A 288,358-nucleotide genomic window follows, 5' to 3' on the forward strand; every position below is an offset into this window, starting at 1 on the left:
GCATTATGTCCAGTCCCCCCAGTTTTCACCCCCCCCATTGAGCTCTATCCATTTCCACTGGGGGAAAACCCCAATACTGAATTGGTTGTTTATCCATTTCTTTCTCTTTTCCACAGTTTTGTCATATATGTATATACCTCTAAAAACGTTATTTAATATTGAATGTTTAGAACTTTATATAAATGGAATCCTCTGTATATTGTCCCCCTGCAACTTGCGTTTTTACTCCACATGTTGTGAGATTTATCCATGGTAATGGGTACAGTTGTAGTTTACCCATTCTAATTGCATCATCTGAATAGATCAATACATACTTATTTCTTTTCCCATTAGAAGGGACTGACAGGAGTTTCCTATCAGTATTTAGGTTGTTTCCAGGCTTTTGCAATAGAAATAGTGCTTCTGTAAACATTCCTGTAGAAGGTTCTGGGCACTTCGCAAGAATCCTTCAGGGCACAGACTTGGGGGTGAAATTGCCGGGTGAAAGTTTTAAACAGCTTCAAGGTTACTGCAGAACTCTGAAGTTTTTCAAAGTATTTCCACCAATTACACCCTCCTCCTTTATCCTCCCCTCTCCTCCAGCTGACTCAGTTTGGGCCATACATGGTAGCAAGTAATTTTAATTTTTGCCAATCTGGTATGTGTTTGCTTTTGTGGTAAAATATACATTACATGACATTTACCATTTTAACCATCTTTAGGTGCACAGTTCAATGGCGTAAAGCCCATTCACAGTGCTGTGCAACCATCACCACCATCCATCTCCAGAATTTTCCATCTTCCTCAACTGAAACTCAGTCCCCATTAAACACTAACTCCCCATTCCCCGCCCCCAGGTCCTGCCACCCACCATCTACTTTCTGTTTCTACGCACTTGACTCCTCTAGGGACCTCATATAAGCAGAATCCCACAGTATTTGTGTTTCTATGTCTGGTTTATTTCACTCAGCATAATGTCCTCAAGCTTCCTCCATGTTGGAGCCCTCACTAAGTTTTAATTTGTGTTCCACATTCTACAATGATATATCTGCAAAGATATGTCTGTTGTACAATGATAACAACCCCCAAAAGGGGTTGGTTAGAGGATTTGACCTTGTGCTTGAAGAAGTTGTCTAACCAGTCTCTGTCTGGTTCTTGTGTTCTCATCTGATGTTAAAGCTCGCAGACCACAGGGCACTGAGTGATTTCGTATCACTCTGCTCAGGCCACCATAAAAAAACATCACAGATTGGGTGGTTTAAACAGCAGACATTTGTTCCTCACAGTTCTGGAGGCTGGAAGTCCAAGATCAGGGTGCTGGCCTGTTTGTTTCCTGGTGAGGACCCTCTTGCTGGCTTGCAGACAGCTGCCTTCTTGCTGTGTCTTCACATGGCCTTTCCTCAGTGTGTACAGAGAGAGAGAGAAAGAGATCTTCTTTCTATAAGGCCATCAATCCTATCAATCACCAATCTACCTATGACCTCCTTAAACCTTGATTACCTGAAAGTTCTATCTCCAAATACAGTCACATTGGGTTGGGGCTTCAACATATGAATTTGGGATTCATAATTCTGTCCACAACAGGTGTAAAATGGGGGAGGGCAAGGACAAGCTGTAGCCCACAAGGTTAGACTGTTGTCCCTGACCTTGACAGGGGTGTCCTGCAGAAGCTGAGGGGGGGCTCATTGTCACAGAGGTAAACACATGTGACCAGGAGTCACAGAAGTGGGAGGGTCGGGGGAAGGGCCTGTTCACTGCCTCATGGAGGAGGTGAGCCAGCTGACCAGTAACAAGTGTGGGAGCAAAACCTTTCATTCCTGCTTCATTTCTCCCCAAATCTCCTTTATCAGGTAAGAAAGCTTCCTTTTATTTTATCTTTGCAAAGGACTTTTGTCATGAATGCATTTTAAATTTTATTGAATGTTCTTTCTGTATATATTAAGGTGGTTTTATGATTTTTCTGTTTTAATGTGTTATTGTGTTGAATTATACTAATAGCTTTTCTAACGTGAAATCAGTATTACATTTCTAGGATAAACCCAATTTAGTCGTAATCTTTTTTTATACATTGCTGCATTCATTTTCCTAATTTTTTAAAGGATTTTCACTTTTATATTCATGAATTAGATTGACTTATAATTTTTCTTGAACTTTCTCTGCTGGCTTAGGCTCTGATGAGCTGGAGAGTATTTTCTAAATCCCTATTCCTTGGAAAAGATATTTGAAAGACTGAAATATTGTGTTTCTTAACTCTTTCTAAGAATTAACCTGGAAAATCCTCTGGCCAATTATTTGGTGTAGGCATCTATATATGTCCATTAATAAAGTTTGCTCACTGCATTGTTCAAATCTTCTATATCTTTACTGAATTTTTATTTGTTTGTTTGTTTGGTTGACCTATCATGACTAAGAGAGATGATGGTGGATTTGAAAAGATCTTGCAGTTCTATACATTTTTCTTTGTACATTTTTTGGAGACTATGTTATTAGGTATAGGCAAGTTCACAACTGTTATATTTGTCAAATGATTTGTTTCTTTTACCATTAGTAAGTGACTCTCCTTATTCTCAATAAAGCTTTTTATTCAAAAGTCTGTTTTGTCCATTATTAAATTAGCCAAGCCAGTTTTCTTTTACATATGTTCATTCTACATAGGTCTCATAAATTGCATATTTCTGTGTCTTTAAAAATTAGACGAGCTGATCATCTATATCTTTCAAAAAATCTATTCATATTAACTGGACAGTTGGGAGTACTTACATGTATTATGATTACTGATGTATTTGTATATATTTTTAGGTTTATATTTTATGCTTTCTATTTGTCTTATTGTTTTCTGGGTTTGATTTTACTTCTCTTCCTCCCCTCATCTTTCTTTGCTTTATTTTGTTAAATTTCACTGAGTGTTTTCTTCCTTATCTCATTTTTTTCTTCTTTGGGGTTGGACTAGGTCAACATACATTCTACTTTTATTCTTTTACGATTTGCCTTTTAACAAGCATACTCAAAGAAGTCTCAAGTTAATCTATGTGTTTATTCTCCTCCAGAAGATTACAATTATTACAATGCTGTAATTCTGTTCCTCCCACTTAGAGGAACAGAATTAAAGCATTTCCCAATATTTTAGTTCTACTTTTTGTTGTTGCTATCACTGCTTTACCTTTATAGAGTAACCATTATAAATGGTGCTTTTGTATGGTGTCAATATTTGATTAGATTTATTTACATTTTTATCTTATTCTTGCCTCACCATTTCCTTTTGCATATGAGACTTGCCTTCTGGGATTATTTTTCTTCTTCCTGGACTTCATCCTTTTCAAGTTTCTTTGCTGTGGTCAACACTGTTTGGTTTTGCTATAAATGTGTTTTCCTTCTTTCTTGAAGGACATTTTTACAGGATATAACATTTTAGGTTGACAGTCATTTTTTTTCTAACACTTTGAATATTTTTTTCCACCATATTCTGTCTTCCATCTGGGGGCTAGGTCTTTTGCTTCAGGATGTTTTTAAAGATCTTTTCTTCATTTTAAGAGTTCTGCAGTTTCACTATATTACATTTAACTCTGGATTCCTCTTTTTTCTTCTCAGAATTTGTTGTGCTTCAATAATCTAAGGATTCATGACTTATCAATTTTGGAAAAAAAAATTAATCATTATTGCTCTTACCTTTGTTCTCTCCATTTTCACATTTTCCAGGTATAATCAGACATATTTTAGATCTTCTTACTCTGTTCTCCATACCACTTAGCTTCTTTGTCACATGTTTTCAAAAACAATTTTGTCCTTCTATGTGAATTTTGGATAATTTCTTCAGGTCTATATTCCAAGTCACCAATTCCATCTTCAGCTATTGAAAATTTACATTGTTGTTTGTTTGTTTCTAGAAGTTCTATTTAGTATTTTACCCCTAATTCTGTTAATTTTAAACAATCCTTGCTTCTCATTCATTTTTAGAGTCTCTGCTTTAGTTTTTCACCTAGCAAACATATTTATTTTGTCATTTGTGTCTAATAATGCCAATATCTCTGGTCTGATTCCACTTTTTGTTATGCTTGTTGATTTTTTTCATGATGTCTTATTTTAATTGTTTTTAATTAAATTAAGCTCATTTTAATTGACTGTGTGGGAATTTCTCCTGGGTTGAGGAGTGTATTAGTCAGGGTTCTCCAGAGGAAAAAGAACCAGTAAGAGATATGTTATGTGTGTGTGTGTATATGTGTGTGAGTTTATTATTATAGAAATTAGCTCACCTGATTATGGAAGACAAGTCTCATGACATGCTGTTTGCAAGCTGGAGAAACAGGAAAGCCAGTGGCATAACTTAGTCTTGGTCCAAAGGTCTAAGAACCGGGAGCATTGATGTTGGAAAGCAGAAGATGGATGTCCCACGTTGGACAGAGAGAGCAAATTGGCCCTTCCTCTGCCTTTTAGTTTTATTTAAGCCCTCAAAGAAATGGATGAGGTCCACCTGCATTGTTGAGGATAGATCTTTACTCAGTCTATGGATTCAAATGCTAATTTCTTCCAGAAACACCCTCACAAACACACCCAGAAATAATATTTTACCAACTACCTGGGCATCCTTTAGCTTAGTCAAGTCAACACATAAAATTATCCATCACAAGTGGCATTCCACTAGAGAGGCTATGAGTTTGCTTCTGCCGTGTGCCTGGGACATTGCCAATCTGGTGCCACTTTTTTTGTGTGTGTGTGGTACGCGGGCCTCTCATTGTTGTGGCCTGTCCCGTTGTGGAGCACAAGCTCCAGACGCGCAGGCTCAGCGGCCATGGCTCACGGGCCCAGCCGCTCCACGGCATGTGGGATCTTCCCGGACCGGGGCACGAACCCGCGTCCCCTGCATCGGCAGGCGGACTCTCAACCACTGCGCCACCAGGGAAGCCCTGGGGCCACTTTTGATTAAATTCTTGACTTGATGTTTTTCTGACTACAAAGAGAGTGGGAATTAGGGTTCAAAACTTAAATTCTTGTTAAGAGGGCTTGCTGGTAGTTATCAATTCTCAGGAGAGCATTACTTCCCCTCCACTGAGAGCTAGGACTAAGATATAGATAAGTTTGCTAGTCATCACCCATCAGTGGGGTAGACACAATTATTTTTTAATCATCCTTTTTCTGAGGGTAGGGCTTTTGGGTGTTGACGTTGTGGTATCCTAGCAACCTCCCACCTTGCTGAGGCCTGTGACTTTGTTTGTCATTCACCCCATCCTCTGCCCACAAAACTCTTCAGGACTAGAGGTATTTAGGTGATTTCAGGATGCCTGCCACGACCCTGACTTCCCTGCATATCTGCTCCCACTTCACTTTTGTGGCTGAGTATTTTCCAAGTTTTCTTGCAAAATCAGCTGCAATTTTAAAGAATAGTAACAATATATATTCTATCAAGCCCTTTTGGTTATTTTGTAGTATGAGCATTATTTCAGGATATCTAGCCTGCACATTGCCATGAACAGAATTCTGCTACTTATTTTTATTTTTATTTTTTTGCGGTACGTGGGCTTCTCACTGTTGTGGCCTCTCCCGTTGCGGAGCACAGGCTCCGGATGCACAGGCTCAGCGGCCATGGCTCACGGGCCTAGCCGCTCCGCGGCATGTGGGATCCTCCCGGACCGGGGCATGAACCTGCGTCCCCTGCATCGGCAGGCAGACTCTCAACCACTGCACCACCAGGGAAGCCCCTGCTACTTATTTTTAACCTATAATAATATTGTTTTGTTTTCATTGTATTATGGCTACTCCCCTTGGTTGAGAATTCTGATTTCCACTTGTGTTCATGGAAGATGTGGTAAAGGGTGCTTAGCTTCAGAGCTGGTTGGATTCAGTTGTTCAATGCTGTCTTCAAGAATTGGGTTTCTTGTCATCTCTATGCTGTGTGTGGGGGGGGGTTAATTGAAGTATAGCTAATTTACAAAGTTCTGTTAGTTTCAAGTGTACAGCAAAGTGATTCACTTATATATATATATTCTTTTCCATTATAGGTTATTACAAGATATTGAGTATTGTGCTATACAGTAGGTCCTTGCTGTTTATCTATTTTGTATATAGTAGTCTATATATGTTAATCCCAAACTCTTAATTTATATCTCCCTCACCCCACTATCCCCTTTAGTTTGTTTTCTATGTCTTTGAATCTATTTCTGTTTTGTAAATAAGTTCATTTGTACCATTTTTTTTAGATTCCGCATAAAAGTGATATCATTATGATATTTGTCTTTCTCTCTCTGACTTACTTCATTTAATATGATAATCTCTAGGTCCATCCATGTTGCTGAAAATGGCATTATTTCATTCCCTTTTATGGCTGAGTAGTACTGCATTGTATATATGTACCACATCTTCTTTATCTAGTCATCTGTCAGTGGACATTTTGGTTGTTTCCATGTCTTGGCTATTGTAAATAATGCTGCAATGAACATTGGGGAGCATACATCTTTTCAAATTAGAGTTTTCTCCAGAGATATGCCCAGGAGTGGGATTGTAGGATCATATAGTAACTCTATTTTTAGTTTTTTAAGGAACCTCCATACTTTTCTCCATAGTGGCTGTGTCAGTTTACATTCCCACCAACAGTGTAGGAGGGTTCCCTTTTTCTCTACACCCTCTCCAGCACTTGTTATTTGTAGACTTTTTAATGACAGCCATTCTGAATGGTGTGAAGTGTATGCTGTGCTTTTTGGTGGAGGAGCTATCTTCATCCTGGTACTAGGTCCCTGGTGATGGAAAGATGGCTATCAACTGTTCCTGTGACTACTTGCTTCTTCTTCCTCCAAGCACAAGGAAGAGGGTCTCTGGAAGCTCCAGCAGAAGAGTAAAAAAATACCAGCTTGGGGCTTCCCCGGTGGTGCAGTGGTTGAGAGTCTGCCTGCCGATGCAGGGAACACGGGTTTGTGCCCCGGTCCAGGAAGATCCCACATGCCGTGGAGCGGCTGGGCCCGTGAGCCATGGCCGCTGAGCCTGCGTGTCTGGAGCCTGTGCTCTGCAACGGGAGAGGCCACGACAGTGAGAGGCCTGCGTACCGCAAAACAAATAAAAAATAAAAAATATACCAGCTTCCCCACCCTGACCCCAAACCTCCGAAACCCTCTCTTCCAAGTCTCACTGGCCCAAAGTGGGTTGTGTGTTCTCCCTGAAGCACGAATTCGGGCAGGGAAGGGATTCAGCTGCTGAGCCAGACACTGGCCACGTGCTCCCCTCTAGCAGTGGGGTGGAGTTGGCTCCCCAAGCCGGCGATCTGCTCCTGGGAGATGTGTAAACTCCAACAGAAGTTCGGAAAAGTTGCCAAAAGAAGGGAAAATGGATGGTGAGAAAACAACCACAAGAGGGATGAAGGTACAGACACGCATACCGCCTGGTGTGTAGGTGGACATTGGGGTTGGCTGGAACAATGGTGCCATTCCCAGAGGGCTCCAATTACGCTATTTAAAACAGAAATAAGTGAGTCGCCACCAGAAGACCACCTGACCTGACCTATCTGCTGGAGACGGTCCTCAAGGGTCTTCTACTTGGACAACCTGGACACCAGTGATGGGAAAGAGACGGAAAGGGCTGGGGCATATGCAGGATGGTCTCCTGTTGTGGATATAAGGATGGGAGCCAAAGGAGAGGGTGGAAAGAACTTACTAGGAAAGTCCAGTCCCAGGTCACCTGCTCAGGAAGGAGTGCTGAGCCAACGCAGCACGTGACTCGGAATGAATTGGGCTTTCTTCTGCTTCTACCTGATTCTAAAACAATCCACGTTAATTTGCGTATTGCAAACAGCATTGAAAAGAGCCTCTTAAAAAGAGGCAAGATTTATCTTACCCTCTTTCCTCACCCCCTGTCTCTTGCCTTAGGTGGGCGGGAAGACCTCAAGCCACTCTTGGGGACGTTCTGAGGGAGGGGGAGGGACTTGGGACCTGAGGGCAGGGAAGAGCCGCCCAAGAGGACTGGGGAGGGTGCTCGGCGCAGAGGGCTGCGTCTTGGGCTCTAGTGTCCGGGCCAGCGGCCCTTGGGAGCAGACTCCTGGGTCCTCTCCGAGGGCACAGAGGCCAAGCGGGTCCCCAGCGCCAGGGCTGGGCCGGGTCGTACCAGACTCGGTCAGCGCTGCCCAGAATCTCCCTCCTGAATCCAGACTTGAGTGTTCGGGCGCGAAGCGCCGGCGACCGGCTCGGTCCAGGGGAAGTGAGGAGGGAGATGCGCTCTCCCCCAACCCTAAAAGGCCGGCTGGGGACGGAAGCGTCCCCGGGCTCCCTCTGGGTCCCGCCGAGAGCACGTCCCGGGCTTTCCCAGGAAGAAACCCCTCCTCCTGCCGCCCCGCCCGGGACAGCCGTTCCGGCCCGTCCCCTCCCCCTGCCCGAGGTGACCCGGGACCGGCGCTTGGGGGTGTCACCCTGGCCACTCGGACACCGCCTCCCGGATTAAAGTGAGAGCCGGGGAGGATCGGGGACTCCGAAGGAGGCGGAGGAGGGGACGGAAGGCAGAGGGGCGGGGAGCTCCGGGCCCCGAGCTCCGCAGGTGAGCGGCGCGCGCGGTGGGCTCTCTGGGCGGGGTCGGGGGCTGGGGGTCCAGGGTGCGAGGGAGGCCCTGGGCGCCCCCCGCGCTGGGTGGGAGCAGCGGGAGGTGAAGCCAGGTGTGAGCAGCTCCTGCCCGGCAGGTGCGTCCTCCCGCCCGCGGGACGCACGGGGCTGAGCCGAGCAAAGCGACCTGCGTGAGGTCAGGAGGGCTGCGCGCGCCTGGGACGCCTTGGCGCGCGGGTCAGAGGTCCCCGGCTGCCCCGTTGGCATCAGTCGCCCGGGACAGGTCGCCCTGCGGGTCCTTAGCCAATTGGTAGGAGACAGGCGTGCCGCGGGGTCCCTCGGGGTGGGGCCCCTCGGCTGAAGTCGGCTCCTGCTGCCCTGTCCTCTGGGCCCCGAGCTGGGGACGAGGAAGAGGGAGGCTTGTCCCTCCGCTTCTTTGTTTTGGGAAAATCTCTGCAGCCCCGTAGTGTTACCTGAACTCCTGCTTCTTGGTTCCCTCCCGGAGTAGGGAGAAACTGGAAACTCTCTGAGATTCCGGGAGCGATACGGCCGGCGCGGCGGGGACAGGCCCGCAGGGTCCCCGGGCGAGGTGCTAACGGCTCGGTAGCCCCGGGAGGGCACTGCCCACAGCCCGAGCCCCACTGCGGAGACCCGGAGGCGACGATCAGGGCTGGGCAGCCCGGACACCGGGCATCCCCGCCCCGGGAGGGGTGGTCCTGGTCTCTAGGCGCACGCTGCCTGCCAGGGACAAGGCCAGGCACCCGGGCGCTTCGGTCCATGGCAGGACCCCGGACCGGGGCCGGGAGGCTGACCGCGCCAGCCACATAGTGGGCGCCCTTACCGCGGCTTCGTGGGCCCTGCGGAAGAATTGCCTTATGGCCCCAAATTGCGTGCTTCCAGGCCCCAGAGGGACTGGCTGCAGGTGGCCGCCGCCACTGGCTTGAGCCCGGGCTTTGGCGAAGGGCCCGCCCCGCCGAAGGGCACAGCGCCGTGATCCCGAATCCCGAATCCGTTTCACTTCCGTTTCGGACGCCCAGGAGGCGGCGGGCCTGTCAGGTGGAATCCCAGTGGATCGTTTGGGAGGGAAAGGATTGCGACCCAAGGTCTGCCTATCGGGCTGGGGCGCCCCAGCGCTCTGCCTCCAGCCTGCGAAGCCCGCCCGGATTGAAGCCCGCGCGGTAGTCCCCGGGCCGAGTACGGTAGGGGGCACACCCGGGGTGCCAGTGCATCCAGGCATTGCTGGCGCTCACGGCAGCAGACAGCCAAACAAATGACGGAAAATTACCAAGGCTGCTAAGGAGAGTTTCAAGGTGTTTAGAAAACCTGACGTGAGGGGAGGGCTGTCGACTTAGCCTGGGAGGTGGGAGAAGGCTCTCCCAGAAGTGAGGATGGTGCTAACACCCCACCGCACCCGGAGGAGAAAGGGGGCTGGGAGCGTGCGCAGGGCTTACACAACCAAGGGACCTGGGGGCGCAGGCACTGCTGCTGCTGAGTGAGGTGGGGGGGCTGGGGAGGCCAGGGGTCACTGAAGGGATGCTCCCCTTCCTCAGCTTTACCAGAGGCGGGGCAGGCCAAGCTTACTGGACCCCGGAGGTCAGGTTGAAAGGCCAGGGAGCACCAGCAAGCACTCAACACAGGAGTCCGGGAGTTGCGGTGGCGGCGGCCTCCGCCTGGAGATTGGCTGCGGACACACCTCCCTCTCTGCTTTGAAAAATATCACCCGGTGAGCAGCAGGGGGCTTTGTCCTTGATTCTGAAGTCTGTTTGGTCCCCAGCAACGTCTTTCTTATTGACGCCTCCAAGGTCAGTCTTCTAGCGAGTTTGTGTGGTTGCCGGGAGCCTACAGAGCCCAGGAGATGGCGTGGAGCTTGGCCCCCTCGCACCCTGGGCTCAGTCGCCTTAATTGTAGGAGAAAGTTGGACCGCGCTGGTGTTATCATGATAACAGCAAATGTGGATGTGGCGTTTTCTTCCAGCCAGGCATCGTTCCACGCTCTTTATGATATATTTAACTCAGGTGAGAGGAAACTGAGGCAGAGGGGTGACATAACTTGCTCCAGGTCCCATGACCTGTAGGGAGACCTGGGGATGCAGGCAGGCCACCTGGCTCCAGGGAAGCTGGGTGATGCCTGGACCCCTCATGGGAGAGGGGCTTGCTCGCCAGCCAGGCTGGCTTCCCCATAATCCAAAAGCAGAGCCCCACCTGGGCTCCGTGCTGCCCGCTTCCGGGGTGACCTGGGCAGGAGAGCCTGGGGCAGTGCAGAGGGTTGACCTCCCCGGGTGATGGGGCCAAGGGTGAAAATGTCTTGCAGGCAATGAAGCCTAGACACACAAAGGACATTACGTCGGTTGTCAATATCATCATCCTGTAAGCATACTGACTGCGACTCTGGGCCTGGCCTGGGGCACGGGGTTCTCTCAGGATGTGCAAGCCAGGGCTCCGGGCTGGTGTCTGTCACTCTTTTCCATCTAAGCCTGGGGCAGGAGTTCTGGGGGGCTTTGTAACCATTTGGGGTCATCGCCTTGGTTTCAACTGCTGCATCAGACTCGGAAGGAACAGGAAATCTATTTTTTCTAAGCCCCCCAGAAAGTTCCAGTCTTGGGAACCAGGGGTCATGCCTGAGCCTTAGGCAGGGAAGTAGAAAGGAAAGGCGACTGGCTCAACATGGTGTCTGGTCAGCCTCGCTTACCTAAGGAGGGGAAGCTGGCCCTGCTTGAGTGGGGGATGGAGAAGGGGCCCTCAAGTCCCACATACCCATCCGCCCTCTGCCGCTCTCACAGCTCTGGGTCTCCTGGGGTGCCGCTGCTTTCCCCACAGTTGCTGAGCCTCTGCTGCCCTTGCTGGTCCCTCCTTAGTTTCCAGGGCACCTGCCAGGGGACCCCTGCCACTGGGCCGGCCCCAGGACAAGCTAAGTGGCCTCTGGGGACAGAGAGCAAGGGCGTCACACACTTGAGTGCTGAGATGTAAATTGGGCCAGGCTTGGTGAGTCCCTTCCTAGCTCGGGGATGGGGAGCCCTATACATAGGCCATCTTGGGGAACCCTGGCTTGCAAGCCCCCCCGGGGCTATAGGCCTGGGTGTGTGAGAGGGGACTCCGGGTGACCCCTGTGTCATTAACCATCCTGGTCCCAACTGCACATGGAGTAGCAAAGGGCTCGGCTGATCGCACAGGCAGTTCCAGGGAACAACCCAGAGACAGAGCTTGAGGTGAGGAGGAAGGGCAGGGGACCTAGGACCCGGTGTGCCCTGGTCAGCGGTCGGGAGGAGAGGAATTGGGAGAGTGAAAAATGTCACGGGCAGCCTTAGAGGCATCCAGGGAGGGCGGCCGATGCTGATATTCTGGTGAGGGTGTGTGTGGGCAGCTCCTGGGACTGTAAACTGGATTTTGAAGAGGGAAGGTGACCCAAAGACATGCTTTTTGCTCCTGTTAGAGGCAAGTCAAGGAGAAGGAGGGAAGGACTTGCTGCGGGTGGAAACTGCAGGCATTTAGCTTGTGTGCACCATCAGGCATCAGTGGGGTGGGGCAGGGTGCAGGAGGGGTGAGGGTACAGAAGTGTGACATGAAAGCAGGAAATGTTTGAAAGGCACCAGCTGAAGTCTAGAAACTCATGCGAGGGCCGAGTGGACGGAATCGTCGGGAGCCCAACCAAGTAGGCCTGGGAAGAGAGACCCCGGCCTTCCAGTGGACGTTTGTTAGAGAAATATTTTCTAGAGAGCTCTGATCTGGAAGACGAGACTAAGCCCAGGCTTTGTGATTACTTGTTTGTATGGGACCCCCATGTCAGAATCCCTTTAAGGTCCTTGATTCTTGAGGGGCCCTCCCGGCAGGGCTCACACCTGGCCTCGTTGGAGACTTGATCTGTATGTGGGGCACATGGAGCCTGTGTTTTCTAGGGATGCGTTTGGAGTTTATCCTTTGCATTTCCCATCAAAAGGAATAAAAGATCGTCATGTCTGGCCTCGCAACTGAAGCCTAATTTGGTTCTAGAATGTGCTGGAGAAACGACCTTCCAGTGTTGGATCAAACTTTTTTTTTGGTTTGAGGAACTGTTTTCTCTTCCAAGGCAACCCAGTCGATATTGAAACTTTCTCATTGTTGGAAACTTGGTTTCCCTGGATTGTGTTAAATCTGCCTTCCTGATATTTCTGACCAGTTTGATCCTGGATTCTTCCTTTGGATTTTCACAGAAAAAAACTGAGTCCCCTTTCCACACAGCAGTCCCTTAGCTGCTCTCATTATGTTATTCCTGAGGGCTCATCATGGGAAGGGCACGGTGCTAGGACACGTACACACTTAATCCTGGCAAAAACCCCATTGACGTGTTATGCCCATTTCACAGATGGACTTGGGCAAGTTCTTTAAACCTTAGACAGTGGCTTTTACACTTTGTTGAGGCCTCCTCCCTCCTAGAGGGATTGGGACACCTCTCCGGCCTGTCTGTCATATTCGGCCTGCAGTCAGCTCTGTACACCTGGACCTGTGAGGTCACCCACATCCTCAATTTGGAGGCTGTTTTTGTCCAGGTGCAGGCTTTCTGGCACTCTCTCTCTTAAATTTCATCTTACTCATTTGGCCTTTGGGATGCAAATATATATATATATATATATATGGGAATGCTTTCTTTGTATGGTACAAAGGTAGATTTGAAAAAAAAAAAAAGGACCAGACCCAATTCCTGCCCTAAAAAGTTTGTAACCTCGTTTGGACCATGAGGCATTCATAGAAAAAGAAACTTGGATGATGCAGGCAGTACTTCCAAGCTGCTATCTCTCTCTCCCTCTCCCTCTTTCTCTCATTCTTGTGTCAACCACAGTGTGTGCCATTTTTCTGATGGTCTTATACTTGTTTATATTGAACTGTTACTTAAATCCACCACAGTCTGTTACCTTCCCTCTAACAGTGCATTTTGTCCCCAACAGGACACGAAAACATCTTTACATGTAAGGTGATTTTGTGCAGTGGTTGAGGCATAAGGGGTTCCACGGGTCATGGATCATCGGAGAGGGAGTGTCTGTTGGTGTTGCTTGCTTTGGAGTTTGCAGAAGGGATACTGAATCTGAGGTCAAGGGAGGTGGAGCTTCTTTCACCCATCACACCTCATCACACCACCAGCGTCTCGAAGGTACCCGGCGGGGTCCAGCGCAGGAGCCCCTGTGTGAACCGTGTGTCAGGGGACATTCAGTGGAGACTTCATTATAGGGAAAACCCCTGACCCCCCGGATGTGGGTCAGTATCTATGAGGCTGACCTCATTTGCGTTGGTTTGGTAGTTTTCAAAATAAACCTCCAGCAAATGCATTCTGAGGTCCAGAGGAAAGACACTACAGTATAAGGAGAGGCTCTTCTTGTTTGGAAATAGCTTCATTACTTCATGGGAAGCTGGTAGGATTCCACGGCACCATCCTGTTGAGTGGTGGCCGGGCAGGTGACTCGAGGCATGAGTCGGCCCTCTGAAAGGAGAGCCCGGGGTGGCCCGGGACAGCCGTGCTCTGTTGTGTGACTCAAGTGGGTGAAGTTGGAGCGGGACCTTGCCGGGAACAAAGAGGAGGACCAAGCTTTGGCACACATGCTCTTTGTTGCTTCAAGGAAAAGTGCTTCATTGAGGCTGGCTTTCTGGAATCGAGGACAATCATGTGTCCTTTAACTGACAGGAAAGAACATTGGAGAAGCAGTGTTGTCTGTCACCATCTGGGTTGTCTTGCGCCTTTCAGAAACCAGTTAGAGATTTACTATCTTGTGTGGGCGTGGAATTGCTTGTTTCTAAGATGAACCACGTGGAATGTGATCTCCTGGTCCTTTTGGGCAGCAGAGCGTCTCCCGTCAGGTCCAGTTCCCGAGGGAGACATTTCCCCCTTCCTTTGTCTTTGGCCACAGAGAGTTAGAGGTGGCACGACTCCCGTCTTTCCTTCCCAAGTCCATGCAGCCGATCTGGGCACACTTGGTGTTCTGGGTTCTAAGGGTTTGTGGGCCGTGGGATCGCTGGGTGAGATAGGATTGTGCTGTGGTTACTTCTGGGTCCTGGGCTATCACGGGACAATTCCCGGCCGCGTTCCCGGTGCCCCTTGAGCTCCTGGCTTCCTAGTCTCCCGCAGTTAGGGATCTTGAATGAATAGGGAGCGTGGATTTCGGGCATTGATTCATCACTCCTTTCAGAGGGCTGTTAAACTGGGAAAGCCGCCAGTGGGATCAAATTTTCATTTCCTGAAACTTCAACCAACCCTATAACTGGCGAGAGGCTCAGGGAGTGACAGCCACCGAGGGCAGAGAAACCAGGGGTGAGAATGTTCGCTGGGGCAGGACTCACCTGAAACTAATCCGAGGAAGGTACGAGCTTTTCCTGCTTAGACTAGAGGATATTGTGTTGCTGTAAAGTCTGAGAACACTCTCTCTTTACAGAGCAGGCGTAGGAAAGGTTATTAATATGTGATAATCACACCCACTTAAAGGCTTAAACGTCATATAGATTCTGAATGGTGATCTCTTCCTCCTGTATATTGCTCAGGTTTATTTCCTCATGCTCGGAAAAGTGTTGACTCTTTTTTAAAATCTTAAAACAATCTTAAACCTATCAGTACAAACTGGTTCTTTTATTTTATCTTTGCATGAAGAGTAAATAAATGATCTGCTGCGTCTTTCTTGTGACTTGTTCAACGAGGTTTCCTGAGATTAAATCTCAGGAAATTAATCTCAGTTTTCCTGAGATTAAACAGCCATACTTATATTTTTATTTATAGCAAGTTAATGTTGGTTTTTTTTTTAACATCTTTATTGGAGTATAATTGCTTTACAATGGTGTGTTAGCTTCTGCTTTATAGCATAGTGAATCAGCTATACATTTACATATGTCCCCAGGGTTTTCTTTTTTTAATGTAATGAGTCAAAGAATAATTTCGCTCTGGAGTCAGAGACACAGTGCCCGGCAGGAGCTGGCTCTGTTGCCTTTGGCTCCATTGGATTTTCAGAGCCGGTGGGGTTGGTATCTTGAGCACCCTTTCCAGATGCAAATCTGCAAATCTGCAACTGCTACCGATCAGGCCCATCCTGCCTCTGTGGGCTGTTCAACATTTATCACCTTTATGATCACTTTTTTTTTTTTTTTTTTTTTTGGCTGCGTTGGGCCTTTGTTGCTGCACGCGGGCTTTCTCTAGTTGCGGCGAGTGGGGGCTACTCTTCATTGCGGTGCGTGGGCTGCTCATTGCGGTGCCTTCTCTTGTTGCGGAGCATGGGCTCAGTAGTTGTGGCTCGCGGGCTCTAGAGCACGGGCTCAATAGCTGTGGCACACGGGCTTAGTTGCTCTGTGGCATGTGTGATCTTCCCGGACCAAGGCTCGAACCCGTGTCCCCTGCATTGGCAGGCGGGTTCTTAACCCCTGCGCCCCCAGGCAAGCCCTTTATGCTCACTTTCATTTAACAAAAGTGTATGTAGCACTTTCTGTGTGCCAGACACTAAGAACTTCTTTATCAACTCATTTTACGCCCCTGACAACCCTGTAGTGGGAGCTACCGTTAACCCCTTTTGCAGACAAGGAAACCAAGGCCCAGAAACATTAACTGAGTTGCCCCAGGTCACAGGTAGTGAGTGACTCAGCTGGGGTTTGGATCCGGAGTCTAGTCATCGTGCTGTCGGCATCTGCTGTGTGCCGGGCACTTTACAGATGAAAAATGATCAGACCTGATCTGGCCAGCTCTGAAACCCAGAGCTTTCTCACTGTGGATGGGGTCCTGTGGAGGTGTGATTGTGAAGGCCGTTTCTTGGAGTATTGTTTGGTCAATTCAGGGCAGCCAGGGGTGGTGGACAAAGGCCATTATTTGCTTATGATGGGAAGAGTGACGTCATATAAGCCTTTACTATAAAACTTTTTATGTTGATGGTCTTTCTAGATACTACTGTTCACAAACGTCAGCAAACAAGGTGACCCAGGGCTTTCTTTTCATTACCGATATCCTTAGAAACCACCCAAATGGTTAGTTCTGAACTTCTTTCTTTTCTGGATTTGGGATAGTGAGAGGAGTAGCAGGCGGGTATGGGTGTGTTTTATGGAATTTCTAAGTATATTTGTTTATTAAGATTGGGGCGGTTCCGTATGGATTATTTGAAAAGTCAGGTGTGGCCTCCATGTGGGTCTAAGCTCTAGACCACCTGCTCCACGACGGGGTCGGTGGCTGCTCTGTTGTCCCAGTGGATGCTCTGCAGAGTCTTACCACACCTGCCATGGCCTGGGCACATGAGGCGTCTGCCTGTGCCCTCGCGTTAAATCCTCACTTGAGCAATCCAGTGCAATGGCTGCGTCCGCTTCTGTCCGAGATTCAGAGAGGTCAGTAGCCCAAGGACACCTCAGGGTGTGGCAGTGCCAGGGGTTGACCCGGATTTTTGCCTTCCTTCACCGCCACCTGACTCAACGGTCTATAAGTCCCTGTGCACGTTTCTCTCTTCCTGGATTCTCCTTTTGGTGGAGGTGACGTCGGGGGAGTCTGGGCCTCCCGGTGGGAGCTGGGGGAGTGCTGCGGGCCCTGAACTTAACAAGCAAGTGGGTCCCAGTCTTCTTCAGGATGAACAGCTGCAGGAGGAGGTGGTGAGGTGAAGGCAAAGGTGAGCAGGCAGAACCGCCATGGTTCTGGTGAGAGGTGATCCTTCTACTGCATTCTCGATTCATCGTCTGCAAACTCGCCGGTACGGAAATAGCACAGTCTTGTCGTTGTTTCTTCTAGGTCAGCTTGGACGTTCCAAATACCTCCCTTTACCTGATGCTGCTGAGAAAATCAGGATGGCTTTAAACTCAGTAAGTGGTTAATCGTTACTTTCCTGGCCTTTCCTCTGTTCCCGGTTCCTTCTGTTATTTCCAGCTATGTGTGTGGGTCGGCATTTTAAGAGCTGCCTGCAGGACTGCCTTTGCTCCCTGGATGCTGTGAAGGCATTCTTGGGGTGAGAGGTGAGCAGGGGTTGGGCGGGGGGAACCATGTGACAGCTGCACAGCCGGAAGTCTCAGAGCTCTCGGAGCGGGTGTGGATGTGTGATTCTCCCCTGGGCCTCTTCTCTTCCTGCTCAGATTGGGGGTGGGGCAGGGGATAGGGGTGAGGGTGTGGGGACAGATAGAGGCAGGACAGAGGTGAGAGGGAGTGAGTTCTGGGGAGAAAAGCGCGCTTGGGATACCGCCGGCCAGCAGAGCACAGAGTAGCCTTGCTTCCTGGTAGCCTGGGACAGGCTATGGCTGCATGGGACATTGGGCTGGCTGTCCCTCTCCCTGAGACACCCCCCCCCAACACACACACTTTGGAGACAAATGCACCATCTTTATTCCCCATCCCATCTCACTCATCGTCTTATACCTGGGAATAAGTGCATCTAGTAGTTATTCTACTGGTTAATGACAAAATTCTCTCTCTTCTATCTGGAAAATAGACGTTTGCTTCCCCTGCCCCTTTACTTAGTATTATGTATTTAATTATACTAGAGCCTTTTTAAATTTTAAATCCACAGCACAGGAATTCACTGGGCCGAACTGCCGTGACTGCTCCCACCTTTCCTTGCCGTGGGAAGGACGGCACGTTCTTAGATGCTTCAGATAGAGGCCAAATGCCTGTGCTGCTTTTTGGCCTCTGGTTCCCCCATTTAGATGAGAGATTACATTTCGTACTCCCTTTCTGTTACTTGCTCTGGTTTCGAGTGTAACCTTTGGACTTTGGAAGGAGCGCATTGGTGAGTTATTAAACTCGCATTTGGCCCATTGCTTTCTAATCACGCTGCCCTGGAGGCCCTGTTTAAAATTCTCAGCATCAAGTCGCCTCTGCTCAGAATACTGGTCCTCTCTGGGCTCTCAGTCAAAAGGAGCAAGGGGACAAATTACTGAGTGGGGAGGAGATAAGATAAGAGAGTAAGTGTGGCTCCCAGAGTGGCCCAGCCAGTGGGCGGTTCAGGGGGGCTGAAGCAGGACAAGGTGGCAGGCTGCTGGGGTCCGGAGTGTCCAGTGGGGGGCAGGGCCTGGAGAGGGCAATTTTTAAGTAGGCAGAGGGGTAGGGGAGGGCATTCTAAGAAGATAGAAACCAGCCGAAAGATGGAGCTGAGAGGGGAATGGAGTAGCTGGGCCCCCCCTTCCACGTTTGTGTGTGTACACACTGTGTCCCAGAAATTCCACTCACAGGGACGGAGCTGCTGAACTCCACACACTCTCAACATAAACACACGTGCCCTAGAAAGATGCTCGTGAGGGCAGATCTGCTAGCCACCCCCCAAGCTGTAAATCCTTTAGGTAGATTTCTTCATCTCTGCCACTCACGTTCCTGTCTGCAAAATGGGTATATCCATCACAGCTGTACCATCTTAGGGGGTTATGGTCACGCTTCAAGGAAGGCATGAATACAGATGCCCAAAGCAGGTGAGTTCTCAAATGTCAGCTATTTTATTCTCATTATAATTCTGGCATTGCTAGTCCATAACTTTGTACCCCACTCTCAGGAGATAGGGCATTGGCTCATTCCCAGACTTCTACACATCTTTTTACTCAGTCTCAATGTCAGCCATTTGTTTTTTTTCTTTATTTCAAAAGATGAATAGTAAACAAACAAACCCAAAAACTATTGCCAATTAATTGGAAACGCTGGTGAGTTTTCATTCTATGTGAGTTCAGTGTTTGGCATAATTAAATATGCCCTATAAGAATCTGCAGCACCCACCCAGCAACCCCACTACTGGGCATAGACCCTGAGAAAACTACCATACGACCCAGCAATCCTACTCCTGGGCATATACCCTGAGAAAACTACCATATGACCCAGCCATCCCACTACTGGGCATAGACCCTGAGAAAACCATAATTCAAAAAGAGTCATGTACCACAATGTTCATTGCAGCTCTATTTACAATAGCCAGGGCATGGAAGCAACCTAAGTGTCCATCGACAGATGACTGGATAAAGAAGATGTGACACATGAATACAATGGAATATTACTCAGCCATAAAAAGAAACGAAATTGAATTATTTGTAGTCAGGTGGATGGACCTAGAGACTGTCATACAGAGTAAAGTAAGTCAGAAAGAGAAAGACAAATACCATATGTTAACACATATATATATAGAATCTAAAGAAAAAAAAAAGGTTCTGAAGAACCTAGGGGCAGGACAGGAATAAAGACACAGACATAGAGAATGGACTTGAGGCCACGGGGAGGGGGAAGGGTAAGCTGGGACAGAGTGAGAGAGTGGCATGGACATATATACACTACCAAATGTAAAATAGACAGCTAGTGGGAAGCAGCCGCATAGCACAGGGAGATCAGCTTGGTGCTCTGTGTCCACCTAGAGGGGTGGGATAGGGAGGGTGGGAGGGAGACCCAAGAGGGAGGAGATATGGGGATATATGTATACGTATAGCTGATTCACTTTGTTATACAGCAGAAACTAACACACCATTGTAAAGCAATTATACTCCATTAAAGATGTTAAAAAAAAAAGAATCTGCAGCACTGTCCCAGTGTCTTGTCTGAGTGTGATGGGGTGTATATTTAACCTTTAGGATAATTAGGGTTTTGTATCATTCATCTTCTTTTTTAATTTTTAAAAAAAAATTTTAGTGGGGTATAGCTGCTTTACAATGCTGTGTCATTCATCTTCTTTTTAATCATTCAGGGATCACCACCAGGTGTCGGGCCTTACTATGAGAACCATGGATTCCAACCCGAAAGCCTCTACCCTCCTCAGCCGCCCATGGCCCACCGTGCCTACGCGGGGTACCCGGCTCAGTACTACCCGCCTGCGGTGCCCCAGTACACCCCGAGGGTTCAGACGCACACCTCGACACCCGTCATCCTCAGGCAGCCGAAACCCCCGTCGGGGACAGCATGCACCTCAAGTAGGACCCTTTTTGCATTTATTTCCTCTAACGGAGCCCGAGTTTTGGGTCTGCCTTCTCCGGTGGCCCGTCTGCCCCACCAGCTCTGGTGCCAGCTCTCCTCTGTCTGCCGGGCTGGTCTGGCTCTGCATACCTCTCCCCTCCCCGACTCTGTGTCAAAGCTGTGGGCCTGGGTCTCGCCTCCTGTGGGCCTTTGGGGGCCTCCCGGCTGCTAAGACCTTCATCTCCCACTAATGCTCTGGTACTGGCTTGGCGTGTACGACCCAGGGTGGTCTTTCTAGCTGGGCTTCTCTGAACTGCTTCTTGTCTGCGTGGTTTATCGCTGAATCATCTTGAGTAGATGGTAAACCCCCAATGCAAGGAGAAACGATTTAACCTTTCTCTGTGTACCATTCCCTGGGCACTGCAAGTCACGTTCAAGGCGCTCAAAGAGTAGCTTGTGTATTTTGTGTTTGGTGAATGAAGTGGCCGGTGGAATTGTTGTACAGAAGCATCTTCAACATTTCTCTTGGCTTGAAGGGTCTTGTAGCCAGACCTGACCGGGCCACGGAGGAGGGTTGAGGGACTGAAGGTGGTGTGTCCTCTGTCCATCACCTTAATCCCATATCTTTCTTATCCTCTCATTCATCTGCTTTCTTTGCATTGCATCTTATCTCTTCTCCCTCCAGACCCCTTCCCGTCGCACCCCTCCCCAAGCTTTTAATGCAGGCTAGTTGACGTGGTAAGAACTGTCCAGTACTAGTATGAGCACAGAGCCAGTACAGTGGCTGGACCAAGGAACATTTTCACTGATAATTTTTTTTTAATTGAAAGTACAGTGATCTAATTTATTCAGTTCATCCATCCGTCAATATTGAATATTTGTCTTTTTTCTTACACATATTTCTTGTATTCCAATTGTGACATTCTAGAGCACAGTAAGCACATTTATAACTTATCACTGCATTACTACCTTGGCTGTTCCTTGACCAAAATTTATTTCCTACATCTGACAGCCTAATTAACCTACTAGAGGTTTTCTTTTTTTTTTTAATAATTGCTTTACAGTGGTTTTTATTTTAATTCGTGAGATATGCCTACCTACGTACACAACTTGCACAGTTAAAGATTAGTGACAGAGTGAATTTCCACGCGCCACCCCCATGCCATAAATAGTGGCGGTAAGGAATAGTGAATAAGACCCGAACCCTTTGAAGACGCCCCTCCGCAGACCACGCCAGCTCTTCACAAGGGCTGTCGCCCCTGGATTTCTGCCTCAGTCCTTGCCTCTTTCGCGCTTACAGATGGCTCCTCCATCCTTCCTTCTCCCCACCGCTACTCTCTTCCATGCCTGTGTTTTCTGCCCCTGCTCCTTTCCTGTGTGGTTCTCTTTCCCTCCATTAATTTGTCTCGGATCACGGAAACACTTGTCTCTGCACTAATGTCTTTCTGGTGGCGGTTGGTAGATTGAGGCCGGTGGCTGCTAATCGGGGTGATTTTGACCCCCAGGGACATCTGGCAATGTCTGCAGACCGTTTGGGTTGTTATAACTGGGTTGGGGGTGCTACTGGCATCTCCTGGGTAGGTGCCAGCGGCGCTGCTAAACATCCTCCAGTGCATAGGATGACCACTCCCCCACCAAGAATGACCCAGCCAAGATGTCCGTGGTACCCAGGCTGAGGACCCCTAGTCTTAGCCTGTCGTGGTCTTAGCTCATCCTTCCCTCTCTTCCCCAACACTTGGCAAACACTGATCTAACTGTCTCCACAGTTTTGCCTTTTACAGAATGTAGAGTTGGAATCATGCAGCATGTAGCCCCTCAGAGCCTTGACAGTATTTTGCAAGTTACTTAAACAGTGCAAACTCAAGAGAACCCCCGGCAGGAATACAAAGGAAATTTTTATCTTAATGGCTCTGTTTGTTTTAGCAAGAGTCATAGGTGTTTCCCATTGAACCACGCATACACATGTTAATGTTTGGGTGTTGGAGGCCAGAAGGTCAACAGTCCTGTGATACTCACAGTTGACACTGGACACGATAGGGCTGCATCAACAATTGCTAACAATGAAGGTAAATGCTTAGTCGGTTATAATTACACTCACAATCTGTACCATCGCAAACCAGCACCCAGTCATGTCTGATCGACCAGAGGATGATTCCGAAATGCCTGTGCCCCAAAGGTGAGAGCCGGGGCTCCCGCTGCCCCTGCTCCTGGTGAGGGCTGGGCAGGTTGCCGCCTTCTCAACGAGAGGTTCAGGATACCTAGTTAAATATCCCTCAACTCACCAGGCACATTATTTTATCTTGGATAAGATAACACATAGGGAAATCTCCTAAAGGGAGAAATCGTCCTTGACGAATGGGTCAAACTGGCCACTTGGAATTTCCCTTGAGCTTCCGTGGTGACCCTGCCCTGCGTTCGGTAACATGCAACCACCGTGCCAAGTCCTGATAATGTGACTGGCGGCACATGGAGCTCCTCAGACCGGCGGCTGTGACCTCACCCATGACCCTGTGGCATTGCAGACTCAAGCCTCCTCTCCCTGAGCTGAGTCAGAATCTCTGGGTAACAGGCTCCCCGGTGATTTCTAAGCTGGTTTGAGCACAGATGTGGGATTTGCAGAACATGGTAAGAAAATGAGAAGCGAGGCTTTGAGCCCTGATCAGATGGGTCAGCTCTGGTCTATCAACTCCAGAAGCTGAATGTCTTGGTCTGGTGGACTTCTGGAAGCAAGAATGTGCACAGGTGGGGTGCAAGGACCCCCCGCACTGCACCTCTGCAGCCTGGGTGTCCTCCTGTATGAACTAAGGAGTTGGAGGGTCTGTGTGAGAGCCTTCGCCCCGACACTTCCCTCCGCCTCTCCGCCTATCCCAAGGGAGCAGTGGGCCTGGGGCTGCTTTCTGCACAGGAACTGCTGAGGGTGGCGGCGGTGGGTGCGTTCCTCTGAACCTTGGCATGACGTTTGGCTTACACTCTGACCGACAGTGGCGTGTTGGTTTGTTTTGACTAGAGAGCGCTGGCGACCTTCCCCAAAGACTTGCATTCTTAGCTGAAATGTGAGCCCAGCGTTCCTGCCCCCAGACCCGGGAGCGATACCACTGCTGTCCAGTGGAGCTTCTTGCAGTGATGGAATGTGCTGCCTCTGCACAGTCCAGCGCAGTAGCCACTGGTCACATGGGATTACTGAGTAGTTGACTTTACAGAACGATTTAATATCATTTAACGATAATTAATTGAAGCGCAAATAGCCACATGGGGCCAGGGACTGTTTAAATGAGTCAGTGTGACTCTGTGCCATCCCTCCCTAAACCACCTTGAGGAAGAGGCTCTTTTCCTGCTGCCTTGGGTACCACTGACGTGGAGATGATAGTCTGAGGAGCATTATTGTTATTTTGCTTATGCTTATAAGCACCGGAACAAGGTATGTTTCCTTTTTTCAGCCATTTTTTTACATTCATCATTTATTCGACTACCTTCAGGCCATACTTTTGGAAGAGCTTAATTTTAACGTATGTTGCTTCATATCACGGCTTCCGGCTTCGGTTCTCAAAAAAGCCTGTAGTTCAGTGCTATGGAAGAAGGAAGACCTCCCAGGATCCATTCTTAAAGAGAAAAGTCACATTTTTAAATGTATAAGAAATTATTATCCCTTGATGGGATATACCATGTATATTTGAGAGTCTAACTTCTAAGAAACTTGGCGACTAAGTTGTTTACTCGACTCTTTTCTTCCAGGGACTAAGAAAATCCTGTGTATCACCTTCTCCTTGGGGGCCCTCCTGGCGGGAGCAGTCCTGGCCGCCATGTTGCTGTGGAAGCTCTGTAAGTGCAGGGCAGGGCCAAGTCGTGGTGTGCTGGCCCTTTAGTGGCCCTAGTCTCTGGGCTGGGGGCTCACCCACAGCCCCTCGTGACATTTCTCATCTCTTTCCTCCTGTTTGGTTACGTGATGCATGAATAACCTTTCTCGGAAGCGGCCAATCTCATTTGCATGCTTTCTCCTAATCCGTGGGTTGTCAAGATCCCATGCCCTTTGTGTGTGATATTGGTACACGTGGGAGAAGCACATTGAGTTTACCCCGTGCTTCAGGGTACTAGGTGGCACCTGGCACTCGTGAGCACAGTGAGTGCAGCACCTCGGGGCCACACCTTGTCCCTGTGTCTCAGTGTACAGCGGTGGCTGCCACAGGCCCCTCCTGTACCCACAGCCAGGTCTCCTCCATCAGCCCGGGGCAGGGTCTGTGGATCACAGGACTCACCTTTGTGGCAGAGAGGGTGGGTGCTGTCCAGATCCGAGGCTGGGGTCCTCCCCTGACCAAAGTGACCGACCCGAGGGGTTCAGGATCCCTGCGGCCAGCCCCGCTTCCTGTGACGTACGTTGTCGGCAAGGACTCATCCCCGCCTTTTACACTGAAGGAGGAAAAGCTCACTCCCTCTTGTCACCTGGGTGCTGGGAGGTTTTCTCGGTTTCTCAGCCCGACGGACATCTCCCTTCCGTTTCTCTGCCAGTGGAGGACGAGTGCTTGGGGATGGAATGCAGCTCCTCGGGGACCTGCGTCAGCCCCTCTCACTGGTGCGACGGCATCCTGCACTGCCCCAGCGGCGAGGACGAGAACCGGTGCGGTGAGTGGCCGGGCCGTGCCGGCTGCCTCGGGTTGGAGGGGACCGCTCTGCCCACCACAGAGGCCACAGCAGGGCAGGCGTGACGGTGTCAGGCCCGTGTCCCGAACGCCGAGCATTCCACAACTGAATCCCTTCCTGGAGGCTGAACCTTGCATCTAAGCCCGGTTTTCAGATGAGGAGACAGGCTCAGAGGGGGCGAGGGCCAACCCTCCACCAGCATCGCACAGCACGGGGGAAGGGAGACCACAGCCCAGGACCAGGCCAACGTGCCTGCCCCAGCTGCCACGACGTCACTAGAACAGGCAAACTGTTTAAAACATAAAGCTGGGAGTGGGCTCTGCGTTTTCTAAACAAGCTGCCTTTCAGGTGATCTATGTCTGTTGTCACGGGGTGGGCGCCTCTTCTGCTTTTATTATTTTCAGTGAATTATTTCATGGGTGGTAAAGTGGTCATGCCAGGGAAAATGATGCTTGAGGATGAGGCTTGTGCTAATAATACCCACTGAGGGCCATACCCAGAGCCTAAAGCCTGCTGCGTCTTCTGGGAGCTGTTAACTCTGAAGGCAGGTGATGCCAGACAAAGGCCAGGCTCTACCCCACCGCTGTCTTCCTTCTGCAGCCATCCTGGGGGAGGATGGAACTCCCGTACATCCCGTTTCCAGGTCAGGGCACCTGTGTGAGATGCAGTGCGGACTTGGCCGTGGAATCCTCAGGGTTGGGTGTTAGGCCAGAGCTCGGCCTCTGCACCATCTGCATGGACCTGCGTCCACGCTGGTGCCTTGGCCTCTAAGTTCTGACCTCCTGCAGTTCCTTCCCAGAGAGGGTTTGCACTTGGCAGTGACTCACTCACTCTGTAAACTGTTGACATAGTGCCTTGCCTTTATTTTGGTGATAATATATTTGTCACCATTTTCTTAAGTAAAGTAGGGAGTTTTTGAAGTTGAGCAGATATGGTTAAGCTCTCAGGTGGAATGACATTTGATGTTTTCCTACCTGTGCACATGCATGTGTTGACAAACTCTAGCAAGACAAACTCATATTACCTGGAGAGACTTTCTCTCTCTCTTCTTAATACTGAAGTTGTGTTTATTTAAATACTTTAACAGTTAATGTACTCAAATAGATCATAATTCAGGAAGTCCCTAAGGGTATGTATGCAGTGAAAAATCTCATCTCCCCCATTTCACTTACACTCACGCATACTCACACCTAACACACACACACACACACACACACTCACATACTCACACATAGTATATACTCACACACTGTGAGATAATAGAGAATATGTATTGGTCTCTGCCCCCGATTCCTGGCACAGGGCTCCTGAAACTCTGGTGATTCCGAAGTGAAAAGACCACCAGCAGCATCTTTGGTTCTAGTATTTGGTCCTTGACCCCAGTTCCTGACACAGAGCTCTTAAAACCCTTGTCATTTCCTGGATGAGAGGTGTGTCTTGTTCAAACGAGGTGACTCTTGCTGGGCTCCTGAATGGCTCCTGGATGGGGGCTGGTCACCGCAAAGAACGAGCTCCGGTTAGAAGCTTAGAACTGTCAGCCCTGCACCCCACTGTCTTTAGAGGAGGAAGGGCTGGACATGGAATTAATGATGGAGCATGCCTACGTGATGGAGACTCCATAAAATCCCAAAAGTACAGGGTTGGGGAGCTTCCGGGTTGGTGACCCCATGAAGATCTGGGGAGACCGGTGTGCCCAGAGAGGGCACGGAGGCTCCTGCCCCTCCCCACGTACCTTGCCCTGTGCTTCTCTTCCTCTGGATATGCATCTGTGTCCTTTATCCTATCCTTTATAATGAACTGGGAAACAGTAAGTAAATGGTTTTCCTGAGTTCTGTGAGCTGCTCTAGCAAATTAATCGAAGCTGAGGAGGGGGTCGTGGGAACCTCTGAGTTCTAGCTGGTCGGTCAGAAGCACAGGTGACAACCTGGACTTGGGGTTGGTATCTGAAGTGGGGGGGGATCAGTCTTGTGGGACTGAGCCCTCAACCTGTGGGAGCTCACACTCTCTCCAGGTAAAGAGTGTCAGACTTAAATTGTAGGACGCCCAGCTGGTGTCATGGAGAATTGCTCGGTGTGGAGAAAACCTCTACACATTTGGTGACCAGCCGTGTCATGTGTGACATGTTCTGTGTGAACAGTAAAGAAGACACACAGGAAACAAGGATGCGAGGGAGAGGAAAGAACAGGGTCGTGTTTCTAACACAGACACACACACACAGACACACACGCACAGACACAGAGACACACACACAGACACACAGACACACACAGACACACACACAGACACAGACACACACAGACACACACACACAGAGACACACAGACACACACACAGACACACACACAGACAGACACACACACACACAGACACAGACACACACACAGACACACACAGATACACACAGACACACACACAGGCACACACACAGACACACACAGGCAAACACACAGACACAGACACACACGCGCACAGACACACACACAGACACAGACACACACAGACACAGAGACACACACACAGACACACATAGACACAGACACACACAGACACACACAGACACACAGACACACACAGACACACACAGACACACACACAGACACAGACACACACACACAAGCCTGTTCATCAGCCAATCATGTTTTTTCCTTAGGGGCAACTAATAAGAGTATCTTGTTTCTCCCTGCACAGAGTTTTTGCACGAAAAAGTAAATACGTGTTTGCATTGTTAATGTGCCCATTTCCCGATGGTTGCCATCCAGCTGACTCCACAGGACTTGATGACACATCCTGGAAGTCACTTTTCTGTTGGGACGTGAGCCTCCCCTTTCCCTCTGCTGCACTCGCAGTGTTCCTTTGCATGGAATCCTGAGCAGTTTCACGTGTACAGAACGAACAGTGTTCCCATTCCCCCCCCAACCCCTGCCCTCACATACAGTCGCCCCTGTTTGTAACATCTTGCACTGGGGTGGTACGTGCATTGTAAGTGATAAGTCGATATCGATACATTATTATTGACTAAAGTCCTTAGTTTACATTAAGGTTTGCTTGGTATTGCAGATAAATGTACAACGTGTACATCTGGACAGTAGGTTTGGACAAATGTTTAACATGTATCCGTCATGGCAGTGTCATACAGAGTAGTTTCACTGCCCTAAAAATCCTCTGTGCTCTACCTGTTCATCCCCTACTCCCCATCCCCAAGTAACCACGGATCTTCCTACCGTCTGCATGGTTTTGCCTTTCCCCAAGTATCTTAGAATCAGAATCCTACAGGATGGAGCCCTTTCAGATGCTTCTTTCACTGAATGATGTGCATTTAAGGTTCCTGCACGTCTCTTCGTGGCCTGATAGCTCATGTCTTTTTAGTGTTGAATCGCATTCCATTGTCTAGATGTCCTACAGTTTGCTTATCCACTCACAGGGTGTGTGGATTCACTCATCACAGAAGCAGTAGGAAATGATCAGACCAAGGCTGGTCATTCCACAGCTGAATGAGCCCCAGATGCCAGGTCCTAAGCAACCACTAATCTACTTTCAGTCTCTATAGATTTCCTTCTCTAGACATTTCACAGAAATGGGATCATAGTGTGTGAGCCTTTGTGTCTGGCCTCTTTCACTCAGCAGAATGTCATGAGTGTTGTATTGTGTCAGTGTTTCATCCCCTTTCCTGAACAAATAATACTCCATTATGCGGATGGACCATATTTTGTGCATTCATCAGTAGATGGACATTTGGGTTGTTTCCACCTTTCGTCTCCTGTGGATAAAGCTTTCACGAACATTTGTGTACAGTGTTCATTTTTGTCTGAATACCTGTTTTCAGTTCTTTTGGGTGAAGGGCATATTTTGTGGGGAAAGGCTGGATTCTCGGCATCTCTCACGTGTAGCTGGTGCCTCGGGAAGAGGGAGCCCAGCCCGGCCTCTGGGTCCCAGGGCCTCTGGGTCCCAGGGAAGGTGGGGCTCATGTGGTGGACAGGACGATGGGTTGAGACTCACCAGAATCTCCCTTCCTGCAGTTCGTCTCTACGGACCCAACTTCATCCTTCAGGTGTACTCATCTCAGAGGAAGTCCTGGCACCCCGTGTGCCAGGATGGCTGGAGTGACAACTACGGGAGAGCAGCGTGCCAGGACATGGGCTACCCGTGAGTTCCGAGCCCCGTGGCCTCCGTGATGATGGTGACGGGCACAGAAACATAAGATCAGTACTTCTCTCTGCACCTCCCTGGAAGTGCCAACACAGGGGCACCACGAACCTTTGTCTCCGGGAAACCAGCAGGGGACTGTGGGCACCACACTGCCCCATCCCCCTCCATGGCACCCCCCAGCCCTGCCTCTTGGGCCTCCACGCGCTCCTGGTTACTCGAGGCTGTCCAGTGTTGCAGTCACCAGGGTCCAGGGTGCTGGCCGAGGGCCTTGGGTGACTCATTCTTAAGGAGCCCCCAGGCAGGGTCGAAGCCTTGACTCCACTCACCTCCTGGGTGGAAGCGAGAGGGGAGGGCTGCAGGGAAGGTCGGAGGGAACAGATCTGCATAGCCTTCACTGCATGAGCACAGAAGGCGCTGGCGAGGCCTTTGAACAGAAGAGAGCTGATCAACAGATTTATCCATTAGAGAATTCATTCCTCATGCAGCCACCAGAGGAGGTGGGAGAGGGGTGTGGGAGTGCCCCCTCCTCAGGATTCCAGCCAGGGGCATGCCAGACCATCCTTGTCAACGCGTGGCGGCCGTCTGGCCTCCCAGGGAAAGGCTGTGCGCTTTCATTGCCACCGTCTCTTCCTTGGGGGTGTCACCGTATGACTTCTGTGCAATTCAAGTGTGTTGCCTTTATGCCAGTTTTCAGAATGAATTACCACTTGATAAGAAAGCTGGCATCTTAGCTAGTGAAATCCTTCAAAATGCCAGCCCCCAATTGCAGCGTATGTCACTGTGAATGACGTAGTGAGGCCCCATCACGGTTCAGGGTCTGTATTTTATCACTGGGAGCATTTTAACGTGTGTAATTTTGTTACATGATAGGTACTCACACATCCTTATTCTTACTGCTTCTTTATCCTAATCCAGATTAGATTAGAAACACAGCTGATGGAGGACTTTTCCCTGACACTTCAGGCTTATCGGGTGGAAAGATGGTTATAACGCAGCGTCACTTGACTGGAAGTTGTGTTTTTGTTTTCCCAAATGCTAAGGTGTTCCTTGTAACCAGAATGTCATATTCTGATATAGTTGTAACATAGGATTTACGAATGCTCACAAAAAAAACCCATTATTTTAAATAAGATTTTCTGTCTTTTTCAGGAATAGCTTTTTTTCTAGCCAAGGAATAGTGGATGACAGCGGAGCCACAAGCTTCATGAAGCTGAACGTCAGTGCCCACAATATCGATCTCTATAAAAAACTCTACCACAGGTATTTAATTTGGTGATTTCTTTTTAAAAATTTATTTCATTGAAGTATAGTTGATGTACAATGTTATGTTAATTTCTACGTATGTATGGCAAAGTGATTCAGTTATATATACATTCTTTTTCATATTCTTTTTCCATTATGGTTTATTACAGGATATTGAATAGAGTTCCCTGTGCTCTACAGTAGGTCCTTATTGCTTATCCATCCTATAGATAATAGTTTGCATCTGCTGACCCCAAACTCCCACTCCATCCTTCCCGCACCCCCCTCCCCCCTTGGCAACCACAGGTCTGTTCTCTATGTCCGCGAGTTTGTCTCTTCGATAAGGTCACTTGTGTCATATTTTAGATTCCACAAATAAGTGATATATGGTACTTGTCTTTCCCTTTCTGATTTACTTTGCTTAGTATGATAATCTCTAGGTCCATCCACGTTGCTGTAAATGGCATTATTTCATTCTTTATTATGGCTGAGTAATATTCCCTTGTATATATGTACCACATCTTCTTTATCCATTCCTCTGTCAATGGATATTTAGGTTGTTTCCATGTCTTGACTATTGTAAATAGTGCTGCAACGCACATTGGGGTGCACGTATGTTATTGAATTGTAGTTTTGTCCAGAAATATGTCCAGGAGTGGGATTGCTGGATCATACGGTGACTCTATGTTTAGTTTTTTAAGGAACCTCCATACTGTTCTCCATAGTGGCTGCAGCAATTTACATTCCCACCAACAGTGTAGCAGGGCTCCCTTATCTCCACACCCTCTCCAGCATTTATTATTTGTAGGCTTTTCGATGATGGCCATTTTGAGTGGTGTGAGGTGATAGCTCATTGTAGTTTTGATTTGCATTTCTCTAACGATTAGTGATGTTGAGCATCTTTTCATGGGCCTGTTGGCCATGGTGACTTCCTCTTTCCTTTCAAAAATTGTGTAATGGGAATGAGTAGGGGACGTCAGGGAGAATCACTGTCCAGAGTTTGATTTCTCTGCTGCAGCTGTGGGTTTGTCTGAGTTTCTCATGGGGAGGAGATTGGACTTTAAGTAGGACCCGTCCCTCTGAGCAGCTCTGGGTTTATTCTAGGGAAGTGGCTAAGGTCTATTTGCCATCTTGTTTGTGCCCTCTGCCCTCTGCCCTCCATGGTATTGGGTAACATTGCACAATTGAAATTCCTCTATCCTGATTTTTTTCTCTCTCCGGACATTAGACATGTACCTTACTGTGTGTCAGGGTGTGTGTCTAGGAGTCCAAAAGAATGTCTCAGGGTCCCCACTGGGGTGATCAACTCATCCTGGTTTGCCCAGGACTCTGCCGGTTTCACACTGGATATCCTGCTTCCCAAGAAGGCCCTCAGCCCCAGGCAGCAGGGGTGGTGGGTCCCCCAGCCCAAGCAATCGTGTCAGAGGATGCTGTGCAAGGGGTGAGCCTGGGAGCGAGCAGCTGGTCCAGTGCACCAATGTTTCCTGTACCTGGAGGCCTACTTGCAGCGCTGGGTGGGTCGCAGTGCGTCTGGTGGGTGGAAATGAACCTGAGCTGGTCCCATGGTGGATGGTTTAACTGTTTAGGAGGGTGGGGGAGAGGGCTGGGCTTGAGCTACTCATTTTGTGTTGCATATGTTTAAAATGGTTGCAGTCTTCCTAGGATCATTATTACTATCCGAATGTTCCTTAACGTGAAAGATACACAGTGTCCTTCTTGCTTAAGTCTTCTTCAGCTCCCAGGTCCCTATCTCCCATCCCCAGGAGGCCAGCCAGGCCAGCACCACCCTGCTGGCCAGGCGCCAGATGCTGCATTTAGGGGAGGATGGACGGGTCACACTTCCCCTCCTTCCCGGTGAGTGGGAGGCTGGGAGCAGGTTTGCGTTCCTGGTGGCCCGGGAGGCTGACTTCTTCCTGGGGCACCTGGTCTGGCTGTCCCCAGGAATGTGAGAGGGTGAGCCCAGGAGAAGGGGTGCACACGGCCAGGTGTGCCCATCAAAACAGCAGGCCGTGGTTTGCCCTCCCGAGAAGCTAAACACAGCTGCCTGGGCTCTTTGTAAATGCCCCCGTCTGTCTCTTCCTCGGCTTTGGTTACATGGAATCAGGGCTGAGCAGGGAAGGGAGGGCTGCCACCTCTCGGTAACTCACAGGTGGCTGCAGTGTTCGGAGGAAAGAAGAGAAGGTCATTGCCTGGCACGTGGTGTCCCTGGCACGCATGGCGTGAGGTGGGAGAACTGCTTTCCTCTTTGCTTTCAGAAGTTGCTCTTGGATACCTGAGTCCTCGCAGGGTTTGTCTGAGTGGCTGCTTTGTGCCCTGATGCTGGTGGCTGCACAGTGTGCAGAGGGGAATGACCTTAGGATCCCTAGAAAGCATCTTCTCTTAATGGGAACATGTCTTCTCTTGGCATCCAATGCCCCCCAGCCAGAGACCACCAGGACATGCCTTGTCCTGGAACTGAGGGTGTCTCCATGGAAGGGGGTGAGAAGAGACTTATTACAGGGTGTGGGCTTGTGTTGAGTCCTTTTGGGGAAGGTTCCAGGAAGCAGGGCTTTGCCCTGCATTGGATGCTGTCTGGAAGTGAGGGTGATTCTGTAGTTGGTACCTTAATTTTTTTTTCTTTTTTTAGAAGGTGGGTGGCAGGCATGAAGCCAGGCTATGGCTGGGATTGGCAAAGAAGTGCGGCCACTCGTGTCAGCCAGCATAGGGGCCTGTTGGTCACTGTGTGGTCTGGACCAGGCCCATGGGATTGTGCAGTGAGCGTGCCTGCGTCCTGCTCCATCATGTAACAATGGTCTGGCCCCATGTTGATGCCCTGGGAACTGTTTACGTTCAACAGAACATGGCCAGGTTCGAACACGTGGGTGTCAGGGCTGTTTCTCTTCTCCTCAGCATATTGGGGGAAAATTCCATATATAGTGGAACGCATTGGTTGTTTCTTTTTCATATGTAACCTGGAATGTCTGCCCTCCAAATGAGTAACTTTTCTTCTGTTCCCAGGCAAATGATTGACTGTATAGTTTCCTGTGCGGTAAATGTAAAGCAGTTATAGGAACCTGGCAGTTTATGACTGTCTTCCTGACGAAATTAAAGGATGATTTTAAATCCCAAGGAAAAATAATAACAGCTGATATGATGTGTGCTTATCTTCACAACCACCCTATGAGTTGGTACTATATTAGCCCATTCTGCAGATGGGGTAATTGAGGCACAGAGAGGTTAGGAAGCTTGTCCAAGGTCACACAGCTTGGATTTGAACCCTGCTCTTTACTACTATCCCTTATGTATATAGATTTACTTTCCTTATTCAAGTCTTCAACTGTGGACTCTTCTATGTCTGGGGAGGCAGAGAGTGAGAACAGTGGAAGAAAATATTTATTTCTAAGTATTTTGAGAATCAAGTGTCTCGTTTGTTAGAGTGACCAGAATTTTCCCCTCTTCTTTTGTAGTGATGTCTGTTCTTCAAAAACAGTGGTTTCTTTACGCTGTATAGGTAAGTGATTCTTGGTTTTCCTTTTTGTGTTTCTAAAATAGGAAACATTTGGTACTTATAGAAATGTATCTCCCTGTGTCTCTGGGGGATGTGGAGAGATGAGGTGGGGTAACAGGTCAGGACATGCCCAGCACTCTGCCCAGGGTGCTCCTTTCTTGAATTCTGATGCACTTGAGACGCCTTCAGCCTCAAGTCCAAGAAGCAGCTGTCCCATGAGGACGGCAAGCTCAAGAAACTGATGGGGCCACACTCTAGGGCATCCCTGCGCTGCAGCTGGAGGCCTGTGGGTGTCCCTGTCCCTGTGTTTGGATTATTTATAGTTTCCAAACCTTCTACTGGTATGGAGGACACTGTCCCTGCACTCCCTTCTCTGGGACAGCCCCATCCTGTTCCCATACGGGTCTCAGGCCTGAAGCTTGGCCTTTCAGTTTGAACAGGTGAAACTAGCAGACGCCCCTAGGTGGACACATGCCCAGTGGTCCCGCTGGTACCTTCCCACCCAGGCTAGCTCAAGCTTCTTTAGGTATGGAGAAAGCATGGTGCCTGCCCTGCCTTCCCGCGCATGCTACGCCTCCATCTCCTGGCACCTTGAGAGCAGCACACATGAGAAAAGCCTCCTTAGCTGTGTTCAGGAATCTTGGGGCCTCTGAGCATTCGAGGGGGTGCCAGGGCCTTTGTTATCCAGGCCCCCCACCTGGGTGTACAGGAGACGCAGATGGAATCGCATGAGTGCCAAGGAACAGGGGCACCCAGTGCCAGCAGAAGTGGTGTTTCCTGGGGGGAGAGGGGGCTGGAGGGCTGTCCTTGCACCCCACTCCCCAACCCAAAGAGACCAGGACACATTCTCTGAAAGTCGGACCCCAAACAAACAGGAACAAGAGCAGACAACAGTCACCCTCCGGCCAGGCAGGACCCTCGGCCTGGGGGCCGTCTGGGCACTGGGTGTGACGGGCGTCAGGGGGCTGGGAGGGGGCGGCCCTGCTTCGCTCACTGGCCGGCTGCGCTGTGCTTGTCGCCCTCAGAGTGCGGGGTCTCGGCGAAGACGGGCCGCCAGAGCCGGATCGTGGGCGGGTCGAGCGCTGCCCCCGGGGACTGGCCCTGGCAGGTCAGCCTGCACGTGCAGGGCACCCACGTCTGCGGAGGCTCCATCATCACCCCCGAGTGGATCGTGACCGCCGCCCACTGCGTGGAGGAGTAAGTCCCGCGGGGGCGGGTCCCGGGTTGGGAGGCGGAGGCTCTGGGCCCTGCGGCCTGGAGTGAAGCCTCCGACTCCTTCGAGTTCCGGTTTCCTTGTGGACAAGTGGGATTCTAAGGGCGCCCAGGTCGTTGCCTCGCTGGGAGGGTCAAATGACTCGTGAAGCGCGTGGCCAAGCCCATCCCTTGAGCGTGCGTCCATTACTCGCGGGGTCTGGCGCAGGGATGCGGTGTGGGGCTGGGGTGATGCTGTGATCAGAACTCCTTCTAGGGGCTTCCCTGGTGACGCAGTGGCTAAGAATCCGCCTGCCAATGCAGGGAGCACGGGTTCGAACCCTGGTCCAGAAGATCCCACATGCCTTGGAGTAACTAAGCCCGTGTGCCACAACTACTGAGCCTGCGCTCTAGAGCCCGCAAGCCACAACTACTGAGCCCATGAGCCACAACTTCTGAGCCTGCGTGCTGCAACTACTGAAGCCCATGCGCCTAGAGCCTGTGCTCCGCAACAAGAGAAGCCACCGCAATGAGAAGCCCGTGCACCACAACCAAGAGTAGCCCCCGCTCACCACAACTAGAGAAAGCCCATGCACAGTAACGAAGACCCAACGCAGCCAAAAATAAAATAATTAAATTTATATTAAAAAAAACAAATAACTCCTTCTAGCCCACAGTCTTCTCAGCTCTGTCCCACCCTTCCTGAGGCCCATGCCCTCTTGGGAGGCCTGGTTTCCCCTGGGTGCTCATCCCCGGAGACGGTGCACTCAAAGACACTCAGACCTCACACTGCCACGCAGGAAGGTCCTCTGTGGTCCATTAAACACCCTGGGCCACAGCATTGCCCATACAGGTGGGTGGAGGGGGCAAGGGTAGCCATCATGTATAGTGTTAGCTTTTGTAGAAGATACTGTTCCCCCTCCTTTTTTCTTAAACGTGGAGGGTTTTTTTGTGTTTTTTTGTGTGTTTTGATCACATGGCTATTTTGAAAAAGCCTCACTCATCAGAGCTATTTTTCTTTAGAGTGAGGCCGGGCCTGGCTTGGCTATTCTCTGGCTTAGTGGCTTCAGACAATTCCCTCGAGGTGGCTGACTGTAGCATCTGCACCTGTAAGACACGTGTGCTGCTCCAAGGGCTGTTGTATGGTTGAAGAAAGCAGTGCTTATTACCCAGGAGCGTTCCCTTCCTCCCATCCACCGTATTCCATGGGCTGTAGGATTTAGGGTTTTCTTAGAAAGGAAATACCCAGATAAAGGTAATGCCTGGACGGCTATTAGACTCAGAGTCTATTCATCAGTACACACTTATTAAGCACCTACTGTGTGCCAGGAAATGCTCTAGCATGTAAAAGTCAGTTAGACCCAGCCACGCCAGAAATGGGGTTTCAAACCTCAGGAAGGCACTTAGGCTCAAGAACAAGCGTTCTTGGAATTGCGAGGGTTTGCAGGCTGGCGGGGAAGCACGGGAGGAATAGGATTCACTGATGAGGTAAAGGAGGGGAGGGGGAGGGGCCTGAGACCACCTGACCAGTCTTGTCCTGCGGCTTTTGACAAGTCACGTCACCTTGGAGACCTTGGAGACCTTGGCTCTGGCGGATGACTTTTGAAGACCGTCAAATGAGTGTTTCATGTTTGTGGTTCTGACATGCTGAGTGGTGTTCCTCTCTGTCTTCCAGACCTCTTAACAATCCCAAGATTTGGACGGCCTTTGCAGGAATTTTGAGACAATCTTTCATGTTCTATGGAAACGGATACCGAGTTGCAAAAGTGGTTTCCCACCCAAATTACGATTCCAAGACGAAGAACAACGACATCGCGCTTATGAAGCTGCAGATGCCTCTGGCTTTCAATGGTGCGTCGCTGGGCTCCTGCAGCCCAGGGCATGAGAACAGTTTTGACCGCATCTTAAGGAGAGGTTGACGGGAAATAAAATGTGCTGTGATGACCAGAAGGAGGGAATCTGCACTGAGTTGTAGTGTGTGGAACCAGGGGAGGGGTTGGCTGCTAGAAGAGGGCTCAGCAGAGGCCGAGTCACCCCAAAATGTGCCTTTGGCCACTGAGGGATGCGTTCACCGCAGCACTTTTCCTGCTCAGCACGGTGACAACTTAATCAGCGCACGTGAACGTCTAGAAACATTGTTTCATAGTCGGCATCTGGTGGATCAGACTTCACTCGGTGCTGGTTTGCAATTGCACCTGTTGTGAGTTTAATTATAAATTGCTAATCACTTACCTTCATCCTTATCAATTTAGTCTGATGCAGCCCTACCACGTCCAGTGTTACCTATTGGCATCACAGGACTGTTGATCTTCAATCCTCCAAAACCCTAACTTCCAGAGGGGGACGTCTTGCCTGTTAGAAAGAGCGTCCTGGCAGGGACAGGAAAGGGGATGCCAGGACACACTGGAATCCAGAAGTCTCCTTGGGAAGGAGGCTGGTGGTCCCAGGCCCAGGGGAGATTCAGGTGGACACTGTTACCCGAGACCTTCAGTTAGACCGGCCCCGCTCACGCTGTTTTCCCTTCTTGAAACAGACAGAGTGAAACCAGTGTGTCTGCCCAACCCGGGCATGATGCTGGAACCGACACAGTCCTGCTGGATTTCCGGGTGGGGGTCCACCTACGAGAAAGGTGAGGCTCCCAGCAGGCAGGGGATCTGCGGGTCTCAGGAGCAGGGCACTGGGTTCTGAAGCGGGAGGTCTAGGTTTTGATCCTGGATCTACCACTAAGTGACTGCACGACTTTGGGCACTTCGCCCAGTCTTTTTGCCTTTTTCCCCACGTGCTAGATGGGAAAATCCTAGCTGCCCTACCTACCCCATGCCCTTATTAAGACCAAATGGAACAATGTGCGGAAACTGCTTTTTTTTTTTTTTTTTTTTTGCGGTACGCAGGCCTCTCACTGTTGTGGCCTCTCCCGTTGCGGAGCACAGGCTCCAGACACGCAGGCTCAGCGGCCATGGCTCACGGGCCCAGCCGCTTCGCGGCACATGGGATCCTCCCGGACCGGGGCACGAACCCGTGTCCCCTGCATCGGCAGGTGGACTCTCAACCACTGCGCCACCAGGGAAGCCCCAGAAACTGCTTTTTGAAGGGTGAAGGCCACCTAAATGTGAGGGGCACAGTGCCCCCTATGTTTGTACCCCATGGTCGCTAACAGGCCGCCTGAACGTCTGCCTGCCTTTGACGGCTGAGTAATAACGGACTCAGTGAGGATGGGCTTGTGTGACTGGCAATGCCAGCTGCAGGCGTCAGAGGCTTTGTCTTCCTGCCCTGACACCACAGAGAGGGAAGAGACACTAGACCCTCCTGACGCAGGCTGGCCCAGCTGCCTTCAGTTATAATTTGCTTTCATCTCGGATAACGTTTTTCAAATGAAGGGATCCTTGCTGTTGCATTCTTATGGAGCATTGGATGAGCTTAGTCGTACATTTATATGTTGTTTACATCCTTCCTAAAGTGTTTAGGGCACACCTCCAAGGGATCCTTTAAAGCACGGTGAATAGCTCAAGGGCGGGGTGGTTGGGGGGGGGCAGGGGAGATGTTGGTGGCGCTGTGTGTTCCGACATCTGGTCTAAAGAAAGCTCCTGGGTTGAGCCCTCCAGTTGTGAGCAAGGTTTCCCAGCATCCAAGATGAAAGGGAAAGTCAGCCACGATTTGTGGAGCACCTACCAAGAGCTGGGACTGCAGCAGTGAACAAAATGAGACAAAAATCTCTGCCCGCCGGAACTTCACATTCTCCTATGGATGTCTGAGGGAAGGATGTGCTCAGACAGGAGATGAATAACTGAACTAGGTGCTTTCAAACAGTGGAGGTTTGCGACAGCGAGCGGTGGTCAGGGGAGGCTTCTCGAAGAGAGGACATTTGAGCTAAGATCCGCATGACGAGAGCGTCTTAGGAGCAGAAGGGCCAGTGTGGCCAGGGCACGATGAGCCAGGGTGAGGGGCAGGCTGGGGCCAGGTCGCATAGGGCCTTGTAGGCTATAGTGAGGATACTGGAGTGACTTGATCTAAAAGCTGTGTAGAGAGTCACGGAAGGGTTGGAGGTGAGGGCTGACGCAACAGCATTGTGAGGGGACCAGTGCTGTGTCCTCCGAGACAAGAAGGCGGCTCAGACCGGGGTGGGTGGGTGTGGGAGCACGTTTGGGACAAAGCCTCCAGATCTGCTGATGGATGGAGTGTCAGTAGAGAAAGAGTGAAGAGTCACAGGAAGGCAGCTTCCAGCTGTGACGCAAGCCCCCCAGTGGGTGGCGGGGCCATTTCCCAAGTCCGGAGGACGGGGAGGGGTATGGCTTTGGGTGGAGGAGCCTCTAAGAGAGGCACTGCTTCAGCACGGTAAGCCCATGGAGCCCAGAAGACATCCAGGCAGCAACCAGGAGACAACGCAAGCCCCAGCGAGCGTCTAGGAAGTTTCCACCTGCCGGGAGCCGAGGGCAGATGGTCAGAGAGTGGAGGCTCGTGTGGGGTTGAGGACAGTCGGGGGTTTGAGGTGGAAACACAGGGCTCCTCGGGGGGCCCTGGGAACGGTGCAGAGAAGAGGGAGCAACGAAGGAGGAAAATTGATCCCAGGGAACCAAGTGGCTGGGTGATGGGAGAGGATGATTCTAGGACACAGGTGGAGCTCCCCAGCCCCAGAGGCAGGCAGTCTGCCCCCAAACCAAATCTGGAGCCGCTTTAAACACAGGCCCCAGCAGCTGGAAGGTACCCCGGTGCCCCAGGAGCCGGTAGGGGAGGAGGGTCATGGCCGTCTCTCCACGCCTCCGGGAGGGAGTCCAGGCTTCCTGGGAAAGCCAGGCCATCCTCTGTTGCAGGGAAAACCTCGGATGGGCTGAACGCGGCGATGGTGCGGCTCATCGAGCCCTGGCGGTGCAACAGCAAGCAGGTGTACAGCGACCTCATCACGCCGGCCATGATCTGCGCGGGGTACCTGCAGGGAACCGTCGACTCCTGCCAGGTGATGACCAGCTTGTGTTCGGCCTCTGGGCCTGGCCAACCGGCTCCCAGGGGGCCCGTGAGGAAAGCCTCCTCCCCGACCTGGGGCCCGGGGGGCGGCCGTGGGAAGTGACAGCCCTGGACGGTGAGAAAGCCCTGGTACCCCCAACAATGCAGGCCGCCGCTTCCTCGGAAGGCGCTATGGGGTCGACGTGTCAGTGCTACAGAAATAAGTATTTTGACTAGTTCAAAATATGGACAGCCACTTACTTGGTAACTATTAACTTCCGCAGACTCAAATTCGTCGCTGGTACAGTCTCTTTGGGGGATTATATAACTATCACCTCATTGGAGGAGACCTGCAGACCCTCCCATTACCCCCACCTCCTTGCCCTCTGTGATGTACGGCTTGTGGTTTCACTTCTGCTCTGTAACCTGCTGTGTCCCCCAGGGTGACAGCGGAGGCCCTCTGGTCACTCTGAAGAGCAGCGTCTGGTGGCTGATTGGGGACACGAGCTGGGGGTCTGGCTGTGCTAAGGCTTACCGACCGGGAGTGTACGGAAACGTGACCGTGTTTACAGACTGGATTTATCGACAAATGAGGGTAACTTTCCCGTCCTGCTCATTGGGTTCTCTGACTCGCTGTGTCAAAGCCTAGGAGGTGTGGTCCCCGTGCCAGGTGGCATCCCCTACCCCACTGTCCAGGGCCCACCACTGGTGTTCGGATGAAAACGTCTGGGGCTCAGCTTTGCAGGGTCCAGAGCTGACTGTGATGGGCTTCCTTGGGCTCTGCTGACCACGCTTAGCTCTGGCTCAGGTGGTTCTGTTTACCCACCCAGAGGTCATTGAGTCAAACTTCTGGTGACGGGCAGAGAGCAGGGAGAGGCAGGTCAGCCAGCCTGACCGGTCACAGCCCCAGGGCAGTGACTCTGCCCTGTCCTCTTCTGGGCTATCGAGTACGCCCCGGGGCGGGGGAGCGGCTGGGGTTCCCTGGTACAAGGAGAGGTGGTGAGGAGGAGAAAGATCCCAGGGGCTCCCGGTGACCCGCCACCTCAGGCTCCCGGCCTGGCCTGCAATGCATAACGGAGCCCAGCCCTTGGGCTCTGCCTGGATCTGGGTGAGGACCAGATGTCTGTCCATCTCGCGGGCCTCGGGACTGGCAGAGCTCACAGGTTTCGGCTCCTTCTAGGGGTAGGCTCCTGGTGGAAGAAGAAGTTCTATTCTGTTCCCTCTCAAGTCTCCAAAGCTACCCAGGTGCAGAACCAGAGGGCATTGCCCAATAAGGTCCAGGCTGCCTCTCCCCAGATTGAAACCGTAGGACCTAACACCTTCAAGTGGCCATGGGGTCCATCCAGTCCCCGCCCCAGAAAGGGCCGAGTGCTGGAAATAGATGACCCCCTCTGACCCGCCGGGGGCTCTGTGGTAGAGGGAAGCTGGGGGGCTGTGGTGGGGCTGGGAGGAGAAGGCAGCCCGGACACCTTGGGGGAGGTGAGCCAGGCCAAGGGGAGACTGCCCCTCCAGGATGAGGGAGCAAACGGGCAAGGTGTGTTAAGGTACTGCCGGTGACTCAACACGGCCAGAGTGGGGAGCGAGAGGGCTGGGTAGCAGCAGAGAAAGTGGGGTAGAAAGCAGGACTAATTAGACACTTGACGTCTTTCAGTGGCTAAGGTCACGCTCAGTTTGCCCAGAGAGGCCTGTGTCCCAGCTGTGCTGAATGATTGGACCCCCACACACCCCGTTCCCCCTTATGCCTCAGGGCCTTTGCACATGCTGTCCTCCACGGTCAGCCTAACCCCTTGACCTTCATGCTGTAGAAAAACAATATCCCTTTGTCTTATTAAGCTTACTCATTGGTGTATAAGGGCCTCACGTTCATTTAGGGGAAAAAATAATTGTCTACCTTTGTTTGTCTCAAGAAAATAACATCGTTTCTTTTTCCTTTTCGAACAGGCAAACAGCTAATCCGTACAGCCTGGGTCCTTGACACCATTCCACAAGAAAATGAAGGGGCTGATTTTTAATCCCTGTGCATGATGTATTTTTAGAAATGATTCCCAGGTCCTTTCATTTTTATCAAATAGTGAACCTGTCTGTCTTTGGCACACTCCACAGTTCTCTGCAGGCCACGTGGCCTCCCCCACCCCAGGCCCACACTCCCGCGCTCCTCGTCCGACAGGGGAGGCCCAGCTGGGTGTGGGCATGCAGGGCCAGTGCAGAGCAGGGGGATGGGGTCTGTCCCACGGGGACCTCCCTTCCAAGCCGTGTTCCAGGGGCCCCTCTTGGATGCACATGGGGCTGGTGACTTCTCAGCTGCTGGATGGCTTGAGATGGGAAGGGAGGAAGGCAGGTAGAACCTGCAGGGGCCACCCTCTGGGGCCATCGCCAGTGCAGGCCACTTGGGGTAGCCCCAGGGCCTGTCTCCCCATGAGGGATTTAGCTGATCATTTTTTAGTGCCTTCTTAGCAGCCCTGGAAGGTGGCTGGACATAAAGGGACCAGCCCTTCATGGGTGATGACTTGATAGCCACTTGTCAGGGCACTGAAACCTTTTTTCCTTCTTGGGGGGGTGGTGAGAGTGTAGACGGAGCCCTCAAAGCAGATGTGTTCAGTGCTGAGCACTGCTGGGGCGGGGGGCACCTGCCTGTTGGGTGGGGCGCTCTCCAGGGAGACCAGCCTTACTCCATGTCTTCTCCCTGGAGACTGTGTTGCGCCCCACCCCCTACTGTGGTCCCACCCCGAGTGGGGTGCCTGCTGACCCTCTTAAGGCCTGCTAATCACGTGGAAATTGAGGTGACCCAGGGCAATCAGGGATGCTGATTAAAGATACACTGTTTCCTGTAAAGTGTCTACATGTTACTACCTCAGTGCTCATGGAATCTGGGCCGTGATCCTCTAAGTAGTTCTACACCTGGCTCTCTGAAACTACTGTTGTCTTTGCCTGTGTGAACAGCAGCGGACTCAAGTTGCTTTTACAAAGTGCCTGGCTCCAAATGTAATGCTCTGTAAATGACAGGCTAAAGCACAGCATCCGTGCTTGTGACAAAGAAGAGAGAGGTGTGTGTTGGACTCCCTGTGACCCCTTCCAGCCCCTAAAGTTTCTCTGGAGGGAAGGTGACATTTCAGTTGCCAAGTGTGAAGCGTAAACGCGGGGCCGTGAGGTTCTGCTCCCTCTCAGACACACTGGTGTTTCCAAGAACAAATTGAGTGATTCTGTGCTAGGACTTAACCTTGGAATGGAAGGCTGTACAATCCACTCGCAGGATGCTTGGGCAGCAGCCACCGCAGGGACCATCCTGGCGTGCCTGCTCCCCAGGCGGATTTTAAAAAGCATTGTCATGGTGAGAAGGCGTTCCTTCTTTAGTGCTTCTCTTAATTTATGTGACCACTGTTTGTCTTCTGTTTTGTATCTTTTTTAAATTATAAAATTCAAGTGTGAAAAAACTGTACAAATAAATTATACATTCTTTTTCCAAATGTGTGTTGAGGCTCTGGCGATCTGTGTGGCCACCGCGAGCCAATCTGCGTTACCCTGTAGGGCCGGGATGTTGGAGCAGGTGCTGTGTGGTGGGGTGGGTCTGAGGCGGGGGGGCGGGTGGATCACATGTACCTCCCACTTCTCCCAGATTCAGACCCCGAGACCCAACTCTCTTCTAGAACTCTCCCCAGTGTCCCAAGAGTTTTCAGAACCTGCCTTCCCAAACACGAGTTGTGACCACAGGTGGGAGAGAGAGATTGGGTAAATGTTTTCCTGCCTGGAACAAAAATCCATTCTCATTCTTCAAATTCCCCAAATCCAGCAGGTCCCAACAGGTAACAGGTGATTGGAGAACACAACTGGCCATTGTCTTCATCATGCCAATTTGTGTTAAAATTATGGAAAAACTTGTAATTAAAAAAGAAAAGAAAGCACATGTTTTTGTTAGATAACGTTCAAAAATACAGTTGAGGGCTTCCCTAGTGGCACAGTGGTTGAGAGTCTGCCTGCCGATGCAGGGGACACGGGTTCGTGCCCGGGTCCGGGAAGATCCCACATGCCGCGGAGCGGCTGGGCCCGTGAGCCATGGCCGCTGAGCCTGCGCGTCTGGAGCCTGTGCTCCACAATGGCAGAGGCCACAACAGTGAGAGGCCCGCGTACCGCAAAAAAAAAAAAAAAAAAAAAAAAATACAGTTGATTCTTGTTACTCATGGCGATTATGTTGTACAAAGTCATCGCGAACCTTGAATTAGTGAATATTGAATCATGGCTCCTAAGGGAAAAATAGGGGCAGGTGCCTGCCAGCCACCGGTCTTTGTCAACCCATCACTGCATAACCTTGTTCAGTATGTGTTTGTTTAAAGACACCTTATGGCTATATATTGTTGGTTCGTTAATGTTGAACTTATGGCCAACAGCCCTAAAAAACTCACTCCTGAAGGACGCTTCCCCGTAGGGCACAGCCCAGCCTTCCTGCACTTAGCACACTAGACAGCTCTTTCCCACTCTGCTTGGGGCCATTTCAACAGTGAAATCACCAGCCAAAAGTACAAAAATGCTAAAAAACCACTGCACTAAATAGACTGAAAATGACACTTCTTTACAGTCTGAGTTGAAACTCATGCAGCAACTCAAATTCTTTGCCCCTCTGCACCTGTCCACAACTGTGTGCGGCTAGTGTTGATTTTGGGGGGAAGCAATACACTTTAGCAAGTAGGTGAATCCACCCATAAGGGATCTGCAAGTAATAAAGATTGTTTACCTGCAAACGTCCATGTGGGCAAGGCAGTGGGCATACTTTCCAATCATAGTTTTCATTTTGGAGTCCCCTCGTGAATGGTTTTACTTTTGGATGAGGCTGATTTCACCTAAAAAGTCCAGCCAGAACGCTGAAAACATTGATATTTTTGTTCTTAAACCTTTATAAAAGACATAGGTTAGATTTGCTTACTATAAATTAACCCAAAATACTAAGTAAAGTGGAAACGAGTAGTAATGAAAGTGTGGAATCTGTGTTGATCATTTTGTGGCTTCTTGCAGCTGGGGCAGGGTGAGTTCGCAGCGTGGAAAGTGAATGAACTTTGATTCACTTCTTGCTGAGCTGTGATAGAGGTCGGGGTACAGTCCTACCTTAAACTCAGGTCCCTGGTCTGTTCTCAGCTCCTTCTCTCTGGTTCTCCTGTGGTTTCCCTGACCTGGCTCTGATTTCAGAGACTTTTTCTTTATGACCAAGGCTTCACCCTGGAACCTGACTTTGTAAAGAGCCACACACACACACCCCTGGTTGAAGTCAAATCTTTTGCTGCTTTGGACACAGAGAAGGTGATGTGGCACAGGCCAGAGCTCTTCTCCCAGTGCACCCAGTGTTTTAAGGGCTGCGATTTATGCTACTTCCAAAGTAACACTTAACCGATTCACTGTTGTACCAGCTACCTCATTTTAAATGAATTAACCCCATAAACATGGGTGTTTGAGCCATTGCATTGCTGTGATTAAAGAACCTGATCTTATAATCCCCTGAAAATCCACTGATCCATTTGCATCCACTGAAGGTGAGTGGATTCAAGGTCAGTTCCCCTTTTGCTGCTTTTAAGGCTACCCGGAGGATGATTTGTCCCTGGGACTGGGTTCCTTTCCTCCCAAACAAAAACGGACCATGGGGACTTTTCTGGCTGGCTGGCTGCTTTCGTCTTTGCTTTCTGCTCCAGAAGGAGAGAAATAAAGGGAGGTACTCCATAGCATCTTAGAAAATAGTCAGGCATGCAGCAAGTCATTTGGACAGGTGCCCAGCCTCTCCTATGCCCACCCCACCCCTCACAGCATTTAGTAAGCACCTGCAGACCCTGCATTCTGGAACACTGAGGCTTCCTACTTTGGTCAGTTCCATGTTATCTGGCCCCTCTCCTTGCTCTGCTCAAGACTCAGCCCCACCCTATGGGATCCACTGAAACTCAGGCTTGCCTAGAGTGAGGGACCATGAGTGGGCATCATTGCTCTTCTAGTATATTCTGCACAGGTTGATGGACCTTCAAGCCGATGCTGTAGAGCAGGCAGCAGACTCTGGAGATGCAGGCTCTGATCCCGGTGCTGCCCCTCATGGGTGGAGATGGGAGACGCGAGAAGGAGGATGGCGGGGGCAGTTCAACCCCTTGCCTGAGCCTCTCCGCCCTCGGAGTGAAGGAATCACACAGAGTGAACTCCAGGGCTGTCTCTCCCTGAGTCCTGAACAGGTGAGAGGAGAGACAGTGTACTTCTCCCCTATTGATGGCTGGCAGAACAGGCCTGAGGGATTCCTGGACACCTGTTCTTTCTGGGTAAGAGGAAAGTGATTATGAGCACCTTGTGAGTCCCCAGCAGGCTTGCTCCCTGGGGAAATTCCCGTTCTCTGGATCCCGTACTATCAGCTTTCTTCCTCCGCTCAGTCTAGGAATCTCCAGGAAAACCGTAGCAACAGCAGAGAAGAGCCCTTGGGAACACCAACACCTCGGATTCTGGTCCCTTGTTGGTATTGGAGCAGTTACTCTGTCCAGCCACGAGGGGGCGCCAGCCTCCAAGTGTCCAGAGCATCCCTTCTCCTACATGAATTCTCATATTGTCCCAAAGCCTTGAGGATCACGGAGTCCTGAGTGTCAGAAGGGCCCTGGGATGGGGGTGCGGGTGCGGTGGGGGCTGGGTGGGAGCGGACAGTGTAGCTAGTCCACCCCCCCCCACAAGCGGTTGTCCCACTGGGCCTGGGAGTGGACAGCTTGTGAGACAGCCACTCTCTTTCTGGCGTGGTGTCTGTGGGAGTCCCCAGCCCTGCCCAGTCCAAGGAGGACAGTCAGGACCGTGCCAACTCATGGTTAACGGTCCACCTTCTCTGTCCCCCAGACCTGCATTTGCCTGTAAAACCCCACTGGCTGGGCAGTGACCTCTCTGGACTTGGGCTTTTTACCTGTCAGCCTCATGCCAGGTGGCCAGCGATTAAGCAGACGGGACACTTGATCAGCGCACATTACACACAACGCATGCCGACTGCTTCACATTCCGTCCCATTTCTTTAACTGTGTTCCCCATTTCCCTTCAGCCTCTCATAAATAACCGACCACATTCCTCTGTTCAGCTGTTCGCTGTGACCTGACCCAGCATGGAGGGAAGCGGTAGTGCCCACCGACTGCTCCACGCATTCCCACCTGCTGTCACCGTCAGACGTCTCCCCCCAGATAAACAAGGTGTCAGAGAAATGTCTGGTCGAGACGAGTTTATTACAAATCAAAGAAGTAGGCTTCTATGTGCATTCACACACGTGGTACCAATGCCCCTAAAACGTCGGGTGTGAAAGGCTACTACAGAAACTGGAATGACCCTTTTAGGATGCTGTGTGGGCATCGGTGACTGATGAAGTGATGGAGAGAGCTCCGGGAAAAGGCAGGGCAGGCGTGGACCTTCTATGTAAATCACTTGATGCTTGGAGCCGGCGTGCCCAGCACAGCTTCTTACCAGGTCCTCATCCACTAACAGCAGGGGTGACGGCTACAGTCTGACTACTAACCACCGGGGCACGTGTGAAATGCTCAGCCAATGACGCGAGGCCGGCAGGGAGAGATGTCGGTCTCCGGCTCCCTGGAGACCCCGGGGCGGGGCGGATGGCAGGTTCAGCCGGGGAACTTGGCGAGCCGAGCCCGGCTCAGCCGCTGTGCTCCTTCAGCAGCCTGTCGCTGTACTTGTCCTTGTCCTGCAGCAGCTGCAGCCATGCCCTTCCGCAGCCGGCCGCCGAACGTCTAGAGCACGAAGAACTGGATGATCGAGGGGGTGTGGCTGGAGATGCGGGCGCTGACCTCCTGGCAGGAAGGGAGGGGCAGTTCACAGGAGGGTGAGGGGCTGCGGCCGCCAGGAGACCCTGACGCCACCACAGAGCCCCGGCACGGACGAGACCTGGCGGGTGCAAGCTCCCCACCTGGGTTTCAAAGGCCACCCTCGTCCTCTGTGCTCCAGGCGGCACCGCGTCTGGGGCCAACCCCGAGCCTGGGCTCCCACCAGCCCCTCCTGACCACTAAATGCTTACTTCTGATGCAAGAGGGTAAAATGTTCTCTAAAAAGGCAAATGCGCAGACTGAGTACAAAACTACATTTTAAATTATTTACAACTCTGCCCCAAAGATTTTATAACCTTTTTTTTAAAATCAAGGCTAAAATTATTTAGCAGAAAAGGAGCTGGGCCATCCAAAGCCACAGAAGGGAGCTCTCTCAGTTCTAGGCACGTTGAAAGTTCGTTTCAACCTTCCTTTCTCCCTCTCTATAACTGAGTAGGTCCCTATGGGGTCCTGGGACAATATCCCCTCCTCACCCCACCCATGTCCTCTGCTTTCCCTTTGTCTCTAAAAAAAGAAAAAGTATCCAAAGAATAAATTTAATCAGATAAATGAAAAAAGGCAGCAACAAAGGAAAATAGTCAAGCAAAACAAAATAGTAATAGTTTAGCTATTAAACAAAGTCAAGGACCTTTAGTCCTCCTCAAGGGCTACAGACAATATTTTGCGCCATGTCCTCTGAGCTGCTTTACAGATACTAAAACCCCTGCCAGGTAAAAGAAGTTAATCACATGCTGCCCACAGTCACGTAGCCCCCAGATCGGTTGGAACCAGAGGGTTGAGGATGTTGACTCCGGTGATCTCACCACCAACCAATCAGAGGAGTGTCCACAAGCTCATCACGCATCTCACAACCCTCTCTTTAGCATGTAACCCTTCCTCTTTTCCCTACAGAATCTCCAAACAAAACCTGGAAAAATGGGGAATTGGTTCTTTGGGCCATGAGTCCACCTTCTCCCCGGGATTGCCAGCTTCCTGAGTAAAGCTGTCTTTCATTTTACCAAATACTCACCTCTCAGTACTGGATTCTTGAGCAATGAGAAGCAGAACCTGAGTTGGGTAACATCACCACATCCCACCTGTTAGTGCAAAGTTTCTCTTTCCTAAGATAAGTTCATCTCTCAACAAGCTGATACGTACTGGTACTGTAGCAAGTTCTGTGACCTCTCCATGCTTCAGTTCCCTTCTCTATAGTATGAGCACCTGGCCTCATGGGAGGGCTGAAAGGATTACATGAGCTAAAACTAAAAGTTTAGAAAGATGCCAGGAGTGGACAAGCACTCAGGGTATGTGAGTGGAAGGAATCAGTGAGATGGAGCTGGAGCACACGCTTCATGCCCCAGGATGAGAGCAGGCAAGGGATGGGACCACCAGTGTCACCAATGCAGGGCAGGAGAGAAGGGACAGGCAGATGGAGGCGTTCCAGGGGGATGCTGGGGCCAAGAAACCGACGTCTGATGTTGGAGAACGGACACCAGCTGAAAGGAAGGGCTGGTTTGTCTGACCGACAAAACCACACACCCAAACAGCTTTTGAGAGTCTGGTATGAACACGGCTGCAAAAGTCATTTTCCCATCGTCCTGGAGATCATCCAAATCACCCCTAGTTTTGGTGAAGTAGGAGATGGGTAATGTTCAGCCTGGGACCCACGTGTAACAGAAACAGGGGTGGTCAGGCAGAGCCACATGGGGGGAGGGGAGCAGCATGGGTCAGACAGGGAAGGAGAGGGAAAGCCTTTCCCGCTGGGGAGCTACCTGGTGAGCACAGTAGCCCAGTGAGCAGGGCTGGTGCAGAGTTCTTCCTGACCAAGTGGGAGTGGGGGAGCTGAGGTGGTGGGCCACACAGAGAATCACACAGAAGGGCCATGTTGGCATAAGACCATCTCTTGGTAGCTGAGAGGAAATTTCTGAGTAGTGAAAATCAGTTCCCCTGGGCCCTTTCCCCAGGGATACTGTGCAAATCATTGCCCCAGAGAAATCCCACACATTTCATGATGGGTGTGCCAGGGAGGATAACAGCTCCAAAGATGGCCCTGTCCTAATCGCAGACTCTGCCAACGTGTTCCTTTACATGGCAAAGGCGAGCTGAAGTTGCTGATGGAAGTAAGGTTGCTAAGCAGCTGATGTTAAGAGAGGGAGTCATCCCAGATAGTCTGGTGGGCCCAGTGCAAAAGGGGGAAGCAGGCAGGAGGGTCAGGGGGAGACGTGAGTCTGGCAGAAAGGTGGAAGGGTGCAACACGGCTGGCGGCCTTAGAAGATGGAGGAAGAGGACACGAGCCAAGGAATGTGGGCAGCCTCTAGAAGGTGGACGAGGCAGAGAAAGAGATTCTCCCCTAGAACCTCAAGAAGGCACACAGCCCTGCTGACTCATTGACTTTAGTCAGGGATGGTCATACTTAGTAGGAAAAGCGGGGTTCTCATTAAAGTCAGAGACAAGGCAAGGCTGTTGCATTGAAGGGACCAGATGAGGTGAGAAAAGTTTGCAGCATAAAACTGGAAAGAGGAGGGAGAGTGGGAAGCCACCACTATTTGCAGAGGAATGAGTGTCCACTGGGGAAACTCAGGAGAATCATCTGTAAAACTACCACAAACGATAAGAGAATCAGTACACTTAACAGGTATAAGACAATATACAGAAGTCATATCTACTAACAACAAACAGAAGATATAATGGAAGAAAAGTCTCATTTCCAGGAGGGACAAAGTCGAGAAGAGATGTAGGAATAAACTCCAGAAGTGCGCACAATCTACACAGAGAGAACTTTAAAACACTTCTAAGGCCCCCAGAAAGGAGATCTGAAGAAGGAAAGACCCCTGATGTTCTTGAATAGGAAATTTAAAGTCACAGAGATGTCAACCCTTCCAACGCAGACAGAAATTTTCCTGAGGAAGAAGGAATCCAGCCTGTGCTCAGCTCTCTTCAGCTCCTGCCCGAGAGTCTCCTGTCTGGCTTTCCTGATGGCTTGTCCTACACATCTTGGACTTGACCAGCCAGGCTCCACAATCATATAAGCCAATTCCTTTGCTTATATTTATCAATATAAAACAAGCCTTATCCTTTCCCCAGGTGTAACAGTCAGTTTCACGTGTCACCTTGGCCTGGCTGTAGACCCACTTATTCAACTGAACTCTCACCTAGGTATTACTGTGGAGGTATTTTGTAGATGTGGTTAATGGCTCTGATCAGTTGACTTGAAGTAAAGGAGATTATCCCCTAGAATGTGGGTGGCCCTCACCCAATCTGTTGAAGGCCTTAATGTGTGCGTGTGTTTGTGTGCGCGTGCATGTACGTGCATTACTCACTCTAAAAGGCTCTGCCAGGCAGGTGAGCAGATGAAGGGAGATGAGCTTAGCTGCAGGAGAAGCCAAGGGGCACATGGGTGCCCCCACCTTGCCCTTCACCGGCTTCACTCACACATCCCAGGGTCTACAGGACATGGAGTTCCACCCTCAGTTTCCACCCTCAGCAGCCTTGTTGCTCAGAGTGTGTCCCCGTCCAGCAGCGTGGCATCCTCTGGGAGCCCGTCAGGAATGAAGAATCGTGCCCCATCTCAGACCCACCACGCCCCACCTCTGCATTTCCACAGAATCCTGTACATGCGTGAGCATGGTCAGTGTGAGAAACTCCTCCCAAAGTGAAGGAGACATCTGGTAAACCAGGAGACTGCCATTTGCTTTCCTGTCCAGACTTTCACATATCCCAAGGGCTCTGAGTTGGGCATCCTTCCCCAGGATGAATTTGATGGCCCTTCAAGTTATTTGAAATGTAGGATAGCAACCAAAGCACATGTCTCTGTGAACAGCTTGTCTGTGGCCAGAGGCCGCCGCCTTCCAAAGCTGTGGGGGAGGGGTTCACTCACACTCCTCACACTGAATATTCACAAGAACCCTGAGAGGAGGTACCACTTTATAGAGAAGAAAGCGAAGGCTCAGAGAGGTTAAGTAACTTGACCAGGGCCACACAGCCAGCCAAAACCAGATGCAAGTGACTGTAAGTAACAACCCTTCTCATCTCTCTGATCGAGTTGCTTCTACAGAGGCTTATCCAGGGCTGAAGGATGGAGCTGGCAGTCACCTTAGAGTGACAAGACAGAAAACAGGCACTCACAGAAAGGAAACGGATGAGAAGTGCTGTTCTGAGGTGCTCACAGACTCACCTGGTGGTAGGTGATCAGGTGTTGAAAGATCTCTGCTATGGAGGGGTCTGAGGAGGGGGTCTGTGGTTGGAAATAATAGTTTGACTGTTTGTTCTTTTCTTCTTCTGCCTCCTTCTTTCTGACCTGCTGTAACGCACGCCGATAAACCTGGTCCTGGCAGTAGACGATCTGCTCCATTTGAAAGTGTAGTCGGATCGATTTCTCAGCTTCCGTTACTTGTTCTAATCTAATGTCTTCAATTTTGGACTATGGCAAAGGAGAAACACAAAATTTCCCTCTAAAAACAAATCACTGGGTCACAGGAAGAGAGGTCCTCTGCAAAGACCTCCACCAGCAGGTGCCAACTGGAAAATAGCATGTGGCTTTGGAGCAGCGTCTTGTCCCGATGTCGGCTTATCTGGGCATGGGGAGGCAGGGTTCCTATTCCCAGCCAAGGGTCAGAATTTCCCAGGAAGTCTCAGCCACACATGTGAGCAGACCCTGCATCCCCAGAGCCTGGGAACCAGCATGGGCTCTGTTCTCGGGCCTGATCTCCAGCTTTTTCCTTTTCTCTTTTACACGTTTTTCCATCTGAGGGGAGTATTTTTCCACCAGAGAGCTCACAGGGATAAGATGGAGGCTAGATTTAAATCAGTCAAATTCTGTATATTTCATGTCCTTGGAGTTTAGAGAAACTGGCTGCCAGAAAGCCCGGGAGGAGACCCTTCACACAGAAAGTATCTGGACCCCCAGACTTCAGGAAGCACCACTGAGGGTGATGCATGATGCCAGGTGCAGTCCTAAACCTTTTCCTCTAGGTTTCATTACAACCTCCTGCAGAAGGCATTCTTAGTCCCATTCCGTGGATGAGAAGCCAGAGGCCCAGGCAGGTTAAGTAGGCTCAAGATCTCTGGCTTGAGAAAGGCAGAGCCAGTCTTCCCATCTGTACTGGGTCTCCATCCCCTCCATATTCATACATTGAAAGCCTAATCCTCAATAGGATGGCATTTGGAGGTGGGGTCTTTGGGAGGTCATCAGGTCATGAGGGTGGAGCCCTCATGAATGAATTGGTGCCCCTCTGAGAAGAGACATCAGGGAGCTGTCTCCCCCTGCCACCCATGTGAGGATACAGTGAGAAGTCGGCCAGCAACTCGAGCTGGGATCTCCAGCCTCCTGGGCTGTGAGAAGTAAATGTCTGCCATGGTATTAGTTATGTAGCCCAAGCAGGACGAGGGGGAGCCCTTGTTCTGAGATTGGACGAGTCTTTTCCATGCGGTTTCCTCAATGAGTTCTGTGATTCAGGGCCATTTTCTTCAGATGTGACAGTGTTCCCCTCACTACAGCTCTCTTTTGTTCCTGTGACCAAATATGTCCTTTCCGAATTCTCACTCTCTCTTATTGCCTTTAACCAGACATCACTGGTCAAATCGTTAGGTTCACTATTGATCTTGATTATTTGCTCCTCCAAATACATAAAAAAGGTTCAATAGTCTTAATGTAAGAAATCTACTTTCTAGTGTCAGGTCTACATTCTTTTTTTTTTTTTCTTCTTTTTTTAAGTAACATCTGGTGGGTTTTACCTTGGCAGTTCTGTGGAGGTTGAAAAATTCATTAAAGTTTTTTTCTGAAACATCTGTGAAGGCAGCCCGGATTATACCTGGTGAAAGAAAAACAAAGAAGTCCAGTATTGCTAGAAGGATCCATGATCTTCACAGATTGTAAAAAATAAGAGGATAAAACAGCACGAAACAGTTCCCTCCCTCCCCCCACCCTCCCCTCCTCTCTTCTCACTGAAGGAGGAAGGTGTGCTTTTTTGCTCAAAAACTCCCTGGAGGGGCTTCCCTGGTGGCGCAGTGGTTGAGAGTCCGCCTGCCGATGCAGGGGACGCGGGTTCTTGCCCTGGTCTGGGGGGATCCCGCATGCCGCGGAGCGGCTGGGCCCGTGAGCCATGGCCGTTGAGCCTGCGCGTCCGGAGCCTGTGCTCTGCGACGGGAGAGGCCACAACGGTGAGAGCCCCGCGTACCGCAAAAAAAAAAAAAACAAAAAAACAAAAAAAAAACTCCCTGGAGGAAATTGAAAAGCTAAATGTCCCCTGGCATATTTTCTTGACGTTTAAATTGTCATCCCAAATATAAATAGTTGCAAAGAATGCAATTTCTGGTAAGTTATAAATATATTAATATTTATAGTAAAACACATCACTCTTTTAAATACATCAATGGAATTGAAATAGCTCTAATTCATTTGAAAGAGAGAGGTGAACAAACTCTTATTTCAATCAGAAAATTTACATTGTTTCTTTTTATTTTTGAAACCCATATTTCTACTTGACTTCCTCACAGAATGTTATCTTAGTATGACGTACAGCATCTTTATGCTTGGAAATCTTTTGACTCCAAATTGCATGTTTCAGAAGTAGGTATATATATATTATATACCTATATATATTTATTATATATATATATTTTATATAATATATATATAAATGTTTTCTGTAACTTGAAGCCTTGAAGTACTAACAATTTTCTTCAGGACCGAATGAAGAATGCACAATTGATCAACAAAATACAATTACAGATTTCAGTTTATAGCTATTAAGCCTAAAGGTAAAATTTAATTAGAAATACATCTCTTAGAAACGCTTATAAGGCTGTCCCCCCAACCACTAGTAGTTCGTGCATCCACGAAAGCCTATTGCTTAGTGCTAAAAGGAGATAGCTGAAGCCTGAGTGAGAAGGGGGTCAGCCAAGGTGGCGGTGAAGAGAAGAGATTCAGGGATCTCTCGGACACCGAGGAGCAGATCATTGCAAGCAGAAGGGAGTGATCCGTGCTGTTTCAGGCTGCATCACTCCTCAACGGTGCGGACAGTTTCCTATTTGCACATGACAACAGTGACGTCACCCTGGGTCCGTACGGCACTTTAGAGGCTCAAGACACTCGCATAACGTATAGCTGTTTAGTCATCAACGTTACTTCTCAGAGATTTCAAATAAGCAGAGTATTTTGAGACTGCGAAGTATTCATAGCAGTGGCGTAGAGGGAGGTGAGGTGTGATAGCAAATAGGCATTCAGTTCTTGTCCCTGGTTCCTGATGCAGAGTTCCTAAATCCCTTAGGATTTCCTGGGTGACAGGAGCATCTCTTGTTCTAATGAGGCGGCCCTAGTTAGCTTTAGGATGGGGACTGGTCACCAGGAAGACCAAGCCTTTGGTTAGAAGCCTTTCAGCCCAATCTTCCCCCGTCTCCCCAACCTCTGGGGGCTGGAGGAAGGGCTGGAGATGGAGTTAAAATTTGATTATGCCTCCATAGGATAATTGATTATACCTCCATAAAAACCCTTAATGACAGGGTTTGGAGAGTTTCCAGGCTGGGGAACATGTCCACGTGCCGAGGGGGTGGTGCCCCACGCCTCCCCGCCTTGGGACAGAAGCCCCTGCACTTTGGACCTGCCCAGACCGCACCCTATGCATCTCTTTCATTTGCAACCTTTGTACTATCCTTTATAATAAACTGGTAAAGGTAAGCAAATCCTTTATAACAAACCAGTACAGGTAAGTAGCGTGTGTTCCTGAGACCATGAGCTGTTCTAGCAGAGGATGGAGCCCAAGGAGGGGGTCGTGGGAGCTCTGATGTATAGCTGGTCACTCAGAAGCACAGGAGGCTCGGACAGGGAGCTGCCATCAGAAGTGGGTGGTCTTGCGGGCTGACCCCTAAGTTGTGGGGTCTGTGCTAACCCCGAGCAGTTAGTGTCAGAACGGGAATGAATTGTGAGACACCCAGGTGGTGCCTGGAGAAGAAGATTGGTTGGCTTGTGGTGTTGGAAAACGCCCCAGCAGGAAGTACTAGCTTCGACCCTGTCCTAGAAATAAAATACCTAAAAGCAAAAGCAAGGACTCACCAGTCACCGTGTGCAGCATGTCCACAGCCGGCTCTTCCAGAACTCTGACCTGCTTTTTTATGATGGCCTCAAACGTCTTATAATTCACAAACCCTCGCAACTCTCTACCACGATACCGATTTTCAAACTGTTGTTTTTCTTTACATATGGCGTCGTAACCTACAGAAGGAAAGAACAGCTCTGAATTATTTTACAAAAATAGCCTTGCAGGTTTTGCTGAACACAGTACCATTCTAAACTTTCTGAAAGTACAGAGGGGTAGGAAAAAAAAATCAAATCTGATTTTCAAATCGAAAAAGATTCAAGGACTGCAATAAAGAAACAGATCTCGAGATAATTGTCCTTAGTCATCTCAAGACGGCAAGAACAGAGCCAGGGTAGGACATCAAGAAACAGCAAATGCAGGAACTTAGAGTAGACAGATTCTTGAAAAGGTACCTGAGTAGGAAATTTTGTAAATCAAATTCGATTTTTTTTAAAAAAAATTGTATCATAGAATACTATGATTGCAGACCCTTTAAAAAATAGAAATGACCATAACACCAGCTAGAATCAGTGACACAGCACATATTCCTGGGCTGTAGCAGGAGTAGAAAGTGTTTATAAATCAAAGGGATAATATAGTTAGATTATTAATGTGATATGGTGTTTACTACATAAAACACTTAATTTTTTCTTTATATTCTTGGAATTCTTTTTACTCTCAACAAACTGGAGTATGGAGAAACACCTCCATTGTGGGGTAAAAATGCAGAAGGGTTATGGTTCCTTTTTTTTTTTTTTTGAAGAACTAACCAGGGATGGTAGCCTGGTCACCCTCTTTTGGTCAGGAGATATTTTCTCACAGGCATTTAAACAAATCGAGATCGAATTCACTTACCATAAAATTCACCCTATTAAAGTGTACAATTTTTAGTATATTCACAAAGTGGTGCAGACATCACCACTACCTAATTCTCGAACATTTCCATCACCCCATGGAACAGCAGTCACTCCCCATTTCCCTCTCTCCTCAGCCCCTGGAAACCACTGATCAACTTTCTATCCCTATGGATTTGCCTATTCTGAACATTTCATATAAATGGAATCAGACAATCTGTGGACTTTTGTGTCTCATTTCTTTCACTTAGCATAATGCCATCAAGGTTCATCCATGTTGTAGCATGGATCAGTATTTCATGCCTTTCTATGGGTGAATAATATTCCATTGGGCACTGCACTGTGTCTCCCCCAAACTCATTTGTTGAAGTCCTATCCCCTAGTGCCTCAGAAAGTGACCTCATTTGGAGACAGGGCCTTTAAAGAGGTAGTTAAGTTGACATGAGATCATGAAGGTAGACTCCAATATGACTGGTGTCCTAATAGGGAGAGAAGATTAAGACGCAGACACACACAGAAGGACGACCATGTGAAGATACTGGGAGAAGGCTGCCATCGACACACCAAGAAAAGAGGTCTCAGAAAAAACCAAGGTGCTGACACCTTGACCTTGGGCTTCCAGCCTCCAGCATTGTGCAAAAATAAATTTCTGTTGTTTAAGACACTCAAGTCTGTGATACTTTACTGTGACAGCCTTAGCAAATGAATACATATGAATATACCACAACTGGTTTATCCATTCATCAGTTGATGGACATTTGGGTTGTTTCCACTTTTTGGCTGTTATGGATAATGTTGATAAGAACATTCATATACAAGTTTTCGTGTGAACACCTATCTTCATTCTCCTGGGTACACACCTATGAATGGAACTGCCGGCTCATCCGGTAACGATCTGTTTAACATCTTGAGGAACTTCTAGAATGTTTCCCAAAGCATCTCACCATTACATTTGCTCCAGCAGTGCATGAGGGTTCTAATTTCTGTCAACACTTCCTGTTAACTGCCTTTTTGATGGCAGCCATCCTAGTAAGTGTGAGATGGGCTCTCCCTGTGGATTTAATTTGCATTTCTCTGATGGCTAATGAGGCTGAGCATCTTGTCTTGTGCTTATTAGCCACACATAAATCTTTTTTGGAGAAATGTCTATTCCAATCCTTTGTCCATCTTTAAATTGGATTATTCCTCTTTTTTTCTTGTTGTTGAATTGTAAGAGTTCTTTATGTATTGTGGATACTAGCCCCTTATCATATATATCAGGGGTCCCCAACCCCTCGCCGGCGGCCTGTTAGGAACCGGGCCGCACAGCAGGAGGTGAGTGGCAGGAGAGTGAGTGAAGCTTCATCTGCCCCTCCCCATCACTCACATTACTGCCTGAACCACCAACCCCCTCCTACCCCCCACCCCCCATCCAATTTTTTTGTGGAAAAATTGTCTTCCACAAAACTGGTCCCTGGTGTCAAAAAGGCTGGGGACTGCTGATATATATGATTTGCAAATATTTTCTCCCATTCTGTGGGGCATCTTTCTGCTTTCTTGATAGTGTTCTCTGATGCACAGAAGTTTTAAATTTTGATGAAGTCCAATTTTTCTTTTGGAGAAAATTGGATATCCACATGCAAAAAATGAAATTGGATCCTTATCTTACACTAGACACACAAGTCAACTGAAAATTGATTAAAGGGTTAAATGTAAGACCTGAAACTGTAAAACTCCTAGAAGAAAACATGAGGGAACATCTTCACCATATTGATCCTGGAAATGATTTCATGGATATGACACCAAAAACACAGGCAACAAAAGTAAAAATAGACAAGTAGGATGACATCAGACTAAAAACTTCAGCACAGCAAGTAAACAATCAACGGAGGAAAAGGCAACCTACAAAATGAGAGAAAATATTTGCAAACCATCTATCTGGTAAGGGGGTAATTTCCAAAATATATAAGGAACTCTACAATTCAATAGCAAATAAACCCTAATAACCCAATTTAAAAATGGGCTAATGATTCGAATAGAGATTTCTTCAAAGACATACAGATGCCCAACAGGCACATGGAAAGATGCTCAGCTGCTCATCTGGGGAATGCAAATCAAAACTGCAATGAAACATCACTTCACATCTTTTAGGATGGTATTAGCAAAAAAACAAAAGACAAGTGTTGGCAAAGATGTGGAGAAATTGGAGCCCTTGTATACTGTTGATGGGAATTCAAAATGGTGCAGCCACTATGGAAAGCAGTAAGAAAGTACCTTAAAAAATTAAAAATGGGACTACCATATGATCCAGCAATCTCACTTCTGGGCATTTATTCAGAAGAATTGAAATCAAGATCTCAAAGAGATATTAGCACTCCTATGTTCATTGTAGCACCATTCACTATAGCCAAGATGTGGAAACACGTAAATGTTCATGGAAAGGTAAATGGATAAAAAATGTGGTAGATATATGCAATAGAATAGAAGTCAGCCTTTAAAAAGAAGAAAATTTTGCAATATGTGACAACATGAGTGAACCTTGAGAACATTATGCTAAGTGAAATAAGCCAGTCACAGAAAGACAAATACTACATGATTCCATTCATGTGAGCTATCTAAAACTCATGCAATCAGAGAGTGGGAATGGTGGTTGCCAGGTGCTGGGGGGAGGAAGAAATGAGGAGTTGCTAACCTAAGGGCGAAAAGTTTCTGTTATGAAAGATAAGTAAGTTCCAGAGCTCTGCTGAAAAATATTGTGCCAATAGTTAACAACACTGCATTGTTCACTTAGACTTTTGATAGGAGGGTGGATCTCATGATAAATGTTCTTTCCACAATAAAATTAAATTTAAAAAAATGTTTACACAGTGCTTACTAAGCGCCTACATGATTTAAGGGCTTTACAAATATTTAATGATTGAACAACCAATTTTAAAGAAAGGCAAATGCACCTGAAGGTTAAGTAGCTCGCCCAGGGTCACATACCAGGTGGTCTGGTTGCTAAGTGTTTGCTGTTAACAGAAATTCACGAAGGACCCAGTAGGATCATTTTTCCAGTGCTACTGTGAGTGCCTTTCCTGCAAGGGCTGAGTCCCAGCATGTGGGCACACAAGGATTAAATCTCAGATGTTCAACAACAAAGCACTTCAGCACACTTTTTTATCCAAGACTTAACTTTCCCAGAGACCTTGAACAGTGGTTTTCAAAGTGTGGTCCCTGGGTCAGCAATGTTGACCTCAACTGGGAACTTGTTAGAAACATAAATTTGGGGGCCACACCCCAGACCTCAGAAACTCTGGGGCAGGGCACAGCCAGCTGGATTTTAACAAACTCTCTCGCAGATTCCGCTGCTCCCTCAGGGTTGAGAACCATGGGTGTGATTGTTACAGAATCTTCTCTCTGCTTGGTGAGCAGAGTTTTCTCTCCCTGTGAACCCTAACGCTACTGAAAACGATCTGTTTCTTCCGTTCAGGGCAGGAGCAGAGAGAAACAAGGAACCAGGGTGGTATTTATAGAGTGCTGGCCAGAACATGTGCCTGTGCCGTATTATTTAATCCTAACCGCAATCCTGTGAAGCATTAGCAGGACGAGAAAGCAAAAGCTCAGCGAGGCTGAGCCATCTCCCAAGGGCACAGAGCAAGTAGCAAACCTGGTCTGAAAAATTTCACCATTTTCCCACTGTCTCTCCTTAAAGCAGGAGTGACCTCTGTATCTTATTACCCTTCTCCCCCTGAACTTGCTGTTCAGGAACAGCAAGTTCCTAAATAAAGTGAAAGGAAAAAAGTACCCGATTCAACGGGAAAAATCCCAGTGTTTTTCAAGATTTTGTGGGACTCAAATGAGAAAGCAAGTGAAAACATTTTGAGAAACCAAAGTGTGCTCTGCCTTATGAAATACCCTATTAATCAGTGTCATCATCAGAGTCCAAGAAAAAATGGTTTGTTTAACTAAGCCAATAAATTTAACACTGAAATAAAGATGAGGGTAGGTTATGCTAATTGTATAATTTTTATATATAATTTGGTAGTCATCTAGGCCAATTCTAGTAGGTGGGTCTGCTTTCCATGGAGTCCAAGGTTGTCTTAAAGAATCTTACCTGAAGTACGGATGTGTTTGAAAGAACATCATTTCCTTCTTGGTTGCTTCGGCCAAGCTCAGCTTGTTCGTGACCTCCTGCTGACCCCGGCACTTCACTGTCATATAGCCTTTCTTGGGAGGGTATGTGAGGTCCTGCATGACTTTCAGGACACCTTTCTCAGTGCCCTTGTCCACTAGATCCGGTTTGGTCAGGATTCCTGTGAGGTGATTAGAGAAGGGCCCTGGAGAGGTTGGTTCTCTACTAAAATATATTGAATGCTGCTAGGCTACGGGATCTTTTATTGGTCATGAGCAGCAAAGCCTCCTGCAGCCTTGATTGCCCAGCGCCCGACAGCCCATTCATTCATTCATTCCATCGTCACTCCTCTTACTTGTACTTTTCTTCACTCACCCATTCACTCAACTCATTAACTGCCTTGTGTAATTTATGTAACAAATGTCTTTTGGGTGCCTGCTGGGTGCCAGACACTTAGGCAGCATACATCATCAGAACCAACCCACTTCATCACCATGCTTCCAAAAGCACGTCATCCCCCGGCTGTAAGGAGGGTCTGTGCCCTCCCTCTAATGTCTCCTGTCACAGGCTCACTCTACCCCTCTGGTGGGTACCTCCTTCGATACCCCCCCGCCTTCCTCTCTCTTGTTCCTTCCCTCACTCCTTCCTGCTCACATTGGACCAGAAGCTTTGATTTCCGAGTGACTGTGTTCTTGATGGACACTTGGTTTGGCTGTGGTGAATAAGGCTGCTGTGTACATGAGTGTATATTCCACTTCCTTTTTAAACCTAGCACACTGTTCTCTATTTCTGTACTTGACCTAGAATGCATGGAAAGTTTGCATGGATGTTATAATGCTGTTTGGAATATACTAAGGTCAGATTGTGTATACTCTATGGTGATAGCACTTAGCTGAATTTATAACAATAATAGCTAATATTTAGCAAGAACTTTTGGTTATTAGAGTTTGTGGCTAATGAGAAGAACAGAAATCTACGACTGGTGTTACTCAATTTCTATGGAGACACTGGTATCCAGATAGATCAATCTACTGAACAGATGATATTATCTTCTGTGGTCATCAATAAGACATCCCTAATGACTTATAACTGCACAATGACGGGTGACCCAAAACCTGAGTTTTCTCTCTGGTTCAATGTGTTCTAGACACCTGTAGACGTCAGCAGCTAACAGGGCACAAGTGTAGTCTGGCATATAATAACACATTACGCTTGAGCAGTATTCCCCTAGCGTTATTTTTTTAAATTATTATTACTTTTTGTGGTATGCGGGCCTCTCACTGTTGTGGCCTCTCCCGTTGCAGAGCACAGGCCCCGGACGCGCAGGCTCAGCAGCCATGGCCCACGAGCCCAGCCGCTCCGCGGCATGTGGGATCCTCCCGGACCGGGGCACGAACCCGGGTCCCTTGCATCGGCAGGCGGACTCTCAACCACTGCACCACCAGGGAAGCCCCCCTAGTGTTATTTTTATCCTTACTGGAAAACTAGGCATTTGTTGAGGAAAGAGTGGAAAAGGCAATGATATACTGAGTATCCATTTAGTGGAGGAAAATGACTTGCAAATTTTCAGGAAGGCAAACTCAACGGGTAGGTGAAGTGATTGGGAGAGAAGTGATATCGAATAATAATATTAAAAATTTTTAAATAGCAGCTATTATTTGCCCAAGGATATGTAGCCAGTAAGTGGTAGAACAAGAATTCAAACCCAGGCAATCTGTGTTCTTAAACCAAATCCCCTATAATGCCTTCCAGAGTGACTTTTTTTTTAAAAAAAAAAGAAATTTAAGGGAACCCATCTGCCCCAGGAAGCATTCTGCTTGAATATAAATTCTGCAGACACCTGTGCTCCAATGTAAGCCTGGAAGTATGTTCCCTGAGTATGTTCATACAGGCCCTGGGAAAGTCCTTTCCATGCACCAAGGACTCACAAGAACTTTACCTGTGGAATTGCAGAGCTGATGGGCCACTTCCACCTTTCTGGACCACTGTGGGAGAACAAATAAGGCATTTCTCCTCCCCCATCCAGAATGGTTCAAGAATGCAAATAAGGGACAATAGGAAGGAGGGCAAAGAACCTCCAAATGTTGGCCACACATCTAACCCTGACTGTCAGTGAGGGTGACCCATCTGCTGGGCTCGACTTCACCCCGAGCCTATGGACCTTCCCTGGGAACAGCACTTGGATCTAAGGCAGGATGTGGGCGCCTCTAACAGAGCTACATCCCAGGACCTTCTAAATATATGAGGGGTCTCCCCCTGGCTTCCTGTCCTCTAGAAGCTTGGTTCTTTCTTCTCACCTATGGTCCTGTCTCCATCGGGGTCCACCTCCTGAGCCATGCTCAGTGCCTCCGTGGTGGCGATGTCCACGTTGCAGGGGTCCACCACTAAGTTGATTGTCTGCTGCCTCTGGATGTACTTTTTAATGAGTGCCTTAATCTGATGCCAAGGAATCACAAAGGAAGAACACGTCCCTGGTCACCCAAGAGCATGGCTAGACATCCCAGAGCATGACCCAGTTTTTACACTTCTGGGCTTTGGCTTACCCTGTCCCCTTCCTCTGGAATGTCCACCCACTTGCCCTTATTGAGCTCTCTGTTGATGTCCTACTTATCCTCCAAAGCTCATCACTGATATTTCTTCTTTCTCAAAGACTCCCTGATTCTATGGCTAGATGAGACCCCTCCTTCATCGACAGATCTTCCCTGGGATACTCCTGAGATTATGGCAGGAAGAAGCAGCGTGCTCTGACCCCAGGCAAGCATCTTTCTCATACCCTAGGAAGTCCCACCCGTTTGCTGAATGAAGCGGGGTAAGAAGTGTGGAATTAGTCCCTTAACGCAGTAAGGGAAATGACCTAGCTACACTGCTCCTAGAGAGACAGAGAATGGTGATTTGGATATAGGAAGAAAGAGTAATTTAACTGCCCAAGACAGTGGAGCCAGCAGAGACCCCATCCAGAAGGAACTGACACAATCCTAGTTGGGCTATGGTTGAGTTCCCAACATTGGAAGTGCCTCCCGTAAAAGGGAGGAGGGCTGTTAAGTGACCCCAGTCCTAGGGCAGGAGGGTATCACCTTCTCCCCATCCTCCACCTGGTCCCTTTACACCCTGGACCCCAACCCCGCTCCTGAGACCATCCTTGTCTCCTTGGCCTCTATGTGAGCTGGGCTGGCAAAGCTTGACAAGGCTGCTCTTGGGGTGAACCCAGCCCAAAGGTCATGTGTGACTCTGGCATCCCAGTGACGACTGTGTCCTCAGGCAACCTTAGGGGGAAGGTCTTTGGCAAAGAAGCCCAAGGCTCAGCGGCTGTCGGTTTGTACTGGGTCACTGCTGGTCTGCGGTTCTCATTCCTGTGCTTTGTGCTGGCCTTTCTGCCCCTGATCAGAGATAACAGTCTGTGTTCTGATTGACTTACGTGGTGTTAATTTTAAAAACTGTTGCTAAAATTGGCAGATCCCATGTGAAAATCCAATTTCTGGCTTCTTTTAAATATCGGGATAGTGGTAACACTGGGCCAACATTCTCACAGGACAACATTGGACAGGGCGCCAATCCCTATACACCTCCAGTGCCGCTGAGTCAACCTCGCCTGTTTCCATGACCTGCCAGACCCTTGTCAGAATCTGAGTATGAGGCCCCAGCCCTAGATGGTCCTACCCCAGCCTCCTCCCCAACTACTCAGAGTGAGGGCTGGGAAGGTGCACCAGAGCCCTTGGGGCTGCCGGCAGAGACCTCAGAAGTCTCCCCAACTTAGCGTGGGACCCATTCCCAAGTTCCAGAAAGGCTCACCTGCAGTCCGATATCATGGGGCTGGTTTCCCACGGCCACCCTGGTGATGCCGGGAAGATCATTGGGGGTCAGATCTGGAGCCTCAGGGGAGGCGATCTCCAGACTAATGAGCTCGTGGCTAATGCCAACTCCATTCCCAGCTACGGCATCCTGGGCTACAGAGACCGAGAGAAGACAAACCGAGAGTCCAAATGAACAACCCAACCTAGCAGAAGCAGTGAAACCTGTGGGCAGCTACATATTTCACCTATATTTGGGGACAGCCCTGATGTGAGAAATAGGCAGGCAACTTAGGGCACAGCCCTGATTAATTGCCTAATTCTTTAGAGATAGAAGTTGGGGTCGGGGGGATGACAACCAGGCTGTTCCTTTGTAAACCTTTCCTGACTTAATTATCATTCAGGGTCACTACTTAAGATAAGATTTTGTAACTTTGTACTGAACTGTACCATACGTACAGGAAAGTACCCATTGTCTTAAGCACGTGGCTTGGTGAGTTTCACAGGCTGAACCCTATATTGGTGCTTATAGCTGAGCACCAATTCCTTTTCATTACCATGTGTTATTCCACCCTGTGCCTTGATCCAGTCTACTGTTGATGGACATTGGGTGGTTTCCAATGGGGGGCGGGGGAGGTGGGGGCAATCACAAGAGTGCTGCTATGAAAACTCTGGAACCTGACTTCTGGTACACCTTTTGGCTGGGGGTATACTCAGGACTGGAGTTTTGGGGCATCATGGGGTGTGCACACCTCCAGCCTTAGTGGATATTGTGCCAGTTTTCCAAAGTGGTTACAGCAACTTACCCTCCCACCAGCAGTGGACCAGAGTTCCAAGACACTATTCTAAAGATGCTCATTATACCTCCTTACACAGAACGTTCACCCAAGCTGGCACCCATGGTGCCCTCTTAGTTTTGCCCACAGAGCTCATGGCTAGAGAGAGTCTGGGCAGATCTCGACAGGGCTGCAGGATGTGCCGGGCACGAGGCAGCTCAGGACGGGCATGGCCGGCACAGAGAGTGCAGAGCTTTTATTATTTGAAGCTAGGAAACTTGCCAGTTGAGGGTCTCAAGAAGTTTCTGTTGTGAGGGGTGGAAGCTAGAATTGGGGCAGTACTTCTCTATTTGGGGAGGGATCCCTCTGGTGAGCCAGCTGAGCCAACGGGATTCTCGGGGAGCTGAGCCCACGGAGTCAAGTAAAAACCCCAGCCTCAGACGCTAAGTTTATTGCTTAGTAAGGAAGAAGCCCATCTCCCTGGCACGGAAGCTGTGGCTGCAGTTTCCTGTTTCCTGAGCCCAGCTTGAGAGCAGGAAGGGAGAGAAGCCTGGGGGAGGGGTGGGCATGCTCAGGGACCTGGGGGGCAGGGTTGCGAGGGGGTGACCTCCAGGGTCCCCTCTGAGCACGTACAGAAGTGGATTCCAGGAGCAACTGAGTCTTTTGATCATTCTGTGGTTATCTAAGGCTAATCTCAACTGTTGGCTATGCTTCTAGAAATGACAGGTGGGGGGGGTCAGCGTTGGGGGATGTGGCCACAGGTAACCAGCCACGTTAGGTTAGAGCAGCTCCTTGGGACACACATACCCAGCAGTGACCAGGGTAGCTGGGGCCTGGGGTCCTGTAGGGGACACTTCCCAGAGGAGGGGCGGGTAAACTGAGACCCAAAGAAAGAGTAGGAATTAGGCAGGCAGGGAGCAGGGACAGCATGTGAGGGACAGCATTTGAGGCAGGGGGACTGGCACATGGAAAAGCCTGGAAAGAAGAGACGGGTGCTTGCTGTGGAGCTGGAGAGGCCCCGATGACCGATGATGACTGGGGTTAGAATGTGCCAACCTGCAGCCACCCGTGGTGCCCTACCTTTACGTAGTTCCCTCTCCACCTGAGGGGTCCTGCACCTGGATCTCAGTCTTCCAGGGCAGCTGATTCTCCTGGTCCACCTGCACTCCTGCTTTGTCCGTTTCAGCACCAGCGGACCCCTGGTTATGATTCCTGAGAGTTTCCCAAACATCCTAAGTTTCCCTTAAAAAGAAGTGTTCACAGGCGCCCTTTGCTCTTATTCTCCCCGGTGTCCCCAGAGGCCTCATCTGAAATCTCTAGGGCTTAGTCCAAGCCCCATCACTTTCCCCCGGGCCCTAGAAAGGTCTGGGGCATGGTCCAGGTGGAAGCCCAGGGACCGGACAGGCAGGATGTGAAGCGGTGAGATCTGCCTGACCCTGTCCGGCCCCTCCAAGCCTCTCCCCTTCGGGTGTGGAGGGAGCACACAGCTCTGCCCTACAAGGCGGGTATGCCCAGGGCTGCCTGCCTGCCTCACAGGACTACCACGGCCACACTGGCCTCCAGACTCTCTGCTCTGTTGTTTCTCTCCCCAAAATGCTGAACCCAGGGCAGAGAGGAGGAGCCCTGTCCCCACTCTGACTCCATCACGGGTCAGTCACCGGGGCTGGTGGGAAACTCACAGGAGACTCTGGAGTAAAGGACCAGCCACCTGTGGTCGGGAGGAGGCACAGGCCAGGGCGCTCTTACTGGGGGCTGTGCAGGGTCCTGGCAGCCCTCCGGCATCCCCGGCATCCGGCAGCCCTGGCCTCCTGGTTTCTGGCTGGGTTTGGCCGATGGGTAGTGCTGGCAGGAGATGGGAGTGAGGGAAGGAACCAGGACAGGGGACCCTCTACCTGCTACAGGATGCCATCTCTTTCCTTCTTTTTTTCCTTTATAATTATTTTATTAAATCAGAAACGTACAACAGCTTTTTAACTCTACACACACTTAAAAAACGTTTAAAGGAAACAGGGACTTCCCTGGCGGTCCAGTGGTTAAGACTCTGCGCTCTCAACGCAGGGAGCGTGGGTTGGATCCCTGGTTGGGGAACGAGATCCTGCAGGCTGCACAGCTTGGCCAAACAAAAAATATTGTTTAAAGGAAACATTGTGTCTTATCACACCATGATCCTGGCTAATGGCTTCTCAAAGTGTTGAGAAAATTCTTCAAAAAGACTTCACATGTTACCTTAAACTCACAAATTAACAAGATCAAAGAAGAAATGCTTCTACACTCTTAGAAAGATGACTAGAAAGAAACCGACTGATACAGGCCCAGCGATGACTACACAGGTGAAAGAGGACTCAGAAACTAGGGGCAGGGCTTCCCTGGTGGCGCAGTGATTGAGAGTCCGCCTGCTGATGCAGGGGGCACGGGTTCGTGCCCCGGTCCGGGAGGATCCCACATGCCGCAGAGCGGCTGGGCCCGTGAGCCATGGCCGCTGAGCCTGCGCGTCCGGAGCCTGTGCTCCGCAACGGGAGAGGCCACAGCAGTGAGAGGCCAGCGTACCGCAAAAAAAAAAAAAAAAAAAAAAGGAACTAGGGGCAGCAGGAATATCCAGGGCCCTGCCCGCCGGCCCCCTGCCCCCCGGCCCCCTGCCCACACCAGGCACTCCAGACGCAGCCGTCCAGGACCTGTGGGAGCTGCCCTCCCGGGGGCCTTCCCAGCGACCTCCCCTGAGCCCACTGGTCCCCGGGATGCCTTGCGGCTTGCAGGAGGTGGGCCCGGCAGAGCTTACCGCTGCCTCTGGGAAGGGCGACCCCCGATAGCGCCTCCAGCACGGAGCTCTTGCCCGAGCTCTGGTCCCGGATGACAGCGATGGCGGGCAGGGCCAGGTCCTGCTCCACGCCCAGAGCCCGCAGGGAGTCGATGAGGTCAATGCAGGGCCACACCTTCTCCTCGTACTGGTTGTACAGGTTGTTCTCCAGCCCCTGGAAGAGACACAACAGACTTCACAGTCTTGGCCTCTGACGGGGCTCCCACCACCTTCGGGGATTTGTTGCCGAATGGATGGATCTACTGATGTTGGGTTAGAAACAGGAGGGGTGAGAGGTGGATCTGGATGTGCCTGCAAGGAGGCCCCTGTGCTCTCGTCCTGTGGAGGCTTTGCTTCTGCTGCTGGGGGGATTATTTGGCTGGGGCTGGAGATGGAGGTGCCCGTCTGAGCAGGCCATCTGGCACCAAGGGGAAGGCGTTCCCAGCTGGAGGGGGGAGAGGAGTGGGCCCGCGGCTGCCGAGCTGGGGTGGGGGGGGGATGGCAGGCTGGAAGTGGTGGCAGCGTTCGTCACAGCTGGAGGCAAAGCTCCCAGGAAGGAGACCCCGGCACAGGGAACGGAGCCCCCAGATTCATGTCCAGGAAGGCTATTGCTGCCCCCAGAGACTGTGTCTGTCCCTGGCGCTTGTTGGAAGTGCCCAGGAGAGAGGGGGGACACCAGTTGTGCGCCTGGGGCTGGACCAGACTTGCAGGTTTTATTTCCCGCATTTCCCCGCCCCCACAACCCCCGGGGGCTGCTGGGATGTGCCCTTCCTGACTATACCTGCGCCCGACTTACCTTTGACGTCTGCTGGTCCCTGTTTCCTCCTGGCTGCTGATGGTTCAAATTCAGCAGATTGAAGTCCTTGGCGAGGAAAACCGGGTCCTTCCCTCCCCCCTGCCAGTTTGGGGGGTACCTCATCTGTCAAGGTGCTGCGCCCGGTGGCTGCTTCTGGAAGGAATTCATTTCTTCTTTTGGACAGTGTTGGGAGGAAATGGGCTGCACGTAGGGCTTAGGCACCAGCTGTCGCCTGGGGCGCTGGTGGGTGCGGTCAACACCGCTCAGCACCTCCAATCTTCCTGGCAAGCTCTACAAAGACACAAGTTGGGAACGTGGCCCAAACGTCTCCCAGCAGACCACCTCAGGGCTGCATTTTTTCCAGCTCTGCCTTGCCCAACCCTGTACAACCCACCCTCTGCACACAGGGGAGGCCAGTAGCCTAGCAGAGACCCGTCTGCAGGAGGGGCAGATGGCAACACACAGGCGCAGAGCACAAGAGGGGTCTCCATGGGCCCCCAGGGCCTGGGGGACAAGTGAACTCCACGCTTCCACAGGAGAGTTTGAATGTCCCACTGTCACTTCTGATAGGCTCCGTGTCACCTGAGGTTCAGGACTGGACAGGAGACCGTAAGGCGCAGAGAGAGGACAGGCAGCCCCTGCTGGGTCCGTGTGAAGCCAGTCTCTGCCCTGCCATCACTGTTTCTCACACAGACTAGGTCAGGCTGCCGGGGAGCCTGGGAGAAATGGTTGATTGGGTCTCTTGCTTCTCCATGGGGCCTATAATCAGGTAGTCAGCACTCTAGAAAGAGCTGGTGGTACTGAGTGCCGGCCTCACCTAGCGCTGCTCTAAGATGCTCATTTCATTTTCACAGGGTCTCTTGCTTCTCCATGGGGCCTATAATCAGGTAGTCAGCACCCTAGAAAGAGCTGGCGGTATTGAGTGCCGGCCTCACCTAGCGCTGCTCTAAGATGCTCATTTCATTTTCACAACAACCCTATGTGTTAGCTCCCAATCTTCATTTTTCCAGGTCAAGAAGATGAAGCACAGAGGTCGTTACTGGCCTAAGTCAGGGCGCTCGGGATCATGAACCCTTTCCTGCTATGACCACCACCGGGAGGAGAGTGGATACAGTGAGTGGAATGGCTCCACCCCCCGACCAAATGCATGTCCACCTGGACACGTAAATGTGACCTTATTTGGAAAAAGCCCACTTGCAGATGTAATTGATAAGAACTTGGAGATGAAGGTGGGCCCGAAATCCAAGAAGAGACAGGCAGAGAGGATTTGAAACCCAGAGACCCACGGCCAGAGGGCAACAGAGGCAGAGATTGGAGGGATGCTGCCGAGGAGCCCCAAGGGGGGCAGGAACCCCAGAAGCTGGGATAGAGGCCTGGAAGGGATCCTCCCTCACACTTCCAGGAGGAACTAATTCTGCCGACGCCTCGACCTGGACTTCTGGCCTCCAGAACCAGGAGAGAATAAATGTCTTGTTTTAGGCGTCCGAGTTTGGGGAATTTTTTATGCTAGCCCCAGGGCACTAACCCATGGGGAGGATTGGAGTCTTGAGGTGGCCCCTCCCCCGTAGCTGGCCTTTGGGGCGTCCACTGGTACCCCGTGTCCAGCTGTGGTCCTGCAGTCCAGCCCTCCGTCCATCCCCTCTACTCGACAGCGGCCCCTGTGCACATATTGTGGCCCTTTTCCTTCTGAACCCCTGGTCTCGTCATGTCACTGCCCTTTCTAAAAACCTCTGTCATGTTTTCTTTCAGAACAGAGTTCCTAAAAAATTTGGTCCTAACTTACCTTTTCATATTTTATAGCATCTCTGATTGCTGGGCCGAACAGTTTGCCTTCCTCAGACTGCACACATACACATTCACAACTTTGTGTGTGCCACTGACCTGTTTCTAAAAATGAGGGTGATTTGTTCATTCATTCATTCATTCAACAAGTATGCTTTGAGGACTGATATGGGCTGAATCGTGTCCCCAAGTTCCTATGTTGGAGTCCTATCCCCCAGGACCTGAGTGTGTCTGCACTGGAGATATGGCCTTTAAAGGGGAGATTGAGGTAAAATGAAGCCACTAGCGTGGGTCCTAATCCAATCTGACTGTCTTTATGAAAAGAGGGGATTAGGACCCAGAGGTGCACAGAGGAAAGAGCACGTGAAGACACGGGGAGAAGACGGCCGTCTACACACCCAGGAGAGAGGCCTCAGGAGAAACCAACACTAAATGACCCATTGATCTTGGACTCTTGGCCTCCAGACTGTGAGAAAATAAATTTCTGTTGTTTAAGTCGCCCAGCCTGTGGCACTTTGTTATGGTGTCCTGAGCAAACTAATACAAGGACCTACTATGTGCCAGGTAGTTCCTGCCATCGGGGTACAGTGGTGATCAAGCCAGATAAAGTCCCTGCTTCTAGTATATACATTCTGTCAGGGACACCCCACAGACAAATAAGCCAACCAACAATGATATAACCCCAGGTGACAATGAAGTGTCTGGAAGAAAGGTAGTGGCTTATAGAGCCAGGGGTCAGGTGGCAGGGGGTAGGGGGTCTGTCTGAGGGTGTGTCCATGCACAGGAAATGAAGGAGGAGAGAAGCAAACATTTGAGGACCTGGGAGGAGCCTTCCTGGCAGAGGAAACATAAGTGCAAATGTCCTGAGGTCAGTATGAGCTCAGGGAACTGGGAGAAGCACCGCTTTCTCCTGGGGGGCTCAGAAAGCCCAGCCCAGGGGCACCTCCTTTCTTGGGAGGGGGCTGGCCTCTCTGCCTCATCCTGTCTGGGCTGTGCCCTGGCCTTTCCTGGCGTTGTTAGGGCTGGACCTGACACTTGGGTTTGGGCTGGAAGAAGGCAGAGAAGGTCTTCTACCTGCACTCTTCTGAGCGGTCAGCCCCATTGACCCGGAGACTGTACGTGAAGTGGGATCCCCCGGTTTGGCCCTGCTCCCTGGGGAGCCCTGCGAAGGCTGTCAAGTGGACGAAGCGCCCTTACCTCTGTGTTCAAATCCTAAGCCAGCGCTTCTCTTCCCTCTGGTGGTGGAAAGGCAGTGAGATCGCTCTGCAGAAACTCACGAGTGAATTGGTTGGAAGGCCAACCTCACAGCCAGCCTGTCAGCCAATCCCGATGCCTGGGGCTGTGTGGGAATGAGGCAGGCACTACCTGGCCAGGAACCGCTGGCACCTAGCCCTTGGGGTGCCCCGTGGCCTAAGCTAGCCTTAGAGGAAAGGGCTCTCAGACAGCCCCTCCCTCTGGTTGGGGACCAAAAATAAATCTGGGTTTTTTACAGCTGTTTTGCATCTTCCCATTCTTCCTCATTTCTTTGAGTCCCTGAGGTTTAGCCTTTGATGTGTTACGCATCTCACAGTCTCCCACGCTACCATACTCCCCAGTGAAATTATTCATTTTACAAAACACCTAGCCTTCCAGCAAGTATCAAGAGAAAATACAATCTCATGCAAAACATCTTTGCTTTTTTTTTTCATTAATAAAATTGCCCTAAAGGACATATCCAGTGGAGTTCCCTGGTGGTCTAGTGGTTAGGATTCGGTGCTTTCACTGCTGTGTCCCAGGTTCAATCCCTGGTCGGGGAACGGAGATGAGTGGTGCGGCCCACCCTCCCCCCACAAAAAAAGAACATATCCAGGGATTTATTTAATCTCCTTAATATAAGGAAATTATAGTAAAATAATATTAACTACCTTAATATAAAAACTCAAGAGACTACTTTGCAGAGGGCCCAGCTGAAGGAGCTTGCTCGCCTGGTGAATCGAGTGCTTCTTTTTGTCAGAGGGAAAGAGACCATGTGTCCCATGCAGCCTTGGCCTTGGGAGTGTGGAGGCTCAGGACAAGTTGTGGGCGGTCCTAGCTGCCTCTGGCTTGGCTTTGCGCCTTGGCTCCTGTCCCCAAGGCCTTAACAAAGATTATTCTAGTGTTATGGTTTGACTGTGGCACTTTTTAAAACAACTTAGAGCAGGGCATGAAAGAGCTAGTCTCGGGGAGTCTGTATGTCCTCTGCCTTTTCTGGGGGGAGGGGGTGGGAGTTGGAGGATCCAGGGTTGGGGGGGAAGAGGCTGCAGCTGAAGAGGCGGTGGTTCCACAGAGAGGCTGGGAGGTGTAGCGTGGAGGAGTATTGGTGTCAGGGCTTCTGTGTGGCAGGCTGGGGCAGCAGGATCCTATCCAGTGAGGGGCCCCGAGCTCTCTTTAACAATATAAAGATAAGAGGCTGAAGGCATAAGAGCAGCTGTGGGCAGGAGAGAGATGGCCCGTCCCACACGAATGTCACTGAGGTCACCTGCAGAGAGGGTGTTTCCTGGCTTCCTTCTCACGGGGCAGGACCCAAAACACTCTAGAGGGACCCTGCCTGCCCCTACTCCCCACCTAGATCTGTGCAGGGGCAGTGGGCTGTGTCCACTTATGAGAGGGTGACCAGCAGCCCAGGGGAAGAAGCAGCCCAGGAGTGGGTAAAGGGTGGACTGGCAGAGAGGACCATGGCAAGAGGATGGGAGGAGGGAGATGGGAGGAGGAGGTGGGCGGAGGGACCACTGAAGGGGAAGGAGAGAAGCGTTGTGAGTCATCCCTGGCCCCTCTGTGTGTCCTCCATCACCTGCAAGGAGAGAGGCTGTGCTGATCTCCGTCCCGGCAGAGGACGGTTTATTACAAAAGGATGTAACTCAGTCCCAGCCAGATGGAAGACGCTCACAGGGCGCAGCTGTGGTTGTGGCTCAACCTGAGGACAAGTCAGGAAGCCCAGAGCCGTCCGCCGGCCTGGCCGCACACACCAGCGCAGCCGTGCAGCCCAAGCTGTTTCCCACCTCTCCCCAGACTGGACTATTCCCTCGTTTCTGACCACCTTCCAGTCCACCCAGCCCTGGAATAGCTGGGAGAGTGAATTCATCCCAACGTGGACAGCGGGGACCGTGGGGACAGTGCCCCCTCTGTTGAAGACACCCCCAAACTGTGCTGAGATGACTAACATCACAGATAAGACCCATGAGGGATGAACAGGTGAAAAAAGGGACTTAGCCGAGGCTGTAAAACTGTATTCCCAAACTGGGGGTGCAGGCATCCTGGGGAACCTCAGCAAACTGGCAGGTACACTTGGGGTCATCAGAACTTCCCAGGATACACAGGGATGTCTGTTGGCCACCATGTTACCTACTATTACTGAGTTCTTTGGACCTAACTCATGAATCAGCAGAACTATTAGGCGTGTCTTTTGGTCGGGGCACCATGAACCAATTACTGAGATAGTCAGGGTGCCCAGGATGGAGAAAATTTGCGAACATCTGCTGTGAGAGCAAAGGGGAGATTCGGAAGCATCCTGAGGGTGGGTGTAGGTGGAAACAGGCTGAGGAAGGAGTCGGGGGTGGCGACGGGGTGATGGGACAGTTGGCCAGCCACGTGGACAGGCGGGCTGGGAAGGGCTGGGCAGGGAGAGAGGCCAGGAGGAGGCTCAGGTGACGTTCTCAGGGGCTCGGCGACCACACGGGTGTCTCCTTTGCGCTCTTCACGTGCGCGTGGAGTCTCACGTGCTGTCGGATTTCGTTTCTGTTTTCCCTATTTTTCTATAAGATGGGAAGTGAGGTTCAGACAAGTTAAGCATCCGAGACACCGTCCCATGGCTAGAAACCCACAGACTCAGGATTCTCATGCATAGTGTGTTACTTCGATAATGAGGAAACAGTAACGCCATTCCGAGTTTGAAACCTCAAGGCAGAGCATTACCGTTAGTCATGGGTAGAGTTCAGAAACGCGATCTTGCAGACCAGCTCCTCCTCCCTGGCCCTCTTCCTTTGGACTGTTTTTGCTTCTCCTGGGTTTCCAGCTTTCTACATGCTTCAGTCAGTCCCAGAGGAGTCGCTGGTCCCAGGGGCCTGGATCCCAGCTCCCTGTGACCAAGCCCCCACCCCTGGGTCTGGCCTCCAGGACCTGCACTGGCCCTGGATTCTGCTGGGAAGTTCCACAGCTGGGCAGCCTCACGCCTGCATCGTGGAGAACCCTGCAATTCATTTAAAATTTCTCCTTTGACAGATTTGTGCCGAATCTGTATGACCCCTCACGTAGACCTGTGGGGATATTTCATCTCCCTTCCTAGTAAACAGAAATTAATTTCTCCTAAAAGCAGAATACAACAACAAAAATCTGGTTCACTGAGATTTTGTCACAGTTTCCAGGAAAGAGGAAGAAAGATGTCATTTCTCTCGGATCCAAGTCTAAACCTTCCCTTGGCTTAGCCCCTGGCTCCGTGTGAGCAGGCGGGAAAGAGCTCCATGTCTGACTGTCCTGTAAAATCTGCCAGAATGGGTCATGGGTCACGGCTGACCATGTGGCCGGGATTATTTCTTCCTGCTGGCTGCGTGACCTCAGCATCCTGAGATATTTTCCTCAAATAGTGCCAAGGAGTGCTGACAATGACCAGAAGCTGGAAGAGGCAAGGGAGGATTCTGTTCAGAGTCTCAGGAGGAACAAACACTGCTGAGGCCTTGATCTCAGGCTTCCAGCCTCCAGACCTGGGAGAGAATACATTTTTTTTTTTTTTTTTGCGGTACGCGGGCTTCTCACTGCTGTGGCCTCTCCCGTTGCAGAGCACAGGCTCCGGATGCGCAGGCTCAGCGGCCATGGCGCACGGACCCAACCGCTCTGCGGCATGTGGGATCTTCCCAGACCGGAGAACGAACCCGTGTCCCCTGCATCGGCAGGCGGACTCTCAACCACTGCGCCACCAGGGAAGCCCGAGAATACATTTTTGATATGTAAGCCCTCCAGTCTGGGGTACTTTGCCATGGCAGCCCTAGGACACTAACATACCTTTTTTTGCTGGGCAGACTTGGCATCAATACCTGTCTCTCTCCAAGTAAAACTTTGAAGGCACAATCATGTACCAGTACACGCTACAGGGGGAATCAGCAAATGCTAGAAATCAGGTGTCCTCGCCCTTCAGAAGAGCCAGCTTTCCAGGACACCACGGAGGGTGGCCACCACTACCATGGGCAAGAGGGCTCCTGAATCTCTGAGGCCAGGCTCTGGGGTTTCCATTCTGATGCCGGTTCCAATGCGTGTGTTTTTCTACATCACCAAGCAATTAACTCAATTCGGACACTCTTGACCAGGACATGGCATCAGGTGTCACAGGGCTACCAGAGGGGCTCAGCCCTACTCAACAGCCCCCACCCCATCCTGCTGTCAGCTACAAATTGTCACTTGCCATCTGCCTCCACAAGGATGAAGTCACCCTCCACTGCAGTCGCTGACGGTCAACACCCCCTGAAAGGAGCTCAGGGTGGAGATCAGGAATGAGGTCCTCTGTGAGCTGGGAAAAACCGGCAGAACAGGTCTTCAGATAGTTAGAGATTTTCAGGAGAAGATGTTATGAGCCCAATTCTTGCATCTCCTCATACCTAGAAAAGCACTAAAACCATTAACGGTGACACCTGCTCTTCCTGACTAGCGGCCAGCCTCCGTCTAAATGTGCGCTTGACTGCACGTACCCCCTTCACTGAAATCATAGTAACACTGACCTTGCCTCCTACCTCTTTGGAGCAGTTTCTCAGAGCTCTCTGAGATGCTGTCTTCCAGGCTGTAGTCCTGATTCTGCCCCCAATAAAACTTAACTCACAACTCTCACGTTGTGCATTTTTCCCCCCAGTCGACACTGCCCACTTCAGATGCCAATGGCTAGCAGGTACAGGTTGTCACCTGTGCTTCTGAGCAACTGGCTATAGGTCCATCGGAGGTTCCAATGACCCCCTCCTTGGAGTTGAATAATTTGCTAGAGCGGCTCACAGGGAAACAGTTTACTTACTAGATCACAGGCTTATTATAAAAGGATTTAACTCAACAAGAGCCAGACGGAAAGACCCAGAGGGCAGGCGTGGGAGGCACGGGGAGCTTCCACACTCCCTGCGAGCGCCACTCTCCCAAATCACATGCTCACCAGAAGCTCTCCAAACCCGCTTGGGTTTTAAGGAGGCTTCATTCCATAGACATGATGGATTAAATCATTGGCCATCAGTGACTGAACTCAACTTCCTGCCCCTCTTCCCTTCTGGGAGGCTGGGGATGGGACTGAAAATTTCAGCGCTCGGGTCACAGGATCGCTTCCCCAGGCAACCGGTTCCCATCTCATTAACAAAACACAATGACCTGAAGTCCCTTCATTAACATAACAGAAGACGATGCTCTCTTCACGACCAAGGGTTTTAGGAGCGCGTGTCAGGAACTGACACAGACCAAATAATATATTTCTCTTTTTTCCTACATTTGTACGTATTGTGAAATAGCCACCATGATGAGTTAACATCTGCCCTCATACTTACATTTTTTTCTTGTGATGAGGACTTTTAAGATCTACGTTCAGGCTTCCCTGGTGGCGCAGTGGTTGAGAGTCCTCCTGCTGATGCAGGGGACAGGGGTTCGTGTCCCGGTCCGGGAAGATCCCACGTGCCGCGGAGCGGCTGGGCCCGTGAGCCATGGCCGCTGAGCCTGCGCGTCTGGAGCCTGTGCTCCGCAACGGGAGAGGCCACAACAGTGAGAGGCCGCGTACCGAAAAAAAAAAAAAAAAAAAAAAAAAATCTACGTTCTTATCAACTTTAAAAAATGCGATACAGTACCATCAGCTCTGAGATGTAACGTACAGCACGGTGACTATAGTTACTATATTTCTTATTAAAAATCACAACATCACAGAGCACAAAGCTCTCTCCCCACCCTGAGATGTGTACCTTCTACAGAAGTTCCCAAAGCCACTTCTTTGTGTCTCCAAGGCCTTTGGCCAGATCTGGGGAGACGGGTCTCCTTGCGCTCCCCGTCCAGCCACTTCCTTTCTAGAATGTGCCCTCTGCCTGCAGGGATGGCTGGAGGCCAGCACCAACACAGCCAGCTTCAGACACCTATCTTTCTGTCTCCAGCCTTCTGGCCCAAGCTATGTTTACCAGAAAATCCTTTCAAAAGGAAGGCATGTCTGCTGCATGAAGACGTGGTGAAGCATCCATCCTTGCCCTGACCCAGCGCTTACCTGTGCACCTGCAGAGTGGAGACCCGGCCAATCATCTCTCTCCCTTCCTCCACTCCCCCCCCCCTTTTTTTTTGCGGTAGGCGGGCCTCTCACTGCTGTGGCCTCTCCCGTTGCGGAGCACAGGCTCCGGACGCACAGGTTCAGCAGCCATGGCTCACGGGCCTAGCCGCTCTGCAGCATGTGGGATCTTCCCGAACCGGGGCACGAACCCGCGTCCCCTGCATCGGCAGGTGGACTCTCAACCACTGCGCCACCAGGGAAGCCCTCCGCTTCCCTTTTATAGAAACGGCTCCTCCCCTTGCTGCTCTCTTTTCCAGCAGCAAGAAAAATGAAACTAATGGCCTGCCACAGAAAAGAAACTGAAGAATCAATACGCTTCCCGGTGACTTACACAGTTGTCCTCAGACGCCTGGTGAGAGTGTGCATCTGAGTTTCTTGGTGGGCTTGTAAACACACGGGGGGCTGCCCTGCCACCCACCCCGGGATCAGGTGCCCTAGACTCTGCTTTGCTAACATGTTCTCAGAGAGGTTGGGGTCGGACCAGCCTTGGAGATGCGGTCACTTAGCACAGCGCTGTCCAGCAGGACACTATCTGAGATGCTCTCTCCCCATATTAAGCTCTGAACACGCCAAAAAAGGGACGTCCACAGCTCCCCGCAGTACCCCACTTGTGCAGTGCGTGCCCTCATACTCGGGTTGGTCCCTGTGCTCTTGGAGAGTTCTCGCTGGGACCTCAGCCCTGAGATAGCCCCACTTTCTGGTCCTGGGTTGGTTGCTTCACCTGCAATGCTACAAGCATGCACCCCAGGCGGCCCCGAAGGTGTCCTGGTGGCGGCGGCGGCGGCGGCGCTGTGACTAAAGGGGGTGTGTGTGAATCGGGCATTGCCATCACCAGAGTGTGGGGAACCCCGACGAGGCCCCGGGATGAGGGGCTGGCACGGGACGGGCGAAGCCGGCCTCAGTTTCGGCTTCACTCCCGCGATCCTTTCCAAAACAAAAAATAAGATGATAAGTTAGAAAATAAATCCTGAGCAGTTCTGTGCTCATTCACTTGACTTGTGGGCAAATTCCCCTTTAAAGAAGAAATTTAGAGGCTAAAAAAATGGTTTTCAAACCCTGGCATTGGGAAGTTACAGGGGGAGTCTCCGGGGTCTGTGTCCCGCGGGATCTATTGCCTGGATCATCCAGAGGCCCTGCGCAGAGGTGACGGATGGACGGAAGAACTGCGCAGCCGGCTTCACCGCCAATGTCTTGCGTCATAGCGCGTGTGCGTCTACGCTGCAGGAAAGTTACAAGTGAAGGCACCGCACAGGGTGACACCCACCTCCGTGGAGGCAGCTGGAGGACGCTGCATCCCCGGTCAGAAGAGCATCCCCTCGGCACGCCCCTCATCCTGACAGCGTCAAAGCGCTGGGCTGGTTCTCAAGCTGCGGGGAGCTTGATGACGATCCCCGGCCAGAGCCCCTCATCCATCGCGGCCCACTGACCCTCTGAGGAAGGGCTGGCCTGAGCGCTCACACAGCCCCGAGCCATCTGGGGCCAGAAGGCACCCACCCTCGGCCAGACCTCTCCTTCTGAGTTTGCTTTCTCAGTCGTACAGAGGAGACCATGCAATGTCTCCCCGATTCATGGATTAAGGAGATGGAGGGACCAAGGAGTCTGAGTCCTAAGTGTGTGTTTGTGCCAGTGGGGCGAAGTAGCAGAGGCCGCTTGGGGGTGGAAACCCCCTGACTCTTCACTGTCTGGGCCCCAACTTCTCCAGTCGGGGTGACGATGGTGACCCACCTCAGGGCAGATGCTAGGAGGACAGGCCTGGGGTGGGCAGCGCGATGGGGGGTCCTAGCTGGTGACACACTTTCCTGTCAGGAACCAGCCGTGTTCCTGATTTTGTGGTGTCAGAAGTCCAAGCATCTAGGAACTAGGGATGCTGAGGGCTCAAGAAGTGCCTGCCTTTTCCAGGGCAGAGGCTAGAGGCCCTCCCCTCTCTGTGGGAGGGGCAGCCCTTCCAGGCGCACCCCCCCCAACAACCCGCCACAGGGAGGGGTAGGTCTGCACAACTGGGAGAGCTCACGGGCGTGGGGAGGGCTTAGGGTCACTTCCCGGGGTCTGTGTAATTAGGACAGATGTTCAAGGGTGGCTGCCCATGTAAGGCTCCGTTTCCTTGGCAACTTTTGGTTTGTTTTGTTTTCTGGTAATAGACTTTATTTTCTAGAGCAGTTCTAGGTTCCTGGTAAAATTGAGGGGAAGGTACAGAGAGCCCCCCCAGACGCCCTGCCCTCCCCCCATGCACAGCCTACCCCACTGTTGACTACCCCCTACCCGAGGGGCGCATTGGTCACAATCCACGACCGCCCATTGTCACCGGGAGTCCACGGTTTATGCTGGGGTCGCTCTTGGGGTTATACATGCAATGGGTTTGGACATGCACCCACTGTGACAGTCCCCTACAGAGGGGCCCGCGGTCCTCCTGATCGCCCCTCCCTGCTCCAGCCCCTGCAGCCCTCAGGGGTCCCCATGCTGCCGCCTTTTCAGCGACGTCCTCATGCTCTCCAGACGCCACTTCCAGGCCTCCTCCAAGGTGATCCAGAACCCAGAAAGGGATTCTCTCTGATTGCTTGTTTGTGTCCAAACATCTCCTTTTTGTTAGGACACCAGCCATATTGAATGAGGGTCACACTGCTTTAACTTATTACACCTACAATGACCCTGTTTCCACATGAGGTCACATTTTGCGGTACTGGCGGTTAGGACTCAACTCATGAATTTGGGGAGAACAGAATCTAGCCCATAACAGGGCCCCAGCCAAGATTGTATCCAGTGGTTTGCAGACCCCTCTGCAGAGAGAGGCCCAGGCTCCCTGAGGGGCTGACAGTCACCCCCCACTGCCACGAGGTTGACATCCCCCCTGGTTGGCAAAGGGGTGCAAGGATGGGGCTCACATGTGTCCTGGCAGGAGCTTTGGGGGACCTCTGGACTTCTGCTCTCTCTGGCTTCCATGCCTGAGATGGACCCTCCTTCATCCTGGCTCCGGGCACCCAGAGCTGAGCTCCGGCTGCCCCGCGAGGCACCTGCTACATGAAGGAGACCTCAGCACTGTTGTCAGCCACTGAGATTTGGGTGGCTTGATCCTGCAAGGGTGCTGAAATTCAGGGTGCCACGTGCTGCCATGTTTTTCAAGAGGCCTGCCGATAAAAGTGCTTGAAAATCCTTTGTCTACCCCAATCCCTCTATTTATAGATGAGAAACTGGAGGCTCAGAGAAGCACTCTTAAGCTGGTATCAAAGACTCCTACCATTTCTGGTAGCCAGGCTTGGGAGGGAGGTTAGAAGGGACACTTGGCAATGACTTGAGTTTCTTAACCCCAAGTCCCTGGGTATCTCGGTCCCTAGATCTATGATGCGTCTCCTAGGAAACCTGGGGTATACAGTGGCTCTCCCGAGAGCAGACCCTGCTCACCTGTCAGAGATCCCTTCCCCCACCCTGTTAGACAAGATCCCACCGGCCACTGGAGTGACACCCCAGCATGGAGGTGGACACGGAATCTCCTCACTTACTGCACCGCTGGTGCCCGAGTTAGGCGCACCCAGATTAGTGGAATGAATAAGTTCAGGGACCTGCAGGGGGAGTTCAAGAGCTCAACTGGGGTTGACCCAGGAAGGTTGCTAAGCCCTCTGACAGCTGCTCATCCTGAGAGGCGACCTTCCGAAAGGAGGTGTGCTCAGTGATCGGGGAACAAAGGTTTTCTCTCTGCAGAGCTGTCTGGACCACAGGGATCAAACATAGATCCAATCATAAAATGGCTCCACACCTGGACAAGCAGTGGCTGCTTCCCCCCAATCCTCTTCTTTCGAGGGGAAGTCACTGCATCCCCTGGAACAATTCCCATGCATTTCAGCCATCCTGCTCATTACCTTCACTCTGTAAACACTGGCATAAAAAGTCTGTGTGACAAGATTTTGTACAACTGGCAAATATTTTGGTTGGCCGGTTGACGACAAACCCAAAATACTCATCAAATATTGACTGTTGGATAAGAGTTGGGGTCTATTCGGGATGCATTTGTCTATAAAAGGCACATTTATTGAGGCCGGGCAATGTTAGCTTGGTCCTTTTGGTATGCAGCCTTCTACCTGGATCTCTGCGGGCCAGCCCGAATACCTGTTCTTCGCATTATCTGAGTGGTTGACCTGTGCCAAGGAAAGAAGAGGATTTAATTTATCCATTCATCTAATCAACAAATGGTTAGTGTGCCAGCTGTGAGCAAAGTCATAAGAAGAGAATCACTTCCTAGGATGGGATCTGTTACAACCTACTCAGGGTACGTGATTTCCTCTTGATGTGACTCAATATTTGAAGCAACTTGATTCAACACGTGGAAGACTTTCTGCAATGGTGTAAGTGTCCTTTAATCCACGTGCCCAGTACAGTAGCCACTAGCCACATTTGGCTACTTAATTCTTGAAATGTGGCTAGCATGACTGATGAACTGAATATTAAATTCTATTTAACTTGAATCAGTTTAAATGTAATCTGCAAATCTGGCGAGTAGCTGCCATATGGGACGGCACAACCCTCAAGTCTGGTTTTCAATTCTCTGGGAGAAGGACTATATATTTTTTCCAGGGTAATCGGAGTGTTCCTTGCTCAGAAGGAACACTTGTTCCTCGTTCAGATTGATTTGACTTTAAGGCTTCCATCTTCAATTCTTTCACAGATAATGGAGCACCTTAAACTAATGCTTAGAAAGAATAAGAATATGCATTCTGAACTTTGGAATTCTAGTTTTATCTCTCTCTTTAATATAACAGGTTTGCTGAGACAGAATTCACACCCTATAAAATTCACCCATTTAAAGTGTGCAATTCAATGGTTTTTAGTGTATTCACAAAGACATGCAGCCATCATCACACTCAATTTTAGAACATTTTCATCCCGGGAACAAGAATGCACATACCCATTTGAATCTACTCACCATCCTCCACAGCCTTTAGACAGCCCCTAATCTATTTTCTGTCTCTGAATTTTGACTATTCTAGAAATTTTATATAAATGGAATCATACAATATGTGTCCTTTTGTGTTTGGTTTTCTCCACTTAGTGTGTTTTCCAGGTTCATCCAAGTCATAGTATATATCAGTACTCCATTTCTGTATGTGCCTTAATGATATTCCAGTGTGTGGATATACCGTATTTTATTTATACATTTTAAAATCTATTAATCAGGCATTTGGGTTGTTTCTGCTTTTTTTGCTGTTATGAATAATAGCACATTCTTGTACAAGTCTTTGTGTGAACGTATGTTTTTCATTCTCTTGGCTATGTATCTATTAGTGGAATTGCTAGGACATATGGTGACTGGTTTTCAGGAAGGGGTGTATAGCAACCACTCACCTTTTCTCTCTGAATTCCTGCAGGAAGTTCAAAGCCTTTTGCTCCAAGAAATACCCAGCTCGACCTGAACTGAATGTTCCTGATTTCTTTACTTCCCAGGGCTTCTATGGCCTTCTTAGCGTCCTCCTTCAGTCTGCGGGGCAAAGGGGGAAGCATGTGAATGTCTCACCTGCAGACTCCGGTATGTGGTGCTAGGACACAGTCTGCCCTAGGACAGGTTTCTAAAGCAGTGCCCGCCCTCCTGGGGTGCAGGGCAGGAGGGAAAGGCACACGCTGGCTGAGTGCGTCTCATCTCTAGTTACACATAAGGCCCCATGCAGGACTCTTTTAGACTCAGTTTGGGGCACAGAGTTTTAATTCTCAATTCCGAAAAGCCCTGGGTCTTGGGGTTCAGTCATCCTCATCCGCAGCCAACATAGTTTTCGGTCCTTGCTGCTCTCCTGTTTCCTGACCACAAGTAAAGCGGACAGAGTCGCTGAAAGATGAAAACAAGTGTCAAAACTGTCCCTTTCATATTCAGAAAAGTCAGTATCAAAAATGAAAAAAACAAAAACAAAAACAAAACCTAAAGAATCCTACCGTTGTAGAAAGGTGCAATTCAGGGCAAAGTAAAGGGAAGTGGGCAGAAAGGAAAAGAAAAAATAAGTTCAGATTTTCCTAAATGGGTTAAATCTGAATCTTTCAAAGCACATGTCAAAGAACTTCCATCTGGGAAGATGCTCTTTTAAGAATAAGATCTAGGGGCTTCCCTGGTGGCGCAGTGGTTGAGAGTCCGCCCGCCGATGCAGGGGACACGGGTTCGTGCCCCGGTCCGGGAAGATCGCACATGCTGCGGAGCGGCTGGGCCCGTGAGCCATGGCCGCTGAGCCTGCGCGTCCGGAGCCTGTGCAATGGGAGAGGCCACAACAGCGAGAGGCCCGCGTATCGCAAAAAAAAAAAAAAAAAAAGAATAAGATCTGAATTCAAACAAATCTGGGAAATGCCATGTTCAGTAGCCCCATCTCGGAAATTCACGATGCCAATGAAGCACTCTGGGGTTCTCGGAAGTTAGGCAGTGAAGACGCATATGTTTGCTTAGGAGAGCATGCCTGGAGAAACACTGCCCAGGTCATTTTCTCCCTAGTGAAAGCATTGTGTATGTGTGCATGTGTGTGTGCGTGCATATGTGTGTGTGTGTGTGTGTGTGTGTGTGTATAAGTCCCACCCTGGGTTTAGCTCTTTGGCCAAGGGTTAGCTTTGCTATTTTATTTATGGTCAGTGGTGGCTTTGTCTTGCTACCTGGAAATATTCCTTAAGTTTCTAGGATTTATGTGCTCCCACCAGCTTGTCATTTCTCTAGAAATGCAGTCTGTTCCTCATGGTTTCCCATTCCTTTTCCTTGAAGAAGCATCCTGCTCCTTGAACCTTTGTCCTCTCCTAAGCGACGTACTGAGGGACACTGACAGGCCTGGTGCTCCGCCCCCCCCGCTGGCTTCCCTGACTCTCGCCCCTGCTGTGACAAGTCTGCACTCACCTGCTGCTACCATCATCGTGGGTCACCATGAAGAGCAGGGACTTCGAGGGAGCGCTCTGAATAAACTTCGTCATCGGTCCAGAGTTATCTGCCGGGTCAATGCAAATCAGTCTTAGGACCGTCTCTGTCAGCTGAGACTCTGGCCCTAGACGCTGTGCTTCTGCTCTCAGCTTCTGTGCCCCGGGCTCTGAATCCTCTGATTCTAGAACTGTCTCTCGACCACGCAAACGATGCTTTAGTGCTTTCGTAGTAAATGGCCTGTGGGTTCCACGGTCGGGCAATGTGAGGCATGCAGCACGATCGGATCATAAAGATTCTAGTGATCAGCTTTGAAACCAACCGGCAACGACTTTGGCAACACAGGTGGGCTCTCCTTTGCAATGAATAAGAAAGCACCGGACCTGGGCATGACCCTCTAAGAGCCGAGTGGCTCCAGGACACTGAGGAGAAATACGAGACATAACAGACCACACCGGGATGGGGAAGTCCTTGCTAAGAGACCCCTCTAGTTCTTACAGGGAAGAAATAAAGGCTCAGTTCAAACCCTGTTATTTACCACTGGGGCTTGTATTCGTAGTTACGATTAACGGCATCGTTCCCGAGTGCATCCGGGCACTTCTAATTGCTCTTCTCCATGATCTTTATAAAGATTTGTTTTAGGTAATTCTCAGTGTTAAATAAAAACAACTGCAGTCAAGATCCAGAGTCCAGAATGGAGGGACAGTTGGAGGAGGATGGACACCCTGGGCTCCAGGAATGCGTGCACCACGCCCAGCGCCGTGAACACAGCAGTAATTATGGTGACATTCAGGGCTGCAGGCTGATCACAATTATTCTACATGTTTGGTGTAAAAAAACGAAGAGATGTTTTCTCTTTCCCATTATCTGAGGAAAAGGGGCAGAAGGAAAAGATCCAGGACAAGTGTGATCAAAGAAAAGACAGTTTCTGGGCTTCCCTGGTGGTGCAGTGGTTGAGAGTCCGCCTGTCAATGCAGGGGACGCGGGTTCATGCCCCGGTCCGGGAAGATCCCACATGCCGTGGAGCGGCTGGGCCCGTGAGCCACGGCCGCTGAGCCTGCGCGTCCGGAGCCTGTGCTCCACAACGGGAGAGGCCACAACAGTGAGAGGCCCGCGTACCGCAAAAAAAAAAAAAAAAAAAAAAAGAGAAGACATTTTCTAGATAATGCCTTCAAACTTTAATACATGAACTCAGAGACCACGAGGGTTTATGTAAGACAGTTCTAGAAAAAATTTGCTTCCGGCAAATTTTTTGGTAGACAAAATAAGAATGTTGGACGTTTTCGGTTGTGTTTTTTTTTATCCTAATATATGTGTATAATTCATTTTAATTTTAAGAGGAAAAGAGTTTCCTTACCTCCTTCGTACATATCAAAATACTGTGTTGCTAATACTTTCCCAGTCACATCTGAATGAGAGAAACAGTTTTTAAAAGAAGGTACATGGGGACTCAGGGCACATTCTGAAAACAGCGTGTTCCTTCTCTGTCTCTTTCCGGGAAGCATGACTGCCGTGGTCCCACCTGAAGCAAAGGACCTCCTTCCCTGAAGGGGGCCCCAGTGATTTGGGTCAGGAAGGCAGGGCTCACACCGGCTGCCCAGAGCATCCCTCCCGCCTGCTTCCAGTTAGATTCACGCCCACGTTCTTTCCCAGTGCACCTGCCTCTTCCCACAAACACCAGGGCCCCCACTCAGCCCTTTCTGCTGCCCCCTGTAGCTTTTCCTGCAGATCAGGCACGTTTTCCTCAGGTTTCTGCAGCCCTCTGTCACTGGACTATGTGCTCACCTTGCTCATAGGGACAGACGCCAAGGGAAACCCTTTCCCTAAACCTGCTACAGTTCTTACTGTCAGGGGTCCCGATGGTAATAGTGACAGATTTGTTTTTTTTTCCAGGCCTAAGAGGAGGGCAGGCTGTGCTTCCCCTGAGGCCCTTTTATCAGGCAAAGGTAGGAACTGGTGTCATCTTCTGCTGGGCCACCAGGAATCAGAGCAAACGTGAAGCTCAACTCCAGGGTGTCTGTACCCCCAGGTCTGCTGATCTGGTTTTAGCCCTGACTTCAGCAGGTCCTTCTTTGTTTTTTGAAAATCAGTTTAGGGCTTCCCTGGTGGCACAATGGTTGAGAGTCCGCTTGCCCATGCAGGGGACACGGGTTCGTGCCCCGGTCCGGGAAGATCCCACATGCCGCGGAGCGGCTGGGCCCGTGAGCCATGGCTGCTGAGCCTGCGCGTCCGGAGCCTGTGCTCCACAACGGGAGAGGCCACAACAGTGAGAGGCCCACATACCGCAAAAACAAAACAAACAAACAAACAAACAAAAATCAGTTTATATTTGATTTCAGTTTTTTGGTAGAACCACAAATCTCTAAAGTGAGGCACTGTAAAAAATAGTTAAATATATACTCTTAAAATGCATTAAAATATAAACCTAGACTAGATCGTGTGCAAAAATCATAAAGAAACCCAAGGTACCACTGAATATCCAATCACAGAGCTTTTAGAGGAGTTCTAAAGAAAACATTTAATAACTTACAGTTGACAATGGCAATATTTATTCCTCTTGCAACATTCCCAGTCTTTTCTCCTATGAGCCTGAAAGGTAGATAAGCATCGGTCAAAGAACTCCTTTCTCACCAAGCAGTGAGTAGCCCTCCCTGCTCTGTAAGATCCTCTCTTGGAAAAATCACTGTCCATCCTTTGTCATTTACCATTTCCTTGTAGATACGCACTGGCCTTGACCCAGCTCCCCTGAAAGTCACCCCTACACTTGCTCCACACACATCCATCCCCACACATCTCTACAGTCTGAGTCCCTCAGGGAACCTGGAAACTGCATTTAATCTTATGATTTATACAAAGGGCCAGGGAGAGAAACACCAGTGTTTGTTTAGCACAGGCTCTTTGCAAACATTCTCTCACTGAATCCTCAACCTCCTCATGGGTGGGCCTTCATTTTCCCACTTTATGAATATGGAGTACAACAACCAGTAGAATGGATTAGAAGCCAGAAAGTCTGGAGACAAACACACACACACAAAACCTGGTTACTTTCATAGTCTGATGAAGCTTACTAGACCATGAACAAGGAGATGAGAAGTGGGATGAGAAAGGAGATGGCAAAGTAAAGAGATACTGAAGATGTATACTTGCTGGGTTTCGACAATTGATGGGATGTGAGGAACACAAGAGAAGGGTTGACAAACATGAAGGACACATTCAAACTGGCTGGCTGGAAAAATAATGAGGTACAAGAGGTGGATGAAGAAGAGATGGGTCTGACCCAACTCTGGTCTCAGCTTCCATGCGTCCTCTCCCCATCAGTGCTCTGACAGAGGTTTTGCGGACACCTGGAGATGCTTTTATCCAACCACAAAATGTAACCCTGTTTATCTCCTTAAATAAATCCTTTACACTAACTACCTCACTTAATTTTTACTTTTAAATTGGAGAATATGAAATGCCAGCTTCAAGGGGATTGTGTCCTAAAACCAGGAAGAAGACTGACCTTCCTGGAAATGTGAAATATTACTGAAGATCTTGTGTGTGTGTGTGTGTGTGCTTGCATCTGTATGAGTGCATACATCCTCTGTCAAGTTTTAGAATCAATGATACATTATTTTCATAAAAAGTCAAAGGCATGCAGATTAGAAAAGAAGTGTTATGACTTCCTTTTTTTTTTTTTTTTGTAGATGACACGATCGCCTATGTAGAAAATCCAGTAGAGTCTACAACAAAGCTACTAGAACTAATAAGTGAGGTTAGGAAGGTTGCAGGATACAAGATCATTATATAAAAGTCAATTGTATTTCTACATACTAGCAACTAATGATTGGAAATTGAAATTTTAAACTTAATTTTTTTAACCTTTTTTTTTTTTTCATGGTACGCGGGTCTCTCACTGTTGTAGCCTATCCCGTTGCAGAGCACAGGCTCTGGACATGCAGGCTCAGCGGCCATGGCTCACGGGTCCAGCCGCTCCGCGGCATGTGGTATCCTCCCAGACCAGGGCACGAACCCGTGTCCCCTGCATCGGCAGGCGGACTCTCAACCACTGCGCCACCAGGGAAGCCCTAACTTTTAAATTTTAAATTAAAAAATATATACAATAACATAAAAGTATGAGATATTTAGCAATAAATATGGCAAAAGTATCTGCAGATGCATACACTGAATACTACAAACCATTACTGAGACAAATTAGATTTAAATAAATTGAGATGAGTAAAAGACTCAATATTGCTAAGATGTCAATTCTCCCCAAATTATCTAGAGATCTAATGCAATCTCAAAAAGAAAAAAAGAAAAAAAAGAAAAAAGCCAGTAGGCTTTTGTGTAGGCATTTATAAGCTGATTCAAAAATTCATATGGAAATAGAATCTAGAATAGTCAAAATAATTTTGAAAAAAAAGAACAAAATTGAAGAAATTATATTATTGAACTTCAAGGTTTACTGTAAAGTTATAGTTATCAAAGTTACTGCATATAGTGAAAAAACAAACAAACAGATAAATGGAAGAGAATAGAGGGTCCAGAATTAGATATACACGTATATGGTCACTTGATTTTTGCCAGTGGTGCAAAAAGAATTCAGTAGAGAAAGACAGTATTATGAAAAATGGTGCTAGAAAAATTAAGTAGCCATGTTTTTAAATGACTACAATTCATATTTCACACCATTTACAAAAATTAACTCAAAATGGGTATATCATATTATATAAAGTGGAAAACCTAAAATTATCCAACTTCTAGGAGTTTGGAAGAAATTTTGGAGAGCTTCGAAGAAAAATTTTGTGGGTTAGACAAAAAGTTCTTAGATATGACATGAAAAACATGCTCCATAAAAGGAAAAAATTGATAAATTAGACTTCATTAAAATTAAGAATTTCTGCTCTTTGATAAATACTGTTAAGAGAAGAAGAACACAAGAAACAAGCTGGGAGAATCTATATGAAAATCACATATTTAATAAAGAACTTGAACACAAAACATATAAACAAACCTCAAAATTAATAAGAAAACAACCCAATTAAAAATGAACAGATTTGAATAGGCACTTAACAAAGTAAGATATACATACAGCAAATATACACATGAAAAGAGGCTCAACATCATTAGTTAGTAGAGAAATGCAAATTAAAATCACAGTCAGATACTGCTGCGTACCTATTAGAATGTCTAAAGTTAGAAAGACTGACCATACCAAGCACTGGTGAATATAGTGGCAGATTAATTGAAACTCTCATACACTGATAGGAATGTAAAACGGTACAGCCACTTTGCTTTAAATATTTTACCCCACTTTCTTCTTGCTTGCGTGGTTTCTGAAGAAAAGCCTGATGTGATTCCTACCCTGTTCTTTTATAAGTAAAGTGGGTTTTTTTGTTTCATTTTATTTTGTTGTTGTTGTTGGTTTTGTCTCTGGCTACTTTCAAGATTTCCTCTTTGTCTTTATTCTTCTCTAGTTTGAATACAATTTACTTAGGTGTACATTTTGGGGTATTTATCCTGCTTGGTTTTCTCTGAGCTTCCTGGATCTGTGGTTTGGTGTCTGTGGATAATTTTGAAAAGTTCTCAGCAATGTTACTTCAAATATTTATGTTTCTTTCTCTCTTCTTTTTTCTGGTATTCTTATTACATGTATTATACCTTTCGTAGTTGTCCCACAGTTCTTGGATATTCTGTTCTTTTTTTTTTTTTTTTTTTGCGGTATGCGGGCCTCTCACTGTTGTGGCCTCTCCCGTTGCGGAGCACAGGCTCCGGACGTGCAGGCCCAGCGGCCATGGCTCACGGGCCCAGCCGCTCTGCGGCATATGGGATCCTCCCAGACCGGGGCACGAACCCGTATCCCCTGCATCGGCAGGCGGACTCTCAACCACTGCGCCACCAGGGAGGCCCTATTCTGTTCTTTTTTATTTTTCAGGTTTTTAATTCTTTTTCTTCTTCCTCTTTTCTCAGTTTGGGAGGTATTATTGCCATATCCTTAAGGTCAATGATTCTTTCCTTGGTTGTGTCCAGTCTACTAATGAGCCCATAAAAGGGGTTCTTCATTTATGTCTGGTGTTTTTAATTTCCACCATTTCTTTTTCATTCTTCCTTAGGGTGTCCATCTGTCTGCTTACATTACTCATCTGTTCTTGTATTCTGTCCACTTTTTCTATTACAGCTCTTAGCATATTAATCATAGCTGTTTTATATTCCTGGTATGCTAATTCCAAAATCTCTGCCATATTTGGGCAAGGTACTGATGCTTTCCCTGTCTCTTCAAACTGTGGTTTTTTACTTTTCATATGTCTTGTTATTTTTTGTTGAAAGCCAGACATGGTATACTTGGTAAATAGGTCTTTAGTGTGAATGTTATGTTCATCTGGCAGGGAGTTAAGCTTTGTTTACTATTTGGTGTACCCATAGGTGTCAGAGGCTAACATTTCTCCTCTCTTTCTTGGGTATCCCTATAGACTCTTTTCCAATGGGTTTGAGACATTCAGTTCTTTTCAGCTGTAATCCCTTGTTATTTTACAGGATCCCTATTATGTGGTAGTAAGACGTCAGGGATGAGGAAGTGTTCCATAGGCCTGTGATCAGGTCTCAGTCTTTTAGTGAGCCCGTGCCCCTGAGCTGTGGCCTTCACAAGTGGCTTTTTTTTTCTTTCACACCTTAGGGGAGACAGGAAGGCCAGAGGGGCCTGGAGTTGGGTATTTCCCTCCCCCAGGTTGGCTAGTCTTTGGTAAAACCTTCATTGGTTAGACTCTGGTAAAACAGTTTCCCTTGAAGGCAAGCCTGCTAAGAAGAACAGAACACTGGGGACATATTTCAAAATGACAACATTCCCATTCCCACTGCCAGAAGCATGAGGGGATTTTTCTTCAGTTTTCCCTCTGAAAGCCTGGTAGGGCTCCTGGAGGAGAAACTCAGGAAGGTGTAGGAGCTCCTCCAAGGCTTGGCCTCCAGGAGTTAATCTCTCAAGTTCATCCAAGCTCAGTCTCCAGCAATTAGTCACTTACCCTTAAAGGGTTCCTACCGGATGCTGGATCCAGCTGAGCTCCCTGCTCCAGGTAATCTGTGATTTGATGAATCTGCCTGTCTCTCCAGTTTTCAGGGCGGTGGTTTGCCCTGTGACATCAATTCTCTTGTATGCATGCATTTTTTTTTTTTTTTTTTTTTTTTTTTTTTGCTGTACGCGGGCCTCTCACTGCTGTGGCCTCTCCCGTTGCGGAGCACAGGCTCCGGACACACAGGCTCCGCGGCCATGGCTCGCGGGCCCAGCCGCTCCGCGGCATTTGGGATCTTCCGGGATCGGGGCACGAACCCGTGTCCCCTGCATCGGCAGGCGGACTCTCAACCACTGCGCCACCAGGGAAGCCCTGCATTTTTAATATACAGCATAATTTGGGGTTTATGTGCTGTGATTCAATCTAAGAATTGCCTCCTTTTAATTGGCATTTTTACAGGCCACTTAATATATGTGAGATATATTTGTTCTTTGTGATATCTTCATAATTGGGTTGTTTTCTGTTTTTGCTGCTTTTCAAATTTTTTAATTTTTGATTTCACTATATGGTGTGTATTTTCTTTGCTTTGTTAAAGGTCAGGTATTAACTAAAGCATAAGCGTATTTTAAAATGCCATCTAAAAAATGAAAAGACAAAATATGAAGAGCAGTTTTATAACACAAAAGGGCTAACTACCTTAATATATAAAGAATCTTATAAATCAATTAAAAAAGGCCAGTGATAGGAATAAAAATGGGCAGGAGATATAAACAGTTCACAGAAAATAAATACAGCCATCCCTCTGTATCTGCAGGACATTGGCTGCAGGACCTGCCACGGATACCAAAATCCACAGGTGCTCAAGTTCCATAGTCAGCCCTCTGTTATCTGTGAGATCCGCATGAGTGGATTCAACCAACCATGGATCATAAATATAGTATGTGATCCATGGTTGGTTGAATCCACAGATGTGGAGCCCATGAGGAGGGAGGGCTGACTGTACAGCCATTCTTAGCATGAAAAGACCCTGGATTCACTCACAGCAGGAGCAATAAAACACTAATCTGAGACTAACTTTCTTCTCTCGGAATGGCAAAAATTTAGTCAACATGCCTTGCTGGACAGACTGTGAGGAAACAGTCATTCTTATCGTGTTAATCTGAGTCCTCTGAAAAGCAGATACCAAAACCGGGTTAAATGCACTAGATTTTTTTTTTTTTTTTTTTTTTTTTGGTACATGGGCCTCTCACTGTTGTGGCCTCTCCTGTTGCGGAGCACAGGCTCTGGACGCTCTGGCTCAGCGGCCATGACTCACGGGCCCAGCCGCTCCGCGGCACATGGGATCTTCCCGGACCGGGGCACAAACCCATGTCCCCTGCATTGGCAGGCGGACCCTCAAACACTGCGCCACCAAGGAAGCCCACGCTAGAATTTTTATTAGGGGAAATACCTACGAGAGAAGATGAGAGGGGTGGGGTTAAGCAGGGCAAGTTGTCAGACCCCAACTCAAGCCTGACCCTAAGGGGAGGAAAGGGAAATAGCTGAGGTGGACATGTCCTAGGTGGCCAGGCAGTCTCAGGAGACTTCGGCAAGGCCATTGGGCATCTTGGAACGCAAGCTGGGCTTCAGCTGAGTCTGTGTGGCCCAGGAATGGGGCTGCCTGGTATCTCAAGGTTCTGATAAGGATTCTCTCCTTGATCAAACTCTACTCAGGCCCCCCGAGCTCTTTTTAAACTAGGCCTGACTTTTGGACTTCTGTTCATCTCTGTATTGTCCAATTTTAGCAAGAATTCTGCTAAGTCACTTTAACCAGAAAGCCCCACCTTTGATATGTGATCACCACCCATATTCAATCAGTTTCTTAATCCTCCTCCGCCCTCCCGGTGGTGTCTGATCACCCTGTCCCGCCTTCAGCAAGAATCTTGTTAACCTGTTTAGCCAGAGTCCCCTCAACTCTGATGTTTCCTCTTAGTAATTTTCTATCCACAATCTCCACCCTGCTCCTTGGCTGTAAAGTCTTGTCCATGAGGTGTCTGGAGTTGAATCCAATCTCTCTCCCCTACAAGACCCCACAAGAGTGGTCCCTATGCTTACTGCCATCACCCCCTTGAATAAAGTCGGCCTGACCATTTGCACGAAGTGTCATGAATATTTTTTTCTGTAACAGGTCTCAGTCACTGGCTAGGAGCATCCAGGGGAAGCTGGGCCTCCAGCAAACCTACTATGGATTTTAGAATGCAGCAACTGGAACTCTTGGTCCATGAACTACCTGCCACTAGAAACCTGAGAAGTGCATTCTCACGGTCACCACACTCAAACATTGCTGGAGTGAGAGTCACTTAATTCCAGGCAAAGACTTCAAAATTCAAAGTGGGAGCTATTTATAATTGAGAAATCTATCCTCAGCCAAACTATCAGTTAATCGTTGGTGGGAATGAATACATTTTAAACATGAAGAATCTTTAAAAATAGTACCTCCCCTTGTACTCTTTTCTCAGGATGTTATTGGAAGATGTGCTCCAGCAAAACAAGGGTGGAAACTAAGAAAGTGGAAGGTACTGTATCCAGGAAACAGGAACTCCAACTACAGAGAGGGAGGCAAACGTCATCCCCAGGTTGGTGGTGGAGAGGGGTCCCTGAATGACAGTCACACGGTAGCTGCAGGGTCACCTGGCTGATTGGAGAGGGACAGAAGCTTCACAGGTGAAGTTGGTAGATATTTGATGTGAGAGATTTATTCCAGAGGAAAGTTTAGGGATTAAACTGATGTAAGTTCATGGAAAACCAAGCGAGCGAACAATAAACAAAACGTAATTACTGTACACAACATGCTTCCGTCATGAAGAACCTCTGTTTAGTCCTGTTAGAAAAAAAAAACAAACTGGAGGGACTTCCCTGGTGGCACAGTGGTTAAGACTCCGTGCTCCTTATGCAGGGGACCCGGGTTCGATCCGTGGTCAGGGAATGAGATCCCACATGCATGCTGAAGCTAAGAGTTCACATGCCACAAACTAAGGAGCCCACAACTAAGACCCGGTGCAACCAAATTAATTAATTAATTAATTAAGTATTAAAAAAACTAAACTGGAGGCCACAGTTTGAATATATCCCTAGATGGACCCTCACAGTCACACAGCCCAAACTTAAAACTGCCCTGACCTCCCCCAAGTGCTGACTCTGACCCTAAACAAAACCTAAGCTTTCTTTGTCAGCGTGACCTTGCAGTTATGATCAAGTCAGCTCATGCAATGCAAAGGCACATAAGTCTCTAGTAACAAATCACACTAGAAAACACTGCACTTACTCATTCAAACTTTATAAGCCGAGCTGTGGCCACAGAGCGCCACGCCACCTAAACCCCTTCCATTTGGAAATCTTGTTTGCCAGGAGTTGGGTTCTCCCTTGGTAAAATATTCCTGTCAAGTAAACTGTCTGAATTTTATCTTCCCAGTCATAATCATGCAAATGATGAATTTTGCTCAAACCATGATGACAGTATAGTAACTTAACCAGGACAATGGTAAGGAAAGAGGACAGGAATTGTGTGACAGTGGAAAAGAGCTGACCTCCCGAGGGGCAAGGCAGCAGATAATGCTGAAAACGGGAAACAGGGACGTTGTAATGTAAACCCGCTGTTTAGAGGTATGGGTGTGAGTGAATAGGGGGACTCTGCTGACAGATGGAGGGGGCTGTCCCTGGGGGAGGTAGGTTTGCAGGCACCCAGGACATGCTGGTTGTAGGGATGAAGCAAATGGCAAAAAACCTCTTGTCTTTCTACATAAACCTGTATATATATTTTTTTTTTTCTTTTTTTTTTTTTTAATTTGGTTATTTTTTAAGACCGCACAATGTGGCCTGTGGGATATCAGTTCCCCGACCAGGGCTCAAACCCGGGCCCTCGGCAGTGAAAACGCAGAGTCCTGACCACTGGACCGCGAGGGAATTCCCAAACCTGTATATTTTATTTGTAAAACAACGAGATCTCTGCAACCCATACTTTCTGTTCCAGGGACTTGTTACAAGAAAACACAACACTAAAGGCACAGCAAGTGTCTTGGCATCTGGCCTCATTGATTCCTGTTCCTTTTAATTTGCTTTTGTTTGTGCTCATCCTGCTTTATTCTGCACTGAATTCTGAAAAACATCTAGAATACTGCTTGAAGCAGGCAAGCTACCTTTGGTTCTACACGTTCATAGAGAGGGTTAGTTGTTCCTTTAGACTGTTGGATTCAAGTCGGTCCACGCAGCAGACCCTACGTTTGCCAGGGTGGAATCCTGGCTCTGTCACTAACAGCTGTGTGATGAGGGGCAAGTGACTGAACCTCTCTGTGACTCAGTTGCCTTGTCTGTATCATGGGGATAATAATGGTTCCTACCTCAGACAGAGTTCTATGAAGTTAAAGTATAAGTGAGTTGGTTTGTACCAGGTAAGATGCAGTAGCTCCTATGCATGGTCGGGAGAAGGTGTCAGGCACTGTGAAGCAGGACAAATCCCGGGCTCTGGGATCTGAGCTTGAATAATCCCCTTCTGGCAATGTGATTCTGGATGAGTGACCCCCTCCCACTGTCCCCACCCCTCCCAGGTCTTCCCGTCTCTTCCTTGCCAAGGAATCCTGCTCAGTTTTCAATCTACCTCAATGACAATCCCATTCATCAGGGCATCACCTCTGAAATTACACACACACACACACACACACACACACACACACACACACACACAATCACCATACAGCATTTACCATGGACATTTGCAAACTCTGTTTGTTCTCTCCAACTATACCACTGGTTCTTAATGGGGTCGGGGGGTAGGATTTTGCCACCTAGGGGACGTGTGACAATGTCTGGGACCTGTGTGGTTGTCACAGCCGGGGGGAGGATGGGTGTTCTCTGGCATCTAGTGGGTGGAGGCCAGGGGTGCTGCTAACCCTGAAATGCTCAAGGCAGCCCCTACCATGCAGGGTGTCCATGGGGTTGAGGCGGAGAACCCTGAACTGTGACGTCAGCTTCTTGGGCAGGAGCCACGTGTTCCATGTCATGGCCCCTCTGCTGAGCGCCTCACCCTCTGGAGTTCATTGGTGGATGAATGTTTATCAACAAACTGTCCCGTGGAGCAAAGGGGACCTTAGAGACACGATGGACCTGCAGAGCGAAGGGGCTATTTCTACCCAACTCCCAAATATTGAATGAGGGGATATGCCAGGACTGTGTAAGGTGAACGAAGCTGCAAGGTACGTGCAGAGACCAAGGGACTGAGAGTGGAGGGAGGGGTGGAAATGCAGCAAGTGCCGAGGGCTGTGGACAACAGCTAAGCAACAAAAAAAGGGAAAGTGTGCCTGGTTTGGGGGAAATGGTGGGATAATTGGGAATGACTTCCTACTCAGGGTTAGGAACAGACCACATTTTCTCTCATTTGTAATAATTACTTAATCGCCCAAACCATCCTTAAGCTCGGTGTTGTGGGTTGCACTGTGTTCCCTCAAAGTTCAAATGGTGAAGTCCTAACCCCTAGAACCTCAGAATGTGACCTTATTTGGATATAGACCTTTAAAGAGATGACTGGGTTAAAATGAGGTCTTTAGAGTGACCCTAATCCAAAATGACTGGTGTCCCTTTTAAAAGGGGAAAATTGGATCGAGACACATGCACAGAGGGATGGCGCTATGAAGACACTGGGCAAAGTCGGCATCTACAAGCCAAGGAGGGAGAATGGGACAGACTCTCCCTTGCAGCCTCAGAAGGAACCAGCCCTGCCCACACGTTGAACTTGACTTCTGGCCTCCAGAACTGAGAGAGAATGAATGTCTGCTGTTTAAACTGCCCTGTCTGTGTACTTTGTTACGGCAGCCCTAGCCACGGAATACACTGGGCTAGGACACTTCCAAGTGCCAGGGTTTATTGGGCTGTCAAGGGTAAGGCAGTCGCACAGAAGCTGAACCGAGCTACGTGGGGGGTAGGGACTGCAGGAAGAGACGACACTGGCTTTAACCCGTGAGGGTGAGGATCAAAACCCAAATGCAAGGACAGCCGTGTCCGCTGAGTTATGATGTTTCCCTGACTTTGAAGGGCTAGAGTATAAAATATGTACCGAGGTCTTTGCTAACTGCTGTCAAATGAAAGTTCAACACGGGACACATAAAACCAATCTACGGGTCCCACCTCCCCACCCTCGGCACAGCATGCATTCTCAGTTCCCCTCGGATACCCCCCAGCCTCTGCCTGAGGTCAAGAAGATGCCTTTCTCTCCTGGGGCAGACTTGCTGCTTGGTCAGCCTCAGAGGAGGGAAAGAACCAAGTGGGAGAGCTAGGTTTGCTTTTCCCGCTGTAGTACTTACACCTCATCCTCAAAGCAGATCTTGGCATACTTGTCCCTGCCACCCCCACTGAGCAACCGGTAGGCGTAGGTGTTTTCGGGACATGGGCTCCAGTGGTCACATTTTTGCCTTTTTGGGGCTGGGGCTGTAACGAACAGGAATATAACAGTTAGCATCATGCAGTATTGATCAGGTGAACCCACTGGTTGACTGTGAACGGCAGCTGTTCTGTCCCAAGACTTCACACCAGCAAGGCCCAGTAGCAGTGGGGGAAAACCGGAAAGAGACAAAATTAATTTCACCTGCTTTTGTCTTCAAATAGCAAATATGCGAAAGGGAGGGCACGTTGAGTAGGCGGAACGATTTCAGAAGGGTTGCGAATCACTCTTCATCGTCGTGACTGCCATTCTTGGATTGCAAGGCATAGTCTTTTGCATTCCAATTAAAGAAAGATTAGTTGGGTCTAAGAGTGCTGGTGAACCAAGAAGTAGCCTATGGAGCATCTATCCAGCTTCTGCATTTACTCTCCTGAAACACACACACACCCCTGACCACCACCCTAGCCATGGCTGACCCCTCTCCTTTCCCTCGAGCTTGAGATGCTGAGCTTTTCTGCCTGGGCTGCTATGTCAGTGCTGGCAGGCCCTGGAGATGTCATGCCCAGTGACAGGGGTCAGCACTTGGGGAGGACTGGGGTCAGCTGGCGCTGGGTACCCTCTGTATCTCCCACTGCTGGGTGCCTCGTTGCCAACACTACCACTTATGTCTCCCCCCTTTCACAGGTGTGGCTGTCCACTGTCACCCACAGAACCCACTGTCCTGCGCTGGGTTCAATTTAAATCCCGAGTCTCCAGAAAAATAAACTCAGAAAGTGCTCTCACTCCTCCAGTTTGACTGGGGACGTGCTGTTTTATGGATCACTGCATTCCTCTGTTTTAGCACATCTGGCTAGAAGCACAGCCAGCAGAGTGGCTGGAAGGCCCTGTTGGGGGAATCAGGACACAGGTAGTGCTGTGATGGCTGAGTGCTCTGGGGGTTGAGCTGGACCAGGACTGAACTGCTTGGTGAACACAGGGATGCAGGTGCACACCCAGTCCTGGTGCCCAGGAGGACACAGAGTTCTTGGGGCCTGTGCACCCCAACATCGTGCTTACTCAGCCCTTCACATCTTCCTCCCCTTTACCTACCTCATCCCCATCACTAACCAAAGCCCCAACCCACCCTGCGCTGCCCAGCTTGCCCTGATTTATTTTCTTTTTCTTAGCCCTCATCGCTGCCTAATATCCTGCAATTTCCTTTTTAAAAGCTTCTCCATAAGGACAGGGATGTTGTCTATTTATTTTCACTTTGTAACCCCTGCACCAGGTCTGTGTGCAGCGCAAGCAGCTGCTCCATCAATGGTGTTGAACAAAAGTGTAACCGAGCAGGACCCTATGGGGCCTTCCTGAGAGAGATCCCCCACTGCCACCACAGAGCCCTCTGCCTGCCTCTTGTTTGTAGAAAAGCTGTAGTCTCCCAGGGCTCCCCTGGGTCACAAAAGCCTGGCTCAAGAATTAAGGATTGACAAGTCCAGGAAGTGCAGAGAGTCCCATACAGGAAAAATCCAAGGAGAAACACGCCAAGACACATATTAATCAAACTATCAATTGGATTGGAAGAATCAACATTGTGAAAATGGCTATACTACCCAAAACAATCTACAGATTCAATGCAATCCCTATCAAATTACGAGTGGCATTTTTTACAGAAGTGGAACGAAAAATCTTAAAATCTGTATGAACAAAAGACCCCATATAATCAAAGCAGTCGTGAGGGAAAGAAATGGAGCTGGGGGAATCAGACTCCCTGACTTCAGACTATACTACAAAACTACAGTAATCAAGACAGTATGGTACTGGCACAGAAATAGAAATATAGATCAATGGAACAGGATAGAAAGCCCAGAGATAAACCCATGCACATATGGTCACCTTATTTTTGATAAAGGAGGCATGAATATATAATGCAGAAAAGACTGACTCTTCAGTAAGTGGTGCTGGGAAAACTGGACAGCTACATGTTAAAGAATGAAATTAGAACACTCCCTAACACCATACACAAAAATAAACTCAAAATGCATTAAAGACCTGAATGTAAGGCCAGACACTATCAAACTATTAGAGGAAAACATAGGCAGAACACTCTATGACATACGTCACAGCAAGATCCTTTTTGACCCACCTCCTAGAGAAATGGAAATAAAAACAAAAATAAACAAATGGGACCTAATGAAACTTAAAAGCTTTTGCACAGCAAAGGAAACCATAAATAAGACGAAAAAACAACCCTCAGAATGGGAGATAACATTTGCAAATGAAGCAACTGACAAAGGATTAATCTCCAAAATATACAAGCAGCTCATGAAGCTCAATATCAAGAAAACAAACAACCCAATCCAAAAATTGGCCGAAGACCTAAATAGACATTTCTCCAAAGAAGATATACAGATTTCCAACAAACACATGAAAGAATGCTCAACATCACTAATCATTAGAGAAATGCAAATCAGTACTACAATGAGGTATCACCTCACACTGGTCAGAATGGCCATCATCAAAAAATCTACAAACAATAAATGCTGGAGAGGGTGTGGAGAAAAGGGAACCCTCTTGCACTGTTGGTAGGAATGTAAGTTGATACAGCCATTATGGAGAACAGTATGGAAGCTCCTTAAAAAACTAAAAATAGAACTACCATACGACCCAGCAATCCCACTACTGGGCATAGACCCTGAGAAAACCATAATTCAGAAAGAGTCATGTACCACAATGTTCATTGTAGCTCTATTTAAAATAGCCAGGACATGGAAGCAACCTAAGTGTCCATCGACAGATGAATGGATAAAGATGATGTGGCACATATATACAATGGAATATTACTGAGCCATAAAAAGAAACAAAACTGAGTTACTTGGAGTGAGGTGGATGGACTTAGAGTCTGTCATACACAGTGAAGTAAGTCAGAAAGAGAAAAACATATACCATATGCTAACATATATATATGGAATCTAAAAAAATAAATGGTTCTGAAGAACCTAGGGGCAGGACAGGAATAAAGATGCAGATGTAGAGAATGGACTTGAGGACACAGGGATGGGGAAGGGTAAGCTGGGACGAAGTGAGAGAGTGGCATGAACATATATACACTACCAAATGTAAAATAGCTAGCTAGTGGGAAGCAGCCGCATAGCACAGGGAGATCAACTCAGTGCTTTGTGACCACCTAGAGGGGTGGGATAGGGAAGGTGGGAGGGAGGGAGATGCAAGAGGGAGGAGATATGGGGATATATGTATATATATAGCTGATTCACTTTGTTATAAAGCAGAAACTAACACACCATTGTAAAGCAATTATACTCCAATAAAGATGTTTAAGAAAAGAGAAAAAAAATAAAGCTACCCTATGGTTGGGGGGCGGGGTGTGTGTGGGTAAATTAGAGTTTGGGATTAACATAAACATTCTACTATATATAAAATAAACAAGAAGGATTTACTGTATAGCATGGGGAACTACATTCAATATCTTATAAGCTATGATGGAAAATAATCTGAAAAAGAATATATATATATATATATATATATATATATATATATATATATATATATATATATATATATAATTGAATCACTGTCCTGTACAGCAGAAACTAACACAACATTGTAAATAAACTATACTTCCTTAAAAAAATAAAAATTAAAAAAAGAAAAAAAGAATTAACGATTGAAAGGATGTGAACATGTAGTGACCAAAATAGCAGTTGGGTCAGTAGACCTGGTAACAATTTAAATAGTAAACCAGCCATACGGCAATCACAGAATCTTTCGTTCCTTCCTGAAGGACATGGATAACGGTATCTGAAAAATATTCCTGAGTTGATTTTCAGGTGCTAAAACCATCACCAAGTGGAAGAAGTTAACTACTCGATGACCATGAGCACGTAGCCTCCAAAACTACTGCTGCCTGAGGATTGGTAAAATGTGACCCTGCCCCTTACCTCACCATCAACCAATCAGAGAACTCTGCCCAAGCTGATCACATACTCCAAGACTCTCTCCCTCACCTTGCTTTTAAAAATGCTTCCCTGAAACCCATCAGGAAGTTCTGGTCTTTTGAGCACGAGCTGCCTGGACTCCTCACTCCTTGCTTGGCATCTGCAATAAAGGCTGCACCTTCCTTCATCACAACCAGGTGTCGGTAGACTGGCTTTACTGCAAGCTAATGAATGAATGGACAACTGGCCCCTCGTGGGGCAGAAATCTGCACCTACTTTGGCAGAAAACTCAGAGACACTGAACCCTGCTCCCTCCTGCAAAAGGGAAGAGGGACGTTGAGTCGGGGCTTTCTGCACATGTGCTCCTGCAGCTCTGGCCTACGGTTACCAATTTTTCCTCCTGTGGATTCTAATTTTTTAAATATCAAAGGACCTTGGGATTTTATCTTTTCTTATCTAGTGTCTGAAGAAAAAAATTGAAAGTAATAGACAGGCAAAAGGAAGGAAAAAATCCTATGTATATTCACCCTACAGAATCTTCACTGTTTTACCTTTTGGTATATTTCCTTCCAGACTTTTCTGTGCCTGCAGAGGGCATCTGCAATGTTGGAAAACATGGATTAAACATATACAAATAGTATGTTACCTCACTTACATTTTCATATAATATACTCAATATGTTTTTTCTTAATCTCCAGTTACCTAAATCCAAAGCAAGGGGTCCGACCATTAACATGAAAAAGTGCCATAAATATGGTATTTGCTCAATCTTTCCTGGTTTTGAACACTGAAGTGTATTTATTTCAGTTTTTAAAAAATTTAATGATAATGCTCATTACTTTGAAATTAGAAGTAATTTACCTGAAAACACACTGAGTATGGTACTTGAAAATGTAACTAACGTACTATTTAAAAGCTAGGTGTGCCCTGTTTCCTGAGTTTGTACATGTCCTGAGTATGTATACAGATGGTCCTTGATTTACGATGGTTCTACTTTATGATGGTGCAAAAGGGACATGCCTTCAGCAAAAACCGTGCTTCGAATTGTGAATTTGTATCCTTTCCCAAGCTAGCGATGTGTGGTCCAATGTCTCTGTGATGCTGGGCAGTGGCAGCTGCAGCTCCCCGTCAGCTACAGGACCAGGAGGGTGAACAACCGATACCCTGACAGCCATGCTGGACCCAGACAGCCCTTCTGTTTTTCATTTTCAGTAAATTACGGGATATAGTCAACACCATTAGAAAATAGGCTTTGTGATAGACGAGGTTGCCCAACTGTAGGCTAATGTACGTGTTCTGAGCATGGTTAAGGTTGGCGAGGCTAAGCTAGGGTGTTCAGTATGTCAGGTGTCTTAACTGCATTTCGAACGTATGATAGTTTCAACTCATTATAGGTTTATTGGGATGCAACCCCATCCTAAGTGGAGGAAGCTCTGTACTCAATCTGGAGAGAACCCTCTTAAAGGGGGATCCACACTCATCCTGCCTGCCCCCTGCATTTCCCTTAATGTAGGCGAGCCTTCCCTAACAAGCACACAGACTTGCTCACTGGCCCCTGCTGTTCTTGGCAGGCCTCCTTCAAGATTCACTGAACCAGCTCCCTGCTCTTGGAGAAAGACATTATTTCCAGGCCCTATGCCGTCATCATGATGCTGTTGGAGTGCCCTGGCTACATGATCCTTTCGACCTCCGTCCTCACCAAGCACTGGGAGTGCAGACAGGTGTGCTGTGACCCACAGAGGTGGATGGTCTAACACAGCCCCGGCCCCAGCAGAGCTTAAAACATAAGGTCACGAGGATGCCGCATACCGCCTGACCCCCACGGGTCACAGTAGTTTGGAGACAGAATAACAGCAGATTCCTATGGGAGGTAGGGAGGGAAACCAGAAACGGTATTTTACTTTATTTTTAAGCCAGCTGAAAAAACAGAAGCAAACAGGGTCTGATAACATTGCCAACGAGTGGGAGAAAGATTCCCATGGGGTGAAAGAGACAGCATGTCTTCCGGAGCCACGGCTAAGCATCACCCACGCTGCTACACGGGTGTAGCTATCCATCTTCTCAGCCACTAACCCTGTGTGCTGACTCTCTCCTGTGCCAGCCTCATGGTCTGACCAGTAAGTACACGACGCAGCTCAGAGAGCAGAGAGAAGTTAAACTTGGGTGAGAAATTAAACCTCTGAGTAACAGGGAAGGAGAGGGCCATATACGGGGAAAGAGCACTTCTCTGCAAAAATGTTGGGAAGCTTTAGAAAACAATCTGCATGTTTATGATTTAGCTAAGGGCTGTGCCTGCAAACATATCAAATAAGAGCTTTATATATTTAATAGAATGTAAATAATTTTAAAATATATTGCTATATTGTAAAACTAGCAAGTGAATGGTTTCTTTTTTATTGAAGTATAGCTGATAGTTGATTGAAAATGTTGTGTGAGGGCGTCCCTGGTGGCGCAGTGGTTGAGAGTCTGCCTGCCGATGCAGGGGACACGGGTTCATGCCCCAGTCCGGGAAGATCCCACATGCCGCGGAGTGGCTGGGACCGTGAGCCACGGCCGCTGAGCCTGCGTGTCTGGAGCCTGTGCTCCGCAACGGGAGAGGCCACAACAGTGAGAGGCCCGCGTACTGCAAAAAAAAAAAAAAAAAAGAAAGAAAAAAAAAAAGAAAATGTTGTATGAGTTTCAGGTGTATAGCAAAGTGATTCAGTTTTTTATACATATATACATATATGTACGGATATATGGCTTTTTTAATATAAATTTATTTATTTTATTTATTTATTTTTGGCTGTGCTGCGTCTTTGTTGCTGCACGTGGGCTTTCTCTAGCTGCGGCAAGCGGGGGCCGCTCTTCGTTTCAGTGGGTGGCCTTCTCACCGCGGTGGCTTCTCTTGTTGCGGAGCACGGGCTCTAGAGTGCAGGCTCAGTAGTTGTGACGCACAAGCTTAGTTGCTCCGCGGCATGTGGGATCTTCCCGGACCAGGGCTCGAACCTGTGTTCCCTGCATCGGCAGGCGGATTCTTTACCAGTGCACCACCATGGAAGTCCCGGATATACGGCTTCTAGGTAACATTTATTTCAGGTGTACAGCAAAGTGATTCAGTGTTACACACACACACACATATATATCAATATAAAGTTTCTTTCGTCTAGAAATAAGCTGTGAAGCTGAACTTGCAGACATTCATTGCTTGCCCTTCTTTCTTTGGCACCACGACCAAGAGGCCTTGTGAGCCCTGAGTACGATCTCTAAGTGCACCTCCAGGACAGGGGCCTAAGGCAGGGCAGCAGGTTCCAAACTGGGGTGGGGTGGGGAAGCGTGGCGGGAGGAGACAAAGGGAATGGGATGAAGCCACACGGAGGTTCCAGGGAGTTTGGGTTCTTCCCCTCAGCTGTCCCTTGTCCGTCCTCCTGCCCGTCAGAAAGAAACATGGTCGGCCCTCCCTCCTTTCCGAGGGTTCACATCTTGGATTCAACCAACCAGGGACTGAAAAGATTCCAAAAAAATTCCAGAAAGATCCAAAAAGCAGAATTTGAATTTGCATCCTGCAGGCAACGATTTATATAGCATTTACGATGTATTAGGTATTGTATGTAATCTAGAGATGACTTAAAGTGTGTAGGAGGGTTTGTTAAGAGGGTAAATCCTCAGAATTCTTATCACAATTTTTTTTCTATTTCTTTAATTTTCTATCGATATGAGGTGACAGATATTCATTAAACTTGTGATAATCACTTTCTGATGTTTGTAAGTCAAATCATTATGCTGTATGCCTTAAACTTATACAGCATTGTATGTCAATTATATCTCAATAAAATTGGAAGAAAAAAAGAAGAGAAAAAAATAAAGTATACGGGAGGATGTGGGTAGGTTATGTGCAAATATTGCACCGCTTTATATAAGGCACTTGAGCATCTGTGCATCTTCGTATCCACGGGGGTCCTGGAATCAATCCCCCATGGATGCGAGGGGGTGATTGTAGTAGTCACAACCCGGCTTGGTGTTCCAAAACTCACTGGAAACCTGAGAAATGCTCGTCACAGCAGTGAACTGCCACTTTATGCCTGTCCGACTGGCAGACTCAGAAAGCTGGGATACGCGAGTGTTGGTGTGAGACGGAGCCTGGCAGGCAGGCCCATTCTGGAAAGGCGTCGGGCTCCACTGAGTCACCTGAAGCTGGCACGCACGCTACGGCTCCACTCCTGCGTATGTAAATCCCAAAGAAAATTTCAGCCAGGTCCACAAGGAGACCTGTGAAGATGCTCCCCGCACAGCATCTGTGTGGTGATAAGCGAGAGGCAATGCGGAGCTGTCTCCCAGCCCCCACGAGGGAAGGAGGAGGAAAATGCGAGGACTCGTGCCCCGGCATAATGCAGCTGTGAACAGCTTCGGAGGAGAAACACCCACAGCACGACAGGGCCTTGGACATGGCGCTGAGTGACACCAAGAACCAGGTCTGTAAGGGCACCGGAATGCAGGCTGGCAAAACAGGACAGCCTGGTCTGCAATTAGGTGTTCCAACAGAAAGGTGTCATTAGACGCCTCCGAGCGCTGGGAGAGAAGTCAGAGAGGGAAGTGGGGATAAAGGGAGAAATCAACAAAATGAGGGAGGCTTGGGCTGTGGCAGTGACGCGTGGCAGGCAGGTCGTCTCCACCCCTGGTACAGAGGTGAGAATCGGGGAGTGTGGTCAGGCCACTCAAGGTGGCTGTCCTCTTGCTCACGTGACTGACCTTCCTACATGCTTGCCCCAGGCTCAGCTAGTGATTGTGCTTATCAAAGGGGCAGTGAGGGGCCTGGTCCTCTGCTGGTTTCCCTGGTAACCGATGAGCCAACCTGAGGCCAATTCCCCCTGTAACTGCCACACTCCCCCTGCCCCTAGGAGCAAAAACTGTGGCCAGGTCCTGCCCGCCTCTGGTGCCCACGGTGGGGTGTGGCTCCAGGACCTTGTTCCAGACGTGTAAGCTCCCCCATCCATTAGACCAATGATGTCTGTGTTGCTGACTCTGGGCACTGTCTTGGGTCTTGAAGCTGGGCAAGTGCAGGGCCTGTCGGCCTGTGGGGGGCAGCCCAATGGGGAGAAAAGGGGGAGAGGTAGTCGGAGGAGGGGAGACTTGGGAAGCTGAGCCCCGCCAGGGGAGGGAGACTGCGTCTGTCCTTTCCCGGCGGCGAGCACAGAACCTTCCACAAAGTCGAGGGACTGAATGTGAGGCCTAATCGCCCCCCATGAAACACGAGGAATAGGGAGAGGCATGGAGGGCTGGTGCCCACGCAGATTCCAGCAGCGCCCGAGGATCCTGACCAGGAAGAGTCGGGCCACGTCTAGAAAATGAGCACGGGCCTGTGGGACTTGCCCATGCGAGCAAAATCGCGTGGAAACGGAGGGGAGGCAACATCCAACCTATGGACAGGCGCTGTGAACCCAGGAGAGCTGGACTTGCAGGGTAAGAGTTAACTTCATGGAAATCTGAAGCCAAGATCAAGGGCCTCCACAGCTGAGTCAAGAAATGGGCCTTTTTAAGAGAAAAGATAAGGAAGTGGCAAAAGCTAAACCTGGATAAAGGGGGGCCAGCCCAAGGAGGTGGGAGTGGGTCATCTCACTCGGGGGGGCCTTGGCCACGGGGGTTCAGTGCTCAGAGCCCAACACTGATCTCATGTCTCAACGTGATCCTTCCTTGGCTTCCGGTTCTGAGCAGATGTGTCCCCCGCACATGGCCTGGGGGACTGCAGAACGTAGGACAATGTGCAGGGCCGGGGTAACGGAGGGGCTCCAGAGCCCTGCAGCCTGCAGAGCTGAGCTCGTCCTGGAGCCCGGTCCCAAGGCGAGGAAAGCACCCTCTTCCTGCCCCTCCAGCAGGCACAGGAAGTGGGCAGCGCCTGGATACGGGGCACATGTCCCTGAGGAGCATCTCCCCGGCCACACTGCTCACGACAGCACGGAGTAAGCCTGGCCGCCAAGCTAGCCTGGCCCATGCACCATGCTGTCCCCTTTTAACCTCTCGCTCATGTGAGCACTGGACTATGAATCAAAGACTCAACCTCCACACTCTGAGTCCAGCCCCTAAGCAGTCATGTGTCCCCCCAGAGTGGAGGTCGGAAGGCAGCTCCTAGAGGCAAGCCTGTAACCAGGACCAAGTTCACCTTTTGTGTAAAAATGGAGAAAATGAGAAAGCAAGCCCTTGAGGGCAGCTCCCATGCGCTCCACACATGGGGGTCTCCCCCGTGGCACTGGGCCTGGTCCACAATCCATATGCAATAATCTATCTGATTACAGGCAAATTCACTGTGAAAACCTTATTTAAAATAAAAACACCAGTCATAGTCGATTTCTGGAGAGTTCTTTTTTTTTTTTTTTTTTTTCTTGGACACAAAAGGTAATTAAATCTGAAAAGGAATGCTTTTTTTTTACAAATTTTTAAAATCATTACCCAGGTCTTTATATTTGTGCAAATTCATTTTGTATAGTTTATTTCTGTGTTAAAATACACTAGCACACCTATTTACCATGAGATTGTGAAAAAGGGTGCAGGTGACTACTTTTGGTTCCCACACATTTTCCAATGTAATTTTTGGTGGATATTTTATAATTTACTTCCTTCCTAATTCCAACACATATTTTTATTTAATGCATCTTGCCCATAAAGTTTGTTTTCTTAACATCATGGTTTGCCTTGGGGTCTCATGGGGCATGAGGAGGGGTACCTGCCTTGGAATAGTATGGAAACTACCAGAGAGGCTTTTTCCTCTTCCTGCCCCTCCCCTCCCCCTCTCCCTCCCCTTCCCCCTCCCCATGATCATCAACATAAATGGCCAGTAGGGGCAGAGCTGAGGTCAGGGCCCAGTCTCAGCACAGCAGCTGGTCTGCGAGTCCTTGCTTGGACCCCCCTGTAGTACCCACCTTTGAGGACAGGCCTCTCACCGATGCTCCGGATGCTGTAGGCGGCTCTGTACAGGGGCACATCAGGAATGAGCTCTGCCAGCAGGTACCCAGAATACCAGGCACACAGGGAGGCGAAGATGAAGAACGCTGCCTTCAGGGTGCCTGCGGACAGACAAGACAAGACACATTGGGTGCCTCCCCTCCTGACCCTCTCCTCCTCGGCCTTCCTGGATGGCGTCCCTGCACCAGTGTCAGCAGGATGCCCTGAGGGGGATCACCCCGGGAGGCGGTGGGCTGGTGAGGGTCCGGGGCCACTCAGTGGAGTCACAGGAGCGGGTACCAAGAACAGGATGTGAAAGCGGTCCAGGCCGAGGTTCCCTATTTGCTGCTGTGTTGAGTCTCAGAGCGTCCTCAGAGGCTCAGGTCAAGAACTCATCAGGTGGCCCTGACAGGGGCCTAAGGACAGAAGCGGCCCTTCCCTCGTGAGCCGCTGGAAGCTCCTGGAAGCAGACGGAAGCTCTGGGGGGCGGCGGAGGTAGCTCTGTTTTGTTCACTGCTGTGTCAGCAGTGCTGAGGATGGTACCTGGTGCCCATGAGCACACAACCGCCCCGTGACACTGGAAAAGGTCCCCAGACTGTCAGTATCCTCAGAGACAAGGCTGCGGGGACACCCAAGTTTCCTGGCGGCAGAAAGTCCCTGCAGAGGGTTTGTCGACTCCAGAACCTTCCTCTCAATTCTGCAGGAGAAGGCACCGCCCCGCTCCTGGGTTACAGGAGGCCTAGGGGACAGCTCTGTTCCTTCACAGACAATGTGCCCCCGGGTCTTACAGATTTTACTCCTTAAATAGCTCACAGATCAGGACTGTGCAGGATTACCAACACTGCCAAGAGTCAGGGATGGCCCAAGGCCCTGCAGAAAGGGACCTCAGGGATGGCCCCATCAGCGTTTATGTACTGATACGTCCCGTCCTAAGAAATAAGAAGAGGATGGATGGTTGGATGGATGGAAGGAAGGAAGGAAGAGGGTAAAACAAGAGGGGGTAGGGGAGGCGAGAGGAAGAGCCCGCCCACCTGACCACACACCCGCCCCGGCGGCCTCATTTCTGTCCCCTCTCAGGCCGAGCATCTGGAAATAACCGTCCTCTGGATCAGCCTCCAGGCCTCACCTTCCTCCCACGGCTCAGGGCAGCTGTGCTGGTCTAGGCCTCCAAAGCCTCCAGGCTGCCAGCCCCAGGCCCCCGATGACGGTCCTGACCCGTCCATGTCCCCCCTGGGCAGCACCCCCACTCCTGGGGCGGGCTGGGGGAGTCTCCCACGTTGTCTCTGCTGGCTTTTCCCTCACACGGTGCAGCCTGGCTCTGTCCGCAGGATCCCCGATGAACTGAGATCCAGACCACCCTCCGAGCTCCCGACAAGCGTGTGCCCTTGATGATCCCTCTCGGCACCCGGGACGTCTCGCAGGGCCTGACGCTTAGCACGTCCCACATGAAACCCTTGATTCTCCCCGGCTCCCCGGGCCTGTTCCTGCCCCACATCTTGCCCAGGACAGGGTCAGCTGTCTGGGCCTCTTCCTGATTTCATACGTCCCCCTGCCAGCCCTCAGTGGGATCCACCAGCCAGTCTTGCTGGGGTGACCTCCATAGACTTTGCCTCATCTCTACGGCCTCGGTCTCCTCAGGCCCGCAGCATCTTAGCTCTTCTCTCTCGCTCCTAGAGAGCCTACGTGCTCCCCGCGTTGGGTGCTTATCTATCAAAGGGGTAGAATAAAGAATATATCTCATCTTCTTCATCCCAGTTTCTGGCACAGAACTCCTGAAACCCTTGGAATTTCCTGATAGGAGTGTCTGCTGTTGTTCATAAGGGGCCCCTTTCAGCCACGCCTGAGTTTATGCTAATGAGGTGACTCAGGGTGGGTCCTAGGATAGCTTCCAGGGAGGGGCCAGCCAGCCCACACCTCAGCCCCACCCCCGGAACTCCAGGAGGGGAGAGGGCAGGCAAGCTGTCCTGTGACCAATGACAGAATAAGACCCCAATGAAACTCGGGACTCAGAAGCCTGGGGGGCTTCCTGGTGAGGAACACATGGATGTGCCAGGAGGGAGATGCACCCTGATGCCCAGGGCTGTGGGCACAGAACTCCTCTTCACCCTGTATGTCCCTGCAATTGGCTGGTCCACCTGACTCGTATCCTTTAGAATAAAACTGTAATCTTAAGCAGAGTGATGCTTTCAGTGTTTCTGTGAGTTGTTCTAGCAAATTATTGAACCCCCAGGAATTGTGGGAACCCCCAGATTTGTAGCCAGCTGGTCAGAAGTGTGGGCGGCACCCGAAGCCCATGGCTGGCGTCTGAAGACAGGGCAGCTCGTGGAGGGCACTGCCCTTAACCCCTGGGCTCTGGAGCTTATTGTGGGTGTTGAGTGTCGGAGCTGACCTGAATGGCTGGACACCCAGTGGGTGTCAGAGGGCTGGTGTCTCCCCGCCCAGAGCCCTGAGCAGAGACCAGTGGGTGTTCCCCGGCCCCCTTTCCAAATGTGCAGCCCCAGCCCTCCAGCACCAAGCCCGGGGGGGCCTCTCTCTCCGGGCGGTGATGAAACGCACACCTCTGTCTGTCAGTCCAGCCGTTTTGAGCCCTGGATCTAGGCTCCCTCTTCAAGCCTAGCGCCTAGAGGCTCCCCCCTCTGGTTAGGTTATATCGGGTCAGTATTTGCTGGTGTTTGCCGGGCGGCTGCTTCGCTTAGGTAGTCATCCTGGTGCAATGGGATGCCTCTGTCTTACCTGGACCATTTGGTCTGTTTTCAAGTGCATATTTCAACATCAATGATTTCTTTCTCTTTTCCAAACCACGCAGTCCCTAAGATGGTTAGAACGTAATGCAGAGATGGCTTCCTGCTCGGAAATGCCTGAGACAGCGTGGCCGCTGCAGGTCCTAGGATAGAGGGACATCTCTGAGCCGGAAAAACGAGCCACAGAAAACACAGTGAGAGCAACAGGTGAAGCCGGCGCGCTGTCCTGGAGATTCCTTTGTTTGCTCTGTGCTCCAGCCGTGCTGACCCACTGCAGTGGCTGCCCTTTCCTGCTGTACCCTGGGGACGGGTTTGTCCCTCAGCCCCCAGGGCGCTCTCCTCCAGACCCCTGGCCACCTGTCCCCTCCTTCAAGGACTCCAGTGCGGCTCTGTGGCCTCCTGGGTGAAGCCTGCACAGGCACCCTCAGGTCAGCCCTTCACATGCCTTGTCGGCGCTGCCCACCATGGCTCTCCCCTCCAGGTCTGTGCCCGCATAACTAGGACGGTGCGAGGGTCACAGGATGTTCCAGAAAACGCCGCTGGATGCACCCTGAGTGAACAGTGTGATCTGACTGCTGGAAACATGGATTCAGCATCGATAAGAGTCTCAGGTTCAAAAACAATAGTTCAGGGTCCTGTGTGTCGAACCACAGCCAGACTATTTCATCCAAGTGTCGTATTTGAGGAAAATTGGCAAAGCAGAGATTATTCAGATCTTCGGAGTGTCACGCGTGAGATCTTTGAGTGAAGAGTTGCTTTTGATTCGGAGATGACTGAAAGGGAGCACGATGTCACCTCTCAGATACCTTCCTCCCCGCATGGAAGGGAGGCACGGTTTGGTCCCCAGGTGGACAAGGACACATGGGTGGAAGTGACAGGGAAGACAACGGGAGAGAATAAAAGCCCACGTGTCCTCACAAGGCGCGCTGTGAGCCCCGGGCTTGTGGGACCACAGGCACCCCTCCCTGGACATTTTCCAGGGCTCCTGGGAAGGCTACAAAGCATCTGTGCTCTGGGTGAGGGGCGCAGCGGCGGACCCCCAGGCCAGGTTTCCTGCCGTGGCTGCGGAAGCCATGACTGGAGCCAGAACCAGCTCGGGGAGGGAGTCGGACCCAGCAGCGCGCACTGGGACCAGTTCATTGTGAGAAGCTGGGGCACGGGCTGGCGGTGGACCCTGAACCCGGGATGGGGCGGGCACGGGCGAGGATTTGTCCTGGGAAAGGCGAGGGCTCAGGGACTCAGCTAAGACAGCTCTGGGGGGCGGGGGGAGGGCCTGTCCTGGAAGGAGGGGTCCAGCAGCTTCAGAGTTGGTGGGGAGGCAAGGCAAGTACACAGAGTCCGCGAACCTTCTGTGGCTCCGTGACCAGGATCCGGCCTTTTCTCATAAGGTAATAAAGTCGACATCAGCCCATGGACACATCCTAAGCGCTTCCACCCAGCAGGCGCCCGTGAGTATTAGAGCAAAGGCCAACCCCGAGCACAGGTAGGAAGCCGGAACTTCCTCCTCAGAGGCTCTCTTTTAGGGTGCATGTGTGTGTGTCCTGCCCTCACTCCATCCTCAGATTCTTGGGGGTCTCAGGCTGGCCCTGACACTTCACTTAGGCTGGAGGACAAAGCAGTCCTGAAGCCAGCGTACACGAAGGCAGGCTACAGGTAAGGGGGGGTTTCAGGATCCCCCTCCCATCCAACCCAGGGGTGCTGCAGAGGGCCATTCTGAACCCATAAGGCCACAATCTAGAGGGATTTCCTTCCACATGAAGTGGATGAGGATGAGCTTTGTCACTGGCCACCTCCCCACAGGAACCCACATTCCCTTGACTTGAGGCAGGCACACCTGCGCCTCTTGTCCCTGAGGAGTGGATATGCCAGACTTGGGGTGCAGCTGCTTTGTGGCTCCAGGCTCTGCTGGCCCCAGTGTCCACTGTTGTCACTGTCCTGCTGACGGAGGCTTTTTGGCAGTAGGGCTGGGAAGTGTCACAGCTGAACACCTCAGCAGGTTGGCAAAGTAACCCACCTTCCAAAGTTCACATGCCAACGCCCTTAATTTTGAGGAATTAGGATGACTGCTCTGGGAAGCTTCCTCCAGCTTGTGAAGGGTGGTGGTGGCTTAATTTACTTCATCCCTTTAGTCTGAATGTCCTTCTTGTGAGCTGTGTCCCTACATGGGACAGACCTGGGGCTTGACTGAAGCATCGAGGGAAATGCTGCTTCCATGAACGTTAGCTAATCTTTAGCTCACAAAATCAAAAGTGATGTGGCCCTGAGCTTCTGTGAGTAATTTCTCTGACAGCCACACACCTGGATATATGCCAACCTGGTGTGACCTCAAACCTTGATATGAAAGGACCACATAGCTCACAAATGAATCACAAGGGCTGCATGCAAAAAAGCTGTGGACGGAGGGAAAGCAATCTGATCATACTCACCATTTTCCACTAAGTGAGCAGCAAATTTGGACGATAAGTATATAATACAGGCATAATGAAAAAAATTCTTCCCAAATAGCGGTAATGAAAGTCAGTGCCCCCAGGGAGATCTTTTCTCCCAAGAAAAGAGATATGTATCTCCTTGCATTTATCCTACAATGCACACAAGTTACCAGAGACAGTGCTGTTCACGAATAAATGGTTTTGTAGAAAACTTGAATATTTTACACAAATAAAAAGTCTTAAAATTTGGCTTTCCTACCCATTGGGGATGGAGCAGAAAGGGGGTGCTCAGAACTTTCTGAGCAGTGAGACCGCACAACCAGAACGCCACTGAGGAAGGAAGGAGAGCACAGAGTCAAACAAACACCTGGAGGCAATGACCTGCCACTGAGACAGGTGGGGAGCTGGTCCCCAGAGAGGCCAAAAGAACTTTCCAGAACTTTCCAGCAACTTTAATATTTGCACAGTACGCTGCCTTGCTCTGGGAGGACTCCAGATTCCTCAGATTACAGGAAGAAAGAGCAAAACCACTTAGAAAGGGAATGTGTGCCAGAGGCCGTCGGTTCCAGGACCCCAGAGCGCCTTGCATACGCAGGCAGGCAGGCGGGCAGGAGAAGCGCACGGAGACCACCGTCAGGACGGCGCGCAGTGGGAGATGGAACGGCTGGGAAAGCGTCGGAGGTTTTCTTTCCTCCTTCCTGTTTCCCTCCCCCCCCAAATCTTCTCAGGCTCAAGTAGTTTGATAGAATGGTCTGTGGGGGGAAGCCTTATAGAAAGATGCTACCGAGACTGTTATCACAAGGGACAGTCCATGCTAATGAGTCCCCACTTCTCACCCACCCACAGGCTGGTGACCAAAAAGGGGTTGTCTCCCTGTCTCCGCACTTTTCATCATTTCCCTGGCTGGTCAGGTGGACCTGCGGCTCATGACCCTGACGGCAGCCCGAGGAGCCCCAGGTGGAGTCCGCAAGTGCCTCTAAGCGGCGCCCCGCAGCGCCCCTCCCGGTCCAGAAGGTCGGAGATGGGGGCGGGGGCCGGGGCGCGCCCCTACCGGCACCTGCGCTCGGCTGGAGGGAGCCCTCTCCCCCTGGGCCTCCCTGGGTCCTGCTGTAGCTGCGCTCAGCCAACACCTACTTTCCAGGCAAACCGTCACAGTCACTGATGTGCCCGCACCCCGGCCCTGCACGCAGCTGGGGCAGTGGCGACCGGCGGGAAAGCGGCGGGAAACCCCAGCCCATTTGCCCCTGCTGGATTCGCTGGGCGCCTTCCTGAGCTCAGGTCCCAGAGAAGCCCCTCCCTCCCGGCCCGTGCCGCCTCCACCTCTGGCTCAGCGTGCCGGGTGCCAGGTAGGGCGTGGGGGGCGAGTCTCCCGTGCCGGGTCCCCCTTCCCTCCGCCCGCACTCACCGGCAGCCGCGGGGCGCATCTTCCAGCTGCGGCTCCGGACCCTCCGGAGCCCGCAGCTCAGGGCGACCGACGGAGCCTCGCAAGGACTGGGCGGACCCCTGGGCGACACGCCCCGGGGGCCGGTCGGCGGCGGGGAGGGCGGGCCGGTGCGCGGGGCAGGTGCGCTGGAGGCGCCCTCGAGCTCCGGCTCGGCGGCCCAGGCTGACTGGGGAGCAGAGAGAACGGGCGGGTTTTGCTCCGAAGGGAGGACGCCGTCCCTTTACGGTCGGCGGCCCCAGACCCCAATCGAATGTCTCACAAAGTCAAGGGACCGCCGAGATAGGCATATCAGGCATCCTCTGAGCCTTTGAGACGTCAAAGCCAAGTTCCAGGGAAATCCAGGTTCGAAGTCCAGGTCCCCGTTCGAAGGCTGTTTAACTTCCTGCCCGCTGCTGTTTGCACAGCCCAGCAGGCTTCCTCCTTTGCTTCTGGTTGATCCGGGAAAATAGGGTGAGCACGATGTCCCAGGCCCCATGGTCAGGGTGGCAGGTCTGCAGGTCCTTGGGTTTACAGGAGGCCAGGCTCTGGCGGGAGTTAGGCTTCCCAGAAGATGGCCCACGTCCAAGCAAGAGCAGCTGCTTCTCCAGGCCACATGTGGGCTTGCATTCCAGACATCCATCAGGTTTTACAGAGCTTTTGAAACCACTGTAGTCACAGAGGCCTCGGGCTCCCAAGGGTAAGTTAAGGCTCCAAGGGCAGTTGGTCACTTTTGTGGAAAAAGAGTTCCAGAGAGGCAGGGTCGCCACCCTCGGTGTCCACTGGCTCCTGCAGTTCTGCTCCCCCGAGAAAGCCCAGAGGCTTCCACAGTGACGCAAAGTACCCTGGGGTGTCACGGGGGGCTTGGCTGTGACCCGCCCTCTACCACCGTCTTTGCCTCCTGAGAAGCTCCCGTCCGGTGCCATCCAGGGGGCCTGGGGACACATGCCCTGTGGACAGTGTGGCCTTATTTTTCTAGGTCACCCTCTGCCTGCTGTCTTCTAAATCAGAGGGAACAGAAGACAGGGGTCTCAGTCCTTCCCCAGGACTTTAGAACAGTACCCAGCCCGAGCAGGGCTCGTTTCAGTGTGGATGCCTTTCTGAGCTGCTCTACAGCAAATACTCAGGAGTCATTCTCAAACTGTGCCTAACAATTACAAAACACACATCAATCAGCTCGTTAAAGGGCGTGTTGGTTTCATCTGCCAAGAATCTCGCCTTTGTCTTGAGCTCACTTCATTTCAGAGATGGAGCTTTTGTCTCTGGGTTTGCTTTCAGTTTTTTTTATTTAAACGTGGTCAAAAAGTGCGTAACATAAAATTTATCACCTTTTACCAAATTAAAAAATATACACTTTTAAGTGTACAGTTCAGTAGTGTTAAGGATATTCACATTATTGCACAACAGAACTCCAGAACTTTTTCATCTTGCAAAACTCAAGCTCTGCTACTATTAATCACCAACTCCTCACCTCCTTCCCCCCAGCACCTGGTAACCACCATTCTATTTTCTCTTTCCAGACTTTGACTACTTCAGATGCCTCATATCAGTGGAATCATGCAGTGTTTGTCTTGTTATGACTGGCTTATTTCCCTTAGTGTAATGTCCCCAACGTTCATTCATGTTGTAGCAGGTGACGGGATTTCAATTCTTTTTAAGGCTGAATAATATTCCATGACATGTATAGATAGACCACATCTCGTTTCTCCATTCATCCCTTGATGAACACTTGGGTTGTTTCCACCACTTAACTAGTGTGAAGAATGCCGCTGTGAACATGGGTGTGTAAATATCTTTTCAGTTCTTTTGGGTATATACCTGAAGTGGGATTTCCGGATCATATGGTAATTCTATTTTAATTTTTCTGAGGAACCATCATACTGTTGTCCATAGGGGCTGCATCATTTGACACTCCTAATAACAGTGCACAAGTGTTCCAATTTCTCCACATCCTCACCAGCACATTATTTTCTGTTCTTTAAAACTTTTATAGTAGTCATCCTGAAGGATGTGGGTGATATCTCAGTGTATAAAATGATAGGTATCAGGGGCAAACATTACTTGTAATACACATGAAAAATGTACATGAAATGCATATAAGTGAAAAAGCAGGAACAACCAGTGGACACTGATGCACATAAAAAGACTGGAAACACATAAAAATGAAAAAGCTATTGCATTTCCCTGAGCATACTATAAAGCCACTTTACTTTTAAAATTTTGAAAATAAACGTGCACTGAAAAATAATACACCCTCTGCTTCACTCCCCCTCCCAACCTCATGTTTCCCTGGGCCACTGGCTCATCTTCAAAGCTCTTCTCTCTCTAATAGCCCCTCTCCCCACAGCAAGCCTGATCCATAGGAGTCCCCTCCACAGGTACGTGCACCCCACCCCCAGGTCCAGAGTTCCCTCCTCAGAGACCGCCACTGTCCCTATAGCCTTCAGAGCTATTCTCTGCTTACGCAAGCCCATACATATTTCCCTCATCGTTTTTACACACAAGATATCATGTTGTACATGGTATTTCACAACTTACCTTTTACGTTATTTATAATATCTCAGAGAGCATAGTACATAAGCACACACAGACTTGGCCTGCTTACTTGACTTTTGTATTCTATTCTACCACTGGATTCTTTTAGTGTTTTATTGTTCTATTCTTTTATTATTCTATTCTTTTATTGTTTGATGAACCATCTTTTACTGTTGGATTATGGATCTTTTAACCACATATTCTATTGTTGCATGAACCTATTCTTTAAGTAGGCTGCAGAAGGACATTTTTGGTTATCTTCAGTCTTTTCTGCTATTAATAATGCCGCAATGAACACATTTGTGCATCCACCTTGGCATAAATATTGGGGTGGATTTAAAACAAATTCCTAGAAGTGAATTACTGAATTAAAGGGTATGTGAATTCTGAATTTTACCAGATACTTCCCACAGCTCAACAGAGAAGTTATACCCATTTACACGCCCACCATCAGCATATGAGAATGCCTATTTGTTCATACCTTTCCCAACACACCGTATTATCCAACTTTTTGATCTATACTAATCTATTGTTGAAAAAAATCTTAGTATTGTTCTAATTGGATCTCTCATTAAAGTGATGACCTTGGCATGCTTTCATAAGTTTAAAAGCCATTTGTGATCTGTGTGTATTTCTTTTTTTAATTTTTTATTGTTTTTTTATTGGAGTATAGTTGCTTTACAGTATTGTGCTAGTTTATACGTACAGCAAAGTGAATCAGCTATACGTATACATATATCCCCTATTTTTTGGATTTCCTTCTCGTGTAGGTCACCACAGAGCATTGAATAGAGTTCCCTATGTTGTGCATATTTCTTTTTCCAGGAACTATCTAGTCACATACGTTGCCCATTTTTCTATTAAGTTGTTAGCCTTTTTTTTTTCTGATTATAGTAGCCTCGAGAAATAACTTGTGGACTAGATAATACATATACATAATTCAATTTGTAAACGTATATTAAAAGGTAGGTAGTGATAAACCACCTCCTTACTCCTGCATCCTCTCTATCCAACAGAGAACCAAGGTTATTCATTTCTTGGGTGTCCTTCCAGAAGTTCTCTGTACATATTCAACAAATAAGAGTATCTTCCCCCCACACTTTAACAAACCGTAACATCCTCTCACTCTGACCCACATCTCGCTTCTCAAGATACCTTGGAGAGTGAGCTGCTTGTGTACACAGAGCTCTTCCTCTTTCTTTCCACACCTGCAGAGCATCCTACAGCAAAGATGGACCACAATTTACCAGCTGTTTCTTTTCCACCTTTTGTTAGGATTACTACTCTGTAATGAAAACCTCTCACATAGAATGTTTCACTTACATGAAACAAGTCGATAGATAAATTCCTAGAAGAACTGCTGGGCTTGTCTACTGGTAATCCTGAGATTTTGCCAAAACAGACCCGGATGGATGTTGTATTCACCGACATGCCCCACTCCCCTGCCCCCCAGCTGTGTTTGTGCATGTTTCATTTCAAAGGTTTTTCAGGGACTTCCCTGGTGGCGCAGCGGTTAAGAATCCACCTGGGGACTTCCCTGGTGGCACAGTGGTTAAGAATCTGCCTGCCAATGCAGGGGACACGGGTTCGAGCCCTGGTCTGGGAAGATCCCACATGCCGCGGAACAGCTAGGCCCGTGAGCCACAATTACTGAGCCTGCGCTCTAGAGCCTGCAAGCCACAACTACTGAAGCCCGTGCGCCACAACTGCTGAAGCCCACGTGCCTAGAGCCCGCGCTCCGCAACAAGAGAACCCACCGCAATAAGAAGCCCGTGCACTGCAGTGAAGAGTAGCCCCCGCTCAATGCAATTAGAGAAGGCCCGCGCGCAGCAACAAAGACCCGACGCAGCCAAAAATAAATAAATAAATAAATTTATATTAAAAAAAAAAAAACAGAGTCCACCTGCCAATGCAGGACACACGGGTTTGAGCCCTGGTCCCGGGAGATCCCACATGCCGCGGAGCAACTGATCCCATGCAGCACAACTACTGAGCCTGTGCTCTAGAGCCGGCGAGCCATAATTACTGAGCCCGCGTGCCACAACTACTGAAGCCTGCGCACCTAGAGCCTGTGCTCTGCAACAAAGAGAAGCCACCGCAATGAGAAGTCCATGCACTGCAACAGAGTATACCCCGTTTGCTGCAACTAGAGAAAGCCCATGCGCAGCAACGAAGACCCAAAGCAGCCAATGAATAAATAAATAAATATATTAAAAAATTTTTTTAAAGGCTTTTCAAGGATAATTTTTTATTGCTTGATTTTCACCTTACTTGCTTACTTTGGGAAAGCACTGCCATTTAAGAAGAGGCTTTCCGAAAAAAAAAAAAAAGAAATAGACATTCTGGGGCTTCCCTGGTGGCACAGTGGTTGAGAATCTGCCTACTAATGCAGGGGACACGGGTTCGAGCCCTGGTCTGGGAAGATCCCACATGCCGCGGAGCAACTAGGCCCGTGAGCCACAACTACTGAGCCTGCGCGTCTGGAGCCTGTGCTCCACAACAAGAGAGGCTGCGGTAGTGAGAGGCCCGCACACCGCGATGAAGAGTGGTCCCCGCTTGCCACAACTAGAGAAAGCCCTCACACAGAAACGAAGACCCAACACAGTCAAAAATAAAATAAAAATAAATGTGTGACTCTGTTCTGTTTAAAAAAACAGGTTGATTGATTTTTATTTATTTGGTTGTGCCGAGTCTTATTTGTGGCAGGCGGGCTCCTTAGTTGTGGCTTCAGGGCTCCTTGGTTGTGGCTTCAGGACTCCTTCGTTGCGACTCGCAGTCTCCTTAGTTGTGGCAGGCAAACTTAGCTGCGGCATGCATGTGGGACCTAGTTCCCTGACCAGGAATCGAACCTGGACCTCCTGCATTGGGAGAGTGGAGTCTTATCCAATGCACCACCAGGGAAGTCCCAAACTGAGCATCTTTCCTACTGAGTCTGGATGAAATCATAGAACCCTTTTCAACACAGTGTCCACAGTCGCTACAAATCAATCCAAGTTGGCACGGCTGGTCAGGGGATGGTACTCTAAGGTCTCAATTAACCATTCTTTCTTTTTTTTTTCTTTTTCTTTTTCTCTTCTTTTATTTTATTTTATTTAGCCATGCCATGTGGCATGTGGGATCTTAGTTCCCCTACCAGGGATCGAAAGTGTGCCCCTTGTACTGGAAGTGTGGAGTGTTAAAAAAAAAAAGAGGGCCTCCCTGGTGGCGCAAGTGGTTGAGAGTCCGCCTGCCGATGCAGGGGATACGGGTTCGTGCCCCGGTCTGGGAGGATCCCACATGCCGCGGAGCGGCTGGGCCCGTGAGCCATGGCCGCTGAGCCTGCGCGTCCGGAGCCTGCGCGTCCGGAGCCTGTGCTCCGCAACGGGGGAGGCCACAACAGTGAGAGGCCCGCATACCGCAAAAAAAAAAAAAAAAAAAAAAAGAAGAGGCTTTCCTTAAAACACTTCGATGTGAAGCAACCACAATAGCAAGGAGCTGAGAAGGGAGGGGACACCCTCGCATATATAAATATAGTGTAAAGCGCCCTTGCTTTCTACACAAAGGGACGTCTCCTGTACATATGGATATATAATTCTAAATTGTGTATTATAGCTTTTACAATCCTGTATTTATTATTTCCTTATTGTAGGTAATAAAAAATCTTCTTCCCTGTTTGTTCTTGAGTATGAGATTTTTCCCCCTAAGCAGTTAAAAAATTTTTTATCTTTCGTTTTACAGTTTGTTGAGCTTTGTTTTGCTTAGAAAGGACATTTTCTCCCTCCCTTTCCCCATATTTTCTCATTTTTTAATTAAAATATTTGATCCCTCTAGATTAAATTTGGATGGAAATCCAAACTTATTTTCCTCCAGCTGGCCAGCCAGCTGTTCACTGTTTGTTGAATGAAAATCTCCCTCCATTGATCTGAAATGCCCCTTCCTCATATTAAGTCCCATGTGTAATCGTGTCCATGTCTGACTTTATATTCTGTTCTTTCTGCCTTATTTCCTTCTGCTTAGGTATTTCCTAGCAATTCTTGCATGTTTACTTTCCACATGAACTTTTTTTTTAATATTAAAAAAATTTTTTAGCTTATATTGGAGTGTATTAGTAATTAGTATACTAATTAGCAATGTTGTGTTAGTTTCAGGTGTACAGCAAAGTGATTCAGTTATCCATATACATGTATCTATTCTTTTTCAATTTTTTTTCCCCCATTTAGGTTATTACAGAGTACTGAGCAGAGTTCCCTGTGCTATACAGTAGGTCCTTGTTGGTTATCTATTTTAAATATAGCAGTGGGTACATGTCAATCCCAAACTCCTAATCTATTCTATACCTCCCCCACGCCCTTCCCCCTGGTAACCATAAGTCTGGTATCTAAGTCTGTGAGTCTCTTTGTGTTTTGTAAATAAGTCCATGTTTACTTTCCACATGCACTTTGAACTCAGCTGACTGTTCATGACAGTTACCACCCTCCAGCCATGGAGCCTCCCCACCACGGGACATGCTCTGTTCTGGACGTTTCACTGAGAAATCTTTTTCAACCACACAATAGGCCAAAGGGAAGACATCTGAACCATTTTGCAAATGGCAAAGTGAAACATCAAATGTCACAAAATTCATCAGTTAGTGAGCCAGGATTCTCCAGGATTCCAAGTGACTCCACACTTGCTCCCTCTGTGAGTTTATCTACTTGCTTAAATCACAGCAACAGGACAACTCCAGGGCCTCTAATAATAGTAGTTTAATAGTCATGATCCCTAAGTTCCATCTACTTGTATCTGTGAATAACTTTGCTTCCTAAGTTTAATTCTCCATCTCAAAAAGCTGTAGCACATAAAATGTTAAGACTTAAAAATATTTTTTTACATAATTAGGTTTAACTTCTTTACAATTAAGTCAATTCTGTTTTTTCTTATTTATCATACAGCTGGAGATTAAATGCATTGAAATGTCCAGAAATTTCTGGAAACAAACTTCCCCTCTTCTCCTTCTGTAGCTGTGAGACCTTATCACTGGGTCTCCCTAACATCACTCACCCTTTGTCTTTATTTGCTCCGTGTGTAGCTTTTTCTGACTTTCCCTCCAGGTCACTAATTACGTGTTCAGCTCTATGGAATCTGCAGCTACACCTGTTCCTTGAGTTTGTTGCTTTTGTTACTGTGTATTTTTTTATTTCCAGAAATTCTATTGGGTTCTTTTTCAAAACTGTTAATGACTTTTTAATAAAATTCTGTTTCCTGAAGGTATCTCGAAGGCTGCTTTTAGTTCATTAGTCATCATCAGTCTACCTAGTAAACAGCCTACATCTGATGATCTTGATTTGTCTGAAAGGCATGGAAGCTGTTTTCCTGGATGTGCACTGGAGAGTGCATTTAAAAAACTATACAGAAGAATGTCTTGAGGCTCGTGAAAATAATTTTCTCCAGAAAAGATATGTGTTTGCTTTTGCTAGAGGTCTGAGTCATTACCACACTGGGACCATCTTTTAAAATTGTATATATTCAAGGCTTGAAAATCCCTGGACAACCCAGTCCATTCAAAATAGGATATAATTCAACACAAGCTGTTCACTTGAGGTTAACGTCTACGTCAATGGAGTTGGGCTCCCGATTACTTAGTGTGCAGAGTCTACTGTCAGACTCCTCAGCTCTAATTCGGGGGGTTAACAAGTGCCCTTGGGTAACATGTGGCTTCCTGGTACGCTTCCACAGGGCTGGGGGGCGCATCCCTGGGGGCACAGAGAGATGGCGAGCTCAGACTAATGGAGAGCACCAGGATGCTGGGGTGTTAGAAGGACGTTACAGTGAGAGAGGAAAACAAGCAGGAGATGTAAAAGATACGGAGAAGAAGACATCAAAAGGCCCTCAGACGACCCTTGAGACCGGTGATTGAGGCTATCAATGTCTCCTTCCTGACGGTCACATCTGCACACAAAGGGTGCTCCTCCGAGAGGGCTTCCCCGGACCCACCCGTCACTCCCCATGGCTCTTCTTCACTGCTCTTGTCCCCATCCGAATTCTCTTCCTTGTTTGGGGGGCTGTTTACTGTCTGTCTCCTTCGGCAGGATGTAAGCTCCACCAAGGCAGGGCTTCATTGTGAGCATCTCTGGGACCCCAGGGCCTGGAACAGAGCCTGACACACAGGGGCTTCCTCACAGGTCTCTGGTGAACACGTGGATAACGCACAAACCACTGATTCCACGGTAAGAGCCGGCAAGTCAGGAGGCAGCAGCACCCTGCGAGGGGAGTGGGGTGATGGAGCTGATCTGCGATGAGGGCCCAGAAGGCTGCCCATGGGGCAGAGCCCAGGCAACGGGAGGATCTACAGGACCCTGGGAAGGGGGAAGACCAGAAGCAGGGAAGGAATCATCCAGTTAAAGGTAAGAAAGACCAACCTCACCAACCTTGGTTTCCTTCTTCCAACAAGGGTTACAAATGAAAGGCATTCGGAGCAGGGGATGGTCTCCACCACACCTTAATATCTTGGGACCTAAACATACTAGACGTCCTTTTTTTTTTTAAATTAACACAAAAATTTTAGAGCCGTTTTAGGTTCACAGCAAAATTGAGGGGAAGATACAGAATTTCCTGTATATCTCCTGTCCTGCATTATCAACATCCCCACCAGAGTGTATATTTGTAAGAACTGATGAACCTACACATCATTATAATGAACCGACACATCATAAACACCAAAAGTCTAGTTCACGTTAGACCTCACTGTCGGTTTTGCACACGTTTGCACCAATGTATAATGACATATATTCATCACTATGGACTCATACAGAGTGATTTCCTGCCTTAAAACCCCTCTGCCCTGCCTAGACATCCTTCCATCCTACTCCCTGGCAATCACTGATTTTTTATTGTCTCCGTAGTTTTGTCTTTTCCAGAATGTCATGTAGTTGGAACCATACAGTGTATAGTCTTCTCAGATTGGCTTTTGTCACTCAGTACTATACATTTAAGGTTGCTCCGTATCTTTTTATGACTTAATAACTCACTTCCTTTCACCACTGAAATATTCCATTGTCTAAACATACGAGTTTCTTCATCCACTCATGTACTAAAGGAAATCTTGGTTACTTTCAAGTTTTGGCAATTATTAATAAAGTTGCTATAAACATCTGGGTGCAGGTTTTCATATGAACATAAATTTTCCAGTCCTTTGGGTAAGTACAAAGGAGTACAAATGCTAGATCGTATGGTTAGCATATGTTTAGTTTTGTAAGAACCTGCCAAACTATTTTCCAAAGTGACTGGACCATTTTGCACTCCCACCAGCAATGCATGAGAGTTCCTGTTACTCCACATCCTTGTCAGCATTTGGTGTTGTCAGTGTTCAAGGTTTTGGCCATTCAAATAGGTGTGTTGTGGTATCTTATTTTTGTTCTAATTTGCATTTCCCTGATGACATATGATGTGGAGCACCTTCTCCTATGCTTATTTGTCATCTGTGTACCTTCTTTGGTGAGGTGTCTGATAAGGTCTTTGGCCCACCTTAACAGGTTGTCTGTATTCTTGTTGTTGAGTTTTGAGTTCTTTGTATATTTTGGATAACAGTCCTTCATCAGATTGCTAAAGGTCTGCAGTTTGCCTTACAATTTCTCTAGACATTGTCTTTTTCAGGGTAGTAGTATCCAATTTTAATAAGTCCAGCTTATCAATGATTTCTTTCATGGAAGGTACCTTTGGCATTGCATCAAAAAAGGCATCACCATACCCAAGGTCATAGGTTTTCTCCCATGCTAACTTCTAGGATTTTTATAGTTTTGAGTTAATTTTTGTAAAGGGTATAAGATTTGTGTCTAGGGCTTCCCTGGTGGTGCAGTGGTTGAGAGTCCGCCTGCCGATGCAGGGGACACAGGTTCGTGCCCCGGCCCAGGGAGATCCCACATGCCACGGAGTGGCTAGGCCCGTGAGCCATGGCGGCTGAGCTTGTGCATCCGGAGCCTGTGTTCCGCAATGGGAGAGGCCACAACAGTGAGAGGCCCGCGTACCACAAAAAAAAAAAAAAAAAGATTTGTGTCTAGATTCATTTTTTGCACATGAATATCCAGTTGTTTCAGCACCATTTGTTAAAGAGACTATCTTTGTTCCACTGTATTGCCTTTGCTCCTTTGTCAAAGATCAGTTAACTATACTTAACGCAGGTCTATTTCTGAGCTCTCTATTCTGTTCCCTTGATCTATTTGCCTTTTCTTTCACCAATATCACACTGCCTTGATTATTGTAGCTTTACAGTAAGTATTGGAGTCGGGTAGTGACAGTCTTCTGACTTTGTTCTTTTCCTTTAATATTGTGTTGGCTATTCTGGGTCTTTTGCCTCTACAAATAAACTTTAGAATCAGTTTGCCAACATGTAAAAATAAGGGCTTTGATCGGGATGGCATTGAATCTACTGATCAAGTTGGGAAGAACTGACATCTTCAAAATATTGAGTCTGTCTGCAAACATAGAATATCTCTCCATTTATTCAGTTTTTCTTTGATTTTGTTCATCAGAGTTCTGTAGTTTTCCTCATATAGATTTTGTTAGATTTATACCTAAGTATTTCATTTTGGGGGGTGCTAATTCAAAGGTATTGTGTTCTTAATTTCAAATTCCACTTGTTCATTGCTGATATATAGAAGAAGATGGACTTTTATGTCAAATTGATAAACTTTGTATCCTGCAACCTTGCTATAATCACTTAGTTCCAAAAGTTTTTTTGTTGATTCTTTGGATTTTGTTGATTCTTTGGCGTCTGTGAACAAAGACAGTTTTAGTTCTTCCTCCCCAATGTGTATACCTTTTCTTTCTTTTTCTTATTAGTCTTATTGAATAGACAGAATGTCCAGTACTGGAGTAGTGAGAGGGGACATCCTTGATTTGTACCTGATCTCCGTGGGAAAGCCTTGAGTTTCTCACCATTAAATACGATGTTAGCTATAGGTTTTTTTTGTAGATATTCTTTATCAAGTTGAGGCAGTTCCTCTGTATTTCTAGTTTCCTGAGAGTTTTAATCATGAACTCTGTGTTGTGGGTGTGGTGGATTTTGTCAAATGATTTTACTGCATCTATTAATACAATCATGTGATTTGTCTTTTTCAGCCTGTTCATGTGATGGATTACACTAATTGATTTTTGAATACTGATTCACTCCTGCATAGCTAAGATAAAGCCTGCTTGGTTGTGGTGTAAAATTCTTTTTATACATTGTTGGATTTTATTTGCTAATATTTTGTTGAGAAATTTTGCATTTGTGTTCATGAGAGATACTGGTCTATAGTTTTCCTTTCTTATAATGTCTTTATCTGGTTTTGATAATAGGGTAATGATAGCCTGCCAGAATGAGTTGGAAGTATTCCCTCTATCTTCTGAAAGAGAGTGTAGAGAATTATTACAATTTCTTCCTTAAATGTTTGTCAGAATTCACCAGTGAACCCATTTGGGTCTGGTACTTTCTGTTTTGGAAGGTTATTAATTATTGATTCAATTTTTTTAATGAATATAGGCTGATTCAAATTGGATATTTCTTCTGGTGTGAGTTTTGGCAAATTGTGTCTTTTAAGGAATTTGTCCATTTCATCTAGAGTATGAAATTTGTGGGCATAGAAGTTGTTCACAGTATTCCTTTATTATCCTTTTAATGTCCATAGGATCTGTATTGATGGTTTCAATTTAATTTCTGATATTGGTAATTTATGTTCTCTCTTGTTTTATCTTAGTCTGATTAGAGGCTTATCAATTTTATTGATCTTTTCAAAGAACTAGTTTTTGGTTTAATTGATTTCCTATTTTCTATTTTACTGCTTTAATTCTTATTATTTGTTTTCTTGTACTTACTTTGGATTTGATTTGCTTTTCATTTTCTAGTTTCCGAAGGTAGAAACTTAGATTATTAACTTTAGATCTTTTTTCTTTTCTAATACATGCATTCAATGCTGTAAATGTTGTCTAAGTACTGCTTTGGCCGCATTCCACAAATTTTGATAAGTTGTGTTTTCATTTTCATTTGGTCCAAAATATTTTAAAATTTCTCTTGAGAATTCTTCTTTGACCCATGTGTTATTTAGAAGTGTGTTGTTTAATCTCCATGTATTTTTGGATTTTCCAGATATCTTTCTGTTATTGAATTTTAGTTTAATTCCATCGTAGTCTGACAACAGATGTTGTATAATTTCTATTACTTTATAGTTGTTAAAGTGTGTTTTATGGTCCAGAATGTGTTCTATCTTGGTGACCATTCCATGTGAGCTTGATAAGAATGTGTATTCTGCTGTTCTTTCCAATAAAGTTAAACATATACTTAGCATACAACGCAGCAACTCTACCCCAAGGCTCTCCCCTAGAAAACAAACTGCATTCATTTATGTTCATAGTATCCACAGAAGATTATAGTCAAAACCCAGATACAGCCCAAAAGTCCATCAACAGGAAAACAGATAAACAAATTGTGGTATACTTAGGGTAAAATACTCACTGATTTTTTTAAAAAAAAAGGTGGCTTCCCTGGTGGCGCAGTGGCTGAGAGTTTGCCTGCCGATGCAGGGGACACGGGTTCGTGCCCCGGTCCAGGAAGATCCCACCTGCTGCGGAGTGGCTGGGCCCATGAGCCATGGCCGCTGAGCCTGTGCGTCCGGAGCCTGTGCTCCGCAACGGGAGAGGCCACAACAGTGAGAGGCCTGCATACCGCAAAAAAATAAAAAATAAAAAATAAAACAATAAAAAAGAATGCACTGCTGATAAGTGCAACAACATGGATAACTCTCAAAAGCAATATGCATACCTACTGAATGGCTGATCACATTTAGATGAAGAGTGGATAAAACTAATCTGTGGTGAAAAAAGATAGAACAGTGATTTCCTCTGAGCACAGGGGTGGAAAGATATTCAATGGGAAAGGGCACGGGGAAAACTTACTGGTGCGATGGAGAAGTTCTTTATTTGGGTGGAAGTTATCGAGCTATGTGTGTATTTTACGCATATAAAGTATACTTCAATGAAGTAGGTGTATTGTAGGGGAGAGATGACAGAGCTGGACGGTGCCATAGAAGCACATTTACAGCTCAGTCTGGCCAACGCAGCACACAAGACACCCTGGTCAAGTGCCATTTGAAACCCGGAGTGGCCCCCTCTGAAGCCTGCCCTTGGCTCGGACTGGCTGCCCACACTGCAAGCTGTGTTCACCCTTCTTCAGGGAGATTGGAGGGAACAGTCTGTGGCCCTGTCTCAACCTGGACACCCTCCCCCACTACACTGTATCCTGCTCTTCCTTCAAGGCCTCCACCGAGCCTCTCTTTCTCACTGCTACCTCTCTTCCCTACATGCTTCTCGTCAACCCAGACTCTCCAGCTACCCTCCGCTCACAGGAGGCTGGTCTAGGAGCCATGGCATGGATGGGACTTGGGGTCATGAGTAGCTGCATAGATTGGGCATCTTCACTCACACATATGTACACAAACAGAGAATGAGACCCAAAGTGTTTTGGTTTTTCCTACTGCTTTGTAAAATTAAGTGCTCACTGCCTTTTTTTTTTTTTTTTTTGCCTTTCCTTAATTTCACATACTGAATTAGACATACTTTTCTTTTTAAGTGTTAGGATCCTTGGATTTAATTGTTTTATTTCTTTTGTGTCCTCTCACAGGGCTCTATGGTCAATGACCATTCAATTTATACTACAGACCAGCAGTTCTCAAAGTATGGTCAGAGGACCCCTGGAGGGTCCATGAGACCCTTCAGGGAATTTGCAAGGTCAAAACTTATACACTATAAGATTAATTGCCTTTTCCAGGCTCATCTTCCAAGGAGTGCATGGTGGAGCTTTCCACTGTATACTGAGAAGGTCTACATGACTCAGTGAACCAGCATTTTCCAAATGATACAAAATCATGCAAGGGCAAAAGACCCATTCCAAGTGCCAAATAGACCAGTACATTTTCACGTAACAGAGTAAGAAGCATTCATTTTCAGATTCTACATTGCAATTCATCTTTAAGAAACTACCATTTGTTGGATTTTGGCATAGTATCAAAGAAGGATGTCCACAATTATGTGAGAAGGATATTAAGATACTCCACACTGTTCCGACTACATATCTATGTGAGGCCAGAGTTTTGCCAATCCTTCAACCAAAACAACATATTGCAACAGACTGAATACAAAAGGTGCTGTGAGAACCCAACTGTCTTCTGCTAAGCACATTAAAGAGATTTGCAAAAGTGTAAAACAATGTCACTCTTTTCACTAGATATTTTGTTTGGGAAAGTAAAATTATTTTTCATAAAAACATTTATGTTAACATGCAATACTCTAGTGTTATTTTTAAATCAGTTAACAAATATTTTTAAATGTCCTCACTTTTAAGTTCAAATGCATAACCTACAGAAACAAAAACTCTTCTGGGTCTTCAGTCACTTTTAAGTGTACAGAGGGGTCCTGAGATGAAAAAGTTTGAGGATGGCTGCTTTAGGCTGTCTGACTAAAATACTGAGCAGACCCTTTAGAAATGAAAGGGCCAGAGATGTTGGATTTGGAGTCAGACAGACCTGGGTTTCCACCACTGTCCCACACTGCACTAATGGATTTGGAGCAACTAATTTAATACCCTTAAACCTCAGGGTTTGGGTTTTTTTTAATTAATTTATTTATTTGGCTGCGCTGGGTCTTAGTTGCTGCACGCGGGATCTAGGTCCCTGACCAGGGATCAAACCCAGGCCCCCTGCATTGGGAGTGCGGAGTCTTAACCACTGGACCAGCAGGAAAGTCCCTTGGGGTTTTATTTTTAATCTGTGAAATGGTAGGAATAACACCATTTTCAGAGCTGCTGAGATTAAGTGAGCTAAGGCATGGAATGTAACAGCACAGACAACCTGCAGCTAGTAGGCACCCAGACGTTTCATTATTTATGCATGTTGCACTTGGTCCTATAAGGCTTTGAGGCAGCCAGAGACTTGGCTGAGTTGGGAGCAAAGTTCAGGACCCTGGCCAGCTGATCAACTACGGGAAAAGCAAAGGCTCTTCATGTCCTGGAACACATCCTGTAAGGCCACAGGAGGGTGGAAGGGCTGACTCTTCAGACCTCTTCCAACCTTGCGGGAGGAAGTGTTCACCTGTTGACGGACCAGAAACCCAGACAGAGCAGCTCTGCGTAGTTACAGGTCTCAGTTCAATCGAATTCAATTCGCCAAATGTTTAGGAAGCATCTACTAGATGTCAGGCACTACTTAAGCCCCCCAAATGCATCAGGGGACAAAACTGACAAAGACCTGGGTCTTAGGCAGCTCACCGTTTAGTGAAAAGTTATGAAAAGTGGAGCAGCAACACAGGTTCCTAGGGAGGATCCACGTGCAGACAGGAGCAGGACCAAAGGAAAACTCTCAGCAAGGGAGAGGGGCCGAGTACGTGTACAGTGACCCGTAAAGACTCTCGTGCAGGGGGTCATGCAGTGCGCTGTGGGGAGGCAATGGTGATGTCGGGAACCTGGAGCCAGGGATGCTGGGGGTGATGACAAGTGGGACATCGGGCTGCCCTGGAGCAAGATGAGGGAGGGAGAGGGAAGAAGCCTGAGGCTGGGGAAGGCACCTCTTGGGTGAAAACTTTCAACCCTCTTCCTAATCAGAACTCCGTCAGCAGCTTCCTGGTCTGCAATGGGTAGGGAGGAAGACAGCTGTCCAGGGTCTGCGGACTCTGGCTTGGCAGAAGGTGTAGACATCTGAGTCTGAATGGGGCCACAAGAAGCCGGAACAGTGAACCGAGAGTGTAAAGACACCCCTCTGACCGCCTTTCCGTCACCATTCTGGGCTGCTCCCCTGTGTTCTGGGTTGCAACCTGGATGGGCCAGATAGTAACGCACACGTGAAGGTCCCACACTGACTGTACCCGGGGTTTCTTTATGAACAGCCACTGCTCGTAGGAAGGACTGGTGGGTGTGTCCAGAGCGGTGCATCTGGACACTTGGAACTGGCCTTGTTTGTTTTTGTTGTCAAGTTGTTACTTGCAGACTGTTTCTCCGACAGTCTCCTAAAGGCCCCAGATGTCTTTGTGCAGATAATCCATGGTGACCTTGGAGTTTCCATTGGGAAAGGTTTTGCCTGCAGAAACCAAGAGCTGGGTCCCGCCCTTCGCTGCAGAAATCCACTTTGAAACACTTAAGGTATCGGGAAAAGTCCAAACGTTTCGACTGTTTTGATCCCTGTAATTGTGACTGGGGGTGTTTTTAACCCACGGTTTAAAATGTTTCCTATATGTCTTCGGCATTATCATGCTGCCGTGGTTGACACAGCGAGACAGTGAGAAACTGAAGTGGAAGTGAGGCTTCACAGGTGACTCGTTTGTGGGGAGAAAAGGCACCCGATTTTCATGAACTCGAGTGATAGATACAGAAGTGAGTGATGAGCTCCTAGGGGAGGCTGGAGTGACTGTTGCCCATTTGCTGCAGGGAGGGTCCATTTGGAGACTGGAAAAGAAGCTTTGGCCAAAAGTGTAATATAAACCAGTACTATAATTTACAGGGGCATCTAATTGTCTAGTGCTTTGCGTGGGTAATGCTGTAAGCCCCCCGAGCAGTGTGAAATCCTATGCTCAATGCCAGGTCCCCGGCCGCCCCCCTTGTAGGGAGAGGCAGTTGGAGTGTGCAAGGTGGATGATAGTAGTCCACAGCCACTCAGCTAGAACCTGGGACCCTGCAGTCGGGGCTCCTGCCTTCCTGGAGCGTCGTGCCCCCTTTCATAAAGATGTATCTAAACCGAGGTCACCAGGTCCTCGAGGGTCGAGGGGAAATGCACATGCACACACTGACCACACAGAGGCCGTGGGGCCCACATGCCATGCCGCTCCCTCCTCCACCTTCTGCCACCTGAGAATCCATTCTCTGCTTGTACACACCCCACCTGGAGCGCAAGACGTGCGAGAAACAAGAACAGAAACCCAACGCCCAAGTTCCTTTCCTTTGTTTCTGGTTTCCACTCTTTATGAAACTGTTTTTGTTGGCTTCAGTGGCTGAAATCTTTAGGAGGAAGAGCATGGAAACTGGATCAGCAGCTGGGTGCTCTGGGGTGTGAGCCAATGGCGGCGGGGGGGAGGGGCACAACACCTCAGAGGACCGAATAGAGAAGGAACCTAGAACAATGCTGGATGCAGGAGAGGCATCCCGCAAATGGCTGATAGTATCATCTTCATGGGTCATTTTGTCTCTCACTATCATAAGCGATCAAGAGAAAATCTAGCTGCATTTCAGTTTTGATTTAGAAAAAAGTAACGTAAGGGACTACCAAAGAAACACTGTATGACGCCTGTCCTAGGATATTCCAAAGAGAAAAAATGTAAATCCTTCGGGAAAGAAAACGAAACAAAAAATCTCAACAGCATATGTACGAAATAGTCCAAAACCGCTAAATGGAACGACACGGAAAACATTTCTGAAACTCAGAGATTGGTGGGATGGACTGAGCTGCAACATGTTCACAGCTCTCAGCTGTGTAGGCCCGCCCTTCTCCTTTCCTGAACGCAAATCACCCCTTATCAAGCCAAGAGCATACTGCCTGGACCCCCGCATGGATCACAGCAGCCCCTATTCTTTTCCTTCTTCCTGTGAAGATCGCAGCCCTCCAGACATCCACCCGGCCCGGGGCGCTTCCAGGAGTCGCCTCAGGATGAGGCGGTTGAAGCTTGGAATCGCAACGTTTTGAACACTTTTCCTCGGGGAGTTGTTGGAGAACTGAAGATATACGGAGTGAAAAAAGGGAGGGACGAGACCCTGCAGAATCCCCTGGGGTCCCCGAGCCACGCGGTTCTCATGACGTCACTCTGACAGCCCTCACTGGTCCCCCTACCTGCCCCTCCTTTCCGCTTTTCCACGCCACCCCCCCCGCCCCCGGGAATCGCCATGCCTGCCGATGCTTTCGGGGAACAGCAGAGGCTCGCCCTCCCCCGCGGCAGCTTCTGGAAGCCTCTGCGGGGGGCGCGGTCCCTGGCTGCTCGGGTGGGGTCGGGGGCGCAGGTGGCAGCCAGTCGGGAGGTCCTGGGTCAAGTGGTGTTCGCGCTCAGGCCCCCTCGGGGGACGAGGACGGAGGCAGGCGCAGGTGTCCCACGCGCTGAGCAGGAGGGCCGGGGGACTGGAGTCCGACCCCTGCAGGGCATCCCTGACGTGCGGCTCTCCGTTCCCGGAAATCCGCCGCGCTGCTACCCTCGGGCTCGTCCCTGAGAGCCCCTGGCGTGCCGCTCCCACCCTTGGCGGCCCACGTCCCAGCCGACCCCGGCCCGGGCCCCGCGGTCGCGTCCCGCCCAGCATCCCGCCCAGCATCCCGCCCCGTCCCCGCTCCCGGGTCTCCTTTCGGCCCTGACCCCGCCCCCGCCTCCGTCCCGCCCCGCCCCCGGCCCCTCCAGGCCCGGAGCGGCGCCCCCTGTCTCGCCACTTGGCCACTTCTGACCTCCGCGCGCTGGGAGCAGTCGGCGCCGCGCCCACGCCGTCCACGCCATCCCCGCCAGCGCCGCGTACGCGTGGCCGGGTCTACACAGGCTCTCCCGCCGCTCTGGGGCCGCACGTCGAATCCGCGCGGGCTTCCCCTCCCGCCGGACGCCAGGTGAAGCAACTCTCATCTCTACAGCCTCTCCCACGTCGCAGATGCCGGGTGTGGGTGTGGCCTTTGCGTCCATCACCGCCTTTCCTGCCCCCCACGCACCTCCCCACGTGTTCCCCGGGTTCCGTCACCGCCTTTCCTGTCCCCTCCACGTGCTCCCTTGGGCTCACACCATTTTCCCTGCCGGGTAGACCCCCGGGAGAAGCAGGAGCCTGCAGCGACCTTCCTAAGGCGGCCCTGCCTGGTGGCCCCTGCACTCCCTTAGGCTTGCCTGGGGTTGTGTTTGCTGAAATTGCTCGACCAAATGAGCCTGCTCCCTGTATGAGGCTGCTCTGTGCGATGCCCACAGCCAAGTTCCCGAGGCTAAGGGGAGTGCATTCCAAAAGGGTGGGCTGTATGTTTCTAGAAAGTTGTGTATTTCTTCTAGGTTGTCAAATTTGTTGGCATGTAATTGTTCATAGTATTCTTTTATGGGTTTTTTGTATTTCTGCAGTATCAGTTGAGATTTCTCCTTTTTCATTTCTTATTTTGTTTATTTGGGTTCTCTCTCTTTTCTTCTTGGTGAGCCTAGCCAGAGGTTTGTCAATTTTGTTTACCTTTTCAAAGAACCAGCTCTTGGCTTTGTTGATTTTTACTGTTATTTTTTAAATATCTATTTTATTTATTTCCTCCCTGATCGTTATTATGTCCTTCTTCTGCTGACTCTACATTTTGTTTGTTCTTCTTTTTCTTTTTTTTTTTTTTGTTTTGTTTTGTTTTGCGGTACGTGGGCCTCTCCCATTGCGGAGCACAGGCTCCGGACGCGCAGGCTCAGCGGCCATGGCTCATGGGCCCAGCTACTCTGCGGCATGTGGGATCTTCCTGGGCCGGGGCACGAACCCATGTCCCCTGCATTGGCAGGCGGATTCTAAACCACTGTGCCACCGGGGAAGCCCTGTTCTTCTTTTTCTAATTCTTTTAGGTGCTAGGTTAGGTTGTTTAGTTGAGATTTTTCTTGTTTTTTGATGAAGGCCTGTGTCGTTATGAACTTGTGGTTGCCAAGGGGGAAGGAGGGAGGGAGATGGATGGACTGGGGGTTGGGGGTTGGTAGATGCAGACTATTACACTGAGCATGGATAAACAACAAGGTCCTAATCTATAGGACAGGGAACTATACTCAATATCCTGTGATAAACATAATGGAAAAGAGTATTAAAAAAAAGAATGTCTATATGTGTATAACTGAGTCACTTTGCTGTACAGCAGAGATTGCCACCACACTGTAAGTCAACTACACTTCAATAAAAAAGAAAAAGGGCTGGATGTTGGAAATGGCCCACTTCAGGTGTAGTGTATGAGCTCCCTCAGCCAGGAAGCCCCCATTCAGTGCTCCGTCCACCAGCACAATCCTCGCCACTTCTTCAGGTCAGGGCTTGGCTTCCCCGCTGCAGTCCTCTGTCCCTTTATAATCATGCTTCATTGAAAAACAAAACAAAACGTGGGCTTCCCTGGTGGCTCAGTGGTTGAGAGTCCGCCTGCCGATGCAGGGGACGCGGGTTCGTGCCCCGGTCCAGGAAGATCCCACATGCCGCGGAGCGGCTGGGCCTGTGAGCCATGGCCGCTGAGCCTGCGCGTCCGGAGCCTGTGCTCCGCAACGGGAGAGGCCACAACAGTGAGAGGCCCGCGTAGCGCAAAAAAAAAAAAAAAAAAAAAAAAAAAGTATGAGGAACCCTGGTTGAAGTGCTTTAGAATTAACTTTCATATTAAAATGTTTCTGTGAAAATGCTCCCCACCTCCCCGTCATTCTCCCGACCCGTGCCCCTCACGGTTCTTTTCTCAATTTGTTATAAAGCCGGGTTAATGGCTTCTCTCCATGGCTGCCGCACCTGCTGGCCTGTAGGATGCTGGCAGGCTGGGGCTGTGTTTATTCTCTACGGCCCCAGCGCCCAGCACAGGTGGGGCACCCAGGAAGCGCTCAGGAATAAAATATGTGTTGAACGATGGATGCCTCCAAAAATACAGAGCAGGTGAAAAGTCCAGGCTTCACTTAGTTCAACCCCCCCACCACCCCGAGCATTTTAATCCCAGTGCAGTTGTGTTAGTCATCTGGGGCTGCTGTACCAAAATAGCACAGGCTGGGGGGCTTCAATCCTAGAAATTTATTTTCTCCAGTTCTGAAGGCTGGAAGCCCAAGATCAAGGTTCCTGCAGATTAGGTTCCTGGTGAGTCCTCTCTTCTAGGCTTGCAGACAGCTGACCTCTCACATGACCGAGAGAGAGAGAGAGAGAGAGAGAGAGAGAGAGAGAGAGAGTGTGTGTGTGTGTGTATCTGAGAGAGAGAGAGCCCTCTGGTGTCTCTTCCTCTTCTTATCAGAACACTGATCCCGTCAGGAGGCTTCACCCTCATGACCTCATCTAGACCCAATTACCCCCAGGGATCCCATGTCCAAATACCATCGTGCTGTAGGTTAGGGCTTCCACATATGAACGGGGGGTGGGGGGACACAAGCAGTGATAGTCCAAACCTGGGGTTACACGCCCTTCCAGGAGCTGGAAGGAGACCTCTTATGGGGAGTGTTCTCCAAACCCTTATCTTGCCGATAAGGAAATTGATACTCATGGGTTCAGTGGCTTGCCCATGGCAAGGTCTCCAAACCTATGTGTTACGTACAAATCTTATCTCTTTGAAGGCCTGATCTTCAAGGGCCTCGAACTGCATTCAACTGGGAGTGATAATAAACTTGTACTTATGGACATTTATTCCATAAAACAGTGCTTCTGGCTCCTAGCAGTAACTGTAATTCGAGTTCAGGCCACCGGATCAGGGAGAGGAGTGGATCTCCAGTTATCACCATTATCAGTGTTGACAGCTAAGGTGTGTTTGATCAACACAGGATCTGGCTGGAGAAGAGAGGTTTTCTGAGAGAAATAAAAACATAAAAATCATTCTCACAGATTGTTCTTGACCTCAGAGGGTGGAAAACAAGTCAGAATACCTGGCGAGGAATGCAAAGCAAAACGTCCTTGGTTGCATAGCCTTACAGCGATTGTGCCAAGGAACCTGGCTTGCTCTGTTCTCGTGATGGAAACGTCCCTTTTAAAAGCCAAAAGCTGCTTTTCCCTCATAAAGTCTAACAGTGACCAATGGAGTGACAAGTACTTACACACACACACACACACACACACACGCATGTTTTTCAAGAGGTGACAAGCAAAAATTTAAAAACCCGTTTAGTAAAAATGCCTGCCTTCTTTCTAAGGAGAGAAACAAGAGAAGTTTTCACTTTTTTCACTGACTCGGGTTCACATGGTCATCACCTTCCTCCCTTCCTCCCCCAGTATGTTCACAGAGTGGTGAATGAATGAACAGGCCCTTAATGAGACCTGTGACTTCCATGACGTCACTTTATAGCATGACAATCCAGGGAGGGTAGAATTGTTCTACTCATTTTACAGATGAGGCAGCTGAGGATCTGAGAAGTGCAGTGAGTTGTTCATTGTCACACGGCTGGTGAGACTTGGGCTGTGGGCAGCTCAGCACGATGGGCCCTCTCCTTCGTGCTCCTCCAGGGGCATTTATCACACTGTATTCCGATGACCCGTTCCCCTTCCTTGTGGACAGGAATTCTCTAAGACTTGTTTATCCAGCAACTAAAACCATACTAGGTACAGAGCAAATTTTCAATGCCTTCTGAATAAATGAATGAATGAACGAACAAATGGACTCTGGAAAGCAATGGAATAAAGTGAAGACTGCGTTGGATTTGAATTGATAAATTCTGCATTCCAATCCCAGCTCTGCCATTTTTCTAACTAGTTCCCCTAATTCTTCTAGCCCTCAGTTTTCTCACTTCTAAGACAGCATGATGTTGATGATTGTTACCAACCCTCTACCTCCATAGTTTTCATAAAGATGAAATGAAAACTCACCTGCAGTTCCTGTGGGGTTTGAAGCTAATAGTGACAAATGTAAATGGCCAGTGAGGCTTCTGGAAAGGGAGCAGGAGAGAGCCCTGGCCTGCTCCCTGGGCACCAGGGCACAGCTGGAAACCATCAGCACGCAGAGGGAGGCGCTCACACTGAGCAGACCACCAAAAGCGCTTTGTCTTCAGGCTACTCCCCGCTCCACACCCTGCCACTGGCAGCCGGTGTTAGAAAAAAATGTATGCTGGGAAATAGCAAGGAACGGAAAAAGTCCCCAAATACCAACCTTCCCCAGCCCACGATTTCCACCATTATGGTGGATGCTGGTGGAGGCCGCTGTTCTCAGCTGGGGACGCATGATGGAATCACAAGGCGCATCTGCAGAACCAAAAGGCCTCACCCCTGAGGTTCTGATGTCATTGTCCAGAAAGGAGCCCAGGAAGTGACGTTTTGAGAAGAACTCTAGGTAGCTCCAGGGTATAGACAGAATTAGGCTCTACTGAGTTAGTACGTGGGGTTATTCAACCTGGGCGCTGTTGCAAATGGGGCTATTACAGTACAGTACTATGTAGCCAATTGTGTTGATTGGGTACCTAGGCTAACTTTGTTGGACTTGCGAACAAATTGGACTTATGTACGGGCTTTCGGAACGGAACTCATTCATGTGTAGGGGACCTACTCTAGTTGAGGCATTTTCATGTTACCTGGCTTGTCATCTGGAGTGTAATCCTCTCTGTCAGACCACAAGTTCCGTGATGATAGATAGGGCCCTTGACCCGTTCACAGCAGAATCCCCAGGGCCTTGGACAGGACCCGGTCACAGCTGGCACTCCCTCAATATTTCTTCAATGACTGGACAAATGACCAAGCAAATAGACAGATAAGCCCCGTGTTTGTTTTAACCATAGCTGCAGGGAACACCTCTTCCTTCTTCCTCTCCCCGTGATGAGTTGATTGACTGTATATTTACCTGCTTTTTACAAATCTACTTGAGCTTTCCCCAATAAAGGACCCACAGGAAAGCCTCAGTTTTGCTGTTCCTGGCAGGGGGTGGAGTTCTGTTGCTTAGATACACTTTCTTCTCTTTTAAAGATGTTAAAAACTGCTGCTATTCACACCTCCTGTTTCTTTGAAGAGTTCAGCTTAGTGAATGCTTTCATTCATTCATTTGTTCATATATTCAATGAAAGAACACCAACCGAGTTACCACTACCTGTCAGGCAACACGGCAAGTGCTGGGACAGAAAGATAAGCAGAGCCTGTGTCATGCAAACCTGAGTGCCCGTGGTCAGGTGGCCGCTAGCATCCGTATCTTATAGGGAGGGGATTGTCAGAGGGGCCCTGCCCACATCGGTCACATAGCTGCCCCATGGAAGCCTTAGAAGAGCAGGCCTGAGGCTCAGCATGTGAGCTAGTTTTACGGGACGAGGGAAACACAGGCCTTACTGATGAGTGATGCAAGGCCGCCACCTTGGGAATCGTGAGACCAGCCACCCGGGCCACCGCACGTGTGACCTACTCACATGGCCTTCTGCATCCTGGAGGGGCTAGAAAAGTTCAAAGCGCGTTCCCTGCTCGGTCCACAGATGGACGCCTGGAGGGGGCTGGAGGGCATAGGTGAACCCATGGGAGGCTCACAGCAGCTCTCCAAGAGGGAAACTGACATGTTTTTTTCTTCTCTTTTTTCTTATTTTGGCCGTGCTGCATGGCTTGCAGGATCTCAGTTCCCTGACCAGGGATCGAAGCTGGGCCCTCAGCAGTGAAAGCCCGGAGTCCTAACTACTGGACCGCCACGGAATTCCGAAAACTGACAGGTTTTGGCCAAGCTCAGGTACAGAAATGGCTCTCAACACGCACACCTAGTACATTTAAGATGTTTACTGTCTGAGTATTCAAAATGTTTTAATGAGATTGTAAAAGGCACAGAGAAACACAAGCAAGCAACCATTCATTCACGGATCCGGAAGCCAGGCATAGAGCAGGATTCTGGTAAACAGTGCCGACCACCTCCCCACTGCCTGCTTCCTGGCGGGTGACAGTCAGGCTGGGACATGGGCCGAGCTGACTCACATCATCAGGGGGAGTGCTTGGTATTTATCCCATCTCAGGGGGACCTGGAGGGCTTCCAGGGGGAGATGAGGCCGGGCTGGGGCCTGAAGGATGAGAGGCAGTAACTAGGCAGGGTGTTTCCTGATGGGGGGTTTGGGGAGAGGGTGTTATCTAGACCTTGCTACTTAAGGGGCCCCACGGGGCAGCATGACATCACTGGGAGCTTGTCAGGAGGCCCAGCCCCAGCCCTACAGAATCAGAGCGTGCATTTTAACAAGATCCCGGGTGATGTAAAGCACTAATGCTCTCAAGGCAGAGCAAACTAGAAACCCCAAGTGAAAAATGGGCCAAACAAAAGAAGCAACAGTTCACAAAATGTGTGATACACAGAAGAAAAAGATGAATCTTACAAATAAGCAGATGCCTCCAAAATTAGCAAGGATTTAACAAATAATAATCTTAACAGCAGTCAGGTGACTGATTTCATCCACTGATGAGTGGAGTGTGAATTTGAAGAGCTTCACTGGAAAAATATCCAAATAAAGCCCTGACCTGACAGACCCTCTGCTTTTTATAACACAGGGCTGCCATCTGCTCCAGCTCTCTTGATCAGGTGACCAGAGTATCCAAGGAAATAGTGAAAGTGCAGAGGTGACACAGAAAATGCTATTCAAACCGAATGCTATTCAAAAACCATCAAAACACGGATTGGATATTGTCACAGTTGCCGGGTAGGAATCTGAGATTCCTACCCTTTCACACTCCTAAACCAGGACAAATCATCATTTTTCTAGCATGGCTTAGAACTGGTTCTGTTTGGAACTGGGTGCCAGGCTGAATCCCTTCCTCTATGCTTCGTGCATTACACCTGTTCCATTCCCAGCAGGGAAGATCCAGTCAGCCCACTGCAGCTGGCACAGCCGGCACCTGCTCTGATTGTTTGGAGTCTATTGTGTGCCAGTTAGTACATAATTTGATGATTGTTCCTACCTCCAGGTACTGTGCCAGAATGCAGGCTACCTAGACACTGGAGTGTGACAGGTGTGTCCTGGGAGAGGTAGAGTCAGGTCAGACTGGGGCTGGCCTTGAGTACTTGTATACTGATTTTTCTTCTGTGGCTGCCATGAGCCATGGAAATGTTTAGGCTGGGAGTGGTCCAGCTCATATACAGAAGGTGGTTTCAAGATGGGATGAGGAAATGAATATGGGAACCAACTCAAGAGCCCAGAGGACAGAGGGCTACAACAATCCTGGTGAGGGTGAGGGAGTTTCAGCTCTTTAGGAGGGAGGGCCAAAAGTGGTTTGGGGTGGGGAATAAGGAAAGGGAGGGCATGGGATGACTCGGGATTCCTGCCCAGTTTGTGGTGGCCAGAGGGGTTGCCATCCACCAAGACAGAGAACGAAATAAGAACAGGGTCAAGTGGAAGAAAATAATGAGCAGGTTGCTTTTTTCCTCATTGTAAAAGTAATATACATTTAGAAAACATAGAATTTTTAAAAAGAATATTGTAAATCACCTGGAGTTCTTTTAGAAATAACTTTTCTGACTTTTTGATGCATTTTTTTCCCAGTCTTTGGTCTCTCTCTCTCTTTTTTTTACCCTTCCTTAAATTTTTTTTAAAACTGAAGTATAGTTGATTTAGAGTGTTGTGTTTGTTAGTTTCTGGTATACAGCAAAGTGATTCAGTTATACACATATATAAAACTGAATATATATATATATAACTGAATATATATAACTGTGTGTATATATATATATATTCTTTTTCAGATTCTTTTCCATTATAGGTTAATATAAGATATTGAGTATAGTTCCCTGTGCTATACAGTAGGTCCTTGTTGGTTATCTATTTTATATACAGTAGTGTGTATCTGTTAATCCCAAACTCCTAATTTATCCCTCACCCCCCTTCCCCTTTGGTAACCATCAGTTTGTTTTCTATGTCTGTGAGTCTATTTCCGTTTTGTAAATAAGTTCACTTGTATCATTTTCTTTTAGATTCCACAAGTAAGTGATACCATATATTTTCTGTATATGTTTGTGTGTGCGTTTCCGTAAATGTAGGGGTGCATTTAAAATTATTGATCTCACTGCATAGACAGTTTATTTTATTTTTTCTTTTAATATAATATAATCATTTCCTGACCTTTAAATTATTAAAATGCAGGCAGACGTTTTATTGCACTTCATAGATTTTGTGTTTTTTTACAAAGTGAATGTTTGTGGCAACCCTGCATCAAGCAAGTCTGTTGGCACCATTTTTCCAATAGCATTTGCCTACATCATGTCTCTGGGTCACATTTTGATAATTTTCACAATATCTCAAACTTTTTCATTACTATTATATTAGTCGTGGTGATCTGTGATCAGTGATCTTTGATGTTACTACTACGACTCACTGCAGGCTCAGATGATGGTTAGCATTTTTTAGCAATAAAGTATTTTTTAATTAAGGCAGGTATATTTTTTAGAGACATATGTTGTTGTACATTTAATAAACTACAGTATAGTGTAAACATAACTTTTACATGCACTGGGAAGCCAGAATTTTTGTGTGACTCGCTTTATTGCAATATTTGCTTTGTTGTGCTGGTTTGGAACCAAACCTGTTAACATCTCCAAAGTCTGCCTGTATATTTTTAATGGTTGCTGAGTATTCCACCCTATGAACGTGTAATAGTTACTCTATTTCTTTACTGTTGGACTCGTAGATCACTTCCATTTTTTCCACCTTGAATAACACAGCAATAAATATATTTTTATTAAATCTTTACCCAAGTTTCAATTAAAAATTTTAAAAACATTTACATAACCAAACTCAACATTCCTGTAGAAAAAAACAAACAAGCAAACAAAACCCTTAAATGATATCAAAATATATACAATAACAATGGAAGACTGGGGAATTCCCTGGCACTCCAGTGGTTAGGACTCCATGCTTCTACTGCAGGGGGCACGGGTTCAACCCCTGGTCCAGAAACTAAGATCCCACATGCAGTGTGGTGCAACCAAAGGAAAAAAAAAAAAAAAAGAAAGAAAAAGAAAAGAAAAAAAAAAAAACCCTGGAGGACCAGACATCTAGTATGAACATGGGCACGTTAGATGGCAACCCTCCCTGCTTCTCTCGGAAGTCACAGAAGAGAAACCAGAAAAATGAAACAACAAATGAACTTCATGCCCTGAACCCTGCATTTTCAGTGTAAGTAGGAGGGAGAGAGAAGCTGCAGGTGGAAACAATGTGTAGAAGCTGCCAGAAGTAGCTGAGAGAGGGCAGAGGCCACAGGGAAGGAATGAAGTGATAAAGGATGGCCAGTGATTACAGGTTCCAGCAGCACCCAGCCTCAGAAGGCACCAGAAAACATTCATTTCCCCACACGAGGGGCTCACACTGAAGTGTGAAAGCCTGTTCCTTCTTTTCAACAAGGGAAGGGATGTGGGAACAGATGTATATGTATGACTGATTCACTTTGTTATAAAGCAGAAACTAATAAAAAAAATAAATAAATAAAAATAAAATATTCATTTACTCATTCATTCAACAATAAAAAAAAAAAAGGGAAAAGGGAAGGAGAGGGAGCAGGGCTGATGGCACGCCTGGGAGAATCAGAAGAACCGGGGCTGTGAGACTGCAAACACACGTTCCACATTTCCAGAAAACAGTCCACTTATTTGGCAGCCGAGAAAGAGAGAATATTAGAATTGTGAGACTCGGAGGTTGGGTGAAACCTACACTTGCTGCTCCATTGGAACCTCCAGCAAGTCACTGTTCTACAGTTCCATGGTGAGTGAGTGTCTGATCTAAAAAAGCAACTCAAGCATAATTATGAACAGGTGTTATTTTTTTTAAAAACGTGTCAAAAAGAGGAACAAAAGTTACCATCTAATGAAGAACACTCACCAGAAAAGTGTCTTCAGAAAGCAGGTAGAGAACAGAAGCAAGTGTTTCATCACAATTTTTTTTTATTTTTTATTTTTTTGCGGTACATGGGCCTCTCACTGTTGTGGCCTCTCCTGTTGCGAAGCACAGGCTCCAGACGCGCAGGCTCAGCGGCCATGGCTCATGGGGCCAGCCGCTCCGCGGCATGTGGGATCCTCCCGGACTGGGGCACGAACCCATGTCCCCTGCATTGGCAGGCGGACTCTCAACCACTGAGCCACCAGGGAAGCCCCATCACAATTTAAAAAAAAACAAAAAAAACAAAAACAACTCATTGAAGCAATTCCTTCCATGAAGGAGGCCCATATGAAGATGTGCAAAGATAAGGGGAAATAGCAAAATCACTGGAGGAGATAAAATTCGAGCTGACCAAACTCAAGAAAGACCTGGAAGAAAAAGGTGAAGTCACTCAGAGAAGCCCCAGAGAAAATAAATGCTTATGAAAACCTAGTAGGAACACAGTAGACGGAAATGAGGCAAGTGAAAAAGGAGTCAAGATATTGGAGGACTAGGTGGATGTGCAGTTCGTCTCCCCACAAATGCATCATGAATACATCCACAGGGCTTCCCTGGTGGCGCAGTGGTTGAGAGTCCGCCTGCTGATGCAGGGGATGCGGGTTCGTGCCCCGGTCTGGGCAGATCCCACATGCCGCGGAGCGGCTGGGCCTGTGAGCCATGGCTGCTGAGCCTGCACATCCGGAGCCTGTGCTCCGCAAAGGGAGAGGCCACAGCAGTGAGAGGCCCACATACTGCCAAAAAAAAAAAAAAAAAAAGAATACATCCACAAATGGAACAATTGTCACAAAGCACTGCCTGAACACTAGCAGAGAACCTCGGACACCTAAAAGATCCCTGCATAACCAGGTAGGACAAAGGAAAGAAGAAGGGAAAAGGAAGAGGAGAGGAAGTGGGACAGGACCTGCACCCCTGGTGGGAGGGAGCTGAAGGAGAGAGAGGCTCCCGCATCTGGGGAAGACCCTCTCCGGCGGGGAGCTCAGTTGGGACAGAAGAGGAGCTTCGGCGGCAGTCGGAGGAGATGTAGCAGCTGGTCTGTGGCAGGCGGGACAGAGTGAGACCTACACAGATGGTCCGTGCCACAGCCCTGTGAGCCCCAGCCTGAGATGGGTGTCCGCTGGTGTGCACAGGGGCTGGGTGCTGGAACGGGGCGTTTGGAGAGCAGACCCAGGGAGGGACTGCTGCTGGCTGCAAGGAGACAGCCTGAGGGGACAGGAGTGAGGAGCTCTGCAACCGGGAATGCTTGTGTAGGAAACCCAGACTGCCATAGAAGTGAAGCGCCTTTGTTGAGTGATGTGCAAGGGGTGGGGCCGCCACTGCAGTCTCCCCACACACACCGGCCGCTGCCTCCCCAGGCACTAGGAAGGGCTCCCGCCGGTGCCTGCGCTCTTGTGCCCGTGGCTGCAGGCTCCCCGGCATGACCCATCCCCACCAGGGCTCCTGTGACCCCAGCTGCCGTCATCTCCTCCTCTGCAGCCTCTCCCCACCACAGCGGGCACTCTCACAACCCAGCCACCATCACCTCCATGTCCCCTCCTTGCCGGGGAGGAATTGTGTGCTCTGTAGCAGCCTCGGGAACAGACCCCTGTGGGTGGCCCACATTCAGAGGTGGGGCTGAAACCACAGCTGAGCCCCAGGGGCTGTGCAACTAAGGAGGAAAAGCTGAAATCTCTCCTTGCAGCTGGGCAAACTGCAAATTGACACCCCTGTGACCAGCTTTGTAAACCCAGCACTTACAGAACATCTGAATGGACAGTGAGTGCTCCCATAGCCAAGATGGGTCTAGCTTTAGCAGCTGTAGACTTTGTGGGCACATACACATGAGGGTTGGGCCAGGTCAGAGTCTGAGATGCTCCCATCTTGCCCACAGCAGTTCCAGATCCATGATTACTGCAATTCTGGGACCTGACTTCAGTGGAGCTATGCTGGTGGCCTGGTGAAAGCAATGTCTGTGAGACACCAGGGCCAATTGCTGGCATGCCCATGGTTAAGGTGGGGCTGAGAGCAGTGCCAACAACAGTGTAATCTGAGAGCTCTCACAATGGGTGAAAGGTGACACAACAGAGCACACCCACAGGTGAACAGTGGCTTCTCTCCCAGTGGAAGTGCTCCAATCCCAACTACCTTGCACCACAGATCAGAAACACAGCTAAGAAATAGATCTGAGGACCTCTAATCCAATAACTAGGGAGCAGACCCTGCCCCTGACAGGCAGGGACAACCACAGAGCAAAGGAGAGGCCCTGTTCAATATCCAGTGCAGGCTCTGGTCAGCACAACATCAGTCACACCTCCTATCAGAGGGGATAATGGCCAGCATACACGGAGGAAAGAGGTGGCAGACATCTATACTAAAAACAACCCTCACACCCAAAAATATTAGATCTGTGCAGGCTACAAAGGGACAATCCCATAGAAAAATAGCCCTCCAAGACAGTCTGAATGTCTGGCATTGGGTGGAAGAACCCTCAGAGCATTTAGCTTGAAGGTCAGCAGGGCTTGAGGGAAGGAGATCCTCAGGGCTGGGGGAAAAATAAACTCCACTCTTGGCGGGTGCACACAAGGTCTCACATGCACCAGGACCCAGCACAAAGCAGTACCTCCATAGGAACCTGGGCTACACCTACCTAGGGAGGATCTCCTGGGGAGGCAAAGGTTGACTATAGCTCACTGTTGGGGCAAGGACACTGATAGTGGAAGCCCCAGGGAATACTGATTGGAGTGAGCTCTCCCGAAGGTCCACACTTCAGCGCCAAGACCCGTCCCCACCCAACAACCTGCAGGATCCACTGCCAGAAAGCCTCAGGCCAAACAGCACAGCCCCACCCATCAGAAGACAAGCTGCATTAAGTCGTACTGAGTTCACAGCCACCTCAAAACACACCCCTTGACATGGCCCTGACCCTCAGAGGGACAAGACCCAGCTCCATCCACCAGAGGGCAGGCACCAGTCCCTCCCACCAGGAAGCCTGCACAAGCCCCTGGACCAGCCTCACTGACGAGGGGGCAGACACTAGAAGCAAGAGGAACTACAGTCCTGCAGCCTGTGGAAAGGAGACCACAAGCACAGAAAGTTAGACAAACTGAGACGACAGAGAAATATGTTGCAAATGAAGGAATAAGATAAAAACTCAGAAGAACAACTGAGTGAAGAGGAGATAGGTGATCTACCTGAAAAAGATTTCAGAGTAATGAGAGTAAAGATGATCCAAAATCTCATAAAAAGAATGGACACACAGACCAGGAAGACACAAGAAATGTTTAACAAAGAGCAGGAAGATTTCAAGAACACAGAGATGAATAATACAACAACCGAAATGAAAAATACCCTAGAAAGAATCAATGGCAGAATAACTGAGGCAGAAGAACGAATAAGTGAGCTGGAAGACAGAATGGTGGAAATCAATGCCAGAAAACAGAATAAAGAAAAAAGAATGAAAAGAAATGAGGAAAGTCTCAGAGACCTCTGGGACAACATTAAATGCACCAACATTCTCATTATAGGGGTCCCAGAAGGAGAAGAGAAAGAGAAACGGCCTGAGAAAATATTTGAAAATATTATAGCCCAAAACTTCCCTAACATGAGAAAGGAAACACTCACTCAAGTCCAGGAAGCTCAGAGAGTCCCATATAGGATGAATCCAAGGAGGAACATGCTGAGACACATATTAATCAAACTGACAAAAATTAAAGACAAAGAAAAAATATTAAAAGCAACCAGAGAAAAGCAACAGATAACATACAAGAGAATCCCCATAAGGTTCTCAGCTGATTTTTCAGCAGAAACTCTGCAGGCCAGAAGGGAATGGCACAATATATTTCAAGTGATGAAAGGGAAAAACTACAACAAAGAATACTTTACCCAGCAAGGCTCTCATGCAGATTCTACAGAGAAATCAAAAGCTTTACAGACAAGCAAAAGCTAAGAGAATTCAGCACCACCAAACCAGCTTTACAACAAATGCTGGAACTTCTCTAGGCAGCAGAGACCAGCAACTTAAAGCAACCTTGTACATATACAGACTGCTATATCACAACTTCACGGGAACAGCAAACCCCAAAACTGCAATAGATACACACATGTGAAAGAAAAAGCAACCCAAACACAGCACTAAAGATGGTCATCAAACCACAAGAGAAGAGAACAAAAGAGGCAGGGCAGAAAAAAGACGTACAAAAACAAACCGAAAACAATTAAGAAAATGGCAATAGGAACATACATATTGATAATTACCTTGAATGTAAATGTATTAAATGCTGCAACCAAAAGACATAGACTGGCTGAATGGATACAAAAACAAGACCCATATATATGCTGTCTACAAGAGACCAACTTCAGACCTAGGGACACATACAGACTGAAAGTGAGGGGATGGTAAAAAATATTCCATGAAAATGGAAATCAAAAGAAAGCTGGAGTAGCAATACTCATAGCAAACAAAATTGACTTTAAAATACTGTTACAAGAGACAAGGAAGGACACTATATAATGATCAAGGGATCAATCCAAGAAGAAGATAGAACAATTATAAATATGTATGCACCAAACATAGGAGCACCTCAATAAGGCAAATGCTAACAGCCATAGATGGGGAAATCAACAGTAATAGTGGGGGACTTTAACACCCCCACTTACACCAATGGACAGATCATCAAGACAGAAAATTAATAAGGAAACACAAGGGCTTCCCTGGTGGCGCAGTGGTTGAGAATCTGCCTGCCAATGCAGGGGACATGGGTTCGAGCCCTGGTCTGGGAGGATCCCGCATGCCGCGGAGTGGCTAGGCCCGTGAGCCACAACTACTGAGCCTGCACGTCTGGAGCTTGTGTTCCGCAACGGGAGAGGCCGCGACAGTGAGAAGCCCGCACACCGCGATGAAGAGTGGCCCCCGCTTGCCACAACTAGAGAAAGCCCTCGCACAGAAGCAAAGACCCAACACAGCAAAAATAAATAAATAAATTTTTTAAAAAAATAGGGAAACACAAGCCATAAATGATACATTAGACCAGATAGACTTAATTGACATTTATAGGACATTCCATCCAAAAGCAGCAGAATGCAATTTCTTCTCAAGTGCACATGGAACATTCTCCAGGAATAGATCACTTCTTGGGCCACAAATCAAGCTTCGGTATATTAAGAAAATTGAAATCATATCAAGCATCTTTTCCGACCACAATGCTATGAGATTAAAAATCAATTACAGGAAAAAAAACTGTAAAAAACACAAACACATGGAGGCTAAACAATATGTTACTAAACAACCAATTGATCACTGAAGAAATCAAAGAGGAAATAAAAAAATACCTAGAGACAAATGACAATGAAAACAGCACGATCCAAAAACCTATGGGATACAGCAAAAGCTGTTCTAAGAGGGAAGTTTATAGCAATACAATCTTACCTCAGGAAACAAGAAAAATCTCAAATAAAGACCAATCACGTGTACTGAAATTGAAACTGTGATTTAAAAATTCCAACAAGCAAAAGTTCAGGACCAGAAGGCCTAGCAGGCAAATTCTATCAAACATTTAGAGAAAAGTTAACACCCATCCTTCTCAAACTATTCCAAAAAATTGCAGACGAAGGAACACTTCCAAGCTCATTCTACAAGGTCACCATCATCCTGATACCAAAGCCAGACAAAGATGTTGCAAAAAAAGAAAATTACAGGCCAATATCATTGATGAACATAGACACAAAAATCCTCAATAAAATACTAGCAAACCAAATCCCACAACATATTAAAATGATCATACACCATGATCAAGTGGGATTTATACCACGGATGCAAGGATTCCTCAATATACATAAATAAATCAATGTGATACACCACATCAACAAACTGAAGAATAAAAGCCATATGATCATTTCAGTAGATGCTGAAAAATTCAACACCCACTTATGATAAAAACTCTCCAGAAAGTGCCCATAGAGGGAACATACCTCAACATAATAAAGGCCATATATGACAAACCCAAGCAAACATCATTCTCAGTGGTGAAAAACTAAAAGCATTTTCTCTAAGATCAGGAAGAAGACAAGGATTTCCACTCTCACCACTTTTATTCAATATAATTTTGGAAGTCCTAGCCATGGCATTCAGAGAAGAAAAAGAAATAAAAGGAATCCAAACTGGAAAAGAAGAAGTAAAACTGTCGCTGTTTGCAGATGACATGATAATACACAAAGAAAATCCTAAAGATGTTACCAGAAAACTACTAGAGCTCATCAATGAGTTTGGTAAAGTTGCAGGATACAAAATTAATGCACAGAAATCTCTTTCATTCCTATATACTATCAATGAAAGACCAGAAAGAGAAATTAAGGAAACGATCCCATTTACCATTGCATCAAAAAGAAAAATATACCTCAGAATAAACTTACCTAAGGAGGCAAAAGACCTAAACTCAGAAAACTATAAGATACTGATGAAAGAAATCAAAGATGACACAAATGGATGGAGAGATATACCACGTTCCTGGATTGGAAGAATCAGTATTGTCAAAATGGCTATACTACACAAAGTAATCTATAGATTTGATGCAATCCCTATCAAATTACCAATAGCATTTTCACAGAATTCGAACCAAAAAATTTACAATTTGTATGGAAACACAAAAGACCCTGAATCACCAAAGCAATCTTGAGAAAGAAAAAGAGAGCTGGAGGAATCAGGCTCCCTGACTTCAGACTGTACTACAAAGCTACAGTAATCAAAACAGTATGTTTCTGGCACAAAAACAGAGATACAGATCAATGGAACAGAATAGAAAGTCCAGAGATAAACTCACGCACCTATGGTCACACTAATGTATGACAAAGGAGTCAAGAATATACAATGGAGAAAAGACAGTCTCTTCAATAAATGGTGCTGGGAAAACTGGACAGCTACATGTAAAAGAATAAAATTAGAACATTCTCTAACACCATACAAAAAAGTAAACTCAAATTGGATTATATAAACCTCTTAAAGGAGAACATAGGCAGAACATTCTCTGACATAAATTGCAGCAAGATCTTTTTTATCCACCTAGAGTAATGAAAATAAAAACAAAATAATGAAAACAAAAATAAACAAGTGGGACATAATTAAGCTTAAAAGCCTTTGCACAGCAAAGGGAACCATAAACAAAATGAAAAGACAACTCACAGAATGGGAGAAAATATTTGCAAACGAAGCAACCAACAAGGGATTAATCTCCAAAATATACAAACAGATCATGTAGCTCAATATCAAAAAAACAAACAACCCAATCAAAAAATGGGCAGAAGATCTAAGTAGACATTTCTCCAAAGAAGACATACAGATGGCCAAAAATCACATGAAAAGAGGCTCACCATCACTAATTATTAGAGAAATGCAAATCAAAACTACAATGAGATATCACCTCACACCAGTCAGAATGGCCATCATCAAAAAATCTACAAACAATAAATGCTGGAGAGGGTGTGGAGAAAAGGGAACCCTCCTACACTGTTGGTGGGAATGTAAATTGGTGTGCAGTCACTATGGAGAACAGCATAGAGGTTCCTTAAAAAACTAAAAATAGAGCTACCATATGATCCAGCAATCTCACTCCTGGGCATATATCTGGAGAAAAACATGGTTCAAAAGGATACATGCACCCCAATGTTCATTGCAGCACTGTTTACAGTAGCCAAGACATGGAAGCAGCCTAAGTGTCCATCGACAGATGAATGGATAAAGAAGATGTGGTACATGTATACAATGGAATATTACTCAGCCATTAAAAAGAATGAAATAATGCCATTTGCAGCAACATGGATGGACCTGGAGATTATCATACTAAGTGAAGGGAGTCAGACAGAGAAAGACAAATATCATATGATATCACTTATATGTGGACTCTAAAAACATGATACAAATGAACTTATTTACAGAACAGAAACAGACTCAGACTTAGAAAACAAACTAATGGTTCAAGGGGAAGTGGGGGGAGGGATAAACTGGGAGATTGGGATTGACATATACACACTACTATATATAAAATAGATAACTAACAAGGACTTAGTGTATAGCACAAGGAACTCTACTCAACACTCTAATGACCTATAAGAAAAGAATCTAAAAAAGTGGATATATGTATAACTGGTTCACTTTGCTGTACACCTGAAACTAACACAACATTGTAAATCAACTATACTCCAATAAAAATTAATTAAAAATATAAAACACTGAAAATTAAAAAAAGAAATGAGGCAAGTAAAAATGTATGGAAATAAAGGAATATTTTAAAATCCTATAATAATGATAGCTAGAGAATGCAATCAAAGCTGATCTAACATGTGAAATTTAAGTCCACATAAAAAGAGTGAGGGGCTAAAGCCATGGATCAGAAGAAAGAGTGAACTTTCCTTGTGCCAGGAAATTTGACCCCAAATGGTCAGTGTTAAGTCACATCCTTGAGTTACAGGGCTTTAAAGATAAAAAAAGAATCTTTTGGGCAGCTGGGAAAAAAAGTTAAATTACTTAAAAGAGGAGATGGTAGGGAAGGGATGTAAAGCTGGCCTCAGTTTCCCCCAAACATTGTTCAAAGCCAGAAGGCAGTGATGCCAGGCCACAGGCTGCTCAAGACAAGGAAGGGCCAGATGAAACTTTTATACCTGGCCAAATAATTTTCACCAGCAAGGACTCAGGAAATATTGTTTCTCTAAGTCCTTTCTGAGAAGACAGAAGAAAACTTTAGCCAATCAAGAGGCAAGTGGTGTCACTTAGCCCAGTGGTTTGTAATGGTAACACCCAGAGTGTGGGTTAGGGTTAGGGAGACAGAACAGAATGTAACTTTTATGTGTCTTGGATGAGGCAGAAACAATAAAACTAACAAAATGGAGAAGTGAGCAGGAAGGAAGGCAAGAGGTGGAATAAACTCACTGATTCTCATCTACAATGGCTGAGAGCAAAAAGACATAAAATAAAGCTGCAAGACAATCAAAATTGTGTACACATACATCACAGTACAAAGATGAATATTAAGACTGGCAAAATCAGGTGATGGCAGGGGTGGGGGAGCAGGAAAGAAATGCTCATCTGATCATTGCCCATGGAGGGGAGCTAAATGTCCATCAACAGAGAAATGGATGAAGAAGATGTGGTACATATATACAATGGAAAATTACGTAGCCATAAGAAGGAACAAAACTGTGACATTTGCAGAGACGTGGATGGATCTAGAGACTGTCACACAGGGTGAAGTAAGTCAGAAAGAGAAAAACAAATATCATGTATTAACACATATATGTGGAATCTAGAAAAATGGTACAGATGAACCTATTTGCAAAGCAGAAATGGAGACACAGACGTGGAGAACAAATGTATGGACACCAAGGGGTGAGGGGGGTGGGGTGAATCGGGAGATTGGGACTGACATATATACACTACTATGTATAAAATAGATAACTAATGAGAACCTTCTGTATAGCACAGGGAACTCTACTCAGTGCTCTGTGGTGACCTATATGGGAAGGAAATCCAAAAAGGAGGGGGTATACGTATATATACAGCTGATTCACTTTGCCGTACAGCAGAAACTAACACAACATTGTAAAACAACTATACTGCAATAAAAAAAAAAGTAAGACTAACGGACTCTCTCTCTGCCATCATATAAGCTACAAGTATAAAAGTAACCACCATACTAAAAGCACACACTTTCCTGGATAAAAGAACTACATACACACACACACACACACACACACACAAACCCCTCAAACAAAACAAAACAAAACAAAACGCATAGAGAAAAAGAAAAATGATACAAATTGAGCATACAACATAATAGTAAGACAGATACAAGATGATTGTCATGAGAATGAACGTAAATGGACTTAGCTTATCTATTTTAAAGATTTCTTGAGCAGATAGGCAGAAAATCTCCACTTTGTGGGTGATTCAGAAAGGTGGGAAATAAGGGTTGGGCACCTCCCAGGTTTGCTTATGCAAACAATAACATAAGGTCTGGGGTCTTAATACCAGTCAAAGAGGCATTTAAGCCAAAAGGCATTAAATGATATAAAAGGGAGCACTTTGCCGTATTTGTTAAAGGGACAATTCCTAATGAATATATAATATACCTATGGACAAAGTAAGACAGTAGCAACGTTTCTAGAACAGATTAGATGAGCTCTATGGAAGCAGATAGGAGACTTCAAGTCCTCCTGTATTATTAGTTTGCTGGGGCCACCAGAACTAAATATCACAGGCTGGGGGGCTTAAACAACAGAAATTTATTTTCTCACAGTCTTGGAGGCCAGAAGTCCAAGATCAAGGTAGCAGCAGAGTTGGGTTCTCCTGAGGCTGCTCTCCTTGTCTTGCAGACGGCCACCCTCTTGCTGCCTCTTTACATGGCTGTCCGTCTGCACACGGGTGCCTTTGGGGTCTCTTCCTCTTCTTGTAAGGATGCCAGTCATTTTGGGTCAGGGCCCTTCCAGGGGCCTCATCTTGTTATAATCACTTCCGTAAGGGCCTTATCTCCAAATACGGGTACATTCTGAGGTGCTGGGGGCTGGGATTTCAATATATGAATTTTGGTGGGGAGGGGACCACAGTGCAGCCCGTCACACCTCTTAAAAAGGAAAGATGTGAAAACCCACATAGCCTAGTAAAGTAGAATTGTTGGATGTAGTTCAGATTGTTTGCCATGAGGGAAAAAAAGCATCGTCTTTTCGAGCACCCATAGAACGTGGAAACTGGCCTGTATTAAGCCACAAAGAAAATCTCAGTCAGTTCCAAAGGCTGGACATGTTACAGGTAAAACTGACTGATCCCAGAGCAACCAAAGAGGAAACTATTAGAAAGCAAAAAGCCAATTCCACTGGAAAATTTCAAAAAAAAAATCTCTCTGACTCCCTTTGGTGAAAGAGGAAATAAACCAAAAAATTACAGAATTTTTAGAAAATAATGATAACACTATATGTCAGAATGTCTGAAATATAATTAAGTCAGCACTCAGAGGAATATTTATTGCCATAACTGCTTATATCAAGGAAACAGACTGAAAACAAATTATCAATCAAAAACTAAGAGGGAGGGCTTCCCTGGTGGTGCAGTGGTTGAGAGTCCACCTGCCGATGCAGGGCACACGGGTTCATGCCCCGGTCCAGAAGGATCCCACATGCTGCGGAGTGGCTGGGCCCGTGGGCCATGGCCGCTGGGCCTGTGCGTCTGGAGCCTGTGCTCCGCAGCGGGAGAAGCCACAACAGTGAGAGGCCCGCGTACTGCCAAAAAAAAAAAAAAAACAACCTAAGAGGGAGAGATTAATAAAACTAAAAGTGGAAATAAATAAGAGCAGTAAACAGTAGAACTAATCAATGAACACTTATTTGAAAATAAATCCTTAGAATAAACAATAAAATGGATAGGGCATGAGCTACCTGATACATATTACAAAAGAACACAAATACACAAAATAGGAAATAAGGGGAAAATAACCACAAAAACAGGAGAAATGGGGAAAAGAATCATAAGACTGTGGTGCTTTAAATAAAATTTGGAAACTTGGATTATAGTGGATAATTTTATATGAAATATAATTTATCGAAACATTTTAGTAGAGAGAGAAAACCTAAACAGAGTCTTTCCATAGAAGACAGAGAAAGTTGTCAAGGTGCTATCTCCTTAAAGAACACTATGCCTACGGGACTTCTTAAGAGAATTCTACCAAACTCTTAAAGAGCAGATACTCCATTTCTGTACAAAAGCTCTTCCTGAGCACAGGAAAAAGGGTAAACATCAAATTTCTTTTTAAGAAGTGAATGCGGCATTGATAATAACACCTGACAAACTGCAGAAAAAGAAAACTACAGACCCACTACACTTGTGAATATGGCTAGAAAATGCTAAGTAAAATATGATCAAACAGAATATAAAAGCACGTTAAAGCAATAATACATCATGATCAAACAAAGATGATTCCAGAAGGACAAACAGTTTAGTATTAGAAAATCTCATAATATAACTCACAATGTTGTTAAATCTAAGGAGATAAAACATGTTATCCTCCAGAGGTGATGAAAAGGCACCTAACAAAATTGTAAGGTTTATGATAAAGTTCTCAAGAAAATAGGAAGAGATGGTATGTGAGTCAGGGTTCTTCAGAGAACCAACAGGACACAGATTTATTTTAAGGAATTGGCTCCCATGATTGTAGAGGCTGGCAAGTCCAAAATGTACAGGGCAGGCCAGCAGGCTGGAGACCCAGGGGAAAGTTGATGTTGCAGCTCAAGTCCGAAGGAAGTCTGGAGGCAGAGTTCCCTCTTTCTGCAGGGACCTGAGTCTTTTTCTCTTAAGACCTTCAACTGATTGGATGAGGCCCAATCACATTACAGAGGGTAATGTGCTTTACTCAGCATTCACTGATTTAAATGTTAATATCATTTAAATATTATATATAAATTAAATATATATTTCAATATCATTTAAATATTTTCTATGAAAATACCTTCATAGAAACACTGGCACATAAAATTAACCATCTGAGATAGATACTTCCTCACCATAATAAACTGTATCTTTCTCAGCAATTAGTGTCAGTGTTTAAAATTGGGAACAAAATAAGGATGCGCTTTACTATTTAGCTCTCTACTAAAGGTACTGGACAATGTAGTCAGACAAGAAAAGGGAAATAGAGGTATAAAATTGGAAAGAATGATATGATACTATCACTAATTGGAACCTGCAAAACCCCAAATACTCAACCTGAAAAGCTCAGACAAAAGAATTCATGAAGATAGCACAATACAAAATTAATACACAGAAACCATCAGGTTTCATATTCACAAAAAATCAACCAGTTAGAAGATTTAATGGGAGAAAAGATCTCTTTTGCAATAACAAAAAAGATTAAATGCCTAGAAATAAATTTAATAAGAAATTGGCAAGACCTATGTCAAGGAAGTTTCAAAATGTTCTGAAGGAACAAAATAGATGTAATTAACAAATAGAAACACAGTTCCTCTTCTTGGATAGGCTATCTCAAGATCAGAAAGGTGTTAACTCTCCCTAAGATAAATTATGTGTGATCCCCACCAAATCCTAATGTGTTGTTTGGGGGGGGACATCTATATAAGCTGATTCAAGTGTTGATATGAAAAAATAACTTTGAAAAAGAAGGGTAACGTGAATGAAGTAGCCATGATGACTATTAAAACTGTTAACGGGGGCTTCCCTGGTGGCGCAGTGGTTGAGAGTCCACCTGCCGATGCAGGGGACGCGGGTTCGTGCCCCAGTCCAGGAAGATCCCACATGCCACGGAGCGGCTAGGCCCGTGAGCCATGGCCGCTGAGCCTGTGCGTCCGGAGCCTGTGCTCCACAACGGGAGAGGCCACAGCAGTGAGAGGCCCGCGTACCACACACACACACACAAAAAAATGTTAAAGGCTTGAAGTTTTAACACCTGAAACAGCAGAGTTCCAGCAAGAGATGGGACAGACCAATGGAGAAGAAATATAAATGGAAGAAGAAAGTTCAGAAACAGACCCAAATATACACAACAATTAAGTATGTGACGCCATTTTAAACCAGTGGAAAAGATGAACTATTTAATAGATAGTGTTGACATAACTGGGTAAACCATCTGACAGAAAAACCATACTCCACATCCTGCACGAGCATATATTCCAAATGGGTTAAAGATTAAATGTTTAAAAAAACAAGCCATAAACACACTAGAAGAAAACATGTTTTTAAGTTTCTTTATAAAGTTGGAGTTGGGTAGGCTTTTCTAACAGACTCAGATCCAGAAGACTCAGTAAAAAATGTTTAGTAAATTTGAATATGTGTGTGTATACACCTTTCTCAAAGGCAAAAACAAAAACAAGAAAACCCCAAAACCAACATAAGCAAAGCCAGAGGACATGACAAACTGGAAACAAAAACTGCAACTGATAATCATACCCCTTAAAATAATTAATCATCACATACGGTCCTTCTTATGTGATAGGCATTGAAGTAAGCACTTAAAAAGATCAGCTCAGTTAAACTGTACACCAACCCTGAGAATTATTACTAACCTCATTTCACAACTGGGAAATTCAAGCAGGAAAGGTTAAGTAATTTACCGAGGTCAGAGAGCGAGTACAAAGAGACCTTCATATATGAACCCTGTAACATGTATACCAATATATAGGATTCCCTAGAAATTGACCAACAGTCCAATAGAAAAGTGGGCAAGAGATGCGAAGAGTTCATAAAAAAAGAATTCCAATTGGCTCTTACATATATGAGGACGTCTGAAGTTGCTCCGAATAAAGATATGCAAATTAGAACTTCACTAAAATATCATTTTCCACCTATTAGCTTGGCAAACGTTTGAAAGTGTAATACTCAACTTCCTGACGAGAAAACAGGGAAAAAGGCTCAGTCATCGATTACTTGTAGGAGTGTCAACTGGACCAATCCCTAGAAAGGCAATTGGACAGTGCTTGTAAGGATGACAAATGTAGGTGTCTTCTGATTCCCAGTTCCCTTCCTGGAAATGAATCCTACAGATGGATCTGTACATGTAATAATGTTTGTATAAGGTTATTCATTGCAGCAACGTTTGTAGGAGCAAAGATGGGAAACCCAGATGTTGTCAACATGGGACTGGTTAAACAGAGAATAATGAATCTGGAAAAATGTATGGAGCGATCTCCAAGATAAACTACATGAATGTTTTCTTCCTTTTGAAAGAAAGCAGCCCAGCACAGATAGTTTGCTACCTTTTTATGGAAAAAAGAGGGAAATAAGAATATATGCCATGGGCTTCCCTGGTGGCGCAGTGGTTGAGAGTCCGCCTGCTAATGCAGGCGACACGGGTTCGTGCCCCGGTCCGGGAAGATCCCACGTGCCGCGGAGCGGCTAGGCCTGTGAGCCATGGTCACTGGGCCTGCGTGTCCGGAGCCTGTGCTCTGCAACGGGAGAGGCCACAACAGTGAGAGACCTGCGTACTGCAAAAAAAAAAAAAAAACCCAAAAAACAACAACAAAAAAAACACATCAACAGTGACAGTAACTAAAACGCTGGGCACAGGTGTGGAAGCAGATACTCACATAGAATCCGAAAGGGGCAGAAATGGCCCTAGTGAATGTAGCAATTTAGAAAATGCTCAGGTTGGCAATTACTCAATCAACAGAATCAAGTCTGTTGGCTGATCATGTAGCAAACACAGCATGAATAGGTCGTTTAGAAACATGGAAGTTAAGTACCAGGGCAAACAAGACTGAAGGCTACCTCTGCAAGCAGCATCTAAAGGTGGGTAGGGGTGAGGCAGGTAACCACTGTTTTTTTTGTGATAAGCCCTCTCTTGAGATTATCTGAATTTTTAATAATGATGTAAATGTGTTACTTGAATTAAAATAAAAATTAATTAAAAAACCCCTAAGCCATCCCTTTCCATTCATGATCCCCACTTCTTGGGGTAACAGGTTAGTGTGAATTTCATATACTCCCTAGACTCATAGTTTATGCCCTCACATTCACGTTAATATATTTCTCTTCAAAAATGGATGCCGTATTGGCATATTATTCAGCAAATTGCTTTTCTCGCTCTACACTATTTCCTTGTCTGCCCACATTTCTGTTTCTTTAGAATAGATTTCTAAAAGAAGTATTGATTCCGCAATGACTTGGATGTTTTAGGGCTCTCTCAAATGATTTTTCCAATGTACACTTCTCATCAGCAGAAGAGGAGATTGCTCACCACTTGGGCAGCTTATTTGTCATTGAAAACTTTGTTCATTTGATTTTTAGCTACTTCACCATTTATCCTTAAGACTGGACACTTGCAGCTTTCTTGGCCATATTTATCAGCTCTTGTTCATAGCTTTTGCATGTTTTTCTCACGGGCTCTCATGTTCTTTTTCTTTGGTGCTTAAGGGTACCTTGGGTTTGCTTTAATGAGGTAAGACACGCAGCAGCAGAAATGACTGTCATGAAGGAAGAAGTTTGTTTTACTCACAGATCCCTAGAGACAGGAGGCACAGTGTCCCGTGTGGGCCACTCAGGGAAGCACCAGGCCAAGGGAGCATGCAGAAGGGGGAGGAGGGGAGAGAGCAAGAGCATTTATTGTCGTTTCCACAGGAAGCAATGGGCAAGGCAGGGGAAATAGGGTTAGGACTGCCCAGACTGAATAATTTCAGCAGGCTCTGGGGCATGGGGGCTGTCCTTAATCATCTGGTACCTGACCCTGGGGTGATGAGGGCAGTGGATGGTGGCCCAGAGTGTGACAGTCCATAAAGGGTAAAGGAGATCTTAGGGATGCAGGCTCTGGATTGTTTGCTCTGTATTTGAAAGACACACACCCAGGTGAGTTGTTTGCTGGCAGGTGAGTTGCTTGCTCTCTCTGGGAGTTGGCCAGCCCTGGGAGTCCTGTCTCTCCAGGGTCAGCAAGGACCCAGATTTCAAAGCATCAGAATATTTATTTGTATGCAATTTTTACATGTGAAGGACCTTTTCAGTTTTATTTATTTACCACGATGACACATCGGGTTGAGACCTTCCTTTCTCTGTACCCTTCAATTTCTCTGAATCTGTGATCTCTGGCCCCCCTGCCTACAATATTTTGTAGTAACAATGTGTACCTGATGGGGAATTCTGAGGATGAAATGTCATAATGCATCTAAGATGCCAGAATTTGCTGTTCAATAAATGTTAGCTTCTCTCCTTGTATTTGTGACAAATATTTTCCCCAATATTTTCCTTGGTAGCATTTTTTCTTAGCATACATCTTTTTAATTTTTAAAAATAACTTTCCTTTCAATTTCCAATTTTCAACCTTACCAAGACAGTAGCTTAATGGTTGAGATCATAGGTCTGATAATCAGACAAGCTGGTTTTTCCAGTCTGGACTCTGCCACCACACGTGGGGACTTTTCCACATCTCCCTAACTCGGTTTACTTCTCTGTGACACAGCCAAGTTCTCCCGCCACGGCAGGAGATGTGTATTTGGGGACTGCCTCCAAGATTTACTGCACATCTGGCCAGTATATTTGGCAGAGTCTATTTTGGAGAAAAATGGAGGAGTGGATACTCTTGATAGTTGCTGGATGTAGTTTAATTACAGACACAGTGGATAAAAGTTGTCTGTGAACCACACAGGATGAAAAAAATGACGACACAAACGTCATTCCGCAAAGTTTCACAACAGCACCACCTAGTGGCAATCATGAAAAATCACATCTGCAATGCCACCCACAGCTGATGGATCGCAAAACTGATAAACCTGGGAATCTAGCATAGAAAAAAGTGAAAACTGAAATCCAATAATCTCCTTTATTATTAGAAATTATACCTCCTATTCTGTTTCTCCAGCAACTATTGCTTCCCCTCCTAATGGTCTGACCCTCTTTTTTTCCCCTTGTCTGGGTATTGTCAACCAAAAAGTGTCTAGTCCCTGAAAGAAGGGTACTTTTCAAGTGTTGCTCACAGCTCAGGGATGATGTCCGTCTCCATAAAGTATTTCTGCCTCGCCTGAGTTGGCGCACACCCCTCTCTAGAGACTGACCCATCGGCTGGATCCTTAGGCTTCTGGAAGGTGTGATTTAGCACGGCACCTGGGCGGGAGAGTGTAGTGCAGTCCTGGAAGCTTTGCTTTTGGAGGTGGACAAAGCTGGGTCCATTCCCAGGGCAAACCCTTTGCTTGTGTTTTCCTGGGCATGTGACTTGGAGCTGGTTTCTCATCTGTGGGATTTGGAGAATGCCATCTCCTCGCTGGGTGATTGTGGGAGTGGGTCCGGAGCATTCCCAATCCAGCCGTTTCCACTCCCCGCATGACAGCCCTGTTAAATTCTTGACTGTTTAGATGTGCTTATTGGGGGGCTTTTCTATAGGCAGTTTCTCTCCATTCCTCCCCGGGACGGTTCTCTTCTCCCATTTCCAGCCTACTGTATACCTTAACGGTTGGACTTGGCCCCTGCCTTCATTCGGTTTTCTCCTGGATACTTTCCAGGAACCGACATTAAAGTAGGGGAGGTAAGCAGAGCGTGACACGTCACTGACAGTAATTTCAGAAGTGTGACTTGACCCAAGTATTAAAAAAAAAATCCCAAACCCAACAAGTTGGAAGTATTATTTATTCAAACAAACCAAACTCTTTTATCTCCTTTTCAATGGTACATATCTCAAATTGGAACAGACAGGTAGAAAAATAAGATTATTGTAGAAAATTCCACTTTTGAGGTGCATAACAATTTGAATACTGGTCAGTAGCTAAGATAGCATCTTCTCAGACAGCACGAACACCTCTGTAGTCCAGCTCCTGGTCCTATCACGACTTTGATTTAAATCAACATGATATACTAAAAATAGAGGAAAATTTCAAAAGGGAAATATAAAATAACCTGAAGCATTTTCAGAAATACGGGTTACACTTAAGCATTGTGTATTAAAGGATGTAAATGTGAGATACACACATAAGTACATTTTCTAAAGAACTATTTTCAGGACTTTTTTTTTTTTTAGAATACAAGGCTTGCAGCTCTTCAGCCAAAAGAGAAACACTGCTGGTGCAGAAAAGTCACCCTTTTTGAGAAAAAAATGAGTGGCTGCTTTAAGTGACTGAACATAGGGATTTTACATTTTAAGTATATTTAATGGTGCGAATTAACAGATATAGTAGGAAATGCATCATTCTAGATTACAAAAATTCATCTAATATTAGTACATGGTAAATCCCATTCATTCTTTTCCCTATTATGCTAATTCCAACCCTAAACAGAATTTCCAGCCTCACTGATAAGAATGTATAACATTACATCCACAATTAGGAAAAGAGAAAAAACAATTCCAGGTTGTTAATACTAGCAGCAAAGAACACAAAACTGTAAAAGAAACTGGGGTTACAGAAGTTTATTTTTGGTGATCTTCATTATAAGTGAATAAATCCTTAATTAGCTTTGCTTATTTTTTATCTCACAGAGATAATTTTTGAAGGTTTTCTTAGCTTTCACTCAGAAGCGTTGACTACCAGGGCGTGAGGTGCAGGTGAAATTTTATTTCAACAGGTGAAATGAAGCAAGCTGAAACCTTACTTATATTAGGAAACTTTCAACTACCCTCACATGGAGCATTTAAAAAGAAAAAAATAAGCCCTCTTGGAGACACTTGCCTTCTCATGCGATTCTGATCCATGCGTGGTGCATCATGAATAAAAACACAATTATTCCAACCAAAAGGAAGGAAATTGTATGGAAAAACATCAGGGTCAAATTAGGCTAGGTTTCAAGATTTTGTAAGACCTCCAATCTCCTTTTAGTGATATCATTAGTACGACAGCTGTGCTTGTATTCAAAATCTATTTTATAAATCTATAATGTATAATTATATAATTTATAAATCTACATTGGCAAAAAATATTCTATTCAGACTGCTATGTGTGGGGTACACCTGTGTGTTACGTGCAGTTTAAACTTTACCCAGGTGGTCCTCTACAAATAACTCTCCACCTGCAAAAAGAGCTGCCCACTTCTCACTGCTGCTCCCAGGCTACTGGCCAGCCCTGACCAGCCGATATCTAGAGGTGAGACAGATATTTTACCATCACACCCTCTCCTATATCCTGAGATGCTAGCTGGACACATCCAGAATCACCATTCTGCCAGGGGTGTCCCAACAAGTACCCGAAGGCTTTATGGGACACATGGAGGCCCTTGAGCACCAAAGCTCAGGTGCTATGGAGTCACTCTTGCTGTGGGCTGCATCTGAGTTTATCTGGGACCTTCATGTGCCTCTTGCCAGCCTTTAGGTACTGGGTGCCCTTTAAGAGCACGTGTGGTGTGAGGTCACACAGTACAATGTAGTTTAGAAACACTGGACATCTGTAATGCAATATCTGATTATAAGAAACCCAGAGAAAGCTGAGAGGTAGGGGGGAAAACACTGTACTGATTGGTCACATCTTGTCCTTGTGACACTCCTACTTGATCCTACTAACTTGAGGTTTTGCAGACACACTGCATCACCAGGAGGCCTGGCTTTGCTCTCACGACCACATCTCACAAGGTTGCTGACCTGGGGCATCAGGCTGTTTACACCTGCCACCCCCCCACCCCCCACAGGGAAGGCATTCTCACCATCTCCCAGGGAGCCCGGAGCTGCACAGATTCTGATGAGGACTGGCGTGCAGTCTGTGACTGCGTGGACTCGAGGATGCTGGTGCCCAGGCTCTCAGTGGGGACAGCAGTGCCCCCAAGGGAGCCTTCTGCTGCCCTCAAGCCCTTCTTTCTGGAAGTGTATCTGACAGCAGGTGTCCCCAGAGAAGGAGTATGGTCAAGAAGCTGCAGGACCCTTTCTGAGTCAGTGGGCTGGCCAGCAGGGCTGGGTGGACATGGCCATGTCTGAGTTTTCTGGCTTTCAGTGCAACTACCAGGGTGGCTGCAGCCAGGAGGCCTCCCCAGATGCTCAGATCCCAAACTCTGCCAACCTCCCTTTGGCTCCAGACCCTTGACCCCTGCCCTATGGACTTCCCAGGGCACAACCCTGAACCTACAGCCTAAGGACAGGGTCCTGCTTGGGACTTCAGGTGTCTCATTTCGTTAGAACACAGGTGATGGCTGCAAAGCAAGTTTCTCTTTGACAAATTATGCATCCTGAGGGGTTCCTTTGGAAAATTCATAAAAAATGAAGGCCGTGCCAAAAACTCAGGGAAATGAGTTTCCTGCGACATCCTGTGTTGTTCTCAGTTTGTCCAGACCTTTGTAGTCATCTGCTGACCAAGGGATACGACTTCTTACCCCACCACCCTTCCCAGGTTCTAGAATTTTCCCAGTCCCAACCATCACCTACTCTGTGTTCCTTGGATGCCCCCATCTTCACCGGGATCGGTGTAAGCGTAAGGGGCCACCTTTTCTCACTGTTTCCGTGCTGACATCTGACACACGACTCCAGCTTGAATGTCCTTGAAGTTTGGGGTTTGTGGCTGTGTGAAATAAATCACATCTCCAACTGCTTCAGCAGCTTTAAGGGTAAAAGAAATCTGAGGATTCCTGGAATTGAAGCTACTTTTCCAAAAGAGCGAATTCTGCTTATTTTGTTAGCATACTTTCGATTATATTTTTATTTTTTCCTCCCCACTCTCAAAATGTATTTTTCCATCTTGCTATTTAATTGGTAAACTGCCATAAGTTCAATTCTGAAATTCTTAAAACCCACTAGAAATGTACACAATAACTTCTGTCGTGTGGAGCTTTCTTTGCACTAGACATCTAGTATCCCTCTTGGCAAAACCCATAATTTTACATTTTATGGTGTTTAGTTGTTTTTCCTAAAAAAGAAAAAAAAACCCACCAACTCAGTGGCAAGTTTTCCCTCTGAACAGTTCTGTAATAAATTCTAATAAGTTTGTGCAAGAGAAAAATGAACTGGAATTCCACTCAATTATTTGGTTTCTACTAATAAGGATAAAGTCTATGAAACTCAATTATTGTTGTTTATGGAACAGGCTGTCGGGCAGTGATTTATTTCCAATGACTTCAAGTGGCACTAGGCCAGAACTTGGAACTGAACCATGCCTGGCAACTCCACCGGTGGGGACATGGTAAGAGGGATTTAACAAATTTCCATTTGAGAGGAGAACCTATTAAATAAAGAAATAATTCTTCCTCTCCTCTTAAAGGAGATGACAGAATCCCCAAATCAAAACTGCTTTGCAAAATCTACTACCCAAAGCTCTGTGAAGTTGTTAATGCTGCATTACTGTGAGTTACTTTCATAGTTTTGAACTGTAATTGACCCCAAATTTATCTCTGACCTAAACATCTGCGTTACACAGAATCAGGTAAAAAAAAAAAAAATCCTTACAAAAGTTTGGGAGTGGACTGCATTCAGGGAGACCTTCCCTGTTGCCACACACAAGGAATCTGTTTCTTTAATGCCAGGTACTTGTTTTTTGGTTCATGAGAAATACAAAATTGTTCACCATGGTAAATGCCATAGTGACCAGACACCAATCACTTGTGGTTCTTTTAAATTCCAGAGGAAAATAATAGAATCAATCCCCATCCATTACTATTTTTCATAAACAGTTTCAGTTTCTGAAGACAGGATTTCATTTCAGGCTTCTGAATAACTTATCAAGAATATAAAGCATCAGCCTATTAAAAAAAATTGCTCATGTGGAAGCATCCATTTCCCATCAGAGAGTTGACAAAATTTTGACAAAAACCTAATGCTAATTTTCGTCTTTCAGGAGAGGACCATCTTCCGTAACCTTCCACAGTGTGCTGTGAGGTAAAAATGACACCCCCAAAGGATCGCTACCCCCTTTCCTGTTCAAAGCAAGCCTCCTTGAAGGTTTGCCAAGCTAAGTATCAATTTACATAACTGGAGGAGTTGAGTGTCACTAACAGGGTTTTGACTCAAGGTCCAATTTTCAGCAGCAAGGTATGCCAGGAGAATGTCCTACTTTCGATTGTCTATTTCATTCTTGTTGCTAAGTTATGCTTTTGTAATTTAAGCATTTCCATTAAAATGTCACATCCAATGACATCTCAGATGAAAAGGTAGAGAAATTTGGTAGGAAATACAGAGCATTATAGCAAACTTCATTCAAATACCCAAGCTTGAAATCTAACTTGCTGTTATCAAGTGTTTTGGGAACAGTGCCTGTGAGTCTGCAGCTAGAGAAATGGTCCCCAGCTTGGAAACAGAACACAGGAAAATGAAACAGAATATGCCTGAGTGAAGAAATAAGTAGCAAAACTAACCGGGTCATACTTGCAATTCTCTCCTTTTGTTTCAGGGGTTTGGATTTTTCACACCAAGGGGAAGGCACTGTCTAGGGTTGTTGCCTTCACATCTAGGTAAAGTGGCCCACAAAACAGGAACCCATGAAAAAGCCAAGAGGGCAAAAAGAGAACTGGAATTCCAGAGATTTCTATCTCTGAAATGTATTTTGAAACTATTACCTCTCAACTAGCTGAGAGTGGAAATGATAATGAGCTTCTGATAACAGAATCTCCTATCATCCCATTTCAAGAGGGCATCCTTCCCACCACGGCCATGCCTGAATGAATCTTGAAGAACACAGAAGATCCATGTTCTAAGACATAACCCAAACCTTCTTCACAAGAATCCCACAGATTCTTGTGGTTTCTGGAGAGTCTGTAAGGACACCAAGACACGTATAAGTGGCTCCACATCTCTTTGGCCTGGTCACCTATTTCTCAATATGGAGGTGACCTGGGGAGACAGTGTGCAAGGCAGGTGGCTGAAACATCCATAGGAAGCCTATTTTGAACACACATAACACTCCAGCCAGAGGAGATACTTCAGTTAGCCCTTCCAATGGGGTTGTAGTATATATCCAACCCATCCCAACAGCTATGCAAAGGGAACCCTGAACTTGGCACACAGTGACAGAAGGGATATTGGCTTTAAACCCTTCTTCTAATGACATCACGTTAAAGTCATCTGCTTTTCTTTTGCCAAAGCCCTCAAATAAATGACAGCAAGTGTGGATTTCCCCAAATAAGGATACCACTGCACACCTAACTCATCACCAAAGACTGAACATGCCAAAGGGAAGACACATGTAGGTCAACTGTTGACGGACTTGGTTAAGCTGTTTCAGATGGGTGTGCTCAAGCCTAGGGAGTCCTGCAAAGAGAAGCACATGGTTGCAAAGCACAGGAAAAAGTAGAAATTCCCTAGCATCTTTTTTTGTCTTGTGCCTTCCTTCTTTGGACAGCTGCTCAGGAGTATGGGTATTTAGCCATTTCTCTATTTCACAAAAGAATAATCAGCAACCTACCTTCAGAGGAGAATTGGAAAAAGAAACAATTAAGCTAGTGAAAGAGAATTTGTTTTTCTCCTTAATACAGTGTTTGTTCATTTTAAGTAATAGTAAGCTTATGTGATGGTAACCAGCTTGGTGACAGAACGTCTCCAGGTTGAAGTGTGGTTCAGCACCTATTATGTCTCGCCTGCTGGAAAGAGGATTCTTTAGGTGAGGGCAGCGGCTGGAACCAGGCTGCCTGTACCCCCATCAGGCACAGGACCCTGGGAAAAAGTCTCAACAGAGGTAGTTTTTACTTTTATACCCACAATACTATGGAAGTACTGAGTACAAAGAGTAGGTTTCCTTCCCACTCGAAGGCCTTCCATCTTCAGAAGAGGCTGGTGAAGACTTGAGTGATCATCTCTCCCTAGTAAAGTCCAGCTCCTGTTCAGAGCACAGAGAGACCCAGAAAAGGTGCCTGCTGCTCTTTGTCCAACTCAGAAAGGGGCAGGGTGGTTATACCATCAGGCCCCAGACTTCTTCTGCAGTCATACTGTGAGCCTTCTTGTACCACGTTGACACAGGCCGAGCCTGGTACAAAATACCCTTAAATGTGATTAATACAAAAAGCTTCCCATTAGCTAAGAAGAGTTATAAACTATATGCACTTATTTCTCCAGAGATAGGAGGGAGGAGAGAACAAGCCAAACAAGGAAGGCTCTTGGTTTTCTTTTCTTTTTTGGGGGGTGGGGTGGGGTGGGGGGGTGGCACACCTAGATAGTTTGGCATAACCAGCTACATAAAGCCTGAAGCCCAATTCACTCTGTTTTGATTATGAATGAGGTGTCTTTTATTACCATTTTCCTTGGAAGTAGGAGAATAGGAGGAAGCTTTAAAATCAAGAATCAAAATACAGTGAATCTGGAAGGCATCTGGGAGCAGAACAGAGACTTAAGACTAATGGACACAGGAAGAAACCTTGCCTTATAACCCCTGCCTGCTGCCCCTTGAATTGTCATAATCCTTGAGTTCAAGGTTGCTAGAGGTTAGGCTTTTCTCTTCATTTCCAGCGATGCCGGACGAGAGAGGACTCATCATTGACGACCTCGGGATCTGGGGGTAGATGCCGGCACCGGAACGGAAGTAGCAGCAGGATGATTAAGATAAGAAGGATGATTCCACACACACTCATGAGAGTATAGGACACGATCCACAAAATGGGCTCATTCAAAGGCAGGGCAGGGACGCAGTTGCTGGCTATGTCCTCTGTTGAGAAAGGCCCAGAAATTTCAGACACTGGAGCACCTGCGATTTCTGGGGAGACAGAAGGGGGAAAATCCACAGCTATGAAATGAGCAGTCCATCTCTATCACGTGACAAAAGAGATAACCTGTGCTTTATCAGCCCAAGCCAAGTCACATCGGCACTCAGGTTCCAAGGGCCCAGGCATCTGAGCACACACCAAGGGAGGTCTCGGTGGCCGTGTCCCTTCAGAGGGTCCGGTCCCCTTCGCACTGGAATGACAGCATGTTTCAAGGTCTGCAGGTGTTGGACCCACATGGTGGGGAGCAATGTGCAGAAGGGCCCATGCGGAAGCATCAGGTGATTCAAGGAGGCTGGCAAGGCTGGAGCACTATGCAGGTGAGAGTGTGTCAGTCAGAGCCTGTTAGGAGCTGTGTGGTCATGCTTCCTCAGTGGAGATGAGCAAGGAAGAGTAGGACAAGGAAGTAGGAAGAGAAGTAGCATCTAGAACAGAAAACTCAGCCGCACCCACCAGAATCTCAGGGATCTCCCCTGTGGAGTCAACCTGAGTGCATGCTCCGTGGTGGATTTCCCAGCAGGTAACATGCTCACATCAGCCTGACCCACGTTCCTAATGGGTTCCAAGACCAGCTGGGTAAGCCTGGCCCAGGAGACCCTTCCCCACTGCACTCTTGTCCTATGTCACATCTCCAGTGTACACAGGACCCAGAATCAAGAGTGGTTAGTGAGTGCAACCGCAGATTCAGGACATAACTGGTAACCAAGAGAAAACACGGCTACTATTCATCCCGTGACTGTTGCAAACTGACTCTTGAAAAATGTTCTTCCTGGAGAAGGAAGTTGAAGTGATTTCCTGAAGCAGGCTGGGGATTGCCAGTATTTCATTTGTCTACACTAGCCTGATCTGCTCCTTTCAGAAGTATAGAATTTGCTTGGCATCTCAAGTTTTACCTGGAAAAAGAAAAAGGCCTCATGACCCATTTACCTGTATTGAACTGCAGAAATGAATATTTAGGTGCCCGAAAATAACATTGCTAAGCATTAATTTTCCTGTAAGTAAAGCCTCAAGATCCTAAGACCTGCCAAGTAAGATCTTCTTTTTTACTGAGGAAAGAAAAAGTCAAAATAACAATGGAATAATAGTTAAAAGTATGGTTTAAAATGTGGGAAAAGACAAACTCAAATAGTTTGCAAAGAGGTTACATTTTCTTGTTACAAATGTGGATTCTGTGAATGTGGATCCATGGCTTTTTCTAAATGTGCTGGGAGAGAAAAGCAAGGAACAAGCCTGCAAATACCTACAAACAGAAGGATGCTGGCCCTTCAGTTAATCCAGACACCCAAGTGCCTATAGCATCTTCAGCTACCGGCAGCCTGCCAGGTCCTGTTGAAAATCAAGTTTTGTTGGAACACAGCCGCTTTCATTCATGTATGTATTGTCTATGGTTATTTTTGTGCTAAAACAGCAGAGTGGGACAGTCGTGACAGAGACCATCTGGCTCAAAAACCTAAAATATTTACTATCTGGCTCTTCGTGGACAAAGTTTGCCAATACCTGGCCTATAGCCTTTAACAAACATTTTAAATAACAAAAAATAACTCCACTCTTCTGATTACAAAGGCGATACATACGTACAGTAGAAAACTTGAAAATATAAGGAAATAAGGAAATAAAAACTCATAAATTCACCACTCAGAAACATCAAGAGTCATAGTTTAGAGTATAATCATAGGCATCCATTTTTTAAACAAAGATGGGATCATGTGACACATGCTGTTTCATACACTGTATGTTCACATTACATGTGATAAAAAATCTTTTGATATCACTTAATTTTCCACAATGGTATTTTTATGACTACACAAAAAACCAAACTATAGATGTATCGAATTTGCTTATCAGTCCCTATCTGTGACTATTTAAGTGGTTTTCAATATTTCCACCATTATAAACACCGACATATGAAACATATTGTACCTACATCTTTGCCCATATTCTTATTATGTTTCAGAATGAATAAATAAAGTAAAATATGGGTCAAGGTAGGCTCACTTTTAGGATCTGGATATATGCTGACAACATGCCCACAAGAAAGGCTGAGCCACTGTGCACACATGCCCACCAGCATAGGATGGGGGTGCCACTTCCCACTCTCGCACCAGCATCTATAAGGAAGAATGATGGTCCTCAATCCAAGATCATAATGTTTACAATTCTTTGATTACTAGTTGGGGGACCATTTGAAAAATACACTCACTGGCCATTTCTATTTCTATTATAATTTCTGTCTTTTTCTCATGGATTTGTAAGAGTCGTTTATATGGTAAAAAACTTCTTTTTTGCTGCAAATGTCTTTCCACAGTAGGTCATTTGTCTTTTCAAAGATTTATTTACTTTGTAAATAGAGAAGCTTTAACAAATGCAATTATGAGAGTGAAACATGCTTAGTGCAAAGACAATATCTTAATAGAGCAAAGCACAAAGGAATGAAAAATCACCTGAAACCACTTCTGCTTCTAGACAGGATGGAAGAGGAACCAGATTTACCCTCCCACCTGAAACAACTAAAATAGACAAAAAAAAAAAAAAAAAAAAAACCCATGAAAAAAAGACTCTGAAGATATTAAAACTTGAACAAGGAGAGACAGTATATCCTGAGAGATAGGAAACAGATGGTGTGAGCCGCACAGGTGCGCTTCTTACTGCCTTGAGAGAGTTTCTGGGTTGTGGCACAGAGAAGGGTGACACTGGCGGAGTATGGTGGTCTCCCCAAGTTGGGGAGACAGAGGCAGAAATCCAGAGAAGCAAAGGCTGTTAGAGTTTGCACGGAGAGGGATGCAGAGGAGACAACTACACAGAGAAATGCCACACATCTCCAGAGGGCCTCCCCTGAGCCCCCAGCTGAGTGCTGACCTTAAAGTGAATGAAGGCCAGTGAAAGAACCCCTTGGAAGGATTAAAAGAAACAGTGCTTGGAGTTCACACAGGGCTGAGAATAATGCCTATTGCCAATTATTTCCTGTTCACTCTGTTTCCCACGGTGAAAAAAACAAACAAAAACAAACAAAACCCCAGAAAAACTCACTCAATTCACAGGGTACTTAGAGTACTAAAAGTCTTTCCTCTGTAATAGGAAAGATTAATCATAGACTAAACACTGCTCTGATCCCTCTGATAAAGCTTAAAAGCAAGCAAAAAAGGATCAAGCTCTTTCTAAGGAACTTAACTGTGACCCAGAACAAATCTCAAGAGTATTTTAGAGAATACAAACATATTCAGTGCCCAACGAGGTAAAATTCACAATGTCTGGCATCCAATACAAAATTACCAAGATGCAAGGAAAGAGGAAAACACAATACGTAGCAGGGGAAAACTAATCAACTAAAACTTAGCAAGAAATGACCCAGGTGACAGAATTATTAGACAAGATATTAAGACAGTTATTATAACTCTGTTCCACTCAGGAAACTAGAGGAAGTATTAGCCATGTTAAACGGAGACATACAAACTGTATTAAAAAAAAAGACCTACATCAAATTTCTAGAGATTAAAAACTGCATTGCGTGAGATGAAAAACACACTGAATGGTGTTAATAGCAGATAATACACTGCAGATAAAAGACAAGTGAACTTGAAAACATACCAATAGGAACTATCGAAATGAAACAAAGAAAGAGCAAAATACTGAAAAAAAATTAGAAAATCAGTAAACCATGGGACCACCTAAATGAGAGGAGAGGATGGGAGACAGAAAAAATATTTGAAGAAACAGTAACCAAAAATTTTCCAAATTTGATAGAAAGTATAAACCCGCAGATCCAGGAGGCTCAAAGAGCCCCAAGTATAAGAAACATGAATACACCAGTGAATTGCTCAAAACCGGTGATAAAGAGAAAAATCTTTAAAGCAGAGAGAAAAAGAAATATGTACAAAGGAACAAAGAAAAGGATTACAGAAGATTTCATGTCAGAAATAATACAAGCTAGAAGATAGTGGAGCAACATCTTTAGAATACCAGGGGGAAAAACCCTGCCAGCCTAGAATTCCATACAAAGCAAAAATATTTTTCAAAACTGAAGATAAAAAAGATGTTTTCAGACATACACGAGCGGAAAGAATTTATCATAGGCAGACACACGCGCATGCACAAACACACACACATATGCATAATGAAGTATTATTCAGTCTTAAAAAATAAGGATATCTTGCCATTTGTGTAACATGGATGAGCCTGGAGGACATTATGCTAAATGGAATTAGCCAGACACAGAATGACAAATACTGCATGATCCACTTACATGTGAAATCTAAAAAAGTCAAACTCATAGATTCAGAGAGTAGAATGGTGGTTGCTAGGAGCTGGGGGGTGGGAATATGGGGAGGTGTTAAGGCACACAAAGTTGCAGTTATGCAAGATGATTAAGTCTGGGGTCTAATGTACAGCATGGTGATTATAGTTAACAATACTGTATACATGAAATTTGCCAAGAGGGTGTATCTTAAGTGTTCTTACCACTACCAAAAAAAAAAAAAAAAAAAAAAAAAAGGAAGAAAGAAAGAAACTATTAACTATGTGAGGCAATGAACATGTCAATTAGCTGGAGTGTGGTGATCATTTTACAATGTACACATATATCAAAACATCAAGCTGTATACCTTAAATATGTATAACTTTTAGTTGTCAATTATATCTCAATAAAGCTGAAAAAAAGAAAGAAATCATCACCATAGAGCTGCACTATAAAATGAACTAAAGGAAGCCCTTCCAGCAGAAGAAAAATGAAATCAGGTGGAAACACTGGACCTACACACAGAAAAGAATACTATAAATTGTAACTATGTAGGCAATTATAAAATCTTCATTTCTAAGTTTAAATATTTAAAAAGATAACTGACTGATTAAAGCGAAAATAATAATATATTGGGTGGTTTGTAACACACATCTAAGTAATATGTATGACAATAACTGCACAAATGACAGAGGGGAGAAAGGGAAGTACACTGTGTAGGTTCTTTTACTACAGGAAGTGGTAGATGTGATAAGGTAAAGGTGGATACTACAAACCCTAGAGCCACTAAAATAACATAGCAAAGAGTCATAGCTAATAAACAAGGGGAAAAAAAGGCTCAATTCAAAAGAAGGCAGAGGGGCTCCCCTGGGGCACAGTGGTTAAGAATCCACCTGCCAATGCAGGGGACATGGGTTCGAGCCCTGCTACGGGAAGATCTCACATGCCATGGAGCAACTAAGCCCGTGTGCCACAACTACTGAGCCTGCGCTCTAGAGCCCGTGAGCCACAACTACTGAAGCCCGTGTGCCTAGAGTCCATGCTCTGCAACAAGAGAAGCCACTGCAATGAGAAGCCTGTGCACCTCAACAAAGAGTAGCCCCCGCTCACCACAACTAGAGAAAGCCTGTATGCAGCAACAAAGACCCAATGCAGCCAAAAAAAAAAAAAAAAAAAAAAAGGCAGAAAAAGAGAAAAAAGGGAAAGAAAGAACAGATGAGACAGAGGAAACACAGAGCAAGACTGCAGACTTAAACCAAACCATATCAATCATCACATTAGATATAAATACTCTACACTAGGGGTTTGTGGACTTTTTCCATAAAGGACCATGTTAACATGTTAGGTTTTTTGGGTCATATATGATTTCTATCATATATTCCTTTCGATTTTTTAAAACAATGTTTTAAGAATGTAAAAACCATTCGTAGTTCATGGGCCATAGAAAAGCAGGCTACGTGCCAGATTTAGCCTGCTGGCTGCCGTTTGCTGAAGTCTGGTCTAAACACTCCAGTTGAAAAACTGAGATTGTCAAACTAGATAAAAAGCAAGACCAAACTATAGGCTGCTTACAAGAAGCCTGCTTTAAATGTAAATACTCAATTATGTTAAAAGTCATAGGATGGAAAAAGATATATCATGCTAATGCTGATAAAAAGAAACCTAGAGTGGCTATATTAATATCAGACAGAGTAGATCCAGAGCAGAGAACTATCAGATAAACATGGTAATTTCATAATGATAAAATGTTCAATTCATAAATGATATAATTTCTGCCTCTAGCAACAGAATTTCAAAATATGTAAAAGAAGAATGGTAAAAGTACAAAAGGAGGAATAGACAACTTCAAAAATATAGTCAGAGATTTCAACATCCTTTTCTCAATAATAGAGCAAGGAGACAGAAAATAAGTAAGGATATAGACAACCTGAACAATTCTATCAATCAACTTGACAATTACAGAATACTCTACCAACACAGCAGTATATACATTGTTTTCAAGAGCACATAGGACATTTACCAAGACAGACCATATCCTGGGCCACACTACAAGTTTCAATAAATTTTAAAAGATTCAATTCATACTATGTTCTCTGGCAACAGTGGAACTAGACATCAACAACTAAAAGATAGCTGGAAAATCCCTAAATATTTGGAAACTAAATAACACATTTCTAGAACTATAAAATGTCTAGGAAAAACACAGGAGGAAATCTTTGTGTCACTGAGGGAGGCAAAAAATTTCTTAGCTCTAACACCAAAAAGCACAATGTATAAAAGAAAAATACTGATAAATTTTATTTCATCAAAATTAAGAAACTGTCCTCTTTGAAAAACAATATTAAGAGACTGAAAAGACTGGGAGAAAATATTTGTGAGTCACGTTTTTGATAAAGGATTTGTATTCTGAATATAAAGAACTCTGAAAACTCAAACATAAGACAACTCAATACAAAAATGGGCAAGAAAATTTGAAAAGACACTTCACCAGAGAAAATGTGTAAATGGCACATAAGCACATGACAAGGTGTTCAAGACCATGAGTCATTAGGGAAATGCAAACTTAAACCACAATAAGATACAACTCACTACCTATTAAAATGAAAAAGATGGACCATATCAAATGTTGGTGAGGACGTGGAGGCACTGAAACTCTCACACACAGCTGGTGGAAATGGAAAATGACACAGCCATCTCTGAAAAACAGTTTGGCAATTCCTTAGGAAGTGAAACCTATCCCTCTCCTATGACTCAGCCATTCCACCGCTAGGTATTTACTCAGGAGAAATGAAAATTATTTCCAAGGACTTCTACACTAATTTTCAGAGCAGCTTTATTTATAATAGCCAAAAACAAACAAACAAACAAACCTGGAAACAACCCAGAAGTTCAACAGGTGAAAGGGGTAAGCCAATTATGATATATCTATGCAACTGAGCATTGCTCAGCATAAAAATGAATGAACTACTGATACATGAAAAAAAGAAATCAATGTCAAAATAATTACGCGAGTGCAAGAAGTCAGACAAAAAGGAATGCATGCTATGATTCCATGTATATGATATTCTAAAAAGTGTAAAGTAATCTATAGTGACAGAAGGCAGATCAGTGGCTACCTGGGGTTGGGGTTGGAGGCAGCAAGGGCTGGGGGGCAGGAAGGACAGAAAAGTACGAGGAAACTCTGGGGCAGTATGAAAATGTTTGTCATCTTGTGTGTGGGGATGTTTTTTAGGTGGCACACCTAATGTAGAACTTACCAAATTGTACCCTATAACACAAATGGCTCATTTCATACCAATAATATCTCAATGACGCTTTCAAAAAATCAAAAGAACAAGGCAGTCAAAATGTATGTCAAAGAATAACACATGTGAAATGATTGCATTTAGGTTAAAAAAGAAAAACAAAACCAACACCAGCTCTGCTCGGTACCTAGGGATTTTAGTATTTTAGGAGTGTTCTTCAAGTGGAATGCCCAAGTTTATACATGTTTCCATATATGAGACACACACACATCTGCCTAGATTTAAGATGGGGTTACAGCCCAGTAAACCCATGAGGAGTTGAAAATATCATTAAGTCAAAATGCATTTAATACACCTGACCTACTGAACACCATAGCTGAGCCTAGCCGACTTTAACCGTGCTCAGAACACGTACAGTAGAATGCTTACATTAGCCTACAGGTGGGCAAAATCATCCGATACAAAGCCTATTTTATAATAAGGTGTTGAATATCTCCTATAATTTACTGAATACTGTATTGAAAGTGAAAAACAGAATGACTGTCTGGGTACAGAATGGTTCTAAGCGTGTCATCGGTTGTTTACCCTGGAGATTGTGGGGCTGACTGGCAGCTGAGGCTGCTGCTGCCCAGCATCCCAAGAGCATCGACAGCATATTGCTAGCTCAGCCGAAGATCAAAATCCACACCTCAAAGTAAGCTTTCTACTGAATGCATATGGCTTTCACACCATCATAAAGTCAAAAAATCTCAAGTCAAACCACCATAAATCTAGGACCATCTGTACATATATACAAATACAATAAAAATAGTAAAAAAAACCCCAACATCATCAAATTTTCTTTAATGTACATGTATTATTTTTATAATCAGAAAAGTTATGTGTTTTTTAAAAAGTTTTTGAGAACTAGCCCCAATTTAAGGTTGTCAGACATAATGTATTATCTGGAAACAACAGCCTTCTCACATTTGCTAACCAGCCACCCAATGTTAAAGGAAAGTTGATTTAAAATTACTTCTGGAGAATATTTTCTAGAAATGCCATTCACTGATTTGCATTTATTACACATACTACTAATTCTGTGGTCACAGAACAGATTTTCACTTTTCACATTGGATCTATTTATGAGAGGCCATAGTGTGCCGTGGCTAACAGCATGGTCCCTGGGGTGCAAGTCCTAGCTGCTGCTTATGAGCTGTGTCATTTTGGTCAAGTTACTGAACTTCTTTGCCCCGCAGTTTCCCCATCTGTAAAGTGAAGCCAATAATAGCACAGTGTTGTTGTATAGATAACCAAGTCAATAGGAGTTAAGCACTTAGCAGGGTGCCTGGACTAAGGTCAGTGTTTACTAAATGTCAGCTGTTAATACACTGTTACTTTAAATTCTTTCATCAAGGGCTTGGGTTAAAATTTTAATTATGAATTTTCTGTCTTGTCTCCTAGAAGGTCAGGACCCAGCTGATAATGAGTGCCTGAGGAAGACAGCTCCTTTACCAACTATAAAAATTATAGTAGTCAGGTCTTTTCCACCACAGCATACAAAATGAAGTGACCCATCCCCTCCCATGGATTAGTTGGTACTGAGATGCTTTCTGAGTGGACGTGGTTTACCTGGAAGAGTGTCCTGGAGTTATAGGACCGGTGCAATGGATTCAGTATCGTTTTGCTCTGAAACCATGTGAAGCCACTTACCATCCCAAAGCCTCAGTGTTCTTTTCTGTAAAATGAGGAAGCAGTGCTGCCTAATCTATGTCTTTGGGGGCCCTTGGCTTTGGCATCTTTTGGTTGTACTCTAAGTAGATGGCAGAGGCATATCTCTGAGACTCTGTTCTTAATAGCTAACTTTCCTATTTTTAAACATGAACCAGAATATCCAGTTTCAACCTGCCGCAAAGAGAATTCACAGTTAAACGACTGCCACAATCCATGATGTGTCTCAAATTGTCTAAGCTGAAATCTATACAGTTCTTGGGTGCTAAATGTCTCAATCTATAAAAAGAGATGGGTGGTATTTCAGAAGCTTTGGATACATTAAGAGAAAGTTGTCAATTTTAACACGCTACTATTTTCCTAGCTATAGGACGTTTGGTCCAGGCAACAGAGAGGCAGGTGAATGTGCTCCACTCCCCGGTACCTGTTCCAGGTATGTGCGACTATGTGCTGCAGACCCAGGCTGGCCATCTCCATGACACACCACGACTGCCACCTTGTTTATCTGGCTCTGATCTGAGACTAGAATAGTGACTGTCCGTAGGAGTGGAGGGTGAGTTGAGGAGAAGCAGGGGCAGCAGAAGAGAAGCATCTGGGGATCTTCTTCCAAAATACCCATCACGCACCCACCCACCACCATTCTTGTATACCTTGGCTGAAAAAGGAGGTGAGGATGTAGACCATGCATATTTTAAAAAGCTCCCCAGGAGATTCTAATCAAAGAGCTCCCACTCACTGCCCTCTTTCCCACCCCAACCCTTATAGAGAAGCCTAATCCCATAAGCTAAGTGTTGTCTGACAAACACAGATTATTATGAAAACCAAAATAAAGACTCTAGGGGAGAAGGGTAGCTCCCAAAGATTTTCAAGTTCTGGTTGGTACAAAGGTAGAACTCTCTCCTGTTATAACACACAGAAATGAGGACAAAAACAACCCTTAATTTTAAATTTGTAGCTGAGCTCAGAAATAGGCCTTAGGGCTAGGTTCCAATTCCCAACGAGTTGGGGGTAGACAGAAGACTTGACCCCAGCACCAAGGACATGGGTGCTAGAGACAACATGCCAGCAAAAGTCTGGCCCATCAGTACAGGGAGCCAGGAAAACTCTACCAACAAGGAAGCCTGACTCTGTCTGAGGTTTGAGGAGGGTGGAAGCTGAGTGCAAGAAAGACTGTCCCATGAGAAACAGAACCTCAAAACCAATACCTAAATCATGGCTGGCATCTAAATTTACACAACTTGGTGTAGAAACACTATACTTCTCATGGTTTGAAAAACACTCAACAGAAAAATGCAAATTGCTTTATAGGAACATTTTTACAACCCAAAGTGCACTGAACTCTCTCAGATTGGAAAAAACAAAACAAAACAAAACACTCTCACTAAAGATAAGCTCACAATAAAAAATTACAAACCAAGTGAGAAAAAACATTCATGAGGAGAGAACAGTCAGCAGACACAAAAACAAGGAGATTAGTTCTCTATCAATGATACAAAATACAACAATCTGCTTGCCTTATACAACAGCTGTGTTTAAAGGGATTAAAAACTCACTAAAATACCAACAACATTATTTCTTTAACTAAACAAGCTGATTCAAAAGTTCATAAAAACCACTATAAAGCAATTATACTCCAATAAAGATGTTAAAAAAAAGTTCATAAAGAAAAAGAAAATTAAGACTACCAGGGAAGTTTTGAAAAAAGAACAATAAAAGGAAACTAATACTATACAACAAATCAATGGAACAAAATAGGGAACCCAGAAATAAATACATATCTCCCAAATATTTACTCGAATTTGGTGTGCAGTAATAGTGGGATTTCAAATTAGTCAATAAAAGATAGATCATTTGATAAATGTTACAGAAACAATCTGGTAGTCATCTTGGGGAGAAAAGATTTAATCTGCACATTCTATGCCAAGGGAAATCAAACATAGAAGTATATACTTAAATAACTCACAAAATAACTTTAGTGAGAAAGGTAATTTTAAAAGGGACATTGAACCCAAGAAACTTAAAGCAAAAGATTGATATATTTACAGGCATAAAAGTAAACATTTTTTACACTAAAATTCATCAGAAGCAAAGTTTAAAAATAATTTCCCATTGAGATATGAAGTTTAGCCTTTCTTCCTCCAGACAAATGAAGACATAAAGAGCTCTTACAAACTGACACCAAAAACTAAAAACCCAACAGAAAAAAATGGGGAAAAGATAGGAGTGGATAGATCACAGAAAAGGAAAAACAAACACCCTCAGATATATGAAAAGAAACTCAACCTCACCCATATAAAGCAATACAATTAAAACTGCACTGAGATGATCTTTTTTCACCTATCAGATTGGCAAAATTCCCCAAAGTGCGTCACTATGTTGGTGAGTCTGACTGGAGAAACAGGCCATCACATACATGGCTAGAGAACTAGTATAGTCAGGTATAAGCGAGTATAACCTCTATGGAAAGCAATGTGACAATATTCACCAAGAGTACAAATGATATACCCTTCAACCCAGTAATTCTACTTCTAGTTATCCAACCTGGAAGTATACTTTCTTATCTGTGAATAGACATAAATAAATGGTATCCATTGCAGCACTGTTGTAACAACAAAAGATTAGAAACAACATAAATGCCTATCAATAAAGATTAATTAAACAAATTAGGAAACACCCATACAATAGTAGATCATGAAGCTCAAAAAAGTAATAACGAGGGAAGATTTTATGTACTCATGTAACTGAATCTGAGAGTGGGGTGCTGTATAAATCATTGTACCCTTTGAATATTACCCAGCCATTTTTTAAAATTAAATAAAAAATGATAAAGGAGATAAAGGAAATGCAAGCCACAACTAAATTATTACAGGCCACTACAGAAAAGTAAACTAGTACATTTGAGAAAGTACAAAATAGAATTTCTGAAAATGAAAAATACAGTCAATATAATTTAAAACTCACAGAATAGGTTAAATAGATTGAACACAGCTGAAGAGAGAACTAGACCAATATAAGATGTGCCTGAGGAACCTACACAAAACGCAGCAAAGAAAATATGAATGAAAGGTCAAGGGTTATGGAGGAAATAACGAGAACTCCCAAAATTTATTTCATAGGAGATTAGACAAGAGTAGAAGAATGGGTGTGGAGATACAGCTGAGAATTTCCTAGGGTTGATGACAAAGAACATGAGTTATCAGAATAAGAGAGCACAATGCGTTTTGAGCAAGATGAAAAAATAATCTATATCTAGATGTATCATGGTGAAAGTTCAGAACGCTAAAAATTTAAAATAAAAGAAGTCTCAACAGCACCCAGAGAGAAGGAATAGATTACCCTTAAAGGTATAACAACTGAAACCCCCTGGAGTCTTTTCACCAGCAATTATGATGGCAGGAGAGTAATAAAATAGCATCTCCAGAACACTAAGGGAAAACGGTTGACCTAAATTCCACACACAGCTAAATTATGATTCAAGAGGTGTGGCAAAATAAAAGTTACCTTTCACGGACTTTTATAAGAGAAATCCTAAAGTACATTCTGCAGCAGAAAGAAAATTGCTGTGTAGTGTCCCAGTGAAAGATGACCATTTATTTATCCATTCTCCTTTGAAGGACTTTGGACTGTTTTTAGTTTGACGAAAATGATAGTTTTATGTAATTATCATAAATGCAGCACTTTGGTTAGTTTTATGAATAAAGCTGTTTCTGGTCAAGTCTTTCAGTGGACATACACATTCACTTCTCCTTTGCATATAGCTAAGAGTGAAATTTGCTGGGTCATTGAGTAGGAGTATTTTTAACATTGGTAGAAACTGTTGAGCAGCTTTTTAAAATTCATACTAAACAATGTCAGCAAGTAGGAATCCCTTAATTGAGGATTGGAAGGGACTTCACAAACCTAACCCATCCATTATGCTCAATGGTGAAGTATTTTAATCACCCCCATTAAAGTAAGGAGAAATGTCCATCACTATTTTCTATTCAATAGTGTCTCTAAAAGCATCAGAAAAAGAAAAATAACTAAAAGATAAAAGATTAGAAATGCTAAAAAGCATATTATTTGCAGATCATCTACCTTTCCAAAGAGAATCCAAGTGATTCTAACAACTGTTTAAAAAACGGAGAATTCAGCAAGGCAGCTGGACAGATTACTAGACAATAAAATGGAAAGCCTGTATACCAAATAATCCATGCAAAAATACAATTTTAAATAACCTCATCTATAATAACAGTAAGTGCTAAGAGGTATCTAGTAATAAGTATACATGTAAGACCTTTTTAGAGAAAACCACAGGACCTTGCTGTAGGACATCAAAGATGACCTAAACAAATGAGATTTAGTACATTCATGGGGGAAAGACTCATACAGTAGAAATTTGATGCCTTCTCAAGTTAATCTATAAATTCAATGTAGTTCTGATCAAAATCTCAATATGATTCTTCAGGGATCTTGACAAGCTGAATAACAGGATAAAAGTAGCCAGGACAATTTTAAAGAAGAATAAGAAGAGTCAAACACCTACCAGATATTGAATCTTATTATAAACTACAGAAGTGAAAACCATATGTTATAGCACAGAGATACACAACTATCCCTGTTGGGACAGAATAGAATGCTCAGAAATAGACCCAGATATATATACACGACAAAGAAATTATTAAAATTCAGTAGGTACCTTGCAAAAAATATTTAACCTGAATCTAATCAAGCCTCTAGTCCTAAGTTTCCAGGAAATATGAATATGATATTAAACAAAAATGTTAAATGATACCATCAGGAAATACTCAGATGAATCTGAGTATGATACATTCTATAATACAACTGGCCTTCAAAAAAAATAAAAGCTAAGGAAAACATTTTTGGGACAACTGGGGAAATTTGAATATGGCTTAGATATTATATGATATTAGGTAAATATTGTTACCTTTTTAGGTGTCATATTGATATTATGGTTAGGTAGGAGAATGTACTTTTTTTTTTTCTTTTTTTTTAAGCGGGTCTCTCACTGTTGTGGCCTCTCCCATCACGGAGCACAGGCTCCGGATGCGCAGGCTCAGCGGCCATGGCTCACAGGCCCAGCCTCTCCGCAGCATGTGGGATCCTCCCGGACCGGGGCACGAACCCGTGTCCCCTGCATCAGCAGGCGGACTCCCAACCACCGCGCCACCAGGGAAGCCCGAATGTACTTATTTTTAAGAGATGAACAATGACATATTTAGGGGTGAAATGTCATGATATCTGAAACTTATTTGCAAATGGTTCAGCAAAAAATATATATATACATATACACATACTGATACATGGCAAAATGTTAAAATTAAGTCTAGATGGTCAGTATGCACGACATTATTTTATTATTTTTAGTCTTTTTTGTATATTAAATTTTTTACAATAAAATATTGAAAAAATCAGTGGGAAAACATATATTCAATAAATGATGCTGAGAAAATTCAGTGGCCTCATAAAAATTAGATTCCTACTTCACATTTTAGAAGAAAATGAAACAAAATTATAAAGTACCTTTAGAAGAAAAATAATCTCTATTTTTTTAGAGAAAGGAAGAATTTCTTAAAGTACAGAATAGAAGCTATAAAAAGGGATTAGTAAATTTTACTTCATTAAATTAAAGATGTAAATAAAAGACACAAAACCCAAGAAAAGCCAGAGAGATTAGGAGAAAATATGTGTCATGCATATAACTCAGAAAATTAGTATCTAAAATATATAAAGAACTTATGTATGTCAATAAAAAATAATTAGAAAAATGTGCACAAGCTGTTAATAGAAAAATTCACTATCAGAGAAAAAGCTTAACCATCCCATAGACATATGAAAAGTTATGTCATCTCAGGAGCAATTAATTAAAATGTAGCACTATTTCACACATATATTGGCAAAAAAGAAAACAAAACAAAACAAATATGAGAATACTTTGAGGGAATGAAAATTCTTGTATAACTTTGGTGGTCCAGCTACTTGGAAGACAAATTAGTCAGCAGGCAGTAACACTGAAGGCTGGCATAACAAATCACCTAGAAATTCCATTTCCAGAAGATCTCACTCACGTGCACAAAGATGTTCAACACAGTTGAAATATCAGAAACAACCCAAATGTTACTCAAGGCCAGAGTGGGTAAGTAAGCTGGGTATATTCTCACAATGGAATACTACACAGCAGTCAAAATGGATGACCTAGTACTCATTTCAACATGGAAATTCTACCAAATGTAAAGTTGAGCAATCAGAGCAAGTTGACAAGAAATAGGCACAGCACTAAGGCATTCATATAAATTTAAAAATGCCAAAACACCAAAACAAATGAACCTACGTTTTGGTATAGGTACTCATTTATAAGTATACAGTAGGCAGGTTCTAAGATGACCCCCAGTGACCCCTGCTGCCTGATATCTACTCCGTGTAGTCCCCTCCCAAGTAGTATAGAACCAGGGTTGCTCTGTGTGACCAGAAGAGTAGGCAGAAGTGATAGCACGGCACTTCTAAGACTAGGTTATAAAAGGGCTGGGGGGTTTCCCTGGTGGCGCAGTGGTTGAGAGTCCACCTGCCGATGCAGGGGACACAGGTTCGTGCCCCGGTCCGGGAAGATCCCACATGCCGCGGAGCCTGCGCGTCCGGAGCCTGTGCTCTGCAACGGGAGAGGCCACAGCAGTGAGGGGCCCGCGTACCATGGGGAAAAAAAAAAAAAAAAAAGGGCTGTGGCTTCTGTCTTGGGGACTCTGTTGCGTGCTCTCTCTCTCTCTCTCTCTCTCTGGGATCACTTGCTCTGGGGTGATCAATGTCCTACCTTGAGGACATTCAGGCAGGCCGGGGATGAGGTCCAGATGGTGAGGAAAGAGGACTCCTGCCAACAACCATGTGAGTGAACTTGGAAGTGGACCCTCCAGCCTTCAGGTGGTTGCAGTCTCACAAGAGACCATGGGCCAGAACCACCAGCTACGCCCCCTCTCAATTCCTGACCCTAGGCACCTGCACAAGGCCATGGAATACTGCTAAACTGGGGGTAATTGTTATACAGCAATGGATAACTAATCCAAGGTAGTTATAACTACGAAGTGAAATTGTAAGTGTGTGGTAATTAGGAGAAGAATATACACAGATTTCAGGATAAAGAGTAATTCTGGGGAAGGCAGTGGCATGGGGCTATATGTATGTTTATTTCTATGAAAAATTTTTGAAGAAAACATAACAAAATGTTAGCATTTGTTAAGTCTGGGTGTTCCCAAGTGTGTACACAATACATGATTTCTTGCAATTGAAAACGTTTTCTTATTTAAAACATGCTATAACTTAAAAATAAACACTTTTAAAAAGAAAAAGAAAGGCAGGATATCTCTTCCACTTACTATGGTGCTTTATTTAGACCACTGTCTAGCTCCTAATTGCTGCCCTGAGGGAAGTAATTATTTTAATGGCTAAACAATTTGCACTAAAGAGGAGACATATCAGAGTATATTCCCACTGCTGGTAAAATCTAATGTTTAAGTACCAAGACCTTAAGTACATTTAAAAAAAATAGCCACAAAAAATTGTATAAGAGCACCTAACAAAGAATTCATGATGAAGTGCAAGAGACGGTCTGCTTAGAGACACTTAATATTAAACTATTTCCAACAGTAATTCACTAGGGAAACATACGGTGATTATGCTCTCTGAGGTATTAAGTGAAGTGGATGATATAACAGCTGTTGCCATCGTAGCCTCTACTTTAATGGTATTTAACAAGAGAACGGAAACTGTGGGGAAATTGCTGTAGTTCTTAGATCCTCTGGGTTAGAAGAAGCGAAAGAGTCACAGCTGGGAGATACAGTGGTGTTCCAGGTGGTACAGTCCCAGGTAACGCCACAGAGCAAGCTCTCTTTCAGTGCTAATCTAACAGGTTGAAAGAGTTCATACACAGCTAAAAGGTAAACATTCACTCATGACTAAGATAAAAAGAAAACGTCAAGTCTCAAGGATTCCAAGCCTGTTCACTAACACAAAGAAATCTGCACTGATATTTAAGAAGATATATTGCCAGATATCAAATATGTACCTGGGGTTAGATGATTTTATTTATATAGAATATGAATTGGCCTAATACGTAATTTTTCCATTGAATATTTCTCTTTTTCTGTTCTCCAAATTATTTTACTTCGTGGGAATAGACAGCATGTTGAAACAAGAATATGAAGCATCACTTACTTGCTTTATTTACTGGGCCTCTATTTTTTTTTTTTTTTTTTTTTGCGGTATGCGGGCCTCTCACTGTTGTGGCCTCCCCCGTTGCGGAGCACAGGCTCCGGACGCGCAGGCTCCGGACGCGCAGGCTCAGCGGCCATGGCTCACGGGCCCAGCCGCTCCGCGGCATATGGGATCCTCCCAGACCGGGGCACGAACCCGTATCCCCTGCATCGGCAGGCGGACTCTCAACCACTTGCGCCACCAGGGAGGCCCCTGGGCCTCTATTTTAAGACCACGATTTAGGTAGTAAGAAATAAGAACTGAAACCTCACCTCCTGAATAAATCAGCTCTGATCATTGGGCATTTTGCCTGTGTACCCTCACCTCCTCTGTTTACCTCCAAACCCCCCAGCTGGTTTTAGGTCAGAGTGAAGGTCTGGTCCAAGTACAGGCTACCAGCATGGTCAGCCAGCATCCCTGCCTGTCATACAACTACATCTAATGTCTAAGGCTTTTTTCTTCATCAAGTTAATATTTCCTTTCCTTCACTACATGGCAGTCTTGTATTTCACTACAACCCTTGATTTTCTTCTGTTATATCTTTTTGTTGTCAGTTCTTTTTCTACCTCACATTTCTTGTTCTCCCCCTTAGCATGTTACCAGTACAACTTGGGGATTCCCTTCTGTTCCTGACCCCAAAGCCAACGTACTGGGACATTTTCAGTCCTCTGAAACGCTATCCTGAGCGCGGCATCTCTCTCGGCCTCCGCCCTGGTGCACGCGCTTTCTCCATCCCTCCAGCGACCCCATCTCCTGCCACTTCTGTGATTTGCCTTCTCCTCGCTAGCTCGGGCTATCAGTCAGAAGTACCTGATTCTCCCTCTAAATCGTGTGCTGTGGGAACACTTCATTTCAAGCAAGCTGCTAACTCTGTGACATTTCCAAGTGGAAGGGGTTTAACCATCCTATCAACTTTACTGTGCTCTCCTGGTTTCTCTGAAGATCCACCCAATCCTCAAGCTAGACTTCACTGAATAATGCTGCTGTGTCACCCTCATAGCATCTCTTCAAAAAAATACTATGAGAAAAATGCACTCACGATTTTAGGATTTCTAGAAATAGCAATGACAGGCATTTACCTCTGATTTCATAACGAGGATATCTTTGAGGAAGAAAATACACACAGCTTATCTATGCATTTTCTTTTTTATTCATTTTGTTTTTACTGTCCAAAAACTGTAATTCATCCCCAAGGCCCCACAGAGTATTTTTATTCCTGGTATGAGATGCCGTTTTAAGTTTAATATGAGAGATAACTGCAATGACTAACATTTATTGCACATTTGCCACGTGTCAAGCACTGGACTAAAAGTCTGACATGGGTTATTCTCACTTATTCCTCTCCGCAATCCCCCAGTACCCTTTGAGGATACGACTTTGATCTCTGAGACAGGCATGAATGAAAGAATTCAATGGCAACTGATTCATCATCAAGAACTGATTCCAAGTCAGTTATCTGACATCAGGTGCTCTTGTGAGGGCCCCCTGTCCAATTCAAGCATTGCTTACCTGCACAGGGGCTGGCTGCAAAGCCCACCCTCTTCCGAGCTCTGTCAAAGACCACATAGAAGCCCTCCATCACGGTAGCACCAATCACCAGCGCGTTTGCGGAAGGTGAAATGCCGAATCGATAACATTCATAATTCAAGCCAGCCCCCATCATGGGCTGAATGTAAAGCTGTTGAAGAGGAAGGAGCAAACAAGAAAAAACACAAATCAGGCAACATGTCACAAAACTGTTGAGGCTGCCGTGTGCTCAGACTCTCCAAGGTGCCCTGAGAGCTACGGAGAATGGAGAGGATGCCACCAGCCCTGACATCCAGGAGCTGGGACCATGTGCCTGGTGATAAACACTACTGAAGTGACAGGAACATGCACACCACCTCTGACTGTACACAGGTACACCCATCCAGGAGATGTCTATTTGTCCGTCCATCCATCTGTCGTCTACGTGCTCAGCACTTACGGAGCCCTTAGTAAGGCCTAGATGCTGTCTTTAGTACCAGCGATACAAAGATGAGTAACAGCACACGCTCCCTGCATGATCAAAACGTACATGATCAAACTGACACGTGAGGAAGAAGAACATCAGTGCACTTGCCACGTGCAGGGAAGACCGGAGGGAAAGGGGTCTCAAGGCATGAAGGTGAGCAAGGACACGCCAGGACTGTTCCCAGAGTCATAACCCTGCTGGACATCAAAGCAGCTGCCATGTCCAGGTGGTGAGTCCAGCAGTTAGAACCCTGCACTGATGGATGTCTGTCTGTAAACCCTTCCTCAAGGCAAGGAATCATCCTATTCTTTTTTTTTTTTTTTTTAAAGAAGATGTTGGGGGTAGGAGTTTGTTAATTTCATTTTTTTATTTATTTTTGGCTGTGTTGGGTCTTCGCTCCTGTGCGGGGGCTTTCTCTAGTTGTGGCAAGCAGGGGCCACTCTTCATCGCGGTGCGTGGGCCTCTCACTATCGCGGCCTCTCTTGTTGCGGAGCACAGGCTCCAGACGCGCAGGCTCAGTAGTTGTGGCTCACGGGCCTAGTTGCTCCCCGGCATGTGGGATCCTCCCAGACCAGCGCTCGAACCCGTGTCCCCGAGTTAGCAGGCAGATTCTCAACCACTGCGCCACCAGGGAAGCCCCCCATCCTATTCTTAACTATAGTCTTGGCACCTAGGCATCTAGTATATGCCGGGCACATAGTAGGGCCTCAGCAAATGGGTATTAAATGAATGAGCTTGAGCAGTGTGCTGAAATAGACAACTTCTCCTGAGGGTCAACGTAAATTAAGAAAAGGTGGCGGATACACTTGGCTACCACCGAAACACTTCCATTTAGGGCTCTGTAAGCAGGTCCTAGAACACACACACACACACACACACACACACACATTCCTACCTTTGAATGAATTAATTCCATAATAAAACCCCCCAAAATCACCAAATAAAATGCAAATGATGACACGGATACAAACATGATGCAAACTGAATTTGTATCTTTCCCTCTGTCCTGTGTGCGTGCCAGCTGACTTCCAATAAAAATTCAAGACTGTAAATTCTGTAACATGTTGGGAAAGCTCCAGTATTGCTGGGTCTCAGAATAAAATGCCTGCCTTCTAACTAAAATAGCACAAATAGACAAACCGGTGGTATTTAGACTGAAACTATTTACGTTTTTAGGATTATATGAAAAAAAATCAGAATTTGCCTGTGGGCTGGGCTTGGGGGCTGCTTTTTTAGACAGGCCAAATAGGATTCAGCCCATGTGTTTCTGGAAAGTAGTCTGGGGATGGACACACTGTTTTTTTGGCATGACTCTTCTGCACTAGCAATCAATCGCCCATCTACTGCTGCTGATGCCTGAACGGTCCTGGGTAGGGGCCTCATTCTAAAACTTTGGTGACAAGGAGCCTTGATGATTGCCCTGAATGTTAGGAAGGGCTTCAGTTGGGAAAAGCTGGGGTGTTAGGAGGGGACCCCCAGCGCTGTTCCCAGGGGTGGGCTTGTGAGGTTCTCATCGGGTAATGGTTCATAACTGCCATCCTTTCTCAACAAGGCAATGGAAAGCAAACGGGATTGGGACGGTGAATAAGAAATCAGGAAAACATGGGAAAGCAGATTTTTAAAAAGTGAAAATGTGGACATGTCAAAATTAGACAAAAGATATCTACAGTCTTAGAAGTGAGAATAAAACTGAATTCTTATCCAGAGTTATGCAAATTAAATGCAACACTCCCAAACACCCCTCATTATATCTTCACGCTCACCCAGTGCTCAGCCCTAAAAGTGGCTGACGGTCCCCAGCAGACCTTCAGCTCTGCCTGCCCTGGACATAATTATAGATATCCCCCTGCATGCCTGCTTTCCTCCTACTTCTTATGAGTCCCTGACTGTCGACTCAACCCACATGCCATTTATTCTCCAGTTCACATTCACCTCTGTCCTCAAGCTGGGTTTCAACTTTTGTTACAAATCGCAGTGATGAAATAACGTCCACATTTTGCTGTTGGGCTGACCAAAATTTAATCATCAAGAGCACATTATTTTAAAGATGCTGAAAACATATCATTCTAACCTCACTCTATGCAGTGCTGTTCATCCAAGGATATTGCACTCTTCTGAAAACATCTTTGGCAAGTATTATTATTTCTCTTCTATAATTAAAGAGACTGACACAGAAAGGGCTAAGTGATTTGTTCAGAGTTATAGTGTGAGTCAAGGGCAGTGCTGAGAATATAACCCAAGCTTCCGGCTCTCAGCGTATGTGTCTTCTGTTGAGCTGTATTTCTCATAAAGCTTTCAATCCTTTCCCCTACAACTCTCCATTTCTGGAATGCACTTCCCCCCCATATAAAGTTGAGAATGGGGAAAAGCCAAATTATCATTTACTTTTTTCTTCGGAAATTATTCCTCTTTCCCTGTCCCCCAGTCCCACGCCTTTATCCCAAATTCAGCAAAAACTGCAACAAAGACACATTGATCTGTCTATTCAACAAACAGTTGTTGTTATGCACCACCGTCTACCACATGGCAGTGCTAGGGAAGGAAGGATGATCTTTAAATCTCATGGTTCTCATCTTCAAGGAATTAAGAATTGAATGGGGGAAGAAATATAAGTGTGTGTGTGTGTGATGAGAGAAAAAACAAGTCAAACGAAAAAGCCAAAGGCATAAACTCTACCCTGAAGATATGATCCCGGGCCAGAGGAGTAGACTAGAAAACATGCATTATGAGTTTGAAGGGCAAGCTCACAAATGGGTCATTCTGCTCAGCAGAGGTTCAACAAAGAGGGGTTGTTTGCACTGGGTCTTAAAGGATGGGAAGAATGTGGATACACAGATGGAGTGGGGAGGAGGGGGCATTTCAGGCAGGGGGGGTGGTGGAAGCAAAGGCGAGGAGACGGCAGCGGGCACCCAGGGCTGCAGGAGAGCCACCAAGAGTGGAGGGTCAAGGGCGCAGCAGGAAATACGCTGGGGAGTCAGCACGGGTCCCGTGAGGCCATGGAGAGCCACACTGGCAAATGAGCCCTCCAGGACTGCAGTAGTGGGGTGGAGAGCTGTGGCTTAGCAAGATGAATCTGGCGATAGTTTTAGAAGGAGGAGAGGGTGGGGGTGTGTGGAGGGCATGCTGGAGGGTCCTGAGGTGGTAGTGAGAGGGGATGTGAGTGAGGGCTCTGGGGATGGAGAGGGGGAGGAAGAGGTGAGACACATGACGGGGGAAGATGGAACTTGGTCTATGTAACAAGGTGCTTAGGATGGAGGAGGAATCAACGATTTACTGAATATGGAAAAACGGATGTTTCCATCTCTGAGCATCCAGTGTTAGTCTGTATTCATAAATGAATCAGAAGTAAACATATATTGATGTTGTGGTAGATTCTGCAAAAATTGCCTCAATTCTTAACTTTCCTTGTAGCCACACCCTTGTGATGTGACCTTGCAGCTCTTCCCATTGGGAGGTGGTGTCTACGTCCCCACCCCGGTTATCTGGGCTGCCCCTGGCCTGGTTTGGGAAACATATGCAAGAGGTGGTGGCCAGTCCCAGGGCCTCGACTTCAGGAGCACCTGCAGGTTTCTTTTCTCTCTCACAGAATCCTGCTGCCACTGTCTGAGGCAGCTGCTGGGTGGTGAGAGACAAGGGCCCCATCCCTCCACCAATCGAGCCACCAGATATGCAAGTGTGGCCGTCGGAGATCATCCTAAGCCAAGGCCAACCTATCCCTGGCCAACCACCAGCTGACCAGAGACCATGTGAGCAAGCCAGCCGAGACCAGCAGACCTGCCCAGACTCACGAGCAGAAATATAAGCTCACTGATTAAAGCCGCTGGATTTTGTGGTTGTTTGTTACGCAGCATTATCGTGGCAATTGCTACCTAATACAGGTGTGATATTGAAATGCACTCATGATGCATGAAGGGCTTTAGTTTTGCACGTTCCATGTTACAAAGAGGAAACACAGTCCAAGTTCATACCTGAGGCAGGATAGTTATGCGGAATGATCTGCTGGAGTTCTCGTCTCTCAGGTAGATGGAGATTTTAGGGAAATAAGACCAAGGTGTTTCAGAATTTGTCCAGCATGCCAGCTGGGACCCCATCCAGAAACCATCAGAGAATTCTGGAATCTAGACAAAACAAGATCACATAACAAACAATGACAAGTCTGGCACAACACAGGAAGCAGCTCTCAGCTCTCCTCATTACCTTGCCAGAGGCCCATGGCGCTAAACACTGCTTAATTTAGACGCAAAGCAAGACATCAGTCCTCTGAAAGAGTGATGGCGATGACAAAATCACAATTATTAAAATTACCGAGGCAGGGCTTCCCTGGTGGCGCAGTGGTTGAGAGTCCACCTGCCGATGCAGGGGACACGGGTTCGTGCCCCGGTCCGGGAGGATCCCACGTGCCGCGGAGCGGCTGGGCCCATGAGCCATGGCCGCTGAGCCTGCGCGTCCGGAGCCTGTGCTCCACAACGGGAGAGGCCACAACTTTGAGAGGCCCGCGTACAGCAAAACAAACAAACAAACAAACAAACAAAATTACCGAGGCACGTGGAAGACTCACTGGTATCAGGCAGTCCTAGGAGCACTTCGCAGCACTAAGAACTTTAATCCTCAAACACCCTCATCAGGGCAGTGACATCATCCCCTCCACTTTACGGATGAGGAGACCAACGCTCAGAGAAATGAAATAACTCGCCCAAGGTTACACTGTAGTAGGCAATACCCTTTAGAAGACAGACCAGATCTTAAATGTGGTGCTCAAGGCCCTTTTGGGCATCAACTTCCCTATAAATTCCCTGAGCCCAGTAAGCCTCCTACTGGTGCAGAGCCCTGCGGGGGTTCCCTGCTCTTCTGGAACATCTTTCTCCTCCCCCAGATCTCACCTCCAATGCCACCTTGTTCAGGAAGCCCTCCTTGACTGCCCCCCACAGTGCTGGTACTCCACCATATATCTCTCCTCCTTGTAGCAGTTTTAATTTTAAATTCATTGGTGTGATTGGTTAAGTTCTGTTTCTTGCACTAGAATCTGATTCTTCTAACGACACAGGCGTGCTGTCTGCCCCCCCAACTCCTCCTCACAGCCTTAACACCTGGCCCCCAGGAAAGACTCAGGGAATGTTCGTGGGTAAACAAATGAATGGCCGAGAATGCAGAATGTTTGTTCACCTGTGCCTCTCATCCGGGGACCAGAAGGGCAACGCCAACCATGCTTATCCACTAACTGCTGAATCTGCAAGTGGATTACAGATTACTTCTGTGCCTTCTCAGCAGGCCCAGTGAAGTTTCCAGAGCAGGCCTGCGCTGTTCCTGCCAGCTCCCCGAGGGAAGGACTATGTTGGATGTGTCTCTTTTAACATACCCAGCACACTGCACCGCTCAGGTCAGAACTAGAGGAGCATGTGATGGGGCGGAGCTAGGAGGGCATGTGACAGGGCGGAGCTAGGAGGACATGTGATGGGGAGGAGCTAGGAGGGCATGTGATGGGGAGGGGCTAGGAGGGCATGTGATGGGGAGGAGCTAGGAGGGCATGTGACGGGGAGGGGCTAGGAGGGCATGTGATAGGGCGGAGCTAGGAGGACACGTGATGGGGAGGAGCTAGGAGGGCATGTGACAGGGCGGAGCTAGGAGGACATGTGACGGGATGTGGGGTGGAGCTGGAAGAGTGTTGACTGGGAGGAAGGGGTATCTGTCAAGGTCCCTGAGGAAGAAGCACATGAGCTGAGAGGCAGGTGGGCGTCAGGGAGGTGTGGTGGGGAGAGCATGCAGAGCATGGAACCTGTCCCACTAGACAACGTGATGGCCGTGGAGGCTGGGCTGAGGACAGGAAGGGGCAGGAGACGAGGCTGGGAAGGACCAAGGGGCACCATCGTGCATTTATCAGAGGTCATTTATCAGGGGTCTGAGCGCTGTGGCACATGGGGTGGGATTAAGGCATCCAAGCGGGATTTGTGTAGGTCACAGGGAGTCAGCCTGGGCTAGACAGATGCATTTGAAAGTCAGTGACCAATGGGTGGGAAGTGATGGTGTGCCCATGGATGGGATCGCTTAGGAGAGGGTACAGGGAGAAGAGAGGGGCGTAGCCCACCCTGAGAAAGGGACCAGCAAAGGAGACCCCCATGAGGAGGAACACAGGGATGAGAAGTCCTGGGAGGAGGGTGTTACGGGAAGCTGAGAGAACAGGTAAGGAAGGTGAGCGGGGGTGCTGCAGAGGTCAAGGAAGATAGGAAGTGAGAAAACTGGGTGTCCCTGGATGAATACGGAATGAGAGCTGCCTGCTCAGGACCTCGCAAGCAGGCGTGTGCCGCCGCCCTCGGGGCAGACAACCGGGAGGAAGCTCCTGCGGTCTCTTCACCCATCATAGGTTCCCCATTGAAACTGTCAGTGCCGATCTGCAAAGTCTCTAATGCTGGCCTTCATAGATTTGTGCATTTTATAAGAATGAAGTCAGTTTGAAATATGTATCACAGGGAAGAACCCCTTGCTGGATGAGTTGAGAAGGGGCCGGGCAGTCATTTTGGTGGATTCCAGGAAAAGTGAAGCGGGCTAGGGCTGCACAGAGGGCACAGAGCTCCAACTTCCAGCTGAAGAAAGAGGCTCAGAGGGGCCAAATAACTTGCCTAAGAGGCACAGCTCAGGACTGGATGGGGGGCCGTCTGCCTCCAAAGAGGTGCCTGCAAGTCTGGAAAGCCTCCCCGGGGGACAAGCCTTGTGTCCTGGGGGAGAGTTTGGACATTCAGATCATAGAGTTGAAAGTCAGAAGTCAATTTACAGCAGGTGTCATCCTACTTCTGGGTTTTACAGAGGGAGAAGCACTGGGCCTGAGCTAACAAGGGTGCCACAGCTGGGCAGGAAGGAAGCCCAGGTCCCCACCAAACACAGAACTCCCCACCAGGCTCATTTAAAACTACAGACCTACATACAGCACAGGGAACTATATTCAATATCTTGCAATAAGCTATAACGGAAAAGAATCTGAATAAGAGTACATATATATGTAGAACTGAATCGCTTTGCTGTACGTCTGAAAGTAACACAACATTGCAAATTAACCCTACTTCAATAATAAAAAAGAACTACAGACCTACAAACCATTCATTTCTAAAATCCCATCTGAAGAATCTAGGCCCAGAAACAGAGCCCGGCATCTGTATGGTGTTTAACTCTTCAAAGCCCGTCCTCTCCTTCACTAAGAAAGAAAACCCAAGCCAAGAGAGCCGGCTGAGATGAACCTAGCAGAGAGAAAGAACACGCACGTCTCTGGTCCACGTACAATGAGACAGAGACAGCTCCCACCCTTGTTGAGCTTTCCCTGCTCAAGACAAACATCCTCCCCAGGCCTGTGCCTCCTGATGGAGGCACTGAAATCAGAGGATAATTTTAGACCAGGCAAACCAATTTTGTACTCGCGTTCCTTCTCGTGCTTTAATTACAGTCAGGCACTGCTGAACACATGCTGTGCTGACCTCAGGGGTGCTAGCGACCCTCCGCCACAGTCCTGCTGGTCCCCGCTGAAGTCACGGACTCTGCAGAGACCCAGGCTGGTCACGGGCTTGTTGAAGTCACACGCTGATGCTGCCAGAATGTCCTTGGGACGGTTGTAAAACACTTCTAGCTCAGAATATTAAATTTGAAGGTGCTCGTGTTAATTTCACTGAGGACATTTTTTACTCTGAAAAAGGCAGCATATTGCTCTGCATTTCCAGCACAGTCTGGTTTTCAGCCAATTTTCTAAATTTAGGGCACTAAAAATGTTACCTGCCATTTTTTTCTGATTCAGCAGATATTAGACACGCAGTGGACAAAAAAGGCAGAGACCGCTCTGCCTTTTTTTGTCCGCTGCTCCCTTGACCTTCCAGCTCACAGAGGACCTCGGTGTTGTTTCTTCCTGCTTTCCTCCCTCTGCGTTCTTTTGATGTGCCTGCTGCTCTTCTGACAGCACTTTCAGACTCTTCAAGTTTGGGTCCAGGACAAGCAAAACCCTGCTCTTCCTTCGCCTGTTCTGCTATCACCTGTAACAAAGCAACTGCTGTGCATCTCCTATCAATCATTCTTTGGATTGGGCCAGCCCAGTGGAGTTGTGGGACTGTCAGCCCCAACTGGGGTCAGTGCCAATATAAAGACTTTGTGCAGGAAATGCTCATTTTTGGTCACTTTGCCAGGGGGGCCCTGCGTGAACAGATGCGTACGAAGACACCCACGAAGTCGAGAGAAACGTTGATCTTGTGCCGAGACAAACAGTTGTAGCACTGTGGTTTGGACATGAAATAGAAGGTCTTCTTGACTGAGCACATTGTGCCAGGCTTTTATGCCCGACCCTCCTCACAGCCCCACGCCAAGAACACGGAGACTCTCTAGGGGCACAAGAACCCTCTCCAGGCGCTCAGCTAATAAGTGGCAGAAGCTAGATGAAATACAATTCCATTTGCCCTTTAAGGCTGCGCTCCTCCCACTCAATGCCCTGTGGTCTATCCTGTTGCCTTGAACTAACTGGAAAGTTGGGGTCACACTGGGAATACTGTTAACCAGGCCCTCAAAAAGCATGTTGTCCTTGACCATGATTTTAATTGTATTTCAAAGCATGGCCATAAAAGAATTATTACATTGGTGGATTGCTCTTTGCCTTCTGTGAATCTCATTCTTTTACAGAAGGAGGAATTCCAATCCCAGCATAGCTTGGATGAAGGCCAAAAAAGGAGTACAATTTTTGGTTTGCTTTAAAGGCTACAAACATATTCCTGGTTTACTATTTACTTTAATATAGTATATTACCAAGTGGTTCTTTTCCCCTTTAGATTAAAAAAGTACTATGCTAACTACAATGTTATTTGAAATACTAAAAAGCATGGCACCTTCAGATCCAAGTCCTCTGAGGTTAAAGTGAAGGAATTATTTGCTGGTTAATATCAAAGAATAAGATTGTGAACTTAGTAAGTAATCATTAAAATAGAACAACCTCAAAATCCTCAGACGGAGACTGTTAGACTAGGTGGTGGTATTCCCCAGTATGCGGTCATGACCTGGTGTGACCTCTGAGATTCAGCCAGCATCCTGAGGACTCACCAGAGACGTGCGGGCCACTGCCTCGACCACGGCATCGAATACCTTCTGGGGCAGGCGCAGCAGTGTGGTGCCACTGTCCACAATGGCCTTGTCCGCATTATACTAGAATGGGGAGAGGGGGTGGGGAGAAGGCACATGAGCGACAGGGAACCCACATCAATGCACGGCTCCAGCCCGCCGTCACCGTGGATCTGTGATACATACATTCGGCAGTCACGGTACCTCCTCGGTGGCTACAATTCATTTCATCTTCTCAGAACTTGGGAACCGAGAACCTCCTCACCCAATGTTCTCATTATAGATAAAGAAACCGAGGCCAGGGAAGGGCAGTGACATTGACCGAAATCAACAGCCTAAGGCAGGGTTTTTCTCTTACTCAGAAGTGGCCACATTCTGTCAAGGATCCCCCAAAGAGGGAAGACCCATTTGTCTTTAGAGGTTGAAATGATACATTAAATGTCATTTACACAAATCATGAAAAATCAACTCTATTACCCTGCTAGTGGAGAAAGAGGGGGAAGGACAGTTTGTCAATAGACACCCCATATTTGCATTTAGAATGGAACCAAAGCCACCTTCAGTAAGAGAATCTCACACACACAGAGGCATTCCCAGCCCTGACCCCGCCTCTGTCATTCTCTATGTGGCCGAGTGGGAAGAATGGAGGTCAGTGGGCCAAGACCAGGGTAGTCACCCAACCTCTAGGGACATAACTGTATGAGCAAGGCTGCCCAGGAATGGAGTGAGTCATGGGCAATCGAATCCTCCTGCTTCTACGGCAAATCCGTGAGTCATAGGACCAAATACACCAAGCAGGTCAAAAGGAAATAAGGATTTGTTGAGGTAGCAGGTGGGAGGAGTGAAGAATTTTGAGAAACTGAAATACAGCAACTGATTCATATTTTTTTCAAATGTAAAACGAATTTCAGTTTAGAAACAAAGTTAATTTAAATATAATCTAGTTTGTTCGCACTTGTATGTGTAAGAAAAGCTCACACACTGAAATGCTGGGGGGTGGGATGTTCTGGGCTTTGTCGTTTGCTCTGTGTGGCAAGCTTGGCTGATTGTGGGGGGCAGAAAAGAACCAGGAAAACGAGAATCAAACCTCCAAATAAATGCTTACTCTCTCCAACACACACTCACACACAAACACATACACACGCATGCGCGCGCACACACACGCGCGGAGTCTGTGCTTTATTTTAGGCCCTCTCATCTGATTCTATCATTGGACTCTTCTATGGCAAGTAAATGTCTCTTGACAATAAACAGATTTGTGGACTTAGTACTGAAACACCATCCCAATGGAATGGACCATCCCTTTATCAAGCTTTGACTGTTTTTTCAGAGGCATCTGTGTATACGAGAACTTATGGTACAATGTGATGGTTAAACTGAAAGGCAGTGATGACAGGTAAGAGTACAATGAATGCTGATGAAATGCTGGTGGTTTCTGTAAACCATTCTGAAAATATTGTAGAGGACCAGGTCTCCCTCAGATCCTCATAATCATGTCATTATGTGCCACAAACAAGCCAAACTGCAGCGAGAGCGTGTGAACGGGGTTAACGAGAGATGTGGTTTCCCAGCTCTGCACATGTGCCTCCTTTGAGCACCATCAAAAGCCGTGCACATCTTTAGAGCACATGTTTCTTCGAGTGAGAATTGTATACTGGGGGGGAAGGGGGATTAGCTGTGAATGGAGGATAAAGCTGATGATTTACTTCTGGTTTCATTTTGCTTATTTTTAGTCCCATTTTACACTGATAAAACCCTGCTTACTTCTCGTTGTCTTGAACAGAGATCAGGGACCATCAGGCCAAGATGATATGGTTCTGGGTAGTTCTCTTCACTCACTATTTTAGGCTACTTCCTCTCATAAGAGAAGCAGTTGGAGGGAAGCAAATTTTTTTTTGGGGGGGATCATGGGTATAAAATCATCTCCAAAGGCCCTGTAACTTTTAATGTCATGAACTTTTGATTTATCTTGCAATGTAATGTACCCTCTGAGTTCATATTCAGGTCCCAGCTGTAATATTTAAGTGACCCAGGCACACACAGACAGGTAGACACAAAGAGATCACAGAGTGGAAATACCTCTCTGCAGTCCAGATTAAGGCTCTGGCCTCCGATTTCCAACTTCAGAATTTCTATCTGATAATACCACTCCTCCTTAATAGGGGTATACCAGATGTCTCCTTTGTACAAGGTTGGTTCAATTCCACCCAGGACCTGGGATGGAAAATATTTACAGGTATAAGAGAAAAAAATATACAGGCATGTAACAAGTTACACAGAGAAGCAAGCTCTTATAAGGCAAAACTTCACTAGAATTAGTACTTTCAATTTATTGGGATGTTATAAATAAATACATACACCTGAAAATTAAACAGGGAACATTCTGGTGCTATGTATCCAAAGATCAAAGACTTTTATACCCTAGTCTAATCAGGATGCTTTGATGGTTTCCCTCATCTAAAATTAGTACATACAGTTCCAGCTCCATGATACTAAGATCCCCCCCTCCGGCCCCCGACCCCGGCCGCTGGCAAAGAAATGCAATAAAATTGTAAACCATACAGACTGACAAAAATTTAGTTCCTCAGAAGACAGAGGATGACTTCCTGCCCCGCATATTTGCATGGAAAGCAGAACAAAGGAGCTTCCCTAACCCAAACTTCATTTTGCACATCTGTATAGCATCATCCCACAAATCTAGGCTACCCTCTCCCCTGAAAAGGTGATAAAAAAGGTGTTGAGAGCAGGTGTATTGTTAGCAATCAAAGTAGATGAGCCTGCTTCTCATAGTTGGAGAGCAAAGGGGTCAACATCACCCACCCTGAGGGCGGCCCTTCATGTACATTCTCTCCATCACCTCCTACTTTAGACGTCTGGGTGCAGGGCCCATCAAGGGGACACTTGGGTTATGGCATGCTCACAGTGTTGATTCTGCTTCACTATGTGTGTGCATGTGTGTGTATGCGTGTGTATATAAGTGTGTGTATGTAAGTGTGTATGTTTGTATAGCTATGTGTGTGCATGTGTGTGTATATGTGTGGGTCTGTGTGTGTGTGTGTGTGTTGAGAGCAAGAGAAAGGATGTACAGGCGTCCCCGTCTCCTCACCAAATTTATGAAATCACAGTCCTCTCCCTTTGCCTCCCCTCCCCAGAGTAAGGCCCACCTGCCACCCCACCCCACTGGTCCTCATGTGCCCCTGCCACACCCAACAAAAACAGTTACCTTTCGAAGGAACATTTTTTTAAAAAGCTTTAAAGGAATTTGACGAACGCAACAGTGCAAGACAACTATACCCCAATTGAAAAAAAAAAAAAAAAGGTATGGGGATAAAAAAAATAAAGGAATTTGGGGAAGAAATGAGAATCATCTTATGGGATGACAGGATGATTAGGAAAGATAAAAATAATACCTAGTTTTATCCATTTTTAAGGGCTCTCAAACAAGGATTATTAATATTTGACAGTACCTATGTATGCCTACGTGTCTAATATTTCTATCAGGGTCTTAACAAAGCAGAAAGAGCAGCCCCACTGATCTCTGATGTTCCCCCTTTAGGACGAAAAGATACCCACAAGACTACCTCCGTTGGTACCAGATCCAGCGACTGGCAATCCAGCCCCACACATCTGCATGGAGAAAACGCTGGGGATCTTTGCTTGTGCCACGAGGGAATCAAAGAATGTCTCCAGAGAACTTGACGGCTGCAGGAGGGGTGGGAAAGAGCACAGCTGCTTCAGGACTCGCACTGTAGACAAGGAGTGACCCCACGCAGGCACCAGGCATGGTATACAACATGGCATTTCTTTATATTTAATATCTTCAAGGCTAAGGAATAAACAAGCTTATGATTAAGTACACTGATTCAGAAACCTCCAACAGAACTCCCGAAGACTTGGTATTTTTCCTTTTGGGATGGCGGCTCTGTTGGAAAAATAAGATAGTATTTCCGGAAGCTGTTAAGAGGCTGCCCCATTTACCATCCTGACTGCCCTGTGAGGCAGGCGTGAGAAGATGTGGAAGTGGGTTACCCAGGTAGGTGGTGGATTCTAATCTTAGACATTTCAGAGTAAGGAGAGAACGGCGTTTTTATTCACCCCTTTCAGCTGTAGTCGTCCATCATGCAAATGACAGGTGCCTGACCCATGAGGACAGGGCACATCCCAGATCCCGGACCCTGGGAGGCGGCTTAGCTCTGCCGGCTGTCTACTGAACTCTGGCAACCGGGAAAGGAACGATGCTATTCTCCTGCAGTTTAAAAGCTCATTATTCCCCATTGCCCTATGTCAATAATGTCCTCTGTGCTTCTGTTACATGTAACCACACCTTCAGAGACCAGCTGTATTTCTCCAGGACTGAAAAGGAGGGATGGTCTGTGAACAGGTCTTAGCTGGGGGTGGGTCACAGGTGCTGGTGGTCAGGAAGGAAGGCCATAGACCTATGTTTCGATTTTGGCTTTGACAACTGGGAGAGATTAGAGCTGGTTACTATGGATGATTAGTTCTTGATGAAAACAACTGTAGCAGCACAGATGCTCTTGGCATCTTCTGAGCATCTACGGTTAATGTAAGGAAGGATTATTTAAAATCTGTAAGAACTAAAACTCTAATTCTAGAGGGAGTGAGAGGAGGGTTATCAGACAGACAGAAACCTTCCCATTTCTTTCGTTCATTTGTATTTGGCCTCCTATCTGTTTCTTTCCCAGCCGCTGTGGACTCTCTTGCAGAATTCAGTACAATCTCTATATGTAACCTTGTCTAAATACTTTGTGTTTGGGTCAAGGAATGAGACAAAGTCCCCTTTTGAAACGGGCTGGGTCTGGTGATGACCCAGTCTGTGTCCACCTTCTTGAGAGGCAGTGAGATAAACACTGCCCGGAATTGAATCCCGGCTCCACCACCCACCTGCTAACCGTGTGACTTGTTCCTTTGTTTCCTTATCTGTAAAATGGGGATCATAGTCGCATCCCAGAGATCTTCTGGGGCTTAAATGGGTCAGTTCACACAGAGTGCTTGGAATAGTGCCTGGCACACGGGATAGGATCTATTATTGTCCTGTCAGGTCATTCTTCAGTAAGACTCGGGATCCTTTAAGGTTTAAAGGCATACAGCTGCCCAGGACCAGCCCAAGAGAACCTGATTCAGCAGGGATGCTGCTGGATGCAGGCAACTGTAGTGTGAGACACCCCACAGGTGGTTCTGACCACATCCTTGATGAGAAGCACCTGGCATCGGTCGGGGGCCCCCACACACTGTGACCCCACTGGGTGCTCAGGGAACATATTTCAGAAACACCTTTGGGCCATGAACCCAGACCGCCCTGCCAGTCCTGTCTCTAGCCGTGCTTCACTTCCTACAAATCCTGTAACTGCCTCCCCAAACCAAGGAAGTGGAGACAATTGTTGGCAATCTTGGAATTTCATAGGTGAAAAGATGAAAAGTCACGTGGGGAGTCTGGACACCCAAAAGAACCTCAAAGCAGTCTATTCTCAAGGAAGTTTTACATATTATTAATTCCAGATAATTTAGCTTTATGCTACCATCCTCTAAATAACCAGCATCAAATCAATCACACATCTTTTATTTTCAGAGTCACGAGAAGATGAAACATTTTGCCTGAGGTCACATCGTCAGTGAAAAGTATTTAGGAATGTAAGTTGCTACAAGTTTGGGAACTCATATTAAGCTTTTCCTACAGTGCTGAGCGAAAAAAACGGCTCCAGAAGCCATCTGGGCTCCGTAGAGGGGGCTCTGTGCTCTGACAGCCCTAGACAAGGGGTAAACCTCTCTGACCCTCAGTCCCCACATCTCTAAAATGGGGCTAACAGGGGCCTACAAAGTCTGCCTTGTGGGGAGGTCTCAGACACCTTGCAATGGTCTCAGCCTAGGGCTTCAAGGGCTCTTTTTTGTCCTTGAGAAGCCACAGTGCTGGGAAACGGCCCCTGCCTACTGGCCCATCTCCACCCCCTCACACCACTGCCCTGCATTGCTTGCTAGTAAACTTGAGCTGGAACAAAGGTCCTTATGGAGAGAAAACAGGCCTTTCTGCACCCACGATTCTTTGTTCCACACTTAGCGCTGGCTCGAAGCCTAACTCTGAACAAGGAGAGGCCGAGCCGGGGTGCCTGTTTACAGGCCAGGAGGGGCAACCTCTCCTCAAGTGTACGCTAACCTGACCTGGTCTCCCGGAGCCCAGGGGACACACGGGTGTCGGATCCGCCTGCCCCTGGCATCCCTTCCGGGTGGACATTTCCCAGCCCACCTCACCCACCCTGCCCATGAACATACTCCCTCTGGGTGGGATCAAGGACAGATGACTGGAGAACATTCAGTCCTGGCTTTCCCTGTTTTGTGAAGGTTCTGACGTGGAAGAGAGCGAGAGTCCCACCATCTCTCCTCACTGCATCGCTAATTCCAGTGGCTGGCGATCCCCAGGGCGCGCTTGCAGGCTGCCTGTGCTCCCCCTCCAGAGTGAGGGGAAGGCAGCACAATGCTTTCTCTGCCTGGTGGGACACCTCTTCCTGCCGAGGTTCCAGTGTCACGTCTTTAGGTGAATGTATGAATTTAATAAATGTGTTTACTCTTAATCCTGCCCAAATAAAACCCCTAAACAAACACCATAATCAAACGGATTCAGCTTCTGTTAACACCCAGTTGTCAACTATGCAAGTAAAATAAACGAAAGGCAAATGAAAAAAGTGATGCTATGAGTGTACCTTGTAGGAAGCTTCAAAGAATGTCACCATTCATCTTAAATTTTAAAAATGCTGAGAGATAAACTGAATTGTGCGAACACTGATCTTTCAACCGTGTGATTCTCACTGACTGTCTCGGACAGCTGGACCCATCTGTTGGCCCCTCCAATGACTGGCTTCAGAATCTTGTCCCATCACTTGATTCCCTTAGATCCACCCATGATTCTTACCTTGGCCAGGGTAGCATAAGCCAGTCCAAGTATCCCATTCCATTTAATCCCAGGCAAAAAGAAATTCTCTGACTCAAAGATGGTGGCAATGTTGACCAGAAAAGAACTGTTGAAGCCTTTTGGGATGGTGACAACGTCTTCCCCAACGAAGCCAGTCCAGCTCCCTTGCGTGTACTTCACGGTGACATCAAAGCCCTTGGGGCGGTAGGTGCTGGACCTGGAAAAAGAGAAGAGGCAGCGTGTCCTGTATCCCGTCCACCTTTCCCTGTTCTGACCACATGGCGGTCATGGCTGCAAAGACAGTGGCCCTATGCCCAGAAGGTCTGTGTAAGCAATTCTTCATAATTAAGACTCCTCACGCTGACAAGGTGACGTTTCCCATAAAAAATAATTGCTAACATTTGGGTAATGGCGTCTTCTGCGCCACATGTAAGGGAGCACTGGGGTCAACGTGTAGCCCCAAATTTAACTCTTCCCTCCGCCCAAGTCCTTCCCTGTAAGCCAGGTGTTGTACTTAACTGCATTGGCCTGGGACTACACAACTGGATGTGGGACCCGCCCGGCCCTCTGGCTCTGCGGGGACCCTGCACTGCTACTCTGTGACAAAGGGTGGGGCTGGCAGCCCAGAAAGAGGGGCCACCAGCTTGTGGCCTGGGGTTCAGATTCACACAAACAGCCAACGTGATGAATAAAGATCAAGCCACACACCCCCAGTACCAGGGCTCTCCCTCCTCAGGGCCCGCACGACCTCCTGGTGTCACAGGTTCCTTCTCAAGGTCGTCCCTGTGCCCCAAGCTGATTATACTCATATCAAAACATGAAGGAGGATGCTGATGACAAGTCACTGTGACACAAGTCACTGTGACAACCCCCCAACCCCTAAGGGTAAGACTTACTGAAACAGAATAACATGAACAAGACCAGACAATGGGTGGGGTACATGGAAATCCTGCTCTCGGGATTTCAGAGACAGGCAGTAAACGAATGAACCCCTAGAATTCCAGGCAATGATAGAGTGATGAGTCACCCAGAGAAGAGAGCAGGGTGAGGGGAGGGTGGTCACTGAGGCCTCTCTGAAAGAGGACATTTGTGTAAGACCTGCCTGAAGACAACAAGCCACAGGGCTCTCTGGGGCGGGGCATCCTGGAGAGAGAACAGTAGGTGTCAAGGCCCTGGGGTGTCCAATCCTGTGAGGTCATTCTTATACCTCATTGAGCTTGAAAACTCCGTTGACTATAGGCAGGAACCCAAGGGACATCTCTGAGCAAATATCTGAGTATTCAAACCAGGCTTCCCCTAGGAAAATGATCAGATTCCTAAGAGAAGTGTCAAATCACCAAACATATCATTGTAAAGTGTTTCTGTTTGTCTGCAGTTTTCATTTCATTTTGTTTTAACACTAAATCTCTGAACATTAATACATGTTACTAAGTGTTTGCTATAGGATTATATGAATTTGCTCTATGGATTATATGGTCTTTTTAGGAGTCAGGGAGAAAGTTAAGTCAGGGATGATATGACTTTTTTTTGGTACATCTCATAAGCTTTAAAAATGGTAACAGTCTTTAATTCAGTAATTGCACTTCTGAGAATCTGATCCTAAGAAAACACCCATGATGCAAACAGAGATTCATGAACAAAGACAGTCATTATGTTTTATTTATAACAGCAAACGGTTGGAAACAACCTAAATGCCCAGTAAAAGGGAAATAGTTTAGTAAATTATGGTACATGCATATGATGGAATATTAAATAGCTCTGAAAAATGCTGTTGAGTAAGACATTTTCAATGACACAGTAAAAACATAAGGTAAAAGAAACATTTGTGTATGTGGCAGAATCTTCTTGGAAAAAATTTAATACACTCCGATATTAGCAGTGCTACGTCTGGGTGGTGGGGTTTTGTAGGGGAAACTCTCATTCTTGTGGTTAGATCCTTCCAAATTTTCGGCATATATAACTTTTTATAATCAGGGAAAAAAGGTTATTTTTAAAATGTCTGGCAGACACATTTTGGAGAAATTTAATTTATTCTAACTTCATAATGGGATATGAAATATGAAGAATATTTAATTTTAACATTTTCTGACTATTTTAGCTAACTCCACCATGATCTTAAAAAGAGAGCAGCATTAAGTGAACATTTTATGTACAGACATCTGACAAGGGCAGGCACAGACCGAAAAGTAAGTGTGGATGGACCCCGGGCACATGGAGCTCTAAGGGACCCATCAGAAATTACACATATAAAGTGCATAGTCAGGTCACTGAAATGCAGGCACTTGAGGGTTGGTGTTTTAGTGCCAAGTTTTAGCGCCAGCATCAATTCAGTGATGCCTGGCACACAGCAGGGGCCGTACATGTTTAGGATGAAAAGCAATTAAAATACTAAATTGTCAGTCCCTTTTGACAATTTGGGGTCATTCCTCAAGTTTAAAACTGCACTACTGCTGGGGGTATATCAGTGGTAGAGCATTTGACTGCAAAACACTACTGCTCATGGAAGAGGCTAATTATTTTGAAAAGCTTGGAGAATGTGATCTACCACAGGGTTGGCAAACTTTTTCTGTAAAGGGCCAGAAAACAAATCTTTCAGGTTTTGTGGGTCACATGATTTCTGTTACTACTCCACTCTGCCAGTGAAGCAGCAGCCACACATGACAGATAAACAAATGTGTGTGTCTGTGTTCCAATAAAACTTTATTTACAAAAACAGGCAGCAGGTTGGATGTGGCCTGTCAGCCCTAGTTTGCCAACTCCTGATCTAGAAGATTATTATCTCCCCAAACATTCTATAGTACCATGACTTTCTTTTGAGAAGTTTTTTTATTTTTACTCTGTCCAGACTACAGAAAACTCATTAGAATCTGCCAATGTTACTGATAAGATGGACCATGCTGACCATCTAAGTAGCATGTCCTCTGCAGTGTACTGACCAGCTTGCTATTTCCCTCATGGGCAAACCTTCTGGATGTTTTGGTGCCATTTACAGAGAGATGAGAGGCAGTTGGAGTTACACTGCCTGCAGTCAAATAGTACTTCAACCACTTAGGAGCCATGTGTGACCCTAAGTCAAGTTAATTAACTTCTCTGTACCTCAGTTTCCTCAACTAAAAAGTCGGGACAAGTACAGTACCATACCTCATGGGGTTAATATTAAGGATTAAGAGAATTAATACTGTAAACCATTTAGAACAAAACCCTGGAACACAGCAGGTACACAACAAAAATAGCTGCTATTATTAGAATTATCTAATCACTTGCTACCTTTATTCAATCTATGGACTGCTATTAGAAAATGTAAGATACTTTTTCTAGAAAATGTTCCTATGGAGATACTCTTTCTGAATATCCAAAACTGTCTCATTCTGAAGTCTAACAACCTCCAGGAAAAGGGGCAAGTCTTGGGTAAGATTTGGTTAAAATGATCCAGGGAGGGGAGGAACCTTCTAGGTTTCTAAAAGATGGAGCTCTTCTGTGTTCTGGACCAGGGCTGTCCAATAGAACGTCTGCAACGACAGAAATATTCTCTACCTATGCTTCCAATACAGTAGCCACAGGTGGCTACAGAACACCTGAAATGTGACTGTAGATCTTCCTCAACATACGATGGGGTTACAGCCTGATAAACCCTTGTAAGTTGAAATTATCATTAAGTTGAAAATGCATTTGATACACCTAACCTACTGAACACCCTAGGTTAGCCTAGCCTACCTTAACCATGCTCAGAACACTTATATTAGCCTACAGTTGGGCAAAACCATCCAACACAAAGACTATTTTATAATAAAATATTTAATATCTCCTGTAAGTTACTGAATATTATACTGAAAGCAAAAAACAGAGTGGTTATGTGGGTCCAGCATCAGTGTGTAGCTGTTTACCCTCATGACTGTGTGGCTGACAGCGGGCTATGGCTGCCGCTGCCCAGCATCACAAGAGAGGATCGTCCAGCATATTGCTAGCTTGGGAGAAGATCAAAATTCAGAATTCAAAGTACAGTTTCTACTGAGCATGCATTGCTTTTGCACCATTGTCAAGTTGAAAAATCATAAGTCAAACCATCATAAGTCCGGGACCGTCTGGACAGTTTGACTAAAGAACGACTCTTTATTTAACATTAATTAATTTAAATTTAAATAGCCACGAGGACCTTCAAGATGGTGGAGGAGTAAGACATGGAGATCGCCTTCCTCCCCACAGATACATCAGAACTACATCTACATGTGGAACAACTCCTACAGAACACCTACTGAACGCTGGCAGAAGACCTCAGACCTCCCAAAAGGCAAGAAACTCCCCACGTACCTGGGTAGGGCAAGAGAAAAAAGGAAAAACAGAGACAAAAGGATAGGGATGGGACCTGCACCAGTGGGAGGGAGCCGTGAAGGAGGAAAGGTTTCCACACACTAGGAGCCCCTTCGCGGGCGGAGACTGCGGGTGGCGGAGGGGGAAAGCTTCAGAGCTGCGGAGGAGACTGCAGCCACAGGGGTACGGAGGGCAAAGCAGAGAGATTCCCGCACAGAGGATCGGTGCCGACCGGCACTCACCAGCCCGAGAGGCTTGTCTGCTCACCCGCTGGGGTGGGTGGGGCTGGGAGCTGAGGCTCAGGCTTCGGTCGGAGCGCAGGGAGAGGACTGGGGTTGGCGACGTGAACACAGCCTGCAGGGGGTTAGTGCACCACGGCTGGCTGGGAGGGAGTCCGGGGAAAAGTCTGGACCTGCCGAAGAGGCAAGAGACTTTTTCTTGCCTCTTTGTTTCCTGGTGCGTGAGGAGAGGGGATTAAGAGCGCCGCCTAAACGAGCTCCAGAGACGGGCGCGAGCCGTGGCTAACAGCGCGGACCCCAGAGACGGGCATGAGATGCTAAGGCTGCTGCTGCCGCCACCAAGAAGCCCGTGTGCGAGTGCAGGTCACTCTCCACACCTCCCCTCCCAGGAGCCTGTGCAGCCCGCCACTGCCAGGGACTGGGGATCCAGGGACAACTTCCCCAGGAGAACGCACGGTGCGCCTCAGGCTGGTGCAACGTCACGCCGGCCTCTGCCACCGCAGGCTCGCCCCTCACTCCGTACCCCTCCCTCCTCCCGGGCTGAGTGAGCCAGAGCCCCCGAATCAGCTGCCCCTTTAACCCAGTCCTGTCTGAGCGAAGAACAGATGCCCTTGGGTGATCTACACGCAGAGACGGGGCCGAATCCATAGCTGAACCCCGGGAGCTGTGCGAACAAGAAGAGAAAGGGGAATCTCTCCCAGCAGCCTCAGGAGCAGCGGATTAAATCTCCACAATCAACTTGATGTACCTGCATCTGTGGAATACCTGAATAGACAACGAATCAGCCCAAAAATGAGACAGTGGACTTAGGGAGCAACTGTAGACTTGGGGTTTACTTTCTGCATCTAATTTGTTTCTGGTTTTATGTTTATCTTAGTTTATTTTTTAGCGCTTGTTATCATTGGTGGATTCCCTTATTGCTTTGGTTGCTCTCTCTTCTTTTCTTTTCTTTTTAAATTAATTTTTAATTTTTTTATTTTAATAATATATTTTTAAAACTTTTTATTTTAGTAACTTTATTTTATTTTATTATTTTTTTCTTTCTTTCTTTTTCTTCCTCCCTTTTCTTCTCAGCCCTGTGGCTGACAGGGTCTTGGTGCTCCAGCTGGGTGTCAGGCCTGAGCCTCTGAGGTGGGAGAGCTGAGTTCAGGACACTGGGCCACCAGAGACCTCCCAGCCCCACGTAGTATCAATCAGCAAGAGCTCTCCCAGAGATCTCCATCTCAATGCTAAGACCCAACTCCACTCAACAACCAGAAAGCTCCAATGCTGTACACCCCTTGCCAAACAACTAGCAAGACAGGAGGACAACCCCACTCATTACCAGAAAGGCTGCCTAAAATCATAATAATTTCACAGACACCACAAAACACACCACCGGACATGGTCCTGCCCACCAGAAAGAAAAGATCCAGCCTCATCCACCAGAGCACAGGTACAAGTCCCCTCCACCAGGAAGCCTACACAACCTATTGAACCAAGCTTGTCCACTGGAGGCAGACACCAAAAACAATGGGAACTACGAACCTGCAGCCTGTGTAAAGGAGACCCCAAACACAGTAAGTTAAGCAAAACGAGAAGACAGAGAAACACACAGCACAGGAAGGAGCAAGGTAAAAACCCACCAGACCAAACAAATGAAGAGGAAATAGGCAGTCTACCTGAAAAAGAATTCAGAGTAATGATAGTAAAGATGATCCAACCTCTTGGAAACAGAATGGAGAAAATACAACAAACGTTTAACAAGGACCAAGAAGAACTAAAGAGCAAAAAAACAATGATGAACAACACAATAAATGAGATTAAAAATTCTCCAGAAGGGATCAATAGCAGCATAACTGAGGCAGAAGAATGGATAAGTGACCTGGAAGATAAAATAGTGGAAATAACTACCACAGAGCAGAACAAAGAAAAAAGAATGGAGGACAGTCTCAGAGACCTCTGGTACAACATTAAATGCACCAACATTTGAACTATAGGGGTCCCAGAAGAAGAAGAGAGAAAGAAAGGGACTAAGAAAATATTTGAAGAGATTATAGTGGAAAACTTCCCTAACATGGGAAAGGAATAGTCACCCAAGTCCAGGAAGCACAGAGAGTCCCATAGAGGATAAACCCTAGGAAAAACACACCAAGAAACATATTAATCAAACTATCAAAAATTAAATACAAAGAAAAAATATTAAAAGCAGCAAGGGAAAAGCAACAAATAACACACAAGGGAATCCCCATAAGGTTAGCAGCTGATATTTCAGCAGAAACTCTGCAAGCCAGAAGAGTGGGGCAGGACATATTTAAGGTGATGAAAGGGGAAAAAATACAACCAAGATTACTCTACCCAGCAAGGATCTCATTCAGATTCAACAGAGAAATTAAAACCTTTACAGACAAGCAAAAGTGAAGAGAATTCAGCACCACCAAACCAGCTTTACAACAAATGCTAAAGGAAATTCTCTAGGCAAGAAACACAAGAGAAGGAAAAGACCTATAATAACAAACCCAAAATAATTAAGAAAATGGTAATAGGAACATACATATCAATACCTAAAATGAAAATGGAATAAATGCTCCCACCAAAAGGCATAGACTGGCTGAATGGATACAAAAATAAGACCTGTATATATGCTGTCTATAAGAGACCCACTTCAGGCCTAGAGACACATACAGGCTAAAAGTGAGGGGATGGAAAAAGATATTCAATGCAAATGGAAATAAAAAGAAAGCTGGAGTAGTAATTCTCATATCAGATAAAATAGACTTTAAAACAAAGACTATTACAAAAGACAAAGAAGGACACTACATAATGATCAAGGGATCAATCCAAGAAGAAGACATAACAATTGTAAATATTTATGCACCCAACATAGGAGCACCTCAATACATAAGGCAAATTCTGACAGCCATAAAAGGGGAAATCAACAGTAACACAATCATAGTAGGGGACTTAACACTCCACTTTAACCAATGGGCAGATCAACCAAAATGAAAATAAATAAGGAAACACTAGCTTTAAATAACACATAAAATAAGATGGATTTAATTGATATTTATAGGACATTCCATCCAAAAACAAAAGAATACACTTTCTTCTCAAGTGCTCATGGAACATTCTCCAGGATAGATCATACCTTGGGTCACAAATCAAGCCTTGGCAAATTTAAGAAAACTGAAATTGTATCAAGTATCTTTTCCAACAACAATGCTGTGAGACTAGATATCAATTACAGGAAAATAACTATAAAAAATACAAACACATGGAGGATAAACAATATATTACTAAATAACCAAGAGATTGCTGAAGAAGCCAAAGAGGAAATCAAAAAATACCTACAAACAAATGACAATGAAAACACAACGACCCAAAACCTATGGGATGCAGCAAAAGCAGTTCTAAGAGGGAAGTTTATAGCAATAAAATCCTACCTCAAGAAACAAGAAACATCTCAAATAAGCAACCTAACCTTACACCTAAAGCAATTAGAGAAAGAAGAACAAAAAAACCCCAAAGTTAGCAGAAGGAAAGAAATCATAAAGATCAGATCAGAAATAAATGAAAAAGAAATGAAGGAAACAATAGCAAAGATCAGTAAAACCAAAAGCTGGTTCTTTGAGAAGATAAACAAAATTGTTAAACGATTAGCCAGACTCATCAAGAAAAAAAGGGAGAAGACTCAAATCAATAGATTTAGAAATGAAAAGGAAGTAACAACTGACACTGCAGAAATATAAAGGATCATGAGAGATTACTACAAGCAGCTATATACCAATAAAATGGACAACCTGGAAGAAATGGACAAATTCTTAGAAAAGCACAACCTTCCGAGACTGGACCAGGCAGAAACAGGAAATATAAACAGACCAATCACAAGCACTGAAATTGAGACTGTGATTAAAAATCTTCCAACAGGGCTTCCCTGGTGGTGCAGTGGTTGAGAGTCCGCCTGCCGATGCAGGGGACATGGGCTCATGCCCCGGTCCAGGAGGATCCCACGTGCCACAGAGTGGCTGGGCCTGTGAGCCATGGCCGCTGAGCCTGCGCATCCGGAGCCTGTGCTCTGCAAAGGGAGAGGCCACAACAGTGAGAGGCCCATGTACCGCAAAAAAAAAAAAAAATCTTCCAACAAACAAAAGCCCAGGACCAGATGGCTTCACAGGCAAAATATATTAAACATTTAGAGAAGAGCTAACACCTATCCATCTCAAACTCTTCCAAAATATAGCAGAAGGAGGAACACTCCCAAACTCATTCTACGAGGCCATCCTGATACCAAAACCAGACATGTCACAAAAAAAGAAAACTACAGGCCAATATCTCTGATGAACATATATGCAAAAATCCTCAACAAAATGCTAGCAAACAGAATCCAACAGCACATTAAACAGATTATACACCATGATCAAGCGGGGTTTATCCCAGGAATGCAAGGATTGTTCAATATATGCAAATCAATCAATGTGATACACCATATTAACAAACTGAAGGATAAAAAACAGATGATAATCTCAATAGATGCATAAAAAGCTTTCAACAAATTTCAACACCAATTTATGATAAAAACTCTTCAGACAGTAGGCACACAGGGGACTTACCTCAACATAATAAAGGCCATATATGACAAAACCACAGCCAACATCATTCTCAATGGTGAAAAACTGAAACCATTTCCTCTAAGATCAGGAACAAGACAAGGTTGCCCACTCTCGCCACTATTATTCAACATAGTTTTGGAAGTTTTAGTCACAGCAATCAGAGAAGAAAAAGAAATAAAAGGAATCCAAATCAGAAAAGAAGAAGTAAAACTGTCACTGTTTGCAGATGACATGATACTATACATAGAGAATCCTAAAGATGCTACCAGAAAACTACTAGAGCTAATCAATAAATTTGGTAAAGTAGCAGGATACAAAATTAATGCACAGAAATCTCTTGCATCCCTATACACTAATGATGAAAAATCTGAAAGAGAAATTAAGGATACACTCCCATTTACCACTGCAACAGAAAGAAAAAAATACCTAGGAATAAACCTACCTAAGGAGACAAAAGACCTGTATGCGGAAAACTATAAGACAATGATGAAAGAAATTAAAGCTGATACAAACAGATGGAGAGATATACCATGTTCTTGGATTGGAAGAATCAACATTGTGCAAATGACTATACTGCCCAAAGCAATCTACAGATTCAATGCAATCCCTATCAAACTACCAATTGCATTTTTCATAGAACTAGAACAAAAACTTCACAATTTGTATGGAAACACAAAAGACCCCAAATAGCCAAAACAATCTTGGGAAAGAAAAATGGAGCTGGAGGAATCAGGCTCCCTGACTTCAGACCATACTACAAAGCTACAGTAATCAAGACAGTACGGTACTGGCACGAAAACAGAAATATAGGTCAATGAAACAGGATAGAAAGCCCAGAGATAAACCCATGCACATAAAGTCACCTATTTTTGACAAAGGAGGCAAGAACATACCATGGAGAAAAGACAGCCTCTTCAATAAGTGGTGCTGGGAAAACTGGACAGCTACATGTAAAATAATGAAATTAGAACACTGCCTAACACCACACACGAATATAAACTCAAAATGGATTAAAGACCTAAATATAAGGCTAGGCACTATAAAACTCTTAGAGGAAAACATAGGCAGAACACTCTATGACATAAATCACAGCAAGATCCTTTTCGACCCACCTCCTAGAGAAATGGAAATAAAAACAAAAATAAACAAATGGGACCTCATGAAACTTAAAAGGTTTGGCACAGCAAAGGAAAACATAAACAAGATGAAAAGACAACCCTCAGAATGGCAGAAAATATTTGCAAACAAAGCAACTGACAAAGGATTAATCTCCAAAATATACAAGAAGCTCATGCAGCTCAATATCAAAAAAACAAACAACCCAACCCAAAACTGGGCAGAAGACCTACATAGACATTTCTCCAAAGAAGATATACAGATTGCCAAGAAACACATTAAAGGATGCTCAACATCACTAATCAGTAGAGAAATGCAAATCAAAACTACAATGAGGCATCACCTCACACCCATGAGAATGGCCATCATCAAAAATCTACAAACAATAAATGCTGGAGAGGGTGTGGAGAAAAGGGAATCCTCTTACACTGTTGGTGGGAATGTAAATTGATACAACCACTATGGAGGTTCCTTAAAAAACTAAAGAAAGAACTACCATATGACCCAGCAATCCCACTACTGGGCATATACCCTGAGAAAACCATAATTCAAAAGGAGTTATGTACTACAATGTTCACTGCAGCACTATTTACAATAGCCAGGACATGGAAGCAACCTAAGGGTCCATCGACAGATGACTGGATAAAGAAGATGTGGCACATATATATACAATGGAATATTACTCAGCCATAAAAAGAAACGAAATTGAGTTATTTGTAGTGAGATTGATGGACCTAGAGTCTGTCCTACAGAGTGAAGTAAGTCAGAAAGAGAAAAACAAATACCATATGCTAACACATATATGTGGAATCTAAAAAAAAATGGTTATGAAGAACCTAGGGGCAGGATAGAAATAAAGATGGAGACGTAGAGAATGGACTTGAGGACACGGGGAGGGGGAAGGGTAAGTTGGGATGAAGTGAGAGAGTGGCATGGACATATATATAATACCAAATGTAAAACAGATAGCTAGGGGGAAGCAGCCACATAGCACAGGGAGATCAGCTCGGTGCTTTGTGACCACCTAGAGGGGTGGGATAGGGAGGATGGAAGGCAGATGCAAGAGGGAGGAGATATGGGGATATATGTATATGTATAGCTGATTCACTTTGTTATACAGCAGAAACTAACACAACAATGTAAAGCAATTATACTCCAATAAAGATGTTAAAAAAAAATTAAATAGCCACATGTGACTAGTAGCTACCGTTGTAGAAAGCACAGCTCCAGACAATGTGAGAAAAAAGTAATTCTTAGCTCATATTCACTGGGCTCCGTGAACTAAACCTCAAAGAGTAGAAACCCCAAAGATGAACCATAAGCAATTCTGAGGGTTATTAATGTATAGTTTCCAGGAGTAGACATTTTTAAAAAGTGCATTCCTCCATCTTTATGTTCTAACATCCCACCTCTTGGGCACTAAAATGCTTTGGCTCTCAACTGTTCTGCATATTAATTAACTATATTAAGAGCAAACCCCAGGTTGACTGCTTCTTTGCAGCATCAATCTGGGTGCACAGAAACAGCCATCCATGAAGGATGTGAGTAGCCAGGAAAAAGTCCACTCACAGCAATAAAATCACTTTGAACCAAATTCAGGAGACATTCTGCCTCTGATAAGAGTGTTCAGGGAATGCAGGATTGAAAAGTGAAATCAATCGAACTGAGGAGAAAAGAACCACAGAACATTTTATTATTTTAAAGAAACCCAGAGAACATACAGTGAAAAGGTGAAAGGGCAGAATTCAAAAGAGTTGAATCCTAGGGTCGGCTCTGGTTCCTGCAAGCCACCCCACCCAGGGAATGCTGAGTCTCCTGAACAACTCTGCCCGAGACTTCCCCGGGGCTCTTCCGCACATTTCAGAGTTTTGGGTCTACCTTTGGGGATAGCTGACTTGGACCAGGTGACCAGATACCCTTTTTGCTCTTCTAAGGTCTGGAAGTGACCAGATCAGAGTAAATGGGGCCACTGACAGCCCAGGGACTTCCATCCATCCTGGAGGGTCATCAACATCCTCAGCAATGGCAAATGGTTCAGGGCTCCAATATGGCAAGACCTGTCCTGGACAGGCAAGCAATGGGCAGGCTCAAGAAATTATCTAAATAATCAGGCAAAAATGTCTGTCATCAGCACATGGAAAGATGAGGCACTGGGTCTCAAGGCTCCAGTTCAGCCTCCTTAAAGAAATTAGATGGTAATTTTCTAGTATCCCAATTCTACTTACAAGCATCAGTTGAGGAAAAGAAATTGCTCTCTTGCCACAGTTACTCTGTGGGCTCCACCCCAGATGGAGTATAGGAGGAGGAAACATTTTAATGAAAATAGACTTAATTTCCTGAATAGATTAGTATAAGGTCAGGGGGAATGAGTCTTTTGACTCTCTCATGAAGCCAATTGACTGGAGGCTATTTTACTGGCTAAAAAAGAAGTACATCTAAAAAAAATGCATGGGCTTCCCTGGTGGCGCAGTGGTTGAGAGTCCGCCTGCCGATGCAGGGGACACGGGTTCGTGCCCCGGTGCGGGAAGATCCCACATGCCGTGGAGCGGCTGGGCCCGTGAGCCATGGCCGCTGAGCCTGCGCGTCCAGAGCCTGTGCTCTGCAATGGGAGAGGCCACAACAGTGAGAGGCCCATGTACCGCAAAAAAATAAAAAAAAATAAAAAATAAAAATAAAAAAAAATTTAAAAAATGCATGATAGTCTTTTTGCCATATAGTAATTCATTGGAACATTCACCTCCATGAAAAGAAGGCTTCGGGTGGGACAAAGCTACACAAATGACTAATGGTAACCTGATGTCTGATTCCATAAATCAAAGAGATCTTGTCAAAGTACCCCAAGTCAAATCTCCAATTACTGGGACATGTTTCAGGAAGCATTAAACCTGAATATCCAGAGACTGGGGGACTTGAATCAGAGGCTGACAAACCCAACCAGAAACCTTATTATAACTAAGAGAGATCAGAGGGACAAGCAAATACAGAAACATCACAAGGCAGGGAAGCTACATCTCAGAAAAGAAACCTTTGTCAAAAATTGAGAAAGGACGTAAAACATTCCCTCGGCTTCCATCAAATACAATGGTGGAAGGTATACCTTAGGCCCACTCTAAAGTTATCTGAAAACATCAGACAAATTAATCGTACATAATTTACTATGTAAATTATAGTTCATGTCTTTATAATAATAAATCTGTGTTGACATAAGCCTATGAGAAGCACGGAGAAAGAAACAGAGGAAAGGAGAGAAAGAAAGGTTACTATAAATTTAAGCAAGAATTTAGCCTACAAAACACATGTGTTGGTAAGGATGCTGTTTAAGAACAGAACTTGCCTAAAATTCAGAAATGCGATGTTTTACATTTGATTCAGTTAAGAAGAAACCTGATAGCCCTATTGAAGAAGAGATCTCCTTAAAAGAAAGGCAGTACCAGGGCTAGATGTCCAAAATGGGTCATGTTTTAAAGGGATGAAGTAAATTTCAACAATACTTGCAAATGAGGAAGGCAGGTTGAAGTCTGAATGGCGGAGGTGCCAATGGGATGAAACTGACAATGCAGGGGAGTCTGGGGCTTCTGAATGTTGGCAGGTTCTGCTATGTCTCTCTTTATTTGCTCAGAAAGGAGAAATAGATGAGAATCTTGAGAGCTCAGAATGCTGGGAGGGAGCCCTGAATTCTTCTGTGGGATTAGCAGGAGGGCAGGAGTATGCATGTTCTCAGGAGTCTTCACATTAAATCAGGTTTGCAAAAGAGCCAGAGTAGCTCCACCTTTGAGTAGGAAAGACAAAAGCCATCTGCCACCTGAACCCAAAACCTGCTAGCAGGAAGCTTAGAAGGATGTGTCCCACTGAAGGCTGAAAGAGAACCATGGTTCAACACACCAATGAACAAAGTAGAAGGCAAATGAGGAAGACAGCCAGTTGTCTACCATCGATTAAATACTGTACATTTATTAAATGACACTGTACACAATATTTGTAATGTTGACTATTATTTACCCTTGTACATTTCCATAACTGCGTCTGCATAGCAAAAGGGTAACCGGGTTGAAAGCACACTGTGACCTTTATTGACCCCTGGCTGTGCCACTTACCTATTGGGAAGGAAATACCCACCCATGGTGTTAGATTTACACATTTAAATCTGTAAAGTGGATATACACATGACCCGAACTTGGCTTTACTGTGCTGTACTGTTGCTTTATTGTACCATGTGTCCACAGATGTGTGATGGAAAACAAAATTGCTCTGGGGAGGAATACTGTTAAAGATGTAACTGAGCTCCAGGGATGTCTGTTCTGTCTCTACGGCAGGCAGAGCCCCCAGTAGGCGTGGGGAAACTGCGTGGATGTGTAGACTAGGAAGAGCCTTGTAGTGGAAAAAACATAGAGCTGGGATTGCCTTGCCACCAGGATAAACATCTTTTACATAGTTTAACATACACTGCGTTTTCTAGGAATGCAACTACTGTGTAAATTGAGGAAGGTGATATTTTCAGGGGGAAACTTTACTAAGATTCTTCACCAATCTGGGAAATTCACATCACCAAACCAAGCTGCTCTGGGTGTCTGAGTCTATTTTAATCCGATTTGTCAGTCTGCACCGGGCGCTGCATGTCTGAGGTGATGCTCACAGCCTCAGGCACCCTCCAACTTCACATGTATCCTACCCAGGGTGTTTACACATTGAGGTACTCATCACCTTCCTGTGAATTCCCTCCTTTTACCCCGCACCCCCAAACTCCTACCTATTGCATCAGTGCGTTTAGAATTACATATGAAGATAGTAACATTACCTTTGCGTTTCAGTTCAGGGCTTTACAAAGCACTCACTCTATAGAGGGGGTGCCAGGGCTCAAGTTTGGAACCTCTTGTCCTAGAAGCCTGAACCTGGGCCAATCTCTTGGTTCCTGGACCTTCTGTGCTACATGAATAGAAATGAGAGGTTTGGACTGACTTCTGTTCCACGATGAAGTGGCTGAGGGGAGCGGGCTGTTTGGGGCGGAGGATTTGGACAAACCACAATTTGAGTGGGAAAGGGCAAAGGGCAGCCAGCGATCAAAAGTCAACCTCCTTCCCCTGGCTGCACACCCCTTGCCCCAATTTACAGGCATCTGAGGTCACAGTAACAACTTCAGGGCACATATTAATCTTCACAAAGCAATCACAAGCCAGGAGTTTCATCCAGAATTTCAGTGATTAAAGGTTATCAACACGCTGAGTCATAAACTAAGCTACAGATTCCCTGAAGGAGGTGCCAACCAGATATCACTGTAGCCCCAGGGGCCCAGGTAGCACCAACTACTACTCCCTCCAGCCGGACACACAGGAGACCATACCCCTTTGTGCCACCAAAATGGAGACCAAGATGCACGGGCAGAAGAGAGATGAGCACTTGTGTATAACGTCTCCTGCCTTATTGATGCTGCCCGGGATTTGCTGAACCTGCCCAGTTGTTACTTTCCCTCATATGTTTCCTTCCTTTTTTTTTTTCCCCCACCTGAAGTTGGGGTTTATTCCCCAGAACCAAAGACTGTGGGTAGGGAAAGTGAGAAAGGAAAGACACAAAGAAGATTTGCAGCAGGGAAATGTGATATGCCAGCTCTCGACCTTAAAAAGCCAACCACACGTCAGCTTACTTGTCTTATCTGTTTCGTTTAAATTCTAGGGTCACAAAAATAGATGTGAAATTAAAATGTGCACAGCATTAGGGCAGCAATAGATACCCAGGGGATAGTGACTCTGACCCCATGGGCCCCTCCAGAGATGAACAGTGACACACATGAGTCCCAGGGCCTGGACACGCAGACTGGCCTTATTCCAGAGACTTCTATCTGGGCTCCACCCTTCCTCACAACCCTGCCGACAGCTGCTAGCTTGCAGCCTCAGGCCTGAGTGCTTCGTGCTCACAATACATCCTTTCCAAGTGAGTCATGGATTCTTCTCCTCAGAAACACCTCCTGGCACAGAAATTGTTTCAGTGAACCACACCTTGACCCACGCCACCGATCTTCAGGGCGATGCAAAGGTGGCTTTCCAAGCAACTCCAGGCTGCTGCCTGGAACAGTCTCACACTCACCTCCAATGCCCCCTGCCCTGCTCAGTTGCACCTCCAAGTGAGGACTAGAGGGGCCCAACAAACATCAAAGGGTTACCTCCCTGCAACTCAGGTCAGACTACAAAACTGCTGTTTGGGGCTTCCCTGGTGGCACAGTGGTTGAGAGTCCGCCTGCTGATGCAGGGGACACGGGTTCACGCCCTGGTCTGGGAAGATCCCACATGCCGCGGAGCGGCTGGGCCCCTGAGCCATGGCTGCTGAGCCTGCGCTCTGCAACGGGAGAGGCCGCAACAGTGAGAGGCCCGCATACTGCAAAAGAACAACAACAAAAAACACTGCTGTCTGATTGAGTTTCTGTAAAGCGGCGCTCATGAGAACACACCAAGGTTATTAGGAGAACCCTTCTGTGGATTCATCTGGAATGGATATATACATGTACGTATGCATATACACGTGCCACACCTGCACACCACACACAAATATACACACCACCATGTGCACGTACACACAGATACCTCCACATACACAAATACATACATATATACAGACCACTGTATGCACATACACACAAATATATACATGAATATATCCCCCTCAAAATGAAACAGCGTTTTGGTGACCTTCTCCCAGTGTGTTCTGAAGTGTTCATGCGGTGCCCCCAAGCCCGGCCATGCCAGGCACGGACCCGTCACTCACCTCTCCGTGTCAAAGTATGAGTCGACGTAGGGATGCGGGGCCCCAGCCACGGCGAAGTTGCTGCTTCCAGTGTCAACAAGTATCTGCAGCTTTTATTTTTAAGGGAAAAGCAGAGAAACCACCAGGTTACTTGAATAAGGCAACACTCTTGACTACTTCTTTTAAAAATTAAGTACCAAGAACAGTGTAGTACTTGGAAAAAACTTGTATCGATTAGAAATAGTTTTAAAAAGGTGTTAGAAAACTGAACCCTGAACACAGTCTGGTGCGAAGCTTGCACGGGCGAGGTGGAATCAGTTTAGCCTCAGAGAGGCACTAAACCTTAAAAGAAGGTAAATTCAGGGGAATAAGTGGGATTTCCTTTTTCAGCTGCTGGCACTTGGTAACCAGGCAGAGCCCTTTCTCACGCTGGGCTCTTGGCCGGGTTTGTCACTTGGCTGGGGTAGCCCTCCTCCTGCCTTTCCAATCTCACTTGGAAATCCTCATTCACCCCCTCCTCTCTCTCCACACGTCCAGGACGCTTTCCCAGAATCGTCCTGGCACTGGGCATCCCTCATCTCTGCTTCACGGCACCTGGGAACACCTGTCAGAGGTACCACTTTTTTTTTTTTTTTTTTTTTTTAGTTTTAATGAGTTCGCATTTACACACAAATAAAAACGGAAGATCTTGGCTTTTCCACTGGTGAGTTCTGGCACGGTGTTCTCCCAAACCAAGATACAGGAATTCCTCTTATTCCCCGAAGGTCCCTTTCTGCCCCTTTCCAGTCAATCCCTCCTGTTTCTCAGAGGCAACTGCTTTCTGAATCCTGTTACCAGGGATTGATTTCACCGGTTCCTGGACATCATTTAAAGGGAATCATGTGGGGGTTCTGTCATGGGAGCGAGAGGAAGGTCTGGCTTCTTCTGCTCAACGTGTTTTGCGGCTTCTCACACTGAATAGAGAGACGATAAATGCCCCTCTACGCCTCGTAACTTTAGGAAATGAATTCTCTTAATTCCGTTTACGAACACAGTCACTAAGAAAGTTGCAGGGCCTCACTACAGAGATGTTCGGAAAGATTCCAGACAGAACGCAATTAAAAAATTATATTATCTTGTTCTCCATTCAAATATTTTAATGTTCAACATCCCGAGCTCCCAAGCCACAACCTGGATTGGATTGGATTTGGTTTCACCTGAATTTCACATAAACATTCCAAGGGCACCAACTAAATCTGTATGAACTTGGATTTTACAGGAGGGGAATTGGGGATGCCGTGGAGTCCTCACATGTACCACTGAACAGTTGGTGACAAGGAAAATTAGGTGGAGATCTGTCTGCAGGTCCATGGGGCTGGGCCAGGTGGTCCTACCAGGCAGAGTTCTCCCTTTCTCTCTGCTTCTAAATGCTCTGATTTTCAGTGGGCACCCATATCAGAAGCTCTGCACTTTTTTTTTTTTTTTTTTGCGGTACGTGGGCCTCTCACTGTTGTGGCCTCTCCCGTTGCGGAGCACAGGCTCCGGATGCGCAGGCTCAGTGGCCATGGCTCACGGGCCCAGCCGCTCTGCAGCACGTGGGATCTTCCCGGACCGGGGCACGAACCCGTGTACCCTGCATCGGCAGGCGGACTCTCAACCACTGCACCACCAGGGAAGCCCTCTGCATGTTTTAAAAAAAATCTCCTTAACTTCAGTTCTTTTAAGAGATGGGTTTACCTCCTTTACATCCAGTGATACACATTTTTCTTAATCCTATCACTTCCTCTGTCACATTTTCTGTTTTAATCCTGCCATTTTGGATTTTTATGGAGGGTTCATCTGTAGCGATGACTGATTCAATCATTAGCCATTGGTGACCGATTCAACCTCTAACCCGTCTCCCCTCCCTGGAAATGAGGCTGAAAGTTCCAACTCTGTGCTCTCAGGGTTGGTTCCCCATCCTTCAGGGCTTTCCAATAGCCAGCTGACTGACATAATGCAGGTGTGGTTGGAAGGGACTTGTTATGAGAAACAAAAGACACCTTTATCACCCTTATCACCTAGGAAGTCCCAAGGGTTTCAGGAGCCCTGAGCCAGGAACTGGGACAAAGATCAAATACATATTTCTTTGTATAAATGTGTGTTTCTTCATATAACTCACAATATCACATATGGACAATGGGAAATCAGCAAGGTCCGGAACCTCACCCATCACAGGAATGAAGCTCATTGTCCTCACAGCAGACACAGTCCAAGCTGACCTCATAATATATGTAACTCACATGGCCTTGCGCCCTCAGTGACGCCTCCATGTCCTGGATTTAAAAGGTTCCTGAAGGCAAGATGAGCTTTTAAAGTTGCTTTGGTGAAAGTAGTAGAGAGACGAAGAAGAAAGGAAAAATACCCAAAAAGCCCAGAATTCCAGGCTCACGGCAGTCATGAAAGCAGGACGTTTTTACAAGCCTTTCCTGGGTCTCACTGGCAAACACGCACCCAACAGCCCAGCAGGATGCCTGTTGAAAGGCCAGGCCACCTGACAGCCGATTCCCAGGCTGGCATTTCACATCCACACACAATGCTCCTGCACAACCAGCCCCAGGCAAAGCAGACACAGGACCGCTGTCCTGGGCATAAGGGCCCCATTCTCTGCAGACATTTCACTCTGCTCTCCTGGGTGTGGAATCCCACCTCCAGCCTCCGCATCGCACATCAGGACCAAGTCCTCTTATACACTCCCGACCTCACCTCTGCCATGCTGCACGTGATCCCTCCTCGCAGAGGCAGGGACACAAAACAGAAAGTTACACCCAAACATAGACGGCATTATTTTACACAGAAAACTCCTAATTGCCCGGCACAGTCATACTCCCCAGCTGTTTCAGCAGAAGCCAGCTTTCAAGAAAATTCAATTTGGAGTCACGGCGCGACCAAGTTGATCACCACCTCGGCTGTGCCTAGAGGGTAAGATTTGAGGCGAGAGACGGCCCAGATACATGAGGCGGCCACAAAGCCAGGTAAGGAATGGATTTCTAGAGAGCAGTGAATGCTCTGAGTTGGGCTTCAAGTAATGTCTCTGAGCTGCCGACACCTTTTTTCTGTGCGATGACCTGGAAACGGACTTTTCTCGAATTGACTTCTCGCCAGGGCCGTGATTTTCCCTTTGCAAGTCCTAGTCTCAACTGCAAAGGAAAAAAAAATACAGTTGCTTTCCCTATAAATGTTGCAGCATCCACCCTGAAACCACTGACAGGCAAAGGCTCAGCGTGCAGAATCCTTCTGGATGCCTCACCCCTACTCCACTCACTGCACATGCCCCGCTGCGTCCTTATCCCAGAAATTTCCAACATCATTTCTTGTCTCCTTGGGTTCAGCTCCAAGTACACACAACAGCCTGACCACAGAGCATGTCGTTCAGCCCCATAAAGGGACACTGAAAATACATACAAAATCGGGATATGCTTTGCACTTTCGAAGCACAACTGAAAATGATTCAGAAGCGTGTAAGAAACATCATCCCTGCTTTACAACAAGAAATGCAGAAAGGCTGCCGAGAGTTGGAAGTCCCCACTTCCTTCCCTACACTAAGCAGCCTCCTGTAGAACCCATGTGCCATTTCTTCCAGAATTCAGGAACGCAGACCAAAATCTGTCTCCACAAGGAGCAAGCGTCCTGTATTCTGATGGTCACTGGCTTTTCACTGCTCCCATCTTTTTGCCAACCTCAGGGCTCTTTTATGGAAGAAGCGGGTCCCCACTGTGCATCATTTTCACACTGGAGCCTGTCTTCTCCAGAGAACATCCAAGCAAAGGGCACCCCCATGTGAGTGGGGCCCACGTGAGGCTCAGCGGCCTTTCTCCATCCAGCACCTTGGACAGTGCCCAGGGCGACCTAGGTGCTCAATGAACAGCTGTTGAATAAATGAAAAACTGGGGGACTGAGAGACTTCCACTGAATGGAGATTACCACATGTAAAACTGATAGCTAGTAGGAAGCAGCCACATAGCACAGGGTGATTAGCTCGGTGCTTTGTGACCACCTAGAGGGGTGGGACAGGGAGGTTGGGAGGGAGACGCAAGAGGGAGGAGATATGGGGATGTATGTATATGTATAGCTGATTCACTTTGTTATACAGCAGAAACTAACACAACAATGTAAAGCAATTATACTCCAATAAAGATGTTAAAAATAAACAAACAAACAAATAAATAAATATAGGAAAAATGTACATTCCAGACAAACGGAATGTGTTTATTGACTTATAAAAGCAACCTGCATCGTGCACAGACCAATTTTATACAAAATGTGGAGAGGGCAAAAGATCTTAGATGACCTTTTCCAGAAGACAAGAAAGACAAGGTGTGAAAATCCCATGACCCTCTAAGTGAAGACTTTCTTCTTTGAAGGATGCTTCTTTGATAATATTCCCCAATTTTAGCAGCTCCACTCAAAGCTGCAGAGCGAAATTTTATAAAATAATCATGAAACAAGGACAGCCATTAGGCACAAGTTACTGCTGGGTGGCAACCGGACAGCTTTTGACGGTGGACAGATTTTTCTCCATGTCAGGAGGGCAGTCCTGTCCTCATGTCACTGTGGCTCTTCATTTTGCTGGGCAGTGACAGAGCACACAAGGCCTGGGACCAAGTGTGTGCTTGGTGTGGGACCAAGACCAAGTCCTCCTCCTGTCCTGTCCCTCTGATCCCTCATGCGGGAAGGGGGCAACTGACCTCTTTCACAGGATGCCTGAGAGGAGTGAATTCAGTCCTATGAAGCGAGTAATAAAGGCTAGTGCTGATCACACACGCAACTTTCAGCAGGAAGTGGGGAGACAGGTCAGTCATCGGTGGCCATTGCCACAAACTCCATGACACTCCAAGGAACCTCTGGCCAGGGCCGGTTCTGGAGCGATTTGAAGCTAACAGATTGTCCAGGAAGATTCCTTTAGGGGACAGTCAGGACTCTATATCGCCATGCCCTGCTCTGCCTAGACAAAGCTTACTTGTTTTTTTGTTTGTTTGTTTGTTTGTTTTAAATTTATTTATTTATTATTTTTATTTTTGGCTGCATTGGTTCTTCGTTGCTGTGCACGGGTTTTCTCTAGTTGCGGTGAGCGGAAGCTACACTTTGTTGCAGTGCGCGGGCTTCTCACTGCGGTGGCTTCTCTTGTTGCGGAGCACGGGCTGTAGGTGCATGGGCTTCAGTAGTTGTGGCACATGGGCTCAGTAGTTGTGGCTTGCGGGTTCTAGAGCACAGGCTCAGTAGTTGTGGTACACGGGCTTAGTTGCTCCACGGCATGTGGGACCTTCCCGGACCAGGGCTCGAACCCATGTCCCCTGCATTGGCAGGCGGATTCTTAACCACTGCGCCACCAGGGAAGCCGCTTACTTGTTTTTAAAATGGCACATCTTATGGGGTTTTATTTTCCTCCTTTTGTTTTGATATAATTATGAGCCACCTCTCATGCTCTCTGCCAGCGAGCGGAGGTTAATTACAAACCACACACAGCACTGTCTTTGAGACCCAGGCAGTCCTACATCCTCCAAAAGGCCTTTCCGTGGCAGCCCTGATCCATTCCTCTCCTCTGACAGCGTGCCCTGATTTTTGGCCCCCTCCCTTGTCCGATGCTTTTTACTGGCCTCTCATTTCTCTGAGGTGCACAGGTTTCCTCTCAGTGAGCTTGTAAGTTGCTTGAGGGTAAAGCCCTTTTTCTTTGTCTTTGGAACAGTCTCCATAATGACTACCTTTGATAGGAATTCGATAATCACCTGGTCCATAAGATGGGGAGGAAATACACATGAACTCCACCTAGGAGTGGAAAGCTGATAAAGGAGGCAAGCCTGCCGAGAAGCTGGAGACAACTCACCGGGCCAAACTCCTGACACATTTGTGCATGTACTTTATTTCGCTTTTCTAGAATTGGCTAGAGTGGCTAACTTAACTTCCCAGTTGCTATATGATCACCTCTTAAATATCCAAGGCTAACTAGAGGTAGGAACAAGATGATGGGGTGAGGGGAGTTCGTTGGTGCCCTCCACCTGGCGCCACACTCACTCCAGCTGCTGGGGCTCTTCCAGCATCCAGGGTGCAGTGTGGTTCCTTCCCAGCCCTGTCTGATTCCCAGTAAAGCCCTAGTCATACCTGCAAAAAAAAAAAAAAAAAAAAAAAGAAAGAAAAAAACGCCCTCCAGCATCCATGTCAGGCCTGAGGTGCCCAGGAATGAACACTCCCTGCTGGGCACAGCCCTGAACCCCAAATCCACAGCTGACAGATGAAGCTTCCACATCCTGATCCCTGGGCGGACGGCTCTGAGTGTGCCCTGCGCCACCTCCAGGATCCCCTGTAGCGCTGCCCTGTATTAGTCTTCTCCTCCCTCCTGCCTTGCTGCCCTGACCCTACCAGTGCCTCCGGGTAGAGAGGACCAGGGAAGGTTGACTCACACAAGCCCTGCCTCCTGTGCCCCAGAGAGACCAGACATCTGTCGGAGGAGGTCCCTCCCCAAGGTTCACCACCCGTGGAAACCTCCAGGCTGTGCACGGCTCCCACTGTCCGTTCTCAATTCTCGGTTGATGCACTGGGCAATAACCCCAGAGAAACCCATTTCCTAATTGCTGTAATAAGGAAAACGGTGGCCATAAGGAGAAGAACTGGTTCCGCGTCTAGTTAGTGATTGGCAGCCTGAGATTTCTCAGCTATCGCTGCCTCTTTTTCAGCAGGTTAATAGATAGGAAAATTAGCAGATAATTTCAGTGACGGCTCACTTAACACAACGATTCCTAATTACATTAGCAGCCCATCTGCTGAAGTCTGCCAGCAAGCAGAACGCACAGCGGTGGGGTCCTTTGCAGCCTGGCTCCACAGGGCCGTGTGCCCACAGTTGTGACACGGGATTGTAGGTGCTGGTCTTGTTAATCGGGTTCTCTTGGGGCTTCAATTCTGGAAATGAATCTCATTTACTTAAACACGCCTTGTTGAAGGAAGCAAAAATAATTGCCACGCGCCATTTCTCCACGTTCTAAAATTAAGGTTGTTTTTATAGAGAAAGAAAAAAAAATCATTTTCAAAGGGCTCCACTTAACACAAACAGATGTACCGAAGTTAGCTACGAGGGGCTTGATTATACAATCTATTCAGGCTCTGTGTGTGTGTGCATGTGTGTGTGTGTGTGCATGTGCTTCTCCCTCGCAGATGGGGCTCTTGCTAGAAAAACACAGCCCAGAGACCTGCGGATGGCTTCCCTGGTCCCTGGGAAACCTCAACTGCCGAAAGGATGCTGGGAGGAGGGGGGGCACCAGCTTGGCTGTGTCTGATCTGAACGTGGCGGCAGTGTTCCACTGAATGCTTAGGGCTTGGCAGGTTGAGGCCGGCTGCAGAGGTTGTAGGCTGTAGGAAGGTTAAGTGTGGCGGTCCTTGTTCTAGGAAACTAGAAAGTCACCCCGAAATCAGAATCCTTCTGGACACAGGAGCTGCCACTACCTCTGCAGCTGAAACCTGTCACCGGGGTGATGGGACAGTGAGGGAGGGGCTGCTCTGTGATGGAGTTTTCTAACTTTTCAAACAACCCATCCCTGTTAGGATGAGTGGAAAGGCTGGAGTTCTAAGGTGGGGGGAGGGGACTTTATCACACACTGTAGCTGATGCCCTTAAGTGTGCTGCAACTATGTCCATTCATGGGATGCTGGCTTCAAGTTCGCTTTCTACCTGTGGTCCCAGGATACACCCTGCACTTTCTCTAAAGCAGAGTGGCATGAAAAGTAACAGCTTTAGCATCTGTTAGACCTGGATTTGAACCCTGGCTTAGCCTCCTGTGAATGAAAAATATCACCTGCCATATCAGTAAACAAAGGATGGTACAGCCATCAAGCCATCACATTACAGCCTCCTTGATGGTGAGCCCTGAGGAGACTCAGGATGAGAAAGCACAGGATATGGCCCCAGGTAGCTGAGGTGCACATCAAAGGAACGATTTCAGTGAACCCAGACTCTTGCATCTTCCCAGACAGAGAAAAGCACTAAATCTGTTAAGTTGAGATGTCTGGTTTCCTTTAATTAACAATAATATTTTGATGTTCTGACTACCTGGTCTTTGCTGCAAAAACTCCTGTATATCCCGGCTCCCCCCTTGCCTCTTCAGAGCAGTTCCTCAGAGTGATCTGAGATGCTGTGTCCTGGGCTTCAGTCCTCAGTTTTGTCCACCAGATAAAACATAACTCTCAACTTTTATGTTATGCTTTTTTTTTTTTTTGCAGTTGACACTCCTATTGGGCATGGAACCTTAAGTAAACTACTATCTCTGAGCCTCGGTGTCCTCACCTGTAAGGTAAGATGATAGAGTGTTGCTCTGAGGGGCACAGGAGATGCCCTTCATGTATGTGTGATACACCCAGAACAGTGCCTGGTACATTGGGGTGTTTCACTTTCTCAGAGAGGGGCAGTGTGACTTGTTTTCCTCTTGCGACAGGGCTGACTTCTCAAATATATCACTGTGCCAAACACACGCATCCAACTCCCCACCAGACTTTCACTCCAAGTGTCCGCGCTGCAGCTAGTGTGGACGCAGCCCAGAAGTAATGTGCATAAGCTCCAGAACTGGCACCCCTGTGTGTTTAGCAGCCTTTCCCCATGCACCGTGGCTGGTCCTGCTGCAGGTGATGCTGAGAGGGACGTGACCATGCACTGAAACATCTGGGGGTGCCCTGTGTCAGCAGCACCTGCACTTGGCCGCAACTAGGCAGAGATCCATCCGGGAACGCTCTAATCCCAGAGCCAGGGATGCAGCTTTCACTCACCCTGTCTTTTCTTCCCCACCATGGAGTCGGTAGGTCCTATCTATTCTACTTCCAGAATGTTTCTAAAACTGGTCATGTTCCTCTCTCCCCTTCCACCTCCCTGGCTCACCCCAGTGTCTTTGTGTCGCTAGCTCTGAGCATAGTGCCTGGAACACAGTAAGTGCTCAATAAAGCTTGCTGAATGAATGAATGGTGCCCAAACACCACTGAGGGCACCCTGTCGCAAGAGACTTAAGTCCAGTTAGTTTCTGCTCTCTCCAGCCTGGGTTTTCTCAGGGTCCAAGCCCTCCCCAGGGTTTTAGTGAGTTCCAGGGTCTCCCAGTCACAGCGACTCCTGGGCTCTGAGGACAATTTTTAACAGTGGTATAAGCAACAGCATTAGTGTACACTTGAGAAAGAAAACAATACTCTAAGGCCACTGCCCTAACAAAGCTGCTCCTGGGGGTCTCCATCATTGGGTCTCATCCTTACATGTGAGAGTTGACCCTGGGTTTGTTTCCCTTAATATTCCAAGGCTCCAGCCATCCGCGTGGGATGTGGGATCTTAGTTTCCCGACCAGGGATCAAACCCAGGCCCCCTGCATTGGAAGTGCGGAATCCAGCCATAGCGACAACATCTGCACTCAAGTCCGAGGGTGTGACCATGCATCCAGGGCTGCCCTTGGTCCAGCAGAGCCAGGGCCAGAAGCCGGAGCCACTTCACCTCTGGGCTCAGACCTCACAGAGTAGCTGCCATCACACCTGAAGAAGGTACTTGGTAGTCTGCCAAGGGCTACACGTAGCAGCACAGTCTCCAGGCATCACGGACTACAAGGGGAGCTGCTCTAAGCAGCCTCGCGTCCACCAAGCTTCTGGAAGTAAGAGCTGGAAGCCAGAAAGTACCTCGATGCTGGCAAGGGGCAATTCAGAGACAGGTAGGCTGGATGCTTCCACCTGCTTGGCCAGCCCCTCCCTCTTTGCAGGCAAACTCGGGAGCGGGCTAGGGAGGCGAGAAAGACCATGAGGGGCGCCCTTTCTATGGAGGATGTCAGGGCCCCAGGGACCTCCCTGGGCTGCGGAGTTTCCCTCAGCCTCTGAGCTTACGCAGTCTGCCTGCTGGCAGGATGCTATCCCACCCATTGAAGAATGAAAGCGGATATTTAAACAGACACGGATGAGAGTCACAAGGCTGGATGGACCTCATTCACGGATGCCAATAAACATGATCCTTTTTCCCACAGAAAGGAAAATTCACGCCGAACTGCTTCTCAGAAAGCACTATTAAAAAGGACAAAAGCAGGTCTGTCTCCTTATTTTGGTGATTGTCGGGGGAAGGGCTAAATAGGGAAAGTGCTATTAACAGAGGGCAAGTCAGCCTTTTCTTCCCCAAAGAGATGACTACAGCCACTCCCTCCAAAACCCCTTCCACATTTCCAGGGATTTTAGGAGACATCATTTTAGCTAAAAATCGGTTCTTCCTGCACATTTTTCAGAAGAGTTTAAACAGATTCTCAACAAAGGCGTAATGTCTTAACCCTCAAGACATTTCTGGAGTTTCACTAAATTTTCCCTTTTGCTCAAGAGTTGATAACTTTGAATGGAAAGCCATTTCCGATCTGAACTTGCAGAAGAAGAGACATGGGATTAACTTCATCCTGGCTCCCAACATTCAAATACTATTACAATTTTCATTAAAGGTGAAAAAAAATTAAGATAAAGCATATATACTCACTGCATCAACGGGCAAGATTTTCAAGTTACTGTTACTGTAAAGTGGTTACTCCTCATGATTTTTCTAGGTATCAAGATTCATTTTGTAAGTTGTAGTAAAATACACAAAACATGAAATTTAGCGTCTTAACCACTTTTAAGTTTACAGTTCAGCAGAGTTAAGACATTCACATTGTTGGACAACCATCACCACCAACCATCTCCAGAATTTTGCGTCATCTCAAGCAGAAACTCTGTACCCACTAGGGACTTCCCTGATGGTCCACTGGTTAAGATTCCGCACTTCCGGGCTTCCCTGGTGGCGCAGTGGTTGAGAGTCCGCCTGCTGATGCAGGGGACACAGGTTCGTGCCCGGGTCCGGGAAGATCCCATATGACGCAGAGCAGCTGGGCCCGTGAGCCATGGCTGCTGAGCCTGCGCATCCAGAGCCTGTGCTCTGCAACGGGAGAGGCCACAGCAGTGAGAAGACCGCGTACCGCAAAAAAAAAAAAAAAAAAAAAAAAGATTCCGCGCTTCCACTGCAGGGGTCCCTGGGTTCGATCCCTGGTTGGGAAACTAAGATTCCACATGCCACACAGTGCAGCCAAAAATAAATAAATAAAATCAAAAGAAAAAAAGAAACTCTGTACTCACTAAACCACTAACTCCCTATTCCCCACTCCCCCAGCCCCTGGCAACCACCATTCAACTTTCTGTCTCTATAGATTTGACCCCTCTACGGACCTCATGTAACTGGAATCCAGTATTTGTCCTGGCTTATTTCACTTTGCAAAATGTCCTCAAGTTTCATTCACGTTGTAGCAGGTGTCAGAATTTCCTTCCTTTCTAAGGTTGAATAACATTCCGTTGTATGTATATTCCACTTTTTTTTTTTTGGTCCATCTATCCATCAATGGACACTTGGGTTGCTTCCAACTTTGGCTACTGTAAATAATGCTATTATGAATGTAGGTGTACAAATATCTCTTCGGAATCCTGTTTCAGTTTTCTTGGGAAGATTCATTTTTTTTCAGTGAATATTTAGTGAGTGGTGACCACATGCCGGGGCCATGGAGACAGAAGATATGGGCCCCTTACGGAATTTATCACCTAACATTCAGACTCAAGACCGGCCTTCTCTTCTGTAATGGGTTTCAGTCTCTGTTGAATTGGCTATAGGACTGGTGAGGAATAAAGCACAAATAACTGTAGTTGACTTATCTGAGGTTTTTCCACTGAATTAAAAGTTTAATTTCTAAGCCGTTTCTCACTCCAATCAACACTCTTAAAGAAAAAAAACTCCCCCTGCTTATGATGTATTTATCAAGGTACTGTCATCGATTTTAACACTGTAAAACACAAAAGAATTAGGAAAGTAAATTTCCTAATAGGGAAATGGACTGCCAATCATATTATTTTGCATTTGAGCATACAAAGAACTGCATCTAACTGCACTGAATCTGAAACTGACCTGGCCAAATAGCTTTTCAAGGTTATAGCCTCTCAGAGTTTATTTGAAATAAACTCCATGTACGTGTGGTGAAAATACACGTACAATACTATCAAGTGCTTTGAAAGCAGAAATTGTGGTTTAAGTCCTAAGTATCACAAGGGTACAAACACCTTCTAGCAGCAGTGATGACTGTGCATGGGTATGTTAACAGTAATGATTGATAATCTAAGATTCCTCATATGCATCTCTGTGTCAAATGCTGTGACCCAGCCTTTAGGACGACATCTTCTCAAAATCTAAAATGGTGTCTCCATTTTACAGAGCCTCTTTGCACGCTGACCTGAGAGGCCCAAACTTGGAATGTATAACCCCAAAATGCCATTGTTTTCAGATTTGCTACCCTTTGCTAATTTCAGTTCAGCCATTTAAGAAACAGACATTTCTATGTGGTTCGTAAAAGGTTTTGGGTTTTTTTCTTCTTATTAAAGCCACAAGGAAAAAAATATTTTAATAGGCATATGGTGATCAAAGATATCATTCTCCGCTGGAAACATGTTTTAAAACCCTTCCAAGTAAATTCCTCTCAGGAAAGACATTAAATCTCCACATTATTTATGGTGTCCAGATATTCTGAAAGAATGCTAGCCCAGAAGAGAAATGACGGATGCATCCCTCTTTTGCGTCTATGCCAGCAAAATACAGATGTTTTCCTAATTAGGGTATAGAACAGCCACATGGAAACCTTCCAGAACATTTTAGAGGTGGGAGAAACTAAGACCTAGCAAAAAAAAAAAAAAAAAAAACTGCAACGTATTAACCTTGGCAAAATCTCCAGCAAACATGTGACTACTCTTGGGTATCATCAACAAATATGACAGATGCTGCAAAAGTAGAGACAGATCCACCTCTTCCTAATTCCAGCCTTTTCCACGGACAGTGGACCCACACCCCATTGACCACTCAGGACAATACACCCCCAACTGCCCCATCTCTCCTGCACATCATCAGGTTTTCCCTCCTCTACCAGGACCACACACCCACCCTATAAGCAGGTTGTGATATTTCCCATCTTAAGGAAGATGACACACAACCTTCTTCACCCCACGTCTTCCTCCCACCTCGGCCCCGTCTCTCTGCACTCCTTTTACAATGAAGCCCCTAAAAGAGTTGACGGCGAATCCTCTCCTCCTATTCCCACTGGAACCCACCACCCCGTGGGAGCAGCTCTTCCCTATATCAACCACGAGCCTCACGTGCCTAAGTCAACCCTTAAACCACCCTCTCCCTGGGGCCGTTGTAGGATTTGTCACTGATCACAACTCTGCTTCCCTCGGCTTCCGGACACACCATCTTCTAGTCTCCTCCCATCTCTGTGGCTTCTCAGGGCCCTGGCCGATCCCTGTCCCCCTCCCCAGCCTCTAAGTTTTGGGGTGTCTCAGTCCCCATCCTTGGAGCCCACCTCCTCTGTCTAGACCCACCCCACGGGGATTGCATCCAATCTCAAGACTGTACACGTCTCCTCTGCCCAAGTGACTCTCAACCTTACGTCTCCATCTGGAACCTCTTGCTTGAACTCCAGATGTAGGTTCAGCTGCTCCTGGACCACCCACCTTGGATGTTACAAAAGGCATCTCAGTTTGGCTTTTCCAAAACTAAACTCTTAATTTACCTAGTAAAACACATCACACTCATCCACAACAATCCCAGCCCCCGCTTTTCTCTTACCCCCTCTCCTACAACCCGCTGGAAACTCCTTGGGGCTCCTCCTAACACAAGCACACGCTCTTCCCAAGAAGGGCCTTTGCACTGGCTGTTCCTCCTGCCGGCAACACCCTTCCCCACGTACCTCACTCCCTCTTTCTTTAGGTCTCAGCTCCCAAGTCAAAGGTGCCTTCCCCAGCTAACCTATACAAATTAGTCACACTCTCAGCGTGACTTTGCCCATGTTTTAATATTTTTCATAGCCTCTACCCCCATCCAAATACAGTACATTTACTTGATTTGTCTGTCTTTCCTCACTAAATTGTAAGATTCGAAGCAGCAGGATTTCTTGTTACCATGTCTCACTGCTGTAGCCTCTGTGCCTAGAAAAGGGCCAGGCGAGTATTCAGTGCACATCAAATATTTATTGAATGTGTTTAGTCACTTGTGAATAATAGTAACTGCCTTAACAAAACAATACCCAAACTCAGCCACTAGATTAGATATTACGAAACACAAAAATTGAAGAACTGAAATGAACCTTAGGCGGTCATTGTTTTGTCCCCTGGAATCACTCCAGGACTTAAAAAACATATGGAATCTCCAATCCAGAGAATGAAGCCTGGAGTTCATGCACTTAACAAGATGACTAATTATCAGCCAGGTATGGGGACCACTGATGTGGTCCAGCCTCCCTGTAACGTGGCACTGATGTCTAGAACCACCCTGACAAGTGGTCTGGTTTCTGCCAGATGCCTCAGAGATGCGAAGCTCATTACCTTATGCCCTAACTTGTCACAGGTTCAGGGTATTCATTTTGGAATGCTCTTCCTTGCTCAGTTTAATTCAGCGAATATTTTTTTAAGGCCCTACCCTGTGCCAGGCATGACACTCCATCCTGGGATGAAGGGGTAGCTAGAGGGACTCGGTGCCTGTCCTCAGGGAGTTTCCAGTCAGCTAAACAGTTCACAGTCCCCACTGCTTCCCAGGAGACCTAGCCTGCCCTCTGCAGCAATGCCCTCTTCCATGAAGCAGCTTGTTGAATATTTGAAGTGCGGTGGAGTGTGCCCTACACAGAGCCCATGGCATCCCTCCTCTGGGATGGTGGGTGGGCAGGAGGTATACCTCCCTGGAATCCTCCAAGCCTTGGTCATATGACCTGACTCCCTGCCCCTCCCCACCACGGTAGCTTCTCAGGGTCCCATTGAAAATTAATATCCAGCCTCCATACGAACTTCCAACAAGCCACTAATCAATCATCTAATGATCAATTTCCATACATGCCAACTCAACCTTACCCACGCCGTGATACACCCAACAAACACTGAATTGCAGTCACACCTGCCCACTTAGCACAAAGACCTGTGAAAATAATTCAGAGTAAAACTTGTATTACATGATTTCACAGTTCCCTAATACATTAAAAACTATAGAAAAGCTGACATTGGACAAAGGTGGGATGTGAACTTGATAAAGATTTTTTTAGAGCTCCAATACACCCTGCTGTGTCCAATCAGAGCCTCTGACCGTTAGCAGCCAACTGAAGTTTTAAAACAATCAAGTTTTAATCCTTGACAACAATCCTAAAAAAGGCTGGGCTTGCAAGTTTGGAAAATATAGTTTACTGTCTGAAACTGCCAAAATTACCTCAAACTTTATCTCCTTCACTGACAAAATAGATTTCCCGCAGAAATGAGTGTGAGTGCAGACTTCGGAAAGAAATTTCCCCCCGCCATTTCCTGAGCTCTGATTTATAAGAAGAGTCTCGCAGCCTTACCACCGAGTATTAATATGTGCCTAACGGGTGCGCCCGGCACACCTCTTGGTTTCTGGACAAAAGGGAGATTTGAGCTGCTCAGGCTTAAATCTTCTCTACCTGGAGGAGGCTGCCAGGTTTGCAGATCAATGAACTGCCCAGATGGAGATGAGACCATAAGAGTCACAGCTGAAAGCCTCAGACACTTAAGTGCCAGGTTTTGTACAGAACATCCCAATCCTTTTGGTTTCAAGTGCTCCGAAGGACCAGCGGACAGGCAGCGAGATGGTCTTAGCCTCTGGAAAACTGGCTGTAAAAGAAGCCACAATGTTCTGATTCACCCAAATGTCACGATTTTGCCCCGAGGGGATGTGTCTTGATTTGTGAAAAAACAAATAAACTTAACTCTATGAAATGTGTTTCTCGTAGGTCTACCTTCAGTGCAAGAAGAGAGCCGAACAGTGCCCGGCACACAGTGGGTGTTCAGTGTGTTTCTGTCATATTAACATTCATTTACTGAAGAACAAAAGACTTACTAGGACAAGTATTTTTTATGGTCCAGATGGGATCTTACAGCAGCATAGGGACGATTCTAGCCCGGAAGGTCCTCCCCTCCTCATTCCTGCCAACATAAAATGATCTAAGATGTTGGGATGGGAAGGGTGGGGGGCCTGAGACACTGGAAACCTGTGGAATCTGAATGAGGGGTCGGGGGCCAGAGCTGGAACGGCCGTATGCATTCCGCCCCCACCAGGAGCTGCACATAAGCAGGAGCTGTTGGTTTGCTGGGACGGCCAGAACAAAAATACTACAGGCTTGGGCGCTGAAACAACGGAAATTCATCATCTCACAGTCCTGGAGGCTGGAAGTCCAAGATCAAGGTGTCAGCAGGGCTGGTTTCTCCTGCAGCCCCTCTCCTTGGCTTGCAGACGTCAGCCCTCTTGCTGCACCTTTGTGCGCTCATCCCTCTGTGCATGGGCTCCCAGTGTCTCTCTGTGTACCCTCATCTCTTCTTTTTGAAAGGACACCAGTCAGACGGGATTAGAGCCACCCTGACAGCCTCATTTTCTTACTCTTCAGGGGCCCTGTATCTCCAAATGCAGTCACGTTCTGAGGGTACTGGGGGTCAGGGCTTCAGCGTATGGATCTTGGGGGCACAATTCAGCTTATAACAGGGGCCAGGCCAGCACAGTGCGGGGATGAGGCCCTGAGACCCCGCAGACCAAGCAGTTTCGATCCGAGACCCTGTGGGCATGGGAACACTGATGTCCAGATCCAGAGTAGGAGGAGATGGCGGTAAAGACGGATTGGACACTTGGCTAAGTGTGTGCAGCTCAGTCTATTCAAATAAACTGTACAAACCAAATAAACTGAGGCCTGAATATAAAGGCTCAACAGATTAGGACAGACTCATAAACAAGTGTCACTCTCACCGTCATCATCACCAGCTGCCCCGATGTCCTCACCACCAGAGCCCAGCAAGAGAGGGGATACTGCTCCAGGCTCCATGGGAGGAGGATGGATGCAGGGCCCTCGTGGAGTGGGGGGCAGGGGCGAGGGTCAGCACGGGCCTGCACGGGACCCAACAGCAGCCATGGGAACCTTCCCATCCTGGCTTGAAGGCAGGTCGGGAGCCCAATCCCAAGCCAGAAGAGAAGGGAGCTCAAGCGGCCCAGTTATGGAAGTTGGCCACCCTGATGGAGAACAGAAGGGCCATCCCAGGAAGACTCCCTACTCCTCGAGTGCCTGGGCGATGCCGCTCTCATCCAGGCACCCAGCTCAGATGCCTCCTGCTGTGCGCTCGGCAGGGCCTCCAGCACCCACAGAGGCGTCCCCAGCACCTTGCTCCCCACCGGCCTCCTCCGGCCTCTGCTTTCCACTGGAAGCCAACCCACCTCCCCCCGACACACACAGGCGGAAAAAGAGAAGCAGATGCTGCCCTGACTTCTGAGACTGTCTCATGAAAAAGTGGGCACTGCTGAAACTGAAGGGGTGTAACTCCTACAGGCTGGTTGGAGAGAAGGGTACGTATGCACACCCAGGCACCGCCTGGCAACCACCACTGGGAGTTGATATTTATGGTTTAGATAAAGCTTTCAATTGTCTAATTCTATTCTGGGACCGCTCTGGCAGAGGAGCTTATTAAAGAAGGCAGCCGGTCCATTCTCCAAAAGGCCAAGTGTCAGGAACAGACTGGCGAGTGAACAAATGAATGGCTATTTTCTGAGCATCTGTGCTTTCCCAAGAACTAGCCTGAGGACCAGACGCATTGGTTCAGTTCAGCAATGGGCAGTTTCTCTTGAATCAACCAGATCCACCGTCCCTTACAAGGCTCCTGAATTCTCACAGACTAGTGAAAGTTTTGGATAAACTGCCCCATCAAGGAAAATATATCTGAGGATTCAACCCCTATATGTGTGTCTATCCATAATTTATGTGCTAAGAGGCAGCTTGGCGAAGTGGTTCAGAGCACATGGTCTGGGACCAGCTCACTCATTTTGAAATCCTGGCTCTGGCCTCATGCAGGGTGTTGCCTCAACACTGTGACTGCACCTCTGCTTACTCATCTGTAAAATGGGGACAGTGGATGGTAACTTTTCATCTTCCCAAATGTCAATAAGTAGCTCCAGCAAACCAACCATAGGTACAACTTATCTCTAGGTTGTTATTTTTCTTAAACAGCTGAAATTCTCTGGTAGATTTTTACCCAGGTAGAAAATTCAGTTTGCAGGTCAAGGGTTCAAAACTATTTTTATAGGTAGCAAACTTATATTATTTTTGGTAGTAGAAACCAAATCATGATGGAGACATTTAAAGATATCATCTTCAAAAGACTCTCCATAGCAGGAGTTTCTGTTGAAAAGCTGTTTCCAGCTCAGGGTTAAAATATCGCCTTAAGGACTACCCTGGTGGCACAGTGGTTAAGAATCCACCTGCCAATGCAGGGGACATGGGTTCGAGCCCTAGTCCGGGAAGATCCCACATGCCCCAGAGCAACTAAGTCTGTGCGCCACAACTACTGAGCCTGCACTCTAGAGCCCGCGAACCACAACTGCTGAGCCTGTGAGCCACAACTACTGAAGCCCACTTGCAGCAACAAAGACCCAACATAGCCAAAAAAAAAAAAAAAAGAACAAAATAAATTTTTAAAAATATTAAAAAAAATCACCTTAAAGGACATGTTTTAATTATATTTGTTATTTTTTTCAATACTTATGAAGTAGCATGCTGCTGACAGCCACTTAGAGTTGCAATAAGTCAGCAAATCTGGAACTGTGGCTTTCTGGGAAATAAAGGCATGTAACTCATCTTCAGAGGTCTTGTCTTTTAAAACAAACCAGACCAATAATGTGCTGAAGCCTGAAAACTACGGCAGGCTCTGTAAGAAGAGGAGTGTGTGCAGGAACAGAGGCTGTGCTTATATGGCTGCAGAGTCTGCTCAGTGTTGGAGACTTGTGCCCTGGACAATCTCAAGAGAGAGGCACCTGCATGCGCTGGATCCACTTTCTTAGATGCACACTGTCCTCTCTTTTCTCCACCTTGTTGTCCTCCCTTGAAGCTTTTAAAGAGCATCCTCGTTTCTCTGCAGCGGCCTCACATTCCATGGGACAGATGGGCCATGGTTCACACCCCCAGTCCCCTTCCCATGAGCATCTGGGTTGTTTCCAATCGTTTGGTATTACAAGTAACACTCCAAAGAATAGCCTTGTGAATTACTTTTCATATTTTTGCCCAATGTAACTTTTTTTTTCCAGGTTCATAATTTATTGTACAAATTGGGTATCACATGATGAGTTGACATTAGCTTCTTCAGGCATGGGAACTTAACAGATGAGGTACAGTTGAGAATCCGTTTATGTTGCTTTCACAGCTGGAGTTTTTTTAGACCTTGACTTAAAGTATAAAACTATCAAAGCAATACCTCCGTATGTGGCCAGTACACAATTCATTCTCCCTGTGAGAGTGTAAGAGTTGAAATATTTTTTGATACCAGTGAATTGGTACTGGGCATCAGTTTCTGGACCTGCCATGATTTCAACCTTCCAAAACGAACAGACCCCGCTGCAGGTGTCCTTCAACTGACCCCCCAATGTAACTTTTGTGTAAATTCCTAGGAGTGGCTTTCTGAGCCAAAGGATAAATGCATATGAATTTGCCCAGACATTTCTAAACTCCCCTCCATAGTCTCTGTAGGATGGGATAATATTTTAATAGAAAGTTATCTTGTCATACAAATGCCTTCATACAAGCTCTGTAAATTGCTCTTCCCCCTGCTTTAATGAAATCTTGGCCAAAGCTGTATTTTTCTAATAGCTTTGTGGCAATAAATTTATTTTTAGGTATTATAAGTCCCATCCCGTTTAATGTCGAAGCTTCTTTCTGGCATCCAATATAATGGGCCTGCCTGAGGCTCAGAGATACAGAGGGCAAGGGGAGGTGGGGTTGGATTTATTTCTATTTCCCCACCTTGATCACAAAGATGCCCCAGATTTCTCCAGGACTGAAACAGGGGGAGTGGAAAGGTAAGGGGCAGGAACTTTGTTATCTGACTTCATGGCTGGTAGATTCTGGATGTGGCTGATGTCTACATGCAGGGGGCTCCTTAGAACCACTGTCTCCTCCTCCTCCTCCCCATCCCCACCACGGATGGCTCCCACCTGCAGCTTCCTGCAGCGGGCAGAAACCACTGCTAGTCAGTTGGCCCTTACTACTCCCTCCTTAGTCTCTAGCACCTGACAGTCCAACCCAGAGGTCAGCCAACTTTTTCATATAAAGCCAGATAGTCAGGATCTTAGACTTTGGCAAATGGTGTCTGTCTCATGCACTCAACTCCGTCACTGTAGCATGAAAGCAGCCCCAGATGACGTGTGAACAAATCATATGGCTGTGTTCCAATAAAACCTTATTAAGGAAACCAGCAGATGTGGCCCACAGGCCTTAGTTGGCTGATCTCTGGTCCACCCCATACAAACTCCCTCTGGTGGTCCTCTCTGGTGGGGTTCCTTCTGGGGTGACCAAAGCCTAGATTCCTGTAAGAGGGACACACCTTGATCACTGGAAATAAGTGCCTTGTCCATAACAGCAACAAAGACAATAGTGACAAGATTTTTAGACGTGTTCTTCTCTTCTTTGGAGAGTTCAAGGAGAGGAAAAGAAGAACAAATTGCCCTAAACTATTTTTTAATTATTATTAAGCTATTATTTCCCCCCAAAGATATGATGATGCATTATTTGGAATAGTTTTGGCTGCAAGTAAACAGAAAACTATAGACTTAGAGTAGCCCAAACAAGTAGGGGTTTATTTCTCTCCATATCAAGAAGTCTCTTGAGAAAGTTGGTATTACATAAACATCTCAGGGAAAGTCAGTGTCAGGTCTCTGCTGTTCCCCCTGACCTATTGTTCAAGGTCAGAAGTTGGTTGCCCTTGTGGAAGGCCTTGCATTTGCATCAAACACAGGAGGGAGGAGAAATTATAAGCCCAGCCACACCTGCCACCTTTATCAGGAAAACATACACTTTCCCTGAAATCCCTCAGGAGACCCCATTTAGATCCCATTGTCCACAGCTGTGTCCTTAGTCACAAAGGATGCTCCAGTGAACAGATTCAGGCTGGAGAGAAGAGACTGGGGAAAGTGTTTTAGTTTGATCACTCAACTGAAAATATCTGCCACAGGTCAGGTAACAGAATCATTACCATTGCCATGTTTCAAAAACTAGACATGGACACACATAATGAGAACATACTCCATACCTTGTGTACACACAGCCCTGAACTTCCAATCAGACTTGTAATGTTTCTCTTTTAAATACAAAAAGACAGCCACAATCACCACTGTTTGAGAAAAGCCTCTAGGTGAGACATAGAGACCATGACAAACACCCTGAGGAAAGGAATTCAGAAGATAAGGCAGGAAGCTGAAAGAAAACTTCAAAAAAAATCATAATTTTCTCAGAGTAATAGAAGGTATGCAAATTTGAAACAAGAATAAGGCACAATCAAAAGAGAAACATTCAGAGAAGTGTTCTTGAAAATTAGAATTAAGATAGCAGAAATGAATATGGAAAGTAGAACCAAAAGACAAAGAGATGGGAAATAGGAGAGACCACACAGGATGGCCCCAGCATCTGGATAATAGGAGGTCCAAAGGAGAGAACAGTTACTAAAAAATTTCTCAGAACTGAATGTCTTGAAATTCTAGACTGAAAAAACTCACCAAGCATCCAGCATAAAAAAAAAAAAAAAAAGACATCATCATGAAGTTTCAGAATACCAGGTCTAATAATTAACACATTTATAATATCTCATGTATAGTTCATATACAGTTCATAGACAAAAATTAGAAATCACAATGGCATTGGGCTTATCAACAGCATCAAGGCAGACGACAATGTAAAAATAGCTTCAAGACTGAGGGTACTCTACATAGAAAACCCTAAAGTCTCCACCAAAAAACTATTAGAACTAATAAATGAATTCAGCAAAGTTGCAGTATACAAGATTAATATTCGGTTATCTGTTGTTCTTCTATATACTAATAATGAACTATCAGAAAGAGAAAGTTTTAAAATCACATCAAAAAGAATAAAATACCTAGGAACAAACTTAACCTTACCTTTCAGACTTAATACTCTGAAAACTATAAATATTGATGAAGGAAACTAAAGACGATACTAAGAAATGTAAAGATATCTTGTGGTCTTGGAGTGGAAGAATTAATATTGTTAAAATGGCCATACTACCCAAAGCAATCTACAGGTTTAATGCAATCTCCATCAAAATACCCATGGCATTTTTCACAGAACTAGGACAAATAATCCTAAAATTCATATGGAACCAGAAAAGACCCTGAATTGCCAAAGCAATCCTGAGAAAGAAGAACAAAGCTGGAGGTATCACCCTCCCAGACTTCAGACTATACTACAAAGCTACAGGAATAAAAACAGCATGGTACTGACACAAAAACAGACACATAGATCAATGGAACAGAATAGAGAGCCAGAAATAAACCCACACACCTATGGTCAATTAATCTATAACAAAGGAGGCAAGAAAATACAATGGAGAAAAGACAGCCTCTTTAACAAGTGGTGTTGGGAAAACTGGACAGCTACATGTAAAACAATGAAATTAGAACATTTTCTCCTACCATATACAAAAATAAAGTGAAAATCGTTTAAAAACTTAAATGTAGGACCTAAAACCATAAAACTCCTAGAAGAGAACACAGGCAAAACACTCTTTGACATAAATCGCAGCAATATTTTTTGGCTCTGTTTCCTAAGGCAAAAAAGTAAACAAATGGGGCCTAATTAAACTTAAAAGCTTTTGCACAGCAAAGGAAACCACTGAGAAAATGAAAAGACAACCCTTGGAATAGGAGAAAATGTTTGCAAATGATATGACTGACAATGCATAATATCCAAAATATATAAACAGCTCATACAACACAATATGAAAAAAAAACAACCCAATCAAAAAATTGGAAGAAGACTTGAGTAGAAATTTTTCCATAGAAGTGATATAGATGGCCAATAGGCACATGAAAAGATGCTCAACATCACTAATCATCAGAGAAACACAAATCAAAACCACAGTGAGATATCAACTCATACCTGCTAGAATAGCCATTATCAAAAAGTCTATAAATAACAAACACTGGTGAGGATGAGGAGAAAAGGAAACCCTCCTACACTGAGTGGTGGAAATGTAAACTGGTGAAGTCACTGTGGAAAACAGTATGGAGGTGCCTCAGAAAACTAAAAATAGAATTGCCATATGATCCAGCCATTCCACTCCTGAGTATATAGCCAAAGAATAAGAAAACACATGCACCCCAATGTTCATAGAAGCCCTATTTACAATAGCCAAGATATGGAAGCAATCCAACTGTCCATCAATAGTAATGGATAAAGAAGATGTAGTAAGCCTATACACAGTTGGAGAGAGGAAAGGGGGAGGGGCAAGATTGGGCTAGGGGATTAAGAGATACAAACTACTATGGATAAAATAGATAAGTAACAGAATATGTTGTACAGCGCCGGGAATTATAGCCATTCTCTTGTAGTAACTTTTAACAGAGTGTAATCTATAAAAATACTGAATCACTATGCTGTACACCTGAAACTAATACAGTACTGTAAATCAACTATATTTCAATCATAAAGAAAAAAGTCTCTGAGAGATACATCAAGGTGCTGTCGGCCAGAGAGGCCGGGACTGCCCGGCTCCTGTGTCTCCACTCACTCTTGGGTGGGGATTGGAGGTGGTGTGGACTGAAGGACCAGCAGGAAATGGGAAGAGGGCACCAGTGACCACTGGCTGTGCTGACCCCCAGGATCCCCCCACAGAGCTCTGGTGAAGCAGGGCTGGGGCATGAGGCTCGGATTTGAGGTTCGGCAGGCCCCTGCCTCCCCGGAAGCCTGAACACAAATACTGGGATTTCTCAGTTCTCCGGCCAGCCTCACGATTCATAAACCCAGGACGACAAGGCGTGCGTTCAAAGACAGAGATGAGCAGGCTCCAAGTGAAGTCCCTGCTCAGAGGTGGAGAGGAAGGTGAGGACTCCACCCCGACCACCAGCCCAGCCTGAATGGGCACTGCAGCATCTCCTATTTGGGTGAAGCAACCAAGGAGGTGGGGAAATGGACGTCACCCACATCCTACAGGGTAAATGAGCCAAAATGTACACACACTTACTGATCAAAGGACAACAAAAAATCTTTTATATATTTTTGAAATTTGTGTATACTGAAGAACTGACGTTATGGAGACTCTAAGCAAACTATTAGGTAGTAAATTCTTACGCACACATGGGAGCTACACTTGGGTGAATGTGGTTATGGATTAGATGACACGTCAGTGTCCCTGGATCAGGAACTTGGCAGTTTTGTGACCTTTGGCTCTTCCACATCACAAGGCGCCAGCCACTCAAAAGGTTTTGAAAATCCTTATGTTCAGAGCATTCAATTTTCAAAGGACCTTTTGTGGTTGTTTTTAACCTCAAACGAAATCTCTCTTTGCCCCCCAACCATTTTCTCCCATTGCTTACACATCACATCTTCCTTTTCCAGAAAGAAGTTCAAAGTACACGCAGCAATGAGAGGCTCGCTCCGGACTGACTCACCGAGGCTTTCGTGAGTTAGATTCTAGAACACTCCAGGAAGTTAGGATTTTAAAGCAGAGCTTTAAAACTCTGCTTTGTGACTCGTGGGCCAAAATGATGCTCTCAGATACATTCAGCGGTAGAGAGTAATCATTCTTTTATTCCTCAAATATTAGCCCAGCCTGGGCCAGCCACGGCTCCAGGCAGGAGGGATGCCGTGGCCGCAGTACATTGTGCTGATGCTGATAATTCTGTGCCCCTGACCCTAAGGTCTCCTGGGACTCTGCCTGCCGGCTTCTCTTGCCAGCAGCTGCAGGACCACAAACCTGCCCCCGTTAGCCCTCACCCAGGACCAACCGGAGTGGATGATAAATGTCCAGCTCCTTTGCCCTTCAGCTGGGACGGCTGAGTCTAGGTGACATTCCCTCTCAGAGATCCCAGGGGACTGAGCCCACTGCCCACGCCTGCAACCCTTTCCTCACCCACACTTCCCCTCCCCTCACTGCCCCATCCCCTTCCAAGTGAACCGTCCAACTCACATGCTCATCTCAGTCTGTTTCTGGGGAAACCCAAACCAAGACACAAGTCTAAGTGGTATCCTGCACCCCACCGCCCCTGGCACCCCGAGTTTAACTTTCCTTCCTTATTCAGAAACTCTCCCTGACAACCATACTTAACTCCCCTCCCCCAACTCCTCACACCCTGCACACACGTGACCTAGAAGCATGTAGCATAATGTTTTCATACTTTGCAAGGCCTTGGTTCTAATAAACTTGAATCTCAAAGCACAATTTTAAAGCAGATGAATACGGAACTGCTCCAAAAGCTGGGCATGTCAGAGCGGCTCCCGTGGCCCACTGTGCTGGTGCCGTATGCCCTCCTGGTATAGGCTTTGCCTGCCTGGCTTTATCCTGGAACATGGGTCCCCCTTTCTAAAGGGGCCTTTCCCCACGCCCATCACCAGGCTGTACTGTCTCTCGGTACCCATCAAAAATTCTGTTTACTTGCTTTACAACCTGTCTTCCCAACAAGCACACAGGTCCTAGAAAAGCAAGGGCCATCTTCGTCTAGTTGACTGTTGCATCCCTGGGCTTAGGATAGGGCCTGGCATACAGCAGGTGCTTAATAAATACACAGAATGAAGGAATAAAGCATGCTCATCCTTTGAGTCCAGTTCAAAATTCTTTCACCTCTTTAATGCCCAATCACTCGAGTTAGAAGTGCTTTACTGCATCTGGCAAGAAAAACCACGGCACTGGAACAAGACAGGATTGCAAAGCTCCGGAGACCCACAGGTGTGGGCCTGTTGCCACCCCACTGGTGCCCACACAGATGCTTCTGACGGACAGCCTCCCTCCCTGCTCTGGGCAGGATTTCAGATCCCTGGTACTGCTGACATTTGGGAACAGGTCATCTTTTGTTGGGTGAGGGGCTCTGTCCTGTGCACTGTAGGATGTCAAGCAGCATCCCTGGCCTCCACCCACCAGATGCCAGTGGTACCACCCAAACTGTGACACCAAGAATGTCTCCAGAGAGAGCCCCATGCCCCCTGGAGGATACAATTTCCCTGGATCGGGAACCGCTGAGTTAGACTTACTTGCTACCCCTAGGATAAAGGTCTGTACCCACCCCCTCTTGAGAGGGATGAAAGCCCCGAACCCAACACTCACATTTCCTTTTTGCTTTAGTGAAAATGACCACTGTCCCACTAAAGACAGGAGGGGGCAAAACAAATGTAACTGGAACCATCTGTAACAACTCCTAACTTGCACTCCATGACTGCCCTGCTGGTGGCACCCATCCACAAACAAATGGTTACGTGTCAGCAACAAGGTAACCACAGGATGGGGGCGGAAGCCCTGGAAACTCTGAGATCAGCGCAAACAGAACACGGGATGTCCGCTGAATCTAATCATTTAAAATACGGCTCTTGTACGTGTATGTCTTTTAAACTTTCCTTTTCCAAGTAATTCATTTTCATTGATTTACAAACGACTGATCGGGACAGACTGGAAATTTAAAAAGGACACAGTCAGGGCTTCCCTGCTGGCGCAGTGGTTGGGAGTCCGCCTGCCGATGCAGGGGAAACGAGTTCGTGCCCCGGTCCGGGAAGATCCCACATGCCGCGGAGCGGCTGGGCCCGTGAGCCATGGCCGCTGAGCGTGCGCGTCCGGAGCCTGTGCTCGGCAGTGGGAGAGGCCACGGCGGTGAGAGGTCCGCGTACCACAAAGGGTAAAAAAAAAAAAAAAAAAAAAGGACACAGTCAGCACAGAGACTTTGAACAGCACGGCCCTAGAGCTCTTCCTCTGGAGAATGCGCACTCCACCTTTCCAACCTGCCAAGTGCAAGGAAGCTTCTGGAACCCAGTCTGCTACAGGTAGAGATTTCCTAAATGGGCAGAGTTAACACTTAATCAGACAACAGCCTTTAGGAAGATGAAAGAACCCACCGACTCCGTTCAGGAAACCACCCAGCAGAGGAGACTCAGCCCTCTTCGTGGCCTCCAAATAGCGTCCAAGGGATGGGGCCAGGCTTGCTGCTTAAGTGGCGGACGGAGTTGAGAAACGTGACAAAATGCAGATTCTCAGGCCCCGGTGCAGGCTCTCTCGCCCTGTCAGTCTGGCCTGGGTCTTGGGAATCTGTATTTGTAACCAGCCCTACAAGGTGTGCTTGGTTCTCCCTGCAGCCAGATGGTTTGCGGAGCAAGGACTCCAGTTCTGCCCTTGGAGTCAGCAGCATCCAGCCTCCCCCGGCTCCCCAGGGCCTGAACCAGATTCTGCACCTTAATAGACCCCCGGGGGACGCACCTGCCTGCAGCTGCTGAAAATTAGGGCTATCTGGAAGCTCTCACCAACAAAATGGATTATAATCACTGAGTGTCAGAGCTTCTAGGAAGCATCTCAGGTTACCCAGTGAAATCCCCTGTTTACAGACGAGGAAACCGAGGCCCCGAAAGGCTGAAGAACTTGCTCGCCCACATCAATATCTGGCAAGCAGCCCATCTGGGATCAGCACCAGAAACGCCTAATTCCCAAAGGCTGTGACAAACCGCAGACCTGCCTGCTCCTTGGTGGCTTGTCTGATTGGGAAAAGCTAATGAATTTCCCCAGGAGGCAGCTGGATGTAGCGAAAAGGGCTCTGGATGCCCCTCCAGGGCTTGGACTCCACACCCACCTTCACAAAGCAGCAGCTTCCCTTCTGGCGATGTATCCTGCCTTGAAAGGGGGTCAGACCTGATTATCCCACCCTCCCTAGGCCACCTGGAAAACTTTTTGATTCCGTGGTTTCCACCCTTTTTCCCCACAGTGCCCCCTTCTGAGGGGGCTGCCTTGTGGGTGGTTCTCTTGGGTTTCTGGCAGGGGGTTTGCAGGGCAGACAAACTGAAGTCGTTCTCAGCCCACTGCCAAGAAGTGCATTCATCCAGCACGGGGCTGGGGAGGGCTGGAGGTGCGCAGGGTCCTTAGGAGGGCCGGGTGGGTGTAAACCCTCCTCCCGTGTGTCCTCAGTCTAGTGTGAAATGGAGGGAGAGGTTTTCCACTGCCCTTTATGGCTCGCGGGCACGATGAAGCCGGCCCAGGGCATCACCCCTTTACACTGTAGACAGTCCTCTTCATCTTCCTAAAATGGCAGGGCTGAGACTGTGTGTTTCTAGGTGCTGGTATAGGATGCGCCCTATAATAAAACTAGGAAACGTCCAACCTGAGACCTGTGCGGGGTAGCAAGCATTAACTCAGAAACAAACCTACGAGTTTTGTTTCTTTCCTGTGGTGATGTCGGCTCTCCAGGAGCCTCTTTACCTCTTTGAGAATTCCAAGAGCAAAAAAGCGACTTTTTGATTGAGTAGCGACAGGCAAAAAAATCAAATAGTCCATCTGGGCCAGGAGAGGATGAAGGAGAGCCACATGACAGCCAGTCCAACCAGGCATCGCACACACGTTCTCCGCAGCCCGGGAAACTGGCCCAGAATATGGGACACACACCCTAACGCACACCGTGCCCCTCAGCATCCATGCACGAGGCACAGAAGCCGAGGTGGGCCGTCCACCTGCCTCACAGGTGGGTTCTGTTTTCCAGGTGGTATCCGTTGTCTCTTACGAACAATGAGGTCCACTGTCAACATTCAGCCTGGGCTGGGCAAGCAGAGTGAGTGCAAGGAGTAACCTGTGACAGATGGCAGGGGAGCCAAGTGTAAGCAGAAGGCCCATTGTTAGTCCCAAAAGGAGGCTCTTAGGCTCCAGGGAGAAGTGCCTTGCTCAGCATCAGACGGGACCCAACGCTTACCCCTGCTGCCCTCTGCTTGGGGCTGCTGGGGCGTGAGTCCGCAGCCACCAACCCCCATCCTCAGCCCAGGTGGACCCCGAATCCAGGCTTGACCCGCTCCATTCAGTGTCTGGGATATAAAATAAATCCCGGGGCGTGCTGTCCCACACCCCGAGGAAGGGAAAATGTCGCCTCTGAATTCCTCTCCTCAGGCCTGACACAGCCCACCGTGGAGGAGAAATCCCTCTCGCAATGGCTCACCTCGACCTTTCCCTTTTGGTTTTAGTTAGAACGGGGTCAGCAATCATTCTAGGAGGAAACAGGAAGCCCAGAGGAGGTCAAGCCACCTACCGACAACAAAGGAAGTCAGGCAGAAGTCAAGAAAATGCTGGAGATGCTTGAGGGGAAAAGGCGTGTATTTCATATCAAACAGATTCCACTGAAAGGGGTGACAGATGCCTTACAAAGTCTCTAAAACATGAAACACAAGCTTTCAACATGAGTATTTGTGAGTCATAGGTATTTAAATACCAGTGATCTGAGCTTGTCTAAGTGGGCTTTTCCCAGGTTATGCAATAATTACAGCAACTCTAGAATTAATGCAACACGACAAAAGACATTTTAAAAATTTAAGTGATTACTCTCTAGTGAGGCAAGTGATACCAAAATACAGAAAATAACCCAAACCCTCCCCTCCCCGACCCCCCTCCCCACCGCCGCCCTGTCCCCAGCACAACATCTTGTCACAGACTGTGTCGACACAACACCAAAACCACCATGTGCTGCTGCCTTTGATGAAAATTATACTTGAATTCCAAATTTAAATGATCGGCAATTAAAAGATGGGATAGAATGAAAGAAAAAAAATCCACAGAATGATAAACTTAGAATGAACTTGTTATGGGTTAACTGTGTCCCCCGAACCCCACCAAAAAAAAAGGGATGCTGAAGTCCTAAACCCCAGTTCCTGTCTTGATAGATGTATCAAGCCACGATGAGGTCAGAATGGATCACGACGGGCCCTAATCGAAAGGCTGGTGTCCTCCTAAGAGGCGGCAAATTTGGACATAGAAACATGGGGTTGGGGGGAGAATGTTACAGGAAGACAGAGGAAGAGATGGGAGGGATGCAGCTAAGAACCAGGGAACACCAAGGGATGCAGCTAAGAACCAGGGAACACCAAGGACTGCCTGCAGCCACGAGAAGCTGGAAGAAGCAGGAAGGAGCCTCCCTGAAAGCCTTCAGAGGGAGAGCAGCCCCACAGACACCTTTGCACTCCTGGCCTCCAGAACTGTGAGAGAGTATGTTTCTATTGTTCTAGGTCACCTAGTTTGTGGTCATTTATTACAGCAGCTGCAGGAAACTAAGAAGAACTTAAAAGATCTTCAACCAATGGGGAAAAGGAAGCATGGGGAGGTTGCCACCTGCCCATCGTCAAGTACGTAATGCCACTAGGATCTGGGACCCTGCAGTGGGTCCAGGACGCTTTCCACTACCCCCAAGTCATTCACAGGTAAATCAAGATGGTTCTTTAAGAAAAAAAGTCACTGCGACTCAAATAGCAGCATGCAGAGCGGTGAAGTGCTTAGACTGTGGACTGGGGCAGACCTGATGGATAAGCCCGCTCAGGCACTCATCGGTGTGACTTGGGACAAAGGACTTGGCCTCTCTGAGCCTCAGTTTCCCCATCTGAAAACCAAGTCAAATAACCGTACGTACTTCAACATGTACATGCTGTTGTGAAGAGAAAATGAAGTGATCCAGGCAAAACGCTTAGCATGGTGTCCAGTACCCGATAAGCCTGAAATCAAGGTTAGCTATTAATACACAGTTGTTAACGATTCCTCAGACTCTCTCTCCAAGTTGTTTGGAGCGGATTCCTTGGTTTGGCCTTTCACAGTCCTCCATAATAAAGCCTTTGATGTTGAATTATTGCTCCAAAGCTCGGGTAGGGCACCTTTCCCCCGCCGAAAGGAGCTAGTGGGAACCGAGCTTTGACTTTCTGGCTCTTTCCATCCCAGTGATCCATCCTTTCTTCATTGTCCTTAGTCGTTTACCATCTCAATTTTTTTCCATCAAATTTCTTCTTGCTGACCCTTTTTCAGCCTCCCCCGCAGTGAGCTTATTAATGTAATTTGAGGGCACTGGGGGGCTTATTCTGAAGAAGACAAACTTTTAAATTGTATATGACAGATACATATCTTCAATCCAAAATCTTCCAGATAACTGTGTACTAAGAAGCAAGTAAGCCCACGTGCCATGATTAAAATGGGAACCCCCCAAATAATTCGTTAGCTCTTTACATACATTCCAATGTTTAAATCCGAGACGCATTTTGCTGTCTGTTTTATCTCTATTAGTGGAGATGACAGAAAATCTTTCAACAGAAACCCCAAAAGACTTTTTGAAGCCATTACCAGGTATATAGCCTCGGACCTTCAGCTTCTTCAGTTGGATTTATTGTGTTAGCGTGGAAGTCTTTTTTTTTAAAAGATAATGGAAATGGCTGTAATTATAATCACTTTAGAACACCATTATTATTATTAAGAAGACCAAATTACATGGTTCAAGCAGCTGCTGGTTCTCCACTGTTAGAGAGAAGTCACATAATGGTGTCAGAGCCCCGGCACTCATCTCCATGCCAACGTGAGGCTGCTCACACACGGCCCTCGGGGCGCATGACTGTGATGTCTTGAAGGGTGTCAGGGAGAATGAGGGACCCCCGTTCTTGATGAGAGCATTCAGGGAATAAGCACATTTCCAACAGCTGCCTTTCCCATGGGAGAGCAGGGATGGTGGGGCTCTGGTTCCTGTTGAATCTTCCCACACGGTCGCTCCTATGCACACCTGGATCCAATTATTCATGACGCTGAGCCTTGAGCTTTGCCTGGAAGGATGGGGACTCGATGGAGGGAACGGCAGGGGCTGGGAGAGTCCAGTTTGTGTCACATGTTAAGTTCCTAATACCTTGGGGTGTACGGTTCAGAGATCTCTGGCTGAAAAGGGTGACAGGAGGCCAAAAACCAAAGAAAAGAAGTCAGAAGGGAGGAAGGGAAGGGACCAGGTATCTGCCAGGTCATTGAGGACTTGGGTTCTGGAGTCCAGCTGCCTGGGTTCAACTTCTGGTGCTTTCCTTTTTCCTTGTCCCGCTGCCCTGGGAAAGTCATTCAACCTCTCCACGTTTCAGTTGTCCCATCCCCTGAATCAGGGTAAGAACTCGGAGCTGTTGTGAGGATTTCCTGCAATGGCACATGAGTCACACAGCACAGTGCTAGCCACAAGGGGCACCCTTCACACTAGCTATGGCTATTATTTAATTTTCAAAAAATTCTTGATTATTTACTGCTTGAATGTACAATTCCATTTTTCTCTCCACCTAAGCAAGTTTTATTTTAGGCTTCAGAGAATCAACAGAGAACATATGCATGATTCTTGGCGATTAACAGAGCAGGAAAAAACTTCCTTCAAGTTCAGAAGTCACCCCATGGCTGCCCCCTCTCCCCTGCTGCAAATACCTGGCTGGTGGTCGGAGATGTTTCAGGGGGAGGTAGGCAAGAAATGAATCCTGATGCACTCGTCATTAACACCTAAGAGTTTACAGTAGGCATTTGGAAAGCGCACACAGGAATTCTGCTATAAAGCAGCTTATTACTAAAGCAGGCCAAGAAGGAGGCACAGAATATTTCACTTCCCGTCAAATGTAAAAATTAAATCTGGATTGTTAAAAACAGCCCTCCCTGGAAACATGCGAATGGGTCACTGAGAACTAACCTTGAATGAACTATTTCCTTGGCCAAGGTAAAGATATCAGCATAAGATACTCAATACATTCTTGTTCATTCATTAAACTTCATTATTTTAGAGTAAAGGTCATTGGATTAATTAATAAAGACAAACTATTATTTAGAAAAGTTGTTTTGTTTGGTTTTTTGCAAGCCCAAGAGAAATATTTTCTCATTCTTCTAGATGCTTTTTTCCCTTCCCCTCCTCTCTGGAGGAAGACAGGCGTCAGGACCCAAACTGCCCAAATTTACTTTACTTTAGTTGAGAGAATTCCCTTACACTCAAAACATCAAGGCACACATTTCCCAAGTGGTGAATGATTTAAGGCCTGTTCCAAAAGATTATCCTTAGGCCACAAAAAGAGGTTCATACTATCTCATGAAATCTTGGGAAAAAGTGAAGTGTACCAGGTTCTCACCACCAGCGCGTGTTCTCACGTGGTGGCTTTTACCAGCTCCAACCTCTTGTCAAGTTAAGCTTCCTCAGCTGACTCTCTCCCCACCCCCCCGGCCCTCCCCCTGCTCTGCAGCCACCATCCACCCGAGGAGATGCCAAAGATAGTGCTTAGATGAAAGGCAACTAGAATCAAAGTTTTGAGCCGAAATACACTTTTGAAGGCTTTTCTTTTTTAAACTAATTAAACAAGTATAGAAGTTATTCAGTAGAGTTTCTTTTTTTAAAGAGATTAGCATGGCATGTCTTTCCTCTTAAGAAAGTCTTGAATAATTTAATTAGAATTACACCAAAGTCATGAGTATGTGCTATTTATGGGGGAATCATGGCTGAATTAAAACCCAAATGACAATGTTAAAAATAAAGTATCTTCAGACACTGTATTCAATGGATAAGAAAAACTTGACTTCAACTCACAGATTAGGTAGTTTGGAAGGAAGGAGGAGGGGGCCAAACCAACTCCTGGGATTTTGTTTTTCTTAAGATGACCGGGCCTGGGCACATTTGTTTCTTGCTACAAAAAGTGCTAATAATTGAAAATGAGGATAAGATCGCTGTTTGATTTTATTTCTATTTTGTCACCGGGAGACCTCTTGGTCCCCGGAAGCCTGGCTCAGCGCGTTTTTTTTTTTTTTTTTTTCCCGGTCCCTTTACTGCATTTAACACGTTCCCCACACGTGTGTAGACTCTTTGACAGGCGCAGAGGGGCTGAGCAGCAGGGCCAGCCCGGAGGAAGCTGACCAGCCAACCCCGAGAGAGGAAAGCGGAGCGGGGGAAACGCTACTCCCTCCGCAGGCAGCCAGCGAGCGAGCCTCCTTGGACAGGGTTGCTTTGAGCTGAGATAAAGCAAGAATCCCTTTGAAAGGGCACTGCGCCTTTGGAGGCCGTCCACGAGCCTCCTTAGCGATGAGACAGCGCGGGGGTAGGGGGCGGGAATATTAACGCTAAGTGATTCCCCCGGTAACAGCAGCATTGCTCCCTGGGTCCACCGCAAGGTCTCCTCGCTGAAAAGACGTGTCGCTCGCCAGAAGGCAATCCCATTAGAGGCAAGTTACAGGTCTCCCGCCTCGCAGCCACACGGAGAGGGAGAGCTTAACAAGTTCTGAAGAGCTTGCACACACCCCCGGCTGCGCCCGGGGCAGGACTGCCACCGCTCCGCGTCCCGAGTGCGCGCGCCCCGGCTCCCGGCCCGGAGCCCCTCTGCGTCCCCAAGATCTGCTCTCCGGGGACAGCTGCTGTTTTGGGGGCGACGCTAAGCTGCGTGGAGGCACACCTGGGCGCCCCCAAGAGCCCCCGGCTGCAGGGCGCCCGGTCCGAGCGGGCTGGCGAGCGCGCACCGACCTACCTTCTGCGGGGGCGTCCCGATCAGCATCTCCAGGTAGTAGCCGCGGCCAGAGTCTCCCTGCAGGTTATCCACCATGGCCAAGAAGTTGGCTGCACCCCCGGCGGGCTCCAGGGCGAGCGCCAGGCCATCCGCGCGGGGCTCGGCGGGGGGTCCGGGCCCAGGGGTGGGCGCCGCCCCGCGGCTGCTGGCCGATGCCACCCGGAGAGGCAGCGTGAAGGGCGCGGGGGCCGGCGCCGGGGCCGCGCGCAGCAGCCACTGGGCCAGCAGCGGCAGCAGCAGCGCCCGGGCCAGCGCGCCCATGCCCGCGGCGGGGCTCGGGGGGCGCGCCTGGCCGGGCCCGTCCCGTCCGGCGACAGCGGCTCAGCGACTCTGCGGCGCGCTGGGCTGCGGGGCAGGGCTGGGCGCGCGGCGGGGCCGGCGGCGGCGGCGGCGGACGGGAGGAGGACCGGGGAGGAGGCGCCCGAGCCGCTCCAGCCCGCGCCAAGTTAAGCAAGTTGGTCGCCGCTGCCCCCTCTGGCGGGCAGCGGCTGCCCCGCAAGGGCCGGGCCCCTCCCCCCTCCCCGGCCAAGGTCAAAGCGAGGCGCGGGGTCCGCCCGGGTCCACCCAGGCCTGCCCTGTTCACCCTCGCTCGTCTCGGGCCGCGCCTCTTCTCCGGGAAACTCGAGTCCCCAGTTTCCTCGGAACGCGCCCCGGCTGCCACGGCCAACGGATGTGACGAGACTCATCGGATACCAGGGGGGAAAGTTTCGGGAACCCTTAAAGGGGCAGCGAGGGCCTGAACCGGCTCCCTGGCCGCGCGCGCCCGGCTGCCCCGCCGGTGCTCCCTGGCCCCCTAGTGGCGGGGACTTCCAGGGGTGACGTGGGGGTCAGAGGGAAGCGTAGGGAAACGCAGAAAAGCCGCGAGCATCTCTAGGAGTGAAAGAGTCTGCGCCTCCCCTCGCCAAGTACATCCCTGCAGCCTTGCAGCCCCCCCCCCCCACACCCCGGGGTCCTGCTGCTTCTCGGGGCCTCTTCTGTACCCACCCCCTCCACCCCCGTTCCTGCCCATCCCCCGTCCCCACTTTGGGGGCCCCTGAGTGATTTTTGAAGAGGTCTGAGTGGAGGCTGGGAGAGGCAAGGGTTGCGGGAGCCCGGGGAGGACGCCAGAGCTTTTAAGACTTCTCTCTAGAAATCCGGGGGAGGTAGGGGGCTTGGCTGCTGTAGCTGCACCAGCCTCGGTTCTCCCTTTGCGCCCACCGTTTGAGCCGGGGAGGTGGCGTCCGCAGCTGGCTTTGAGCCTGGGCTTCTCCGCCCCCTGCTCGACCGTAATGCGGATGCGATGCTGCCCGTAGCTGCGCCTTCACCTGCCCCAGGACTCCCTCAGTCCACCCAGCAAGTTGCAGTCATCACCCAAAGTCAGGGCCATTGAATTTACAGCTCTGCTTCCATTTCCCACCCCCCGCCCCGACCCCTTCCCACTTACCCGGGCTCTCCGCGGATTATCTAATTAATACTTGTTTAGCCACAGACACCAAGACCCAGAGCTGCATTCAGTAATGCGAGCCACAAGGGTTATTATTTTAGTTTAGGTACGAAACACAGGGGAGACAATTCCATAAGCTAAAGTCCATCGATTTCTACGGAAACAAGAAGTAGAAAACTCTACCTCCTCCAGCTGAATTGCGTTGGCTGTTTTAAAAAAAAAACAAGCCCATCTTCAAACAGCGGGGAGGTTGGAGGAAAGCTTCCCTCATCCGTGCAGTTTCCAGTGACTTCTACTCAAGATTTGATTTTTATTGCTGTCTTCCCAATTTTAGAATCAGGTCTAGCTCTGCAAGGGACCCTTATGTCAGAGATCTTCAGCTGTATTGATTTTCAGATGACTTTAACTATAAATCACATTTCCCCAAACTATATCCCAACTTTAACAAATCCCCAGCCACACAGAGAAAGGCCTGGTTGGGTCCTGTGATATAACCTAAGTTGATATTCCCCATAAATCTGCATAGTTATCCCAGAACTATTACATTCATATATTCACATTTCAAATTCAAGGTTGTAGAAGAAGTGTAATTTTTTTTAAAAAAATGGTTGTTTATACTCCTCAGTGTCCAGTCTTGAGGGGTTTCCAAAGACATCCAGACAGCTCTCAGAAGACTGTAACCTTGTAAAAAGCCCATGAAATTTATTAAGGACATTGACATATAGGCTACATGACATGTAAGTTGCAACATTAGAGACATTTGCTCTAGTAATTAAACAGCACAAGAGGAGTTTTTAAAAACCCAGTCTAATTAAGGTTTGTCCTTCAGGAAACTCCTGACTCCATCTAGTATGAGTATTCATGAGCTTTGCATTTTAAGAGGGCTAGTTTAGGTTTCTGCGTCAAGTGCAGTAAGGTATAGTCACAGAGAAAGTTGTGCAGTTTTAACGGAGGGTAGAGCTGCCGCGTCAGAAAATGATGCAGGCAGAAGGGACGTGACCGTACCCTTTGTGGTCTCTGTTTCTATGAATGGTCTTAGAGTTCTCGATCTCTACTCAGAACTATGGTGTTGGCTGGATTTGGGAAACAATCATTTTACCTCCCAGGTGTTTTAACTGAAATCATATGTGGCCGTCTTCCCGTTGGCTGGCTTCGGGTTTCTTTTACAGCATCCTTGAAGGGCTTCTCCAAGAAAGAAGCCACTTTCCATGCAGTGGGGAGGGAGGAGGTGACACCCTCGCTCCTTGATAGCAGCCCTGCATCCTCTCCAGACTGGCCCATGCTCCCTCACCGCACCCATAGCCTCCCCCTCCTCCCCTCCCCCTCCTTCCTCCTTCTCCCCGCTTCTCTCCCCACTCCAGCCTGAGCACCTCCATTTTCAGCCATACACTTCCTTGGTCCATTCAGGAAAACCAAAGCCCTACAGTGAGATGGGCCCTCCCTCCTTGCAAAGAGCAAACACCATCATCGTGTCCCTGGACAGCAGGAAGTGAGGAAGGGTCTCACACCCCAGCCCAAGGAGCTCACCAGGGATTCCTTCCAGGAATACGAGGCGCGCTTGGCCAGAAAGATTGTCATCGATGCATATGTTGATGTTCCCTGGCTCTTAGGACTAGCTCTGAGTTCCTTTTATAACAGCAGTTCTCAGACTTTTTGGTCTCAGGCCCCCTTTACACTCTTAAAAATTGAGGACCCCAAAGAGCTTTTGTTTATGTGGATCATATCTATCAGTAGTCAGCAAATGAGGAAATAGAACTGAGACATTTTAACAATATGTAGTAATTCATGTAAAAATCCATCACACAGCAATATCAGTAACTTTTTTTTTTTTTTTTTTTTTTTTTTTTTTTTTTCGGTACGCAGGCCTCTCACTGCTGTGGCCTCTCCCGTTGCGGAGCACAGGCTCCGGATGCGCAGGCTCAGCGGCCATGGCTCACGGGCCCAGCCACTCCGCGGCATGTGGGATCTTCCCGGACCGGGGCATGAACCCGCGTCCCCTGCATCGGCAGGCGAACTCTCAACACTGTGCCACCAGGGAAGCCCCGTCAATAACATTTTAATGAAAACTAACTTCTGAGAAAAATTAGAAGTGACATTATTTTGCATTTTTGCAAATTCCCCTCTGCCTTAATAGGAGGCAGCTGGATTCTCATATCTGCTTCTATGGTACATTCAGTCTATTACGAAGTCTCTAGAAAATTCTACCAACAGGCAGGAGAGAATGAGCATGAACAAGGCAAATAACATTTTTGTATTATCATGAAAAGAGTTTTTCAAGGAACCCCTGAAGGGTCAGACCACACTTTGAGAACTGTTGTTTTGCACTAGCTTTCTTTGGTTTCTATGTTTGCATCTTAAGTCTTTTTCAACATATAAAGAGTCCTTTGTACCAGGCACTGTGTCAACAACTGGGCGGAAAAGGCAAAATAAGAGCTGGTCCTTAAGTTTGCAGACTAGATCGAGGGGCGCTTTCTTTTATCCTAGCGGCGGCCCCCCCCAGATTTAGCAGGAGGGGGACCCAGGCCACCTGCAGCCCAGAGGAAGCTTGTGGATTTATCTCTTCATTCTCCTGCGGCTTCATTTCCCACCTGCCCCCCGGCTCCTTCTCAGCAACTTATGAAAGTTGAAGTTAAAGGCTCCTCTTCTCTCGCTTTTTAAACCTGTCCCGATCCTGCCCTTCTGCGGCTACTGCTCCTGATGCCCCTCCCACTGAAAATGCTGCCTGCACCGCTCATCCCCACTTCCTCCCCTCCCCCACTCACTCCTCCCCTACCACTCTCCGCCCACACATTGACAGGCTCTGTCCCTGTGGACAACTCTCCAGCCTTATCCCTACCCACCCCCTTGGCAGCATTGCACACTGGGCTCTTCATCCACGCCTGGCATTTTCAAGCCTGACTCTTCACTAGAATCACTAGGGATCCTGCCTGCGCCTTGAGGCAAGGCTCCAGAATTGCTAGTTTTCAAAGCTTCCCGGAGAATCTGGAATTTGAGCCTGGGAGAAATGAGATAAAATGTCAGATTGAAGAGGCTGAGTGCCCTCATAATCCTGAATTGATTTGGAAACTTCAGTATGCATCCCTGAGGTCTTTCATATTTAAAAAAACGATTCCTTGCTGTGTTGACTGGAAAGACCTAGAAAACGTGAGCATCGGCAGTGGCTGAATTAGGGTTTCTAACTATCATTTCCCTCTACGCCAGGCCTCCTTGGAGAAGGCTGACTTCAGGCTTGGAACAGAAACCCAACAAGGTGACCCTGGGACATTTTGTCATACCAGAAAGTAAGGATGTTATCAAAGATTCCTGAGGTCCTATCAAGAGCTAGGGCAGAGCTGCAACAATTTAAACATCGTTAAAAGTAGTAATTGCAACGTCTCAGAACACTTCAATTATGTTGAAACTTATTCGTTCATAATGTTCTTTTAAAAAGTCCATTGTTTATCTTTGAAGAATGCTGAGGAACCCAATTCATTGTTTTTAAAAACTGGCAGAGAGAGGAAAAGAATCGAGCATTTATTATCTTGACTTCTTGTACAAACCACGCCTCAGTGGAACCACATAACTGATGAAGGGAAATTTCTCTTTATAGAAGTATTGCAGCTAATAAGTGAAGGAATGATTGAATTAGACTGTTGTCCTTTTGCAGCCCCTAAAGAATTAATGGATCTGGGCACTGAGCATACACAGCTGTTAACACCGCACAGCATTCTGTGCCTCCTGATGGAAGGCCACCATGCTGCCTGTGAAACCTTCTGGTCAAAAAATCAAACCTGAATCTGATTAAGCCTCTAGACCACAGGTTGGCAAACCGTATCCTGGGAGCTAGATCTGGCCTGCTGCCTGTTTTGGTAAATAAGGCTTTGTTGAAACACAGCCACACCTATTTGCTGAAGTAGTTGCAACAGAGACTGTATGGCCCTTAAAACCTAAAATATTTACTGCCTAACCCTTTATAGACAAAGTCTGCCAACCCTGCTCTAGATCACAAGAGTCCCAAGACCCTTATCAATCAACTGCAATTTAGGGACTTTATTTGGATCCTGATTTGAACATACTGAAAAAGTTACTTATGAGACAGAGACATTTGAACACTAGTTGGATGATGTTGTGGAATTATCAACACTTTAGATGTAATAATGGCATTGAGTGTGTGTGTGTGTGTGTGTGTGTGTGTGTGTGTGTGTGTGTGTGTAGTTCTCATCTAGTGGGGGCATATGCTGCAGTGTTTACGAAAGAAATGAGGTTTGTTTCAAAATAATATGGGTTGGTGGGGAAAGTACCAGGCAGGGTTCTCAGTGAAACACATAATCCTAATAATTAACCCTATCCACAGGCATCATTATTATTCCCATTTTACAGATGACAACCGAGGCACAGCTTCAGAATCTGAGTTCTGATTTCAGATCCTGTGCTCTTCGTCACGGGGCTTGGGCCACCCCTTTGATGTGGGTTTTCTGAAGATCACAGGATGGTCAAGCTGGGAAGGACCTCCAGAGGAACACCTGCCGGGGAGAGGCTACCAACAGCGTCCACGGATCCACATCGCGCCTTTAAAAGACATACGTTGAGTGTCCCTCTGTGTCAGATGCCACATTACAGCCAGAGCCACATGGACCGATAAGACCAGACAGCCCCTTCCATCAGAGACCACAGACAGACTGTAAATATACTTCTTTTTTGGAGACACCACTCCAGCTTCTGGGTGGAGGAGAGTTGGGGGCGGTGAGCCTGGGGACGGAGACCAATTTGGAGGTCACGGCAGGAGTCCATGAGGGTGATGGCAAGGGGCACTGAAAAGGAGAGTTTAGCGTTTCATGTTGAGAAGTTAAATCTGCACAACCTAGGGAAGAAGGATGATAGGCTCACATTAGGACACAGTATACAGACATCTGTGTTACCATCACTTCTGTCTGCCCGTGGCTGGTGCCCATCCACTTTCAGAGCTGAGCCACAAATCCCATCTCACCTTGATCCTCAAACAGTGGGAGGCTGGGGTGGCGGATGTCCCTGTTTATGAGGGGACGTTGAGGGACAGGAGCACTGAGCTCCCACCACATCCTGGATGCTCTTAGCTCTAACTCACATCCTCTGACTTATTCTCCGAGGTGGGCATCCTGTGCTCAGGCCATGGAGAAGGGCACCCAGGCAGAGTCGAAGGTCAGCCTGAGATCACGGCCAGCAAATAGCCAACCTGATATGAATCCGGTCCATAAACTGCACAAACCTATGCTCTTTTTCCTAAACCACATTGCCTTCTTTATTTTTTTTTAATTTTATTGAAGTATAATTGATTTACAATGTTGTGTTCATTTCTGCTGTACAGCAAAGTGATTCAGTTATACATACATATACATTTTTAAAAAAGATTATGTTCCATGATGGTTCATCACAGGATATTGAATATAGTTCACTGTGCTCTACAGTAGACCCTTGTTGTTTCTCCATTCTATATATACTAGTTTGCATCTGCTAATCCCAAACTCCCAATCCTTCCCTCCCCCTTGGTGACCACAAGTCTGTTCTCTATGTCTGTGAGCCTGTTTCTGTTTTGTAGATATGCTCATTTGTGTCATATTTTAGATTCCACATACAAGTGATATCATACGGTATTTGTTTTTCTCTTTCTGACTTACTTCGCTTAGTATGATAATCTCTAGGTCCATCCATGTTGCTGCAAATGTCGTTATTTTATACATTGTCTTCTTAAAATGACTCATCAGGCAGATCTTGGGACACAGGGAAGTAAGGGCTCACTTCCGACTTCCTTTTACCAACCTTCCCTCATGCCTTTAAAACAGGTCATGGCTTTACAGAAAGTCATGTACACTTTCAGGAACACATCACTTGGATAAATAAGGCCCATCAGTATTATATTACATCAGCTGGGTTCCACCTAGGCAAGTCTCTACCTAGAAAGGTAGGCTGCCAAACTCGTGGAGGTTTCCAAATGTTTGTCCACCGCCAGCCCTGCTCTTTGAATGAATGCAGAAGTAACAGCCAAAGGAAGGCACAAAGACTCTGCGCCTAGAGACCTGGGATCCGCTTCTGCCACAGACCACTGGAACATCCTCAGACAGCTTTCTTCTGCTCTCTGAGCCTTGGTTTCTAAGGAAACACCCTCCTCCAAGGGTGTGTTTTCATCGAATCAGCATGATTGGCACCCCCTGGAGTTGTGTATCGGTATGGTTTTGCTTGCTTTATTAAGTTCCCTTGATTCTCTTTGTTCACGTTGTAACCGCTCCAAAGCCAGGATGCAGATGCTAGTCACCTGAGAAGGCATGCATTTGGTTATGATTCCTGTGCCGTGAGTGGAAACCACTGTCCTTGGCATTTCAGTTGCCAGACCACTTAAGGATCATTTGAGAAAAGTGTATGAGTCTTGGGATTGTCTAAAACTTTCTGTTGTTAACGTCCAGAAATCCCAGCATAAATGCTTGCAAAAAGGTGTCAGGGGCTGGGGGATTCCTGGGGACCACAGTAGGAAACCCCTGGGGTGGCAGGATAATGGTTCCCTAAAGATGTCCATGTCCTTGTCCCTGGAACCTGTGAATAAGTTACCTTATATGACAGAAGGGACTTTGCAAACCTGATTAAATTAAGGCCCTTGAGCTTGGGGGAACAGCCTGGATTATCCCAATTTCCTAGCTGTGGTCAGAGGGAGCCATGATTACAGAAGAACTGTCAGAAAGGTGCAATGTTGCTAGCTTCGAAGAGGGAGGAGGGAGGAGCCACAGGCCAAGGAATTCAGGTGACCTGAGAAAGTTGTAAAGGCAAGGAAATTGTCTCCTTCAGAGGCACCAGAAAGGAAAGCAGCCCTGTTGGCTCTATGATTTTAGCCCAGTGGGATCCAGGTCAGACTCTGACCTTTAGAAGTTTAAGATAATAAAATTCATGCTGTTTTAAGCCACCAAGTTTATGGTCATTTGTTACAGCAGTGATAGGAAACGAACACACCACTCTTAGGAAACTGTATCACTTCGTAATGGCACAGAGATTGATATTGTAGGGAAAAACACAGATATTGATGACTGAGTCCAAAAAGGATTCAGGAGAGTTGGCTGGAGTATGAAAAATTTTAAGAATAACTTACCAGCTTATTTCACCTATATTTTATGTTTATATAGCCATACCTAAATTGGGCCAAAAACCTCTTTTCTAGGCATTAAAATACCTAAGTGCTAAGAAAGTATCCTATAATGATTAACGGTAACATTTTTTTTTCTCAGTGGTGCATGAAATAGTGGTTCTTTCTGCTGAGGTGTGTATCTTACTATGATTAGCGTTGGTGAAATTGACAACACTTGTGGAAGTCTTTGCTACATAGTAGCCACTCAAGAAATGCTGTACCTTCCCGGAAAATATTGTCTTGGATTTTAAGACTCTGTCCCCTTGGCTGTGTAAATCTGGGATTTGGGGGAGTGCCCATCTTCACGGTCATCCTTCCTGTCACTCGGCTCTAGGGTGTGGTCGGGATGCCCTCTCTCCCCCTCTGCAACTTCGCTGCTCTTTTCCCGTTGCACTAGGACCGGTTTCCATCTCTCATTCAAGAGACCGGGACTCATTTGATTATGATGGCACAGGTGAGAGGGTGGAATCTTTGCCGCATTCAGCGAAGCTCTGGAGTTCAGAGCTCCTTCAAGTTCGGTGACTTTTACATCATCGTAATTAATTAATATTCGTGCCAATGCAGGCAGAGTCCTTGAGTGGTGAAATCAGAAGTAGGTTGCCGGCCACAGACCGACTCATTCTTTGCAAGAACGTCTTCTTTAATGTGCTGTTTTTACTTCGGTCACCGTCTGAAAGACTTAACTGCTTCTCTTTCCTGGTAGAAGTCTGGAGGAAGAAAATTTCAAGCTAGCGCCTGCAAAAGCATCTGTTTTGACAGGGACCATTTAGAGAATGGGACTGTCTTTTATGTGGATTTATGAGTTTGTGGGAGGAAAAGAGTAAAAGCATGAAGAAGGGAGGGAGTGAAGGAGAAAGAATAAGAAAGAAAGGGCAGGAGAAAATGTGAGTCAGACTGCAGTGGGTGTGGGGAATGGCTGGGAAACCGCATCATCTACCCTTCCCCCTCCCAGCAGATTCCCGTGCCCAGTGGAGTTTCAGAGCCCCTGGCTGGTCCAGTTTCAATCAGATCAGCTTCATCTCGCACAGGAGAAAAAAGCAGCATGGGCCCCAGAAACCACCCTCTCTCTCAAGCTCAGGGCACAGAATGCCCTCCCTACTGCCCTCCCCCGCAAGCTCAGGGTGCAGCAGCCCATGTGAGACATTGGGGTGGGGCTGGAGGAGTGAAGGCAAAGGACCCCTAGAGGCAAATAATCAGAAAGGCCCTTCGTATCCAAAGAGCAGCTAACCCTGGCACTTGACCTCAGATTGCCCCCATGGGTGGCCTGCTGTGTGATGTGGGACATCTGGTCTGGCAAGGTCCTAGCAGACAGTGGGGACCCAGAGGGTAGTGCTGCATTTCCTTGTAGGATGCCATTGTCAAAGGTGGGAGCAGGGCTCCAGGCAGCAGTGGAATGCCCAAGCATGCCCGGGCCCTGCCCTGAGCTCCCGGGCCCTTGTCTTGACACTGCAGAGACACCAATAAAATCCCACCAGCAGAGACGCTGGAAATGGGGTGGGCAAACCCAGACCAGTTATGGGAGAAAACTCATTAAAAATCTCAGAAATTCCACCAGAGCGTCACATATAGGGTGACTGTCCAGCTGTGGCCTGCAACTCAAGGACCCCCTAGGCACTGCCCATCCCCCATCCCCGGCTCAAAATGGCACCACCCCCTGCACCCTGGTTCTTAGGTCTGGGCACCTGCGCCCACCCTGCCTCTGCTCCATCCCCAAGAGGAAGCACATCAGCTGACACCCGGCCCCCATCCCACTCTCTCCTCTCCCAAGGACTCCCACTAAACTGGCTACAGAGAGAACCTGTACTACTACCAAGATTCATCAGTCTTAGCTTTTACTTCCCAATACGTGCAGACAGTGAGAAGTTCCCAGACACACGAGGAGAACCAGCAGCTGAAGGGGCTCCACTGATCGGAGGGGGCAGTGGAGAACTTCACACAGAATTCTAAGACTTTGTTCCTGAGGGAGATTTCAGGAGCTATTCTAAGAAGGGAATAAGAGCTTTTACTGTTAAAAAAAAAAATGCAAGTGGAGCTCAAAAAAGAATTCTTGGAGATAAAAACATAATTTCTGAGAATAAAAGAAAAACTCATAGAGGCAGTACATGGCAAAAGGGACACAGCTGAAATCTGAGGTGTAAATGAGCTGCTCAATGTAGGTCAGGGAATGGTTGGCAGACCCAGAGTAAAGAGATGAGGAGGTGGCGACCACGAAAGGATAGATTTATGGGGAAGGGGATCTAGGGGACTTTTACTTTCATGTCACAAGTTTCAGGAAGGTAGAACTGAAATGATGTCACTAACCTTCAACTAGGCACCCCCATACTCTACTCATCTTAGACCGAAGCACACTTTTCAAATCTTTTGCTCACGCAATACCTTGCCTAACTTTTGGATTCTTTCTGTAGATCAGAGAAGTAGAAATGAAGAATAAGTTATTAACAGATGGCCAGATCTCTTCCCTAGCTTCCCCTTCAGTAGACTCACGAACAAGCTGTAGGAACAAGGTAGCATCTAAAGAAAGACCACAAGAAGTCAACAAGCCTGCACACAGTGGGGGATGGCAATCACTCTGACCCCCCATCTCAATGATTAACTGAGATTACTTCCGTTTCCCGCCCCCCCGCTTATTTATTTATTTATTTATTTATTTATTTATTTATTTATTTATTTATGGCTGTGTTGGGTCTTCCTTGCTGCGCGCAGGCTTTTCTCTAGTTGCGGTGAGTGGGGTCTACTCTTCATTGAGGTATGCTGGCTTCTCATTGCGGCGGTTTTTCTTGTTGCAGAGCATGGGCTCTAGGCATGTGGGCTTCTGTAGTTGTGGCACGTGGGCTCAGTAGTTGTGGCTCACGGGCTTAGTTGCTCTGCGGCATGTGGGATCTTCCCGGACCAGGGCTTGAACCCATGTCCCCTGCATTGGCAGGCGGATTCTTAACCCCTGAACCACCAGGGAAGCCCCGCCTGGCCCCGCTTTTTTTAAAGATTTTTTTCTGATGTGGACCATTCTTTAAAGTCTTCATTGAATTTGTTACAATACTGCTTCTGGTTTATGTTTTGGTTTTTTGGCCACGAGACATGTGGGATCTTAGCTCCCAGACCAGGGGACAAACCCACACCCCCTGCATTAGAAGGTGAAGACTTAACCACTGGACCACCAGGGAAGTCCCCCCTTGTTTCCCTTTAAAAGCTTTCATGACTGAGCAGAATCTTCAGGGGTGGTTTTTGGGAGACACTGAGTCTACCATCCCCCCAGATTGCTGTCTTTCTGGTGGGAACATATGTATATGTATAAGTGATTCACTTTGTTATAAAGCAGAAACTAACACACCATTGTAAAGCAATTATACTCCAATAAATATGTAAAAAAAAAAAAGAAAAAAGCAAGCTTCCTTTCTACCTACCTTTGCCTCTCTCGGGGATTGATTTTTGAGCGGTAAGCAACTGGATCTGTCGGTAACACCAGGATTCTCTTTCCTTTGGGAGGGAACGGGGAGTGTGGTGTGCCTTCCTTTGCCACTTCTGAAAAAGATCTTACTCATGAAATACATCAACCAAATGGAAAAAATGAATTAGAAGGAGGAATTCAAGAAAAGGAAGGCGCAGTGTATAAGAGACAGTGACCAGTGATACAGTAAAACTCAGAGCTGAATCTGAACAGCTGTTGAGAATAGGACTGAAAGTCTTAACGCAATTGTTGAGGAAGGATTCTCGAAGCAGAGGAGGCAGGATGTGAAAAAATAAAACCACTCAACAACCGAGAACCCAGTGTCCTGATTATTTCGCCAAGCTCTTTCATTTAGGCGGGGAGGGGTAGGGCGGGGATGAGGGGGAAGGGGTCTAGCCTGGGTTAGGGTGGGGATGGTGGGAGGGGGTGTGGGAAGGGTTACTTGAGGAGAGAGGGGAGATGCCCCGGGTCCCACAACAAGGACTGACTCCTGATGCAGGATTCTCTACTGTGTCCCATCTTCACACTGCCTTACCTTTCTTATCTGTAAAATGGGAGAGAAAACCCACTCCACTGGAGACAATGAAATTAGTACATAACAAATGCCAATCACTTCATCCAGAGCTAGCACGTTTTAATTGCTTGATAGTCACTAGCTTTTATTTTAATGAATAACAATGATTATTATTATTGATGTGATAGAAAAATACAGGTTCAACCGTGTTTAAACTTTTTTTTTTAATTTAAAAACATAGAACTTCATTTATGTCATTATAAAAACTTATCAGAAACCCTTTCAACATCTACTCTGGGTTTGGAATATTGACACTCCTGCCCTGGTGACAAACCTGTGCCCCATGACGTCCTGTGGAGGAAATCCCTTTCTAAAGACCTGGGGCAGGCGGGTGTGGTGCCCTGTCCCTGAGTGAGCCAGGCAGGTGGACCCGGCCAGGCTGACTGGCTTGGGTTGGGTCTTGAGGATGGAGTTTGTTTGCTTTTTTCTGGGAGGCTGGGGCCTCTCCCCCTCAGGTGGACGGGGGCCGAGCCTACAGCCAATAAGAAAGCACCTGAAAAAGAAAGTCACAGGAGACTTCTGTCTCCGGGCAAAGAGCAGGATGTGGACCTTTGTACAGAGTGAGATGGTAACTATTTGTTTTTAAACCACAAGAATAGGATTTGAATCACAAGCCAACAGTGCACTCAGGAGCTCCCTTTAGCCATCCAGACCCCTGCAAAGGGCCTTACGTCCCTGCATGAAGAGGAGAAAAGGTCAAGAGCGACCTCTCCCACACACCTGGGGGCCAGGTGTTCTCACCTGGGTTACCCTCCCGTAACAGTCACTCAGGGGTTTTGGTCAGGGAGGGTGGATACAGAGCCCTCAGTACTGGATTTCTGGGCTTCCTGGGGGCTTGGGGGATGAGGACCTCTGGCGAAACTTATCTTCTTGGGAAGTGTTTAAAGTCAGACAATCACCATTATAATGGTTACTATTCATCAGCCGCCATATGCCAGGCTCTTACCCACTTTATCTCATTGAATCCTTCAGCAACAGTGGGCAGCGAATATCATCACCCCCAGTTTATAGGTGAGGCAATGGAGACCCCGGCAAGTTAAGGAACTTGCCACATGGCAGGGGGAGAGGATGTTGGCCCCCAGGCTGGAGTAACAGATTCACTGCATAGCTTCAGGAAGAATTTGAGGGCAATATATTTCCTTAGGCTTTTCTTTCATCAGTACCTGTAGATCACTTCCATCTGAGTGAAGCTTTTATTTAGTTTTGAAAGAAACTACTGTTAACGCATCTGTAGTTTATCAGGGTGTCGTGGAGCCAAGCTCTCCCCACCTCCACCCCGTGAAATGGAAGCAACCTTGCCTTATCAGGTCTTGAAGGCTGGTGGCTTTCTATTTACGAATGAGGGTGGTGAACTTGCCTTTCTGCTTGGGGATGTGATGGCTGCAACGGCTTTCTTTTTCGAGCTCTTTGCGATAACCTTGGGCTGGGTCATTTTGTACTCGAAGCTCAAGGCTAAATAAATAAGCTCCTATCCTTGAGTCTTGTTTTCACCACATTGGACATTGAACTTGATGGAGTCCCTTGAGGAAAACCAAGCATGAACCCTAGGGACGATCTTTCACAACCCAAGAAGGACAATCAAGGGTATGAAAATGATCTTTGGCTCCGAGCCCCAGAAGGGAGCTGGTGAGTTCTCAGGTCCCATCTGACCTGGGCCCTCAGAAGTGTTTGATTCAGGGCTGACCTTTCCACCTTCACTCTTTTTTCCACTGATCTCTCTGCCATCTCTGCCCTGCTCTTCCTCTATTCTCCCTGTTCTCTCCTTCTCAGGTTGTGGTTCCTCCCTCTCCAACCCTTTAGTGTTGGAGATCCCGGGGTACCGTCCTTGGTCCACTCCTGTGTTCATGGGGTCTCATCCAGATCGTGGCTTGAAATATCACGTCTGTTTTCAGTTCCAGCTCAGACCTCTCCTTGACTCCTGACACTAGGGCCCTAGAGCCTCTGTCTCCTTGACAATCCACTGGGATTTTTAATAGACATCCCAAGTTCAACATGATCAAAGTGAACTTCTGCTTTAGTACCCTTCCCCTCCCCCCTCCCCCAAGCTGTCTACGTGCTGTGCTCTCCATCTCAGTTAATATTCCACCCATTCTTCTAGCTGTTCAAACCCACAAATTCAGGAGACACCCTTGATTTTTCTTTCCCTCACACCCCACATGCACGCATCAGGAATCATCTGACTGCACCTTCAAAATTTATGAGAAACTGACCGCCCACTTTGCATTCCTCCACTGGTCCCTGGTCTGGGCCACCATCATCTCCCACCTGCCCTAGGCTCCCAGCTGGCCTCCTGGCTGTCACACCTGTCCTCGTAGTCTGTTTTCTGCCCAGCTGCCACAGTGACCTTGTTAAAATATGTCACAGCATGTCACTCCTCTGTGCAAACCTCTGCAATGGTTCCCAGGGGCTCATGTCTTGCAGTGACTTGTGAGGCCCTCTGGGGAGGCCCCTCCTCCTGGAACCCTCGGGGCATCTGGCCTCATTGCTATTCCAGGGAATGCTCAGATGTGCTGCACCCTTAGGGCTCTTTGTTGCCTGTTCCTTCTGGAGTGTTCTCCCTCTGGACAGCTTCACGCTGCACGCCCTCACTTCCTTCAAGCCCTTGCTCAAGGCTACCTCTCTATTCCCAGTCACAACCACCCCCTTCTCCCCAGACTGGCCCAGGTGCTCCCTGACCCTTGCCTGCCTCTACTTTTTTGTCTTCCAGCCTTCCTTTCTTTTCCCTCCCTCCCTCCCTTCCTTCCTCCTTCTTTCTCTCTTCCCATAGCACTTGTCACTTTATAACAAACCAGACAAGTGAATCACTCATTCTGTTTGCTCTTTACTGCTCACTGTCTATCTCCCTGCATACCCCACTCCCACCACTCATAAACTCCACATGGGCAGCAATCTTTGCCTATTTTGTTTGTTAACACATCTCAGATGCCTAGGACAGAGGCTGGCATGCTGTAAGTACTCAGTGCATATTTGCAGGAGGGAGGAAGGAAGGAAGGAAGGAAGAAAGGAAGGAAGGAGGGAAGGAAGGAGGGAGGAAAGAATTGAAGGAGTCCCACGATTGCCCCCAGGGCCCCTCTTCCTTCCTAGAGTCCCAGCATGTCCTACAGCCTGGGTAGCCCTTAAAAATTCTCCTGGCTGATGTGGTTCCTGCCGCCGTGGGCTGCACTCGGTGCACTGCTGGGGTCACCTCTGCTCTGCTGGCCACTCTCCAGTGATACTGCTCTCGTGAGTGGGAGGCTGTGTTAGTTCTTAGCTGAGCTGAATTGTCTACTAAGCTATGAAAATGGCGGTGCCTTGGGCCCAAGACATGTGGTTGTAACCCACTCTTCATCTTCTCCTGGGCGGGAGACACTCCAGGTGCAGACCGAAAGAAACATCTATCAGGGAAAGGCTAGAAGTAAACAACAAAGTCCTACTGTATGGCACAGGGAACTATATTCAATATCTTGTAATAAACTATAATGGAAACTATGTATAACAATCACTTTGCGGCATACCAGAAACTAACACAACATTGTAAATCAACTAGACTTCAATAAAAATAAATATTAAAGGAAAGGCTAGAAAAACAAGCTGAGGACACCAAAATTCTTGTTTGGTTTCTGCCTATATTAACAAGAATATCCTACTAAATAAAACTTTGATTAAAAATGATGTCATGGGGGTTTAAGTCACTTTCAAGTGAGTGGGCACTGAAGCTTCTAATTTTTGACAAAAGATTGATGAGATAATTTTTCATCATTTCTGTCACTAAATATTTAGGATATATATAACTCATCTTACACATGTCATGTAAACCCAGTTGATTCCCAGAATATATGTATGTTAAACACTTTTCTAAGGCATGATTCTTTTAAGTCCATTTATTTCTTACTACACCTGTTTCCCATGTTATATAGTTTTGTGCTAAAATGCCTTTACAAAAATCATTGTGATATGTTCCCTCTATACCAACTTTAATGAGAGTTTTTATCATGAATGGATGTTGAATTTTGTCAAATGCTTTTTCCATGTCCATTGAAATGATCATGTGGTTTTTATCCTTCCTTTTTTTAATGTGGTGTATCACATTGATTGATTTGCAGATATCGAACCATCTTTGCATCCCTGGAATAAATATATATATATATATATATACACATACAATGGAATATTACTCAGCCATAAAAATGAATGAAATTCTGCCATTTACAACAACATGGATGCACCTAGAGGGTATTAGGCTTAGTAAAATAAGTCAGACAGAGAAAGACAAATACCTTATGTTACCACACATGGAATCTAAAAAAAAAAAACCAAACAAATGAATATAACAAAACAGAAGCAGACACAGATATAGAGAACAAACTGGTGGCTCCCAGTGGGGAGAGGGAAGAGAGGAGGGGCAAGATAGGGGTAGGGGATTAAGAGGTATAAAATACTATGTATAAAATAAATCAACTACAAGGGTATGTTGTACAGCACAGGGAACATAGCCAATATTTGATAACAACTTTAAATGGAGTATAATCTATAAAGACTTTGAATCACTATGTTGTACATCTGAAACTAATATAATATTGTAAGTCAATTATACTTCAGTAAAAAAAGAAGTCACTGTGTTGTTTGGGAGTTCAGATTCATAAACTCTGAAATAGTGTTAATGTGAGTAGCTCTGGATATGGACATAGTACATGGTTTTCGATTATACTTCTAGCCAGAGACAACACAGTAAGATGTTGGATTTGGCCCCAGCTCTATATGCTGGGAAATTCTGCTGGGGAGGAAATCAAAGAGGAAAATGGAAACATGTTACATTGTACTTGGAGCCATGTGTGGTCTGGTTACCTTTCCCATACATGGTCCGGCTGGTCCCCTCTCTTTCCTTTCCTTCTCCCTTTCTTTTTCTCTCTTCCTCCCTCCCTCCCTCCCTTCCTCTCTTTCTCTATCTTCCTCCCTCCCTTTCTCTCTTTGTCTCTCTCTCTTCCTCCCTCCCTTCCTTCTTCCTTTTGAACTTGTCGCTTTCTGAGGTTCACTTTCATGGGTATCTTCTACCAACCAGGCCGACTGACCCTGGAACCTCAGGACCAAGCATCTGAATTAGAGCAGAGAACCTGCCAGGAGCCCAGCTTGGGAGGCTGGTTACCATTTCCTGGGAACTCACTGTGTACACAGGTATAGATGCTTTACTTTTATTAAGTTGTTTATAAACAATCAACCCTGTTTCACAGAAGCAGAAACTAGGGTGCAAAACGGTTAGGGCAGTAACCTGGAGAGTAAGTGGTGGGTAGGTAACTGGGATGAGATGATTTTTCATCTGAGAGTATTTTGCAAAATGTAAAGCCCTATACAAACCTAAAGGAAGCCTCAGGGCTTTGTTACTTGTGCGTCTCTAGAGGAGAGGAAGGATAGGTTATTCCAATGCCTGAATAAGATATTTTATTGCAAGAATATTTTACAACATTAAACTAAGAATATTGCAGGCCACAGTTAACAATATCATGAAGGGCTTCACTGGCAACTCTTTGGAGCTCTGGCTGCCTGCCAGGAGCTTTACACGCATCCTAACTCTCACATCATCGTGTCTTATGGAGAGGAGATCTGGGATCTGGGGTCAGTTACCCACCAACCAGTATTCACCTCCCTGCATCTGGTTGCCCAGAGTGATCTGGGTGGGTTTTCCTGACAGCAGTTCAAACAGCGCTCCGCCCATCCTCCTGTGCACTTGTCCTAATGCACTTGGAAGGTTCCCAGACCACCCCAGTCCACAGTGACCCCTGCCCTCTGCCATCACACACACTGCATATGGCACACACACACACACACACACACACCCTACACACACACACACACCCTACACACACACACACACCCTACACACACACACACAAGCAAACAGACCACCTATTGATGGCTCATAAGCCACAAGCCCCTGGGCATCTGCTCTCATGGGTGAAGGTTTCTCCTGGGCCTGCCCAGCACTCTGACTCCAGACAGACTCCTCTAGAACAAAAAAAGAGGGCTCTGCCCAGAGCGTCAGCAGAGATGGGTTGCCGTGAACGTCTCCGGGCACTGGGGATGTGGTTTGGAACCCAAGGGTCCTAATCTTGGGGGACTCTGCAGGCTCTCTGGAGGGACAGTCCCCTGAGAAGCCGTGCATTTGCCCTGCAGAGGAGGGGTTCAGTCACAGCCCCCTCTGTGCCCTGACCCCTGTCCCCTCTCCACACACCCCCTTCCAGCCAAGGCAGCTCAGTCAGGGAACTTGCGTGAAATGCCCTGTGTGTGAGGAAAATGAACAGTGTTGCTTATCCCATGATAGGAATTTATAAACCTGGGAGCACATTGTGTCTGCAAATAGTTCTCTTTCCTGATCAATTGACAGAGGTTTGGGAGATCCAGCGAGCTTGGCCGTTCTCACCCATCACCAGCACCTTCTCTTAAGCATGTAGGTTTGGGCTCCAGGGCAGAAGGAATTAGCCTGGGTCTTATCTGCAATCCACTTTCACAACTGAAGAAATCGTTGAAAACATTTCAAGTGACACCTGGGCCAGTTTATAATCAGGTCCCTGTTGGGAAATCCCTTGGGGGTAAATGCTCACTTTCTTCAGGGCCCCCTGCTTATGTGGGCAGGGAGATTGTGCCCGGGGTTCCTTTTAAGAATATAAATGTGGATTTCAGATCCATTGGAATCCGTTCAGTCCCTGGTTGATTTTTCCTCTCCCTGAATCAAACTTTTTTTTTCCTGTCTAGAATATTTTGAAAAGAAAAAAGAAAAAGAAAGAAAAGGCACAGGTTGGTCTGTCTGCTGTGTGCCTGCCTGTGTGCAGCTGAGTCAATGAATCCCTCTTTGTTCGCTACTACAAACCCGGCTTTGATCTCCCCCTGTCTTGTGTCCGTGTGTAGCACTGTACCAGGTAATGAAAGGATTTTTCTTGTGTTTCCGTTCTTTGTTTTCAAGGAACAACAGAGAGGGGGTATTTCCAGACTAGTGAGTATATTCCCAGAAGCAAGTGGCTGAGGAAGTGAATGCCGTAGAACGGAGTGGAGTTGAAGAAACCGCATCTCTTACTTAGCTGCTTATTTTCTTTTTTCCCCAAACGGTGACCTACCAACCTCCTCATTACTAGGGTCAATTTCTGTCCTCAGAGACCTGCTTCTGGAGGAGAGGGACTTCCAGATCGTCTCAGGATGGAGCCAGTTGGGACGGGACAGCCCTGGGGGGCCATTCCCTAGCACGGTTCGCAGGAATGAGGTCCGTCGGGCCCGTGTTGTCCACACCCTGCTCCCAGAGACCTCATTTGCTTGGTTTAACACCTGGCTCAGAGCCATCTGGAAATACCAGTTTTATCACACTAATTAATTAATAATCCAGGGCTGTGACCTCCCTGCTCAGCGGGACCACGATGGAGAAGAAGAATACAGGTGCCTTCAGGAGAGACACCCACTCCGGGGAGCCCTGGCAGCCTTTCCCACCCCCCGCCCAGGAATGTGTCCAGAAGTCCTCAGCTCCTGGGGCAGGGGGCGTGTCAGCTGTCCCTGCCGCCCTCTCAGGTGTCACCTGCTTCACAATCCTCTCCTGGTGAGGTGCTCCAGGACATAAAGGGGACACTGTAACTGCATGCAGCCAGCAGAGTCGCATACGTGGAAAGCAGACGTGAGAACCAGGACAAGGGTTGACAGCCGCTTTGGTCTCAAAGATCAGGAAGGAAATCAGGCAAACACCTAGTCTCAGGACCTTGACCTAATGGCTGGACAGTGTCCGCTGAGGATGGCCATGTGTCTCAGAACATGCTATGTTTCATGATCTTCACTGGGCCGGGGGGGCCAGCTGCTCCTGTCCGATGCCCAGGGGTGCCCTGCTCAGGTGCAGCTGGAGTCCAGTCTTTGGGGCGAGGTAATGGTATCCATCAGGGGCCGGGGAGAGGCCCTCTCCTGCCCAGGGAACCTCTGTGCTCTCTGCCCCCGTCGCTCCTTTCCACCTTCCTCCCTCGCATGGCTATCATCCCATCCCCCCGCCCCTTGTCATTCCTTAGCCTCCAGTGGTGTTGGAACCTCCCTTCAGTGGCACTCAGAACTGACCACGTGCCACTTCCCAGTTCACACGGCCAGTGACACCAGCAACAACTTTCCAGAGTTCAGGGAAGGTCTCAGCTTCACCACGTCCTCTCCGCCTTACGATAGCTACATGAAAATGGGTAGACTCTGGATTATCTTTCTTTTTTTTTTTTTTTTTTTTTTTTTGCAGTACGTGGGCCTTTCACTGTTGTGGCCTCTCCCGTTGTGGAGCGCAGGCTCTGGACGCGCAGGCTCAGGGGCCATGGCTCACGGGCCCAGCCGCTCTGCGGCACGTGGGATCTTCCCGGACCAGGGCATGAACCTGCGTCCCCTGCATCAGCAGGCAGACTCTCAACCACTGCGCCACCAGGGAAGCCCCTGGATTATCTTTCTAAAGAGGCATTTATTAGGTTTTATAATAAACATTTTGCTGTTTTCAGACATCACATATTTGAAAAAAGGTTTTTTGGTCGTTGATCAGTGTCTAATAAAGCTTTTCGGGGGCCATACAATCTACAGCACATCATCACCATCACAAAACCTAGGAGTAGAAAGTGAATATAATGACACCAAGTATGCTAATGTTCTCTTTATTTCAGGGGAAGCATAAGTACCTTGCGTTTTTACAGTGATTTATGTTTATAAACATCCACATTCAATTCACTCACTCAGTTGGATTGTCTCAGCAATCTCCAGGGGTCAGGGGCAGGAATGATTATTTCTAGTTTACATTTTGAGGAAACCGAGGCTTATATAGTTGATGAATTGTTTGGAGTCACCAATAACTAGTAGATTTTGATTTGATTTTAGATTTTCTGACTTTTTTCTACTGTAGACCTCAACTTCCTTCCTAGAATTATGGCTTCTGGGTATAGACACCAAAAACAAATGTTGGTGCACGTGTGCATGTTCTCCCAACACCAAATGCAGCCATTCAGAGATGCTCCTTCTCTGTCTGTTTTTCCGATGACCTACAGAACACAGGCCCCTCGCCGACCCTCCACACACACCTTTCACTCGTTTTTCACGATTTTTTTCTCCAGTTTCTCCGTGGAAGCTGATACATCAACACAGTCTTGGATGGCCCCACTATCCCTGGCATCGTGCTGGGGACAAAGCTGCTGTCCAAAGTTTGCAGAATTGTGGCCTGGCTAGACTCGCCTCATGACCTGGAAAAGGAAGGTTTCTGGACAATTTTCCTGATGAATAAAAGTGAGCAGCCACGTAATTCTGCGACTGAAGCAAATCCTCACCACAGCTTTTCCTACCTGAAGACGGGTGGTCAATTGTCTCAACAATACAGCCCTTTTACTGAACAGTGGCCACCGATCGTGTCTTGCCCACTCAGAGCGCCACAGAGCCCATGTACTGTGAATTCCTGGAGGAGAGATGGGGCCCTGTGGTGGGGGGCTTGCCCTGCCGTAGGTTCAGCATATGGGGAGCCCCAGCGAGCACAGGAACCCAAGTCGGCGCACCTGCGCTCCGGAGCCTTGGGGTTAGCTCAGGTAGGAACTGCAGGTGAAAAAACAGGAGTGCTGGTGTTAGTGGGACAGTATTAAGGGAGGGCTGGGTTAAATCAGGGTGTGTGAATACCGGGTGATAAGAGAAATTAAATAACATTGTGCTGGACAAGTTGAAGTTAAGAACCAGAGCGTGTATTTCAGAACCCTTTTGAGTTCTTTTTACTGATGACTGGGAGAAAGACAAACTATGGCCTCCTAAGTCTTCATGTGGAACAAAGGGTAGGTCTCAGTAATTAATGATTTTAAAGGAACAATGAAGGTAGAGAGAAATGACTGTTACCAGGCAAGAGAAGTCACCATAGCGGATACAGTGAATCAGTCTCGAAGACTCCCAGTTCTGCTCCAAAGGTGAAGATCAGCCTGATGCATGTTCTGGAGCTGTTTTGCAGGATCCAAACCCCTTTAAGTGCTCAACCACCAGGCTAACTGGAGCCTAAGGATCGATGACGCTGACCTTTGCTGACCCTTATGGTGTCACTCAACTAGGTACCTGGATGGCACCAACCTGGAGTAAGCGTTGCCTCGTTTTAATGCTAATACCTCTGCCCCCAGGGCACGGGTTGCTGCCAGATTTGAACACGAAACTTATGTTTGAGCTGTTGTCATACTGGGCAAGGGGCATCTAGGTCTCCACCTCTACATGGAAGGTCACACTTGCCCTTTTATGACTGTGCCTGCACCCTTGGCTTAAAACTTCCCTGATTTTGCTGTCCGGGGGGGACAGTGCTTTGAGAGCTCTCTGCCTGACTCCTTATTTGTCACAAATAATAAAGCTTCTGCTTTGATGGAAGGTACTCGGTGTGTTCATTGGCTATGTACCCACGTGACAGACACATAGAGTTCAGTAACAGTGGCTGTTGGATCAGAGACACACCTGGGGTGGGGGAAGGAGAAAGGGGAAAAGGTGGAAAGTAAGGAGTGAGGGGGAAGGTGGGAACCAGCTAGTGATGGGTGGGGTCATCTCGTGGGAGAATTAGTCAACAGAAACCTCACAAAATGGAGTTGGGAGGCCAGAAGGGGGCGCTCTGATTGCACCTACCACTGGACATCAACACAGATCCCCAGAAAAGAGAAGTACCTGGTATCTCAGGCAGGAAGGGACCCGGCTTTACTAACACCAGCAGGAGGAAGGGAGACTTTCTCTTTGCCTGGCAACAGCTCAGCCAATGACAAGCTAGTATCCTTCATTTGCCCAGTTTCCTCCAATGGACCTTTTGTTTGTGAGAGCCTCTCCCACCTCCCCTTCTCCTCTCTGTGTTTCCTCTCCTTTGCTTTACTGGGCTAGTATGTGGTTCCGCAGAGCTGCCTGTCCTGAGTTACCATTCCTTGCTGCTCCCAAAGAAAGCTGCGTGGCTGGTAAAATAACTGGTTGTTTTATTGGTGTAGTTTAACACTTGTTAACCTGGTCCTTGCTGATTTAGGAGGGCTGCCCTGATTTATCCCCAGGGCTACTAAGCTCACTTGGAAATTTAGGTAAAACTAGAAAAACCTGTCTTGTAATTGAATATACTTTCTTCTTTCTGTAGTTTTCTAACTGAGCTCTGAATACGTTGCCACAGGAAACATTTATGTCACCTCCACCCTGTCTGAGCTGGCCCCTCCCTGGACACAAGCAGCAGGCTTGCCCCTCAGTGTTTTTTCTGTAATACCCTGGCAACTGGGTCTTGATAGGGACTTCCCTGGTGGCGCAGTGGTTAAGAATCCGCCTGCCAATGCAGGGGACATGGGTTCGAGCCCTTGTCTGGGAAGATCCCACACGCAGCGGAGCAGCTAAGCCCGTGCGCCACAACTACTGAGCCTGCGCTCTAGAGCCCGTGCTCTGCAACAAGAGAAGCCACCGCAGTGAGAAGCCCGTGCACCGCAATGAAGAGTACCCCCTCTTGCCGCAACTAGAGAAAGCCCGCGTGCAGCAACAAAGACCCAACGCAGCCAAAAATAAGTAAATAAATAAAAATCTATAAAAAGACCCCAAAACCAAAACTGGGTCTTGATCATCACCCCGGCGTTCTTTATGCCTTCAATCTGCAAACTGCATTCACTAGGATTTAAAAAAAAAATGCTCAAATGTCCTCTCTTTATTTTTCCACATAACGACCCCAAAATCACATTTATACAGGAAAAATTCATCCCCATTTCATCATGATTCCCTACATGGGTTTGTTCCTATGGCTGCCTCACTAGATGTCAATAATGAACACTGGGGGCTTCCCTGGTGGCGCAGTGGTTGAGAGTTCGCCTGCCGATGCAGGGGACACGGGTTTGTGCCCCGGTCCGGGAAGATCCCACATGCCGCGGAGCGACTGGGCCCGTGAGCCACACTACTGAGCCTGCGCGTCTGGAGCCTGTGCTCCGCAACGGGAGAGGCCACGATAGTGAGAGGCCCGCGCACCGCAATGAAGAGTGGCCCCCACTTGCCACAACTAGAGAAAGCCCTCGCACAGAAACGAAGACCCAACACAGCCAAAAATAAATAAAAGAAACAAACTTTAAAAAAAAAAAAAAATGAACACTGGTTTCTGGAGGCTCCCTGATTTGCTGACTTAGTTTTTATAGAGGTCTTGAGGAGCAAATGCTTTCAGCATCCAGTTATAAAGGGCAGTCTGGTGCTGTAAAAAGGGGCACAGACTTGGAAAGTAAACCAGCTTTACAGCCACCCTGGTGCCAGCACTTCCCAGCTATGGGACTTTGGGTAAACTTTTCACCCTCTCTTGACCTCAGTTTCCACCTCTGTGAAGTGGGGCAATCGTTCTCCCCTCGTGGAACAGCAAGACTCCATGTGCTGTCATAAGCCTGGCACACAGGGTTCCGGGCCCCCTCTTCCCACCACATTAGGCCAAAGACTAAGGACACCGACAAACCCAAAATTTATTCAGTGAATCATTTAAAAGTTGTCAATACCAACAAGACTAAAAATAGAACACAAGTCCACTCTGTGCTTCACTGTGTACAAAAGGGACAATTCAGAAAACTTTTGGTTTTAGAACAAAAGTCCAGGTGGATCCGATGCCATAGTCTCACCGTGGTTATATGGAAGGAGAGAAATCCGGAGGTTAATACAACATCTGATGGGGTTCTTCTGCAAGATGCCAAGCTCTCCAGGCTTGGAGACGGCTCCTGTTTCTGGCCTTCATGCTGAGAGGCGGGGGTGATGGGAGCTCAGAGGCCTGGGAGGCTCTAGAACTGATTCCAACGCTGCCAGACAGAAGCTCTTCCACACCTGCTTTACTCCTGCCTGGTTCTGCTGAAGCAGGAAAGACCTCGGCCCTCTGTTCTGAAGTCTGGTTTGTCAGGGAATGGCGGCATGTAATTCTCAGGACCGTGATTTGAGAAACAATTTTAGGGCACACGATGGGCCCCTCGCGGTCTGGGCGCATCTGAGCTTCCTAATTTATAAACACAGAATACTTTCTCATCACCTGTAAGTGCTTTTTATAACCTGGCAGATTATGCTATTCACAGAAGCCATTACTTACTTCTCCGTCATGCAATTTGGGGCTGATTCGTCAAAAACAAGGCAGAGCCCTTCTGCCAATGACACGGGCGAGATCACTGGACGGACTCGCTCACGTGAGCCTGGGCCCCGTGGCGGCATGTGTGGCCGGGGCCTTACAGCCCTGGCTGTCCCCGGAGGGCACTGCTGTCTGCCGGCACCTGCAGCTGGGGCTTGGGGTGAAGGTAAGGATGGGGGAGGCTGTGTTGCAGCCCCAGGGGCAGCACCGGGATGCGGGGGGCACCCCAAGGGAGGCAAGCCCCGTGCTCATGGAAGCAATGCCCTCCCCGCCGCAGGAGCCCAGGGATGCCCCGCACGCTTCGGCCGCAGGCGGCCTGACACGGATGCTCCTCGGAGAGCAGCCTTACAGGCAAATGAAATACATGTTTGCTTCCAGGAGGGCAGCGGAAACTTACAAGGCAGTGAGGTGAGAGACATGGGAGTGTCCCATAGTGAGAAGCTTCAGCTGCCTGCTCCCTCTTCCTACCAGGGAGCCTCTCTCTTCATCAGTTTCCCACACCGGGCTTTTAAAGAAAGACCCTCGGCCAAATTCCGCTGGGGGGCTAGAAGAGCCCCCTTATACACACATGCATGATGTCTCTTTCTCTGAGGAAGGCAGTGGAGCTCGCAGGCTGTGACAGTTACTGCTGTTCTTCGTGAAGCTCCTGTGAAAGTTTGCATCCTCTTGGCCCAGCAAGGAGCAACAGTGGGGGGGTCCTTCTTTATCTAGAAATTAAGTTTCTTGCTCTTTAACAAATGTCTTGACGAAGAGGAAAATAAGCGTCTTCACTCCGGAAATGAGGCAGGAAAGTTGGGATTGAATGGCACAACTAAACCTGCCCTGATTGTTGAGTAAGAATGGGTGTGAGCTGGGTTGTGTTCCCATCAAATCCCTAGGTTGCAGTCCTCACCCCCAGTACCTGTGATGTGACCTTATTTGGAAAGTAGGGTCATCGCAGATGTATTTAGTTATGAAGAAGTTGTACTGGAGTGGGGAGGACCCCAACCCAATATGACTGGTGTCCTTATAAAAAGGGGAAATTTGGACAGAGACATTCACACAGGGAAAGGCCACATGAAGATGAAGGCAGAGATGGCGGTGATGCGTCTATAAGCCAAGGAGTGACAAAGATTGTTAACAAACCTCCAGAAGCTGGAGGAGAGCCTGGGACAGATTCTCCCTCACAGCCTCAGAAGGAACCAACTCTGCAGACATCTTGATCTTGGACGTCCAGCCTCAGAGCTGGGAGATGGTAATTTTCTGTTGTTTAAGCCACCCCATGTGTGGTGCTTTGTTATGGCAGTCCTCGGACATTCTTAAGAGAATGGTGACTGGGAGTCAGTTCTGGGCCCTCATTTCTGTCTTGGAGAAGCATAACGGCCTGAGAACCTGTACTGCCTTGAAGCAGGGGCAGCCTGGCTGATGTGATACACTCCCGCCCCTTTGCTCAACGGATCCCAGCATGCGGGTAGGGCAGGGGTTCCTGGGTTGCTGGGTCAGAAAAGGACCCCACAGGGCAGAGGACCATCAGGGGAAATCTCTCCTCACTCTGGCAGGTCTAAGATAGGTTTCTGAGTAAAATTTCTTGGGAAGAACAAGTTCTGTGGGGAAGAAATTTGCACGCAACTGATTCAAGCCAAAGCCTTTCTTGCCTGGGTGATGCGACTTGTCTGGGTCATGCTGCCATCTGCCTCTCGGCTTGTGGTCCAGGGCTGTCTTTTTCCCACCTGTGACCTCGCAGAGGTCTGCTCCACGGGCAGAGGTTCTCCTGGACAGCCCAGGCCCTTTCAGGTGTGAGGCCACACTGATTTTCCTGACGCCAGAGTTCTCTTTTTCCCATCCCACTTTCTTTCCAGAAGAGCCCTGGACACATCTATACCACTGATTCCTCTTCTCGTTTCTCCAAATGAGGACACAGCCAACCACCTTCCCTGGTTGTTTTTTCCACGTCAAGGACCAAGTGTTTCTAAGGTCATGGTGCCCTAAGGAAACAGGTGGGCATTTAGAACCAAATAAATATAAAGATCCACACAGCAAATGTTAGTAGTGACCAAAAGCAGTAAAACCAAGGCCGTCAGAGGCTGCGCCTTCCCGATGTTTCCTACAAGACCCTCTGCCAACCTTGAGGCTTTAAAGTGTGCTGGGAAAACCCTCCTTGTTCCCAAATATTAGTGCTTCCCCCACCTCTGCAGCCTGTCTAACGGTCCTCAGAACAAAGCAAGGCGAAGAGAGTTGTCTCAGAGTTTTTAGAATGACTAGTGTCTTGGATTCTCTAGAATGACTGGTGTGATAGAAGCTTACACACAATGGCCACTTGATACATGTGTATTGGTGTAAGGTTGCCAGAAAAATCTCCCTTTGGGAGCCCCATCCCCAGCTTAAAGTTAAATGGAAGAGAGTGGCTTCTGAAAGGGGCCTGGGCACAGAAGCTTCTGGAAACAGTCTTTTAACTCCATCCCATTAGCAACAGAAGGATGAGCAGACCAGCTCCTTGCTCACCGGGGGTTCTGAGGGTGAGATCCAGGCTGGTCCACCTCAAGGCTCCATGTGTTGGTGGGGCACATGGATGGCCCTGGAGCAGAGGCCTCCGTAGGGACCCTGGCCCTGCTGTCTGCCAGCTGCGTGGCCTCAGACAAGTTCCTGAACTTGACCCTCCGCCTCCTCATCTATAAAATGGATGTAATATCAGCCTTACAGATTGTGTACGGTTCGTGCCCACGAGGCACTTCACACAGTGCCAGGCCGACTGCAGCCCTAAACGTATGTTTGTGAAATGAGTGTGTAAGGCGAGCAGCCAGCTGTGTGCAGAGAGGTAGCGGCCAGGATGCCTGGGACGTCCTGGGAGAGAAGGACCTTGGAAGGAGAACGCTAGGTAAACTTCACCTGAGTGTCTGTGTTTGTTTCCTCCCCCAGTTCTCTCGATCAGAACGGGAGTGTCATGTCAGGCTTACGCCGTGGATCCCTTTTCCTGCTCAAACGCCTCCTCTGAGCAGTGAGCAAGAAAGTCGTTTGAGTGGATGAAGCCAGAAGCCCATTTGGCAAGAACGCTGTTTTGGAAAATGATCAGCTGTGTGGGTTGGGATGAGATTTTCTGCACATTTTCATGATTTCTTCAGCTTCGTGTACCCTGACGGAGCAACATTCAGCTGGGGGAAGACCAGGCAGCAGACGGACGGAGATTTTTCTCAAACTTCTTTCTGAGCCAATTTCAAGATAGAGAGAGGGGGAAAAAAAACCCGGTTTTCTCTTTTTAGTTTTGAAAGGTTTCATACACAGACAATTTTAAATTTCTTTTTTTCCCCAATGAGATGTTTGGAGATGGCTGTACAGGAATGGGGAGGAATGTGTATTTATCACGGAATTCTCACCCCAACGCCCCTGCCCTTTCCTATGCTTTTCACTGACCATAATTCATGGGGCAGATGGGTAGTGTTTTTGCTAAAGAGACAGAGAGAGAGAGAGACGGACAGAAAGAGAGAGAGAGAGAGGCGTATTATGTAAGGATGTTCAAAATGACTACAGTGAAAATAGGTCTGGATGAATTCCATGAGAGTAAATGCGCAGAGTCGGGAGTTTGGGTCTTCTCAAGTCTTAGCCCATGTGGTCAGCCATCCCATTAATTGATTGACTGGCTGATTGATTGACTTATTCAAATATGTACTGAGCACCCAGTATAGCCAGACAAGAGGTGTAGGCGCTGGGAATCCAGCAAAAAACAAGGCAGGAAAAACTCGTACTCTTGTGGACCTGACCTCCTTGGGTCGGGGTGGGGTGTAGTGGCACAGGAGAGGCCACGTTGCAGCCGTGGACACGAGCCACAGCCCTCAGCAGAGGCTGAGGGATTCGCCTGGGACTCTCCATCCCCCTCCTCATGTGCTGCCAGTTTCCTGGCCATGTCTCTGTTTCAGGGCCCATACTCCTGGCTTCCTGTGCAGGTGAAAACCTCCACTGCCTCCTGCTTTTGGAAATCAGACACACCTGGGCTCCAATCCAGGCTCTGCCACTTTCCGGCAGTGGTGCCGTGGGGCAGTGTCAGCCCCATCTCAGACTCAGCTTCTGCCTATGCAAGACGAGGCTGACAGCCAGCCGCACAGCAGGCAGGAGCATCTGAGAAGAGACACAAAGTGCCTCCCTCAGGGCTGGTGCACAGTTCCCGTGTGGTGAGAGCCCACCGGGCTTGCTATTCTCTCTGGAATTTCAGACCTGAGGAGCCCAGGGGGAGAGCAAGACCCTCCCTCCTTCCATCTCCTTGGATGCTGGGCAAGGCCTTTGCAGCACAGGGTCTGTCACTTGCCCAGAACCCAGGAACAGATGGATGGAGCCGTGGCCACTGCCCACCCTCTGGGAAGTGCGCTAGAACAGCGGTGAGGGGCTGCACCCACGTCCTACAGGCTCCCCACACCCCTGCCAGGCCTGGAGAGGCCGGGCGTGGGAGGGAGAGGAGGCTCCACGGCTTTCTTAGTGAGCTGGACCATAACGCCCTTCTTTTGCAAGACACCTGGTTCTCATGTCCTGGTATCTGTGTCCACATATCCAGGGTCTCCACCAGGGGCAGCACCATGGTCCAGCGGCCCTTACCTTAGAGGGGAGGACTTGGGGGTCCTGGGCTGTCAGGGACACCGAGATTCACCGTCTCCGCCCAGGGAAGTGGTGGAGGGCACAGATGTCCCCTGGCCAGCTCTCAGGTGTGGTTCACGGCAGGCCTCCGGGGGCACTGCAGGAAAAGCCAGCAGACATGGAAGATGCCGCCCCGATGTCCCGAACTGACTGACTTACTGGGGGAGTGGGTTAGAGCTGGGCTCCCCCTTCTTGTTGCTTCTCTCCTGAAAAGGGGGTGCAAGGAACACTCTAGCAGATAGTTCCCAGCTCAGGCGCCCGGCGAGTCAGCCCATTGCCTCCTGCAGAAGCCACCCAGCTGGGCCATAAACGGAGGGGCCAGCGGACCCGATCCTGCAGCCCCCGGCAGCAGAGCTCCCCGCCTTGGCACTGGGTAGCCCCAAATTTCCAAGACTTGAAGAGTCCTTGCCATGTGGCGTGGGGCAGGGCAGGAGGCTGGAACATGCTTGGTGGAGGGGGGACACCCCCTTGGCCCAGCAGTCCTCCAGGAGCCTCGTCTATCACCTGTGTCTGCTGTTCTCGATTCGCCTCTGGCCCCAGGCACAAGCTATAGGCTTTCGCGTGCCTGCTAGCGCCATTCATATGTTTTAAATTTAATAATATTTATTCTCCGGGACTATCTTTCATCAATCCTAGTTTACAGTGTGTCGGGCACGTGCCAGGACCTGTGGGAGATGGGGGGTGGGCAGGAAACTTGGTGCTCAGAGTTCTGGAAGGCTCCAGACCTGAAGAGTTCTGGGTTTTCAATGATCCCAGGACTTAAACAGCGGCAAGAGATCAACAACCATACACAGCAACACGACAGCATCAGCGCTCCCCAAGGACCCGGCAAAGGAGGTGAGTGGCCCTGGAAGTGAATCCCACACGCTGAGTGGCCCCACCCCTTGGTCGGATGAAAGGATGCTTCTTACGACGATGATATCTTCACAAGCCCAAGCTTTCTCCAGAATCGCTGAGAGGTGTGAGGTGAAAAGAGTCAAGATTAGAAAGAAAACAGAGAAAACCAGAGGGATGATTCCATTTGGAAACAAGGTGTGTCAGGAACCAGCTGTGCTCCAGTTCAGATCTGGAGACCTCATCTGTGCCCCAAGCTCTTTTCGGGGTGGGTCTTGCCGGCTGCACAGGTGTGCGCCCTGACAGCCCTCGCTGCTGCACCCCCTGCCCCTCTCCCGCCCCCAGCTCCCTCCCTCACCACCTGCAGTGCCCCCTCTGACCTCCTCCCACTGGCACCACCTGTTCAGAGGACTGGGGCCAGGGGCTCCCCTCCAAGGGGTGCCCCTGAGTGAGGTGTATCAGGCTTCTCGGGGCGTCTGTGTTGCCAAGACCGCTGGATACCGGGTGCTCCCGGCCTCTCCCAGCTCCCTGGCGTCGATTCCATGTCCCCCCACCCCCACCCCACCCCCGCTCAGTCTGTTCCTGGGTTGGACTCACCACTAAAGCACTAGCCACGAGCACTCTGTCTCTGGCTCCGCTTTCCAGGGAGCCTGGCTCCTACTAACGGGTCCTACCAACCCATCCATGGAGTCCTGCCCCGGGAGGCGGAATCCCAGAACTTTCAGCAGCCGGGAGGAAGAGCTCTGCATTGCAGGAGTCCTTCTAACATCTCATTTAAATTGTGTTACAAACACGTGAAGTAGGTGGGGCTTTGTCCAATTTAGAGATGGGAAAACTGAGGGAGA

General features: G+C 47.0%; 5 protein-coding genes across 5 annotated transcripts; 1 reads left to right on the forward strand and 4 right to left on the reverse strand.

Annotated features, from left to right (window-relative positions):
- The first annotated feature begins 17,095 nt into the window (after nucleotides 1–17,095).
- On the forward strand, nucleotides 17,096–40,603 carry TMPRSS2 (transmembrane serine protease 2). Its single transcript, XM_060099725.1, has 12 exons — nucleotides 17,096–17,266; nucleotides 20,110–20,332; nucleotides 24,048–24,134; nucleotides 24,819–24,932; nucleotides 28,967–29,093; nucleotides 30,246–30,356; nucleotides 33,785–33,828; nucleotides 34,851–35,022; nucleotides 36,692–36,867; nucleotides 37,550–37,645; nucleotides 39,825–39,967; nucleotides 40,397–40,603. The coding sequence occupies exons 1-12, from the start codon at nucleotides 17,096–17,098 to the stop codon at nucleotides 40,601–40,603; spliced, it is 1,671 nt and encodes a 556-aa protein (XP_059955708.1).
- A 5,832-nt stretch (nucleotides 40,604–46,435) lies between these two features.
- Nucleotides 46,436–78,616, reverse strand: LOC132491113 (interferon-induced GTP-binding protein Mx2-like). Its single transcript, XM_060099952.1, is given in 16 exon segments — nucleotides 46,436–46,587; nucleotides 46,630–46,698; nucleotides 47,590–47,647; nucleotides 47,649–47,738; nucleotides 51,925–52,170; nucleotides 53,484–53,560; nucleotides 55,801–55,959; nucleotides 60,399–60,418; nucleotides 60,755–60,953; nucleotides 63,070–63,208; nucleotides 64,562–64,716; nucleotides 66,417–66,548; nucleotides 68,113–68,305; nucleotides 68,927–69,217; nucleotides 76,146–76,223; nucleotides 78,473–78,616. Coding segments are annotated over 16 exon segments (2,202 nt in total).
- A 3,408-nt stretch (nucleotides 78,617–82,024) lies between these two features.
- Nucleotides 82,025–134,659, reverse strand: FAM3B (FAM3 metabolism regulating signaling molecule B). Its single transcript, XM_060100054.1, has 8 exons — nucleotides 134,569–134,659; nucleotides 109,070–109,213; nucleotides 98,168–98,291; nucleotides 87,380–87,438; nucleotides 86,207–86,257; nucleotides 84,832–84,919; nucleotides 83,319–83,451; nucleotides 82,025–82,114 (listed from the first exon to the last, which is right to left on the reverse strand). Exons 1-8 carry the CDS (start codon nucleotides 134,657–134,659, stop codon nucleotides 82,025–82,027), a joined length of 780 nt encoding a protein of 259 aa, XP_059956037.1.
- A 34,546-nt stretch (nucleotides 134,660–169,205) lies between these two features.
- On the reverse strand, nucleotides 169,206–256,710 carry BACE2 (beta-secretase 2). The gene is made up of 9 exons (XM_060099723.1): nucleotides 256,411–256,710; nucleotides 222,123–222,211; nucleotides 205,118–205,334; nucleotides 201,769–201,897; nucleotides 200,275–200,409; nucleotides 198,178–198,279; nucleotides 193,089–193,238; nucleotides 188,637–188,805; nucleotides 169,206–169,693 (listed from the first exon to the last, which is right to left on the reverse strand). Exons 1-9 carry the CDS (start codon nucleotides 256,708–256,710, stop codon nucleotides 169,440–169,442), a joined length of 1,545 nt encoding a protein of 514 aa, XP_059955706.1. The 3' UTR covers nucleotides 169,206–169,439.
- On the reverse strand, nucleotides 241,220–241,513 carry LOC132490915 (ATP synthase membrane subunit K, mitochondrial-like). The gene has a single exon (XM_060099724.1). The coding sequence runs from the start codon at nucleotides 241,494–241,496 to the stop codon at nucleotides 241,320–241,322; it is 177 nt and encodes a 58-aa protein (XP_059955707.1). The 5' UTR covers nucleotides 241,497–241,513; the 3' UTR covers nucleotides 241,220–241,319.
- Nucleotides 256,711–288,358: the final 31,648 nt, after the last annotated feature.

The sequence above is a fragment of the Mesoplodon densirostris genome, chromosome 5, assembly GCF_025265405.1.
Source record: "Mesoplodon densirostris isolate mMesDen1 chromosome 5, mMesDen1 primary haplotype, whole genome shotgun sequence".
In the NCBI taxonomy this organism is placed as follows: domain Eukaryota; kingdom Metazoa; phylum Chordata; class Mammalia; order Artiodactyla; family Ziphiidae; genus Mesoplodon; species Mesoplodon densirostris.

Bases quoted from the DNA above. Each gene is read 5' to 3' on its own strand.
- LOC132490915 (XM_060099724.1), bottom strand. From the start codon at position 241,496: ATGGCAGGTCCAGAAACTGATGCCCAGTACCAATTCACTGGTATCAAA.
- TMPRSS2 (XM_060099725.1), top strand. From the start codon at position 17,096: ATGGTTCTGGTGAGAGGTGATCCTTCTACTGCATTCTCGATTCATCGT. The intron at 24,933-28,966 runs GTGAGTGGCCGG...CCCTTCCTGCAG, and splicing joins CGAGGACGAGAACCGGTGCG to TTCGTCTCTACGGACCCAAC. The intron at 35,023-36,691 runs GTAAGTCCCGCG...TCTGTCTTCCAG, and splicing joins GCCGCCCACTGCGTGGAGGA to ACCTCTTAACAATCCCAAGA.
- BACE2 (XM_060099723.1), bottom strand. From the start codon at position 256,710: ATGGGCGCGCTGGCCCGGGCGCTGCTGCTGCCGCTGCTGGCCCAGTGG. The intron at 205,335-222,122 runs GTGAGTGACGGG...CTCTTTTTCCAG, and splicing joins TCATACTTTGACACGGAGAG to GTCCAGCACCTACCGCCCCA. The intron at 200,410-201,768 runs GTGGGTATCTTT...TTTCCATCCCAG, and splicing joins GTACCAACGGAGGTAGTCTT to GTCCTGGGTGGAATTGAACC.
- FAM3B (XM_060100054.1), bottom strand. From the start codon at position 134,659: ATGGCGTGGACGGCGTGGGCGCGGCGCCGACTGCTCCCAGCGCGCGGA. The intron at 87,439-98,167 runs GTAAGTACTACA...TCTACCTTTCAG, and splicing joins ATCTGCTTTGAGGATGAGGT to GCTCATAGGAGAAAAGACTG. The intron at 83,452-84,831 runs GTGAGTGCAGAC...TTTGCCCCGCAG, and splicing joins CACGATGATGGTAGCAGCAG to ACTGAAGGAGGACGCTAAGA.